Source organism: Rhineura floridana, chromosome 1 (assembly GCF_030035675.1).
Source record: "Rhineura floridana isolate rRhiFlo1 chromosome 1, rRhiFlo1.hap2, whole genome shotgun sequence".
In the NCBI taxonomy this organism is placed as follows: Eukaryota; Metazoa; Chordata; class Lepidosauria; order Squamata; family Rhineuridae; genus Rhineura; species Rhineura floridana.
Genome location: NC_084480.1, coordinates 24,212,346 through 24,489,731, shown reverse-complemented (window position 1 = coordinate 24,489,731; position 277,386 = coordinate 24,212,346). Strand labels below are relative to the sequence as shown.

Here is a 277,386-nt window from a genome sequence, read left to right as displayed (position 1 = left end):
GAGCTCAGCCTTTACTATTCGCCTAGCAAGGCCTCTGGATCTACCAGGGGCTTGGGAAGTCAGGTTAGTTGAGATACAATACCCACGTAGCTGGAACAATATATCATCTGATGGCCGCTTTGAAATTTCTAATGAAAGAACAGTATGGACCTGCTATCTGCGATGTGGCTATTACTCAAGCATCCCTGAACTGGTGGAAAACATGAACAGCGTTATACGAAGCCAGAGCAGCAAACGCCCCGCTGCGGTCCTGCACTACGACCAAGTGACTAGAAAGGTTAGCCTTAAATCAGATGATGGTTATGCTGTTAAAGCCGGCAAAGAACTAGTATACCTATTAGGGATGATACCCAACACCCTAGCGCTACAGATGCCCTATACAGCAGACATTACAGGAGGGTTCAACACTCTGTACATATACACAGACATTGTAGAGCATCAGGTAGTTGGGGATTTCTATGTACCCTTATTGCGGTCCGCACTGGTGCGTGGTCAGAATAACGACTGTGTCAACATTGTTTATGACAAGCCACACTACATTCCTGTGAGTAAGCATGATATTGACACCATTAATGTTGAGATAAAGACGGACCAGAACAAAAATGTGTCATTTCGTTATGGAAAGGTGATTGTGAAGCTACACTTTTGCTCGGGCAGAGCTCTGTTGGTTTAAAAAAAAAATGGTGATACTGAAAACTTATGGAGACCCAACCCTTTACCGGAATTATTACAGGGCCCAGGCAGGAAACGCTCTTCCGGGTTACCATGGCGCCCCGGTTATGTATGGGGCAGGAATAGGGGGAATATTCAGGAGCCTTTTTTGAAAAGCCATGCCACTTTTGAGAAGAGGCCTAGAGATTCTTAAACCACATGCTAAGACAGCTGTTTGGAATATTGCTAACGATGTGCTTGGCCAGGTTACTCAGGCATTTTTGAAAAGAGTTAATCCACAAGAGGGATCAGGGCTGATGTATATTAAAAGGAGAAAAGCCCCGAAAAGCATCACGGGTACAACTAACAGGCCCTCCCAGACCTTTTAAAAGAACATCACTGATGAGGAAAAAAACTCAGAAGCAGAAAGCCGCAAGAAAGAAGAGGCATACAGCACCAGCTCAAAAAGGAGATATATTTTAAACCATCATGGCTTTCATCCATGGCAGTTCTGAGGAATGCACTAAATCTGAATTAGACCTATTCCAGATTGGACCTATGCAGACCTGTATTGAGAGAAGCCTGTTTATCAAAGTGCCACCCTTGGCAGCGTTGACGGAAACTGCACCGCTAGAATTTTACATTGCTGGAAATGGCAAAGATTATATGGACTTAAACAATACATTGCTATATGTGAGTTGCAAAATTATGAATCAGGATGGGACAAACCTGGCCAGAGGTGCTAATGTGGGTCTGGTGAATTATCCATTGGCATCCATCTTTAGCCAGTTGGATGTGACTCTGGGAGACCAACTCATCAGTCAGAGCAACAACTGCTACCCTTATAGAGCCTTCTTAGAATCTGTGCTGAATTACAGCGAAGACACCCTAGCCCACAATTTCCTGCAGGGTTATTTGACAAAGACACAGCTGGACATCATGAGGCAGCAACCCTGGATGGGGAAAATTTAGGCTTTGTTAGAAGTGCTGCTCTGACAGCTGAAAGCCAAAAAATAGACCTCCTAGGTCATCTCCATGCTGATCTGTTTTTTCAAGAAAAATTGCTTCTGAACGGAGTGGATGTGAAAATTAAATTGACACGCAACAAAGACACTTTCTGTTTGATGGCAGATGATGCAAACAGCTGATACAAATTACAAATTGTGTCGGCCTCACTTTTTGTAAAGAAGGTGAGAGTGGCACCAGGTGTCCGGTTAGGACATGCAGAAGCATTGTTGACATCCAATGCCAAATACCCTGTGGATCGTGTCAGCATGAAAGTGTTTAGTATCCCCCGAGGAAGCCGCGTCAGCAATCAGGAGAATCTGTTTTTGGGTCAGCTACCCAAGCAAGTGGTTATAGGGCTGGTCGATAACGATTCCTTCAGCGGGGTTTACAATAAAAACCCCTTCAACTTTAAGCATTATGACATCAGTTTTGTATCTCTGTATGTCGACAGTTTCCAAATTCCCACAAAACCTCTTCAGCCTGAATTTGAAACAAGAAACTGCATTCGAGAATACATGAATCTGGTGCAGACATCCGGCAAGGACATGAAAGATAGGGCTCTGTTAATTAACCGTGAGGAGTTCGCAAGAGGATACACTCTTTTTGCTTTTGACCTGTCTCCAGACCAGGAATGCGAGGAGCACTATTCTTTGATCAAAACAGGGAATCTGAGAGCAGAAGTTCGATTTGCAAGGGCTCTTCCAGCCACAGTCAACATGAAAGTGTATGGAGTTTTTGACAACGTGATAGAGATAAATCATACAAGAAATGTTTTGTATGACTATATGTAAACATGGACAGCATACAGTTAACCTGCATCCTCTCTTCAAACCCCTACACGTGAAAGACTTTCTACGGTGTGTTTCCCTGTGACAGACTCCCCAAACAGAGATTACTGCAAAGACCAGTGGGGTTAGTAGTCAATACCCATCCACATAACTTACCTGGAGAACACTGGCTAGCCATCTACCTGGCAGAAGATAAGAGTGGAGAATTTTTTGATTCCTACGGTCATCCTCCAGACCATCCGAGGATTCCCAAGGCCATTATGAAATTTCTAAGAAAAAATACCAGCAGGATTGCTTTTCAACCCAGACAATTACAAACCCCAGACTCTGACTCCTGTGGCTACCATTCGGTTTTTTTTCTACAGCAGCATTGTAAGGGTCTAACATTTAAACAGGTTCAAGAATTGTGTTCTCATGATTTAGAGAGAAATGACCGGATGGTGGAAGAAATTGTAAACAACAAGAGACACATGTCCAGGGCTTCCTCAGTTGTGTTTCATCCAACCTAAAGCTGTATATCCTGCAATGATTTTCATAGACGTGTTTACCAATAAAGCACCCCTAGGGGCTTAATTAATTTACAGTGTTGTTTTTTTCTTTTATACCTGTAAAACAATCAATCACAGACTGCATATAAGGTTAAGTACACTTTTGTAAAAATTTATTGCTGTATAAAATATACATCAGAGATACTAGAAGTCAAGCCATGCAGCGGTCTTTTTCTTTTTTTTCTTTTCTTTTCTTTGGAAGAGATAGGGGGGTTCTTTAGGTTGTCTAAAGCTTCTCTATTGATAGGATTGCCCACAACAGATGTAAGTACGTTTAGTTAAGCTAGGGCAGCCAGAAAAGCATCCCAGCCTTTAGGATATGTTTGGTGGAAAGGGCCTGGGTTTGATTCCCTTAATCAAGTCCAGCATATTCGAGCCATCTATAGCATCACCCTTATACACAAAAGCGCCTTTTTCATTCCAGGAAGAAACACTTCTGTTCTGCATCATTTTGTTTAACAGCACCCTTGCATGATTCCTATATCTATCAGGAAGATTGTCCGGTATTTCCTGAACGAGCGCATCAGAATTTACAGAGGCTTCTGCAGAGGTCTGGGGCAGAATCAGGTTTAGTTTTTCTTTCTCCGCCTCCCTATGTCTTACATGAATGAGATACTTTTGAAGAAGAGCATCATAAAGTTTGACTTTTTCAAATTCCATTAAGTCAGTCCTGTGAAGAATCCCCAGCATTTCAGTATCGAGGGTGTTGATGGCAGCTTTCCTGATGTTTTCCTCCTTAGGAGGTGATCCCTTCAATTGCTCTAACTGATGGCTGACATGATCGTTTTTTTAAATTTTTGATATGACAGACAATGACAACCTCTACTTAAAGAAAGGCAGCTTGTTTTAAGAACAGGAGCAATTTAAGAAGAGGATCCTCTGAAAAATTAAGTGAACAAGGCAGGGTGAGTGCACAACAAAAGCCTTATCTAGAAGAGCCCCCTAAAGTTTGCTCACTCAAGACTTTCCCTGATTGAGGGTGGCTTTTTAATTATCACAATCCCCCTATAATTACTTAAGTAACCTGAAAAAACCAGCCTGTCTGCTAACATGACCCTTGAAGAGTTAAACATTAGAACTTGGTGTTATGGGCAAGAGTTAGACTTCACCCCTTGAACTTTCCTTTGCTCTGCTTTTCAGTTTCAGTTGTGTTCTCTACCTAGCCAGCAATATAGAAGCATATTTGTTTGCCTGCAGTAAGGATAAGGATTTATTTGTTCTGCAGTTACCATGAGTGGCTTATTGCTAAAGGGTGAAATAAAGATATGAAGTGCTCGGAAAAGAATGGCTACCGTAAGTTACCCTGTACTTTTTTAAAACACTCACTATACTCACAGTTATAGTGGCTAATTTTTCTTCATTTTCTTGAGCACTTGAAAACAGACCTAGAGGAATAGAAATACAGACCTAGAAGAATAGAAATATTGCTATGTGTGCTACAGTTAGCTAGCACACTGGCTGCCTACCTAGGCTATAGTTGAGGCCTAATTTCTGATTTCCCCAATATATGCAGTCTGCATATTTCTGGACAAAAAAAATCAACCCCGCAACCACTAAAAAAATTAAAGGTCAGGAACAAGACTAGAAGGAGGAACTCTCAAGGTGGAGTTAACAAACACACCCTAAAGTATTTTTCCCCGCCCTTCCGTAAACGTGTAGTACGGACAAGTTGTTTTTTGGGTGGAATCTAAAACCGAGATACCTGTTGCAACATCAGAGCCAAGCTCAGGAGCTCATTGTTATTACAAAAGTAGTTCAGTTCAGAATTAGAACACAGGGACACACTAGAGGTGAAAAGAGGACTGTAGGCACAGGCAAGTTTTTGAGTCTGGTATTTCTGGGATTCTCTCAAAAATGGGTGAGACAGTTCAAAAGATTAAACATAATTAACTAAGTTAACACATTCTCTGGATGGAGGAGGAGTGAGAGAGAAGGTCATTGCCTTCCCCTGGCCCGGCACTCACATCCTCTTCACCAGAGGTGGGGAGGATTGTCTGGCGCTATGTGCCTCCCCCCCAATGCCCCATCTAGAAATGTGGCTGCCCCACCTAACAAGGAATGCTGGATACAGGTCTGCACTATGTTACTGATTTATTGGTTGTTGGGGAGAACTCTCTACTGGTGTACTTAGCTTGGATCCTATTGACACACTCCCATGATCATCATGTAGTGGGATGCATCAAGTCTGGAGGTGGTAGGATGTTGGCAGATCATAACACTAGGCAATACCAGGGAATACTACAGTGTTAATCTGTGTTTCTCTGTCTTCCTTTGTCAACCTGGATCTGATGTGTCCACAACTGGAGGGCTCCTAAAAGAAAGAATGCCAGTCTAAGGATGGCCACAAATCACCTTCCCATTTCTCCTCTTCTGACACACACCTGAGCTCAACTGATCAGAATGCCTATCTAGGATCCTTAGCCTACAACTGTGTGGGATACAATTTAAAAAAAAATCCAGGCAAAAACCTGCTTTAAAGACAGAAGTCAGGGACGTATAATACACAAAAAAGCCTGTTCTGAGGTATATTCTCAGAAATTCTGTTTCATGATGTTGGGAACCGTGTCTAAAAAGAAATTCAGCAAGAACCACAATCAACCCTTGGTTCAGAGTTTGCTGCTGTTTACAGAGGATAGTCCTCCGTTTGAAGGGTTGTTCAGTCCAAGTCCGGTCAAAAGATAAAGTACCATAAGAAGGAAGAGCAGGAGAGGTCCTGAAGTTGTCCATCAACTGTAAGCACCTGGACAGAAGACTGAGCAGGCACACAGGTTACCTGGGCACAGTCACCATCTTCCCCATTATGGTGAGATATATTGTATTTTTATTTAAATGTTAGTAAATTATTTCTGAATTTGCATCTATATACATAAATGAACATATGTAAATTTTATGCAAACCTGTGGTCCCTCTTGTTCTTTTTTTTCTGGTGGTGTTTTCTCTTTTTTGGCAATGTGTCAGTAGCCAAAATGTATGATATTTCTATTTAAATTATAGTAATGATTTCTCAGTTTGCATCTATAAGCATAAATGAACATATGCACATTTTGTGCAAATCTGTGGTCCCTTTTGTCCTTTTTTTCTGGTGGTGCTTTTCTCTTGTTTGGCAATGCATAAGTGGCTGCCTTACTGAAGGGCAGGGCTAACCTCTTTATAGTTTCTAGAGCTCTCTTAGAATGTTCTGGAGTGCTAGCATGGAAGGTGCAGTCCCGTAGGTGGGATTGCACAGAGACATTCCAGTACCCTTTTTTTCCCCTTTCACAATTAAGAAATAAATAAAAAGAAAGATAGCAGAATTTAAATTCACATTGGTAGTTATGTAATCGTTTTCCTCTCCTTTGCATCTGCTTGATGTAGAAATGATTGACCTATACTCTCAAAAATAAGAATGTGGGAACATCTGTGAACTTCGTAAATTATGCTGGCAAAGTCATGCTGTTTTTTCGCCATAGGAAGGCCTCGTTGATATTGGAAGAATAGGTGAAAGAGCAGAGGCAGATACCAAGTAACATCCAAATCTGATCTGACCTTTTTACCACTTCCAGAATCAGAACTTTGGCCCACAACAAAGTCTTCCCGTTGCAAACCTGCCCCTCCATTGCTCCCTGTGACTGGAGATCATAAGGCTCCCTACTGGAAACATTCTTAACAGAGATTTCAGCAAAGTTATCCAATTCACCTTGTTTTGCTACCCTTGTTTTGCTACCCTTGTTTCCAAAACAGACGACATCTGAAGAAAACCTTAGGCCAAAAGAAAGAAATTAACAGCCTGGCTCTGTGTCCAGAGCATACACAGCTATCTACTAAGGCTGCAAGATTTATTGCTCCCGTACCAAAATTAAAACTGGCAATGCACTTTGCAACCAAGTATAAACACTGTGTCAAGAAGGTTGCCAGTCAACAAGGAGAAGGAGAAGAAGAAAAGCTTGTTAGGCCTTTTTTGCTTTTGGGCCAGTTGCCATGGGGCAAGACCCCCCCTTCTCCAATTTATTTTAGCTGTGTACTCAGCCCTGTAGTGGAGGGGGGGAGGGGGGCACCCCCTGAACTGTGATTTGGCCCCCTTAAGATTTTTTGGGGAAATAGCTGTCTATTTAATTTGTGACATGACAGGCAATGACAGTCGCCATTTAAAGAAAGGCAGCTTGTCTCAAGAACAGGAGCAATTTAAGAATAGGACCCTCTGAAAAATTCAGTGAATCAGGCAGGGCGAGTGCATAACAAAAGCCTCTTCTAGAAGAGCCCCCAAAAGTCTGTTCACTCAAGACTTTCCCTGAGTGAGAGCGGATTTTTCATGAACACAGTCACCCCATAATAACTTAAGTGATCCTGAAAAACTAGCCTGTCTGCTAACATGACCCTTAAAGAGTTAAGTATTAGAACTTATATTAGGAATCTAATATGTATATTAGTACTAAATATTAGGAATCTGTTACAGCCTTCTTTGAAGGATATGGACTGTTATACAATGATGGGGTTTTACTGTATATTTGTTTATTCTCTCTCTCTCTTTTGCTGACTAGCGATTTCAGTCTGTTTTGTGATATTTTGTAAAGGCGGGCCCTGCTTATGCGGCAGGTTCTGTTCCGGACTGCTGCTGAAAAGCGGAAACTGCCGAAAAGCGGACCCCATTGAAGATAATGGTGTGCATCGTGTGAAAATGACGCGAAAATGGCGCGCGACAAGCAAGAACTGCCGTAAAAGCGGAACAAGCACCTTAAAGCAGGGACTTTCCCTAATTGAAAGCTGCCGCATTAGCGTAACGCTGAAAGGCGAAGCGCCATAAAGCAGGGCCCACCTCTAGTGTTATTTATTTATACTGTTGTAGTTTTTAAAATTATTATTATGTTCTGAATTGTTTTTATTATGTTGTTTTGTTCTTGCTATGGAAGCTGCTGAGGTCACAGCAGCATACAAATATACTAAATAAATGAACTTTGTGTTATGGTCTAGAGTTAGACTCCACCCCTTGAACTTTCCTGTGCTCTGCTTTTCAGTTTCAGCTTCAGTTGTGTTCTCTGCCCAGCCAGCAATATAGAAGTATGTTTGTTTGACTGCAGTAAGAAGTAAGGGTTTCTTTATTCTGCAGTTATGATAATGAATAGAGCACATTTGGGTGGTTATTGCTAAAGGGCAAAATAAAAAGATAACTTAAAGTGATCTGAAAAAATACCTACCCTAAGTTGCCCTTTATTCTTTTGAAGCACTAACTATATTCTCAATTATAGTGGCTAATTTTTCTTCATTTTCACCCACCAGCATCTTCATCTACCAGGTCCAACCTCAGATGTCACCCAGAATATTTGGTTGAAAGAATTGGCAACCCTGTGGGCTATGGGCTTTTGCCATGATCTGTGCAATTACCTCTTATGGACAGCTAATGAACACGGTGTAGAGAAAACACATGTATCAAAAGTGGGGGGAGGGGCTATTCACAAGCTAGGAGCATTCCAGGACTCTGCTTTGTCTTCTAGAAGGACTAATCATATGCAAACATATGTAATGAAGCACCAACTGATACTTCTTTCCTGAAAATCAGCTTTGTGCAATTCCTTCTGAGTACAAGGGTGCTTTGGGGCAAACATAACCTTTTTCCCAGTGACTGTTTTTCTGCTCAAAATGGCCCTTCAGCTGCAAGTTCTCCAGGGTTCCAGAACAGTGTTCACCGTGACAGATCTCCACCTGGAACCTCAAAAAGTAACCAGAAGGGGGGTTTGAATTGAAAAACAGCTGTTGAGGAAAAGGTTTAAGCACCCCATCCGGCCCACGCTTGTACTGTCCCAAGGCTGTGTTTCATTAAAAAAAAAAAAATACTGGCACTTCATTATATACACATGTGTGCATTATGTACTTTGATCTTTCTTCATAGCCCAGTCTTCCTTCTCTAACTGAGCCATTATCTGGCTTTCCAAGGACACTTGGGGAATCCTCTCAGCCCAGCCACCTCTACACCAACTGCACCTCATGCTTTTCTCCTTTCTTCCAATTTCTTATTGGCAGCCTGCCAAGTCAGTAGTATCCTTTCCCTCTGCAACAGGCTTCCTTTCCACTCCCAGCTATAGGTCCATGCTGAATCCACTGCTGAGGCCTGCCTTGGCTCCCCTTTATGCCCCCCCCACTAGAGAACTGACTTTTTAATTACCCAAATTGCCTCTGATATAGAATCACTTTAATTATGGGAAATTAAATTGGTGACTTACCAGAGTGCTGCTGCCACCACTAGCAGCTAGGCCTCATGGGGGTCCACCAGTGTAGAAGATGGGCAGCACAGAGCACTTTTCCTGAGGATTCCCCTCAAGTCTGGGGCTGGCCCTATTTCTCTCTTTCTAGAGTCACATGTAATGGTAGCAGCCACACCAGGAAAGCACAGCACTCCTTCCCGAAACTCTCCTGATAGTTGTTTGAGTCATATCCTCAAACATTTCTCAGACAAGAATGGGAACAAGCTTGTAATATCCATAGTCTCATACCAGAGTTCCTGTGGAGGCTGGTCCATTAGGGTGAATGGGGTACTGCTTCACCAACCTCACTCCGACCTCAGTCAGGACCCAATCTCCCTGCCTTCTTTCTTGCAACCTTTTAGGGCACTGTTCTTCAATCTTGGGTCCCCAGATGTTGTTGGACTACAACTCCCATCATCCTTGGCCTTCGGCAAGCTAGCTGGGGTTGATGGGACTTTTAGTTTAGCAATATCTGGAGACCCAAGGTTGAAGAACAGTGCTTTAGGGGCTGATTCTGTTTATCATTGGCTCTGGCTCCACCTACTGTTGATCTCCTTACCTTATGCCTTTGCAGTCTCAGTGAACACCAGGCACCACTGCGACAGAGTTCACTACCTCACACCTCCCTCTCCCCACACTCATTATGCATAGCTGAAGCAGAACTTCAGAGGCAGAGGCCACTACTCAGATCTTTGCATGTCAAACCAAGTGCAACCGCCCCCACTCAGCCAGCAAGCATAATCTCTCGCACGTAACCAGCTCCTGGACCCTGCCCTGCCACCAACCAAGGGACACTCACCCAAGCAAACATTTTTCCCTGAGATGCAAAAAAGTTAAAATACTGCAAATGCAGCACAGTAGTCAGAGAGGGTGGTGGAGGCCACTTTGTGTGCCAAATGCAAACACAGTGTGTATGTGTACGTATATATATATATATATATATATATACACACACACACACGTCATCATCTTTCACCTCCACAGTTCTTTAACTCCATTCTGCTGCTGCCTCCTTCTCCTCCTTTATCCATGTTCTTGCCCTCCAGCTCCTTTCCCCCTCCACTCCATTCTTCACCACCACCATCCTTTTTAAAAAACAATTGTTTTCTCCACTCCACCCCGTCTCACTCTCCACTTCCCCCCTTCGTCGCCTCCTACCCACCCACAGAGTATGAGGGAAGAGCAACGCTGTGCAGAAGTCCAGTTTGAGGCACATGATTTTCATCCACAAATCAGAGGCGCAGAAGACTTCTCCCCCCCCCAAAGTAATGCCCAAAAGTAATGCTGGAAACATTACAATTACTCCACAAAAGTAATAAAATCACTCCTAGTTCTATTACAATCAAAATGTAAAGGAATTACCCACTCGTTCCTCAAAAAAGTAATCAATTACAAGTAATGTGTTCCTTGTAACGAATTACTTCCAAGCTGTGGGGTGAAGGATTCAACAGGTGAGTGGTGAGGTCAGGCAAGCCTGAGTCTAATCAGTGCCTTGAGTGGAGACCACCCTAGGAAAACATGCATGCTGCCTTGAGTTCAACAGAAGGAGGCATGATATAAATGTCATAATAAATATGCTAACACAATTCAAAATATACCCGTGTTTGTAGTGAGTGAAATGTGAGGCTGTAGACCACATGTAGGGAGAGCTCTGTGGAACTCATAAGGTGATGCATTTTCACCAACACAAGCTGTTCTGGTTAAAAAAGCTCAACCCTCCATACTTTGTAATTAATACTATATTTCACAGTTCTCTTGTGAGACAAACTAGCTATAAATTCTTCCCCTCTCCTTCCTTCGGGTATAGTACCTCATCTCCACATAGTTCTTTTAATATATTTGGTTTTCTGACCAGAAGCTCTTAGGAATTCTTCTGTTCCAGCCCGGCTCCAATAACGTTTAAAATTAAGAAACAAACAATAAAAGAAAGTGAATGGGAAGAAAACAATTGTTTATCGGAAAACATCTGTTTGCCTTTTAAAAATGTAAAAATGTACAGAGGAGCACTAAGCAATGCCTTCTGTATTTATCACGGATTCCGTGACAAGCACTGCAAATTGTGTTTGTAGATGGTTTTCACTCTGACCTGGATTTAAGTAAGAATTAAAAAAAAAAAACCATATACAGAATGGCACATCTGTTGAGGCTGCCTGAGGACAAGTAGCTTGATAAATGTCTACATTTTTTCAGACGTGGGAACTCTTGAGTGGAGTGGGATGCCTGGTATGGCTATCTGCATGCCAGGACCGAGTGTGCTTTCTCAGCTCACAGCAATTTGATTGTTTTGTCTCAATTCTGAGGATAAAGCAAAAAGTTCAGGCTTGTTTGTGCAGTGCTGGGCACACAGAATGCTTTTCAAAAGTGCAGCCTTTTAAACAATTTCTTATGTGGTCACCTTCTTGGAGTGCTGCTCTGAAACTAGTCGTGTGATTTCAAAATCTATTTTCCTGGGTAAACTACCTGAAAAATCAGCAGAAGTCTGGAGGTGTGATGAGACTTTCACGGGATCTGCTGCCTTCTTCTAACCAATTCCATGTGAATCAAGTCACTCCAGAGCATCATGTCCTGCTGGGCAACATAGGATTTGTAATTTCCTCTGGCTCCTGATTGCATTCAGGAAGTAGAGGAACCTCAAAGCCCTGTTTCTCAACAGGAAATCATACTTCTGTCATGCTCAGAAACAGCATGCCTAGTTTAGAATGAAGACTTCTCCTTTCTCTAGTGAGCCCTCCCCATGCCAGTTATCCTCTCTCCTTTCTTAAGTGTTTTCTGTTGTTGTTGTTATTTTTGATTGAGAAAGTGTTGGGGTGACCAACAGTGAGGGCCAGCTGGGAGTGGGGACAAGCCTCATTACTAATGGCCATTTGTCCATGTGGGCATAGCAATCAATGGTAAGGCTAAAGAAATTCAAACTCTTAGGTTCTCCCATAAACTGTCTAGGAGCCTTAGCCACCAGATATCTGAATTTTTCTTGTAGTTTTTCCCATACTTGAGTCAGCAGCTATTTGGTCCACCTTTGTCCTATCCTTAATGCTTTATGATTTATACGCAGGCAAAGTTCATGAAGTAGTGCAGATCCACATAATACATTTAAAGCACATCTAACTCGCATTTAAAGTGCATAACTTCCCCCAAAGAATCCTGGGAAGTGTAGTTTCCCCTCACAGTTGTAATTCCCATCACCCTTAACAAGCCACAGTTCCCATGATTCTGTGATGGGATTCATGTGCTTCAAATGTATGTTGAATGTGCTTTAAATGCATGGTGTGGATCTGCCTTAGGTATATTGTGCATTCATTAGTGAACTGAAAAGAGCAATTTTAAAAGATAATTTTTAAACGGGAAGGGCTGTAGCTCAGTGGTAGGGCACATGCTTTACATGCAGAGGTCCAAAATCCAATCTCTGGAAAAGACTATTGCCTGGAATCCTGAAGATCCAATGCTAGTTCATGTCATCAGTACTGAGCTAGATAGCACCAAGTGGCCTGTGTCTGTATAAGGCAGATTCCTTTGTTCCTAAAAGAGGAAAGAGACCCAAGGGCCACAGTGTCTCTGAAAGTTATTTACATATTTTGTTTACAACATTTTTATATCACTTTATTGTAAAAAAAACCCCTCAAAGCGGTTTACAGAAGGAATAAAAAGAATAAAATTATTGCCAAAACAGTTAAAAACTATTTAAAAACATTCAAAATAATAAAACCAGCAATGAGTTAAAAACAGATAAAAAGCATAATAGATTCTACATGACTGGGTAGGCTTGCCTAAACAAAAAATCTTTTTAGCAAGTGTCGAAAAGAGTATAATGAGCGTGCCTGCCTAATGTCAATAGGCAGGGAGTTCCAAAGTATAGGTGCTGCCACACTAAAGGATCCACTTCTTATAAGAGCTGAACAAGAACTATGCGTAACGCGTAACATAGAAAGCACACCTTGAACTTGGCCTGGTAGCAAATCGACATCCAGTGCAGATTTCAGAGCAGAGATATTGTGCTGTCAGGGTCTCACTCATGTCAGCAATCGTGCCGCAGCATTCTGCATTAACTGCAGCCCCCAGATCAGGTTGTGCTGCATGGGGATTTCTTTGACCTTGGCTGACTGGCTGCCAGGATTTTTTATTTTTGGTTTTCAGTTAGGAACCCTGACTGGTTGCGGGATGATGAATTTCCTGCCTTACTCATAGAAATCTTGTTGTGGTTGGTATGGTACTGCATTTAGGGAATCATCACTGTCTTTTGATTTTCTTTTCTATTTGCATTTCATTTACCTCTGACCTCACTCCCTTACATCCATAAAAGCAATAACAGTGGTTCCATATGCTCAGCTCAACCCCCTTAAACCCACTGATGATGCACCTTGTTGTTTGCATAATGGTTTGTTTCTTGCTCAATAGTGGCAACCCTACTGTGGACAAGTGTTTGTCTGTTGACAAATCCAGTATCCTAGCTGATGGGAGAGTGGCATATTCCAAATTATGTTCATATGAGCATTTTGATGTATACTAATTGAGGGGTCCTGCCAGATTTTCCAAGGAGGCATAATTAGCTGATGAGAGGCAGTGCTGTTCTTTGGGGCAAAAATAAAAATCAAGTATTTTGGGGATGGTCTCAGAGTAATAATAGATCCCAGTTCTTCCATCCAGGATAAATGGAAAACAAGTTTCACATAGTCTCATATGTGTTACTTACGATCTAAAACTCATGATATGAAACTCAGAATGAACCTCAAACATGCACTGAAACATTTGGTTTGGCTTAGCTTTGACATGACATCTGTACACTGTTAGCATTTCAAGTTGACCAACTTTTGTGCAACAGCCTGATCCTGCATAGACTGTATAGGTGGCTAGAGAGATAAAAAACTATTTGATCGAAGCCCTCACCATCTGAAACCATTTTTATAACCCACATACAATGTTTTGCTAAGCCAGGCTGTCATTCCTAAGGCTCTTCTTGTGAACGGCTTATACTATACAAATGATACAAAGCAGCGCAGTTTGCAATGGAAATTACCTTCTTTCTAGTAGTCCATGCTTTGTGTTCCTGTCCTGTCTTCTATTTAAGTGAACAATTCTGGCAGTTTATATCAGGTTCGTTTTGTTGTGGCATTGCAGACTGAATACACACACATCACATCCAAATTCATTGTGCCAACACTGCATAAGAATTCTTGAATATAGGCCTGTTTAAATGAGCATTCCCCTGACCTGAACCTAATTGCTTTAACTCTTTTAATTGTTTTAACTGTTATAATTATTGTGCTGTTTTAATGGGCTTTTAAAACACGTTAATTGTGGGTGTTTATGTTGATGCTTTGATGGAATGGTCTTACTGTGTATTTTGATATGTATTTACATGTTGTTGTAATTGGTTTTATGCTTGTAAACTGCTTAGAAGCCACAATTAGGCGGCATATAAATAAATAAATAATTCATGGATCAGTGCAGGGTGGTGCCTATGGTGAGGCTGAGCTATCCCAACATCTGTACCCACATCGCCAGCGCTGTAGTTCTTCCATATTTCAGCGGATAATACTTGTGGTGACCTCCTTGGAAGAACTGAGCAGCTTGTACTCTCCCCTGCCCCTTGCCAGCTGGGCAGTGCCAGTGCAGAGTCATCTCTTGCCGAGAAAACCACAGTATTGAGGTAGAAATAGATTAACAATGTACAGAATGTTTAGAAACATGAACTGCTCCTCTTGTGCCATGTAGCACCATACTGTGTAACATCATTATAGAACACATGCAGAATCCTGCACTGGTCTGATAATAAGTTGCCTAGCCTTGTTGGTTATTGTCCAATGAGCTATGTGAACTGGCCTGGAGTGTTTGCACCTTGTGTTGGGCCAGAGGGACAGGCTGGGAATCCTTTTGGTGTACCGCCCACCTTGCTGCCCAATGGCTTCCCTAACTGAGCTGGCGGAAGTGGTCTCGGATATATTGTTGAGGTCCCCCAGACTAATAGTACTGGGGGATTTCAACATTCATGCCGAGACCACTTTGTCTGGCGCGGCTCAGGACTTCATGGCTTCCATGACAGCCATGGGGCTGTCTCAATATGTTAGTGGTCCAACACATGTATCGGGGCACACTCTAGACCTTGTTTTTGCTACTGAGCATGGGGAAAGTGATCTGGATGTGGGGAGTTTTACAACACTCCCTTTGTCATGGACAGACCACTGCTTGCTGAAGTTTAGACTTTCAGTAACCTCTTCCCTCTGCAAGGGTGGGGGACCTATTAAAATGGTCCGCCCCCGGAGACTAATGGATCCTGAAGGTTTTCAAAGGGCTCTGGGGGATTTTCCGGCTGATAGGACTGGCGCTCCTGCTGAAGCCCTGGTCGCTCTGTGGAATACGGAGATGACCTGGGCTGTAAACACGATCGCTCCTGCACGCCCTCTCCTGTGTAGAGCTCATACAGCTCCATGGTATACTCCGGAGCTGAGAGCGATGAAGCAAGATAGGAGGAGGCTTGAGCGGAAATGGAGACGAACTCCCGACGGATACAATTATGCGCTGGTTAGTGCTTCGACTAAGCTCTATGTAGGAGCAGTGAAGGCAGCTAAAAAACATCATTTTGCTGCCATTATTAAATCATCTCTTTGCCGCCCAGCGGAGCTCTTTCGAGTTGTCCGGGGGCTTCTCCTTTCAAACCCTCCGGACACGGTGGAATCATTGGAGGCCCGCTGTAATCAGTTTGCTGATCACTTCCAGAATAAGGTCTCATGTATCCGCCAGGACCTAGACTCTCAAGTTATAGCAGTAGATCCTAGTGAGATGTCCGGAGCACACTCTTGTCCTGTTTTGTTGGATGAGCTTCAGTTGGTTCAACTCGAGGACGTGAACAAGGTGCTTGGACAGGTACGTGCAACCACTTCGGTACTGGATCCTTGCCCCTCCTGGCTGATAAAAACTAGTAGGAATGGAACAGGTAGCTGGGCCAAGGAAGTGATAAATGCCTCTTTACGAGAGGGAGTGGTCCCGGGCTGTCTGAAAGAGGCAGTGGTGAGACCACTCCTGAAAAAGCCTTCCTTGGACCCAGACAATTTTAACAGCTACAGGCCAGTGGCGAATGTTCCATTCCTGGGCAAGGTCTTGGAACGGGTGGTTGCTGGCCAGCTCCAGGCGCTATTGGATGAAACTGATTATCTAGATCCATTTCAATCGGGTTTTAGGCCCGGTTTTGGCACTGAGACAGCCTTGGTCGCCCTGTACGATGACCTATGTCGGGAAAGAGACAGAGGGAGTGTAACTCTGTTGATTCTCCTTGATCTCTCAGCGGCTTTTGATACCATCGACCATGGTATCCTTCTGGAGAGGCTCGCGGAGTTGGGAGTTGGAGGTACTGCTTGGCAGTGGTTCCGCTCCTACTTGGCGGGTCGTCTCCAGAAGGTAGTGCTTGGGGAACATTGCTCGACACCGCGGGCTCTCCAATATGGGGTCCCGCAGGGGTCAGTTTTGTCCCCCCTGCTTTTTAATATCTACATGAAGCCGTTGGGAGAGGTCATCAGGAGTTTTGGAGTGCGTTGTCACTTCCGGGAAGGGTGAGACTTCCGGGAAGGGTGACTTAGCCTGTGCCTGCTTTTGAGACGGGCTCCTGCCTCAAAAGAAGCTTATTCAGATATATCAGTCAGATTTTTTTTTTTTTGACTGATTAAACTTCTCCCGGGTAGGGAGAAACGAAGAGATTAACCTCAAAGCCTATTTTTGTTGGGACGACCAGATCTCATTAATTTATGGGACGAGGTCCAGCCGACGAAGGTGGGACGGATTTTCAACAACAAGCTCTATCTGATAAAGCGAACATTCATCTTATCTTCTAAGAGAGAACGCACTAACAGGCAAGCACCCTTCTTTCTATATTTTTCTTTTACTTGACTTAAATTGTTGCTGTTTAAAAGAGATTTGCCAGATTGATCGGTTTTTGACATCTCACTGGGGAGCCATAACTTCTCTCTGCTACTCACTAATTAATAGCTTATCTCTGTTTTTGTTGCAAAAAGCTGTCCTGGATTTGCATTCTAAAGATATACACAGAAGAGGGATTTCTATTCTAGATTTTTATTTTGAAGAATATTATATTGTCTGAGACTACTCTCTTTTTGGTCTATTTTATTTTGACGAATCTGTTTCCTGACGACCGCCATTAATTGTTTCGATCCTGGGAACTGCATTTTGTTTACTTAAGCATGGAGAGATAAGGCTGTCTGCTCTGTTTATACTGTGATGTCACCAAGTTTGGAGTATTAACCCAATTGTTGCTGAAATAAGAAGTGGTTTTCCTATATTTTTCTTTTAAAATGGCAATTAAGAAAGTGGCTGAGAAGCTGGAAATAACTATGTTTCAGAAAATAATGGATGAGATTGAGATAACGAAACAAAACCTGCGACAGGGTTGTAAGGAGCTGAAAATTGAATTGAGTAAAATGAAGCAGGAGATTAAAGATATAGGGGTCCCTGTGAGAGAGGTGACCCTGGAAGGGGTCCCTGTGAGAGAGGAGACCCCGGAGATTGGAACAAACGTGGAACAGGAAAAAGATTTGGAGTCTATGGACTTTAGAAACAAAATCTATTGTTTGGAGACACAGGAGATTAAAGACATAGGGGTCCTTGTGAGAGAGGAGACCCTGGAGACTGGAACAGGGGTCCCTGTGAGAGAGGAGACCCTGGAGACTGGAATAGGGGTCCCTGTGAGAGAGGAGATCCCGGAGATTGGAACAAACGTGGAACAGGAACAAGATTTGGAGTCTATGGACTTTAGAAATAAAATCTATTGTTTGGAACTCAATGTTATCTCTGAAGAAATTAATGAAGATTCTAGAGATAAAGTTATCAATGGCATGGATAATCTTCTGGACTGGAATGATGTGATGGAGCCCAATATAGAGAAAATCTATGGAATTAACTGCAGCCATGTGACAATGGAAAAACTTTCAAGAGATGACCCAGTGTATTTTGAAAAAAAGAACAGAGATATGATTTTACAGCAGTATTTCAGCAACCTATTCAGAATGGATGGCAAGAAAATATTTGGGATAGAGGTAATTCCCATCAGACTCTTACTATATGACTATGGCTTTGACAGCAAGATTATTATGGAATACTGATAATGGAAGATTGGATACTGAAATTACTGGACTTAACAAGACTACTGAAGATGGAAGATGGAAAATGGAACTAATAGGGATAATAGAACAATGGCTACTGAAATTACTGAACCTAACAGATTCTGATGTGATGGATTAATTGAAATGTTTATTTTGACTATGGTTATGACAATAAGATTATCATAATTAGTAATGAGATGGATTAATCGATATGCTTATCTGGAAAAAAAATTGATAGATATATTTCTTAAAGAATTGAAACCTCTCTTTGACTTTTTGTGGAAAGAATAAAGTAATGTTTATGAGATTTGATGATTAAGTAAGATAACTACTGGAGGAAAGTGATTTTATAATATGACTTAAGAGACAGGATTGTTATATATTATAGACTTATAACTGATTTGATCTTTGACAAATGGGAAGTCAATATTTTACTCTTTATTTTTTATTTTTTTTTTTTATTTTTTTCTTTTTGTTTAACTATTTTTGATTTTGTTTTTTGTCTTTGAATGTTTTATGATTTTGTCTTGTATGTTTTATGAAAATCTGAATAAAAATTATTGAAAAAAAAAAAAAGGAGTTTTGGAGTGCGTTGTCATCAGTATGCTGATGACACGCAGCTCTACTTCTCCTTTTCATCTTCTTCAGGTGAGGCTGCCGATTTGCTGAACCGTTGCCTGGCCTCGACAATGGACTGGATGAGAGTTAACAAACTGAAGCTCAATCCAGACAAGACTGAGATGCTGTTGGTGGACGGGTTCTCTGATCGGATGGTGGATATATACCCTGTCCTGGACAGGGTTACACTCCCCCTAAAGGACCGGGTTCGTAGTCTGGGAGTCTTTTTAGACTCTTCCCTCTCACTTGAGGCTCAAGTAGCCTCGGTGGTTAGGAATGCGTTTTACCAACTTCGGTTGGTAGCCCAGCTACGTCCCTATTTGAGTAAAGAGGACCTTACATCAGTGGTACATGCTCTGGTAACCTCACGTTTGGATTACTGTAATGCGCTTTACGTAGGGCTACCTTTGAAGACAGTTCGGAAGCTACAACTAGTGCAAAATGCGGCGGCCAGATTGCTGACAAGGACCAAGCGGTCCGAGCATATAACACCTGTTCTGGCCAGCTTGCACTGGTTGCCAATATGTTTCCGGGCTAGATTCAAAGTGTTGGTATTAACCTATAAAGCCTTATACGGTGCGGGACCACGATACCTTGCGGAACGCCTCTTCCGATATGAACCGGCCCGTGCACTACGTTCTGCTACGAAGGCCCTCCTCCGGGTTCCAACTCACAGGGAGGCCCGGAGGGTGATGACAAGATCTAGGGCCTTCTCAGTGGTGGCCCCCGAACTATAGAACAGTCTCCCTGAGGAAGTACGCCTGGCGCCGACTCTGCTCTCCTTCCGGCGCCAGGTCAAAACCTTCCTATTCTCTGAAGCATTTTAAGTTACACTGATTTAATTTTAAAAATGTTTATTGTATTGGATTGCTGATTGTATTTTAGTATTATTTTGTTATTCATTGTATTTTTATGCTATTTTATGTTCACCGCCCAGAGAGCTATTGCTAGTCGGGCGGTATATAAATTTAATAAATAAATAAATAAATAGATGTCAAACAGGAGTTATGGGAGACTACGGTTGTAAAATAAGCGGCTGGAGAAGGGGAGAACCTGCAGCCCTTGGCCTAATTTCATGTGGTATCAAGGAGAGGGGAAAGGGGGAGGAAAGGGGGTGGTAGAATGAGGGGGGAAGTGGCAGCAGAAAGAGAGGGTGGCAGACAGACAGAAGAAGCAGAAGAAGTGGTAGCATTGAAAGGGATGCTCAGCCCAATTTTAGATCTGGCCTTGCCCATTGTCAACTCCAGCACTGCCCCTCTCCTCCCACGTCTGGTATGCAGACCTTACAGATTATCTCCAACGGAATGAATTCCTTGGCAGAAAACGGTTCCCCATTTCTGTTTTTATTTATTTATTTATTATTATTACTATTATTGTTGTTGTTGTTATTTCCATTTATAGACCTCTTACTATCTAAAAGATCTCAGATCGGTTTACAATTGAATACACAAGGTACAATAAAAAAATCAAATTAATTTACAAAGCAAAATACATAAACAATATCCATAAACATATACATAAAAATCAGAATTCACCAAGGGAAGCCCGTAATCCGCCCTCCCCAGTCAAGTGTCAGAAAACTGAAATTATGTTGACCATGGAGGAGGGTGACCAGTGGCGTCACTAGGGTTGGTGTCACCCGGTGCGGTAACTCATGGTGTCACCCCCATGGACGTCCTCCTGTACCAGACCATACAGAATCCTTAGTAGTGTTTTTTGTACTAATGTTACTCGTAAATCGTGATTCCCGTATATCACTGAATGTAATGGCAATAGTAGTGACATAAACAACTAGCAAAATTAAAATTACACCTTTAAATTACAATATCATATGCACAGCTCAAATTCTTGCTCTTATTACTAATGGGAGTTAATTATCTTGCATATGCCCATAGTAAATTTTCAGATACTTTCAGACCCTCAGCAATTTTCAAGTGGTCTATGTAGAAGAAAGGTTTGGGAACCCCTCATCTAAGACATCTGCTTATGTCCCTATGCTGCTCCCACCCCTCATTTAGGTGCCTGGGATGCATGTGTGTGGACACACCTCCTTACAATTATGGAAAGTGATTCTTAATAATAAGTCTCCAGACACAAAGTTACATAGGTATTTATCAGTTGTTTAGTAGAAAATTCAGAGCTGCAGGGTCCCTTCATGATAGTTACAGCCACGTACACCCTTTTTTTGCTCCTGGATTAAGAATGAGATCTTTGTTAATGCATTCTCTCACAACAACAAACATCTCTAGGAGCCAATCAGCATGAAAATGGAGAGTGTTAGTAACTGAGAAGAGTCTTCTCAGTGGCTGACTCACCTCCTTTCACTCTGATTGGCTCCAATCAGCAGGAAAGGCAAGGAAGCCTATTAGAAGACTCTTCTCAGTGACTAACACACTCCCTTTTCATGCTGACTGTAGGATGCTTGGAGACATAGGGACCCTGCTCCCAAAAATGCAGAGGAACTAAGATCCCCTGGGCGACTACCCTCCTGGTGCTTATGGACACGACCGTAATATATTTCGTGACGTGCAAGTTCGATATTATTTATTAAGTGTGTTTAGGATTACACTGATGGCATTCCCAAATATGTACTTTCACACAGGCTTTGGTTTTCCATAACACAATGTTTGTCCAAGCCTCCACACTTGGGGAGGGGGCACTACTTGCACACCCCTTCCATAAGCACATCAAAGTTGGACACACACCTGAACCAAGACCCAGACAAAAGGGCACTCAAAACAAAAAGGTAATTACAGTGGCTGAGTAGATCTTGTACAGTGGTTATACTGACTGGGCAGCCACTGTCCTTCACATTTTACAAAATACTTTTTCCTATACAAAGATTAAATTTCTGTGTATGAAAAAGTAATATATGAAGTGGTCTCAATAGTGAGAAAAGTAAACAAGTGAATGGTGATCCAAATGTTTTTCATTCTCACGTTATGAAGCTAGCTGCCAGATGATGTATCACCTTCGCTACGCATGCAGCATAGACTGAAAAAACAGCACCCAAGCCACCATTCAATACGTGCACGTGTTCTTTCCACATGAATCTACAGGTCTCAAAAAGTAATGTGTGACAAAGTCCTCAAACACCTTATAACATGCCTCAAACATGGTCTCTTGTTCTACCAGCATGCCTTCACACCATCACTTTGCCAAAACATAAGGATAGGTAAATTGCTTTTAGGGAGGTTCACAATTATGATTTCCTATTTATTTAATCTAAAAATATTTAAAATACATAAAAACAGCCAGGGGAAGATATTGGAGAAATATAAAATAAATACAAATTAAAAAGGGGGGGAGGTGAAGAGACCTTAAATGTGCTACTCACCATCTCTCAGCCTATCCTCCCCTCAGGATGAAAACAATGGAGAACCATGACCACCCCCAGGAAGAAGGGCACACTTAAAATGTAGAGAAAAAAATCATCTACAACCATAGTGTGAAATCAAATACTTATTGGGACACAGTATGAACAAATATTTATATAAACATGACTCTCAAATATGTTTATGAATTACACAATCTTTAAATATATTTATAGTGCAATCCGATATTTGTTTACTCAGAAGCAAATCCCAATGTATTCAACGGGGCTTACTCAAACTGGGAAGTGTGCAGAGAACTGCAGCCTCAGGTGATAAGGAACTTGTTCTTTCAACTTGTTATTTTAAGTTGAGACCTTATCCAAGTCTGAGTCTGTGTTGAGATTGCTTTTTAATGTTTTTAAGCCTTTTTTTTAAAAAAAATGTTTTTTTAAAGCTTTTAAAAATATTTTCAAAGATGTTTTAATATATTTTAAAGTCTGTTTTTATGATGTTTTAAAGTGCTTTTAGTGCTTTTGTTTGCCGCCCTGGGCTCCTACTGGGAGGAAGGGCGGGATATAAATCAAATAATAAATAAATAAACTTCATTCACCCAACCCAAAATTCAGAATCATGCCTCTTTAGGCTATTTTCCAACTGTTTATTCTTGCTTTATGGTTATTGGATTTTAAATGGCTTTATTTCTTGTTGTGAGCTGCCTTGGTTTCCAACCCTACCTCACAGGGTTGTTGGAAAGACTACACACACACACACTGCAGATGTATGCATTGTAATCCCTGAAGTTTCTTACTGCCCAGAGACTGGGTATGCGCAACACTGTGTTGACAATGTAGGTGGAGTAGATCCACCTGTAATGAAGCTATTGTGTGATTCACCATGTGCCCAGTTTGTGATTCATGTGCTACATGTGTGTAAAGTTACAAACAAGGTTCATGGTAAAGCAGCCACATGACTGTTTCACTCTACATGAACCTACCAAAACTCATATTTCTCAGTATGTCTGTTTGATTGTGTAAACTGACTCTTAATAACGGATCCTCTTGACATACTTCTCTTTCACACAATACTTTCTTACCTTCTTTTCCAAGTGTATGCTTCCAGAAGGGGGCCTTATATTGCAAAAAGGTAAGTCAGATTTGATTTTTCTGTGTGCACAGTTGGCACACCAGCTTCTGCACATTCCTGTTTTTTAGGGAGCAATCCAACTGCTGGGCAGCTAGCAGAGGAGGGACAGGCAGAGGAAGAGCCATCAGAAAGCTCTGCGGGATCGTCCTCCTGTTTGGGAACCGCTGGCCTAGCTGAACGCCAGTTCTGTCGGGAGCTGTGGGTACAAGCCATCTGGAAGGTGCTGGCTTTGGCCAACAGGCTTCCCGGGGAATAAGCACTCCCCGTAGGCCTGAATGGGATTTAAAGAACTTTTGTTTTTACTCTGCCAACAATATTCTCCTCACGGAGATACAATCCCCAGAGGAGGGGCTGACTTTTAAACCACTATGGCCACTGGAGCTCTGTCAGGGTAATAGGAGTCTCCTCTCAGCACCCTTCACAAACTACATTTCCCAGAATTATGTGGGAGAAGTCATGACTGTTTAAAGTGGAGTAAATGCTTGGTGTGGGTGTGACCACCTAATTAGCCAAGCCAAACAGCTGTGAGTCTGGCTTTTAGAACACTGACAGTTGGTTCTTACTGAGCATGCCCAGGCTTATCACTGACTCCAATGTTAAATTTCTTAAATTAATTTGAAATCAGCCAGGCATTTTTTTTTACATTTAAACTGCAGAAGATGAAGGTCAGAGTATGGGGCAAGGTCAGTAATAGGATTACAAGTATGCTGTGAACATGGCTGATTTTTAATTTAATTTCAATAAGACCACTTACAGAAAAAAGTCTGGTTTCCCCCCCTCTTTTTACACTTTGAACTCTCAATTCTCTCCGGGTGTTTTGTGTATCACCATGAAAATGCAGAGGGTTGTTAAGCAAGTGTTTCTGAGTTCAGGACCGTAGGTTTTGTAAGGTTTTGTTTTGAAACAAGCTTCTTAGAAGCAGCAGAATGGCATGGAGGGTATTTTCCATTTAACACTGAGGCATGCGAAAAATCCATGCTGGCTACAGTATACGGCCACTCTCATGGCTGTATAATCATATTTCTACAAATGTTTATGAGTTGTTACTCTGCTGGATTTTATTATGTTGTATATACAGGGAAATAATAGCATCTTCAGTATTTGATTTGGAGTTCCATTAAAATAAATTTTCCTTTGGTTTCAATGCTTGTTTTCAGCTTAATCTTTTGATTTTGATTGGAATTGGAGCCTAGTAACCACATATTATGCCTTCACAGCTTGAAAAGGCTCAGGGCCGTAGCTCAGTGGTAGAGCATCTGCCTTGCATGCAGGTCGTCCCAGGTTCGATCCCCGGCATCTCCAGGTAGGACTCGAAGAGACCCTTGCCTGCAACCCTGGAGAGCTGCTGCCAATCAGCTGGATGGACCAACGGTCTAGTTCAGTATATGGCAGTTTCCTATGTTCTTTAAAGAAAAATAAAGCGTCAAGGAGAGGTTGATGCCTTTCATTCTGTGATCTGCCCTCAGTTAAGAAGACCTTTAATTTAATAGGCCTGATGGGCTTAAACAGCTATACTAGGCCTGTATCTAACTTTTCTTGTTGGGGTACTATATCTGAGTGGGGAATTCCAGCAATTCTTGGAGGATGTGGATTTTCTATACCCATATCAGTTAGGTAAGAACTGAACTGCCTAGCTGAGGATCTTTGTATAGAATTGGGCAGGAAAAGTGTGACTGCTCATATTTAAAGAAGAAGAAAAAAGTATCCCCTTTCTGGGTGTTCGCGCGCCAGCCCCCGTGGGCCGGGTTTCAAACCACGTTTTTCAGGACTCCCCTTTCTGCAGTAATAATATGGACTGCGGGCTTTCGGATAGAGTAAGAATGAAGGACAGGGTGCTGATCAAAAGAAGGAGGAAGCTATTCCCTCGGAGGGGGAGAAACCTCCTGAGGCTGAAAACAACAACAATAAGAAAAGCAAAAGTGGAGCCTCTCAAGATTCTCAGCCTTCTCCTCTGGCTTTGCTGGCAGCAACTTGCAGCAAAATAGGGACTCCTGGTGAGAATCAAGCAACTGGACAACAGATTATTATAGATCCAGGTCAAGGTTTGAAACAGCTTCAGAATCAGCCACAACAGTTAGAATTAGTAACAACCCATCTTGCTGGAAATGCTTGGCAGCTTGTTGCCCCTGCTGCTGCTCCTACTTCAAAAGAAAACAACATCCAGCAAGCATCTTCTGCTGCTTCAAGCGCAGCAAGTCCCTCCAAGTAGCAACAATGGAAATGCATCCCCTTCAAAAACAAAATCAAGTAATTCTTCTGGAGTAACTCCAGGACAGTTTCAAGTCATTCAAGTGCAGAATCCAGGGGGTAATGTTCAGTACCAAGTGATTCCACAGATTCAGACAATAGAAGGTCAACAAATTCAGATCAATCCTGGTAATACCACAGCTCTGCCAGATTTACAGGGTCCAATTCAGCTCATCCCTGCAGGGAATAATCAAGCTATTATTACAACCACAAATAGGACAGCTTCTGGGAACATTATTGCTCAGAATTTGGCAAATCAAACAGTGCCAGTCCAGATTAGGCCTGGTGTTTCTATTCCATTGCAGCTGCCCATTGCTGGCACTCAGACACAAGTTGTAACTTCACTGCTTACTGCTTATTGCTTACTGCTGGTAGTACTTCTGGACAGGTCCCCCTGCTCACTGATAGTGGAGTGTCCAATGGAAATCAGCTACTATCCATACCTGTCACAACAGCTTCTGTTAGTACAATGCCAGATTCTCCTCCTTCCTCTTCCACTTGCACAACTACTGCCTCCACATTGCTAACAAGCAGTGAAACTTTAGTAAGTACAGCAGAAACAGGCCAGTATGCAAGCACAACAAGCAGTTCTGAGCCTAGTACCAAAGAACCTCAAACAACCACATCAGAAACAGAAGCTCAGAGTTCTAGTCAGCTTCAGTATAATGGACTCCAAAATGTGCAGTATCAAACAAATTCATTGCAGCAAGTGCAAATAGTAGGTCAGCCAATTCTGCAGCAGATACAGATCCAACAGCCACAACAGCAAATCATTCAGGCTATTTCTCCACAATCTTTTCAGCTTCAGTCAGGACAAACTATTCAGACAATTCAGCAGCAGCCTTTGCAAAATGTTCAGCTACAAGCAATGAGTCCAACTCAAGTGCTCATAAGAGCACCAACATTAACTCCATCAGGACAAATCAGCTGGCAGACAGTACAGGTCCAGAATCGTCAAAGCCTTTCAAATCTTCAACTTCAAAATGCTGGATTACCCCAGCAACTAACCATTACCCCTGTATCTTCAAGTGGTGGTACTATAGCTCAAATTGCACCAGTAGCTGTTGCTGGAACACCAATAACGCTAAATGCTGCCCAGATTGCATCAGTGCCTAATCTTCAAACAGTAAGTGTAGCCAACTTGGGTGCTGCAGGTGTTCAAGTTCAAGGAGTTCCAGTCACCATTACAAGTGTTGCAGGAGCCTGGAAAACACTGTGCAAACTGACTGCTTATTTGATTCTCCGAGGAAAAGTTACAGACCTTTCTATTAAACCAGCAGAACAGGAACATAAATTATATTAGGTTAGGTTTTATTATTCTGGTTTGAGATTTTAAATGTTTTAATGTATTTGGATGTTTTATTTTGTACATCGCCCAGAGTGGCTGGATAACCAGCCAGATGGGCGACTAATAAATTCAATAAATAAATAAATAAAGAGATGACTGAAATTTGGGGACACTGCTTTGACGCAATCAGCTGGCTACCAGAAGGTAGCATTGAGTGGCTGCTGCTCTGTTTTGACCTGTGGAGTGTCTTGTGGCCCCAACATGTCCCTGTTGCTTTTTAAGACCTATATGCAACTGCAGAGAGAGATAATTCAGTATGGAGTATGGTGTCAACAACAGGGTTATTCTAATGTGTGGCTAGATATATTTTGTGCAGTGTCAAAAAAATGTGCAGTGTGAAGTAAGTTTCTGTGAAGTTGGGCATATGGAATTTCATAAGGAGCTAAGGAGCTTCTAAAAAAGAAATAGAAAAGATAAAAGGAAATAGAAAATGAGTTAAATATTGGTTCCTTTAAAAATCATAATCTTATATTAATAGTACATCATTGGACTAATTACTTTATTTATTTATTTATTATTTATTTAAATATTTCTATCCTGCCCTTCTACCCTATAATAGGGCACTTAGGGCGGCTTACAAAAATAAAATCAAACATGTACATAATAAAATTGTAAATGCTTTAAAAGAAATGGGGGTGCCACAGCATCTGGTTGTCATGATGTGCAACCTATACTCTGCACAAGAGGCTACTGTAAGGACAGAATATGGAGAAACCGATTGGTTCCCCATTGGAAAGGGTGTGAGACGGGGGTGTATTTTTTCACCCTGTTTATTTAATCTGTACGCAGAACATATCATACGGAAAGCAGGATTGGACCAAGATGAAGGAGGTGTGAAAATTGGAGGGAGAAATATCAGTAATTTAAGATATGCAGACGATACCATACTACTAGCAGAAACCAGTAATGATTTGAAACGAATGCTGATGAAAGTTAAAGAAGAAAGCACAAAGGACTACAGCTGAACGTCAAAAAGACTAAGACAACAGAAGATTTATGCAACTTTAGAGTTGACAATGAGGACATTGAACTTGTCAAGGATTATCAATACCTCGGCACAATCATTAACCAAAATGGAGACAATAGTCAAGAAATCAGAAGAAGGCTATTTTATTTATTTATTTATTTATTAAATTTATATACCGCCCGACTAGCAATAGCTCTCTGGGCGGTGAACATACCGCTAGGACTGGGGAGGGCAACTGTGAGAGAACTAGAAAAGTTCCTCAACTGTAAAGATGTATCACTGAACACTATAGTCAGGATCATTCAGACCATGGTATTTCCGATCTCTATGTATGGATGTGAAAGTTGGACAGTGAAAAAAGCTGATAAGAGAAAAATCAACTCATTTGAAATGTGGTGTTGGAGGAGAGCTTTGAGCGTACCATGGACAGCGAAAAAGACCAATAATTGGGTGTTAGAACAAATTAAACTAGAACTGTCACTAGAAGCTAAAATGATGAAACTGAGGTTATCATACTTTGGACACATAATGAGAAGACATGATTCATTAGAAAAGATAACAATGCTTGGAAAAACAGAAGGAAGTAGAAAAAGAGGAAGGCCAAACAAGAGATGGATTGATTCCATAAAGGAAGCCACAGACCTGAACTTACAAGATCTGAACAGGGTGGTTCATGACAGATGCTGTTGCAGGTCACTGATTCATACGGTCGCCATAAGTCGTAGTCAACTTGGAGGCACATAACAACAACAAAATCACAAAAACATTAAAATAAATTAAAATACAATTAAAATACATAAAGTACAACACACACATATATAGGGGGTGGTACTAAAGGGACTACAAAGGTAAAATTTAATGTAGAAGGCATAAAATCAGTGTCAGGTTCTTGACTAGTTTGGTGTTGGGCAGCGTGCTGGCTGCTTGTGCTGCAGGGAAGGAAGGCTTAAAATAAACCTTGGGCAGGTGTATTTTACTAAACCAGGGGTTTCCAAGCTGTGGTCTGTGGACCACCAGTGGTCCGCAAGCTTCATTCAGGTGGTCCGTGGCATGTCTGTGGATTTGCAGGTGAAGACGGGATATGGCACATCCATTGCATGAAATAGTTGTATTGGTTTTAACTGTGTTTTAATCACTTTTTTATTTCATATATTGTATTTTATTGTATTACAATTTGCTTTCTGTGGAATACAATAAAATACAGTATATAGGAAATCACACAGCATCTAGTTCAGTGCATTAGAATTGCTACAACAGGCAGAAAAGTAATTGAATGCTCTGCCAAGGCTCTTAGCAATTTTCATGTGCCCCATGAGACAAAAAAGTTTAGGAACCACTCTAGTAATTGATATACAGGTCTAAAGAAAACACTAGCTTTTGTTCCTTTTCAAATTCTTATTAGAAGCAACGAGACATTCTCTGAGGATATGGAGGATTTTAGGGATGAGCTGCGTGAGAACAAAAAAGCCCAGCAGCTTAATCAGACAAGACGGAGCTGATTATGGTGGGCCACCTTGAAGCTGGCAGAGCTGTAGAGTTGTATCCATTGGTGTCTCTCCGCTGACATATGGCACTTTGCTCCTGTAGAGGCTTCAATCAGTGGAACGAGGAGGAAATCCATTTTTGTATTATCCCCTTCCTCTCAGGAGTGCTCCCCCCAACCACCTTCCACGCTACACCAGAGTCCCCCAACACTCTGGAGCAGATTAAGCGCTGCAGGTAGAAATTGGCAAACATCAATTCCTTGTTCCATCTTCAAATCTTCTTAAGACCACCAGAGACTGTTGAAATTTGGGGGCACTGCTTTGCAGTAGTCAGTTTACCAGAAGGTAGCTCTTAGTTCCATCATCCTGATCCTCCGCAGGATTTGTGTCTTCTGTAAGCGGACAAACAACATTGGATCCAACCCCAAGATTTTGCTGCCATTGATGTGATTAAATTTGTTTGGTTTTGATTTGGTATTTGTATGCAGCTTTTCCAACAACCAAGTTGAGCTCAAATAATACATAATATGGTAATTTATTTGTATTTCTGCACTTCTACTGAAAGTACTCAGAGCCGTGTACGACATAATCATAAAACCATGTAATATAATACGTATAAATAAAACACAATTTCTAAAGCAGTAACAAATAACATACAATAGCAGAATATATACATTTAATCTGGCAGCAATAAAACTGGGTGCTACATTAAAAGCCTGTGAAGATAAGCGTCCCCAGTTTTTGACAAAAGGCACAGAATGAATTTCCTTTGGGAGAGCATTCCAGAACTGCAGCACCAGCAAAGGCCCTGTCCCTTGTGGTTCCTCACTACAAAACACTGTGGCTAGACTGTTGATGAGGACAGACTATCTCAGCTCATAACTCTGGTGCTCAAAAGCTTAAACTGGCTGCCCATACACTACCAGACCTGGTTCAAGGTTCATTTACAGGGTCTTCAACAACTTGGGTCCAGGATACCTCAGGGGCTGCCTGATCCCTTATATCCCTGACCAATCACTGAGGTCTTTCTGGAGTCACTGTTAGTGGTCCCCCAGGGCTCAGATGCATGGCTCGTATCCACCAGAAGCCATGCATTCAGTATTGTGGGCCCAATTTTATGGACCAATTTTTGTATTCAGTATTGTGGGCCCAGTTTTATGGATGTATCACACACTCAACCACCGTACAAAGGTTGATACAGAGCAATACTTATTACTAGCCTGACTGCTGTTGTACATGCACTGGTAATCTCCAAACTGGATTACTGTAATGAGCTCTATGTGGGGCTGCCCTTGAAGTTGGTCTAGAAACTGTAGCTGGTGCAAAATGTGGCAACGTGACTGCTCACTGGGGCAGGATATTGCCAACACATTGCCCTGCTGCTGAAAGAATTGCACTGGCACCTATTAGCTACCGGGTTCAGTTCAAGGTTCTAGTTTTGGTATACAAAGCCCTATACAGCTTGGGATGAGAATACCTGAAAGACCGTCTTACCCCTTATATACCCAGTCAATCACTGTGCTCTCCAAGTGAGGGCCTCTTGCAAATACCATCTTATCAGGAGGTCTGTTCTGCACAACACAGGAAACGAACCTTTAGTGCGATGGCACCTATCCTTTGGAATTCCCTCCTCTTAAATATTAGACAGGTGCCATCTCTGTTATCTTTTCGGTACCTACTAAAGACCTTCCTCTTTCAACAAGCCTTTTAAGGAGACCTTATCCCAGTCTGTGTTTGTGTTGAAATTGCTTTTTAATATGTTTTAAAGCTTTTTAAAAATGTTTTTGAAGAAGTTTTGTTTTAATATATTTTAAAGTCTGTTTTTATGATGTTTTCAAGTGCTTTTAGTGCTGTCTGTCTACATCCTCAGGGTCAATAATGTGAAAGATATCCATGAAAGCTTGACTGAATGCTACCACAGCATGCTCTGCCTCTGATCTTGTTTCAAAAATGGAGTCCAGGTTGGAGAAGATGTGAGTGATTTTATCAGCAAAGTGATAGTTCTGTTGTTTTTCCATCTTGGCCAGATTACAAAATATCTTTCACCACCTGGAAGAGCTCTGCTGGATGACACCGGGCAAGCACAATGGTGGCAGAGAATTAAGATTCCTTTGCCATGATCATTGCCATAGAGTAGGCTCTAATATGTGTGGGTTCAGACTTCCACCATATGTACTTTAATTGTCTTCCCTTTCATTTCATAGTTCCCAGCTCCTCAGAAAACCAAGGAGGCAGATGAATGTTACAAATAGGGAAATGAGATTTAGGAGCAATTGTGTCAATAGCCTTCGACATTTCCCTATTCCAAAGTTCAACCAGGGCTGTGACAGAACTGCCAGATGTATCGGTAGGAAAATCCCCAAGAGACAACAGGAATCCATTCAGATCCACAAGCCTTTTGGGGGTGGATCAACTTAATGGGTCCTCTACACCTGTGGAGCATATTAGGAGTCACCAACAGCCCAAACCTGACCAGGTAAAGATTCGACCACAACAAAGCCAAGTTAAGGTATCTCCATCCGCAGACCATCCTGACCTGAACCCCAAATCTAGTCTATGAACAACTGAATTCATTGGGCCAGAAATAATTTGACAAGGCCATCAAGACTAGAGGTAGCTATGTGATGTCATCCAGTGTTGATGGACTCCAGCTCTGATCAGCCCCAGCCACCATGGCCAACGGCCAGCAATGCCATTATGTAGTCCAGCAACATTCGAAGGGCATAATGTTTGCTACCTGTGCCCATGAGTATAAGTCATGGAGTCTTCAACACCCCCTCCATCAGTTCTGATGGGGGGGGGTTTACAGGCAGCAGATTGGGCAGTAATTAGCAGAATCCCTCTCCTGTCTCAAGAACCCAACACTACATATAGCCTCTCATATCTAGTGTAGTGTTGATCAGTGCACCTTGTTTCAATTAAGCATGACAACCTGCTCCATCTATCAAGTTGACACATGCTGGCTGTTGATGTTAGTTGGAGTAAAACATCTCGAGGACCACAGGTTCCTCATTCCTGCTCCAGAGCCTGTTTATCTTTGGGCACACGCCTCTCTCTGTTCCACTGGAGGTGTCTTTAATTCTCAGAGATGACGGGTTTTGAGGCTGTGATGGCACCAATGCTATCCAACACCCTTCTTAGGGAGGCTCTTCTAATCCCAACACTGTTGGCTTTTGCACTAAGTGAAGAACTGGGTATTTCAGAAGACATTCCCTGCTGGAGAACTATGGCTTGTTTAATTTGGTAGTGAAGTTTTGATCCGCCATTAAAATCTCTCGTGTCTCATCAATTATTTGAATTATTTTAATGAATCTGGGGTGTTTTAGACTTTTGTACACCACACTAAGTGCTATCTTTTGACAGAAAACACAACTTAAATGATGTTGAAATAAATATATTATATGCACACAGTGCAAATGAACCACAATTTCTGAACTATCCCATTCAGAAATCACCCCAAAGCTGCTACCCTTTCAGAAGATTCCAAATGCACGAATGACTGTTGATCCCATCATTTGATGAATTGTAGCAGAATGTGTAACCTGGTTTATTTGAAAAGAATTGGTTTTGAGGTGAGGTGGTAAGAAAGCTGTCTATGGTGTTTAATCTGTGACAGCTTGTTTTACATTTTCAAGTCATCACTTGACATTGTATTCTCAGTGTGATTGTAAACCTTTCAAAGCAACTAGCCAAACCAAACTCCCCTTTCTCTGCCTAGCAAACTTAGATGGTTAACTTTCACCATGTTCCAAATATTTACATGTGCGGGGACTCATCTGCCTGAGTTACACAAACAGAAGATGGAAAATTGGTCCTCTCATTTATTGGCCACATTGCATACTTATATTTTCCCTTCAATTTTAGTCAAGCTGCTACTAATATAGCAAATTAGCATGTTAATAATGTGGGAGGAATGGATCCATATAGAATTCAGCATGGTAAATCTTACAGCATGCACAGTCCTCTGTTTCTTGCATTTAGAAAGCTTTTTCAGAGCTGATTATCTTTGGCACTCCCTCTGCCATCTGAAAGCATACAGACAGATGAAATCATTTCTGCAAGGATTCTTGGGCTGTTGCAATGGAGATCTGGAAGAGAACCCAGCATATTGGATAATGAACAAATAAATAAAATAGTCCAACAAACTTCAGAGATTTCCCCTGCAACACACAGCTGACTTCAGTATAACTGGCAAATTATCATGGTGCCCGATTGTTCTGCCTTGTAAGAAAACAGCAAACCATCAAAAGGTGGATGATTTTAATTTATGAAGCATATCTTCTTACCCAAATGTTCTAAAAGCGCAATCCAATATCTCACTGAGTAAATCTCACCCAGTGCAAAGGGCTTAGTCCCAGCTAAATTGGTATAGGGTTGCTATGGCTTTGGTACAGAGTAGTAGTCAAGCAATTTACTCTGGAGTAGCTCTCTTAATTCCAATGGACTCTCGTCATTTTTTATATTTGTGGAGTGCTTTGGGCATTTTGTACAAACTGGACACTTGGCACTGCAACTTAATGTCCTACTGAAGTCACCAAATAGTTCCCAGTGTTTTCAATAAATTAGAATAGAATATACAGTTTGAGAATTGTCACTTAGAGAACATCATTCTAAATGTACTCAAAACCAAATGTTTTCCCTCTATGGAAAATATTGATTTAAAAATAAAACACAAGCTCTTTCAACTGGGAAAGGAAACACGTGAAGACTCACTTTCTTGCTGCTTTTCATTAGATACTTGCTGAAAATAAATGCAGAAAATGTCATTCCTGTACAATAAATACTGAAACTGTCAAAAACGTCATTCACCCTTCCTGTTTTTTACAGCTGTAAACTATTTGTTCTGTAAAGTGTGGAGCTGTTCAGACTTCTCACATACATACACCCTCTCTGTGGACTAGATCTGCTAAGAGGTGCATCTTGGAAGCAAGTGCTATGCATCGGCTTTCCATAGTGGCTGAATTCTCTTGCTAGCTCCTTCCTCTGCCCATCTGTATCTTATCGTCCCCATCTCCTTATAACATTTGGAACCCATAACGTGGGATTTGCAACAGTGTGGCATACTTGGCACTCACTGCCTGAACATTGGAAACAGAGGGAATTATTGTTTCAGATGTGCTTTCCTTAATGGAGTGCCCACCTCATGTACAGTGAGGTGTGGGTTACAACTGAGCCCACTTTCAGTTCAATTGCTTATCTTGTCCTTGAACTTAATCCTTGATTCCATCTTGCGTTGGTTTTTGTTGCATGTTACAGTTCAGCACTCCAGGTAGTGACTCCCCATGTGAACACTCAAAGGAAACCACAAGTACAATCACCTCATGTGATAAATCTAGAAAGGGGTAAATAAATAAGCATTTATCTTTAAGAACATAAGAAAAGCCTGCTGGAACAGCCCAGTGGCCCATTTAATCCAGCATCCTGTTCTCACAGTGGCCAACCCCCTGGGAAGCCCACAAGCAGGATCTGAGCGCAAGAGCACTCTCCCATCTTGCACTTTCCAGCAACTAGTTTTCCAAAGCATACTGCCTCTGACTATGGTGGCAAAGCACAGCCATCATGGCTAGTAGCCACTGATAGCCTCCATGAATTTGTCTGATCTTCTTTATTTTGTGTTAAATTGTGTATGATTTTATGTACGCTGCCCTGAAATCTAATAGGATGAAAAGTGGTACAAATGTTTAATAAAATGAAATACAATTGCTATCACATATAGATATTTTGTAATATTTCCAAATAAGATTCCAAAGTCACTGAAATTAAGAACATAAAAAGAGCCTGCTGGATCAGGCCAGTGGCCCATTTAATCCAGCATCCTGTTTTCACAGTGGCCATCCAGATGCTTATGGGAAGCCCCCAACCAGGACCTGAGTGCTTAAATTAATCCAGAACTTTCCTGAATGCAAAGGACTGAAGTGTGTACGTATCTCCAGCACAAACATTCATGTGTTGCATGCTCTTGATGCAAAGATTACATTCTTGAAAGAAGAGCAAGTTTCTAGCCCTCATGTCCCAGCTGTAATGTATAGCTCTGGAGTCTTAGCTTTCCATACCTCTGCGAGCTCTTTGGGTACTTCCTCGCCAGCCCTGCGCGTTGGCCGTTTGTTCCTCGGTTAGAGACTTACATACATCTCCAGGCTGTATGCCTGCCCTTTTTGCACAGCCGATAAACAGGCCAGCAACCAGCCCCGGCAGTGTGTGAAGCAGGAGACAGTTCAAAGGGGGGGGGGGCGACGAAAGAGAGAGAAACCTCCTTGCGTGAGCAGATCCCTCTTTAAAACCCAGACTTTTGCATACAACGCCGCATGTAAGCCTGGCACACACCCCCCAATGCATCCATGCCGCTGAGCAAAGCGCCACTTGTTCAAGCATTCGCTCGTTCAGTCTAGCGCCCATGCCTGCGCACGGAAGCAAAGTCCTACTGGGTCCAGTGGGGCCGCCGCCTTGATTCCAAGCGAGCGCGCCCAGGATCGCAACATCTTGAATCTGCAGGCCCTCGGGACACCCAGGAAGGCTGCACCACCCACCCGCACCCTTCCTGGGGAAAAGGGGGCTCGCGGCTGCCTTTTTTCTTGACATTTGCCCACAGGGACTCTCGCGTTCCAGGAGTCCCAAGCGGAAGAGCGAGAGGGCGTGTGGCTGCGGAAGCGACCCGGGGGGGAGGAGGAGGAGCCACCAGCGGGCAAGGGGCGTTAGTGAGTGTCTCCTCCCACCCATCCACCCCCCCCCACCTCCAGCACAACCCCGGCCTCGCAGCGCCATGTGTGCGGCGACCAGGCGCGCGGGCTGCCGCCACACTATTTAAGCGGAGGCTATGCGACCAGGAGGATCAACGGAGGTCCACCTAGAAGATCACTCGGGAGGCAGAGAAGCTGGGGACGGGGGCGGCGGAGGAGGACGAGGAGGGGGAGGAGGACGAAGAACGAGGAGGCGGCGGCGGAGGAGGCGGAGATGCCGCTTTCGCCCCCATCACCACCGCCGCACCAGGGACAAGTCGCGGGAGAGTTGGAGTTGAGTTGCAAAACATCCCTCCCCCACCTTTAAAAATAAAAAAGCGACATATTCACTACTAGACCTCAAGAAGAGTGAAAACGGGGGAGGGGGGAGTAAAGACGAGCCGCCCCCTTTTCTTGGATCCATACAAACTTTGCCGAGCTTGATTGCGCTTTACTCTCGGCACCTTTTTGGACGCAGTTACATTTCCCGCGCAGGGCACATCCAGGCGCCCTTTCCCCCTCGTCGCACCGCAGCCATGCCCTCCTTTCTCTTCCTGAGTTTCTTTGCTTGCAGCCTGCTGGCTTGGCTGCTCCTCGCAGGCGGGAGTAACAGCAGCAGCAGCCGCCGCCGCCCGGGCGTGGAACAGCAGGAGGAAGCGCGCGAGGATCAAGCGCTGCGGGTGCTGGTGCTGCTCCCCAAGGACAACGCGTACCCGTTTTCCCTGGCGCGGGTCCGGCCGGCCATCGAGTACGCGGTGCGGAGCCTGGAGGCGAACGCGACGCTTCTGCCAGCGGGCCACACTTTCCGGCTCTTCTACCACGACTCGGATTGCGGCAATGGGGCGTTGTTCAGCCTGGTGGATATGGTCGCCTTGAGCGGGCAGTGGCCGGACCTGCTGCTGGGGCCCGTCTGCGAATACGCGGCCGCGCCGGTAGCGCGCCTGGCCTCCCACTGGAACCTGCCCATGATCTCGGCCGGCGCGTTGGCTGCCGGCTTCAGCACGAAGACGGGCGAATACTCGCACCTGACCCGGGTCGCTCCGGGCTACGCCAAGATGGGCGAGATGTTCCTGGCGCTCTTCCGGCACCACAAGTGGAATCGGGTCATGCTGGTCTACCACGAAGACAAGGAGCAGCGCAGCTGCTTCTTCGCCGCCGAGGGCGTCCACGTGGTATTCCGAGAAGCTGGCCTCCACATGGACGACTTCGCCTTCGACGAGAGCGGCAAGTACACGGACGACGTGGTGCGCGCCATCCAGGGCGGCGAGAGAGGTGAGGAGGGCGCGCGGGGCCGGGAGGACACCCCGGGCAGGGAATCATCTCGAGGGGGAAAGAACCTCGTGCCTCCCGCTAGTCAGAGACCCTTCCAGGCGCAGGCGAGGCTCCTCCCGCGGAAGAAGCGACGCCTGGACGGACTAAGCAGCGCGCAACTCCAGCGGTGCGTCCCAATGCCTCTTTGAAAGGTTCTTGGGACGCGCCTCTCTGCGCTCTGTGGCGTAGCGGGTTAGGGAAAAGGGGGAACGGCGGAGGTTTTGAGCAAGCCGCTCTTCCGGAGAAAGGGCGTGGGGGCTGAAGATGCGCGCCGCCATCCGCGCGGGATTGTGTCCGAATGGGCTACCAAATCGGGATCCACTCATAAGTTAGAAGCTGTTGCTTGGAGCCTTTGTGTCATTTGGCATCTCTGCCTCATCCCTATTTCTAACCTTAGAGTTTTAAAAAACCCGGGGGGGGCACTTGCAGACTATTGTCATTTTCTGGTGGGATTCAATCCCCTACGGACAAATTCAGATTGCTCCATTTTAGACGATTGGGTGGTCTTTTGCAAAAAGATCAGACTTTTTGCAGTAAGGAACATGAAGGGAAGTGTGAGATAACAGGTACTTTGACACAGCCTTGTCTAACCTCCCCACAGTCAAATCAGAATGAGTACTCATTACCTAGCCAATGTTGCCTAATGTCCCGGCAAACAAATTGGGAGGAAGGCTCCATAAACAGGTCTTCTGGAAGTAGCCAGAGACTGCCATCTAGACATAGCCTTGTTTGCAGGGTGCTTTCAAGTACACCTCTGTGCACCTTGAGTGTGCATAGGGATTGCAGTGCATTTGTGTGACTTGGCCTCACAATAGCCCTCTGGTTTGGGCTATAGTTGTTCCTGTTTTATGGAAGGGAACCTGAAGCTGAGAGAGAACAACTTCCCCAAGGCCAAACAGGCAGTCATTAGCAGGAATGCAACTTGAATCCAGGGCTCCAGCATCCCAATCAAACCCATTCCAGTTCCTTGTAGAATTCGGTTACTCTTTTCATTCCACTCCCTGCTACAACTGTTTGGCATTATTGTTTCCTTTCTCAGGTTGCTGCCTTGATAGATGAGGATCCTCTCCTTTGCATATGTTAAAAGTTAAACCTAACCCATTGATTTGCATTGCGTTGGGGCCTGTATGTTCAATGCCTGGAGAACTATGTGTTAAAAAGACAGAGGATGCATGGAAATTATGGCGGAGGGGATAGCTATGCAGGTGTTTATCAGCTTTCCCCTACTTGAGCTCTACGACTGCAGTGGTACGCTAGGAAGCACTCAGGCTATGAACACATATATACGCAATAAAGAAGTAAAGATTATTTCAAAAGAACTATTTTTTAAAAGGATGCTGAAAAGATGAGGACATGAGAAGAATGTATTGTCATCAGTGATGCCACAAGCACTAGCCAGTAGGTGTTCATGACACTCTTGAAAGCATAATATGCCTAGCACCACATACAGCAGTAGATGCACTGGGAAAAATGTGATTTCTCTAGTAGGCACATGGGTTTGGTATCCTCCAGCAAATGTGTATTTTATTCTTCAGTAATACATACATCTTTTTCGCTTCAGTGTCACCAAACTGCACAGTGCCAGTAATCTTTGAAATCCTGGTTTATCCCCTTCCAGTTTTGCTCTTCTCTGAACTAAGGACTCACCTCAATCTCTCACTTTGTTTCGTCTGTGACAGATTTATTTATTTAATAAATTTGTACCCTCCCTTTCAGGGCAAAAAAAACAACAACGAAAAAAATCCTTCCCAAGGTAGTTCACAAAAAATTTAAAAACAAAAGGGGTTGTATCTGACTAGATCAGAGTAGACTTAAGTTAGTCCAATAGGTCTACTCTTGAGTGTGGCTTAAGTGGCTACAACTCAGGTTTTGCTTTTTTTTCATATGCTGTTAGGGAGTCTGCTATGCACCTTTTCTGTTCTCAGTATTACATAATGGAAAGTGGTATGAAATGAGAATGGCTTTCTATGCAGTCTGTGAATGACTGTGTTACGTTGCTGTGAATGACTGAATAGTGGAAATCTGGACTGCAGAGTTTTAATGTACTGTAGACCAGCCTTTCCCAACCTTTGGGTCCCCAGACTTTGCTGGACTACAGTTCCCATAATTCCTGACCATTGGCCATGCTGGCTGGGGCTGATGGGAGTTGTAATCCAGCAACATCTGGGGACCCAAAAGTTGGGGAAGGCTTCCTTGGACTGTTTTGTATAGATGTATGCATACGCAGACCAGGTACAGTGTAGCAGCTTTAGAGTCCGAGCCAATCAGGAAGTGCGATTCTCACCTCTGCCATGATCTCAGTAGGGGGCTTTAAGGAAGCCATTAATCCCTTTGCCTCAGTCTTCCATCTATAGCATGGCGATAATAATGCTGACCTTCCTTTCAGGATTGTTGTAACAACCAGCTATTCAACACAAGCTGTTGCTGTGACAGAAAGTTAACATATTTATATGAAGCATTCTGAAGGCTCGTTTTTCTTCAGAGTTTGGCTCTCTCTTTCAACATTTCCTCCTGTTGCTGCTCAAGAAAGCAACTGGAACAGATAATTTTTAGAAGATGATTTAGAAAGGATTGAGGTCCCTCATTTTTTCGAAGCATTTTTGTTGCTATGGTCCTTTCCATGTGATCATAGCACAGGGTTGATTGTGGGTGAGCTGTATACAGAGGCGGTAAGTCGGAACCCTCATTTCCAGAGCTATGCTCTGAATGCAACACATCCCAGTGCTCCTTTGACTGTATTCATCTTATTGTGATCAGTATTAGCAAAGCTTACTAGTGCTTTATAACACAGGCAACGATCCCTCCACTGATACGTGTGGCATGCTCTTTTCCTCCCATTTATCACATGCCTGCATGCATGCGTGCTTGTAGTTCCAGGTCATTGCCCCTGGACTGTGTGAGGCAGGCTAGTGTCCATTATGCGATTGCTAAGAATAGACAGCCAACTATTCAACACAAGCTGTTGCTGTGATGCAGATAACTGTAGTAGCTGTCTCTTGGGAATACTAAAGTGGCCTATATGATCAGGTGACAAGGCAATATACTCAAAGGAATGTCTTTCAGCATGCCTCATTTAAGAGGGTTTTTTTAAAAATAAAAGGGAATTCCCATACAAGAAATGCTGCAGATAATACAACAAGAAAGAGTTAACTCCAGAGTTTCCTGTCTTCCTGTGCTACTGATTCAGAAATTAATGTTCCCGCCTCTGAGAGCCCCTCTCATTTCCATTTTCTGCTTCTTTGTTTAGCTTTGCCAGTGAAGGAACTTACTAGGATTTTCCTCCATTCCTCCCCCTCCTTGTATTTTCTTCAAAAACTGGCTCATTCAAAATTTTATTACCTGTCCATATAGATGATGAATGCGTTAACATTTTCTGTGCCTCTTTTTACTAGTTTTCCCTCCGTTACAAGTAGTTCTTGTTTGGAGCTTTTGTCACAATATCAGCAAGACTCTAATCTTTTGTGGTGTTTCCTGTTTTTATTCAGCATAGGAAGTTGTTCTCTGGTAGGTCATAGCCTGATGGCTTTTGGACTCCTTTGAGTTCAGCAGGGGTAGAAGGACGTGGAGCCAGATTTACAATGAATGGGGGTTGGGATATTCTCCAGAATGAAACTTCAGATACCTCTGGGTTGTTCATTACCTGTGCATGTCATCTGTTATACGAGAGACACCACAAAGGCTGACTGCACAGCTGCCTTGGCGATACTTATTTAAAAAATACCCTGGCTCATAGTTATTCCTGATCATGTACACATCTAGCATTTGATGGATTCCATCCACATCTCCTTTAAAAAAATGCAAGCACTGCAATGCAACAAATGCCCGTAGAGAGTAAAATGAATGCCCTAAATCACAGGAGTACCGGAAACTAACTCGGTTTTCTGTCACATATCTTACCCTAACAGTGTCACACAGTCAATTTCCTGTAGTTTCAGAGCAAGATATCTGAATGACCTTGGAGGGAGCCTTCCCACAAATAACGTGTGATAGAATCCACAGTCATTACCATCAGTAAAAGTGTTGCCCATAAAATACAATGGGATTTAGATGATGTCTATAAATGTGTGCTTCTTTTGAAGCTACAGTTGAACATTTATGCTTTAAGTTGGATTCCTGCATTGAGCGGGGGGTTGGACTCGATGGCCTTATAGGCCCCTACCAACTCTACTGTTCTATGATTTAAATATTCTGATATTACACTGTTGTACAGCAGACAGAAATTTGCTTCTCTGTCACTGTAGAAAAACCAGCTTGCAGGATGCAGTGAGGGCAAATGCTGAGATAACCCTCCTGCACCATTTTGGGAGTGAGGTAGAGTAAGCAATAGAGATGTTAGCAGCTGTGTGTTTCCCTGCACCCAACCCCTAAATCATGAATGTCTGAATGAAAGGTTTCCGTTTGTGCAGATGTTTACAAGGTCACTAAAGCTCCATCACAGGGGACAAGACACACATTAGTGCTCCACCAATTCTTACCCCAAGAAGAAACCACAATGCTAGCACGGGTAGCCTAGGCAGGAACTCTGCCTGCATTAAACTCTTGTTCAAGTGGTATCTTGATTGATTAATAAATAAATATAGATAGCACAGTCCGCTCCTCAAATGCAGGGATATATCACTGAACACTAAAGTCAGGATCATTCAGACCATGGTATTCCCGATCTCCATGTATGGATGTGAAAGTTGGACAGTGAAAAAAGTGGATAAGAGAAAAATCAACTCATTTGAAATGTGGTGTTGGAGGAGAGCTTTGCGCATACCATGAACTGCGAAAAAGACCAATAATTGGGTTTTAGAACAAATTAAACCACAACTATCATTAGAAGCTAAAATGATGGAACTGAGGTTATCATACTTTGGACATATAAAGAGGAGACATGATTCACTAGAAAAGACAGTGATGCTGGGAAAAACAGAAGGGAGTAGAAGAAGAGGAAGGGCAAACGGGAGATGGATTGATTCCATAAAGGAAGCCACAGACCTGAACTTACAAGATCTGAACAGGGTGGCTCATGACAGATGCTGTTGGAGGTCGCTGATTCATAGGGTCACCATAAATCGTAGTCAACTTGAAGGCACATAACAACAAACAGTCCTCTCTACTTATGCGATACTTTAACACAGGCAGACACTTATATTGGGTTAAAAAGTTGGCAACACTTTGCTATGCATGACAATGACTAAGGCTGCTTCGTTTATAGTCCACTGCTTATACTGGACAAACTGTCTTCGTTCCATTAGCATTTTCAAAGTGCACTGTGCACCAGAAATTGCTAACTAAAGCTGGGACTAGATGTTTGGCAGCAAGCATGCTATTTCCACCGGTCTGTTTGATGTCAAAACATGACACAAGAGAGGGGCATTTGCAGCAGAGAAGTGGCAGATGCAGGGTGGGTGTTTCACTTTTCCCTCCTTCTCCTAGCTTTTTTCTTGCAATATCTCTCCCCCCAGCAGGACATCTGAGGACATGTTTTCCTGGCAAGTGGGGAAAAGCAGAGGCAACTAGAAGCTGCAGGGATAGGCTAGAGAAGGGCTAAACACCCCTTCCAATCTCTCCTGCACGTCACCCCTATCTCTGAATTGCACATCAAGAGCCACGAGAGTTCCCTACACACTGTGTGAATCACACCCACTGGGCTCCCCTTCCCCTGCTCCTCCCAGTTCATGCATTTTGTCAAAACCAGTGATCATGGTTTGTTCTGCTCCCAACAAATCATGATCTGTACCTAAGGTGTGTTCTGATCATTTTTTGTTGGAAGCAAAAGAACATAGAATCATTGGATCAGACATAACCCTGAACCAGGAATTGCGGTTTGTTCTTGCGTGCATGAATAGGGAGGAGTCACACAGCCCAGAAAGCTGTGTTTACAGTAAACCATTAAGTATGGTGGTCAATGAAGTGAAGAAATGTAACTTTTTGTTCAAGCCAAGGACATCTCTTGTTCTACTTAAGCCTCCCCTGTTGTTATTGTTGTATTACATAATTAGAAATTGGCCTCCTTTTCAGGATACTTCATTTTAAGAATGCAAAGACACCATGAGCATACCCAAAAGGAAATGGTGAATGGAGAGCCACAAATCTTATGCCTAACCTTTCATTTTTTCATAGTGACTCTGCATATGTTAGGAGTATAAGGGATGTTTTCTTTTGGTCCTGCTGAATAGAGAGGCTCTTCCCCCTCAACCTTGGCGAGATCCCATTGAGTATTCCATAAATAACAAAGACATTTTGTGGAAGTAGCTATGGGGAGGGCAGAGCACATGGATTCCTGACTCTTGTATTTGTTCAGTAATATGCTCATCAATTTAGCAAAAACAAGCAAGTGGGAGACAAGCAGCTTGTAAAACATGTTTATGAAAAATTAGAGTAAATACACGGATTTCAGAATCACTTGTTAGTGTGATGTTTAGTTATATACATTCAGCGGTGGGAGGAGGTCTCCTACATTAATATAATTAAGATTAGATTAATTACAAAATCTGGGGCTCGCGCTATAAGTGATGGTGGCAGATCCATTGAATTATATCTGGATCTGCCCCAGTCACTTATAAGGACTGGGTTGGGGGTTGATTTTTCAAGTGAAAGAGGTGTGCAGGTGAGGGGAGCTCAGCCTTCGCCATGCCTGCTGCTTACTTCCTCATAGCCCAGGGGGTGAGGAACCTTTTTCAGCCCAAGGGCCACATTCCATCATGGGCAACCTTCCAGGGTCCAGTAGTGGGACAGATCTGGCTCTTATCTTTGCCCAGTAGGCTACAGTCTAGCCATGCAAAAGTCAGCGGTTTCAACACAAACATCTCTCTATCCAGGCAGGGAAATGGCATTATCACAATTCAAGGACACGTTCCAGCCAGGCAGAAGAAATGGAGGAGGCTGTGGAGCAAGGCTAGTGAGGGGTGTGGCCTGAGGAGAGTTCCAAGGGCCAGAGAGAGAGGCCTGGAGGGCCGCATTTGACCCTTGGGCCTGACATTCCCATTCTTGCCATAGTGTCTCCCCGCAGTTGCTCCCCACCTGCCTGAAGCTTACTTCTGATGCCGGAGCTCAGATGAGAAAAGCTGGAGAAACATATTTATTTATTTATTTTATATCCCACTCTTCTTCCCAGAAGGAGCCCAGGGCAGCAAAGAAAAACACTAAAAACACTCTAAAACATCTTAAAAACAGACTTTAGAATATTACAACAAAACATCTATAAAAACATATTTTTTAAAAAAAGCTTTACAAACATGCTAAAAAGCAGTTCCAACACAGATGCAGCCTGGGATAAGGTCTCTACTTAAAAGGCTTGTTGAAAGAAGAAGGGCATCAGTAGGCGCCAAAAAGATAACACAGATGGCTCCTGTCTAATATTTAAGGGGAGGGAATTCCAAAGGATATGCTATGCTAAAGGTCCACTTCCTATGTTGTGCAGAACGGACCTCCTGATAAGATGGTATCTGCAGGAGTCCTCACCTGCAGAACGCAGTGATCAACTGGGTATATAAGGGATAAGACAGTCTTTCAGGTATCCTGGTCCCAAACTGTATAAGGCTTCTGTGTAAACCAGAATTGGTGGGTAGTAAATCACACATGGGGGGGATTAGCGCCCCACCAGGACCACCACATGTCCTTTTGATTTGAAAATAGAACCTTTATCCCCATGACCCCATATGATTGGGGCAGACACTGAGTTTAGACAAATACATCTACTATTAAGTGTAGTGTGAGCCTGACTACTCATAAACTGGCTTGCTTATATGCCTGTAAGAAATAGGCAAGTGCTATAATTTGTTAGACCTCGTTGTATGAATGTAGGATCAAGCAAGCTTCCCAAGTTGTGTCACATATCCAACTGTGTTCTCTAGGCCATTCACACCATTCTAAAACCAGCAGTGGATGGCACAGGCAGGGTGGCATTGCTCACCCACCTTCCCAACACCAAGCATTGCTGCCAGTTCCTGAGAGGGAGAGAGGTGAGGTCACACTTAAGCACCTTGGTCAGTTCCTTGAAAGTTCAAACTAAAACCCAGAGCAGATTCCACTGCCTCACAGACATGGAGCCACCCACTGCCACTGGCTGGCCAAAAGCTTACTGTGTGGTGCACATCTGTGGCGTCTTATTTGTAATTGTCATCTGGAGTCATCCCACATTAATGAGTGTTGTGGGAAAACTACAGTTTTGACTGGAGATAATTATTGTGCGTCTCAAAGGGAACAGTCTGCCAGTCATGGAGATACATGGTAAAGGCTATTGCACCTTATTGAAATGGATTGCCTTCAAGTCGATTCCGACTTATAGTGACCCTATGAATAGGGTTTTCATGGTAAGCAGTGTTCAGAGGGGGTTTACCATTGCCTCCCTCTGAGGCTGAGAGGCATTGACTGGCCCAAGGTCACTCAGTGAGCTTTGTGGCTTTGTTTGGATTCGAACCCAGGTTGTAGTCCAACACCTTAACCACTATGCCACACTGGCTCTCATTGCACCTTATTATGTTTACTGATTGAGTTCTGTTTTGAACTTTCAGGCAATTAAGGAACTGGGAATGAGTAACCAGTTGTATGACGCTGAGCCTCTTCCTTCTAGCCTCTTTGAACAGAAAGAGAGACTCAACAATTGAACAGGACAGGCTCTCTGACCAAGGTGCAGGATAGTTAGGTGACTGTACTAGTTTGCTGCAAGCAGCTAATAAAAGTTGGGCTTCCACCTTTCCTCTGAGGACCTTGAGGCAGCACACATTTGATTCTCCTCCCATTTTATCCTCAGAACACCCTCTGAGGAGCTTAGGATGAAAGAGAGAGTGATGTGACCCAAAATCACCTATTGAGCTTTACAGCTCAGTGGGGATTTGAACCCAGATCTCCCCAGTCCTAGTCTGACACCCTAACCACTACTCCAGGAGTAGGGAATCTTTTTCAATCCAAGGGCCACATTCCCTTCTGGGTCAGCTTCTGGGGGTAACTTGCTGGTGGTGGACAGGGTATGAAGCAAAATTAGACAGAGCAATTAATGTGAATGTTACCTTCGTATGGCAGTCTAGTTTCTACACACACTCACACACCACTCGCTGTTGTGGAGGAATTCACTCAGAGGCTTTTATAACTGAAGTAGATTCCAAGTTTATTCCAAGCATGCAGTGCTGGAGAGCCAAGCAGAAATTGCGACTGACTCTCTACAAAATGGTACAGGCCTTTATAGTTTTTCAAAGAAGAAAGACTTCAGCAGATGAAACTCACATTTCAAGCATGTGTAACACACATGAAATTCTTTTAATTAATTTATTTATTTATTACATTTATATACCGCCCCATAGCCAAAGCTCTCTGGGCGGTTTACAAAAATTAAAAACATTGAACATTAAAACAAATATACAATTTTAAAACCATACAAAATTTAAAACCATAAAGCACAGATAAACAAGTTAAAAGTCCTGGGGTCAGAGCTGACCACATGTTGTTACAATGCCTGGGAGAAAATGAAAGTCTTGATCTGGCACCAAAAAGATAACAATGTTGGCTCCAGGTGAACTTCATCAGGGAGATCATTCCATAATTTGGGGGCCACCACTGAGAAGGCCCTCTCCCTTGTTGCCATCCTCCGAGCTTCCCTTGGAGTAGGCACCCGGAGGAGGACCTTTGATGTTGAGTGTAGTGTACGGGTGGGTTCGTGTTGGGAGAGGCGTTTTGTCAGGTATTGACAACTGACCCCTGTGGAACTCCATACTTGAGAATCCACAGGGCCGAGCAGTGTTCCCCAAGCACCACCTTTTGGAATCGACCCACCAGTGGAGAGGAACCACTGCCATGCAGTCCCACTCCCAACTCAGCCAGTCTTCCCAGAAGGATACCATGGTCAATGGTATCGACAGCCACTGAGAGATCAAGGAGAATCAACAGAGTCACACTCCCCTGTCTTTCTCCCGACAAAGGTCATTGTACAGGATGACCAAGGCTGTTTCCATGCCAAAACCAGGCCTGAAACCCAATTGAAATGGATCCAGATAATCGGTCTTATCCAAGAGTGTCTGGAGCTGGCTTGCCACCACTCATTCAAGGACCTTGCCCAGAAATGAAACATTTGCTACCGGCCTATAGTTATTAAGATTTTCCGGGTCCAGGGAAAATTTCTTCAGGAGTGGTCTCACTACCGCCTCTTTCAGGGGCCCCGGGACCACCCCCTCTCGCAAAGAGGCATTAATCACTTCTCTGGCCCAGCTGGCTGTTCTATCCCTGCTAGCTTTTATTAGCCAAGAAGGGCAAGGATCCAGCACAGAAGTGGTTGCATTAACCTGTCCAAGCACCTTATCAATGTCCTTAAGCTGTACCCGCTGAAACTCATCCAAGCAACCAGGACAAGGCTGTGCTCTGGATACCTCGCGTGATTCACCTGCTATAACACTGGAGTCTAAGTCCTGGCGGATGCCTAAATTTTATCCTGGAAGTGCCTAGCAAATTCATTACAGCGAGTCTCAAAGGGTTCTACCAAATCCTCGGGGCCAGCATGTAATAGCCCCTGACAACTCTGAAAAGCTCCGCTGGGCGGCAAATTGATGATTTAATAGTGGCAGCAAAATATTTTTTTGCTGCCCTCGCTTCCCCTGAATACAGCTTACCGTAGGCCAGTGGTTCTCAAACTGTTTTGGTTTGTGGCACACTGTAAAACATATAAAAATTTTATGGCGCACTTCGTGTACAAAATTAAAAATATATTAATATATTTTAAACTATGAATAAAAATAACAAACTATAGAAAACTATTACTTACCCTATACAAATGGGTTTCTTCTCATTTTTAAAATATACTTTCATAATATTTGAGGCACACCTAGCCACCTCTCAGGGCGCACCAGTGTGCCTGGGCGCACCGTTTGAGAATCACTGCCGTAGACACTTATTAGTGTTTGATTGCATCCACCAGGAGTTTGTCTCCATCGGCACTCAAGGCTTCTCCTATATTGTTTCATCACTCTCAGCTCTGGGATATACCATGGAACCGTACGAGCTCTACACAGGAGAGGGAGCTCAGGAGCAATAATGTCAACTGCTCGGGTCATTTCTGTATTCCACAGATCAACGAGGGTTTCAACAGGAGCGCCAGCCCTATCAGCCGCAAAACTCCCCAGAGCCCTTTGGAAACCATCTGGATCCATTAGTCTCTGGGGGCGGACCATCTTAATAGGTCCCCCACCCTTGCAGAGGAGAAAAACTACTGTAAGTCTAAACTTCAGCAAGCAGTGATCTGTCCATGACAGAGGGACTCATGTAAGGCTCCCCACATTCAGATCACCATCTCCATGTCCAGTTGCAAAAACCAAGTCTAGAGTATGCCCTGCTACATGTATTGGGCCGATGGCATGTTGGGACAGTCCCATGGCCGTCATGGAGACCATGAAATCCAGAGCTGCCCCAGTTACGGTGGCTTTGGCATGAATGTTGACATCCCCCAGAAGCAACAGAGTGGAGGATCATAGCAGTACACCTGAGACCACCTCCGTCAGCTCAGCTAGGGAGTCTGTTGGGTAACGGGGTGGGCGGTACACCAACAGAATCCCCAGTCTGTCCTGCTGACCCAACACAAGGTGCAAACACTCCAGACCAGTAGTCACATGGACAGGGTGCTTGCAGAGGGAGATGGAGCTCCTATAGACCACAGCAACCCCCCCTCCCCGACCCTCAGGTCTACCCTCAATTCAGAGCATTCTGATTATCTGTAAATTGCTTGGACAGGTTGTTAGGGAGTACCGGGCCATGTTGCTAAGGGAGTACTTGCCTAACTAGAGTTGTAACACTTTGAAGCTGGTTATACTGTCGTAAAGAGTGCGCTTCAAGGACATACAAGAAAACACAAAGGCATGTTTGCTCAGCCATCTGGTCTATCAGTTGTTTTCCCATGCTCAGCAGTTTTTTACACTTCCCAGACACAGGCAGAACCAATATTTTCAGATACCCAAAATCCTCTACATCCCAGTTATTTTACTTCCACACTGTCCTCCATCCAGACAAACAAGAGGCATTGCCAGAGTTCAAGGACATATTCCAGCCAGGCAAAGATACTGAAGAAGGGTGTGAAGCAGGGCTGGTGAGGGGTTGCCCTGGGAAGGGGGTGTGGCATGGGGGAGTCCTGAAGACCAAATGGAGATCTGGAGGATCATATTTGGCCCCTGGCTCTGAGGTTCATCATCCCTACACTATACCTTACTGGCTCTAAATACATCCAACCTAATTTTAGCGTCCCATTGGCTTACAACTCCCTCCCCCTCCAAAAGCATAGTAAACCAATCCAAAGAGAATTGAAACTAAATGAAACCCATAAAAGATGTAGTCAGATGGCTAATAGGTGAATGTTTTGGACAGTGTCATAGGTATAAACTGGCAGTTTGGCAGAAGTTGTTATGGTTATTGACTTGGTGCAATGGGCTGCAGAACTTCAGGGAGCAAGACTGTACCTTCAAGGACAAGTTTGCCAACTTGGCAACAAGGGAGAGGGCTTTCTCAGTGGTGGCCCCCAAATTATGGAATGATCTCCCTGACGAGGTGCGCCTGGCACCAACACTGTTATCTTTTCGGCGCCAGGTCACGACTTTCCTCTTCTTCCAGGCATTTTAACGTGTTTTTTTAAAAAGTGTTTTTAAATTTGTATATTTGTTGTAAACCGCCCATAGAGCCCATAGAGCAGTGGTTCCCAACCTTTATAAGCACGGGACCCCCTTTATAACCTGAAAAAAAATTGTGACCCCCTCCCCCCAGGGAGGCAGGCTGGCTGCCAGGAAGCAAGGGGGAAAGCAGCCTTTCTTTGCAGGCTTGCTTCTTTTTGCTTCACAAGAAGCCCTCTCCTCTCATTCTAAGTAAGGGTGTTGCCAGTAGCGGCAGTGCAAGGAGATCAGAATCAGTGATAGTAATCCCCTCTTCTTCCTGGTAGCTCCACCCTCAGCCTCCTTTGGCATCTGCCATGTATTTTATAGGCAGATGCCTGCCCTTAGTGCGCCTGAAAGAAGCTCTGGCGCTTCAGAAAAGGCCTCCCCTCTTGTTTGGAGCAAGGGGGAGGTGCCATCTGCAGCGGCAGTGGAAAGCAGACAGTGTAGAGGGAGTGAAGATTTTTTTTAAAAATTAATAAATAATTCATTTCTTTACTGCTCACGGCCCCCTCTGGATTACTTCGCGGCCTCCCTGTGGGTCCTGGCCCCCAGGTTGGGAACCACTGCCATAGAGCTTCGGCTATGGGGCGGTATACAAATGTAAATAATAATAATAATAATAATAATAATAATAATAATAATTGTTTGTTGTTATGTGCCTCCAAGTCGATTACGACTTATGGCGACCCTATGAATCAGTGACCTCCAAGAGCATCTGTCATGAACCACCCTGTTCAGATCTTGTAAGTTCAGGTCTGTGGCTTCCTTTATGGAATCAATCCATCTCTTGTTTGGCCTTCCTTTTTTTCTACTTCCTTCTGTTTTTCCAAGCATTATTATCTTTTCTAATGAATCGTGTCTTCTTGTTATGTTTCCAAAGTATGATAACCTCAGTTTCATCATTTTAGCTTCTAATGATAGTTCTGGTTTAATTTGTTCTAACACCCAATTATTGGTCTTTTTTGCAGTCCATGGTATCCGCAAAGCTCTTCTCCAACACCACATTTCAAATGCATTGATTTTTCTCTTATCAGCTTTTTTCACTGTCCAACTTTCACATCCATACATAGAGATCGGAAATACCATGGTCTGAATGATCCTGACTATAGTGTTCAGTGATACATCTTTACAGTTGAGGACCTTTTCTAGTTCTCTCACAGCTGCCCTCCCCAGTCCTAGCCTTCTTCTGATTTCTTGACTATTGTCTCCATTTTGGTTAATGATTGTGCCAAGATATTGACAATCCTTGACTTCAGTGTCCTCATTGTCAACTGTAAAGTTTCATAAATCTTCTGTTGTCATTACTTTAGTCTTTTTGACATTCAGCTGTAGTCCTGCTTTTGTGCTTTCCTGTTTAACTTTCATCAGCATTCATTTCAAATCATTACTGGTTTCTGCTAGTAGTATGGTATCGTCTGCATATCTTAAATTATTGAAATTTCTCCCTCCAATTTTCACACCTCCTTCTTCTTGGTCCAATCCTGCGTACAGATTAAATAAATAGGGTGATAAAATACACCCTTGTCTCACACCCTTTCCGATGGGGAACCAATTGGTTTCTCCATATTCTGTCCTTACAGTAGCCTCTTGTGCAGAGTATAGGTTGCGCATCAGGACAATCAGATGCGGTGGCACCCCCATTTCTTTTAAAGCATTCCATAGTTTTCCATGATCTACACAGTCAAAGGCTTTGCTGTAATCTATAAAGGACAGGGTGATTTTCTTCTGAAATTCCTTGTTCCGTTCCATTATCCAACATATGTTTGTGATGATCTCTTGTACCTCTTCCCTTTCTCAATCCAGCTTGGACGTCTGGCATTTCTCGGTCCATATATGGCAAGAGCCTTTGTTGTAGAATCTTGAGCATTACTTTACTTGCAGATATTAAGGCAATAGTCCGATAATTACTGCATTCCCTGGAATCCCCTTTCTTTAGAATTAGGATGTATATGAAACGCTTCCAGTCTGTGGGCCATTGTTTAGTTTTCCATATTTCTTGACAGATTTTAGTCAAAATGTGGGCTGATTCAGTCTCAGTAGCTTGTAGCAACTCTATTGGTATGCCATCTATTCCTGGTGATTTGTTTCTTCCAAGTGTTTTAAGAGCAGTTTTCACCTTGCATTCTAAAATTTCTGGTTCTTCATCATATGGTTCCTCCGTGAATGAATCTGTCATCCTGGTATCTCTTTTATAGAGTTCTTCAGTGTATTGCTTCCATCTTCCTTTTATTTCATCTCAGTCATTCAGTGTGTTCCCCTGTTGATTATTCAACATCCCTACTCTTGGTTTAAATTTCCCTTTCATTTCTCTAATCTTTTGGAGCAGGGCTCTTGTTCTACCCTTTTTGTTGTCTTCTATTTCTATAAAGTAACTATTGTAATAGTTCTCTTTGTCCCTACGTACTAGTTGCTGTATTGTTGCGTTTAGGGTTCTGACTGTGTTTCTATCTCCTTTTGCTTTTGCTTTCCTTCTCTCTTTAACCATTTGAAGAGTTTCTTCAGTCATCCATTGGGGTCTTTCTTTTTAACTAGAGGTATTGTCTTTTTGCATTCTTCTCTGATAACATCTCTGAGTTCATTCCATAGTTCTGTTGAGCCCAGGGGTGTTGAGCCCAGCCTGCCTCCTGAGGATCAAGGAGGGGGAAGGCATGAGTTGCAGGCGCCTCAGCCGTCACTGGGTATGGACGATCCAGCTGTTGTTCAGCCTAGCCCAGACCTTGAGGAAGAGATCGAGCTAGCTGCCCCGCCAGTTCCCACGGATGGCCCTGCCCCTCAATGGGACAGTGCTCAGCCATCAAGCACCCCCACGGAGCCATTAGGGGAGGATTCCGAAAGAGCAGTAACTCCTCCTGTGCCAAGCAGTATCCTGGAGATGCCCGATGCTTCCCAGCCCTCTGCTTCCCTGCCTGCAGAAGAGAACGCTGTTTTGTCATTTGAGCCCATAGAGACTCGCCCCCCTTCACCATGCTCATGACGTAGAGAGAAGCGGACAGGGCAGAGGGCGTGTGTGCGAAGGAGTGAGAGGTTATGCTCCAAGACCTCTCCTATTTAAGACTGCCGCGCTGTGAATGGGGCGCTGAGTCAACTTTCATCACACGTTGCAGAGCATGTCTGGAGGGTAGTTAGGGACTTGTAGTGAGTTAGCATAGAGTCTTTTCTATGAGGCACTCAGCCTTTGATGTATCCATTACATTAATAAATTAGCAAGAGTTCCTTGCACCCTCGTCACCGACTCGTGGTTCCCACTCTGAACCAGACAAGTTCTTCTGGTTCTCTGTCAACTAAGTTTAAAGCCTCAAACCTGTTCCTTATTTGATCTTTATATGCTTCTGGGATGTTATTTAAATTGTATTTTGGCGTTATGATTGCTTTGTTGGTCTTCTTTAGCTTTACTCTGATTTTTGATATGACCAGTTCATGATCTGTACTGCAGTCTGCTCCTGGTCTTGTTTTTGAAGAAAGTATGGAACTTCTCCACCTTCTGCTACCAATTATATAATCAATTTGATTCCTATATTGACCATTTGGTGATGTCCACGTGTACAGTCGTCTTTTCAGTTGTTCAAAAAATGTGTTTGCAAGAAACAAATTATTGGCTTCACAGAATTCAATAAGTCTTTCTCCTGCTTTGTTTCTGTCTCCTAGGCCCCATTTCCCCACAATTCCTAATTCTTCTCTGTTCCCTACTTTTGCATTCCAATCCCCCCTGATTATCAGCACATCTTGTTTTGGTGTCTGATCAATTTCTTCCTGTACTTCTGCATAAAATCTCTCCAATTTTTCTTCTTCTGCGTTTGCTGTTGGAGCATAGACTTGGATGATGGTTATGTTGATAGGTTTCCCATTTAATCTCATTGATATCACTCGCTCAGACCTTGCGTTGTAGCTCGTAATTGCTCTTGCTACATCACTTCTCAGTATTAAAGCAACCCCATTTCTTCTTAATTTCTCATTTCCTGCATAAAATATTTTTTAGTTGCCTGATAGGAAATGTCCCATTCCCATCCATTTTAGTTCGCTCACACCAAGTATTGTAATGTTGATGCGTTCCATTTCTTGCTTGACAATTTCTAACTTTCCCTAGTTCATGCTTCTCACATTCCATGTTCCTATTGTGTGCGTCGTACAACTCCGGACTCTCCTTTCGCATCTGTACACATTAGCCTCTGGGCTTCCTTTCGGCTTTGACCCAGCTGCGTCATTAGTCACAGCGCTACTCGTACTTGTCCTTTGTTCTTCCCCAGTAGCTCAGTGAGTGCCTTCTGACCTGGGGGTCTCATCTTCTAGCACTATCTCGTGTTGCATTTTGGATACTCTGTTCATAGGGTTTTCGTGGTAAGAAATATTCACAGGTGGTTTACCATTGCCTTCCTCTGAGTCTGGATGCATCTTAGTCTAGTGTTTCAGCTTTGACCATTCCGCCTTGGGTGCCCCTGCTAGGAGTCTAGCCTCTTGGTCGAGACTCCTGACTGCTTTGCTCTCAGCTTCTTCAACACACTCAAACCCCCTCACCACGTTAAGGTGTGCATCCGAAGAGGAATAATAATAATAATAATAATAATAATAATAATAAATTAATTAATAACTTGAAGAAGCTGAGAGAGTCAGAGAGGTACCTAAACGTGATCTTCAGGGATTTGGTAAAGAGATTTAATTCACATCCAAAGAGCTCTGGCGCTGCTGTTGTGGTAAGAGTTTTAGTGCTAAAGAACATAAGAGCCCTGCTGGACCGGGCCAAAGGCCCATCTAGTCCAGCATCCTGTTCTCATGGTGGCCAGCCAGATGCCCCTGGGAAGCCTGCAAGAGGGATTGCCCTGTACAAATTATCCCATTTGCAATTCAGAGTTTTCTGGAAAACCCACAAAACTGCCAAGAACCTTGGTGTGTGGGATAAGCCTTCTGTGACATGAGAGATCTTTATGCCAGCTGACATCCTTGTAATTAGATCTGCATTGATTTTATGTATGTGCTGTTTTTGTTTTAAGCTGCATATATATTTGGGGATGCTCCTCATGGGAAGTGATTCTTAAATGAAATAAATAAATAAAAATAAATGAGAGACTCAAGTATTAGAAACTCAGATAGATGGAACAAAGAGTCTTGTGGCACCTCAAAGAGGTGGCACAAGACTCTGTTGTTGTTGCTACAACAGACTAACTTGGAAGCGAGATGAATGGGTTCATGATGTGCATGTGATAGTGTAGTCATTTGCCTGCCTCCTTGGAAAAGCTGTGGATATCCTGTGATGCCTGGATAAGCTTCTATAGAGTGGCTGGAGGGGAAATCAGTTGGCCTGGTATGTGTGGATGCCAGAGACATTTGGAACTATAGGCAAGTGTTCCTGGACGCCAAATTTAGGTTTCTTTCAGGCACTGGGAACGTTAAACAAGGAGAGCACTAGGGGATACACTTGAACGTTAAATGAAAAATCCACCCAGTCAGAAAAGTAATACGCTGCTAGGGACATATTGTTACCCCTAAGACCGAACCTCTCGTTAACAGTCTGGAGCTTGAAAAGGGATTTAGAGAAGAAACAGTATTATGCAAAAACTGCATAATTTATTCGACTTTATGTGCCAAAATAAACCATTGCAGGCGTTGTCTGTTCATGGCCTTGAGATTTTGTGAAAATTCCATTGTAGAACACTGTCAGTGATAACTGGCCATATACCCTCTATATCTATAACGAATAACTGGCATATGAAGTGGGAACATGTAATTGTAGAGATGATAGACTGTTGATATAATGATGTCTTCTGTGGTTTTGGACCAGCATCTCAAGATACGTCACAGAATTAAAATGCATAACTTACTTGCATATGATTTATCGATATACTTAAAACAAAAATTCCTTCACAAGTCTTCAATGCTGTTTAAGCTTGCTAATTGGCACTTGAGGAATGACTTTGATTCTACTTAGAGAAGACTTATTTTATGGGAGCAGGCCCAGCGCCAGCAGGCGGCCAGATCAGGCAATGGCCCGAGGGCCCCTGCTGCTCAGAAGAGCCCATACCTAAATCTAGAGCAGCCTTTCCCAACCATTGTGCCTCCAGATGTTGTTGGACCACAATTCCCATCTTTCCTGACCATTGGCAATGCTGGCTGAGGCTGATGGGAGTTGTGGTCCAACAACATCTGGAGGCACACTGGTTGGGGAAAGGCTGATCTAGAGGCTTGGGCTGGGAGGGTAGAGCTCCGTGATCTATGCCAACTTTGGGTCATGGGGCCTGATTTGCAGCCTGGGCTATTTGCAGCCTTAACATGTGCTGCAAATCATGCTCCGTGACCCAATGCTGGCACAGATTGTGGAGCAGGTGCTCCACCCTCCCAGACAACAGCCCCCTGCCCCCATGCTGCCAGTGCGGTCTGAAATAGGCCTGGCCTCTCCACCTCCCGCTTTGCCATGTGAGTGTGTGTACATGCAGCATGCTAACGCACTGAAGTGATGATGCAGGAGGCAGGGAGGCCAGGCCTATTTAAGCCAGCACCTGCCCTGCATGGAAGAGTAAAGATATATAGATGAGAACAGAGCGGGTATTTTTGAAAGAAATCCAGCAGAACTTTTTTTTATAGCTATAAAGTGATAAGACATCCCAGTTATACCTGCCCCCCGAAGTTCAAGCACTGAATTTTACTTGTGTAAGATGTTATGTGGGTATCTAAAACTGGCAGCCAATCCCAAGCACCCTACTCCCTTCACCGCTATGGTAGCTTGTCAGGTGGTTAAACTACAGGCCTGCATCAAGGACTAGATGGCCTACAAAGCATTCTCGACTCTGTGATCCTGTGAGATTATCAGCTATGCCACCAATGCATCTTTCCAAGATGAGATGCTACATCTACTGATTCAACTTTTGTTAGCTAACACAAGGCACCTGGCCTTGTGACACTTCAAAGACTTGGGTCTGGCCCTCAATCTGAGCAGTTTGTCTTTCGTACAGGGATGGGCAATTTGTGGCCCTCCAGATGTTGCTGGATTCCAGTCCCTGCCAACATGGCCAATGGTCAGGGATGAAGGGGGTTTCCATTGAGCAACATCTAGAGAGCCACAGATTCCCCATCCCATACTTTGGTATGTGGACCAAGCTGCTAACAGGAGGCCTCTGCTTGCTTTCTTCAGTATATCAGCTTTCATCAATGTATCCTCTCTGCTTCCGTACCTTACTTTGTCCGCCTGCCAGTTAATGATTAGCTTGCTGCCTGCCCAACTCAGTTGCGACTCCAGACCACCAGCCCTGTTGAGCGATTCTGTGATCTGTACAATCTGGGATACGACATGCATGGTTAAATTAATAAATTTATTCAAAGTAAGAGAGGGTACCCAGCAAGATAATTCTTTCATTTCATATTGGGATAGCGAGTTGCAAGATTCAGCAAATCCATATTTTTTATTGGGAGAAATTTAAGAGCCAGTGGTGAGGTGAATAAAAGAAGCAATCAGCTGGGGAAAGATTATTGTGAGTTAATTTTTTTTAGGAATGTAGTATTATTTAACTCTAGTTAATGATTAATTGATGATGTGATTGGTGATAGGATTGATGATGTGATTATTACCATATAAACTGCATTTAAGTATTGATATAATTATATTCTTTAGATATTAAAACTGTATTTATGATCGATATTTTAGTGATTGGATAGAACTATTGCAGTTATGTTGTATAAACATTTCTTTAATAAACATATATTTAATTATTAATTAAAAATTAGAAATGCCATGTGCATAGCTGGTGCTATAGAAGTAAAGAAATAATATTTTTTAAAAAATAAATGAATACAGAGACTAAATTAATTGATAGGTAAAATATGAAGCCAATTTTTATTTATTATTTTGACAGTTATGTTCCATGTGCATCCATTTTAGGGTTTCAGCACAGATAGATTGCAGTCATGATCTCTGTTTGTGGTTTAAAGCATCTGGCTAAAGCAGACTGGTTTTCTCATATAATCTAATATACTTTGCTTATCAGGATGCAAGCTTTTGAGAATGCTCCACCTCTCCTGATTTAGTTCTGTTGGAGATTTAACGATTAAACTTCTATGACTCAATCATTCCATAGAATGCCTGGATTTGTTATCACTGATTTATTTAGCTTCGGCTATGGGGCGGTATACAAATGTAATAAATAAATAAATAAATAAATAAAATAGATTGATGCAGCTTTCCCCAACCTGGTGCCCTTCAGATGTTTTGGACTGCAGTTCCCATCAGCCCTAGTCAGCACAGTAACACTGGAGTTGTAGTCCAAAACATCTGGAGGGAACCGTTGCAGAATGCTGGATTAAAGTAGCCGAAAATTGTAGCAGTATGATCTAGGAATGCCTAGATAATAATGCTTAGGAATGAACATACAGCTGTGCATACAATAGAATGGATTCCTAGGACTATTATCATTTCTTAATATTATGTCATGATAGTGAACCACAGTTAAATGAGATGGGGGCTGAACACAATTCACTGGTCATGTTAGCATGTCCCTCTAAACCATGTTGTAGTGCACTGTGCATGAGTGACTGTGGTTTGTAACAAATTCTGGTTAGTTTCAAAACAAGCCAGCTTCAACCATGAGTTATGAAGCTGGCTTGTGAAACTGATGAAATTTTGTTACAAAGTACAACCCCTGGTCCAGATGACAGGACAAGGCAAGATTCGGGTAAAGTGCAACTGAACACTAACAAGGGTATTTCCAAAGAAGCTTAGGGAATTAGGAAGTGGGCTACTGCAGAATGTCAGTGAAATTTGTCCCTCTGATTGCTATATTTTCTTTCCTTGTTGTTGGCCTTTATATCCATGAGTTTAAAAAGCAGCTACAGCTGGTATAGCACAGTGGGGAGGACAACCTCGCTGGGAGTCCAGAGTCTGTGAGTTCAAATCCCCGCTCGTGTCTCCTGGGTGTAAAGGGCCAGCTAAAGATCACCCCCACAGGGAGTGGCTCAGGGGTTACATGCCCTGCCACCTGTGCAGCCATGGGCAAGCTGCATAGTCCCAAGGAGCCCAGTTGCCCCCCAGCTGGCAGTTGCGGACAAGGAAGGGGCTGGCTTGTGCAGCTGTGGCAAGCTGAGCAGGCCCTGGCCAGCTGCGGAGGACTAGCCTCAGAGGGAGGCAATGGTAAACCCCCTCTGCATACCGCTTACCATGAAAACCCTATTCATAGGGTAGCCATAAGTCGGGATCGACTTGAAGGCAGTCCATTTCCATTTTTCAAAAAGCAGCTGAAGACAGTTTATGTCATTGTCTCCAGCTGTGCATAAAGTGTGACACTCTTTTCCCGGTAGTTTGAGGAATGGCTTTTTATCTGTGCTTTCCATTTATTTTCACCAGTTGTGATCATGTGTGCCAGCAGTGACGCAATAAGGAGCATCATGTTGGCTGTGCATCGGCAAGGAATGACCAATGGAGACTATGCTTTCTTCAATATTGAACTCTTCAACAGTTCATCATACGGTAATGTGGTTTCTTTCCTCTGGTGGGTTCTAGACCTTATATAAATACAGTAACATTTTAAAGATGACTTTAGTCTGTAAGCAGGCCCCTATACATCTTAAAATAATGCCGTTGTCTCTCCCCATGCTTAGCATCCATTTAGATTTTGAAATTAAAAGAAGAAAAATCTAATGGCTTTTTTAAAAAGTCATTATAGGAATATAAAGAGAAATATATGACAAAAAAGAACTATAGGCAGAATCAAATAAACATTATATAAATCAGCAGCCATCTCTGTATTTACATTCAAAATACTGTGAATCCAAAATCTATGTTTGAGATACATTTCCTGATCCTGTTACGTTTAATAAGTTTATCTATTTCCTCATAAAAATATCTTGTCCCTGTTGTGTGTTTTTTTACTCCTCAGATAATGTTATTTTTACCAATGCAGCAAATTCTCAAACCTTCTCATACCTTTCTTTGATAGAAGGTATACTCACTTGCCTCTGCTTCCCCCCCCATATGTTATCCTAGGATACTAACAGCAGCTAGAATAATATATGCAAAACGATATATAATAGATGGCCTTTTATTTATTTGTTACATTTGTTTCCCACTGTCTTCAAAGAGTTCAGAGCAGAATTTGAGCCCCACAACAACCCTGTGAGATAGCTTACTTTGAGAGAGAGAAACTTGTCTGGGACCACGAGTGCGTTTCATAAGCCAAGCCAGTATAGATTTGAATATGTATCCCCCATGTTTAAACTTGTCATTCTAGCCACCTTCACAGTATAATGAAACAAGTAGGACAGCCAAGCTATATCATGGGCAATTTGATCCATATGCTAGCAGATGTTGGAGCAGCCGTTGAAAATAGCACAGGCTACTCATGAACAGCAAGGATTTTTTTTCAGAACTGACAAGCTGTGGGAGAAAATCACTACCGTTTATACCATATATACTGGCCTTTTCTGTAGTAACTCCCAGTCTGTGGAATGCTTTCCCCAGGGAACCCCACCTGGCACAAACTGTGATACCACTTTGGTACGTGTTTGTTTTCCTGAGCGTTAGCGCAGCACTAACGATTGGCTGTTTTTATTGTGATTATGTGTTTAATATGTTTTTGCATTTTTACCCTTGCATTTTATTCTTGTTGTAAATCGCTTTGAGAAACCCAGTGTGGTGTAGTGGTTAAGGTGCTGGACTACGACTTGGGAGACCAGGGTTCGAATCCCCACACAGCCATGAAGCTGACTGGGTGACCTTGAGCCAGTCACTGCCTCTCAGCCTCAGAGGGAGGCAATGGTAAACCCCCTCTGAATACCGCTTACCATGAAAACCCTATTCATAGGGTCACCATAAGTCGGGATTGACTGGGAGGCAGTCCATTTCCATTTCAAATTGCTTTGGGATTTTTCGCTGTGAGAAGCAATACGTAACCTAACCTCAGGCTCAGACTTCAACTATTCTGTCGGCCACTTTCTTGCTTTGGGCCGTACTCTTTACTATGGTCACCTTGCACCATGATGCCTGAGCAGAGTGTGGCATGAGAAAGGGGTCAGAAAACCCTTTTCTTTTAGTCATGTCGTTCAGTGTTATGATACCACAATGCAATTTGAGTTGGGATTTAGGCAGATAACAAGCTCAGCTGCAATAGCAGAACATCTTGCAAAGGTACTCTTAGACTAGCATGCTTGAATGTAGGAGAGAGGGCCAGCTAAGCAAGCGTGTGTGAGGTTTGTGGCTCTTGCAAGCTAATTTTAATGTACAGTTTTCAAGGCTTGACTTCAGTGCTTAGTCTCATTTGAGATTATTCCAAGGAAGCAAGTTGAACTATATCAGTTGATTTTTCTCAGCCTAATTGACTGGTGAATCACAGCCAAAATGATAAAAAAAAATCTCTTTGTGTGTGTGTGTGTGGGGGGGAGAATTGTGCAAGATTATCCAGCGTTCGCTGTGCCAATTTGTTCCATAGACCTTCTCTCATATTGTACGTGCTGTAAAACATAACACACATGTTGGATTCTCTGTGTGTCTGTGATTAAAAAGTCTTGCAATCTCTCAACACGCTCATTACCGGGTGACTGAATGCACAAAACTAAATAGGATTAGTGGCGTCACACACAAACAGGATGAAAGCCTGAGACAGATATTATTATTGTTCAGCAATTGCAACACTATTAGCCACAAAACGTTGAACACACCAGTGTTTGTACGTATGCCTGTAGCTAGAAACTACCAGTCTAATGAGGATGGGTGGCACAGATTTCAACAGAGTCACACTAGTGTGTTTTACTGTTTGTTTATGTAGGAGAATACTTGTATACTGTCCTTTGTAACACATATCTCAGGGCAATTCACAATAAAAAGTCACAAAGTACAATGAAGGAAACACAAAAAGCACAAAAAAGGCAAAGTGAGTTATAGAGTACTATTGCATTGGGTTAATTGCTGCAGAACAAGAAATTAACCCAACTTCAAATTATAGTTTTAATTCTTGTCCTCTCTAGCTCCTGAGGGCAAGACTAGAACTTATGAATGAAAATTGTAGGTCAGCAGAGTTTGGCTAGAAATGAGGAGAAGCGTTTGAACAAGAAGAGCTATTTAAGAATGGAACAGCCTGCCTCAGATGGTGATGCTTCTCTTTTAGTGGAGATTCCTTAAGCAGAGGCTGGATAGCCATCTTTTTGGATGTGGTGGTTGCATTCTGCCTTGCACATACTGCATTGTGCAAGGGGTTGGTCTCCTTGACCTCCAAGGTTCCTTCCACCCCTATGATTTTAAGGGCCTGGTTTGTTATGAAGCTGTTAACCATAGTTTCTATTTTGAACAAAAAAGAAAACTTGTTAATTGAAGATCTCCTGGTTTGTTTGCTGGCTCACATTAAGAGAGCAGGGGCTATGTGTACAGGCAGAAGACTCATTCATTTCTTGACTGATTAAACAAAGATACGTTCATTCAAACACAGTCGTAGACTCCCATTAGATTGGAGGCAGAGAGATGATGCAGAGGCTTTTCTTAGTTTATTCATCGCCACGTACTGGAGCTTCAAGGTGACTTACAATAAAAACTATCAATGGATTTCAATAACAATTAATTAAACATAAGCTTTTTTTTAAAAAAAAGACACTATCGTCCAAATTGTGAAAAGTAATCACCACAATAATCAGAGCCACCACCACTCCCCCACCCCACTCCCTGCCTCTGTCCAATGGGTAGAAACAGAGTTGTTTCTTTTCTGTTTTCCTCTCTTTTTTTCCGCTGATTTTTTCATATTAATTGGTGCTAATTTCCAAATGTAAAAATTTGGTTGCTAGGGAGGAGATTGTAGCAGTTGTGCCCTGGCACTCTGATGTCTGTAATGCCAGTGTGGGCTGTTATTGCTTTTGGTAAAATCCTTTTCCTTTTCCTCCCCCCCCTTTTTTTTGTCCCAAGAGATATGCTTGTTTTCATTTCATTTTTGTCCTGACCTTCCTGCAAAGAGTGTCAGGCTTTTGTCACACATCTCACCCACCAAAACAGTGTGCTACCCTTCCTGTAGTACAGTGTGTAGCCATTTGTTTTTTAAAATCCTTGTTAATCCACCCACAGTTAAGCAGTTTCAAGACCTTTTCATTTCAGCAGGAGTGACTGGGTCATGTGCTTAATGCTCCCATAGATATCAGTATGATTTAAAAGTACTTAGATATGGATGGATTGTGCTCATAGAGTGTCCACACTGTGTTAGCAGGATAACATTTCAAATTTCTGGCTATCCCCAACAACAAATGGGGAACACAGCAGCAGGAAAGGGGAAAATGAGCTCTTTATGGTAACTGGCTTGGAATTGTAAATATTTTTATTTCTCCCTTAGGAAATGGCTCATGGAAGAGAGGAGACAAATATGACCTTGAAGCAAAGCAAGCGTACTCATCCCTCCATACAGTCACACTACTGAGGACAGTGAAACCCGAATTTGAGAAGTTTGCCATGGAGGTGAAAAGTTCTGTTCAGAAACAAGGAATAAGTGATGATGATTATGTAAGTGCCTGATTATGAGACTAGAGCTTGTACCATCATGAAAACATTCTTCTAATTAAATCAGAGGTGACAATGTGGCCTTTTCTGAATTGGACCAAATTGTCTGAGTGTTCACAGTTGGTTTTTCAGAACTCTTTTTCTGGTAGACTTAAAAAAAAAACTTTGCAAAAGAAAATTGTTCCTTCTGTTTGTTCACAGTCACCTGAAACAGATTTCTTTTTGTCTTTCTCTCTCTTGTTCATCATGGAGCTTTTAATTGATGAAGTAGTGGAGGAATAAATTCCGTAACACTTAATGCTTTTCTGTACCAAGCCTTTCTTCATTTTCCTTTTATCTCCATGTTTCCCTGAGTTATCTCAAAAGCCACTCCGGTAGTGAACCAATTTATCCTCTTGCTCCCTGTCCTGTCCTCACTTTATCAAACAATGTATTGCAGTCAATCAACAAACCGCATTCTTTCCCACTTGTGTTGATGGCTGATGCTGGAGAACTTAACCCATGCCATGAATCCCTCCCTCTGCTTGAGACTCTTGCTCACTACTTTCTCTATAGATCTGTCTGGATCCTGTTGCAAAGGATCAGAGTGAACTTATTCTGTTATCTTGGACAGGCTCTCTGACCAAATCGGAGACGTCCTATTTTGCCAGTATAATTTTATTTCCCCTTCTTTCCTAATGGCCTCTGTATTTTCCTGTCTCTCCCTTTATATTAGTTAAGGTGTGCTTAAGGTATATTTATGTCTGCTCATGTAAGGGCGCAATGGGAAAATGCAGGACCTGTCAAAACTGAAGAAGTTACATCACCTGAAAAAACACAACAGGGTCTCCCAGATATAATTTCTGGGATTTGCATTTTACTTCCTTCACTGTGTTACAGAAACATCTTGCAGTTTACCAAAATATCCCAGAGAAAGAGCTCTTTTGCCCTCATGACTATTTTGAACCCAGAAATATCAGCATTAGGGCTTAAGTATCTAATACTGCTGCCATGGCCCATGATCCAGACTCAGGCGCAGTTAGTGCTGCATCAGAGGAGGGCATAACAAACCTGAGGAAATCTCTCTCTGCGTGTGGATACTGCGTCCAGTTCTGGTCTCTGCACTTCAAGAAGGATGCAGACAAACTGGAACAGGTTCAGAGGAGGGCAACAAGGATGATCAGGGGACTGGAAACAAAGCCTTATGAGGAGAGACTAAAAGAACTGGATATGTTTAGCCTGGAGAAGAGGACTGAGGGGAGATATGATAGCACTCTTCAAGTACATGAAAGGTTGTCACATAGAGGAGGGCCGGGATCTCTTCTCGGTCGTCCCAGAGTGCAGGACACGGAATAATGGGCTCAAGTTGCAGGAAGCCAGATTTCGACTGAACATCAGGAAAAACTTCCTAACTATTAGAGCCATACGTCAATGGAACCAATTACCTAGAGAGGTAGAGGGCTCTCTGACACTGGAGGCATTAAAGGGGCAGCTGGGCAGCTATCTGTTGGGAATGCTTTGATTTGGATTCCTGCATTGTGCAGGGGGTTGGACTTGCTGGCCTTATAGGCCCCTTCCAGCTCTACTATTCTATGATTCTATGGAGCATCTCAGGAAGCAGCCACTGAGGCAACCCCTCTGGCAGAGCCTTCCTCAGATGAAGGGAAGACACAGCTCTCTGCCCCCAGTCCCTGGGGACTGTGCTCCTTTCACCCTCTGGCTCCCAAGAGTGTTTTCTTACCAATGTTATTATTTGATAGTGATGATTCCTCTCCAGAACCTCCCTCTGCTTTGTGCCTTCCACTTTCACCACCATGCCAATCCCAGGGACAGTAGGAAACATGCCCCTTCGTTCAAGGGCAAGCTGCAAAAACAAAGCATCCCTTTAACTGAGGATTGATGTCCCCCAGGGAGGCAGGGCCTAGAACACAGACCGCCCTGCAGGAGTACTTCCACTCTCACTAGAGTTCATGTCAGTGCCGGAGTAATATACTAGATCAGTGGTTCCCAAACTTCCCCCCCACACAGACCACTTGAAAATTGCTGACGGTCTTGGTGGACCCCTTGACAATTGTTCTGCCTATTCTAGCAATTGTAATGCACTGTGCTAGATGTTGCATGATTTTTAATTGTATTTCTTTATTTCCTATCTTGTGTTTTATTGTATTATGATTTGCATTCCACAGAATGCAAATTGTAATACAATAAAGTACAATATAAAAAATTAAAGAAGCAATACAAATACAGGTAAAATCAACACAAATATTTAATGTGGACATGCCATAGACCACCTGAATGAAGCTTACAGACCACTGGTGGTCTGTGGACCACAGTTTGGGAGCCCCTCTACTAGGCTATCTGCTCTTTGTCCTAGGCTCTCCTGATTCGCCCTAGCCTGACCCCAGCTTCCATAGTCGCTGTCCCAGGTTCTGACACCAAACTGTGTGCTCTTCTCTATTACTTCTGTATTTATTTTATTCCGTTTGTGAGTCACCTGATGAAAAATATCTATATATACTTTAGGCAACTGAGCTTGCCTGGCTGGCTCTGCAACCCATCTATAGCTGTGGCTGCAGGTGTTCCTTTCCTGTGCTCTATGCAGGCTTCAGTTTATTTATTTATTTAAAATATTTCTATCCCGCCCTTCTACCCTATAATAGGGTACTCAGGGTGGCTTACAACAAAACTGAGCCTGTACATAATAAAATTGTACACAACAAAAATTACAAAAACATTAAAATAAATTAAAATACATAAAATGCAATTAAAATAAATAAAATAATATACACACACATACACACATATATGCATATATAGGGAGTGGTACTGAAGGGACTACTGAGGTAAAAATTAACATAGAAAGCATAAAATCAGTGTCAGGCTCTACCTTCAGTCCCTCCCAAAGGCTCTCCGGAACAAGATCTTTTTCAGAAGTCTCCGGAAAACCATCAGGGATGGAGCAGAGCGGGCTTCTTGGGGTAGGGTATTCCAAAGCTTGGGGGCCACAGCTATATAAAAAGTTATAAACAGGACTTGAGCAAAAATAATAGTGCTCCAGTGGTGGGCGAGACCTGCTAGATTTATGGAGATGAATACTGATTGGGGCTCTGTACAAACCATACCTTTAAGGCACATTTACCCTTTCCCCAAAGAATCCTTGGAACTTTAGTTTCTTAATCATGCTGGGAATTGTAGCTCTGTGAGGATAAAACTACAGTTTCCAGGATTCTTTGTGGGGGTGCTTTAAGTATATGTTGTACACATAGCCTAGCTCATCAGAGTGTAAGTAACAGGCTCTGTGGATGCAACACAAATGATTCAAAGGGAAATAATTCCAAGTTAAAGATTCAAAATGGTGAGTCCAGAACAAGGAATAATAATTTGGTAGTAACATCCATTGCTGCAGTTTTTTGCTCTAAATTATATAACTTTGTTTCAACTATGAGGCTACAAAAATTCTCCTTAGTCTCAAAAGTAAAGTGAAATGTATACTTTTTGGTGGTATCCATTTGCCATCCTCTGCTAACAGAAAGCATCCAGAGCAAGAAAAGGGAGAGAGGCCATTTTCAGCTGTGCCCACCGCAGTCCCCTCAAATCTGCTATTTAGGATTGGGGGACCCCCAAGGTAGATTTTATTGGTGCTGTGGAGGAGGAAGAGTTGCAGAAAATTGTCCACCTCTCCCTTCCACTGCCCAATGCCTTCTGAATTCCTGGGAAAAAATTCAAGTGTTTTATCTTGTGAAGATTTTAGGCATGAAATGTAAAGAAATGTAACACTAAGGACAAATGTACGCTTCTCTAATAAATCCTTGGTAGAAATGCGCAGGTCCTTGATAACCAAAGTGAAACGTTGTACTGCAAGTCAGTGACTGAAGGGCTCTTACTTAGATGTTTTAGAGACTCCTGCTGGGAGGAAGGGCGGGATATAAATAAAATAACAAATAAATAAATAAATTTAGAGACACTTTCAGTAAATAAGAGATTTCCAATATCCTGTGTTGAAGCCAGTCAGTTTCCCTAGTTTACGGGTACAAGACATTTGCACTACTGCATTTGGCGTTCTCTACACTGACAGCATATTAAAGCTGCTGAAGGCACCATTTGACAGACAGGGTGTCAAAGATTTGTTTTTTGAAAACACCCTCACCAGAGCTTTTGCCTGTTCAGAGGCACTGAACTGTAATCTCTGCTGTTTCACCTTCTTTTTCCCCATGAGAACACCCTCTATGGAGCTGTGTTAGGAATAAAAGTGTTGTGTCTGCTGTGGCACAGCCCTCATTGAAACTTGAACAAGTCCTTGCAGTAGCAGATAGTGGAAGCAGTCATTTGGAACTAAACCCCATTTTATACGGACCGTCACAAAAGGTTAATGGGACACAGTATGTCTAGTAATTTCTAATGCCCCCTCGAATGCAAATCATTTTTGGTAGCAACCTTTGAAATCTGTTTTATACAGCAGCAAGATTTGGGCTTAAAGTAGCACTATAATCAAAAAGCAATCTAAGGACTACCACAGGAGTTGAGTTTCTTTTCCCCTTTCTTTTTTTGGATGAAAAAGAAAATAACTTTTTTTTCCCTTGGCTGGAAGCCATACGTAGCATGGTCTGTGTGGGAACATCACAAACCATTCAGGAGAGGTATATGATGCAATCTTTTGCTAAGAAGTCTAAAAATGTAGCTTTGATCAGTAGCTGTCCTCCTAGCATTTAGGAGTTCATGCATAGAGTTGAAAAAGGAGAGAGAGCACAAGAGAGCAGAAAGGGAAAGTGGCATTTTGGAGTTCCACAGGCAATACACCCAACTGAAGGGACCTCTAGATACCTCCCTAGAACTGTGCTGGAATTTTATATTAGGAAGCTGCCAATGAAATATAAATACCAATATAGTATTGCAGCATTAGGGTTGCAGGGCAGAGATGACCAGATCAGTCTGTTTCTGGTCTGTTTCATTGCAAATCTGTTGGCTGAGTCTGTTCTGTATAAATCGTAATTTATGATTATTATTTTTTTTAAAAAAAACCATTTTGTGAATTTTTAAACAACACACCCACATTTTTGCATTTAAACATGAGCATCTTATTCAATGCTGACATTAACAAGGTGGTCCCTCTTTGAACACAAGAGTTGGTGGCAGATTTGTTTTGTTCTTTTCCCTGCGTTTGTCTAGGAGAAGCAGATCAAGTCAGACCCATAGATATCAATCTGTTTTAATTTTTTTTTAGTTAGTAACTGTTTTCATTGTTTTAAGTATGGTTTTAATTACTTGTTTTAACTGTTGATATTTTTTTTTAAAAAATTGTAAAGCGCTTACAGTTCTTTTCATTCAAGTGGCATATAAATTTTGTTAAATAAAATAAATTTGCTTTAATAACGAAGCAAATGGATTCCACAGGCATCCTATCCTGGGCCACGAGGCTAGGAAAGAGGGAAGGATTTTGGTTTGCTTTACAATTTGGTGCAAACCTCCCTGGTTCACGTCCGACAGACCATGTTTGGCTCAGAATGTAGACATGCCAATTAGATTACATGTCTAGAAACCTTCCAGGGCATGTTGTGTTCCAACTTACATACAGTAGGGCCCCACTCATACGGCGGGTTACGTTCTGGACCCCCGCTGTAAAGCGAAAACTGCTGTAAAGTGGAACCCATTGAATAGAATGGCACGTGATGCCTGAAAAACGCCATAAAAGTGGAACAAGCGCTGCATGAGTGGGGCTTTAGTCTAATTGCGTCTAATTGAGACCGCTGTATTAGCAAATCATTGTAAAGCGAAGCGCTGTGAAGCGGGACCCTACTGTATATACAAGGTGCTCCTATGAGGGTAGCATATTTTTCTTTGTGCAGATACCTAGGAAAGGGTGGCACATCATAATTTATCACTGCTTCCAGGGTCTTTTCATTCAGACATTTTGAACAAGCATGGCAAAAGTTTTCAGCAAACACTTTCTAGCTGCTGGAAGCTAGAAAATGTTCTTTAAAAGAAAAAAATGACAGAAGCCCTTGGACTACCTTGTAAGTTCTTCCAAAATATTTGAAATCTGCTGAAAGTCTGCAGAGTTTTTAGGATTTTTCCTTCAAAAAAACCTGCACAGACTTGGAATAGAATGGACTTGCTGGTCTACTCATGTACAAGGGACATGGAATGGATCTAGACTGTTTTGCCTGTCCCAAAGAAGCAAGCAACACCTTTGCTGAAGCTGTTCCTCAGTGGAGAACTGGAACCACCTGGAACTGAGCTCCTGAAAGAAAGCAGGAAATAAATAAATTAGGATAGCGTGCACAAATAGCAGCCTCCATTTTCTTTTCTGCTATCCTAGTTCTAAAAGTAGACTCAGTGGAGGCCAGTGGCTTTGATGTCAATGGGGCAGTGAATCTGCTCCGGGCTTTAGTCCAAACTTTCAAGGCGGCAGCACTTTGGACAGCTCCTTGAAAGTTTAGAGTAAAACCCAGAGCAGATTCACTGCCCCATTGACAACGAAGCCACCAGCCTCTACTGAAAGTAGTTCCTCAGAAGCAACTGATTTCAGTGAAATGCACTTGTTGCAAGTAAGTGCTCTTAGGATTTCTGATGTTAGGTTGAATCTGTTCAGAATATTTGATTCTGAGAGTGCTGAAGGGTGCGCTCTTGAGGCGCATAGTAGCCCTTTCTAAACTTAAGTCAGTTTTCTCCCAGTTACAGCCATTTTGCCATGATCTTACTGTTAGGCTCTCATCAGGCTATAACTTCTTGTGCAGACAAATCTTGATACAGAAAAGGTCGCAATGTTTTTCTCAACTGTATAGCTTCCAGAAACAGAATGCTGTGTTGGTATAAAGCTAATGTAATGTAAGGTTGACCTCTTCTGCAAATGTAGTTTACCTATTTCCAGGACCTTTTAAGTGACCTATGCAAATACATTGGTTTTCTTATGTTACCCCTGTTCTACTGCTGTCTTGTCAGTAACAAGGCAGTGGATCAGTACTTTGTGATACCATATAAACCTGAACTCTTTTTACACAGGTTGCAGGCTTTTTTTTTAAAAAAAAGCATAACTTTTTCAAAAGCAAAATTGAACAGGTCCTGAATTTATGCCTTATTGGGAAACCCAACAATATAAAGTCCAGACAGTGTTCTCCACTGCAAGAATCAGCTTTATTATGGCTCTTGAATTTTAGATGACCAGATGGTTGCAAGTGCCTCACAATAAAGAAACTTCTGTGTATGATTTCCAGTTCTGATAATGTCATAACAGGAAATATATTGCGACAAAACCTTGTGGCTGCATTTGGTCATAACTGTGTGTGTTACCTCATGTCCGGATAAAAAAGCCACTGACAGTTGGTTTATTGTTCTTCAGCCTGCCTTGGTGCAAAAGAATACAACCTTGGCCTTAAAGTGGAACTCTGCTCAGAAGGACAGAGAGTTAATTGTTAACAGTTCTCCAGAACCATCTGCACGGACTCTTCCAAGCATCACAGTGGAAACTACAGTACATTCTCTTAATTGCAAAAACCTATAGCGGTAGCAGAGACAATCCCAACAGCAGGAGGCCAGCAGCAAAAATACACCATCACTTTTGACTGCATTGATTCAATGAGCCAAACCAGTAAGAAAATGCCACAGATGAAAGACAGGGCTTTTGAAAGAATACAGCAAGTCAGAGCTGACACTTGCCTGTTCACATTTGCGTAACAGGTGATGATGCTAAAAAAAAGAAAAGAAGGTAATATATACAATCTTTCTGAGATTCCATAGAGATAGGAAACAATGCATGCCTTCTGATTCTGATGGAAGTTTTCTGATCTATTATACGGTCCCATTATTCATGACACATTTTCCCCAGGAGTGTAAGGAATTAACCCATGTTGGGGAAGGGCCATAGCTCATCGGTTAGAGCATCTGCTTTGCATGTAGAAGGTCCCAGGTTCAATCTCTGGCATCTCCAGGCAGGGCTGGCTGATTTCCTGGCTGAAAACCTGGAGAGCCGCTGCCAGTCAGTGTAGACCATACTGAGCTAGATGAATTCTCAAGTAAGTGGGTTAGGATTGCAGCTTAATTCACTCATTAAAAAGCATAATGTACATGAGAAGAGCCCTGCTGGATCAGGCCAGTTGCCCACCTAGCCAGCATCCCGTTCTCCCAGTGGCCAACCAGTTGCCGATAGGAAATGTGCAAGCAGGACCTGAGTGCAAGAGCACTCTCCCCTCCTACAGTTTCCAGCAACTGGTATTTGGAAGCATACCGGCTTTGACTATGGAAGCAGAGCATAGCCATCATGGCTAGTAGCCATTAATAGCCTTATCCTTCATGGATTTGTCTAATCCTCTTCTAAAGACATCGGAGTCGGTGGTCGTCACTGCCTCCTCTGGGAGTGAGTTCCATAGCTTAACTATGTACTGTGTGGAGAAGTACTTTCTTTTGTCTGTCCAGAATCATTCAGCTTTCTTGGATGTCCATGAATTCTAGTGTTATGAGAGAGGGAGAAAAACCTCTCTCTATCCACTCTGTCCATGCCATGCATAATTTTATACATTTCTATCATGTCGCCTCTGACTTGCTTTTTCTCTCAACTAAAAAGCCCCAAATGCTGCAACCTTTCCTTGTAGAGGAGTCATTCCATCCCCTTGATCATTTTGGTTGCCCTTTTCTGAATTACAATTAGGTTACTATCAGATGGCAGCAGCCAGGTCTAGCCACATCCATATATTCCTCAGAGGGTGGTAAAATTGCAAATCGTCATTTTATGACTCTAGCCTCAAGCCCTGAAGCAGCTATTGTTAAAGTCAACAGCAGTGCTATGCAACCCTGTGGCACAGGAGTTCATTCCCAAGTATATCTTCTTAATATAGACTCTGCTTACTTAAAGCCTACTGAATCTGGCCCTGAGCATAAGAAACATCTTCTCAATAGTCTGTTGTTTTGCTGTAGAAGGGGACAGTATCGTAAATGACTGCCTAAATCTGGTTCCCTCTAGATTACTAGTACTGAACTTTTCATAACAGGGCTTAAGCACCCATAAGAGTTTTTTCAATCCATGGATTAGATAGGGTGTATGAATAGAAGATTAATTGATGATATGTCTACTTCAAATGTAAATATTCAACTGTTTCATTTTCTTATCCATAAGAGGCTATGCAAGTTTCCCAAGCCAGGAGTTGGTTCTGTTTTTCTTAGGTAACAGAAACTATGAGCCTTTTAGAAGCAGATGAGATGCATCTGATTCTGGTTCTTGTTTCTTTGAGATGTTGCTGTTGCTGCTGCTGTTGTTTAGATTTTTTGCCTTGCCCCTCCTCCCAAAAGGAGCCAAGGGTGGCCATACAACATCACTACATAAAACAACACAGAATTTAAAACAACGTGAAATACGTTTTGAAGCCACCATGACAACACTTTCAAAGCTGCTGAAACCAACTGTTTTTCAGCTACCAAATGCCTGAGTGAACAAAAAAATATATTTTCAGTCTCTTGTTGAATGATGATAATGATGAGGACAGATAAATATTATTAGGGAGTCAGTTCCATAATCAGGGGACTGCCAGTGAGAATGCCCTGTCACTGGTCACTGCTTCATTGGAGGCACCACCAGCAGGCCTTTGACACCTGAGAAGTAAATTTTTAGGACCCACCCTATTTTGGGATGTTAGGTTGTTTTTAAATTGTATTTAAAGTCATCTTTTAAATTGTTGGAACCCACCGTGAGACTGGTCCTACACCATGTTCAGCCTGTCCTGATTCAGATGGAATGGAGAGTGAGATCTGCTTGTCATTATCATACTGATGACGCTATGTTCCAGATCCCTAGATGACAGCTTTCAATGGTTTCATAGCATAGGGGATAGATAGACCCCCAAGGGACCCTACAACCTAACAGTCATGGGGTTGAGCAAAAGCCCCCCAGTGCTACTCTCTGAAGGTAGGAGCAGGACCACTGCAACACATTACCTCCAGCTCCCAGCCCCCTAAGTCACTGTAGAAGGACACTATAGTCAATGTTGTTGAAAGCCACTGAGAAATGGAGGAGAACAAGCAGGGTCACACTCCCACCATCTCTTTCCCAATGAAGGTCATCATTCATGGATGTTTCAGGCTGGAACTGGGCCTGAAGCCAGAATGAAATGGGCCCAGATAATCTACTTCCTCCAGGCACACCTGCACTTGGCTGGATATTAGGAAAGATGCCCATGTCTATTGCTGGCAAAGTGCAATGTCCTTGCCAAGGAGGCAGCAGATGTGGGAAGACATGCACTCCCCCCCCAAACACATGCACATTGGACATACTGGCTGGAGAACAATTTTCTTGCAACAAATGAATAAAGGTTGTCCATTCTTCATGCTATAAAACCACCATTTGGAGCATAAAACCCCCAGACCCTAAATATCGTAATGTATGAATGAGAGCCAGTGTGGTGTAGTGGTTAAGGTGTTGGATTACGACCTGGGAGACCAGGGTTCGAATCCCCACACAGCCATGAAGCTCCCTGGGTGACCTTGGGCCAGTCACTGCCTCTCAGCCTCAGAGGGAGGCAATGGTAAACCCCCTCTGAATACCGCTTACCATGAAAACCCTACTCATAGGGTCGCCATAAGTCGGGATCGACTTGAAGGCAGTCCATCATCATCACCTTGAATGCTGAAGAGGGGTATGATTTGAATATGCATGACAAAATTAATGCTTGACTAAGTTTGTACACATTATAGTGTTACAATGCCTGTAAAAAGTAAGGACAACCCTAGAGTAAAAATAGATCCAGACATACCTAGTTTACTAAAAAATTGTTTTCCAGTTAAAGTTCAGGCACAGTCCACTTTTGATTCTGCTCTCTTGCAGGAAATTGGCTTAGGCTTTGCTTTTCAAATTATTAATGCTACCTCTGTTACTGGTTTGGGGGTAAAATTTAATACAAGCTGCTTTTATTTCTGATCCAGTATTCTGAGCTGGGATGATTTTATAACCTTGGCTATTTAGCCTTTTGAGGTTAGCAAGGCCACCCGTAGCTTGTTTTTTCTTCTCATTTAAAGCAAGGGGGAAATTAACTAATTTAACAAACATTCCAATAAGGTTGGTTGGACAGAGGGGGTTGCACTGTTTGGTGGGATCAGAGTTTTGTCGCCCTAAGAGGCATTTCCTCAGCACTCAACAATAGTGATGGAGAGAATGAAGAACAGGCCTTGTTTGGTGTATAACTTCTCTTGCCCAAAGAATGTGAAACAACGTTTTAAATGAATTATATTTATCAGGTATTCTGACTCTCTTAGATAGCATTTGTTAATGCGAGCTGAAGGCATCAGCAGCCCTCTGAAGCAACCCTTTAGTATTGTGTTGATTGTCTACAAAAGCTACATGGGAGGCAGCAGAAAACAGAATGGTCATCAGCTGATCCATAATTTCTATGCCAAATTTTTCAATATGTTCTGTCTTCCAGTTTCCCTAACTTCTGTCTCTCATGCACATACACATGTGTGTGTACACAAAAACATTATCCATTAATTGGGACTCCACAGTTACAGAGAGCAGAGGCGACAGAAGATTGCTAAGTGCTTCAGTAAAATATCTGAAAAAGAAAAATGTAGCATATTCAATGGTGTGTGTACCACTTGCCTTTCCCCCCAACCAGCCAAGTAGGATTAATGACAGGCAGGCTTTTGTGACCTTTCTGAAATTCACCAGAAGAGAATGGAGAGGAAATAAGTAGGGTGCTGCCAGGGAATAATTTGTACAAATGAATAGACCTATTCAGTATCTGGAGTGCTTTGCTAATTGTCTTTCAAAGACTAAAAGCAAACCAGCAGTTTGCTTTTGGTGACCAGAAAAACTGCATTCACATGGCAGCTTACTTTTTGCTGATAGAATCAATCCACTATTAATCAGAAGTTTGTGGCGCGACATTGTGGAGCTTTCCCACTAGCCCTTGTTAGAAAGATTAAGCCCGAGCTATCTGATGTTTGCCGATATTGAAGAAAATAATTTCCTCCTTTGTTTTCTTTATGCCCCAGTGCTACGGGCTCTTACTGCATTTTTGTCTCCAAATTACATGGACATTTTGAAACAAACAATATCTGCCCTGTCCAGGCCCATTCTTAGGTCAGTTTAGTGTTGCATGTAGTCATTTAGCAACCCACTAACTTTCCTTAGATCCATCAGTATTATTTATGGGTTTTTTAAGCATATTATCCCCAGTTGGAATTTTTATTTTATTTATTAAATTCATTTGTCGCTTTTCTTCATATAAATGAACCCAAAGCGACATACGATAAAAAGAGTAAAACCAATATAGAACTAACACAAATAAAAAGTTTTTAAAAAAACAGTACATGAATAAGGTGGTGGAACAACCCACCCCCTAAAAGAGGCTACAATGTCAAAAACCCTCCAAAAATTAAGACCCAAATGCCTGGGAGAAGTGGCATGTTTTTGCCTGGCACCTAAAGATAGATAATGATGGTGCCAGGTGTGCAGAAAGCGTTCCAAAAGCGGGGGGCCACCAGTGAGAAGGACCATTCTTGTGTCACCATCCTCCACACCTTGACATATTTTCCTGTGAATGCAACACTTGGAGATATTTAGAGCAAGCCTTAGGAAGGAAATTTCATAGAATCACAGAATAATAGAGTTGGAAGGGGCTATAAGGCCATAGAGTCCAATCCCCTGCTCAGTGCAGGAATCTGGCTTAAAGCATACCCGATAGGTATATAGGTATATAGGTCCAGCTGCCTCTTAAATGTCTCCAGTGTTGGAGAGCCCACCACCTCCCTAGGTCATTGGCTCCATTGTCACACGACCCTGACAGTTAATAATGAGTAAAGAAACTAACCTGGTAGTATATACAACACATTGGTATAGGTCAGGGATGGGAAACCTGTGGCCCTGTGGATCTTGTTGGACTGCAAGTCCCATCAGCCCCAGCCAGCATGGCCAACCATCTGGGATTATGGGAGTTGTACTCCAGGAACATCTGGAGGGCCACAGGTTCCCCGTTCCTGCTATAAGGTATTGCTGAGGCTTAGAATTAATTTTATAATAAGATTGCTTTAATGCTGGGGTGTAGATTAAGCTGTAACTGAAGGATTTCTAATAGTCATTAAAAAAATCACAGTTCATAAAATTAAAATGAAGCTAACAATAAAATAACACAACACAAAATAAATCCCCCCAAATAAAAGATCAGTGGCAGCATTAAAAAAAATCCTCCAGTAAAACAATGCAGATCAAAAACATAGTAGCTGTCAGTTCTTAATCCTCAGTTCTCAAGCTCCCCCCCCCCCCCGAAACAAGAAAGTGTCGACATGCTTTTGGAAAGCCAGTAAGGAGGCAGCTGTGTGAACCTCTCAAAAGGCAGTTCCAAAGCGACAGGGCTAAGAAGCGTAAGAAGACCCCTGCTGATCAGGCCAAAGGCCCCATCTAGTCCATCATTCTGTTCTCACAGTGGCCAGCTAGGTGCCTAAAGGAAGCCTAACAGCCAATAGGTGTGACAGAAGAAGCCCTGCCCATGAAATGGAATCCAAAGTATGACTTCAGCAGTCGATTTTAAATGACAACGAAGGACACATATGGAAAGAGACTTTCCCTGTGTTAATCAAAAAAACAAAGCTGTTTTAGATAGGGGTCTCAACAGGTTTGGGGGTTTTGCATTAATCATGGGCATTTGAGCATTTACCCCCAGAATACAAAACCTTTTATCTGGGGAACAACAGGATTATTTTTTCCCCTCCCAGTGGGAATCCTTTTATTGTGACTAGGTGCCAAAACAGGAAGTTTTAGGAGCAATGTGCTCACCACCAAAAGCAAGAGCCCATTGGGTAGTCTTCCTCTCCTGTTAACGCCTTGTAGTATAAAACATGCAACAGCACATCATCATGATGTGAGTTTCCCAACTTCCACTCCACTGCACGTACTACTACCTGTGGATGAGTAACGTCAGCTCATGTGTCGTGTAGTACCTGATGTTATGGAGGAGAGAGGAAGGAATGCAAAGCTGCTGCTTCTGGCGGGAGCTACACAGTTCCTACTACGTTTACATTGTTAACAAGGATAATGATCATTGTAATGTTTCAGTTCTTGGAAGAAAGCCCTGTGGCTAGTCCTTCAAGGAATTTGCTCACAGCCCCCTGAAAAAATGCCTGTAATGAGGGAGCTGCAGAAAGTATAGCACAAGTGTTTCCTGTCGGGATTTGTGAAATAGTTTACTGGAATGCTTTATTGCATGTAGACAGGGCCAAAAGAATAGATCTGATTTTTCATAAAATCATAGGACTATAATCCCCAGTGTTCTTACGTCCCATGTGTTAGAAGAGTGAAATCAACCTATGTAACCTTTAAAGGGATAGTTATAAAAAGAGGCTTAAGTGAAAGTTGGAAACATAGGCCAGGATGCAGAGATGACTGTGCAAATATATGTGTATTTTTACTTCTAGTGCCATTCTCTTTGCTTAGTAAAATGTTGCTTCAGGAGGTCCTCTAACCTTGGCAGAGAGCTGGAAAAGCCATCATAATACATGCATAGACATGCCCCTCCCAATCATTTTCATGTAGGCCGCCTTTCTGCATGCTTAAGTGAATGTGTGTGTATCAACTCAATTCACTGAACTTATTGTGGAACCCTCAGAAAGCACTGCAAATGCTATGGTACAAAATAGATAAAATTCAGTAGTAGGCAACAAATGGATCCTACTTGAGATGTATTTTTGCGACATGTGGGGTCCAAATCTATTAAAATCAGTGGTCTTTAGCTTTAATAAAATGTGGATTGCATCATAGGCTTATAGCCCTTATGTTTGAAATTGTACGTTTGAAAACTATGATGGCAAAAAGAAGCTCAATTTGTTTTGATGAAGTCGTATTATGGACCCATGTATTGTTCCTGTTTGAAGTTAAAAGTTTTGGCAAGGGATGGTGTTTTGGCATCTGCTTCATTCATGAAAATGTAGTACAAGCAACGCAACATATGAAATAAAAAATATGCAAAGTAGAAGTGGTTCTGTCATATACAGTATATTTCAGATGTAGCCCACGGTACTGAACATCTGTTGTACTCCAAATGAAGGGACCTGTATTGATATTTGAGTCCATTCTGTGGTTTGGTTCTCTGTAATGAAAAGCTGTGTGTTTTGAGCTCCCTGTTTCCATTAGATGCTAAGAAAGTCTGTTCCAGTGAAAACTCTCCTGAGGGCAATGAGAGCTTCTGAGCACTGTGAACCTTTACAGCCCGGCCTCCAAGAGGTCTTCTGTATCTTTCAAAGTTGTGCAGGGGGAAGGGAGAATTCCACCTTGTGGTTTTTCCCATTACAGAGTTGCAAGAACACCTGCGCTTGGCTGACTTTCTCTTCTCCTAAAGATACAGGATCAGTCTCAGGCCATGGACCTGGGAACCCTATCTAGCATATGGTTTTCAGCTGTGATCAGTCACATGCTTCTAGGAAGCACAAAAGTAGGGTAGAAAGGCCATCTGCTGTTGCCATTTCCCCCAGCAACTGGTATTCAGAGATAGGGTGCCTCTCAACACAGAGGTTTCATTTAGCTACCATGTCTAATAGCTGTTGATTGGCCTATCCTCTATGACTGTGTCTAATCCTTTTTAAAGCAATATAAATCTCCTTTAAATCACACATATTTGCAAAGCTAGGTCCAACTCAGTTTTTGTGGCTTTGAATCCTGGGCTCCTAATAAAATTGAGATTATTAATTTGGGCAGGGTTTTGAATTAATCCAGTCCTGCCCCAAAGTCACAGTGTTGGCTAAACAAAATTAACAATTAAAAGTACACCCCGCCCGGCGCCCCCAAGCTGACAAACTCCAAGTCTTTCATTTGAATATCAGTTTTTAGTCCCCATCTACTAAAAGCCAGTCCAAACTAGTTTGATTATATTTGCATCCTGTTTTTTCTCCAAGAAGCGCATAAATGCTGTTCCCAGCAAGTGTAATGGAACATCCTTGGCACCTTCAGACCATTACCTTGGTCTCATGTAAGACTTTATAAATAACTTTTCTATGCTCCCAAACTTCTGATCATCTGTATTTCAGATGCAATTGGTAGCTTTTGCACTGCAGCCTCAAACTGGAAGGATAACACATAAGCAATCGTGCCGATACGCTTTGAGTCAGGATGGAACAATCCATCTACTTTCCTTCCATATCAGATTCACAAGTGTTCATTCATAAATCCATTTTGCCCTGATTCTGCATGACTCTGATTTTTTAAGAGTGTGAAATGCATATTTAAAGATTTAATCACAAGATACATGTTAAATACATATTTTATGTCAGTGTACACTTTTCTAAACAAACTTTAGCCTTAAAGTACACATTTTAATGCATTTTGATACATTTTTAGAATTGTGTCTCAAAATTCAGTGGAGCTTGAAATCCAAAGATAATCATGTTCCAGGAGGTGCAAATTAAGTCAGTTTGCTTTAAAATGCAGAAAGTAATTGTCGTCCACCCATCGTTTTTAATTACTTGAAGCACTTACATTATCAGATCTATTTTAATCAGTGCATACTTCCTGTGCTCTGGCTTTTGGAATTCTTAGGGCCAGTTTACAGAGAAGGCAGCTGCCGCACAATCACATCAGGAGTGTGTGATGCCACCATTAGAGTTGCATGGAGGAGACATTGGTATGAAGTAGTGTGGGTGCTGTGTATGTGATTTCTGCGTGGTAGTGACTCATAAACTGTCCCTGTCCACTGGGTGACCTTGGGCCAGTCACTGCCTCTCATCCTCAGAGGAAGGCAATGGTAAACCCCCTCTGAAGACCACTTACCATGAAAACCCTATTCATAGGGTCGCTATAAGTCAGAATCGACTTGAAGGCAGTCCATTTCCATTCCATTAGCCATAGTGGTGTGTTTTTAAGATGCGTGTTTTCTGTGTGCACCATTACACACAGAAAAGGAAGCAAACTGGCCCATGACGTTGAACAGGATATGGCTAAAGCTTTCCCACCACATCTCTTTCTGCCTTTGAAGCTCCACGTCCTGCAATTTGCTGGTGTAGCACCTTGAAGGCCCCATCTGTTTGGTTCAAGTATTTTTGGGTGCTTCCCTCCATGCTTTCCTGTTATATTGGCCTACCACAGCTTCTTGTTTGGTGCACCACTTGACTAAAAACCCAGTGGTCCAAGATCTGTCATAGACCCTTGTTAGATGTGCAGAGAATCTTGAAGTGCATATGTGTTTCAGGACCATGTTGGTGCACATTTGTGTTTTCCAAGATAGCCGACATGTGGATGTGTGATAACTCATGAACAAATTATGTAGAAAGCTCATTTTGGGTACAGAATATAGGGGGGTTTAGTCAAAGAAAAGCAGAACTATTACTATTACCACCACTAGTTCCTAGTGGATAGACAGAATCAGGAGAACCTGTGTTCAAATCTCTGCACAGCTATGACACTCACTGGGTGACTTTGATCAGTCACCGCCTCTTAGCCAAGGTTGGGGAACTGTGGCCTCCCAGATGATGCCAGCCTACAATTCCCATCAAACCTAACCAATGGACCATGGGCGTTGGAGTCCAACAACATCTAGAGGGCTACAGGCTCCTCAGCTGTGCCTTAGCCTAACCTAACTTAATCTCCTTTTCACTATACATCTGATTGACAAGGGTTTGGAATGAACAAGAGGTGAATACCACTAACATTCCTTGCTTGTGAACTTTGCTGGGTATGACTGGCTTCAATCAGAATAAATAGAACAAACCTGGGTTTCCTTTGCACTTCCTTACAAAAAGTGAGGTCAGCTTAATTGTGGAAGGAATGAGATGTCTGATGCAGAGCCAAGGGGCTTGTCTCTCCTAGAGCTAGATTCACAGCCTATTTAATTCCGTCTTTTTTTAAACACTCCCATTGGCTTTGTATGTGGTCCTAAATCCAGTGAAGCGGTAATTTGGTTTTCAATAGCAGAGAAGACAATATGAGAAACTTTTGGTGTGTGTGTTTGTGGGGTTATATTTATGGGTTTTATTGTGAGCTGGCAAGCAAACATTGCTAGGAGCTTACAGCCATTTATTTTATGGCTCATCACTTCAAAAAGAGTTTGGTAAAAAAAGGATACAATGGAGAACCCTAATAAGATATCCTGTTCGTGGAGAAGGGAATTTGCTTCCTTGTTTGTAAGACATTTGCCATTGTGATATATAGCCCCTGTTTTTACTGTAGTGCTCTTCTACAGATGTATACTGCATCAAAAGAACAGACTGTGGCTGTAGGAAATTGAGTAAATGTTGAACTCCCCCCCCCATTTTCGCCCTTGTGTGTCACAGCCCAGTGCCTGAAGGTTAGTAGTTTATATCTGAAAAAGTACAAGTACAAATGCATATTGTAGCTGCAATTAAGATTGTTTTTGAAGTTCTGAGCAGTTTGTAGCTGTAATTTGGCCATTCCCCTCAAATGTAATCTTTCATATGTCTTTAAATGTAATGCTGTAGTATTGGTGTGTTCTGTGGTCAAGTGGTAGCCCTTTCAGGAAACCGTAATACCAGTATGCATGACTTAACCACCATAATGTTTCATTAGAGTTTATTTAAATTCACTGTAGTTTTTTTATGGGGATTTCATACAAGTATGGGGGAGGCCAAAAGCAATAAGCAGTAATGTGACTATACGCTTTTTCTTTTTTCAAATAAGATTTGATACTTCCAAAGGCTTTTTGTTATGCCCTGCAATGTGACGTGAGGGAGCTGAGCTGAAGTGAGTGGTAAAAACGGCTTTGCCAAAATGAGCATTACTCCTTTGCAGCTATTGTTTTTTTGCTGAGTAGGGTTGCCAGCTCCATGGCCTGAGACTGATCCTGTATCTTTAGGAGAAGAGAAGGTCAGCCAAGTGCAGGTTGTTCTTGCAACTCTGTAATGGGAAAAAACACAAGGTGGAATTCTCCCTTCCCCCTGCACAACTTTGAAAGATACAGAAGACCTCTTGGAGGCCGGGCTGTAAAGGTTCACAGTGCTCAGAAGCTCTCATTGCCCTCAGGAGAGTTTTCACTGGAACAGACTTTCTTAGCATCTAATGGAAACAGGGAGCCTGGCAACCAAGAGGTCTTTTGTATCTTTAAAAGTTGTGGAGGGGGGAGGGAGAATTCCACCTTGTGGTGTTTCCCATTACGGTGTTGCAAGAACACCTGCACTTGGCTGACTTTCTCTTCTCCTAAAGATACAGGATCAGTCCCAGGCCATGAACCTGGCAACCCTATTGCTGAGTATCATCTACATTGCATATGGGCATCTTCAAAGCGGCCTAATACTAGCCCTCTTTGGGAGTTATAGCCACAAATGGGCAGTGCGCGTAGAAAATGGTGATAGGGCCATGTCTTTAGTCCTGCCCCTTTCATTGCATCCCCACTCAGCCATAAAGCTCACTGAGTGTCCTTGGGCCAGTCCTAAGTTTAACCTTCCTCATAGCATTGCAGTGAGGATAAAATGGGAAGGGGGAAGAATCATACAGTATATACCACCTTGACCTCCTTGGAGTAAATATGTGGCCTTTCCAAATGTTCCTTTCATTGTGCATTCATGACGGTTTATGCTCATGATGGTGTTGGGGTGGTTATCTGTGACCCCACTTCCAATACTGTTTGTGCCTGCAAAATTTTGGGGTGGGGATATACTCCATTGCCAATTGGCGCATGTCCCATAGTTTCCTGCTGAAATCCCATGAACTCTTGTCCCACTTTTGTTCCACTGCAGCACAAGAGTGCCCCTCCGGATGGCAACAATATGGTAACATGCAGAAAGCATTGCAGAACAACTAATAAAGTGGAAATGTGTGTGGACAGTGCAGTATAACTCCACCACTAATGCACCATTATTGCCTCAGTGAAATCTTGCAGTCTGGAGGGGCCCATTAATGTGACAAATAAATAAATAGTGTTGTGGGGGCCCTTTCTACTTGAGCGATTAAGAACCCTGGGTTTTTATGATGCAGGAAGCCTCCATGTCTAGGAAAGGCCCCCACTGCAGAAGTTACACTAGAACATGAGGGAAGCCAGCATGAGCTGTGTGATGACATGGAACCACACCCCTGCAGCCCTTTTCTACTGGTGCTTCTCCTTCCTATGTGTAGTGCCTGAAGAGGGCTATAGAGTCAGACCATTGGCTCATCTAGTCCAGGACAGCTTACTATTCCGATTTGCAGAAACTTTCCTGGTTTTCAGGCAAAAGTTTATTCTCCCTCACCTCCATGTGCAATGAGCATGCAGGCCTGTCCTTAGCATGTGTGGGGCCCAGGGCAAAAGCATAGTTGGGGGCCACCCACATTCTTTCTCACTTTCAAACCTCCCGCCCAGAATAAGCCGGCAAGCGCTGCCTGTAAACGTGCTGCACAGCTGATGAGCGGGTGGCAGGCAGCACAAGGAAGCCACTCAGGCAGGGGATTCAAACCTCCCGCCTAAAATTAGCTAGCTAAGCGCCGCACTCACACCCGCTTCACAGCTGATGAGCGGAGAGGGGAAAAACCGCTCAGGCACACAGCCAAAGAGCGGGAGATTCCCCAAGAGCGGGAAGCGGATGGCAAGACTGCACGGCTGAAGAGAAGAAACCCTGCCACAGCCCAGCTTCTCATCGCCAAGCACGGGGGCCCCCAAAGCGCGGGGCCCGGGGCAACTGCCCCGCTTCTCAGTGCCTAGTAGCGGCTCTGCAAACATGTGTAGGGGCTGCAGACTTGCACACTTCCTTCCTGCTCCTGTTGCCAGTGCTACCCATGGTGGCCTCATCTCACCCTTTGGAAATCTTTAGAATACACTGCTAAAGGAAATGCCATTGACCTTAGGAGGAGATAAGAACTCATCAGCAGGCACAAATATTGCAGAATCATCTTAAGTGTTCACAGTGTACAGAAGTTGTGTAATTTTATAATGGATTGCACTCTCTTTGGGGTCTCATCATACCGTTTATTTTAACTGTGCCCAACTCTTGCAATGTAAAATGAAAGCTGAATTTCAAGGGCTCAGTGCCCAAAATCTAGGCCAGTTTTTTTTTAAGGAACCAGAAGCTCCTACTGAGCTTACTGCGGTGCTAAACCTATGTGTAAACTGTACCATCTCAGACTGCAGGTTGGGGCTTGCATGACTGAATGCTTCCCCAACCAATCCAGACAAGACTGAGATGCTGCTAGCGGGTGGTTCTTCTGACTGGATGGTGGATGTCCAACCTGTCCTAGATGGGGTTGCACTCCCCTTGAAGGAGCAGGTTCGTAGCTTAGGGGTTCTCCTAGAACCATCTCTGTCACTTGAGGCTCAGGTAGCCTCAGTGGCCTGGTGCCTGGCGCCAACACTGTTATCTTTTCGGTGCCAGGTCAAGACTTTCCTCTTCTCCCAGGCATTTTAGCATGTGTTTTTAAATTGTTTTTTTAAGTGTTTTTACATTTGTATATTTGTTTTTAATGTTTTTAATTGTTGTAAACCACCCAGAGAGCTTCGGCTGTGGGGTGGTATACAAATGTTGTAGTAGTAGTAGTAGTAGTAGTAGTAGTAGTAGTAGTAGTAGTAATAATAATAATAATAATAATAATAATAATAATAATAATCCTCTCCATACAGAAAATGTCATGGAAGTGTGTTGTGGCTTAGTCTTCTTTCGTTCATGCTAGTTTTCTTTGTGTAGAGTTATTTTTTTCTTAAAGCATGTAAGGGAGAAGGTAGGCTGATGTGCTAGGTTGTTATACAAAGGGATTCCACCCCCCCAACAGAGAAGCAGTCAAATGAAGTGGTACAGTCTTAACTGCAGGTCTTCCACCTCAGTGAGCAAGACACTGTTTTTCATATGAAAACCACCCAGAATGTCTGATAAATAAAATGCTAAAATTCCAGTGATGTAACTGCCATCCTCAAGTGCCAAAAGATAACACTGTTCCTTCTTGTTAGTTCAGTAAACATCTAAGGCCTGGGGAGTGGACAGTTAAGATCATCATTCCTCTAATAATTTTGGGAAGAACCAGGAGCTGCAGACTATCTAGCTGCCCAGGAAGAGATGCCAACCCACAGAAATGAAAACAGCTGGTGCTACCTAATCTTCTTAGCTAGGTAGCTCACTGCCAGGTTGGCGGGGGGTGCTGTTTCCTGTGCCTCCTTGTCTAAATGGCAGCTTATCTTATTTTAATAATTTATTTTGCATCTTATGGCCCTTCAATAAGCAGTGGTAGAAGTGAAGACTCGTGTAGCTCATCCCATTTAACGAAAGAGACATACAAGTTGGGAGACTTTTATTTATTATTTTACCCCCAGGGCCCTCTCTTCCTTGGCCTTGCCTTCTCCTCCATCTTGCCCATGCTAACTTGGCAGGGAGAGGAAAGAAATGCTACAGAACAGGGTAATTCTGTAGTTCATGTTCCAGCAGAGGAGGAGTCTATTGAGCAAAGTCCAGAACCGGTGGAAGTGGAAGGCAGGCTGAGAGCTGGGGGAGGGCAGTCATTACGCAAACCAATTAATCTGTGGAGTCCAAAAAAGGCCTCTCTCCAAAACATTATAATGGAGAGAGAGTATTTCCATATTCAGTGAAGTGTGCTGTGTAGAGCTTTGACTGAAGGATTTCTGCTGTTGGCGCAATGACAATTATACTGCTATCCTCACAAGAGAAACTAGAGTTACAGTGTGATCCTGTACATGTCTACTCAGAAGTAGGACACACTGTTTAATGGGGCTTATTACTCCCAGGTAAGTAGGTGTGGTCAGTGCTTTTTTGTGACGGTACTCACCAGTATAGAGTACCGGCACCTCTTTATTTGTTGCCCACGGCAACCATTTTGTGCTGGCACCCACTACTTTTATCAAGGCATGAGTACTGGCACCTCATTTTTTTACAAAAAGAAGAAGAGCAGCACTGGGTATAATAGCCTTAATGGATTATGTGTATAAGCACATTGTTGTAGACTCAAGAGTGTGTCCAGGAGAGGGTTTTAATGGCTCAGTTTTGTATAAAGCAAAAGCAGCCATCATGCTGACCTCCACATGTCTCTGGACTACTGTTTCCGTTGTCCGTGAATGCTGGCCATATTGGCTGGGACTGATGGGAGTTGTATTTCAATGACATTTGGCGGGCACCATGTTGGCTACCCATGGGGCAAAGCATGCCGTCAGGAGGAGACCTCATGTCTGCCTACTCTTTCATAACTGATTCCTAAAGGCAGTCTGCAATTCATCCTGCTGCGCCCAGTTAAGTTTTTACAAGCATGTTGACTGAACTAGCAGACTAAAAAGCTGGCCTGTCCTCACTCTCTGCTGTGTGAGCTTTGTGCTTAAGAAAAAAATACAATAAAAGTGGAAGAAATTGCAGGGGACAAAAAACTTTTTAACATCACGGCATCACAGCAGGGGACCCATAGGAGCAGTCATTTTTTAAAATATATATGTAAAAAACAACTTTAAAAAATGACCAAAAAACATATTTCAGGCCTCACAAAAAACCTCTTGTCAGAGGATGCAGCCCATGGGGCACAAGTTAGCCACCCTGTATGTAATTTAAATGAAATGTGTTTAATTCTTTTTAGTATTTTATTTTAGATTTTGTAACCTGCCCTAGGACCTATTGGTAAAGGGTGGGCAATTAATAATAATAATAGTAGCAGTAACAGTAAAAATACATTAAGCTTAGAGAAGTTCCCAGCCCATTTAAATGTTAGGATTCTATGAAGAATGACATGCACCAGAATTTACCTACCTGAATCTATGTGGTGTTACAGTATTGTTTGAATGTAGATTTTCCATCAATAAGCCGAAATTATTGGAAATTTTGTTTTATCACAATCTCAGACATACTTCTATTTTTTGCAATGGCTGGCTGATCTTCATTAGCATGTATGAACTGTGATTTTGCTGCACTTTGCAAACAGCCCTTTTGTTATGGCTCAGTATATTAATGAAACTTTGTTTTGCCCGTAGGTTAACATGTTTGTGGAAGGATTCCATGATGCTGTTATCCTCTATGTTCTGGCCTTACGTGAGGTTCTGAAGAATGGTTTCACTAAGAAAGATGGAGACAAGATTGTCCATCAGACATGGAACAGGACGTATGAAGGTGAGAACAATCAAGTGCTTAATAGGATTTTGTTATACTCCAGTCTTGGCAAAATCTGTGACTTTTTTGCTTTTGGAGACATAATAAATACATTTAGTTCCTACATGTTACTGGTCACATCTTCTAGCTTCTTAAAATTAAAATCTGCTGATACCATTCTATGAGATGAAAAATAAGGGAGTGTCCATACCTTTCCCATAATTAAAATTGCTCTTTGTGTTTATTGAAGGGATGGGGAAACTCTGTCCCCCGCCGCCGCCAACTGGATGTGGGGCTCTTGGAGGCTTCCTACCTACCCCAGGGCCTCTCTTCCTTGGTCTTGCCTTCTCCATCTCATCCATGCTAATTTGGCAGGGAGGGGGAAAGCAGCAAATTACAGATGCTGGGAGCCTAATCTGAATGAGAACCCTGGCATGGGGGACGGGGACATTAACCCTTTGCTCCTTGCTGTGGTCCTGATCCCAGGAGCCCTTGCCTGCAATTTGCATGCCCCCCCAAAAGGATCCATTAAAGCGAATGAATCATTTTTTGCCAGTGCAAATTGCGGATGTAGAGGATCCTGATGCAGATTAGGCCCATAATGCTACGTATTTGCATTGGGGCAGAAACTCCAGGTGGTGTGAATGGGAGATTTTTCTCCAATGCAGATTGCAGTGAGGGAGTGGTGTGAGGAGATGGATGGATGGCAGGAGGGTATGTGTGTGTGAGAGAGTGAATGGATGAATGGGGCATGCGTGTGAGAGAGTGTAGTGTTTGTATTTCTGAGAGAGTGTGAGGTTGCCACTCCCACTTTTTGCATAGGCAATGCCCACTGCTGTCACGTGGCCCTTGACACATTACTCCCAAGGGAAGGTGGCCCTCTAGAGCAAAAGATTCCCACCCCTGGCGTATACTATTTACAGCAAGAAGGAAGAGTAAGGGGAAAAAAACAAAAATAAAGTGGTCCTTGAAAGGATGAAGTATAAATGAATCACTCCTGGTAGATAATTCTTGGTACAAAAAAAGAAGTGGTCAGTTGCAATAAGGAGGTAAGAAGATCTCTCTTTCCATCCACAGATGTAATAGGAGCTTTTTTATCATTCCTTAACATACCACCTTATGCTTCTTGTGTTGTGCTTGGAACACTTCCTGCTGCCTCTGGCTATCTACACAGATTAACAGGGACAACATACACTAAAATGGAAGACTGTGAGATGGTTAGTTTCAACAGGGTGTATAGATAAGATGCACATACACTGCATCTTAAGGAACTACATGAAATAGCCCCATTTGGTACATATTCATAGTATCGCTCTCAGTAATTTTCTATACAAAGAAAGCCCTTATAATAGTAACTTAGCAGCTATCATTAAGGTTCTTGGCTCTTTCCTTTTTGAAGATTGCAATTCTTTGAGTCTTTCATGTGCATATATTAGCTTGCTTCCTCACAGTGCTTCATCTTTTCCATTTAGCTTTTTTTTTTAATCTTAAAAGCCTGGTTTGATAAAAATGCACAAATGCCAATTCTCTTTCCTTTTTGGTGTTGTGTTGGATTTTGAACTGTGTTTTTTTCTGCGTGGGTGTATGTGCATCCAGAGATGTTTCAGTGTCACCATTTGCTGTTTCAGATTGTGTGTGCCAAACATGGCCAAGGTTTTCAGTGCCCAAACGTTTGGACCCCCTCCCCTACCCCCATCCTGAAAATCTTAGAATCTATGAATAACCTCAAATTCTGGAGCTAACACCCCCCCGTATATTAAACTTCGTAAGGTCATAGGGACTTCACTGGTAAGAGCAAGCTGCTCTTGCCAGATGCATCTGTCATTTCTTACAATGTAAGATTACCACAATTTCCAGTGGAAGTACTTAAACTAAAGGAAATATTTCCTTTAGATAAGAACCCAGCAGTGAGTTCAGAAATTGGAACAGCTCTGAAAAACATAATGGCTCACTTTCTCAGCTTCAGCAAGTTTTTCTTCCTTACGATAGTCGGGAGGCATTGGGTTGGAAGGGACAAGAAAACTATCCTCTCCAAGCCTTTCTTCATAGCCAGGCCCTCAATAAATTCACCACCACCACCAATTAATCCACATAATCTAGACCTCAGAAATTAATAATAATGATAAGAAAGTAATAGTAGGCAGAAGCTGAAGGGCAGCCATAAAGAAGACCAAGGGGGAGGGCAGGAAATGCCGCCTGAATAATCCTAGTACTTTAGGGGCACCATGTTATTTATGTTCCTGATACCACCAGACTAGAATAAAATTTGTGATATGCCAATTTGAGAGCCTTTGGGGGCTATAAAGGAGAATAAGAACATAAGAACAGCCTGCTGGATCAAGCCAGTGGCCCATCTAGTCCAGTATCCTGTTCTCCCAATGGCCAACCATATGCCCATGGGAAGCCTGCAAGCAGGACCTAAGCACAAGAGCTCTCTCCCCTCCTGAGGTTTCCAGCAACTGGTATTTGGAAGTATACTGCCTTCAACCATGGAGACATAGCATAGCCATTGTGGCTGGTAGCCTCTGATAGCCTTATCCTCTGTGAATTTGTCTAAGCCTCTTTTAAAGTTGGTGGCCATTACTGCCTCTTGTGGGAGCAAATTCCATAGTTTAACTTTGCTCTGTGTAAAGAAGTACTTTGTTTTGTCTATCCTGAATCTTCCAACATTCAGCTTCATTGGATGTCCACAAGTTCTAGCATTATGAGAAAGGGAGAAAAACTTTTGTGTATTCACTTCCTCCATGCTATGCATAATTTTATACATTTCTATCATGTTATATCTTATTGCCTTTTCTCTAAACTAAAAAACCTCAAATGCTGCAACCTTTCCTCAAAGGGGAGTTGCTCCATCCCCTTGATCATTTTGGTTGCCTTTTTGGGGAGCTTTTCCAACTCTGCAGTATCCTTCTTGAGTTGGGGCAACCAGAACTACGCAGTATTCCAAATGCAGTTGTACCATAGATTTGTATACAGCTTTGTGATATTTGCAGTTTTATTTTCAATTCCTTTCCTAATGATCCCTAGCATGGAGTTTGTCTTTTTCACAGCTGTCATACACTGGGTTCACATCTTCGAGCTACACACTATGACCCCAAGGTCTCTTTCCTGGTCAGTCACTGCCAGTTCAGACCCCATGAACTGAATGTGCAGTTAAGATTTACTTGCTCCAATACGTATAACTTTATTTATTTTTATTTATTTATTTATTACATTTAAACCCCTCCTTTTCATGATAGAAACCTGTATCGGCCCGTGGGCAAATTCAGCAGCTATATCAGTAGGATAGCTGTCTGTAGGCAAGGGGGGCTTGTATCCCCCCCCAGCTTTGGTTCTTTCTAGTTTAGCATTTAAGTATGCAGTTAGATGGGTTAAGGAACGGTTAATGTAAACATCATTAGCAAGCACAGGTGTATCAGTTGCTTCTAAGCTTGAGGCAAGTGTGAGGTAAGCACATAGCTTGCCAAAAGATGGGTAAAGGTGCCAGGACGTGTTGGTTATCTGCATCAGCATGATGTAGCCTTTTCTAGCAATTAGTGCTTATTTGAAGTTGAATAATCAATCAGATAACTGACAGTAGCTATTCTACTGATATAGCTGCTGAACTTGCCCACGGGCCGATACATACCACCCCCAGATGGCCAAGGGACATCAGTGTGCATGCCCCGAGGGCCAGTGCCCTATCCTTCGACCATGAGGGGTATCAATCATTACACATTACATACTAATAATACACCAACAATATAAGCACATGATACATAGGCAGAAAACCACATAAGACAGTGATCCCAATTGCAACAACTGGTAACTGACCACCCCCTGATCCCCTGAAAACCAGGCTGGACTCAGGTTACAGCTTGGGTCCAATTGCTGGTACACCACACCACCCCCACAATTGAACAAACACAGCATGATACATCTTAAACATTGAAACTTTATTGCAAAAAGCCATCAGCATAATTCCTAAAGGGGAAAAATAATCAAACAGCTCATATCCCCCACCGATATGCCAACAGCACAATTTAACAGCATTTCAAAAGGCAATATTGAAATCATCAGAAATCTTACAGCAAATCAGTAACAGCATTTCAAAAGGCAGTATTGAAATCATACACAGTCAACAGGCACTATTCATACACAGTCAACAGGCAGTATTGAACACAAGTTACAGCATTTTCCAAAGGCAGTATTGAGCACATCAGAAGAATTCTTACAGCAAATCAGTACACAGTTCCATATGCATAACCGCCACCCCCAGGCCAAGCTGAGAACTGGTCATGCTCTGTGCAAGACTTGCAGTCTGTTCTACGTTGGGTGTGCCTGAGGGCTGAAAGTTACCCAATAAACTTTCTCCTTTTAAGTAAACCTGCTAAGTCTGCCTTCTTCATCTCTCTGGTACCTCGGAAACCTGAATGCCCATTGGCCAGGGCATACAAAACCCAAGGCGGCTTACATATGGTTCCCAAGCAGTCTCTCATCCAGACACTGACCAGACCTGACCCTGCTTAGCTTCAGCAGGGAGCTGGCCTTATGTGCCTTCAGACCATAGCCTGGGACCATTTGTTTACATTGTTTACAATGTTTACATTGAATTGCACTTGTCATTTTCCTGCCCTTTCACTCAGTTTCAAGAGGTCTTTTTGGAGCTCTTCATAATCCCCCCCTTTTTTTGCAGCCCTGAACAATTTAATATCATCAGCAAACTTGGCCACCTCACTGCTCACCCCTAACTCTGGATTGTTTATGAACATGTTAAAAAGCACAGATCCCAGTACTGTTCCTTGGGGGACTCCATATTCTAAATCCCTCCATTAGGAGAACTGTCCATTTATTCCTGCTCTGTGTTTCCTGTTTACTAGCCAGACCCTGGTCCATAAGGGGACCTCTCCTCTTATTCCATAACTTAAGCTTGCTCAGGAATCTTTGGGGAGGTACCTTGTCAAAAACTTTTTGGAAAGTCCAAGTATACTATGTCAGCTGGGTCACTTCTATCAATATGCTTATTGAACTCTTAAAGAACTCTAGTAGGTTAGTGAGACAGGACTTACCCTTGCAGAAACCATACTATTTCTGCTTCAGCAAGGCTTGTTCTTATATATGCTTGGTTATTTTATCTTTAATTATACTTTCCACCAGTTTTGCCAGAAGAGACATTAAACTAATTGGCCTGTCATTTCCAGATACCCCCTGAATTCCTTTTAAAAAATTGGTGTTACATTGGCCAGATCTTAAGGACAAGTTGCATGTTTTTGTTAGAAGATCAGCAATTTCACATTCGAGTTCTTTGAGAACTCATGGGTGGATGCCATCCAGACCCAGTGATTTGTCAGTTTTTATTTTGTCTATTAAACTCAGAACTTCATCTTTCATCAGCACTATTTGCCTCAATTCCTCAGGCTCCTTCCTGCAAAAGTTAGTTCAGGCACAGGGATCTGCCCTATATCCTCCACTGTGAAGACAGACACAAATAATTCATTTAGCTTCTCTGCAATCTCCTTATCGTGCTTTAGCACACATTTGACACCCTTGTCATCCAAGGGTCAAACCACTTCTCTTGACAGTCTCCTAATACTAATGCATTTAAATAATTTTATGTTGCTGGTCTTTAGGTTTTTAACAATGTGCTCCTTAAATTCCTTTTTAGCACTCCTTATTGTCTCCTTGCATTTCTGTTGCCAAAGTTTGTGTTCCTTTTTGATCTCCTCATTTGAACAAGACTTCCATTTTTTGAAGGAAGCTTTCTTGCCACTAATAGGATCTTTGACTCTGCTTGTTAACCACACTTGGACCTGGTGGTACTTGGCATCCTCTTGGACCTGGAGGTACATTTCCTGGTCTATGGTATACACTCCAGTTGAGCTTCAAACATTGTGTTTTTAAACTACTCCCAAGCATCTTGGAGTGATTTTACTCTCTTGACTTTGCCTTTCAACTTCCTTTTTACCAATCCCCTCAGTTTGGGGAAGTTTCCTCTTTTGAAGTCAAATGTGGTCATGTTGGATTCTCTTGGCAATTGACAGTTTACATGTATGCTTAATTTAATAGCACTATGGTCACTGCTCCCAAGTAGTTCGACAACACTTATGTCTCACACCAGGACCTGGTGCAATTTTCCTAAATAAATCAGTAATATTGATTTCACTTAAAAAGAAAGTTTTAGTGCAGTATCACATGCATTATACCAATATGAGGAGAACTGCCTAGGAAGTTGACTACTCTAGTCACTATGGCCAGTGTGGTGTAGTGACTTGAGTGTTGGATTTAGGCTGGGGAGATCAGTTTCCTTTTCACTCACAAAGCCTTCAGCCAGTTGCTATCATTCATCTTAACCTACTTCATATAATTGCTGTGAGGCTGGAAGGGGAAGGGATGAGCCATGTATGCTCTTCAGGAATTGCTGTTTCACAGTTGACATTTATAATTGAAGACCTTCCTCTTTCAACAAGCCTTTTAAGTTGAGACCTATCCCAGTTTTCGTCTGTGCTGGAATTGCTTTTTAATATATTGTTTTAAAAAAACCTTTTTTTATTCCCTCCCCTAAACAATATGTTTTTTAACCCTTTTTATTTAATATGTTTTTAAAGCGTTGTTTTGTTTTAATGTATTTTAAGGTCTGTTTTTACGATGTTTTAAAGTGTTTTTAGTGCTTTTGTTTGCTGCTCTGGGCTCCTGCTGGGAGGAAGGGCGGGATATACATCAAATAATAATAATAATAGATATAAATATCAGTATTGATATTGAATGCATTTATATCCCACCCATCCTCCCAAAGGAGCGCAGGCCAGCTACTAAGCTATGCCAGCTCAAAAGTGTGAATGTATTAGAATTCTTTTTTTGCCTTTTGACTTCAGGCAAGCACATGTCTTAAAATATGAGCTTCCTCAGATCTTCCAGGATGCTGTCTTCTCTGTGTAAAATAATTTCCCCCTTAATGGCTTTAAAATATATATATATTTCAGCACAGCAGGGGTTCTGGAATAGGACTTCATTTTTATTTTTTCCACTTATACTAATTTCCACAAGCTGGGATTACTATATTTATGTTAGGAATTTTAGGAATGCAGACCCAGAGGTGAAATTACAATTTCTTTTGGAATGCCAACAAAAATACTGGAAGACTGATGAGGTTTCCTGCCATATCAGGCTATAATAATTCTGCCCTTTGTTTTTCTTGGAAGAATTATATATAGTCAACTGATTAATTTTTAAATTTGTCACCTGCTATTCACTAGGCATTGCAGGGCCAGTATCCATAGATGCCAATGGAGAAAGATATGGGGATTTCTCTGTGATTGCAATGACTGACCCAGAAACTGGAATGCAGCAGGTAAGTGCAGGAATAAATGTAATTGTAAATGCTGGACTGGAACAAGGAGCAGGAGGAAAAATGTTTTTTGACTCTTGCATGGTCAAGATAGATTATATTTCTTGCAAATCTCCATTTCTACTGAACCAATTCAGGAACGAATTTAGATGGATCTGGTATGAAAGATGGTACAGGTACTTTTTACAAAGCCCTGCAGCAGAACTTCATAAGAAAGCTTGATGCACAAGAGTTGGAAGAAACTGCCATTAAAATGCACACACACATTATTGCTGGATTATTAGTGGATAAACATCATCCTGAGAAAAGTGACATGGTATGTGTCAGGTCAGAGATTATGTGGTACCCCTTATTGGGGATCCAAAACTGAGGGACTGCAAACATTTTAGAAGATACTCTGAAAAGTAACCATGGCCTTGTTAGGTGGGCTGGTCAACAAAAACATGAGATACAATGAGGACAAAGGAGAATGCCTTGAGGATTAGTATTGTGAAATGACGGAACACTACAGTTGCATAATAGGAATACAAGGTCCTTGTTTTACAAATGTCATGGTCTTCGTCTGCAGAAATATAAGGCAGCATTCAACCTAATATTACATGCTAGAATGAAAAAACCAAATGCATATATATCAGAGGGATAATGTTTTAGACAATGGCATTGTTCAGAGGCATTTAGTTGTTACAGTGAGCAAGAGTATGAAGCAGAAGATGTGAAATTTCTGGAAATTTCAAAGCCATGGGGGGAAATCTTTCCAGGGGAGAATGGGGGAAACAGAAATGTTGTAAAATGAATATACATGCAATCCTTAATTTCTTATCAATACTAAATTTGTTTTAGCCTTTAACGACCTAAAATGGATAATTTATAACACAGCTAGCATATAAATTGAACTATTCACCATATTCATGAAATATACAGAGCAATCCTATGCAAGTTTACTCATACATAATATACACTGTTTAGTTGAGCTTACTTCCAGTTATATAGAACTGCAACCTCAAAAGTAGGCTGAAGTCCTGTAGACGTGTAACCTGGAGTAAGTTGCATTGAAACTAAATAGGACTTGCTTCCAGTAGCGAATAGCATGGTGGAGTAGAGGCACTTGCATGACCTCCCAGCAGGTGAGAGGGGCGATGCAGCAGAAAGGGTGGCACAGTGTCAGTGCACCAGTAGAAGCACCAGATTGGTTCAGCTGGTGCGTTTACATCTTACCGCTGTCTTGCCCCTCTTCCACCTGGTAAGCAGCAGCAACTCTCTTGCTGGGAGGTCAGGTAAGCATCTCCGCCCTACCATGCCATCTGCTACTGCTTACTTCTGAATAGCCATGGATAGGATTGTGTTGTTTTGTAGCAGAGTGTCCGTGTAGTATTGTGTCTCAGTCATTGGAGGGGAGAGGAGAAAATCTTGACCACAAGGGAGGGGCCAGGTCAAAAGGACAGCAGATGCAGGATACTTTCATCTAGTATCTCCAAATTAGATCAGTGATCAGAAGGAGGCAATCAGGAATTCACAAGAAAACAAAGCCCCTCTTTGCTTTTGTCATGAAGATGACAGCACCGCCAGGTGCAGGAATGATTTTTCAAAGTGAGCTTTGTATATTTCTACAGTATAATTACAAGTGATCATTCTCTAATGTTACAGATCCATTCTGCACATTCAGAGTGAGTAAAATCTTGTCTTAATTTTTTTTTCACAAGAGAAAATATTTCATAGGATTTTTTCAATGTTCCCCCAAATTTCCCATTTTTATGTTGGAAAACATTCTCCCCCTACCTTATTTTTCCAATTTTTTCCCCAGTCTTCACATCTGTGAGAAGGTGGTGATGTTGAATAGGAGCTCAGTGCCTTAGCCTGTAGCCTGTGTGCCCTGCAAGGTTCCATTCTGTCCCCTGTGCTGTTTAACATGTACATGAAACTGCTGAAGGAGACTATCTGCAGAATTCATTTTCATCAACATAATGATTGCCCTCAACTCTGTTTCTCCCTTCACAGTCCAGGGTGGCTTTGTACTGATGTCTAAAATCAGTGATGAACTGGATATAAGCTAACAAGCTGAACAAGACAGAGTAGTCTTTGGCTGTGGGCACACTAATCGCTTCAAAAGCAGCCAGAATGGTTTTTCTGGCTGTGTTTTGAAGCGACTCTGCCCTCTGCTGGCCACACTTTCCTCCCCCATTGATGACTTCAGATATTTCAGGACCGCCCACAGCAAAGTGTTGGGCCAATCAGTGTCTCTGCCTGAGCCTACAGAAAAGCATTTCCATTGGACACACCTGGAAGACCATTAGGTTAATCTACCAGTCAGTTGCGAAATCTGCCTGAAGCTGCATTTAAAAAAAAATGCACTCAAGCTGATCCGACTAGGGTTTTAGAGTAAAAAGGGGTGGAGTTTGTCTAGCGTTATGTGTCCCTGCTTTCAGAAAAAAGATGTGGAGATGCACTGGATCTAGCACAACAGTAAGTGTGTCTGTACCCTATGTCACAAGGACTTCTGATTCAGTGATAGAGGTACAGCTTGTTCGAGACAGGGTTGCACTTCCTTTAAAACACCAGGTTTGCAGGTTAGGGGTGCTCTTGGACCTAGATTTGCTCTTGGACTCCCAGATGGGAGTTGTGGCCAGAGCCCTTTTGCTCATCTTAGACTGGTGTGCCAGCTGTGCCCACTTCTGAACAGGGCAGCTCTGACCATAGTCATGCATGTCTTAGTTTCATCTAGTCTGAATTGCTGTAAAACACCCTACAGTGGGACTGCTTTCTTAGACTGCTCAGAAACTTCAGCTGCTGCAAAATGCAGTGACAAAAGTTCTGACCAGTGCCAGATTGCTGGTGCAGTTTTTACTCTACTTCTATACCAACTTCATTTCTGAGTACAATTCAAAGTGCTGGTCATTACTGTTAAAGCCCTAAATAGCTTAGGATCAGGGTAGCTAAAGGCCCATCTCCTCGTGCAAGTTTGCCCATCCACTGAGATCAGCTATGGAGTCCTTCTGTGCACCCCATTTCTGATGTCCAGCTGGTGGGAATATATGAGAAGACTTCCTCTGCTGTAGCTCCCACAATATGGAGCTCTTTCCACAAGGAGGTGCATCTGCCCTCAGCTTTATTGGTGTTCTGCTGCTGGTTGAAGACATTTTTCTTTCAGCAGGTCTGTGGTCTGTCTGTTGTCTGAATTTATTTCTATTAGTTTCTTCTCGTTTGATGGCCTTTGCCTGCTGATTTTTTGTGTCTTGTTGAATTGTTTTATGGTTTGATTTTTCACATTTGTGCCTACTGCTTTTGTTACTGATGATAGCCATCTTCAGCATTTCATATGAACTGGAGAAGAGGGATAAATCACCCACCAAGTAAATAAGGTCATGTGGCAAAAGAAATAAAATCTAGGGACTGGTTCTGATTTTACGATCCTGGTTTTATGAACCACAAACTGATAAGAAACACCAGGATTGTAAGTTCTTCCCTTGCCCCTCTCCTCACGCTCTCACATTTCAGTCCTGGTTAAAGCAAACCACAGTTTCTGATTTCCTGTTGGTTTCTTTAAACCAGGATTGAAGCTGGGAATGATGAGGAAAGAATGTGCAGGCTACGGTTTATGAAGCTTGGATCATTAAGTTTGAACTCATCCTATGGCTTTGTTTCAGTTTGGATTGGGTAGCATTCTGTTCAGCTCTGGTTTGGCATATTAGACAAGGGGAAAGAGGGCAGTGACTCACTGACAGCAGCCAGTCCCCCCCGCATCAGCCCTTGTGCCCCTCCCCCACTTAACCCCAGAGCTTGAGCCCACTCTCCCTCTCCCCTTCTCCCACATTACAGCAATTCACACTTGGCCTGTCTTCCTGCTTGGAATCTGCATTGCTGTGGTCTGGCCCCACCCCTCTCCAGAAGGAGAGCAAGAAAAATATTTTTTTCCCCACCAAGCAATTTCTTATAGAAAACTGGTGTTGAGGCAAGATCCCCCATAGGTCCCCCAAATAGGTTTCTTTCCTGAGACAGGAAACCTTTAGTCAGTCAGGATGCTGTTATTTGCAGCAATGTGCACAAAGTGGTTTGTTCCCAAGCAGTGCCCACACCCAACCCACTGCAAGCACCTCGGAATATCCCCCACTCCCATTTTACTTGGATTGGTGTCCTTGGACCAATCAAAATTCATTCAGGCAGGGTGCATTCAACCAATTAAATTGCTGCTGCTGAGCAAAGGAGCTTAGATGAGGAGGAGCAGATTTGATGCTGCTTCCCATCATCTGCGGAAGGAGCTGGCAGGTTGTGTAGCCTTCGGATTAATCTGGAACCATGAAAAGATGTATGCTGTACTGGAAAAAAATGGCTTCCTTTATCCCAGCACTTCACAGAAAAATGTTCCCCATCACCCCTTAGCCTGTTTCTGCCCTTTGGCCTCACCGTTTCTGCCCCTCTCGGTCTTTCACCTTCTTCCCCCTCCAGCCTCTTAGCCTTGCTTTTTCTGCCCCATCCCTGCCTCTGCCCCACCACCACCACTTAAACTGTGTGTGTCTGCGTGTCTCAGTGTCAAATGCGGGTTAGCCTATTGTGACCTCTGGCTTTGCCTTCCATAGCTCTGCCCTCTGCCTAGTCCTTTGCCTCAACACCAGCCCCAGTGGTACCACTGGTTGGAGAAGAACATTGTCAAAATAGAAGTTATGGCTGATAGTATAATTTGCTGTAAGATTAGGTGGGAAATTGTACCTTTCAACCTGTTAACTGTAAGGACAGCAAATCGGTTTGATCTGGTGTGAACTGTTTGTACTGCTGCTTTGTTGCTTTTAACTGATTGTGTGTGTAATATTGTGATGACGTTGGCCACACACTAAAAGCGGATCAAATGGAAGATGTTAGAAGAGAACTATAAAGATGATAAAAGGTCCAGAAGTCATCTGAGGAAAGGCTGAAGGACACTGCATGTTAAGCCAAAGCCTGGGGGTGGGGGGGAGTGAGTGCACTTGGGAAGGATAATATTGACCCCAGTTTCTGCAGATGTTCATGCGCAACTCTCATCTTGGACAGGAAATCCAACAGTTGCATGATTAGACTTTTTGTATATTTACTACAATCTTTCTGTTTCCCTTTAGAAGCCTCTCTCATGTCATCTTGTTTTTTTTGCATTTGTTGACATCATTCATTTTGCTGGGATTGCCCCATCCTGATTTATAATGCTACTTCTCTTTGATGATGTTGGTGGCAGTGTTTGTTTATTTGGTAGGTTCCTTCCCACTGGTCATGAAAACCTTAGTTTCTAAGTGGAATGCGGCCAAACCCATGTAGGCTTGACCAGCAAATCTTTATCTGATAACTCGGTGTTTAGAATATGATAAATAAAACTAAACTGAATGAAACAAACATACATTTTAGAAGAATTTCAAAAAGAGCTGCAGGAAAAACAACAGTAGTTTGAGTCCACAAAAAATGGAGGGCAGGGGAAGAGCCAAAGCACATAGCACCCAGAGAGCTCTGATAGCCACACACAAATGAGAGCGATGATTCACACCACCAGTCACTGATAGACCCTGCACCATAGCATCAGGAAGCAGCTTCATGTTTGACTTCACAGACGTTAAAGACTCATCTACATGGGAGCATTTCTTTGTAGGAAATATACTTCATAATAGATTTACACTGTCCGCAGTTCCTGCTCAATGTTAGCTGCTAATTGCCTTTTCCCATTCACAAAAGTAGGTGTTCCTTTGGGAAGGATTAGTCTCACTGTTTCCTTGTGGCCCCGCCTTCTATAAATTTCCACTCCATCCGGTTGCTAGGTGACTAAGCATGCTTACTCTGTTCTACCAGCTGTAGTAGGTTCCTTAAAAAAAAACCCAGAAGTGTGAACATCTGTGTTTTCCATGCCTATGGTTGGTAGGATACAGCTGAAATGCATATCTTTGTTTGAGCAGTGTTATGCTTTTGCACGAAAGTTAGGGGGAAAAGAAAATAAAGGCACCACTTGCAGCAACATAAAAAAGGCCAGCAGAATGGAGGAGAGCAACCAGAAGTTCCTTATCAGCCTACAGGAGACGAAATGAAAGAAGGGAGGAGGAGATAGTGGACATGGAGAGGGGAACAATTGACACACACACCTAAAAGCATCGGAGCAAAGTGACTACATGGTGAGGGAAGCAAAGCCCACACATATTTTTCTCCCCTTTTTGTATTATCAGCGGATTGGGTTAGTATGGATTTACAGAGTGGAAACTGTGTGATGGCTTCTGTTTGCTGGTAACGTCATGTGAACCATGCACATTTAAAGAAGATTTGAGTAGCACCAAACATATAATAAACCACTGTGTAGATGAGCCCTGAGAGTTGATGACCTGGGGATGTGATTCACTCTCAATATATTTTCCTATCTCCACATTTTTTTTCAGTGATGCTGGTTTTCCCCAAAGCAAAATAGATGTTTGGGACTAAGCTGATAGATGGTTGTTGTTGTTGTCATCGTGGTCATCTCCCATCCTTCCTTCAAAGTGCTCAGAGGGACACCTTGACATGTTTCTTTTCTCCAGATTTCAGAACAAGGCAAGGAGGGATTTATGATACAACAATTCTGTGTCCAGCAATTATCTCTTTTAATTGATGGCTTGTTTAATAAAATTCTGATAATTGTATGTTATGTATTATATGCAGCAGAGACCAAACCAGCTGATATAACCCAATTTTCTCCCTTTTTCAGCTGTAAGTTGGTTGGAAATATGTTGTCATTTTTCTATATTTTTTTTCTATAAAGGTTGTTGGGAACTATTATGGAAAGCAGGGACAGCTTGAAATGCTTCCAAATGTTAATTACCCCTGGGAACACAAACTGAGACTAGATGACAGCCGTGGTTTGGAGCACCCAAGCAATATACCCTGCAAATCATGTAAGTTTACTGAGGTTACCTTCTGCTTTCCAAATCTGTAACAGACAGCAATCCGTGCTGGGGAATTGTGCTTGTTCTTAGATATACTTCTATATCTTGATGGTAATATTACACTACAACCTGATCATAGGAAATCTACTGAGGCTAGCTTTATATATAATTAATGTTCATGGGAACATTTGGATCACCAGCAAAGTGGATTTGTGCACAGTTTGGTATGTTAGATTGGCTATAGCATCAAGGTTCCCCAAGCAGAGGGTTGTAGTCTTGCTGAAACCACTGAAAGAGAGCAACAGGGTTATAGGCCTCTGGATGCTGAGTGTCCACTGATCTGGGGTTGCCAGTGGAACTGAGCAAGATAAAGGTATGAATAGAAGAAGATGCAGAGGCGCAAGAACAAATCAGGCCACGCGTTTATTAAATTACAGCTTTGAAACATCCAAGGGAGCCCAAACATCCTGACAGCCTGCCTGGTTTCAATGGTACCCCTTCGCCTGACTGATGCAGAGAGGAAAGCCAACTTAGTGCTACAACATAGATTGTTCTTCTGACAAATCAGAGGATGTAGCCAGTACCAAGGCCCCCAATATAGTCCAGAAGTGAGTCGTTCCCCCCCAGCCCTTAATGGCTCCCCCAAGGGGGACATGCAGAGAAACCACACCCACCTGCCCTCAGCCTATGGTCCTTGCCCAGTGCTCCAGCATTACAGCAAGTTATGGAACCGAGAGCATGAAAGCACTGTGAAAGAAAATATGCTTGCTATGAGGAATGCAATGAAGCCTGGAATCAAATGGTTGATCGGGAATGCAGGTAAAATTCCTTCCTAGCTCCATCACCCAGTGCCCGGCAATCAGCCTGTAACAAAGAAAGAAAGCAGTCAAAACAAACAACCAAGAATTAAGGAGAGTGAGAGGGACTGAGTCCAGGATGGGGGCCTGAATGTATAGCCCAGGAGTGCACCAGAGGAATGGAGTTCCCCTAGTAATGCATAGGAAGCTGCCTTAAATCAAGACAGACCACTGGCCCATCTAGCTTCATACTGTTGACACTGGTGGCAGTGGTTCTCTAGGATTTCACAGAAAGATCTTTCCCCATCTATTGTGCCTGGGACTGAGTCTGGGACCTTTTGCGCACAAAGCATATGCTTTACCACCAAGCTGCATTTCCTTTCCAGTCTGCTCCAAGGCTGCACCCATCCAAGGCCAACTGGTATGTATTAAGTAGCCAAGGAGCAGGCCTCACAGTGCTGCCAAGAGGACAGGCATGCTGTTGGCTGCACTGGATAACCTGTGCTGGATAATTTCACTCCCAACCCCCCAGCATCAAGTTCAATAGAGCACCCCTGGCTGAAGTGGGGGCCAGGTTGCCATAAAATTGAGAAACACGATCTAGCAGCAAATTGGATGGATGACTCATTGTGAGAAATTTTCATATGTATGCACCCTTGAAAAGTACTGCAAAAAGCAGCCTATAGATTCAAAAACGTATATTGCAACCCATCCTAAAGTAAATTATTACTGACTGAGAGTTATGCATCGCCACATTCACACCATACATGTATCCCACTATTATTCCACTTTAAATAGTCATGGCTTCCCCCAAAGAATCCTGGGAACTGTAGTTTGTCAAGGGAGCTGAGAGTTCTAAGAGAGGCCCCTATTCCCCTCACAGAGCTACTATTTTGCAGAGAACTCTGAGAATTGCACCCTTCTAAAACTACCCTTCCCAGAATTCCTTGTGGGAAGCCATGGCTGATTAAAGTGGAATTAATGTGTGGTGTGATTGTAGCCATAGAAGTTGGAGGGAATAGGCATGCCTTTTCCTTAAAAGATTCAGTTCAGCTCTTTCAGTTCAGATTTCTAAAAAAGTTTTGAAATCTCATCTGTTTTCCTTGGCTTTAAATTGAAAGGTGTTATTTCAACATAGGAAACTGCCTTATTGCAAGTCAGACCATTGGTCCATCATCTTTGGTGGAGTTTCTGTTGATATTTGTTGAATTCTATTAACTGGTTGTTTTATTGTGATTGGAGCTGTACAATTGAATGGAATTGTGTATTTGTTTTGAGCAAGGGATTGAACTCAGTGGCCTTATAAGCCCCTTCCAACTCTACTATTCTATGAAAGCCACCTTGGGAAGGCTTTAGTCTTGAAATGTGGTTTAGAAATATCTGAAATAAATAAAAAGCACTTCAGAATGGGGCATCAGTGGTACAATTGTGAACAAGTTTCACTGATTTTGGAGAAGTTTTGTGTGTTTTTAAACAACAAACTCCAAACTAAGCATAAAACATACAGGAAGATGATAAAAGCAGTTGAAACTATAGGAAAATGTTTGACACCTAACTAAAATGGATTTTGAACTGATTTGTTTATAATATTACATTGATCATTTATTCAGAGGTTCTGTGAGCTTGAATATATTTCTTTGTGAATTGCTACTGGCTACTTCCTTTTTGATTTTTCAAGCAGGTGGCCTAGGAGAGTCAGCAGTTACAGGAATTGTTGTGGGTGCCTTGCTAGGAGCAGGACTGTTGATGGCCTTCTACTTTTTCAGGTTCGTTCCGGTTTTGGGGGGGGAGGAAAAGAGGGGAATATTACCTGCATGTATCTCATTGTGAATTGCTGTGGGATATATTTGAAGGGCGGCTACCGTATTTTAAAATCATGTTGTTTAGTGCTGCAAAGTAAAATATATGGAAAAGCCAGGTATTAGAAATAAGAACTCAAACTGTATTTTCATGTGTTACTGTAATACACAGCATGTAATCCCACCCCAGACACTCACCAAACTACAGTGACACAAGAGAAGAGCAGCTAGAAAACAAACCAATCATTAGACGATTTTGATGATCTGTTTGAACATCTATGGGATAGGTTGTGGTTAAATTTTAAATAAACCATGACTTAAAACAAACCATGGCTTAACATTATGAGCAATATTCTACTAACTTGTTCTGTCAGTTCAAGGATTACCGCTAGTGCAGTGGGACCTTTCACCCCACTCCTCCCTCTGTGCACACCCTGCACCTGTCCCAAATCCACTCTGGAGGGTTGGGGAAACTCCTAGAAAAGATTTAGGGGGTGCGTAGGGGAAGGAGGAGGAAGTCCCATTGCACTAGCAGTAATCCTTGTGCTGATGGGATTGACTGGTGAATACACCTCTATGTGTGACCCATACCAGTAGCATCTGGCATTATAAAGTCCTTAATGTACACTTCCCTTTTCTAAGATGCCAGCCAGAATCAGTAAGTAAATGAAGAAAAACATTTTAGATCCCATCACCATTTATTTCTCTCAGCCACGGCAACTGCTTTGGTCCTGAGCTAATTCTTATTATAAGCAACTACTTTAGACATTTCCAATCTAAATTACATTTATTGGTTTGTTTTACAGCAACTAACAATTGATTTTTGTGATGAAAGCTATTTACAAAAGTATATGGTTTGGATTCGTATAGGACTTTTCATTAGTCCTTACTGTTAAAAACGGGCCATGAGGAAAACATATTGCTGCTTATAAACAACAAGCTTACAGGCTTAAAACAAAGCATTCTTTTATACGGTCAGAGGAAATACTTAGTGTCCCTATATGTGGGAGGTTTGTGACTGTGTGTTATGAATTAAAAAATGATCAAGTTGGTTTTTATATTGCACTTTGTCTCCTGGTATATCACAATCTTTTATATCTGTCACTTCCACTACCTGAGCTTAGCTTCTTTTTTCTAAATGTAAAGACTGGATTATTTAACAGATTAATACAATTGTTCCTTCCTTTGACATCTGGGACCTTTTTTTCTGATCCTTTAGTGCTTGGGGCATGGTGTTAATCTCAAAGTGAACCGCAAGCTATGAGTGCATAATACACATGCTTGTGGAATCATACTGTTAAAAAATAGCCAAAGGGAAACATATTTTTAAAAGTTGTATACGGAACTCATAACGAAATGACAGCCCTAGTGAAAATCTGACTGTTGCTGAAAAGAAACATTATAATTCTTCCTAAAAATAACACCCCAAACTAATTCTCTTTATGAATGTGCAGCTTCTGTTTAAAGCATGTGTGTGAAAAAGCACAGCCTAACAATTATTAAGCATGATTGAGACCTGCAACAAAAATATTGCAGTGCGGAGTTCTCCTGTTCAGTGTTCCAGCCAGCCTGACATGCCTCCTTTCAGGATAATCCATTCCATTCCCCTATCCCCAATCCCAAACAACAGTCATTCAACATTTGTGGCTACTGAGCATGCTCAGTTCTCATTGGGGTGTATGAAGGGGAAGTTGCCCCTTTAGGGTTTTTTCACCCAAGTATGTATTTATTTGTTGGTTGATTTATTTCTATAAACTTTGGGATTCTCAGTTTCTCAATTGCGCTATTTTGGCTACATAGCCAAAATTTCTTTCTTTCTGTATACTGCCTTGTGCAGGTAATATGCCTCAAAATATTAGTATTACTACTACTACTACTACTACTACTACTACTACTACTACTAATTATTATTATTATTATTATTATTATAACAACAACAACAACTCAACCTGAGTTCACTATTAGCATATATGACATAGTGGGTGACTCCCTAGACTAGATAGAGGGAATGTGGCCTGCTCTTGATGGGGTTACACTCCTGCTGAAGGAGCAGGTATGTAGCTTGGGGGTACTTCTGGATCCATTACTGTAGCTTGAGGCTCAAGTGGCCCCAGTAGCAAGGAGTGCCTTCCATCATCTTTGGCTAGAGGACCAGATACAACCCTACCTGGACAGAGATAGCCTGACTTCTGTTGTCTACACTCTGGTAACTCTAGGTCAGATTACTGCAATGCGTTATATGTGGAAGACAGTTTGAAAACTGCAGCTGATGCACAGGGCTGGCTCCAGACATGCCAGGGCCCTTGGGTACCAGCCTGCCCTGGGCCCCTGCACGATCTGCGGAACTTAAGCATCTGCGGACTGCAAGACAGGAGCATCCGTGCCGGCCAGCTGCCATCCTCCCGCTTCACCTACCTTTCCATTGTTTTTTGCGGCGCGTGTAGGTTTGCCATCAATCAAGTTTGTGGCCGACGTTTCCCTAAGGGGCTGAAGCCTCTGCTGCCAATTTTGTTGACGGCAGCAACACGCGCGTAGCACGCATGCGTGCCATCAGCCAAGATGGCAGCAGAAACTTCAGCCCCTTAAGGAAACCTCGGCTGCCATCTTGATTGATGGAAAATCTGCGTGCCGCAAAAAACAACAGGAAGGTAGGTAAAGCGGGGAGATGGCGGTCCACGGATGCTTCCGCTGATTGCGGAAGGAGAGCGGAGGGCCCCCTGTAGCTCCAGGGGCCCTCGGGCCAGTGCCCCACCTGGCCACTCTTTAGAACCGGCCCTGCTGATGCAGAATGCAGCAGCCAGATTGCTCATCAGGGCAAGACAGTCTGAGCACATAATACCAATTCTGGCACAACTACACTGGCTCTCAGTTAGTTTCCAGGCTCAATTCAAAGTTCTGGTTTTGACCTATAAAGCTTTATATGGCTCAGGATCCCAGTACCTCAAAGACCACCTCTCCCCATATGAGCCAACCCAGATCCTGCATTCAGCATCTGAGGCCCTTCTTTGTGTGCCACCTCCAAAGGAGGCACTGAGGATGGTGACATGAGAATGGACCTTCTCAGTGGTGGTCCCCTCGCTTATGGAATGCTATCCCCAGAGAGGCACACATGGCACCACCATTATCAATCTTTGGGCCTGGAAAAAAAATTCCTCTTCTTCCAGGCATTCAGCTCTTAATTTTTGGAGGGCTTTTGACATTGTAGCCCGGTAGGTTGTTCCATCATCTTATCCATGTGTTATGTTTTTTAACTTTTTGTTTGTGTTAGTTTTATATTGGTTTTGATCTTTTTACTGTATGTCACTTTGGGTCCATTTTTATGAAGAAAAGCAACTAATAAATTTAATAAATAAAAAATAATAAATAAAATAATAATTCTCTATGCTGCTATTGAGTTCTTTTGGGTTGGTGGTTTAGGGATACATGTGCTTTTTATTTAGTGGCTGGATGTGTATTTAACATTGCTGATTTTATTAATGTTGTGACTCTTATGGGTGGTTTTGTATTGCACTTTATTCTATCTTATTATAGTTGGAATTGTTTTTTAATCTGTTATTGTAAACCAGCTTGAGTGTGTATTTCTCATAAAAGATGCCTATAAATATTTTTAGTAATAATGACAACAACAATACATAAGAATTTACTCAGACGAACAATTAATTAGCCAATTAAATATGGCTCAAAATTTAGATTTAACTGGATTGTGGATTGGACTTTAATGGGGCAGTCCCATAGAGATAAAGAATACAGGATACAAATTTTATTTAACAGTGTGAGGCAGCAAGCTATCATCAATTTAACAATAGGAAGTCATATGCTGCAACCTCAAAGAAATTCCATTTAAATGTCTGAGAGAACTAACTATTAAATGGTTTCACTATTTTGCAGCCATAACTTCAAAGCAACAGTTGCATTTATATTGGCTTCCTGATCACTTAGTTTTGGATTTGTGGAAGAAGAGGCAATTTGTCTGAAATCTTTGAATATGACTTAACTTTTAGACTAGGCAAAAATGCTCCAAGGCACACCTCTTTAATCTTTTGGCAGTGCTATTCGTTCATCTCATTTATCATTAGAAGCACATTTGTCCTTCATAGACATTCTTTTGTGAAGGGAGTTCTATTCCTACTTATCTTAAACTGGAGGAGGAGGTTTTCTTACTCTGTGCTACCCATTTCTTTTATGCAGAAAAAAATACAAAATAACTATTGAGAGGCGAAGTCAACTGGAAGAATACAACATTGGCAAGCACTGGCAATTACGAGAAGACTCTATAAGGTCTCACTTTTCTGCTGCATGAAGGAAACAAGTTGATGTTTTTGTGTGTGTGGAAGAAATCTGTAGACAAACGGACACTACCAAAGACAGCAACAGAAAAGAAGAAGCTCATTAAGAACTCAGCATTTTAAAAGTAGAGTAACTCTGTCTTAATTCCTTTCAGAAACTCAGGAATGATTTACTAGCCACATTATGCCACATGGCCTTTTTATCTTGTGGAAAGGAAAATGGCAAAAGAAAGGGTGCATTTTTTCCTCTGCAAGATGGTTTTAACACTTGGTGTATATCCAAGACAGGTTGCTTTGGTCAGCCATTTTGTTTCTTGGAAATGTGAATGGTTCGTTGGATGGACCTTTGTTAGCTGCGCCTCACACCAGATTATAAAAGGAATGTGATCTCAGAGACACAGATGCTGCTTTTTAGCAGGAACAGAAATATGTTCAGTATTGAACAGTGGGGATAAGGAAGGAAGGGTGTTTGGAGGTAGTACAAGACAATATAATTTATGGGAAAAGGCAGACATGTCTTTGTTTGTGGAACATAAAGAATCCCAAAGCTGAGGAAAAGCAGGATTTGGTTAGAAGGACCTATTTACACAACATATTAGTTTGGAAGATCATTCCCTGTGAAAGACTTCCCTCACAAATTGGTTGGGGATTGATGTAAACAGGACAACTGCTTGCCTGTGTTCCTAGGGAAGGAATCTGGGGTTTAAGAGAATTCCCATTTACATGGAATTTTTATTTTCAGGAAGCTCCCTCCTCTACATAATTTCCATGGCTTGTTTATAGGAATCCTGTCATAGAGATCACTGCAGGATTATGCATTCCCTGGTTACATGTCTCCTGCTTTTAAATCTGTTGGGTGTTCCTTGTGTAAGAGAAACACAAAAGAGTTCCAGAAAAGAGGCGGAGATGTAGGCCTAATCTGCACATAATGATGACATGATGTGAAAGAATCCTGAGATTATAGCCTTACTACTTCAGAGTACAAATGTGTGGGAGAGGGTACCATTTCTGAATTCTCTCCTAAGTAAAAAAGCAACAACTGTGCAAATAGAATAAAAACCTAGTGAATTGGAGAAGATTCTAGGCTGCCCCTTTAATGATGTACTAAGTTTCTACTTAAAGACTGGTTTTTACACAGGGGAGCATTCAAAAATACAATTACCTTTACCTGCTTGCTGAAGTGATATAGTCTATTCTGCCAGCTCATTGTCACCTCATTCTGTTTTATGTGTAGACCAAGCTTTACTATTGCCAATGACAGTAAATGAGATCTGCCTCGGGCAAAGCACCTTACGATGATCTCTCTATGTACATACAGATATGTACACATACACACACAACAACTGGAAGTTCAGATGAAGTTCTGGCGCCCTCCGTTTTTTTTCCTGAAGTTGCCCTACTGATTCTTCAGCATTTTGGTTCCCACTGCTGAAATGAAAACTGGTGAACAAGGCGAGAACTATGATCTGTGTAGGGTTGTGTGTGTGCCATGCAGACGGGAGGTTCTTGGGGACTGCATAAAGAAGCTTTTTTAAAAAACAAACAAATAGGCCATTACTCAGCAGTATGTTCCATTGAAACCTGTGGTACTTACTTCCAAGTGAAATGAGTATAGAGTCAGGATGCAATATGCCATCCCCACTCTGAATTCTTCAACCGGAAGTAAACACCCCATGGCCACTGTCAAGACCTGAGTGTGGCTCAAACTATGTAAATATTAAGTATCAGAGAGGTTTTGTACAGTAAAGGCAACTCAAAATGTTTTTGTTGTATAAAAGATGGCACTCTGGGTTAACATTTTATTTTTAGGTATTCTTATATTTTTCTATTAAGGAAAAGATTTAGAAAGTAAAGATGAGAATGTGGTTGAAGAGCTATTTTTCTTTTTGAAAGTGTGAACAACATTGAGCACAAAACATCTTAGCTGTAAATAAAACTTGTATCTTTTGCCTTTGCATATTGGGCTAGTCCTCCCCCTCCCCTTCTTCCTTTACCCAGACATAGATCTCTCATTCAGTGGCAAGATTCCTTTGATTATCTAGAATGGAGCTGTGGAACCTGTGGCCTCCAGATGTTCCTGGACTATGCCTTCCATCATCTTGACCATTGGCCATGGGGCTCATTGGAACTGGAGTCCAACAACACCTGGAAGGCCACAGTTTCCCCATCCCATAGAGGAGAGACTTCATGCTAATAATCCCAGGCTTTCTCTAACAGGAATTGTATAACCATCTCTTTTATTTGAAGGATAAATGAATCACAAGGTTTTAGCAACCTTTCTGATCTATGCTAGTTTTTAAAATACGTTTAGATCAGCTTTTTTTTTTAAAGTCAGTCTTCGGCTATTTCTTTCTACATTGACTCATGAACAGTACAGAAGCGATAGAAACCAGCTAGTGGTTACCAGAAAGGTAATGTGTGCTCTGGTTACTCCTGGCCATTCACAGCAGCCACACACCTGCAAGGTGTTACCTCTTGCAACCCCCTTCCTCTACCATGATCTCATGTCTCCTGCTGGTAAGAATGTCAGCTGTGCCTCGTGTGTGTCCTCATTTGCCATTCAGGAGAGGTGGCACACCACCACACCGGCCCACAAACCGAGCACATTGTAGATTATTCTGGAGTATGAACTGAATGCATACCCTAAAACATGCTCACAGCTACTCTGCATGAAAAGTGGAGTGTGTAACTCAAGAGCTACAATACACTCAACCTTGAACTGTGGCTGCACATTGCAGGGGAAGATGGCAGTCTAGCTGTGTTTCAGGGAAGTTTGTCAATTCTTGCTTACCTTCTTACTGAAGAAGCCCTGATAACTTCCAGGGCACACCAGAGTTCCTTGGCATACAATTTGAAAACCACTGGTTTAGATTGTAAGTAATCCATTTTTTCAACAGTATTCTGCTCTTTTCCTAAGTCAGTGTATGCTATTTTTTTCAGTCCTTTAGCTTTCACAGCTGGTTCTCCAGTGCTAATACTATTCTTAGGTTTCACACTTTTTAAGGAAGTAAAAACAAAACACCACCAAAACCTGCTTCATTAAAATGAATCATACATGCATACATGCACAAACCAGACAAATAGGCCAGTAGACATGCTTAAGTACAACTGAAATGAAAGCAAATTGCTTTGTCCAGTTAAAATCAAGGTAACTATGCGCTGGATTGTTGCCAAAACTTACAAATACTACACAGAAGGATGTGATGATATTTAATTTAAGGATTGTACACCAATCTAAGTGCTCACACTGAGCCAACTGAAAGAAAGACAGTAAATTAGGTTGGATACACATTTTATTGAACCAGCAGCTGTTAGTGGGAGTGTCATGTTTTTCAACTTGATACAGACCTTCAGCAGGTTCAAACATTCACATTTGCCAACAGAAATTGCACCAATAGGAAGAATTGGCTTATCGATTTCCTCTTTTCCCCCTGAGTTCTTTGAAAATTGGCACAAGCATAATCCAGAAAACAACATTACAGCTGCTATCCTTTATCATTCACACTAGTGGACTGATAGAAATTTTGTTTGCAAATAGGAATGTTATGAGAAATCAGGCTCCTAAATGTTTTTTTAAAAATTGTTTTACTTATTTTGGTACTATAGTAACATGCACCACCTTAAATTTGGTCAAGCTTATTCAATGAATATTCAGCCTAAATAGAGAAACACCCCCAACATTGGCTTCAGTGATGTGATCTAGTCTTGCAGGAACATTCACGTTTTATCATGTAAAAAACAAAGGAACATTTTGGTTACCTCCATGCCATTCATTTACAGCACATTTAAAGCACACTGCTTTCCCCAAAGAATCCCGGGAACTAGTTTGTTAAGGGTGCTCAGAATGTAGTTTACCCCTCACAGCACTACAATTCCCAATGCCCTTAACAAACTACAGTTCCCAGAATTCTTTGGGAGAAGCCATGTGCTGTAAATGTGTGGTGTGAATGTGACCATAGTTTCATTTTACATTTCCAGAAGTAGTTACTTACTGCAAGTTGGCCTAAGACTTATTTTTGAATCCCTCATTTTTAAAGTACTTGCAAAATTTAATGAGTTAATACAACCAATGCCAAATCACTAGTAGGATGCATCTAGATCAAGAGATCTAAGAAACACATAAACTTTTTATTGTCATTGTTTGGCAGTGATTCTTTTTCATAGTTTTTCTAGGTGTTCTTCCTTGAAAAATGACATATTGAGGAAATTTGAACATGTTAATGACAATTCTGCAAATGATTAAGATGTCATTTCCTCTAAAGACTTAACTTTTGTAAATCTAGATTAAGGGTTTTAATCCCTGTGGATTTAACTCTAATGAGCAACCAGGCTAATTAGTAATCCTTCCTGTTCTACATAAAGGTTCCTTGCATTTAGTCTTGAAAATAAAGTCAAAATGAGGCTTTCTAAAGTGAACTGTTACGTAGATACCTTGTTTTTGAATACAAAATTATTTCTTAAAAGCACTTTCCTACTGGTGCACACAGACATTTAGAGCATATAAACAGTCTCTGAAAGGTGCTCCTTTAAAGCTGTACACTGTAAAATTTACAGTAACCACTAATGCTAATGTTCTACATCAAAGGCTTAAATATCTTAGTGATTTTGATACTGCTGAGATTCATAAGTTAAGCTACAGTACTTACATTGTGGGGATTTACTAGGTGCTGTAATATAGTAAAGAAATAAAATGCTTGTTTAGTGTTCCCATGATATACTTTTCCTAAAAGACACTTGAGCAAACAAAGGAAATGTATCCAGTAGGGCATTTTTAAAGAGAATTTTAAGAAAATGTAAGCTGGAATTCACAAGGGCAGGAACAAGAGAACAGGATGCTGGACTAGATGGGCCACTGGCCTGATCCAGCAGGCTCTTCTTATGTTCTTAAACCATGGAGAGTATCATTAATCCACATATCCTTAAATCATGCTACTTCCTTTAATATGTCGTACAGACAGCAGATCACGACTTAAATTTTTGTTTATATCAGGATGACCAGTTTGTAACTTATACATGCTAGAATATTACTTTCACTATCTAAATTTTTCCTCTGACTTAAGCAGAAGAAGAATCATACTACATATTCCAGTTTCAGTGGCCTTCCAAGAGCCTTGTCTCACAATGGTCACAATCAAGAGAAGACAAGTTCATATGCTTGTATGATTCACTTTTGTACCTCTGGGCTTTCTCTTGGATTTCCATGGATGAAACCACTACATTCCTTTTGCCTACTTCTCCAAGTATGAAAAGAGATTTGGAAAGCCAAATAGAAGTTGTCGCTTCCAAAGAAAACAAAGAAGAAAATCCAAGTGCATAATTCTGTGATTACATCCGTTGTTATTTTCTCTCACAGGTGTGTTCCCAATGTGTGCAAAGAGTGCATACCCAAAAGTCAGATAGGGATAGAGTACTGGGAGTAACGATGCCAGCAGAGTTCTCTGAGCCATGCTCAGAAACAAACTTTGGGGGCCCAGAAAATGCATGTCAAAAGAAGAGGTGAATTTTTACAAATTCAAACGTCCTCTCCTCTCCGGATCAAAATCCAAGAAGGAATGGACTTTGCAGCTTCCCCAGCCTGTCTCTACTGCCTTTCCTGCATCCTCCAAAATTGCCCTCCATTGCCCAAACACACTACCCCTTTTCTCTTCCCTTCCATTGTCAGCAATTGTATGAATCCTTGAAAGAACACCGGTCCCCATAGCCCACCACATCCTATTACTCTGTAAGGGCAATACTATCAACCTCTCCTGCTGCTGCCACCGTTGCTCCTCTGTCAAACATTGAGGGAAGACTGGGGGAGGAAGTATCTGGGGAAGTGGGGTGGCATTTTTTTGAACCCTTAATTTGGTTTAGGAAATTGTTTTTGAGCCAAACTGAGAGAACCACAGAAAGCATGTATATCTCTATTGGGAGCAGCTTCACATAATGTGCCTTACTCCTAAGTTGATAGGTGCGCAAATCTTTGCCGTGTTTCAGCTGTACTTGTGGGAGAGTTTTTGTGAATGAGAATTGTAATACTAGATGTGTTGGAATGCTTTTGTTCATTATACCACCTTAAATATGGTAAGACTTAATGAAACAAAAGAAAAGCATTAAGTGGAATGTATTCACATCAAATATCCAATGTCCTAGGCAGACCAACCAGGAGCAAACTTGACAACTGCCCTCACAACAGATCTCTGTTTGGATTTTAGAAAACATTCTTTCAAAATGGCTACTCAGAGGTGAAGTTTGTCAGCACATCTAATTCTTTCTTGATAACAATACTGGCTTAAAATGTTCTTTTTAAAAATCATTTGTGAAATATTAACAGGCTTGATTGTCCATTGGATTTGGTTGTTTCCTTGCGCAAAACATGTAGTATCACAAAATTAAAAGGACTCAGGATAGAGATTGTGGAGGTTTGACTTTGTCTCTATCTCCCCTTTTATTGTAGTCAGTGTTGTATGATTGTAAAAAAATATACTGGATACTCTAGAAGTGTAATATTGGTTTGGTCAAAATAATAATGGAAAGCTGCACAGCATATTGTACTGATGTAAGTAGAACTATTTGCATATAATGTGATTTTATTTATTGCATTTCTGTAGAGACAGAATTCATGACTGTGGATATAACCTCTGTGTGATGTATTTTTATTTCTTTCACAAGTTGCTCGTTTATTATTGGTGTCCATTGACTATTCAATGCGTATATTTTCTTGTAAACATTTCAAGTAGTACAGATTGTCATATTCCCAATTTATAACAAAAGGCTCCCATTAAAGAGGCAAATCTATACATTCACCTATTAATGTGGTCTAATGATCTGTTAAGAGATTCCTTGCTCTACAACACCGTTCTCCAGCTTTGGGTCCCCAGATGTTGGCAGACTACAACTCCCATCAACCACTGTCAATTTAGCCAATGGCCAAGGATGATGGGGGTTGTAGTCCAGCAACATCTGGGGGCCCAAGGTTGAACATACAATTGTACACTAGCAAACCTGTTTTAAAGGGCCAGAGGGAGATCTTTCAACTGGAAGACAGTCACTTTTCTAGCACCACCCAAGAAATCCACATCTGTGTCACGAACTGAACCCAGACCCAACCAAACATGTTATCCTTTAGACGAGGGTTTGAGAACCTGGCTTCCCCTCGATGTCTGCCGTGAATGAAAATCTTGTACTGCATAGAATATTTAAGGACAATCCATTCCATTGTATAGCAACAAGAGTACACTGTTCACAATATACTTTCCTCCTCAGTTCTTCCTGTAGCAAAGACCTACAACACCCAATAACCTCATAATTCCAAATATATGCTGGTCTCAGATGGGACAGCCAAATGTTTGCATTCAGACTTCATAGCAAATTGGTACAGAATACAAAGTGCTGTGGCTATAAGCCAGGGCAAGGTCATGTGCCCAGCAATTTGATGTTAGTACCAAACAAAAAGAAGACAAAACCAAGCAAAAATGTGGGCACATACATTGTGCCCTTATTTTCTCATCTGGTTAAAAGCATTTTCCACACATGCCTAGTAGCTTTAGTTTGAATAGTTCTGTTATTCTATCCCTTGCAGGGCTCTAGCCAATACCAAAACCAGCAGCTCTCCCAAAATGCTTGTTTGTTTCCTGAAAACATTCTGGTGTATTGCATATATACAGAACGATTTCTGTCAAAAGAGTTATTAAAAAACAACAACACCCTCAGCCAATTTGTACAAATAAGGTGAGATTTAAAAGCCCATTGTGTGCTGCTACAGAAGACTTTCCAAAGGGGTCACCATGTCAGTCTGTTGCCCCTTAAGGTCTTGTGGCTGACAAATTTTATTATGGCATAAACCTTTGTGGACTAGAGGTGAATTGCTGTTAACTGCCCATCTTTCACGAGCAGGTCCCAGGGTGGATTATGGAAATGGACTGCCTTCAAGTCAATCCCAATTTATGGCTACCCTATGAATAGGGTTTTCATTGTAAGCGGTATTCAGAGGGGATTTACCATTGTCTTTCTCTGAGGCTAGTCCTCCCCAGCTGGCACAGTGGCCCTTTGAGGATTTTTTAAAAAATTCCTGCTGCTGTTTTAAGTGTTTATAATAATACAGCCACAGAAGTGGCTATATACTATAACCAGTGTGGATTTTTCACATTCCGCAGTGTTAAATTGAAAATACCCCCATGCCATTCTGATGTTTCCCATAAGCTCATTTCAAAACAAAACCTTATAAAATGTATAGTCCTGAACTCAGAAATGCTTGCTTAACAACACTCTAAATTTTCATGGCGATACACAAAAGAGAGAATAGAGAGTTCAAAGTCTAAAAAGAGAGGGCAAAAACCCAGATCCCGTTTGGACTTTTTTCTGTCAGAGTTCTCATAATCTGTTGAAATTCATTAAAAATCAGCCATCTTCACAGAGTACCTGTAATCCTAATACTGACCTTGCCCCATACTCTGACCTTCATCTTCTGCAGTTTAAAAGTTAAAAATTGCCTGGCTGATTTTTAATTAATTAAAGAAATTTTGCATTGAACTGAGTCAGAGCTTGAAAAATTACTTTTAAAAAGTAATAAATTACAGTTACATGCAGAGCTTGCAAGTAACTAGTTACAAGTAACGAATTACTTGTAATTTATTATTTTTTTGAGTAACGAGTGGGTAACTTCATTACATTTTGCTGGTAATAGAACGAGTAGTAACTTCATTACTTTTGAGGAGTAATTGTAATGTTTCCAGCATTATGTTTGCGCATTACTTGGGGGGGGGGAGCAGGGGAAGTCTTCTTCTCCTCTGATTTGTGAATAAAAATCATGTGCTTCAAATTGGGCTTTTGTGCAGCGTTGTTCTTCCTTCATGCTCTATGGGTGCTTAGGAGGTGACGAGGGAGGAGGTGGAGAGCAGACGGGGTGGAGAAAACAATTGTTTAAAAATTGACAGGAGTGGAAGGAGAAAAGAGCTGGAGACAATATATATATACAAAAAATATGTGTGTTGGGGTATCTTGCTGGGGGTGGGGTGAGGGGATGTGAGATTCTGTTATGCCATTCTGTTAATCTTATGGATAAAAAAAAAATTCTACTGCCCTCTGTGTGCGCGCGCTTACTTTTAATGGTGTTTTAGGCTACTTAGATGTGCAGCAGCCAAGGCCAGCACCTTGTAGGCAATTTCTTTTTTTAAAAGTAACTAAAATGTAATTGTAGCAATTACTTTTGAGTAAAAGTAAAGCAATTAGTTACTTTCAGAGCAATTGTAACAGTAATTATTATTATAATAAATGTTATTTGTTAGTCGCCCATCTGTCCGAATTAACGGACACTCTGGGCGACGTACAACAATATAAAATACAATAAAAACACATACAATCAACAGTCACAATATTAACATCAATTTATCTAAGACCAACCTTTCAATAATACAATATAAAAACCTAACCCACCCCAGAAATCCCATAGGCCTGCCTGAATAGCCAGGTCTTTAAGGCTCGGCGAAAAACCATCAGGGAGGAGGCATGTCGGAGGTCAAATGGAAGCAAGTTCCAGAGGGTGGGGGCCATGATCGAAAAAGCCCTCTCTCTGGTCCGCACCAGCCTAGCTGTTTTCATCGGTGGGACCGAGAGAAGGTCTTGTGAGGCTGATCTTGTTTGGTGGCATATTTGGTGATACTGGAGGCGTTCCTTCAGATAAACTGGGCCGAGACCGTACCGTATAGGGTTTTAAAGGTTAGTACCAACACCTTGAATTGGGCCCTGTACACAACTTTTTGGGGGCCATGTAACTGTAACTGTAATTTATTACTTTTTAAAAGTAATCTTCCAAGCTCTGGTTACATGGCCCAAAAAGGCAGTAATTACCATTACAATTACAATTCCTCTGAAAGTAACTGATTACTTTTACTCAAAAGTAATCACTACAATTACATTTTAGTTACTTTTTAAAAAAAATTGCCTACAAGGTGTTGGCCTTGGCTGCTGCACATCTAAGTAGACTGAAGCAACATTAAAAATAAGAACACACACACAGAGGGTAGTAGAATATTTTTTTTATCTGTAAGATTAACAGAATAGCATAACAGAATCTCACATCCCCCACCCCACCCCCAGCAATGATGATACCCCAACACACATATAATTCACTTGAGGATTAGACAAATTCATAGAGGATAAAGCTATCAATGGTACCTAGCAATGATGGCTGTGTTCTACTTCCACTGTCAGAGACCGTATGCTTCTGAATATCAGTTGCTGGAAGTACAAGTGAGGAGAGTGCTGCTTGTGCACTCAGGTCCTGCTTATGGGCATCCCTTTAGGGCATCTGAATGGCCATTGTGAGAACAGGATGCTAGGCTAGATGGGACACTGGTTGGATCCAGCAGGCTCTTCTTATCAGAGCCGGCCCCAAGCATGCCGGGGCCCTTGGGCACCAGCCTGCCCCAGGCCCCGGCACTCCCCTTCTGCGATTCGCAGCAGGATTGGTACCTCAGATCGCAGGGCGGGAGATCCCAAGCCACCTGCCATTCCCCTGCTCTACTTACCTTCCTCTGTGCTGTTTTTTTGGCTGCACGCACTGCGCGTGCAGGTTTGCCATCAGTCAAGATGGCAGCCCAGGATTCCCTAACGGGCTGAAGCCTCTGCCATCATCTTGGTTGATGGCACGCATGCGTGCTACACAGCACGCACAGCCACAAAAAACAGCAAAGAGAAAGGTAGGTGAAGCGGGGTCATGGCGGGTGGCTCTGAAGCTCCTGTTCTGCATTGTGGAAGGGGAGCGCAGGGGCCCTCGGCCCACCTGGCTGCCCTTTAGAACCAGCCCTGCTTCTTATGTTCTTGTATGTATTGCAACAAACAACAAAAGTTACTTGTGGGGCCTTACAGATCAGAGATAGCCAACATGGTGCCCTCTAGATGTTGTAGGACTACAATTTCCATCGTCCCTGATTATGTTGTCACGAAGTTGGTTCCTAGTTCCTTATTTGCTTGAAAGTTCAAAACACAAAAAACAAAAGTTCACAGCTTCAGCAACTCCATAGGAAAGTTAGCATGTCCCTGAACCCTAATATATATGTTGGGGTACCCCACATCATATACAATAGGGCCCCTCTCATACGGTGGGTTACATTCCAGACCCCCGCCGAAAAGTGAAAACTGCTGAACTCATTAAAAAGAATGGTGTGCGGTGCCCGAAAACCGCCGTAAAAGCGGAACCAGCGCCGTATGAGTGGGGCTTTAGTCTAATTGTGTCTAATTGAGACTGCCGCATTAGCGAAGCACTGTAAAACAAAGTGCTGTAAAACGGGGCCCTACTGTATCGCTGTGATCTGGGGATGCTCCCTGTCAAGAATAACAACAAATTTATTCAATAAAAATTATCAGGCTTCTGAAATGCTCATAAATGCATAATGATGTCATAAAATCATAAAAAATAAGTAACTGAGGGTGCCTACCCCAAAATCTGCTCTGGGCTGGGACAAATCATACACCCCAGGAAAGGGGAGGGTGTCCTCTACGAGATGCCAGTGTGTCCCACCTGGCCCAGAGCTTTTGCTGGGCGCAGGGCGAGGATAAAGGCATCTATGCACAACCAAAACGGACAAAAAGATGCAGAAAAAAATTAACTGATGGTGCCCATCTGCTGTGGGCCAGGACAAATCATACACCCAAGGAAAGGGGAGGATATATTCTACAAGATGCCAGTGTTTCCCACCTGACCCAGAGTTTCTCTTGGATTCAGGGCATGTATAAGTGCATCTATGGACAACCAAAAGATACAAAAAGCAAAGAATAAATATATTGGAATGTTCACCACAAAATCTTCTCTGGGCCAAGACAAATCAGACACCCCAGAAAATGATAGGGTGTCCTCTATGCTACACCAGTGCTTAAGGCCATTGCTTATGATCTATTTGGATTTTTTAAAAAAATGTATTGGCCTTCCCTGTTACTTATTTTCTTATAGCTCAATTGTTATTTTTTAAAGCCATTGATGTTGGTGACAGAAGGACTTGTGGCAGGGTCAACAAATAATGATTTGTTGAAGAAGATGTAATTTCCTAGATGACACTCTAAAGTATGCATGGATGGCATCTCATGGAACACACTCTCCTAGATGCATGGAAGTATATCTGGTGCCCCAAACCATCTTTTAGGATGGGCACTCCAGTTTCTGATTTTCTTTCCTCTACATATTCACTATTTTTCTAATACATATATGCCCTTGTCTGTACCATACATACAAAAGAAGTTCTAAACTGGGTGGGAACCCTCTCCTGCATGCATGGATGTATGACTTGTAGTGCCCAAAGCATGTTTTGGGGTGGGAACCAGCAGTTCCTTATATACGTTCTACATTGCTTGTTGTGCATAGATGCTCATATCTGTTTCGTGTGTCCACAAGAAAATCCATTCCAGGCAGGATGCAGTGGCATCTCATTGAGGACATTCTCCCCTTTGCTCAGGTGAATGATGTTTCATGGCCCACAGCAGATTTTGGAGTAGTCACCCCAAATTACATATTTTTCTCTACTTTTCATAATTTTAGTTCTGCACAGATGACTTTATGAGTGCCCTGCACCCAGCAGAAACTATAGGCCAGGTGGGAAGTACTGGCATCTTGTATAAAGGCCATCCTCCCTCTTCCTGGGATGTATGATTTGTCCTGGCAGCAGGGGTGGAGTTGTCCAGGGGCTCAGGGAGTCATAGACCCCTTACTTTTTTGAGACCAGGGTCCCTATGTCTCCAGCATCATATGAGCTGATCATCATGAAAGGGGAGTGTGTTAGCCACTGAGAAGAGTTTTCTAATATGCTTCCTTGTCCTCTCCTGCTGATTGGAGGCAATCAGAGTGAAAGGAGGTGAGTGATCCACTGAGGAGACTCTTTTCAGTAGCTAATACTCTCCACTTTCATACTGATTGTCTCCTGGGGACATCAGTTGTTGTGGGAGAAGGCATTAACAAGGATCTTATTCTCAACACAGGAGCAAAATAAGGAGGGAGGGGGGTCTGGCTGTGGCTGAGACTATCCTGAAGGGACCCTGCATGTCTGAATTTGCCACTACACTACTGTCTGGCACAGTGCAGATTTTTGGGTAGGCACCCCCAGTTTCTTATTGTTTTCTGCATATTTCTGTTGCTTTGGGTTGTGCATAGATGCCCTTATCCCTGCCCTGCACCCAGCAAAAGCTTTGGGCCTGGCAAAATTTTCTAGATTAGATTCTCAGTAGAAACAGTAGTGCAGGAAAGAAGCAAAGTAAGAAGAAAACCAACAAACATACAGAAATATAATTCTCCATCTTTGGAGATGGCAGGTGTTGCCACCACTCACCATATGCTCAGAGGCACATGTTACCAAATTCTTCCAAGCTACACAGCAAGTGGATTGGACTGTGAAAGACCAACCCAAATTGTGTTTGCATTTTGACAACTTTGTAGGGCAGTCCAATGTCTCAGAGAGGAGGTCAGGTCTCCTGCTCCCCTGGTGCATTCACTACAGCTGCCCAATTTCCCTGCTTTTTAAAGTTTGATAGATATATCTGTGGGCTATAGGTACATTTTTAAACCGCAACGTTTTTTGCCTATTAGTGATTAAAAACATCCTTTACAATTTATAGCTTACTTTTGTTAGCTACATTGAGCTCTCTAGAGGAAAAGTGGGATATAAATAATCAAACAAGTAAAAAGTTACTCAAAAGTTCTCAGGATTCTTATTCAAGTTCAAGTAGCTTCAATAATGACTGTCTATATCAGGGATCCCCTGCTGTCAGCCTCAGCCTCTGTACAGCCGGGTGTGGGGCAAGGGAAAGGCAAAGAGAAAGAAAAGCAAGTTTGCAAGATCCAGTCCTTTTGTTGCATAGGCTGCTGAACAAGTCTGATAAAGAAATTCTGAAATGGGTCAGTGAATGTTGCCTTCCAAGCCTGGCCTGTCAGTTCAAGGAGCTCTCCTTGGCTGGTGTGGCTTGTTCCCACATTTATCTTCTTCACTTTGGTGACAGCTTAACTTGTAAATGCCACTGTTCGGATGGTTTTCAAAAGAGAGAGACACAGATTTATGGAGGAGAGGAGGTCTATCCATGGCTAAAAGCCAGAGAACCAAATGAAGCATCCGGGTTCAGAAGCAATGTGTTTCCGAATGTTAGTCACTGAGGGAGGAGTGACAGCAGGGTAGAGCTGCTTCTTTCATTCTCTGCTTGTAGACTTCTCAAAAGCTTCTGGCTGGCCACTTGGAGAAATGTGATACTGGTCACCTATTTGATGTGAAGATTTATATTTCGCATTCCAATCAAGTCTTTAGTCAACTGGCTAGTGGATGAGGCCAGAGCATGCTCTACTTCCGGACTGCAGTCCAAAGACAGCCAGCCGGTGGAGCTGAACATTGCCTGTGGCAGAAAAGGAAAGCAAGCACTTGCTCTTTCTATGGGCGATGGGTGGGGCCAGGCTAGCCTTCCCTTTGCTGTGATGTTTTCCAGAGAGGCAGCAGGTGTGACTGTGGTGCCCATGTGTCTTAATTTACAGAGGATGGTGTCTGTCTAAAGAGCCATCATGTCCAAGTCTGGATAAGAAGGGAGAGGAGGGGGCATGAATTTGCCTATCAACAGTTAGCCCCTGGATAGCAGACTGAGCAGGCACACAGGTCTCCTGTTTACAGTCTTCCCCTTTGTGATGAGATGTATTTCTATGACAATTAAATATCTCAAAGGCTTCATTAATAATCATCTCTACATTCAGAGACTGGCAGTGGAAAGACATATAGAAGCACTGACACCTCCAGGGCAAAGCCGAGACACACAGAAACACTGAAACTCTTTGCCAACTCAAGGGATGAGCTAAAATGTCCAGTTGCAGCAGGGGTGAGATGCGGGATTATCTGGAGAGCAGCTGTTAAAAAAATCTGTGATTTCCCCCTCATTCTTGCTCGCCTGTGCTGCTAAAAAAGCAAAATGCTAAAAACAAACCAAAGCAAGATTATTATATGTAAAAACAGAAAATGAATCAAACTAACCTCTTTCTTAGAAGAAACTATTGCAAAAGTTATGGGAACAGATTGAAATTACTAAATTGACAGCTATGTCCAAGGGCATTTTGTTGTTATGTGTCTTCAAGTTGGTTACGACTTATGGCGACCCTATGAATCAGCAACCTCCAATAACATCTGTCGTAAACCACCCTGTTCAGATCTTATAAGTTCAGGTCTGTGGCTTCCTTTATGGAATCAATCCATCTCTTGTTTGGCCTTCCTCTTTTTCTACTCCCTTCTGTTTTTTCAGCATTATTGCCTTCTAGTGAATCAGGTCTTCTCATTATGTGTCCAAAGTATAACCTCAGATTCATCTACCCTGGAGGTTACCAGTGCATGGACAATAGTGGCCAGGTGATCCTGGTCCAAAAACGGCCGCTCCTGTCTTAACCATCCAAAGATGGTAAAAAGCACTCCTAGCCACTGAGGTCACCTGAGCCTCTAGCAACAAAGATGGATCCAGGAGCACCCCCAGACTACCAACCTGCTCTTTCAGAGGGAGTACGATCCCATCCAAAGCAGGCAACTGACCAATACCCAAACTCGGGAACCACCAACCCACAGTGTCTCTGTCTTGCTAGGATTCAGACTCAGTTTATTGGCCCTCATCCAGCCCATCACCGAGTCCAGACAGCAGTCCAGATTTCCACAGCCTCTCCCAATTCAGATGTTACAGAGAAATAGTGTTTAGTGTTTTTGTTTGCTGCCCTAGGCTTGGGGGAAGGGCAGATATAAATTTAATAAATAATAATAATATTTATTAGAATATTAAATATGAGCTAAGATATGCAAGTATTAGTAATTCTATCATGTAAGCAGTTTTTCTTATTATGCACATATTTTTTTAAAAAAATACATGAACAAGCAGGACAGAGCTTGCTTGCATGTTTATTTTTTCCATTTTTTAATTTCCCCCTAATTCTTCCACTATGTACTATATCTTCTGTGGTCTTATTTGCTTCATATAATATTATTGCATAAGAGCTAGTTCATATGATCACTGGGGGTGGGGACTTTATTTTTTCTATTCTGTGCAGAACATGCCTGAGCCAGACAGTTATGTGAATCTGCCCTCAGCTATGAGCAGAAGCTGTTGGCATGGCTGTGGAGGGCAATACAAAAAAAGCAACAGACCCCATCACAGGCACTCCTATGTGCATTAGCCTTATGCCATCTTGTTTGTTTATTTATTTATTTATTACATTTATATACTGCCCAATAGCTGAAGCTCTCTGGGCAGTTTACAGCTGTTTACTAGGTATGCCAGCAAGATTCTTCCAAGCCATGCTCAGAAACAAACTATTTTAAAAATATTTAAAATATTGGCATATGCTGATTTATATTCAGAAATAATTACTATAATTATTACATTTCACGATAGTGGGGAAGACTGTTATCAGGTGACCTGTAAGCCTGCTTAGCCTAGGTGCTAACTGTAGCCAGGCAACTTCAAGGCCCCTCCTGTCCTTTCTTATGAGAGTTGGACATGGCGGCCCTCCAAATAGTGGACTGATCTCTGTCAAGTAGGGTACTTGGCAGTCCTTACCCATAGTTTTCTCTCTCATTATTCTCTCAGATCAGCCTCCCCATCCCCAGGAAATGGGGGGGGGTTGGGGAAAAAAAGGGGGGACCTGGCTCCAAAGTGATCAAACTGGCACCTGCAATGGACAAGTCTAAGAATGAGTATTAGCCGCAACAGCTGTAAGTTTAGAGAGTCTATATGCCTCTGGCCACCCGCCAGTGACTACCAGGTGCTGAGGAAGAGCCTGCAAAATGTTGTCACAAGACTACTCTATATCCAGCTTAGAACATGCTTGACCAGAACTGGCATCTGCAACAGAATCCTATGATCCCAGAGGAATGAAAGCAGCTATATACATGCAAGCACTCAGATTGCCGTCAGTAAAGTTCTTACTACCTTATGACTATAAATTCTGCCGTCACACCCTAATTATTTGTTTTTATTATTACTTGAATTGCAACTTTACACTAATTTAAAAAATACATTGCAAATTGTGCTAATAAAGGAAAACATTTCAGGATGTCAATAGCACACAGTCGTGTACTGTACAATCACTTCTAGTTGGCTGCTGTAAAGGGCAACCAAAACATTTGGATTCATCACACTTTTGGGGAACAGTCATTTATGCAAAGATTCCCTAGTCTGACAGTTTCTGGACTTTTGATCCTATCCCTTTCTACAGCACCATCAATCAGGATGTTCCTCCCACAGACATACGGAGAACGGGAGAGAGGAGAAGCACCTCTTGAAGTTACTGCATATCTTTTGTCATGGAAATAAAGTTTTATTGCCCTGCATTGCCCACTAAGTTCATCCTATGGACAAGAAACAAGTTCACTAACAGTAAAACTGATACTTAAAGTTCTCGTGCTTGCTAACTACTCCGTTTCACTCATGGTACAATCCCTCATTTAAAATTCTTCCAAAAACCCACAAGCAAGCAAAACAAAGATAACCTTTGGCCAAACACAACAATACACAGCCCAAGCAATCCCCAAGATGAGAAAGAAAAATGCCATCATCATTTGACAGATGTTAGCGATAATACTGCTTCATGAATTACTGGAAGGGGGTAAAATAAAAATAGCAACAGTAGGTCATCATAAATGACCTGAATAGAAATTATTAATAACAGAAAAAAAATACAGTTGGAGTTTTTAATATTTTAAATTGTCCTGTTTCATTTTTTTCCAGAGAAAGAGCTTAAGTAAGTTATTATTTTGTGACATTGGGGGGGGGGAGAGGAATGCAACAGGACAATCTCCTTCTTCGGGAGAATTAGCTTGTTTTCAGTTAGTTACCTAACAGTTGCACTTTGGACTAACTGGGACCTGCCAAAGAACAGATCTCTTCTTGCCAGTTGTGGTGCTGACTGCCAGTCTGCTTCCAGGAAAAATTCAAAGTGCTGATGCTCTTCTTTAAAGCCCTAAATGACCCAGGACCTGGGCATCTAAAGGGCCTCCCAGTCCCACATGGGCTTTAAAAGAAGATTAGACAAATTCATGGAGGACAGGGCTATCAATGGCTACTAGCCGTGATGGCTGTGCTCTGCCACCCTAGTCAGAGGCAGCATGCTTCTTAAAACCAGTTGCCGGAAGCCTCAGGAGGGGAGAGTGTTCTTGCACTCGGGTCCTGCTTGCGGGCTTCCCCCAGGCACCTGGTTGGCCACTGTGAGAACAGGATGCTGGACTAGATGGGCCACTGGCCTGATCCAGCAGGCTCTTCTTATGTTCTTATGTTCACATGAGCCTGATCAACTCTTACACTAATCTTCAATAAGGATGTTGCAATAGGGTGTTCAAAGCAAGTATCCCTGCTTGATTATTTGTGAACAGGTGTAGGCTGAGTGCTGTGAGGAGGCAGCAGGAGTGGTCCACTCAACCAGCACCTCAACTGCCCAGCTGCCTTCTCTGCCACTGTCTCCTTCTTCCCTTGACTATTCAGGGCTCCCAAACTTTCCTGGAGCAGGAGGTAAGAACATAAGAAGAGCCTGCTGGATCAGGACAAATGGCCCATCTAGTCCAGCATCCTGTTTTCACAGTGGCCAACCAGATGCCCATGGGAAGCCCGCAAGCAGGACATGAGCACAAGAGCACTCTCCACCCACCCCTGCAGCTTCCAGCAACTTGTATTCAGAAGCATACTGCTTCCGATTGTGGAGGGACAGAACAGTCATTGTGGCTAGTAGACTTTGATAGCCTTATCCTCCATGAATTTGTCTAATCCTATTTTAAAGCAGTCCAAGTTGATGGCCATCACTGCCTCCTCTGGGAGCGAGTTCCATAGCCTAACTATGCGCTGTGTGAGGAAGTATTTTCTTTTCTCTGTCCTAAATCTTCCGGCATTCAGCTTAGGTGGTTTAGGTAGCAGCAGCTCTGCAGACACTGATGTAAACAATGGGCTTGTTCACACGAGAGCTAAAATCTGTTTTGAAAATGAAGCTTTTCCCATCACGAATTGCGATAGAATTGCAATGTTCACACGTGTTTTCCACAACCTTTGAACCCGCTGTTTCCCATTCAGACTCCCTCCGGAGTATTGCTAATAAAGGAGGGGAGTGGGGGGGTTGCTTCATTTCTTGTCAATTGCATGCAGCCCAGAGAGCCTGGGGGTGAAATTGACATAAAACGGGGGGGGGGGAGTGAGTGAAAGCAAAGTAGGGCAGCTTTTGCCATGGCAGAGACAAGGAGCCTTCTCAGCAGGAAGCAGAGATGCTTTTTCCTTACGTTTTGGATTATCAGCAGGTTGGATTGATTCACATTTAAAGGGAAATGCAGCAACATGCCTTCCCTTTCCAAAAAACATGTGAACGCTGTGAATTAAACAGAGATGCAGGGAGGCTCGATCTCAAATTCTGAAATTACAGAATGTTATTTAGTTTTTTATATAACAGACAGCTTCTTTATATAGTAATCAGCTCTAGATATATTAAATGTTAAATGTTTTTGTTCTGCTGCTGCTTTTGTGTTTTATGAGCATGAATATTGGCCTGAGAGGTCTAGGTGTTTTTTGTTTTTTTTAAAAAAAAAACACCCAAAAAGTCTGCTTGTAAATATTTTAAACAAATTAATCGACAAAAATTTTAAACGTACAAAAATGCTATTAACACAGGGGATTGAAAACCAGATAGATGGGGGAAGGGTTGGTTTCAGAGGCTTCTTTGTTGTGGAGAGATGTCAGTTCAACTGTGTTTTACACTGTGCAGATCTGTGTATCCAAGGCAAGTTTATAGCGAAAAATCCATCCCCCCTGGGGGCTTAGAGCAACTTGTACATCCATGCAGAATTTTTCAGTAAGGCGCCACATCTTCATTTATTCTCTGCTTTCATTTGTAGGAGCAGATTCTTTCTAATGCACTCTATAAACAAACTTTGCAAAATAGAAGCATCTTTTTCATGCTTTGCTTGACAACGATCTCATAGTCTTTGTGCTCAAGGATATCAAATTACCTACTTTGTTAGATTAGAAAAGTTTTCTAGGAAACCTTTTGGAATTCCTGAGCCCATGAAAATGACATTGAGGGACAATGGTGTGCATTTCCTTAGTGTGCTTGGCCCATCTAACCTTGACTTCTGTTTTGATTTAGACTTTGGTATTCATTGCTTTGGAAAGGCTTATACCTCAATAGGATTGCCATATAGATATTGGACTTGATTTCCATTTCATAACAGAGTTTGGGACAACATTTATCCTAAGATTTTGGTATGAGGAATAGAGGTGAGCGATAAAATTTTACCCTGTGCCCTGTACACTCATACCCATCACCACCACTGTCATAAAGAGTATCAACATTGGCTCTCTTTTTGCAACCGTATATCCATACTAGGTGGTCCAAGTTATCCACCTCCCTTTTAGTGACCCTGGAATGCAGAGTGACGTTTGTCTTTCTCTGTTCCCTCTACACCACTGTATCGTTGTGCTTCCTTGCAACCATGGCTGAATTCCTTTTGAACTGTCTTGGCTTTCTTATACCTGATGAGAGGGATAGGAAAAGTGGACATGGTTTGGCCAAAACATCCTACTGTGCCAACTTCAGAAGCCTGGAAGGCCTAATTAGGCTCACAGGGCAGAAGTTCCCCATTACTGCCCTAAGGAGTAAATCCCCTTGATGAACCTACTTCTAAATATGCAGGCAGATGCTCAGCTGGAAGCTTTCCCTCACCATTGATATGGCTTCCCCTTTTTATTTCTGCATGTCAGGCTGCTGTGGAAAGATGCAAGACCGGGACCAGCAGAAAAAGGAAGGAGGGAGAGGCTATGCCTACCATTGGCTCCATCTTTTGTGACTCCTGCTCCACCTGCTGTTCACTGCCCTACCTTCTTTCCCAAAAGGCCCAGTGGGCACCAGCTGTTATATGCCTTCAAGTCGATCACAACTTATGGTGACCCTATGATAAGCGACCTCCAATAGCATCTGTCATGAACCACCCTTCCTTTATGGAATCAATCCATCTCTTGTTTGGTCTTCCTCTTTTTCTATTCCCTTACTGCATTACTGTCTTTTCTAGTGAATCATGTCTTCTCATTATGTGTCCAAAGTATGATAATACAAAAATGGATTTCCTCCTCGTTCCACTGATTGAAGCCTCTACAGGAGCAAAGTGCCATCTGTCAGCGGAGAGACACCAATGGATACAACTCTACAGCTCTGCCAGCTTCAAGGTGGCCCACCATAATCAGCTCCGTCTTGTCTGATTAAGCTGCTGGGCTTTTTTGTTCTCACGCAGCTCATCCCTAAAATCCTCCATATCCTCAGAGAATGTCTCGTTGCTTCTAATAAGAATTTGAAAAGGAACAAAAGCTAGTGTTTTCTTTAGACCTGTGTATCGATTACTAGAGTGGTTCCTAAACTTTTTTGTCTCATGGGGCACATGAAAATTGCCAAGAGCCTTGGCAGAGCATTCAATTACTTTTCTGCCTGTTGTAGCAATTCTAATGCGCTGAACTAGATGCTGTGGAATTTCCTATATATTGTACTTTATTGTATTCCACAGAAAGCAAATTGTAATACAATAAAATACAATATATGAAATAAAAAATGATTAAAATACAGTTAAAACCAATACAACTATTTCATGCAATGGATGTGCCATATCCCGTCTTCACCTGCAAATTTATTTATTTATTTATTTATTTATTTATTTTCATTTCTAAACCGCCCATAGCTAATAGCTCTCTGGGCGGTGTACAAAACAAGATTAAAATACAATATTAGAATAAAATCAGTAACAAAGAGCAACAAAATTAAACTAAAACATTAAACATAAAAACATTGAACATTAAAATGCCTGGGTGTCCACAGACCACAGCCTGGAAACCCCTGGTTTAGTAAAATACACCTGCCCAAGGTTTATTTTAAGCTTTTTTCCCCTGCAGCACAAGCAGCCAGCACGCTGGCCAACACCAAACTAGTCAAGAACCTGACACTGATTTTATGCATATGAATCAGTGACCTCCAAGAGCATCTGTCATGGACCACCCTGTTCAGATCTTGTAAGTTCAGGTCTGTGGCTTCCTTTATGGAATGAATCCATCTCTTGTTTGGTCTTCCTCTTTTTCTACTTCCTTCTGTTTTTCCAAGCATTGTTATCTTTTCTAATGAATCATGTCTTCTCATTATGTGTCCAAAGTATGATAACCTCAGTTTCATCATTTTACCTTCTAGTGATAGTTCTGGTTTAATTTGTTCTAACACCCAATTATTTGTTTTTTTCGCAATCCATGGTATGCACAAAGCTCTCCTCCAACATCACATTTCAAATGAGTTGATTTTTCTCTTATCAGCTTTTTTCACTGTCCAACTTTCACATCCATACATAGAGATCAGGAATACCATGGTCTGAATGATCCTGAATTTAGTGTTCAGTGATACATCTTTGCATTCGAGGACCTTTTCTAGTTCTCTCATAGCTGCCCTCTCCAGTCCTAGCCTTCTTTTGATTTCTTGACTATTGTCTCCATTTTGGTTAATGCCTGTGCCAAGGTATTGATAATCCTTGACAAGTTCAATGTCCTTGTTGTCAACTTTAAAGTTACATAAATCTTCTGTTATCTTTACTGTAGTCTTTTTGACGTTCAGCTGTAGTCCTGCTTTTGTGCTTTCCTGTTTAACTTTCATCAGCATTCGTTTCAAATCATTACTGGTCTCTACTAGTAATATGGTATCATCTGCATATCTTAAATTATTGATATTTCTCCCTCTAATTTTCACCTTGGTCCAATCCCGCTTTCCGTATATGTTCTGCATATAGATTAAACAAATAGGGTGATAAAATACACCCCTGTCTCACACCCTTTCTGATTGGGAACCAATCTGTCTCTCCATATTCTGTCCTTACAGTAGCCTCTTGTCCAGAGTGTAGGTTGCACATCAGGACAATCAGATGCGGTGACACCCCCATTTCTTTTAAAGCATTCCATAGTTTTTCATGATCTACACAGTCAAAAGATTTGCTATAATCTATAAAGCACAGGGTGATTTACTTCTGAAATTCCTTGTTCCGTTCCATTATTCAACGTATGTTTGCAATGATCTCTTGTACCTCTTCCCTTTCTAAATCCAGCTTGGACATCTGGCACTTCTCACTCCACATATGGTAAGAGCCTTTTCTGTAGAATCTTGAGCATTACTTTATTTGCAAGGGATATTAAGGCAATAGTTTGATAATTACTGCATTCCCTGGGATCCCCTTTCTTTGGAATTGGGATGTATATTCAATGCTTCCAGTCTGTGGGCCATTGCTTTCTTTTCCAAATTTCTTGACAGATTTTTGTCAAACTTTGGACAGATTTAGTCTCAGTAGCTTGTAGCAACTCTATTGGTATGCCATCTGTTCCTGGTGATTTGTTTCTTCCAAGTATTTTAAGAGCAGCGTTCACCTCACATTCTAAAATTTCTGGTTCGTCATCATGCGGTTCCTCTGTGAATGAATCTGTCATCCTTGCATCTCTTTTATAGAGTTCCTCAGTGTATTACTTCCATCTTCCTTTTATTTTATCTCGGTCAGTCAGTGTGTTTCCCTGTTGATTGTTCAACATCCCTACTTGTGGTTTAAATTTCCCTTTCATTTCTCTAATTTTTTGGAATAGGGCTCTTGTTCTACCCTTTTTGTTGTCCTCTTCTATTTCTATACAGTAACCAGGGCCAGTTCTAAAGGGCAGCCAGGTTGGGCACTGGCCAAACAGCCCCTGGAGCTACAGGGGGCCCCTCAGCCGCCCCTCTGCTCCCCTTCTGTGATCTGTGGCCCCCGCACATCCCCCCACATCTCCCCACTTACTTGTCTGCTGTCTTTTACCGTTGCCCTTAACAAAGATGGCGGTCGTGGTTTCCCTAAGGTACTGAAGCCCCTGCATGCGTGCCATCAACAAAGATGGCAGCGGAGGCTTCATCCCCTTAGGGAAACCGCGGCCGCCATCTTGGTTTATGGCAATAGTAAAAGACAGGAGACAGGTAGGTGGGGTGGGCTGCATGCGAACGCAAATGCGAATGTGAACGTGCACATGCACATGCACACACGCCGGGGCCCAGGGCAAGCTGATGCCCAAGGGCCCCTGCATTCCTGGAGCCGGCCCTGACAGTAACTATTGTAATAGTTCTCTTTGTCCCTACATACTAGTCACTGTAGAGTTGCATTTAGGGTTCTAACCATGTTTCTATCTCCTTTTGCTTTCGTTCTTTCTTTAACCATTTTAAGAGTTTCTTCAGTTATCCATTGTGGTTTTTCTGTTTTTAACATGAGGTATTGTCTTTTTGCATTCTTCCCTGATAATGTCTCTGACTTTGCTCTGTAGTTCTTCTGGTTCTCTGTCAACTACGTTTAAAGCCTCAAATCTGTTCCTTATTTGATCTTTATATTCTTCTGGGACGTTATTTAAATTGTATTTTGGCATTATGATTGCTTTGTTGTTCTTTAGCTTTACTCTGATTTTCGATATTACCAGTTCATGATGTGTACCGCAGTCTGCTCCTGGTCTTGTTTTCGCAGAAAATATGGAAGTTCTCCTTCTGCTGCTACCAATTATATAATCAATTTGATTTCTATACTGACCATTTGATGATGTCCATGTGTACAGTCATCTTTTTCGTTGCTCAAAAAATGTGTTTGCAAGAAACAAATTAATGGCTTCACAGAATTCAAGATGTCTCTCTCCTGTTTCATTTCTATCTCCTAAGCCCCACTTCCCCACAATTCCTAGTTCTTCTCTGTTTCCTACTTTTGTATTCCAGTCCCCCATGATTATTATCATATCTTGTTTTGGTGTGTGATCAATTTCTTCCTGTACTTCTGCATAAAATCTTTATGCTCCAATGTTTCAAGCACAGACAAGCTCGTATAAGTAAAAAAGAAGAAGGGAGGGAGAGACTTTAGGAATGTTTTTAAAAGGTGAAAGTGACGCAAACAGTGGCTTAAACCTTAGGTTTTAGCACATATACTTGGAAATTCTATTGCCATCAAAGGAACTTGGTTTCAAGTAAATATGTTAAAGAATGGGGTGTAAATGCTGAAAGACAAGGCCAGAAAAGTTATGAACTCTCTCAAAATCAAACCACAAAGAACAAACAAGCAAAGCAGTGATGTAGTGCTACTGCTGAGACCTCACTCTATTTCCCTCTTCAGGTTTCTGCAGCTGTCCTGGATACAAATTTCTCTTGTTGCCAGTGGGAATTTCTTGTTTAAAGACATTTTGACAAGTAGTACTTAGGGACTTTGCTTTGGTTAATTTGTCTGCCCCTTCCCCAAAAAATAACACAGCAGCTTCATTTTACCAACTAGTTAATCAATGTTATGAGAACCTAAACTATTTTAAAATGAGTCAACTACCTTTTATGTATTGATTGATATTTTCTTTGACAGAAAAGGAGACAAAGACATATTGCTAATTGTACATTATTATGAAATGGAGGCTGTTTCTTAAGGAGTCACAGGAGGGATATAGATCAGGTCCTCATTACCATCTTTTTCAGATAAACTGGATCTGGTAATGCTGCCAAAAATCTGACTTCAGAAGAAATAACTAAAAGCCAATAACTATGAGCCAAAATATATTATTTTACAGTGCAATCCTATACATGTTTACTGAGAAGTAATCCCCACTGAGTTCAATAAGATTACTCCTAGGTAAGCATTATAGGATTGCATTCTAAACCACTGTATCACCTTTAGCCCTAGGCCAATTCTAGCTATGCATTGTTGCACATGACTAGTAATGCTGGATGTGGACACATATTTTTGATGGCATCAAATGATCATAGAATCATAGAATTGTAGAGTTGGAAGGGGCCTATAAGGCCATCAAGTCCAACCCCCTGCTCAATGCAGGAATCCAAATTAAAGCATACCCTACAGGTGGCTGTCCAGCTGCCTCTTGAATGCCTCCAGTGATAGAGAACCCACCATCTCCCTAGGTAATTAGGAAGCTTTTCCTGATGTTCAATGGAAATCTGCCTTCCTGTAACTTGAGCTCATTATTCCATGTCTTGCACTCTGGGACGATTGAGAAGAGATCCTCGCCCTCATCTGTGTGGCAACCTTTCAAGTACTTGAAGAGAGCTATCATATCTCCCCTCAGTCTTCTCTTCTCAAGGCTAAACATGTCCAGTTCTTTCAGTCTCTCCTCATAGAGCTTTGTTTCCAGTCCCCTCAGCATCCTTGTTGCCCTCTTCTGAACCCATTCCAGTTTGTCTGCATCCTTCTTAAAGTGTGGTGTTCAGAACTGGATGCAGTACTCAGGATGAGGCTTAACCACTGCTGAACAGAGGGGAACTAATACTTCATGCAATTTGGAAACTATACTTCTGTTAATGCAGCCTAAAGTAGCATTTGCCTTTTTTGCAGCCACATCACACTGTTGGCTCATATTCAGCTTGTGATCAACGACAATCCCAAGATCCTTCTTGCATGCAGTATTGCTGAGCCAAGTATCCCCTACTCTACTTTCGGTTTCTTTTTCCTAGGTGTAGAACTTTGCACTTATCCCTGTTATATTTCATTCTGTTGTTTTCAGTCCAATGCTCCAGCCTATCAAGATCCCTTTGAATTTTGTTTCTGTCTTCCAGGGTATTAACTATCCCTCCCAATTTTGTATAATCTGCAAATTTGATAAGCATTCCCTTCACCTCCCTGCATCTATTAAGTTCATTGGAAAACAAATGAGCATTGCCATGCACATCCACATCAGTTACACAAGATCTCTGTCACTGGATTAGGATGATACACTAAAATATAGTAATTGCTGATATTATATTGAAGATTCACTCACAGCCCATTTCTTTTTTTAAATGTGTACAAATGTTTAAATACAGAGCAAATTGTACAGAATGGCCAAATTTGAGCAATGTTAACAGTCCATGCCACAAGTTGGTTAAGTTGAATGTCTGGAATTTAAACCAATACAATCCAGTGAACTTCCGCTACTGCACTGGCAGAGCTGAAATGAGATTCTTCTTACTTCCATTAATTTCAAGGAAAAATTTAACAGTTGATACAGCCAGCAGGAAATCAGCAGAAAACCAAGTAGCTGACTGGTATGAGCTATGGATTTGGCTGAACAGCTTTTATGTAAGAATTTGTTAGGTTTTAAGTTATATGTTACAGAGGTTAAACAGATATGCCTGTGTGTGGCAGTGCTGGCATAAATCAGTGCCAGAGCAGATGTGTGACAAGTTTAAACTTAAATGGAATAACAATCCTGTTACCGCAAACAGACAGTGAATTACTGGGCAATATCTAGGCATGTCTTGCTCTTCCACATTAATCCAACTTCCATTGGAAAAGGGTTCTCCTGGGGTGCACAAAATACATCAAAGTTATAGGTGGATTATCTCACAGCTTTAAGGCTGTAGCAAAAATAAAATGTATTGGTGGAAGAAATAATTGACCGCAGACAGTTTAAAAGGAATGAAATGAGCCATGCAAAAAAATGCACATATAATACTGCATTGCTAATTTGAGCATGAAATTGCCATGACTGGCTTCTCAAATTAGAGATGCCAGTGTGAGACCTTCAGAAGACCAGCTTGCCAAATGTTTTGTAATTTTCAATTTTCAGCAGGCTTAAAGGAGATTTGATTATCAAGCATGATTGTGTTTGTATAACAGGAGCAGGGAGAGAGAAAGTTTTCAAAGCCAAACTGTCATCGTAGTTTTAGCCACTTTCAGTTTATACGTTAATTGTCAACATATTACACCTTTCTTGCACTGTCTGCCTCTAAGCTACCAGGCCAAGTTCAAAGTGTTGCTACTGGTTTACAAAGCCGTAAACGATTTAGGATTAGGCTACTTGAGAGACTGCCTCCTCCCTGCCCAGCACTATGTTCCGTGGCAGAGGACCCCCTAGTGGTAGTAGGGCTTTCAGTGTTGTGGCTCCTTTAACGTGGAATTTATTACCATTTGAGATAAGGCAACCTCCAACTATCTATTCTTTCAGATGCATGCTGAAAACCTTTTTATTTGTCCATCTCTTTTCTGAATGACATTTTTTAATTTATCTGCTGATGTTGTACTGTTATTTTAACTATATTATTTTTGCTGTATATTTTATACTTATACTGAGAGGGGGAGGGTCGAGGTGGGAGGAGTGAGGTGGGCTGCAGGCACAGCAGCAGGAGCATTGGATGGGCTCCACCACCGCACCCACACTGTGCTGAACTGCCCATGCCTCTCCTTCTTGGTAAGTGGCAACAACCCTCAGTGTTGGGAAGCCAGGTGCACAGCGCCACCCCCCGTGTCACCCTGCCAACTGCTGCAGTGTTGGGAAGACAGGTGCACAATGCCACCCCACCTCTGCTCTGTCACCCTGCCAACCGCTGCTGGATGGTGTTTGCCTTTAAAGGCCTGAATGGCTTGGGTCCAGGTTAACTGAAGGACTGTCTCCTCCTGTAATATTCTGCCTGCCCCCCGCCAGGCCTAACTGCATGTTATGTTAGCAACATGATTAACAATGCTGGTGGGCCTATTCAGTTGTTTAAACTTTTTAAAGATGAGCCAGTCATGTTAATTATTATTCTGTATTATTTTTATGGTTTGTTGTTGTTATGTGCCTTGAAGTCGACTACGACGTATGGCGACCCTATGAATCAGCGACCTCCAAGAACATCATGTTGTATTTTGGATACTCTGTTCATAGGGTTTTCATGGTAAGAGATATTCCGAGGTGGTTTACCATTGCCTTCCTCTGAGTTTGGATGCGTCTTAGTCTGGTGTCTCAGCTTTGACCATTCCGCCTTGAGTGCCCCTGCTAGGAGTCTAGCCTCTTGGTCTAGACTCCTGACGGCATTGCTCTCAGCTTCTTCAGCACTCTCAAACCCCCTCACCACGTTAAGGTATGCATCCTAGAGGAGGATGGTATTTTATGCTTTTTGCACTTGCACATTTTATTGTACGCTGTCCTGATATTCCATATGAAGGGCAGTCTATAAACATTTTTGTACGTAAATAACAAATTAAGTAATGTGTTTTTTTAAATTAAGTACCAGGTGTGTGCAGGGTTTCCCCCCCTCAAAAACCAAGATCACATGTGGAAAAGGGAAGTTTAACCGTCTAAGCTGAAATCCCTGTGACCCATCCACCTATCTACCTACGGCAGTTAAAATGAGGGAGGGGAAATCTCCCATTGGGGCCAATAGCTAGTCATATAGTTAGCATCACATATGAGGCCCATTTGACCTCCATTCTGGGTGCTTTCACACTGCACTTTATTCCGTTATTCTGACGATTTATTTCCTGTTAAATTGCGCATAAAATTTGAGCTTTCACACGAAATAATGGGTAGCTCCGGAATTCCGGTGGAATGTAGTGGAAATTTAGCACTAATTTCCGCAATAAATGATACCACAAAAATTCCGATAGCAGGCTGGGAACCAGGAAGATTGCGGGAGTTTTGTGCTAGCTACCGCTGCTCATGTGACAGCCATCCCAGCATGCAGTGCATTCCCTCCCTTACCAACAGCCGTCCCAGCATGCAGCCTTCGCGCACTGCTGCGCTGCCACCGCAGCGCCTCCCAGCGGATCCTAGCTGCTCCTGAGAGCAGCCTGTGCTGCTGCTGCTTGTGCTCAGCCAGAGCCTCTGCTGCTGCGCTACCGCACCTCTCAGCTGATCGCAATCGCGCCTCTTTCAACCCCCCCCCAAGCAGAGCTTTTGAATAGAAAAGGCAGGGAAAGAAGCAGTCTTCTAATGGCCGTGGTAGGTGAGAGTGCTGCGTGAAAGACCATTGTGCGAAATGCCGCTAAATTGGTACTGCAGTGTGAAAGGGATTTTTGAAATCCGGAACAAAGCGCTAGATTTTTAATCCATTAAACTAGCGCTATTAGCCCCATGTGTGAAAGCAGCCTCTGTCTGAGAGTATCCTTATTCTTTCGGACAATATTTTAATTTGCCTGAGTAGGTGTTAATGGCTGACACAATGGTACTCTTATCTGTTGCTGTTGTTTTTAAACTTTTATATTATTATCTGTTGTGGTTTTTAACTTGTTTCCTTATTATAGCAGGCTTTTTTAAATGATGTAAGACAAGCTGCATGCTGCACTTTGTTGTTTTTACTGTGAAAAGGCAAGATGTACATGTTCAATAATTAAAGAATAAAATGATTTGCCAGGCACTTTTCTTTTTAGAAACATTAACTTCACAAAACATGTTCATATATAAGGATCTGAAAATGGTTGAATATTCAAAAATTAAAGATGGTAATAATAATAAAAAAGCAATGTCAACTCACATTAAGCATACCATAACAATCAGCACATCCATGTTAAGTTAAACAGATAAGTCAATATAAGCCCTCCAGATGTCCAAAAAGGCATCCACACAAGAAATATGTTCAAATGTGAACAGGGCAGTGAGGTCTTCAGACCATTGTGTGATAGATGGTGGTTTTTTATCCTTCCAGCCACAGCCTCTTGGAAATAGAAATGGACTGCCTTCAAGTTGGTTCTGACTTATGGCGACCCTATGAATAGGGTTTTCATGGTAAGCGGTATTCAGAGGGGGCTACCATTGCCTTCCTCTGAGGTTGAGAGGCAGTGACTGGCCCAAGGTCACCCACTGAGCTTCATGGCTCTGTGGGGGTTCAAACCCTGGTCTCTCAGGGTGTAGTCCAACACCTTAACCACTACACCACACTTTAGCAGCCATAAATCCACTTTTGTTGTCCTGTTGGTAATCCCCACACAACAAAAATATATTTTAAAAGTACATGAGCACCTGCAGATGTCAACGATTTCACCAATAAAAAACTGATACAGACAACAACTTCAGACCAAAAAGAATATATCACTGGGCAAGCCCACACCATCTGCCTGAATGAGGCATTTTCAGCATTATACCTCCAACATCTTTCTATATTGGACAGTACCTTCCTATACAGCTGTTGAAGACTCCAATATACCCCAAATATTATTTTTTGTTGAATCGATCTCAATTTCAAATCTAAAAAAACATTCTGTGTAGATTCTAGAGCAATTTTCCATTGTTAGGCTGTATGATACATCCTAATTCTTTATTCCACACATCTCTAAATTTTATGTATCTATTTTATTTATTTAGTCCATTTATATACCACTTATATTTAAATAAAACTCTAAGCGGTGTACAATAAGTAAATTCCTGAACTTCTATCTTACAAATATTCATTAAGAATTTATTAACAACAGTTTAGGGTTCAACTTTCTGTAAGGATCCAATAATTTCTTCTAACAATTTAGGAGATTTGAGTATTTTTGTAAAAATGAGGTGTCAGTATTCATACCTTGATAAAAGTGCTGTGGGTGCCAGCACAAAATGGTTGTCATGGGCACTATAGAGTGTCAGTACTATATACTGGTGAGTACCGTAATCTTTTTTCCTTCTTACCCCTCTTGTTAAATTTGCAAAGAAAAAATTAATTGTAAAATCAAATATGGTCTAAATCAAGAAAATATGAATATTTTCAAATAAGATCTTTAATAAACAACTATTTCAGAGTTAAATGATGATTCATGAGTTGTTTCTCAGATTCCATTAAATCACTCAAGTGGCAAAAAAATAAAGATAGCTGTTCTCAAAGATATATATGTTGCCCCTAAAATTTGACACATAGGCTGAACAAATGAAAGAATGTATGGCACAATGTGGGCAAAAAATACAGGAGGAAAGCACAAATATTAATGACTGGAGAGAACCAAAAAGAAAAATGCTGTGAGACAATAGCAATATATAGCACCAGTGATAATAAACAGAAATTATCCAAGTAAATGTTGAAGAGGCCCAAAAGAGGGAGGTCGCCTATACAGTTTTTTCTGTATATTTGTTTAACCAAACAATTATACCTTCCTTTCTATTCAATATAAGCAATGGTGTGTAATCCTTTTGTTTTCTTATCTTGTGGTTGTAATATAAACAACAAAAAGGTGACTTCAACATTAGTCATACTCAGGGTATGAGTGATCACTCCTTAATTTAATATTAGACAGGAGGCCATCTCTGTTATCTTTTCAGCACCTATTGAAGACCTTCCTCTTTCAACAAGCCTTTTGAGATCTTATCCCAGTCTGTGTCTGTGTTGGAATTGCTTTTTAATATGTTTTTAAACCTTTTAAAAAAACAAACAATATGTTTTTAACTTTTTTTAAAGATGTCTTGAAAGCTTTTTTTTTAAAAAAAAGATTTTAAAGATGTTTTGTTTTAATGCATTTTAAAGTCTGTTTTTATGATGTTTTAAAGTGTTTTTAGTGCTTTTGTTTGCCGCCCTGGGCTCCTGCTGGGAGGAAGGGTGGGATATAAATCAAATAATAAATAAATAAATTCCACAACCTACACTTTGCATACAATCTAGAAAATGCGTGTTTATTGTCATGCAATACTTTACTTTCCCACAGCTTTCTTGTCCCTCTTCTCTAGTCTCTGCCTCAGTAGGAAGTCTCCCTGGAGGAAAGCAGGCAGGACAAGTAGACAGAGAAGTCGCAAAGGCTTGGAACAAAGGAGGAAGCAAGGTTGCACATGTTTGGAAAGTGGAAGGAAGCAGGGAAGATGTCAGGTGAGATAGGGAGGGAAGGCTAAAGCAGAAGAGAGTGCAGATATTGGGAACATGAGTTTTCAGAGTAAAACTGAGCTCAGATGCTGTTTTTGTTCAAATATTATCCAATCCCTCTGAGATCCCTTCCACCTTACAAATGAAAACATTGAATATGATACACAGTGACCTTCCCTCTCTCACCACATTTCTGAATAGAGTTGCTTTACGCAGCAGAGTTCATTGGAGAAATAAAAGAATATGAGAGTGGTGTTTATCTTAAACAAAATAAACTCATTTTATTAAGAAAGTACATGTGGATAGGAAAGCCTAATCATCTACACTAGCTGAATTCAAAAGGTAGGGAAAGAGAGAATTGTGGGAAGATGGAGGAGGAACTGGGAGTGATGATAGCCCCGAGAATACCAGTCTAACCAATCAGATGCATGCTTAAACTTGAGGGAAGTAACAATGAGAGAATTCAAGCAGGGGCCCTTTCAACTGACTAACTATATCTGTTGCTCCTGATGGTCAATAGATTCAGAGCATGCAGCGAGACAATGCATTGATTGAAGTGAAACTTCCAGCATTCCTTCTTATTGTCTCGCACTCCAGCTCACAACCCCCACCACTTCATGAAGATCCTGAAAATGCTGTCTGGGCAATGGCTTGGTAAGAACATCTGCCACCGTTTCTTCTGTCAGGCAATACTTCAGCTCGATGAGCCCTTTCTGTTGCACATCTCTCACGCAGTGGTAGATGTGCTTTGTTTGCAGTGTCAGCCTTTCTGATTGGGAGAGCAACTTATAGCTCTTGTTGTCTTCATGCATTGTGGTTGGCTTTGGTTCATTGATACTAAAGTCTAAGAGTAGTTAGCATAACCAGGTTGCTTCTTGACATGCTTGTGCTGCAGATATGTATTCTGCTTCTGTAGAGGAGAGGGCTACAACTGACTGTTTCTTATTGGTCCAACTCATGACTCCTCCCCCATGATAGAACAGATTCCCACTGGTGGACTTTAGGTCTTCTCTGTCTTCAGCCCAGTTTGCATCCATATGGCCCACCAGTCTGAGATTACTGTTTGCAGTTGGCATCAACTTCAGATCAGCAGTTCCCTTTAGATATCTTCCTATCCTCTTGACTGCACTCCAGTCTTTCTTTGTTGGTGCATTAACTTTTCTGCGCAGTATCCCAACAGCTGCTGCAATGTCCGGTCTTGTTACAGTTGATATGTACAGGAGCTTTCCAATTGCTGTCCTGTACTGACTGTTATCATGCAGTGGTTCCTTGGTCTCATAGTCTTTAAAGAAGCCTATTGGTGTTTCTGTCACTTCTGTCAGCCTAAGGTGCTCTATCAGGTCCATTATCTTCTGTTTCTGGTTAATGAAGAAGCTTCCATTTTCTCCCCTTTCCATCTGGATTCCAAGATAGTAAGAGATGTCTCCCAGCTCTTTCATTTCTATTTCCTTGTTAAGATTTCTCATAATTTCATCATTATCTTCCTTGTCGTGGTGACACAAGACCAAATCATCCACATAGGTCAAGACGAATGTCCATTTGTTATTCTTGAACCTTGAGTATAGGCAGAGGTCAGCCTTTCCTTGTGTGAACCCCTCCTTAAGTAGTAGTTGGTTTAGTTTGTCATTCCAGGCCCTAGCGGTTTGCTTCAGGCTATAAATGCTTTGCTGAAGCTTGCACACCAGTCCTTTCCCAGGTTCTTCAAACCCTGGTGGTTGCTGCAGATATGTATCTTCAGAGCTTGGAAAAGTTACTTTTTTGAACTACAACTCCCATCAGCCCAATCCAGTGGCCATGCTGGCTGGGGCTGATGGGTGTTATAGTTCAAAAAAGTAACTTTTCCAAGCTCTGTGTATCTTCCTGAATGTCTCCATATAGGAAGGCTATCTTTACAACCAGATGTTGAACCTGTATCTTCCTTGAGGCAGCAATACTGAGGAGTGACCTTATAGAAGTGTGTTTGACCACAGGTGCAAAAGTTTCATAATAACCTTCACCATACTTTTGGGAGTATCCCTTAGCACAGTGATTCTCAAATGGTGCACCCAGGCACACTGGTGCGCCCTAAGAGGGGCTAGGTGTGCCTCAAATATTATGAAAGTATATTTTAAAAATGAGAAGAAACCCATTTGTATAGGGTAAGTAATAGTTTTCTATAGCTTGTTATTTTTATTCATAGTTTAAAATATATTAATATATTTTTAATTTTGTACACAAAGTGTGCCAGAAAATTTGTATGTTTTACAGTGCGCCGCAACCAAAAAAGTTTGAGAACCACTGCCTTAGCAACTAGCCTACCTTTGTAGCGTTGGATATCCCCTTCTGCACTTCGTTTGGTTGTAACAACCCATTCACATCCAACGGTCTTTCTCCCTTCTGGTAGCTCTGTAAGAGTCCATGTTTTGTTTTTGTGAAGAGATTCTATTTCTTTTCTAGCAGCTTGCAGCCATTTGTCTGTCTCAATGTATGTAATCCCTTCAATGTCTCGCCAGTTGGAGGGCTTTGATGTCTCCTCCAATCTGGTTAGAAGAGACAGCCTATTAGGCGGCATCCCTTTGTTGGGTCTGCTTGAGTGTCTCACCTCTTGATCAGCTCTTGCACCCTCTTTTTACTCGGGTTCACTTAAAGTTTCAAAGGTCACAGCCTCTTGTTGCTGCTGCACTGGTTTTTCTTCTGTTGGTGTGTCTCATTTGATTTCTGACATTTTACTGGTATTTGATCTTTGTTTCTCATTGAAGTATGCAATACTACGCACCTTGATTGTTTCTATGGTAGGATCAAATATTCTATAGCCTTGGCATAGCCAACAAATATGTCTTCTTCACGTTTGCAGTCTAGTTTGCCTCTCTTTTCTTTGGGCATGTAAGCACACACCTTAAATCCAAACACTCTAATATGCCTTACATTTGGTTTGGTTTCATTTCACAGTTCAAATGGTGTTGCTTCTCTGCCTTTAGTGGGTAACCTGTTTTGCAAGTAAGTGGCTGTCATGATTGCTTCCCCCCATTTTTGTTTTGCAATCCAGCATCAAGAAGCCTACTTCTTGTCATTTCTAACAGTGTTCTGTTTTTCCTTTCTGACACTCCATTTTGTTCTGTGGTATAAGGAATTGTTTTTTCATGTTTAATGCCTTGTTTTGGTAGGTATTCTTCAATATATTTCCTTGTGCATTCACTACCATTGTCAGTGTGCAGTGTCTTGGGCTTTCTCCCAAATTTATTGCTCACTCTGACCCCATACTCTTTAAACTTTTGTAACACTTCATTTTTCTCTTTAAATAGGTAAGTGACATATCTTGAAAAATTGTCTATAAATGTAAGGAAATAAACATTCCTTCCTGGTGTCATTACAGGTAAGGGTCCATAGATGTCACTGTGGATTAAATCCAGGGGGTTTTCTGATTGCACTTCAGCAGGTGGTCTGTAGGTGACTCTAGTTGCATTTGCTTGAACACAATCAACACACTTGAACTCAGATTTGCACATTTTTGTGTCTAAACTCTGTTAAATTGTCTTTCACAAGTTTTGAAATGCTTTCAACATCTCTGTGGCCAAATCTGCAATGCCACAACTCCATGCAGTCTTTATGAAGACATCCTTTATTAGCATTAGCTTGCTGTCTCACACAGTTTACTTTGTAAAGGTCTTCATTACTTAAAAGTCCTCTCATAAGTAGTTCTCTGCCTTCAAACACAAAACAACAATCTCTCCTAAACAAAACTCAGCACCCTCACCTTGTAGCTGTTTTTACACTCATTAAACTGTTCTGTAGAGATGGCACATAGTAAGCTCCAGGAATGCACACCTCACTGGTGCTCTGTTCACCCAGTTTACATTTTAAATGAACTGTCCCTTTTCCTTGTGTATTAATACATTGTCCATCAGCAAGATAAATTGGGATTTCACAATCCATATCTATATCTGAGAAAACATCCAATTTGTTGAAGAAATGTGTTGTCCCACTGTCTATGTAAACCTTGTTGTGGGCTTAGTTTGAATCAACTCTACAAATTATTTCTTTTGCAGTATATATTTTATTTCCTTTTCCAAAATTATTTCCTCGATAGACATTCCCCCTTACTCCTTTGTCTTTTCGTCTTGCTGGCTCATTCCCTTGGAATTTGCCCTTAAGGAGTTTTCTCAGTTGAGGGCAAGTGCTTTTCCAATGCTGATTACTTCCACAAAAGAAACAATGCTTGCCTTGAGTCAGTGTAGACTTGGCTTTTAGTTTCCTCATTTTGTTTCTTTGATTAAATCCTTGCAAACGTTCCTGGACAAAACTCAAAGTTACATTTTCCTTAGCTTGAAATAAATTAATTATTCCTTCATATTCTGGAGGCAAAGTATTGAGCAAAAGGCCCATCTTAGCTGCCTCAGATAAATTTATCTCCTGTTGCTGCACTTCTCTTACTAGTCTCAAGAAAGAGTTCATATGTTCTGATAGAATATTTGGATCTTTAAGCCTCTTGTTACAGAGTTTTAGCATCTAGGAAACTTGAGTATTCATTGTGTTTTGTTGAAAAACTTGTTTCAGCCTTTCCCACATTTCACTTGCAGTTTGCTTATCTTCAATATGGTAAATTAAATTATCACTTACAGCTAGAGATATGTATCCAAGTGAAACTTCCAACAATTTCAGTTGAGGAACTAGTCACTTTCCAAAGAACCTGAAAGTTCCAATACCGTGTATTTCCATCATATTTTCATAAACATTGCCTGCTTCAATAGGTCTGGGGTTTAAGGGGTAGAGCCTCCAGCCAGAGGGCATTATTTCTATGCTGGCTTGAGTTTCCTGCTCTGCACTTCTGTTTTGTAGAAATTAATCACTGACCACTTTGACAGTGTCAGGGAGGCCAGTGGGAATGGTTTAGAAACAGAGTTAAAAGAGGGGAAGGCATACAAGAGACCAATTGGGTGCTCAGTAGGGGAGGAGGCTGTGTGCGTGTACATTAGGAATGGGGGAGAAATTTGATTCCAAATTTATCAAATTTACACTTTCTGAAACAATATGAGAACCGACACACAGCCATCCTTTGAAATTTGTACTTATTTGAATTTTGCAATGCTGTTCTTCAACCAAGCAATGCAAAAATGCATGTATTGGGGAAAGTGTGCACAAAATGAATATGTTGATGAAGATAACATCCTAAAATGCATTAGAATAAATTGCTTGCAAAAATATGTACATTAATCAAAACTGCATAGAAAAATGTATTTATTAGAAGTTCATATTAAAATGTTGAAGAATTTTCATGAGGATTTTTCTAAAAAAATCAGAAATTGCTGCAAAAAATTAAAGAACAGTTTAAGATTAGAAAAATTAGGAACTGAGAGAATCAAAATTGACAGAACCTTCCATCCCTAGTGCATATGAGAACTGCAAAAGCATGGGCCATTTTCATTGAGCCCTGATTCTAGCTTAGTTCTGCTGTAATATGTAGAAAATTTATCTCCTTTTTTCCTTCATGAAGATATGTCAGTTTTGTTAAATAAAAAGGGATTTTAAGAAAAAAGCTGCATGGTATTTTTAATAAACAACGATGTATTCTTCTTTGATTAAAATGTCAATTATTGCTCTAGGAAAAAAAGAAATTCTTACAGACAAAACAGATTGCAAACAGACAAAGCTAATTACTGGAAGTAAAACTGTATGTGTCTGTGGCACAATGCCATGTTTCTTTTGATTAGGAAGCTTAAATCTGGAATACATTCTGAAAACAGGAAGGCATGACAAAAACTCTCTTTCAATTAAGCAGTTCCCATATAAACACAGGAATTCCATTACCATCAATCTCAGGAGTCTCAGGCAGGGCAAACTGTCTGGGTAACAAGATTTGCTTTGCTATAAGCAAAAAATAAAAAGCACCCCACCCTAAACCCATACAGGCTTTTGTTCTGCCTTTTCATGCTGCTGCCTTCTGCCTTCTCTTTGCAGTGAAGAGAATTACCCACCTTTAATGCTACACTGGTGCCTACTTAAAATGAACTATGATACAGAACCAGTATATCACAGATACAAGGATAAGAATGAACATCAGTCTAGATGGGACACCATTCACAGAATTAGCAGTTGCATGAATGGCTTTTTAAAAGAAGGGGAGCATGAGCCAGATCAAGATCCTGATGGCAGCTAGGAGGGCTTTAATACATTGCTCCCCTTTGTAGTCTTGACCCAGATTGGAGCCTGCACACCTATCTGCAATGGGGAAAAGTTCAGTTGGAGCGAATGGGAGCTTTCCTTCCAGTGCAAATAGTAGGCATAGACCTATAAGGTGGCAAAGCCAAAACTAGTACCTTTGCACTCTGCCTTGTACTGAATCTTGTGGGAACATTATCCCAATTATGTCTTTTCCTTCTCTTCCTGTTTCATCCCTCCCTCCTCACCTGGCTGCTATATTTTCTTATACCAAGAAAATGCTCTTGTTTTTAGTTTTAGCATTCAAGGCAATTAATTTCAACGTTTAGAAGAACTCAGATTCTGATGCCAGGACTTGTTTGTTAACCACAAAAGGGGTACCAGAAAAATCTGTCAATTTCAGTTTCTCATTTTTCCAGTTTTAAATTCAGGTTTCCACATCCCCGCAGTAGTTTTACACAAAAAAACTTGTGAAAATCCACCAGCATTTTAGTGCAAATTTTTCCTAATATATACATTTTGTCACATCTGACTTCAAAAGAGGAAATTTATCTAAAAATGAGGGGATAGAGAAAGGAAAAGTCAGGAGGGTCTGCTCTTAGAGGTTACTGAAAGCCACAATGTTAGAAGCTCAGGTGGAATGTACACTGCAGGCTGATTACAGGTGTTGCCACCACTCACCATATGCTCAGAGGCACATGTTACCAAATTCTTCCAAGCTACACAGGAAGTAGATTGGACTGTGAGAGACCAACCCAAATTGTGTTTGCATTTTGACGAATTTGTAGGGCAGTACAATATCTCAGAGAGGAGGTCAGGTCTCCTGCTCCTCTGGTGCATTCACTATAGCTGCCCAATTTCCCTGCTTTTTAAAGTTTGATAGAAATATCTGTGGGCTATAGGTACATTCTTAAATCACAAGGTTTTTTGCCTATTAGTGAATATGTATTTAAATAGAAATTTGTATATGGATTTTTTTTGTTAAAAATGCAGATTAAAGCAATGAGCTTATAAGATAACATGTGCAAAAGAGAGGCTGACCAAAAATAGACTGATTCACCCATCCCTAGCTATAAAGGCTTCCTGCTTGAGCTAGAGGACATATCCACAGTGGGCTGTACTGTGAGATGGAGTTGTTTGAGTCCACCTTTTCAAGGCATCATGCACATGATGTTGCCCTCTAGCAGCATCCAACTCATTTTTTTTCCCCTGGGAAAATCCAAAAAGAATAAAACAATGAAACACCAATCCTCAATACCTGGTTCCTGGTCGCACTCCTGCAGTTTGCTTTTCCTTCCCTAATTAAATGCAGCTCCCCAACCACGTCCTCTGATCCTCTATCTTCTCCATGGCGCTCATTCCCCTTCCACCCACTGACATGTTAACTTCCAGCTGTCATTGTTTTCTCCCTCCCCTTAACATCATTTCCATAGAATTGTCAAAATGCATGCCTTAATTTTACATACCTATATTCCACTTCCCATTTAATTTCATTTCATGAACACATCCCTCCCCCTCCCCCTTAGGGGATTTGATAAGTAGTTTCGTTATCCATTTAATATATCCATTTAAATATATGGAATAGGGACCAGTGGTTTGTGACCTAAGGGAGTGAGCTCATATTTGCTTAGATATACACTGTTTTGCACCAAATTGAAATGAGATTTGGCCCTGGTGTACACTTTAACTCTGGCTTTCTGGTTTGATCCACTGGTGCTGACTCATGGCTTCATCCCTAAGCTCCGATTCTTGTGCTCTGACACTGACACAACTCCTGGTTCCTCAATTCATCCCCTCTGTCACCTGCTGTGGTGCAGCCTTGATGAATCCTAATCCCTGACAGTTGACATCATTGTACAGGTTCCACATTCTCCCCTCCAAAAGGAGGGGTGTGGGAAACTATAAAAGGACTCCAGGGATGGATGCCTGGAAAAAGATGCCACTCCATGGAAGCAGCCCTTCCAATGATCTTCAATATTCCACCTAGAAATTAAGTTTGGTTAATTAATCTGCCTAGGAGGTGATTTACATGTTAAACAGGAGAGAAAACAAGACAGACTCATACATGAATCATAGGGTTGCCAGGTTCAGGGCCTGAGACTGATCCTGTATCTTTAGGAGAAGAGAAAGTCAGCCAAGTGCAGGTGTTCTTGAAACCCTGTAATGAGAAAAACCACAAGGTGGAATTCTTCCTTCCCCCTGCACAACTTTTAAAGATACAGAGGACCTCTTGGTTGCCAGGCCAGGCCTCCAAGAGGTCTTCTGTATCTTTAAAAGTTGTGCAGGGGGAAGGGAGAATTCCACCTTGTGGTTTTTCCCATTACAATGTTGCAAGAACACCTGCACTTGGCTGACTTTCTCTTCTCCTAAAGATACAGGATCAGTCTCAGGCCCTGAACCTGGCAACCCTAATCATGTTACCTATTGTCTCCATTTTGTTTGTTGTTGGAGAGGGGAAACTTTTTTCAGAATTGTGATATGAAAATTTCAATATTGAACTAAATAGGTTATATTGGCCATGCTAGGAATGTCCCCAATCACTAGAACAACAATTACACAGAGGAACCAAACATCTTCTTTTATAAACAGTGTTGGAAAAGGAGCATGCATGATTGATTAGTTGTTATGGCTTCCTCCGCCTCATCTTTGATGTCATGAAACTTTTAAGAGCTAGCCTTTCCTGTGACAGAATAAACAAACCCAATATTCCCATCAATGTAATTGGCGTCAGTGAATCCTGTTAACATTAACACATTTCTCTTTTGTAATGTGAAAAAAGAATTTAAGGTATCAAAATGATCTTGAGATAGTAAGCGGATATATCTTCAGCATCAACATGTGTATGGGAAGGTCACTCTATAGAAGAAGCTTGAAAAAACAGCATTGCCTGTCTGCCTATACCCAGGTCATAAGAAATAACCCTGTCAGAAATGGCCGTACTTATTTCTGTATAGAAGAACCTTCCATTTTCATGATGTTTTATCTTTGTGAGAGAATAAATATAAAACCACTCCTTCAGGAAACTAAAATATTGCTATGCGCATCCCAGTTTCTGAGTATAAAAGGTTTCAGAGGTCCAAGTGCTTACCTTGGGTTTGATTTCCATGGAATGAAAGCCATCACACACTCAGTAGCGTAGTAGCAAATTGAGAAGTGCAGGGTCCTTTATAAGTCATGCCACACCTCCTACTGCCACCCCTTCTAAGGTTATACCACTGACACTATTGGGGCCTGCATAATTGACTTGGAAAGCTATAGCATAAAGAAAAAAACCCCATGATGTTGTATGGAAGCTTCACCCTCTCATCTCAGTCCTCAAGAATGAATCCCTTCCCATTTGATTCACCAGCAGTCATAGATTAACCAACCCCCTTGCACACTTCCCTTAGCCCCAAAATTACTCATCGGGCTTCCACAATATAATCATCTCTCCCCGCCCCAAAACAACGCTCACCAATCAAGTACTGTGGCCTGCAAGTACTTCACAACCTGCATTTTTGTAATTTCATATAAACAACAAATAGGAGTTTTGTCAAGTCTCTGACAAACCACCCTGCATGGCTGATAGGCTTTTTCAGTCATAGGCTTCATAGACCAGCCGGCCTTTGTCAGATGAGACTACTACAGGTAACTTTTCTTTTTCTGGAAACAATTCTTTCTCCATATATTAAAGAAAGAAGTTAAGCAAGTCTAGGAAGATAGATAAGAAAACAGGAAACTGCCTTATCCCGAGTCCATCTTGCTCAGTATTGTCTACACTGACTGGCAGCAGCAATCCAGGATTTCAGGCAAGAGTCCCTTCCAGACCTACCTGAACATGCCACGAATCCAACCTGGGATTTTCTGCATAGAAACCAGATGCTCTGCCTCTAAGCTACAGCCCTTCCCCATTTAAAGCCTATTTCCATCAATTAATTTTTTAAAAAGCATATTGTGGTTTTAGAAGCTTATTTGTTGAAAGATCCTTCCGTGCCTTCTCCACCCCAAGGTTATGTCCCTAGAATAATAAAATGACCTTAACTCACATGAATTCTTTAACTATCATTCTTCTTTTCTCTAATCTTGTCATACAATCCAACCAAAGAAAGAAATTAACAACCTATTTTATCAATCTGCTATAGTATCATGCAACCCAATTATATGCATGTTAACTCATCAGCAAGCCCTGCTGTGATCAATGAAGCTTACTCTCAAGGAAACCGAGTTAGCTGCCTTCCTTGCTGAGAAAATTGCTTCCTCGTTCACTCCTCCCACAGCAGCAGCATCCATTCCCCACAGGGAGCAGATTAAGGCTGCAATCCAATACATGTCTACTCAGAAGTAAGCTCCATTGGAAATTACTTCCAGGTAAGTGTGTATTGGATTGCAGCCTAAGTTTGTTAAGGAGAGAGAGAGAGAGAGAGAGAGAGAGAGAGAGATTTTTTCTGGGCAGAGTTTGACAGAGAAGGGAAGACATTGCTTTGAATAATCTGCTGCTCATATAACAAACGAAGGCAACAAGCACCCATTTTCCTTCTGCATTTGCAAATGATAATGCTTTGTATCAGGAATACTTTCAGATGCATTGAGGGGAAAGGGAATTGGAGGGGGAAGAAGACGGGAAGATCTCACAAACTTCTAAAGCCTCTTTTTTTAAGAGAGAGAAAAGGCACAATTCTTCATCCCTTTTGGATGCTTTGCAACTAATGTGCACCTCCTCCCCTTCTGAAACCTGAACTGATCCTTCACCTGTGGGAGGGGGTAAAAAACCCAAGAAGCAAGCACAACTTCCAATTCCTTCCTAGGCTAGGTGATTTGACATCAAAATAGTCATTCCGGGGGTTGCAACTGCCTTCTACCCTCCCCCTGTACAAACCCCTTCTCTCACCCTCTGTCATCCTCGCCACTGTTCTCCTGTGTAAACGTCTCTCAAGTGCAGAGTACCTTCACACCACCTCCCTCACATGCACACACTCACACTGCACCACTACAGATTTGCTACCCCCCATGCCTCCATTGAGCAGAGGCCGCAGTAATACCTTCCCAGGGAAGAGGAAGGCGAAGAGCCACACTGCGGGGCAAGAGACAGGTTGTAGGCTGGGGTGGGCAAATATCTGCTTAATTCAGAATTAAGCAGATTTTTCACCAGCTTCTGCTGGCAGCCTGTCTCTTGCTCCGCGCGGTGTTGCACCTCTTCTTCCTTTTCCTCCTCCACCTGCTCAGAGAAGCTTTGCAGAAGCCTCTGCTGTATGGTTTTGCTGGGCAGCCCCCTCCCCTCCAGCTTCCTCCTTCACCCTGGTGTGTGTGTGTGCAGATTGGAGGGGGCCAGCAAGGGGCTGGCTGTGGGAAAAGTAATGGGACAAAGTCCTGACACATCCCCTCTTCAAAACTGCCCTGGGCTCCTGCTGGGAGGAAGGGTGGGATATAAATCAAATAAATAAATAATAAATAATAAATAAAACATACCTGCACAGACTTATGCTGTTTCTGTGATATGTTTATTTACACACCTACACAGGCTGAGCATAAGATGGAAGGCTCACAGAAGATTCTGCTCCCTCATTAGGTTTCCAGGGGCTCCCCAAAGCCATAGGACTGGATTAATTTTATTTATTTATTTCAGCTTTTTTTGTTATGTGCCTTCAAGTCAATTACGACTTATGGCGACCCTATGAATCAGTGACCTCCAATAGCATCTGTCATGAACCACCCTGTTCAGAGCTTGTTTCGTGGTTCATGCTTCTCACGTTCCATGTTCCTATTGTGTGTCTCGTACAACTCCGGACTCTTCTTTTGCATCTCTGCTCATCAGCCTCTGGGCTTCCTTTTGGCTTTGACCCAGCTGCATCATTAGTCACAGCACCACTCGTACTTGTCCTTTGTCCTTTGTCCTTCCCCAGTAGCTTGGTGAGTGCCTTCTGACCTGGGGGTCTCATCTTCCAGCACTATTTCGTGTTGCATTTTGGATACTCTGTTCATAGGGTTTTTGTGGTAAGAGGTATTCAGAGGTGGTTTACCATTGCCTTCCCTTTGTATACTGCTTGATTACTGAAGTTGCTAAGTGGGGTTCATAAAAATTACATAAAGCATATAATAGATAAAATCAATTAAAATGAATAATAAAACCTGTAGACTTTCTTAAAATGCCTGCTGGAAAAAAAAGTCTTTGTCAAACACCAGAAGTTCAAACAGGGATGGAGCCTGTCCGATCTCAACCAAGAGGGAGTTCCACAGAATCTGGCCCACAATACTAAATGCACATCTTCAGGTGAATATGAGCCATGCATCTGAGCCCCTGAAGATCTCAGTAGTAGATCACCTAGTAAACACATTTTTGTATGCAGTTTTAGTAATGTAGACATTTTGCCAGGACTTTTCTCTAATATAATGATTTTTTTTATGTTACTTTCACCAATATATTCATTTTTATGCTCATTTCCCCACATTTTCATAAAAATCAGTTGGTTGGAGAACCACATCCCAAAATTTGGATAACTGCAAATTTTGAAGGATAACTGTGTTTCAGTTCTCATATTGTTTCAGAAAATGAAAATTTGATAGATTTTCCTTTAAATGCAAACTGAACCAAATTTCTCCTTCTTTCCTACTTAAAGGTAAAGGTATATAAAGAAATTAGAAGAAATTGTGATTTGCAAAATTTACTAAGCTTGCTATGAAGTTGCATGATTTGGCTTTCTTCATTATGGTAAAGAGGTGATTAGGGCAGGTGGCCATCTAATCAATCATTTCTATTACAGGGAAAGGTTTGACCAGGTGAATGTTTGGGTATTCAGGTGCCATTGCCATGAAAAATATGTTGCTGCCTTGACTACAGCATGAAGAAGGGCTGGTGACCAGCATCTGTATCATGATACAAGCTTTACAAAAATGAAAAAGTATTTTGTGGAAAGAATAAAGTAATGTTTATGAGATTTGATGATTAAGTAAGATAACTACTGGAGGAAAGTGATTTTATAATATGACTTAAGAGACAGGATTGTTATATATTATAGACTTATAACTGATTTGATCTTTGACAAATGGGAAGTCAATATTTTACTCTTTATTTTTTATTTTTGTTTTTTTTTCTTTTTCTTTTTTTTTTTGTTTAGCTACTTTTGATTTTGTTTTTTGTCTTTGAATGTTTTATGATTTTGTCTTGTATGTTTTATGAAAATCTGAATAAAAATTATTGAAAAAAAAAAAATGAAAAAGTATCTCTTTTGCACAGACTCACACTGTGGGATATCCGACAAAAGTGCCTTTAAATTAAGGCAGTATAACCAATGACAGCTGGTATAGCACAGTGGGGAGGAGAGCCTGGCTGAGAGTCCAGAGTCTGTGAGTTCAAATCCCCACTCGTGTCTCCTGGGTGTCAAGGGCCAGCTAAAGATCACCCCCACAGTGAGTGGCTCTGAGGTTACGGTGCCCTGCCACCTGTGCAGCCGTGGGCAAGCTGCATAGTCCCAAGGCACCCAGTTGTCCCCCAGCTGGCAGTTGCGGGCAAGGAAGGGGCTGGCTTGTGCAGCTGTCGCAAGCTGAGCAGGCCCTACCTAGCCCGCTGGGGAGGACTAGCCTCAGAGGGAGGCAATGGTAAACTCCCTCTGAATACCGCTTACCATGAAATCCCCATTCATAGGGTCGCCATAAGTCGGGATTGACTTGAAGGCAGTCCCAGAAGAGAGAGAAAATCAATACAATGTCCAATCTATTATCTGCAGGCTTAATTTCAAATTTGGTATAGCCGGAGAATATGATGGCACATACCAATCATGTAACATTTCAGATTTGTTTCTGATTGCCCTTTTCAGTCTTTCTCCCCCACACACAGTTATTAACTGTTATATGCTTTTAAAAATACCAACCAGAGAGTTTCCATTTGTTTGCATTTTAGATGTGGTATTTTTAACCACTGTTAAGTGTAAAAGTAAAACCAAATGCATTGAGTTGCTTATTTGCAATTGCCTCTGTAGCTGACTTGTCTTTCATAGTTACTGCCCAATGGTTTCCTTCAACCAGTGCTAGAAACCCAACACATGATCTTATGAAAACCCAGCTTTCTTTTTTTTCCATTTTTTGCACCAACTGTCACATTAAAAAAATCATAGCATTTTTATTTCTCCCAGCAAATGGATGAATTGAACGCGTCTTGTAGCTCAGGCAGTTACCAAAGACCTCACACAGTTTAGGAGAAAAGATATGCCACCCACATGATCTTGGGTCATGACCATGGCAATGATCTTAACTTTTCTTCATGCATAAGGTCATGGGAAACTATTGCAAATCAAATTCCTGGACTTCAGGCTAGGACCCCAAATATAGTTGATCACAGCTATTTCTTTGTTAATCAGTAGATGCCTTTCAGTTACCATAGCTGGAGTGCAGGGATGTTCTAAGTAATTTTTCCATTTTCATTTTGTATGTTCAGTTATCTTTGTCTAGGACTAGGCTGCTTTCCCTCACCAAAATATTGATTATGTAAGGCTCATATTAGTGGACAGTGAAAAAAGCGGATAAGAGAAAAATCAACTCATTTGAAATGTGGTGTTGGAGGAGAACTTTGTGGATACCATGGACCGTGAAAAAGACAAATAATTGGGTGTTAGAACAAATTAAACCAGAACTATCACTAGAAGCTAAAATGATGAAACTGAGGTTATCATACTTTGGACACATAAGGAGAAGACATGATTCACTAGAAAAGACAACAATGCTGGGAAAAACAGAAGGGAGTAGAGAAAGAGGAGGGCCAAACAAGAGATGGATTGATTCCATAAAGGAAGCCAACCTTTATAGAAATGATATTACGCATGAAGTTCTTGACCCCTCTTTTTTTCCCCCTGCCGTTGGGAAACAGAAGATCCCAGTTCTGCTTTATGCAGATGATATGGCTGTCATCTCTTTAACCTATGTGGGACTAAGAAGACTGCTTACTAAATTTGTAACATATTGCAAGCACGAAGGATTATCCATCAATTTTAACAAGACTAAAATTATTGTTTTTGCTAAGAGGCATGAGCAGCATAAATGGACCTTGGATGGACACAGTATAGAAAAATGCCGCTCATTCAAATACCTAGGGCTCTATTTCTCTGAAAACACCTTGTGGCGCACCCATCTCGAGGCAATTACATCTTCACCCGCCCGTTTATTGGGGCCATAAAGAAGCTTTACCATACCAAGGGTTATCGATTAGTAGAACCAACGTTAAAAGTTTTTGTGGCCAAGATTGTGACCTATCTTTTATATGGAGCAGCAATTTGGGGTGAGCATTGTAAGGACCAACTGGACATATTCCAAAATAAGTTCCTGCACCTGCTTCTGTCTGTAGCACATAGTACACCCAGCACATTGTTAAGGAGTGAAGTAGGTCTCCCTTCTTTAAAAGCACATATACATAAATACATCATATTGTATTGGAAAAAGTTATCAATGATGCCAGAACACCATTTAGCAAAAATATGCTTCCTGCAACTACAGAACTGGGAAGGTTGGGTACAATGTAGTAGACATTTGCTGCTCAGTTATTCGATCTCCTCAGCCATGATAAAGCAGGATATAGCCAAAAGTAAGATCAGGGACTTAGTTTATGGCAAAGATGCTCAAAAAGATCTTGAATATATAAAAAACTGTAAGTCTGCCCTTTGGTACGGCAAAATCAAACTACACCATGAAAGGGCCTCCTATTTGCAGGAGTTAACCTTTCCCCCTATAAGATGCACTTTTACTCGGCTCAGATTTCAGCTGATGCCCACTGAATATCTGGCCGGTAGATACACAAAAAAACCTCCAGAAGACCGCTTGTGTATATGCGTCTCAGGGCAAATTGAAGGAATAGAGCACTATATTCTATATTGCCCTCTATATAATTCACCAAGGGCCAAGTTCATTCTTCCCTTCCAGGCTCTCCTAGAAAGCCAATCAGACAAGATTAAGGTCAAATGGCTGCTGGCAGACACGGATAAGTCTGTTACTTACAGGGTAGCCCTGTTTGCACTAGCAGCAGCGAAGATCAGAACGGCCTTCCTGAAATATACTAGCCTTAAAAACGAAGGGGAGTCCATCTGAGTGTGTTCTTATTTTAAATAGATGTAGCAAATTCTTCTTATTATTATTTTCTTTTAAAGTTCAGGGTTTTAGCTATCTATTTTTAGATTGAAATTCAATGTTTTTCAAATGTTTTATAAATATGTCCTGATGTATGTCCCTTATATTGTAATGGCCATTGGCTAAAAACAATAACAATAAAGAGAAATCCTCTATAGGAAGCCACAGACTTGAACTTACAAGATCTGAACAGGGTGGTTCATGACAGTTGCTCTTGGAGGTCACTGATTCATAGGGTCGCCATAAGTCGTAATCGACTTGAAGGCACATAACAACAACAAGGCTGATATTTATCCCTTTGGTATTTTAAAACTGTTTATTACATAAGCTTGAAACCAGCATTATTAAGTAGTTGATATCCAAATTACTTACTCCAGAGTAGTCTTACTAATATCCTAGGGGATTACTGAAAACTAATCTGGAAAAATGAACTGCTCTGAGGCATGCAACTTTCAAAACCCAGTGTTTCCGACTAATTCTCATTCTAACATGAGGAAAGTATTAAGCCTAGTGAGATTAGTTCAAAAGACGAATCGCAGATCCTTTTAAACAAAGAATTTTGAATCAACACACTGAATTCTGAACTAAGCTTTGTAGGCTGAGCAGGCTGGTTACTGCTATAATCAAAGAATCCATGATTGAGACCTGCTTGTCTGACAGTGGGAACAAATGACGGAATCCAAATACTCAGAACTAACTGGAATATAATGTTTGACTTGATGGGAATGTTTATGAAGGAATGCAGCTGGAAAATGTTGTTCTAGAGCTGGTCATTTATGTGGATTTTTAAGGAAAGACTCATGGAGAGGTTACAAGATTTTTGGCTGGCTCCTGCCCAATGATCTTTTCTAAACTGTCTACAGTATGCAAGTTATAAATTCCAGTGCAATGTTTGCCATATACCTTTCTTACCATAGAAATAATTGAAAAGCATTTGTCAGAAACGTAATGTCAGAAATAGGGATGGAAAGATCTGTCAGTTTCAGTTCTCTCAGTTTAAGTTTTTCCAATCTTAAATTCAGTTCTCCTAATTTCTGCAGCCATTTGCATTTTTTTTAAAAAAATCCTCATGAAAATTCCCCAAAATTTTAGTGCGATTTCTTCTAATAAACACATTTTTCTAAGCAGTTTTAACAAAGGTACACATTTTTGCAAGTCACTTCTTGTTATTTAACACATTTTGCATGTTATTTTCACTCATATATTCATTTTTATGCACATTTTCCCCTCATATATGCATTTTTGTAAATATTGTTTAGTTGGCGAACTGCATCATGAAATTCTAATGAATGCGAATTTCTAAGGATGGCTGTGTTTCAGTTCTCATACTGATTAGGAAAGCACAAATTTGATAAATTCTGCTTAAAATGCGAACTGTATCGAAATTCTCACCCATCCCTAATCAGAAAGCACTACTTTACGGAGAACCAGTGCTGTTTGAAAGGCTGTGTGAACCTGGGACGAAAAAAACCCCAAGATCTCAACAAAAGAGCTTAATAAGATCTGTTAACACTTGGTTGACTATCAGTCCCTTACATAAAAGTATACTATGAAGCTGTAACCCTAGAACAAATTAATATCTCCACAGAATTTAAAAAAATGTTTTGGTATCATAACATTTTTTGATAAGAACATACTTAAAGCCAATCCATGAACAAGAAATTTATTTAATATCTGGATTACATTTAAGAGGAAATTGTGTCCACGACTGTCACTTCTAACTGCAATTGCTTATAATGAGGAGTTGGATGATGAACTATTATTAGAAGATCTTTGCTTTAGAAAATATATGAACTGATAGAACTTCAAAAATCATTTAATGAAGGAGTTAAAAAATGAAATCTGGCAAATGCAGCCCTCATTTTTACAGTTCAAGGATATAGCGTTTACACTTTTAGAGAATTAAGGTGCAATCCAAGTCATATGTACACAGGGCTGAGGGGAGTTGGATATCATGGATCCCTGGTGGAGCTGTCTGGGTCCCAGCTCAGCCAGGCTATCCCAGCAGAAGCCCCCCCTCCTGGCACAGCTGTGGCACAGTCACAGGGCAGCCAGCCCAGCCTGACTCAGGGATCTGCCAGAGAAATGTGCCTCAATTAGCATAAAGTATAAATCTGAAAAAAAAATAAATTTATATTTCACTGATATCTGACTCTGACACAGCTATCCTGTGTATATACTCCAAGTAACTGTTGGAGATGCCACATGTTAAATGCAGGCATGTTGCATAATCTGGTCTTTACCCCATGTAAGAGAATTTTGGGAATATGTGATTAACAAAATAGAAATCATAACTGGATATTGATTACCACTAGAACCAGTCATTATATTATTGGGTTTTGTTAAGGACATGGTTCTTCCTGAAGTTTGGGAAATGGTAATTCATTTTCTTACAGCTGCCAGAATGACAATTTCAGCTAACTGGAAAAAAGTTAGATCCCCTAAAATCAATGGCTTCGTAGGACATAGTTTACATGGTGAAGCTGACAAATCTAATCAGAGCTAGAGAAGGAAGGGTGTCAGACAACTTGTTTGTAGAAAAATTGTGTTAATTTATTGTACACTGGAATAACAAGATTCAGGACAGAGCTCAACCACATATTTTATTAGACTTGATATAAATATGAGAAATACTAGAATATTAGAAATTGTGAGTTCATAATGACGTTAATTATGAATCCCACAGAGCTGAAGTATGATAAAAATTTGTTTTTGTAATGTGTATTTTATCTCAAAGGGATATATAACTATTTTTGGATCTTTGGACTTCATTTATTTATTTTACTTTGTGTTTGTTATGGAAACTGTATATGGCATTATATAATTTTTTCCTTTATAATTATGCAATAAATGTTGATAAAATAAATAAATTATTATTGTTATTTAAATAAATAAATAAATTATTAAATATATATAAAGAAGCATAAGTGGAAAGTGCAAGCAGGGGCCTTGAAGCCACCCATCAACAGCACTAGGGTTGCCAGTCTCCAGTTTTTGCCTGGAGACTCTGGATTTTGGGGTCCTCCAGGTGAGTCAACTTAATCCTAGGACTCTCAGCTTTCATTTTTTGAAAAAAATAAGTTTCTATGTGGTCTGGTTCACGAGATATACACCAAAATGTCAGCCCCCCCAATTTCTGTTAAATGAACTCGTAGCTGGCTGCTGTAACCCTGCCCTTTCAGGTTTGTAGCCAATAGGTGAAGTCAGGGTTGTGATTTGTTGACCTCCAGGCAGCAGCTAGACCCCATTGCAAGGCCAGAAAACTGTTGTTTTTTCATGCTTATCTGAAAATCTCATAAACTGAGTAAGTATATAGCTTTCAGCCGTTTTCTCTCATGTGTGCAGGCAGGGCTGGTGTCAGGCATGCTGGGGCCCATGGGCACCAGTCTGCCCTGGGCCCTGCACCCACACGCATGCATGCACACATGCTCCACCTACCTACCTACCGAGCAGATGGGGAGGGACAGAGCGGAGCAGGGGAGCAGGGGAAGGGAGAGACTGAGCAGGGGGAAGAGTGGGTGCAGGAGAGTGAGTGAGTGGGCAGGTGGGTTGGGCAAGTGGGTGGGAGGGTGAGTGGGTGGTGGGAGGGCAAGCGAGTGAGCGAGCCAGCTGGAGGGTGGGTGAGTGAGCGAGCAAGCGAGCAAGCAAGTGGGACGGTGAGTGAGAAGGAGGGTAGGGGCAAGCAAGAAGGGAGAGCAGGGGGAGGGAGGGTATGCAAGTGAGCAGGCGCTGGCAGGGGGTAGGGAGGGCGAGTGATCGAGCAGGCACGGGAGGGCCGGCAAGCAAGCGGGTAGGCAGGCAGCTCCCTCCCTGTGTTCTGCAGCAGGGACCCTGCCTTGGATTGCGGAAGGGGAGCACTACTCCCCCATCCTAACAAGGGGCCCTTCAGGGCCCCCTGTGGACTGCGGGACTCTTGGCCAGGGCCCAACCTGGCCACCCTTTGGTGCTGGCTCTGTGTGCAGGAGTCAAACAAGTTTAAATTTTCCTGGGCTATTGAACAGGGCAGTGTTTTGAAAAAGTTTATAAAGCTTTAATCCAATACTTGTTTTTCTGGGAGTAAAGCTGCAATGCTAATCCCACATACCTGGAGTAAACCCCATTGAATTCAATAGGATTTACTTTTGAGTAGACATGGTTAGGATTGTGCTGTAAATTAATGGGACTTTTGAGTGAACATAGCAAAGAATTGTGTTTGTGTTGTAAATTCTTTTCTCCCCCTCCAATCCTATTTTTAAAGCAATTAGGCAGAGCTTACATAGGTATCACTGCTTTTATTATGTAGGAAACTAATGCTGATTTTATTTTTATTTTTTAAAAATGTTCTGCAATGACCAACTGGTTTTAACAATAAACTATTAAATGAAGTGTATGCAACAAGAAATAAATCCCTTTAAAATCCAATAACCATAAAAACAAGTATAAACAGTTGCAAAAAAGGTTAAAGTGGCATGATTCTGACTTTTGGATTGGGTGAATGAAGTTCCTTATCACTTGAGGTTGCAGTTCTGTGCATGTTTCCTTATTTGAGTAAGCCCCATTGAATACATTGGAACTTGCTTCTGAGTAAACAAGCATAGGATTGCATTATAAATATCTTTACAAGTTGCGTAAATAATAAACATCCTTGACAGTCATGCTTACATAAATATTTCTTCATACTATGTCCCAATAAGTATCTGGTTTCACACTATGGTTTTACATTATTATTTCCTCTGCATTCTAAGTGTGCCCTTCTTCCTTGAGGTGGTCATGGTTCTCCTCTGTTGTTTTTATCCTGAGGGGCAGATTAGGCTGAGAGATGGTGAGTAGCCCATGGTCACTCAGTAAACCTGATAGCTGATTTCCATTTTTAAACAAATAATTAAAATGATTTACATGCAGGCAAAATTTATTAAGATCCACACAATACATTTAAAGCACATGTAACTCACATTTAAAGCACATGACTTCCCCTAAAGAATCCTAGGAAGTGTAGTTTCCCCTCACAGTTATAGTTCCCCTCACAGTTATAGTTCTCATCACCCTTACCGCCCTACACTTCCCATGATTCTGTGGTGGGATTCATGTGCTTCAAATGGGTGTTGAATGTGTTTTAAATGAATGGTGTGGATCTGCCCTAGGTATGATGTGCATTCATTAGTGAATTGAAAAGAACAATGTTAAAAGATACTTTTTTAAATGGGAAGGGTAGCTAAATGGTAGGGCATATGCTTTGCATGCAAAGGTCCAAAATTCAATTTCTGAAAAAGACTAGTGCTTGCAATCCTGGAGAGCCAATTCTAGTCCATGTTATCGTACATGGTACCAAATGGCCTAAGTCGGTATAAGGCAGATCCCTTTGTTCCTAAATGTGGGAAGAGATTCAAGGGCCACAGTGACTATTTATTTATGTATTTTATTTACAATATTTACATACCACTTTATTGTAAAAAAATTTTAAGTGGTTTACAGAAGGAATTAAAACAATAAAATAAATGGCAAAAACAGTTAAAGACAGATATTTTAAAACATTCAAAATAATAAAACCAACAATGAGTTAAATACAGATAAAAAACACAATAGCTTCTACATGCCTGGGCTGTTGTTCTTATGTGCCTTCAAGTCAATCATGACTTATGGTAACCCTATGAATCAGCGACCTCCAGTAGCATCTGTCATGAACCACCCTGTTCAGATCTTGTAAGTTCAGGTCTGTGGCTTCCTTTGTGGAATCAACCCATCTCTTGTGTGGTTTTCCTCTTTTTCTACTCCACTCTGTTTTTCCCAGAATTATTGTCTTTTCTAGTGAATTGTGTCTTCTCATTATGTGTCCAAAGTATGGTAACATCAGTTTCATTATTTTAGCTTCTAGTGATAGTTCTGGTTTAATTTATTCTAACACCCAATTATTTGTCTTTTTTGTAGTTCATGGTATGCGCAAAGCTCTCCTCCAACACCACATTGCAAAGGAGTTGATTTTTCTCTTATCCACTTTTTTTACTGTCCAACTACATGCCTGGGTAGGCTTGTCTAAACAGAATTTGCTTTTAGCAGATGCTGAAAAGAGTACAATGAAGGCGTCTGCCTAATGTCAATAGGTAGGAAGTTCCAAAGCACAGGTGCGGCAACACTAAAGAACTGATTTCTTACAAGAGCAGAACAAGTACTATGTGGAAACTGTAACATGGAAAGCACACCTTGAACTTGGCCTGGTAGCAAATCAGCAACCAATGCAGATTTCAGAGCAGAGGTATTATGTGCTCAAAGGGTCTCATTCATTTCAGCAATCGTGTCACAGCATTCTGCATGAACTGCAGCCCCCTGGGTCAGGTTGTGCTGCATAGGGATTTCTGCCAGAATTTCCCCCCCAGTTTTGGTTAGGAACCCTGACTGGTTGTGGGATGCTGAGTTTTCTGTCTTACACATAGGAATCTTGTTGTGGTTGGTATGGTATTGCATTTAGGAAATCAACACTGTCTTTTCTTTTTCTGTTTGCAATTCAGTTACCACTGACTTTTCTCCCTTACATCTATAGAAGCAACAACAGTGGTTCCATGTGGTCAGCTCAACCCCCTTAAACGCACTGATAATGCACCTTGTTATTTGCATGATGTTTTGTTTCTTGCCCAATAGTGGTAAAAGAGAATTCACATACTGGGAAGTGCGGCTTCAATTGCTGTTGTTCCCAATCTACTGCCTGTGAAGGTAGACCAAACCATGTGTGTTTTCTCTCTTTTAATTATTACTCACTGGAATTGGGTTGGCTGTCAAAGTGAGTTTATAGCAGCCTTCAGGGTAGACAGAAAAGGATAGAGAATCTTCTTACTCTTACTCATTTCTCAAACCTCTTTCTGCAGTGAAAGGTCAAGGCGAAGGTCTTCAGATTCCTGACTACCAGTATTGCTAGTCATTCATCTGTCTTTTGTCTTTTTACAGCATTCGCTCAAGCAAAGAAATTCTCTGCGGAATATAGTGTGACTGTAATAAGAAATAATGTTAGCTGAGTTGGTTTCACTGTCAGTTGAGCTGTTACACTCCAAACTATATCAACGTAGTGTTAGAAAAACCTGTCTGAGGAACAAATGAAACACTCGGAAAAAGAGAGGTCTGCAGACAGATCACAAATCCTGCTGGGTGATCAACAAGAATGCACTCCACCCTTTGGAAACCAGCAGAACGTTGAACACACAGAATTAGAACATTCCCTACCATTTTACATTCTTTCCTTCAGTGCTCCCACAACTCATTTACTTCCATTACAGGACATATACACTCACTTTTGGTCCCTGGGCAATACCATTCCCAAAATAACTTGGAAACACGAACAGACTGTGTGAAGAAATATATAAACCATGCAATGGTAATCCTGGACATGAGATTTGCTTTAACTTTAGACATGTTTTTAACTCATCGGAACTGAAACATGGGAAAAAAGAATCGGTTTTGGCCAAACCAATATACGTATGAAATCAATATTACTATTTAATAGTGACCAGATATATTACAACAGTATTTTTTTAATTAAAAGTATTTAAAGATCCAGTTTCTGCCTGTCCAAGTTTTTGCCTCCATTCACATTATTCTAAAAATCCTCAGTCCTAGTGATAGTGGTATAGTGGGAAAGCATAGCAAGGCAGGACAAAGGTGTAGATTTTAAGATATATAGTATCTTAAAGTTGACACTGTGGGCTTAGCTAAGAAGACATGTGTACCAGATCCACACATACCAAGCATTTTTCTTTGACTGTTTTGGTGCATGCATGTAAGAAGTAGTTTAAAGGCCAGTGTAGCCATGGTATGCCAACATCAATAATTAACTTCACCCACAGTTCTCTGGGGATTGTGTACATATGTGCAGCAGGGTAGACTTCTCTGTGTGTGATTTCTGGGTAAAGATGGACATCACTAACTTTAGTTAATCCTCAGTCATTCCATTCTACAATATTTCCATCTGGATACAACTAAAAGATATTCTATAACACCGAGAAGGGCCATGATCATCATACTGCACTTCTAATTTATACTTGATACACTGAAGTGCACTTGCTTTGTCCTGTATCAGCAATATCCTTCAAAAGACTTCATTCCCACCTATATTTAGCATAATGAAAGTTTTGGAGATAATCTTTTAAAAATCGGGATCTAAAACTGCACTGCACTGTTTAATGAGGACCACTATATATTCTACGGAAAATATTATTGCATAGCATTTGCTGTTACAAGATCAACATATTGAATAGTTTTTCTTTTGATAACTTGAAAGAAAAATATTGAGGATAAATACAACAAATGTCAACAAAAATCCATTTTCCTTTCACCACAGGATTTAGGTTCAAGTGTTATGGGACCCTAAAAGTCTGTTTCATTATTAAAACAATTATTCCAAACAAAACAAACCCACTCTTCAAGGCTTCTCTGTTTTGGAAGTATTGTTCTTTGGTACAAAAAATGTAGGAATTGGTCCAACTTTGACATTTTTGGATTTATTTACTTCCACAGGATCCAGTTAAAAATTACACATGACATATTCCATATGTGATGGTTCCAAAAAATTAGCAAATCCTTCCAAATATGGGGGCTTGGGGAATGCCTGTTGTTTCCACCAGCAAATGGAAACAAAAACTCTTTCTGATACTTGCTGAAGAATATTAAACATTGTTTATCTCTTACTAGTGGTATAGGTTGCAAACCACATTGACATCACTATATTTACACAAAGCAGTATTTAATATAAAACAATCTAAAAAGAAAAACAAAGGAACAATGCAATTCGCTGCTTAGTTAAACTGATGCTCTTGGATTTAAACTGATTGGCAACAAAGGCAAATTTACCATGGAAAATAGCACCACAAAAATCAATGGTATTTGTAGCCATGTAATATATCCCTGGTCAGGGATCGTCAGGATGTTGAATTGCAGCCAATGGGATTAACATCATGATGTCAAATTCATTAATCTGGAGGTCATAGTACTGAAACATATAATCATGTGTTAGATTTAGATGTCTTGGTCACATTCAGTTTTCTGTAAGTCATATAGACAAAGTAAATATAATTCAGAAATTAGAATTTAGTGTTGTGCAGAACGTTTCTCTCCCATTTTCTCCCCAACCAGTCTCTGTCAATTAATGAGCAAAGAAACTGCATACAAAAATTATCAAAGCAGAGAGAAAATTTCACCAAAATTCTCTTGAGCAGGATGCAGGGATTTTTTATGTGAGGTGACCGAGGGGTGTTTGAGTGTGCTTTCATTCTACAAATCTCTCTGGTGGTCTGTACTCTGCAGCAGAGGTGTCACTAGGTGGGTGAGGGAGGTGCGGACCGCACCCGGGTGACACCTTGAGAAGGGTGACACCCAGAGCTGCTGCGGGAGCTCCCATCTGGCTGGTGCAGAAATGTTGAAGAATATCAGCCCCAGGACAGAACCCTGTGGCACTCCACTCGAAACCTCCTTCCAGTCTGAAGCAGAGCCACCGACGACCACTCTTTGAGTATGGTTTTCCAATCAGTTGTGAATTCACCTGACAGTATTTCCATGTAGTCCGCATTTGACGAGTTTGCTAATCAAAAGGTCGTGGGGGACTTTGTCAAACGCTTTGCTGAAATCTAGATAGATGACATCTACAGCATTTCCACCATCTACTAAGCTAGTGACCCGATCAAAAAAAGAGATGAGATTAGTTTGACAGGATTTTTTCTTGACAAACCCATGCTGGCTCCTACTAATCACAGCACTGTCATCTAGATAGTTGCCAATGGACTCTTTTATTATCTGTTCTAATATCTTTCCCGGTATTGAAGTCAGACTGACCGGCCTGTAATTCCCCGGATCTTCTTTTTTACCCTTTTTAAAGAGCGGGACGACGTTTGCCCATCTCCAATCCTCCGGCACCTCTCCCGTTCTCCAGGATTTCTCGAAGATGATGGCAAGAGGTTCCGAGAGTACATCAGCAAGTTCCTTCAATACTCTGGGATGCAGTTCATCAGGCCCTGGAGATTTGAACTCATTTAGGTTAACTAGGTATTTCCTGACAATCTCCTTATCAATCTTGAACTGCAATCCCGACCCCTTACTGAGATTGCTACCGATGCAAGGTTGCACACTGTTCCCTTTTTGGGAGAAAATGGAGGCAAAATAGGCGTTGAGCAGTTCTGCCTTTTCCTTGTTATCTGTCAACATTTTGCCATCCTCATTGAGCAGCAGTCCCACCATTTCCTTGGTCTTTCTCTTGCTTCGAACATATCTGAAAAACCCCTTTTTGTTGTTCCTCGCTTCCCTTGCCAGCCTCAGCTCATTCTGGGTTTTAGCTTTCCTTACGCTATTCCTGCAAGCCCGAGCCGCTCATCGGTACTCTTCCTTGTTGATGCGTCCTTCCTTCCATTCTTTATACATGCTCTTTTTTATTTTTACCTCCTCCACCAGTCTTCCGTGTAGCCACATTGGCTTTTTCCAATGTCTTCCGTTTTTCTTCCTCTTTGGAATTGTTTGCGATTGCGCTTTTTGTAATACGTTCTTCATGAACTCCCACACTTCTTGGGCTCCTTTTTTCTTTAGTCTATCTAGCCACGGGATCCTACCCATCATTTCCCTGAGCTTGCTAAAATCGGCTTTCCTGAAATCCAAGGTCCATATTTGACTATATCCTTCTTTGGCTTTCCCCAGAATCACGAATTCCAGCATTACATGGTCACTTTCCCCCAAGGTACCGACCGCTTTAATTCCCGTGACCAATTTGTCCCTGTTAGTTAAGATCAGGTCCAGGATTGCCGATCCCCTTGTTCCTTCTTCTACTTTTTGAAAGAGGAAATTATCAGCAAGGCCCATCAGGAATTTGTTGGAGGCTTTGTGCTTCGCAGAGTTTGTCTCCCAGCAGATATCCATGTCTGGAAGGACCCTATAACTCAGAGTTTCTCAATGTGACACTGTCCCACTGTCCCCTATTCCCTCTAAACACTTTCAGAATCTTGTAGTACCTTGCCATAGTAGACTTAGGCATGAGATTTATACCAGCACTGGAGAGACAGAATGAACTATTAACTAAAATTGTATATTAAAGGGATATTTTTAAGGATAGGTGAGAATTTTGATTCAGTTCGCATTTCAAGCAGAATTTATCAAATGTGCACTTTCCGAAACAATATGAGAACAGAAACACAGCCACCCTTAAATATTTGCTTAGAAATTTGTGATGCAGTTTGCCAATATTTTGTAAACAATATTTACAAAAATGCATGTATTGGGGAAAGTTTGCATAAAAATGAATATATGTGTGAAAGTAGCATGCAAAATGCTATATGCAAAATGCAAAATGCAATATGACAAGAAATGCCTTGCAAAAATGTGTAACTTTATTAAAACAGCCTTCCAAAATGTGTACATTAGGGGATATTCACACTAAAATGGAGGAAAATGTTCATCAGCATTTTTTTTTAAAAAAAACCCACAGATTGCTGCAGAAATGTAGAGAACTTAATTTAACATTGGAAAAATGAGAAACTGAGAGAACCAAAATTAACAGATATTTCCATCCCTAGATATTTTATACATGAAGGAATATTGATATATACATTGGGGCTGATGACAGTTTCTAAGCACTCAAGAGACACTGTAGCTGACACCAGCATCTAAGAGGTTTTTTTTACCTCAGGCAAAATTCTCTGGACTTCCATCCCAGTTAAATTCTCTCACAACCTGGTCCCGCTACTGGGTACAATTTGCCTCTGACCTCAAAGCTCCTCCAGTTGTATTTCTGGCTGCTTGGATAGTTCGCCACTCTGAATTCTAAGAACTAGGGCGGGATATAAAATGTTTAAATAAATAAATAAATAAATAAAATAGTTTAGCTAATTTTTAAAGCCTGCTTGTGTAACCTTCTTCTGGTAAGATCTTTGACACAAAGCATCCTCCTAGCCTAACACAGTAACTGGTTCCCTTCTTCTGACCATCACCAGCAAAGTGAAAATCTGGGAAGTATATCTTAATATTCCTGCCTCGGCTGTCTACTTTCACCTCAGTTTTCACTAGTCTTTTCCTCACATCTCCAACATCAACTGACTTTCCCGACTGTCTCCCCACTGACAGTTAACTGCCCATTCTAAACTGGCCAGAACCTCCAGCCAATCAGAGTCTATTGCTTCCCAGTCTAATTAAAATGAATTTACCTGATCCAGACCCTGTATATAAATATTTTAAAATTTAAATCTCTCTCTGTCATCAAGCAGCTACTGCTCAACTGGCATGCAAAATAACAGGAGCACAAGGTCTCAAACTTTGACTGTTACACTCAGACATCAACAGAGATCACAGAAATCTTTTTCAAAACAGACATACACACAGCATTTCTTCATAGTAGTCATGTGTCATGACTATATCTTGTAGGAGCAAATTGCAAAGTTTCTGTGCACTGTGTGAAGAAGTACTTCCTTTTATCTGCCCTGAATCTTCCAACAGTCAGCTTCACTGGATGGGCCCAGGTTCCAGGATTATGGGAGAGGAACAAAAATTTCTCTCTCATCTACTTTCTCCATATCATGCATAATCTTATACACTACGTCATAACCTTTCCTGATAGGGAAGATGCTCCAGCCCCATGATCATTTTGGTCAATCAGCCTCTTCTTGAACCTTTTCAAGCTCTACAATGTCCTTTCTGAGGTGAGGCAGTCACTGTATACAGTATTCTAAGTGTGGTTGCACCATAGAATTATTTATTTATTAAATGTATATCCCACCCTTCCTCCCAGAAGGAGCCCAGGGTGGCAAACAAAAACATTAAAAGCACTTTAAAGCATCTTAAAAACAAAAGACTTTCAAATATATTAAAACAAACATCTTTAAAACCATCTGCTCTGTGTTCCATTCACTCTGTGATGGTCACCTAAGGGCCTTCATGGTTGTTGTGACACCTAAACTTTGGAAGGGCCTCACTTGAAAGACTTGTTTAGTTCTCTACCTGCTCACCTTGTTGGCTATTTCTACATCTACAGGCTTACTCCTATCTGATTTTTTGTGGGGAGAGGGGAGTATGTTGGCTGCTGATCAAGGAGCTGGAGCAACTCCCCTACGAGGAAAGGTTATAAAGTTTGGGGCTTTTTAGTGTCAAAAAAAGGCAAGTTGTGGGGGGGGATATGATAGAGGTGTACAAGATTATGCATGGTGTGAAGAAAGTGGATTGAGAGAAGTTTTTTCCCTTTCTTGTAAATACTAGAATCCAGGCCCATCCAGTTAAGTTGAATGTTGAAAGATCCAGGACAGACAAAAGAAAATACTTCTTCATATAGTACATAGTTAAACTATGGAATTTGCTCCCACAAGAGACAGTGATGGCCATCAACTTGGATGGCTTGAAAAGAGGATTAGACAAATTCATGGAGGATACGGCTATCAATGGCTACTAGCCATGATGACTAGGTTCTACCTACACTGTTGGAGGCAGTATGTGTCTGAATATCAGTTGCTGAGAATCGTGTGGGGAGGCTGCTGTTGCACTCAGGTTCTGTTTCTGGCTCAGTTGGCCATTGTGGAAACAGGATACTGGACTAGATGGGGCCTTTGTTCTGGTCTAGTGGGCTCTTCATATGTTCTTAACTATTAGTAATTTGGGGTTGCATTCAACAGAACATTCTCTCCCTCTCCACCCCCATGTTCTGAGGTTCCCTCCAATCCTCCAGAGCAGATTTGGGGACAGTACTGGGCACATGGAGGGAAGAGAGGGGGGAAATCCTATTACATTAGTGCTAATCTTTGCACTAGCACAGTGGTTTAGTTGAATACAACCTTTGTTTATGAATTCACACAATTTATAAGAACATAAAAAGATTCTGCTGCATGAGACCAAAGGAACATCTGTTCCAGTATCCTGTTCTCACAGTGGCCAACCAGATATCCATGGAAACCTGCACACAGGATATGAGTACAACAGTGTTCTCCTGCAATTCCCAGCAACTAGTATTCCAAGGCATACTGCTCCTTTAAAAGAGGATTAGAAGTGGTATAATTAAAAGTGGTCCATCAAATTTGTAACAGCAGGTTTCCAATGGGGCAATCTTCTCCATCTAGATCCTACCAGGCCTTTTACCACATGGTGAAAATGGAAATGGACTGCCTTCAAGTCAATCCTGACTTATGGCTACCCAATGAAGAGGGTTTTCATGGTAAGCAGTATTCAGAAGGGGATTACCATTTCCTTCCTCTGAGGTGGAGAGGCGGTGACTGGCCCAAGGTCACCCAGTGAGCTTCATGGCTATGTGGGGATTCAAACTCTGGTCTCTCAGGTCGTAGTCCACCACTTTAACCACTACACTACACTGGCTTGAAAATAACCTCATACCTGTGTTTGGTCAGATTCATTCTGGAATTTTTGCCATCTGCATTGTAGCCTTTGCCATTGCTTCTTAGCCCAAAGTTCCCCAATACTTTAAGGAAACATCTGGGTTCCAAAATGTTGGAGAGGTCAGTTAGGAGCTCCCAAGGGTCCTCTCCAATGTCACGGAGATTGCATTGCTCCTGGGTATTTGTAGTTGATGAAGTGGGCTGGACAAAGACTGGAGCACAAGTGGCAGAAATTTTGCTCTGAGGCCCACCAAACATGTGTTAGTATGCATAATTTCGCTTACCACATGGTGGTGAATGCAGCAAAGAAGTTCTTACTTTATTGTACCCATCACGTCCTCAAGGAGTCAACTAGCAGAGTAGTGCCGTGTGGTCCAGAGATTAGTTAACCCTGGATTTGGGAGATGGGCCTCTGGAACACAGTGACTAGCTGTATGTAGCTTGCAAGACACTTTGAGGACATAGTTGTTGACTTCATAGTGACTTAGATGCCACTATTGCAGTTAGGTCAGTTGAGTTTTCCAATACATCTGGCCCAGTGTTATGGGATCATTTCCAGTTGATGTGACCTGATTTTGTGGACAGGATACTTTCTACAATGCATCTGACTACTTGCCCTCTGGACCCCTGCCCTGCCTGGCTGATTAACACTAGCAGGAACAGAGTGGCCTGGTGGGTCCAGGGTATTATGGACGCATCATTGCATGATGGGGGAGGTGTCTGCTGTCTTTAAAGAGACAATGGTGCTGCAGCTTCTTAAAAAGCCCACTCTGAACCCAATGGTGTGTAACAACTACTGGCCAGTTACCAATTTCCTGTTTTTGGGGAAAGTGGTGGAGAGGGTGGCAGTGGAGCAACTGCTGATGTTTCTGGTGACACCAAGCAACTGGTTCCACTTCAAACTGAGTTTAAGCCTGGTTTTGCAATTGAATCAGCTTTGACTGCCCTGATGGATGACCTGTATCAGGAGAGGAACAGGGGGAATGTGCCCTGTTACTTTTACTCAGTTTCTCAGTGGCTTTTCATACCATGGATCATGGTATCCTCCTGGATGCAGCTGTTTAAAATGTATTTTGAGTAGCCAGTCATTTTAATGATTGTTTTGTATTGCCTTTGAATGTTGTATGCTGCTGTATACCACCCTGATGTTTTGTGAGAGGGTGGTGAATTATTATTATAATAAAAAGGGAATAGCATCTACTGGGCAGAAGCTATCTAACACTTTTGGGTCCAGGGAGGTCATCTTGAGGAAAGGCCATACCACCATTTTCTCAAGGCTCATCAAGACTTCTCTCCATCTCACTGTTCCACAATGAGATGAGAGACTTGGCAGAAATGTTGATCATGATAGTTGGAAAATCCCCTAGAGCATTCAGGAAACCACTGGATTCCATAAGTCTCTGTGGGAACTTAATGGGTCTCTCACCCCTGCAGAGGGGCACTGCCACTGCCAGACAAAGCCTCACCAGGTCTGTCCATGACAACAGGGTCACGCATGCACACACACATCAACAGTACAGAGTCTTCACATCCTGTTGCAAAGACCAGATTAAGAGTATGGATTGGTCCTTTGATGTATTGAAACAGCCCCAGCCCGTGGTTGTCATGGAGGCCATAAAATCCCAAGCCAGAACCATGGTTGTTCAAGTCCCCCAACACTACAGTGGGGGACCACTATCTCTGAGATCACCTTCATCAGCTCAGATAGGGAAGTTGTTGGACAAAAGGGCGGGTGGTACACCAACAGGATTCCTGTTCTGTCTCTCAGTGCCAGTACCATGAACAGGCCATCAACTCCAGTCACAGGGCAGACTAACTTCCTGGTGAATATGTTGGAACTCTTATGAATGACAGTGACTGCCCCCACCCTTTCCTCCAGTCATGGATGGTGCAGGACTAAATATCTGGGTGGGCAGAGCTGGGTTAGAGCTCACCCACCCAGCTCACCCACCCAAGTTTCAGTGATATAAACCAGGTCAGCCATTTCCTACATGTTTAAATCACAGAGCATCGTTTCAGGACCAACCTGGAATTAATCAACAGATTAGAGGGGTAACTGGCATGCTCACCCAAATTCTGCAAATTGGGAGGCAGCTGAGAAGGCGTGATAATGTTAAGCCCAGGGGTGTAGTCATCCAGGAACTCAGGGTTTTTTAGACCCCTTAGTTGTTTGAGAGCAAGATCCCAGCAGGTCCCTATGTCTCCAGCATCATAAGATCAGCATGAAATGAGAGTGCGTTTGCCACTGAGAAGAGTCTTCTAACATGCTACCTTGTCCTTTCTTGTTGATTTGGAGTCAATCAGAGTGAAAGGAGGTGAGTCAACCACTGAGAAGACTGTTCTCAGAGGCTAACACTCTCCCCTTTCATGCTTATTGGCTCCTAGGGATGTCTGCATTAACAAGGATCTCATTCTCAACCCACAAAAAAAAGATGGGAGAGGGCGTGACTATGACTATCATGAAGGGACCCTGCACTTCTGAATTTGCCACTATACTACTGGTTAAGCTGAACATTGTCCCTTCTGTTAGAACGAATTGGTTGCCTCCCAATGCCATATCAATCCCTTCCCATAACTACCAGGATGGCAGCTACCTGTCCCCTCTCCTCCCCACATACATTCACAAAATGCATTATATATATAATGGGGAAAGCTCCTGGCCAAGATATGATCCCTCCAGATCTTTACCAGGCTTTCTCATTTTGGTGGTGTCCTATTCTTGCAACCCTTTTTACTAAAATAAATGAATCTGGATGTATTCCAACTTGTTGGAAAACAAGTATAGTGGTTCCCATATTCAAAAAAGGTGATCCAGCTATTCCCATAAATTATAGACCCATCAGTCTGCTGGATGTTGCAGCTAAGTTATATGGACGTTACCTTTTAAATAAACTGTCAGACTGGGAAAAGGAACATCCTATTATAGCTGATGTCCAGGCGGGCTTTAGGGAAGGATCTAGTACAATCGATCAAGTGTTTATCCTGCAACATCTTATTAGGAAAGTTAAAAAAGGACCGCTCACATCACTTTATCTAGCTTTCATCGATTTCACAGCCGCATTTGATTCGATAGACCGTTCCCTACTATAGACGAAATTAGATAAAGCTGGTATCGACAAACGATTGCTGTGGCTCATTCAATCACTCCATCACGACACTTTTATCAGAATCCGCCTTGGTCTAAATGGTTCCCTTTCCCACAAGATTCCCGTTTCGAAAGGAGTCAAGCAGGGATGCATCTTGGCCCCTTTTTTATTTAACTTTTTTATTAATGACATCGTTTCAACAATGACTTCCCCAGCTTTTTTCCCACCTTCGGTTAAGGAGAGGAAAATCCCAGTTCTTTTGTACGCAGATGATTTAGTTCTTCTGTCTCAAAACAGGATAGGCCTTAAGCGTATGCTACTTTCCCTCCTAGAATTTAGTGATGCACATTTGTTACATATTAATTATTCTAAGTCCAAAATAATGGTGTGTGGAAAAAATAGTAGATCTAAATACACTTGGCACCTAAATGGTCGTCATTTAGAACAGGTAAATACCTTCAAATATTTGGGTATCCACATTAATAACAACTTGACATGGTCCCACCATTTAGCATACATTAAGTTGCTTGCAATTAAGACTCTAGGACAACTGAAAAAAAAATTTATTCCAGAGGTGGCCAATTGGTAAGACCATTCTTCAATCTATATGTGGTAAAATTTCTCCCAATGATCTTATATGGTTCCGAAATCTGGGGCCCCGTCTTACGCCTTGCCCTAGAGAAAATCCAAAATACCATATTTAAACAAATCCTGGGCTTACCGAAAGGCACCTCTGCAACCCACGTTAGAGCTGAACTCAAGTTACCCACTTTAAAGGCCAGAATAGATCTGGCGTCCCTACGCTATTGGCGGAAATTATCAACAATTAACTCACGTTCCTTTATCAGGCTTTGCTGGGAGGAACAGTTGCAAAATGGGGGTTGGGCAACTCATTCTTCCATCCTAGCTACTTATTATGATTTAACAGATAATCTCCTTAATAATCTTAATTGCAGGGCACTCCGTAACCAGATCTTTGATTTTGAGGCTCAACAAGACAGTGCAGTTATTTCTACAGCACGCTTTTCTCCCTGGTTCCCACTCTTTAAAACCAACTATGAGTGGGCTCCTTACCTTGATATTCTAACAAAGGCCTCTCTTCGTAGAGCCTATACGGAATTAAGATTCCAGGTTATGCCCTCTGCGAATTTGCAGAGTAGATACCTTGGAACCCCATATGCCGAACGCCTATGTGTTTCAGGATGTAAGGTACCGGAAGATTTAATGCATTACATGCTAATCTGTCCTTTATTCAGTGCCCCAAGAGGCAAATTCCTAGCCCTGTTGCTTCACAGGAATAAAGACTTAACCGAGTCTCAGAGCGTGGTTTTTCTCTTATCCTTGGATCAACCACACATAATAATTGCTACTGCAAATTTTGCTCTGGTGGCAAAGAAACTTAGAGCCAGTTATGTTAAAAATTTATGATTAATATATGTATTAAAATTTTAATTTGAGTCATTCTTATGCTGAGTTTTATGTATCATACTATACACTGTTTATGCATTTTTATGTTTGTGACTCTTCTGTAACAGCCTATGGCTATATACAGTTTCAATAAACTAAAACTATAATAATACTAATAATACTAATACTAATATGAATAATAATAATAAATTAAACATGCAAATGGACATTGGCTATATATGTAATAACTTAATATTTCCCAATTAGGCAAAAAAACCTACCAAGGCAAAACACTTACCAATTCACCAAATGAAAATTCTCAATACTTCTAGAGAATAGGAATAACCAAATGCCTCTACCCACATAAACAGAAACCTTAAAATACAAGAACTTCATTATACTTTATGAAAAATCAGTACAATACAGATATAATACAGTCTTTTTTTACTCCTGCTTGGAAGTACTGTGAAAAATAGTATAAAGACTGACAAAGTGCATAATAATCAGTAGAGGTAAACAGTTAAAGTGCATACCGTTCCTAGCAGTTTGATGGTATTATACAGTCACAAGAGTGGCTGTATACTATGGCCAGCATGGATTTTTTGCATTCCGCAATGTTAAATTAAAAATACCCTCCATGCCATTCTGATGCTTCTCATAAACTCATTTCAAAACAAAACCTGAACTCAGAACAACTTGCTTAACAACCCTCTAAATTTTCATGGCGATATATAAAACAGTCAGAGAGAATTGAGAGTTCAAAATGTAAAAAGAGAGGGGGGAAAACCCAGAACCCTCTTGGACTTTTTCTGTCAGAGTTCTCATAATTTGTTGAAATTAATTAAAAATCAGCCATGTTCACTGAATTCCTGTATTCCTATTACTGACCTTGTCCCATACTCTGACCTTCATCTTCTGCAGTTTAAAAGTTAAAAAAATACCTGGCTGATTTTTAATTAATTTAAGAAATTTTACATTAAACTCAATGATAGCATTGGGCATGCTCCGTAAAAACCAACTGTCAGTGTGTTCTAAAAGCCAGACTCACAGCTGCTTGGCTTGGCTAAACAGGGGGCCACACCCACACCAGACCTTTATTTCACTTGAGATAGTCATGGCTTCCCCCAAAGAATCCTGATAAATGCAGTTTCTGAAGGGTGCTGAGAGGAGAATTGAGAGTTCAAAGTGTAAAAAGAGAGAAAAAAACCCTAGACCTCTGTTGGATTTTTTGTCAGTGGACTTATAATTTGTTGAAATTAATTAAAAATCAGCCATGCTCACAGAGTACCTGTACTCCTATTACTGACCTTGCCCCATACTCTGACCTTCATCTTCTGCAGATTAAAAGTTTTTTAAAAGCATGGCTGATTTTTAATTAATTTAAGAAATGTAACATTGAAGTCTATTATAATGTTGGGCATGCTCAGTAAGAACCAGCCGTCAGTGTTCTAAAAGTCAGACTCACAGCTGCTTGGCTTGGCTAATCAGGTGGCCACACCCACACCAGACCTTTATTTCACTTTAGACAGACATGGCTTCCCCCAAAGAATCCTGGGAAGTGTAGTTTGTGAAGGGTGCTGAGAGTTGTTAGGAGACTCCTATTCCCCTGACAGAGTTCCAGTGGCCAGTGGTTTAACAGTCAGCCCCTCTTGTAGCTTTGTGAGGGGTATAGGGCATCTCCTAGCAGCACCCTTCAAAAACTACACTTTCCAGGATTCTCTGGGGGAACCCATGATTGTCTAAAGTGAAATAAAGGTCTGGTGTGGATGTGACCAGGGACAGCTTTGGTTTAAATTTGGGTGGGAGGCTACATGTGCCTGCCGTAGAACAAAAGAGGAGGGTGCCAACCTGGCATGTATAACCGAGACCTGGGTGGCTGATCAGGGAGGAGTTGCTCTTTCCCAGCTTTGCCCACCCGGGTATTTGGTTCAGCACTGTGGTAGATCTGAGGGCTGGGGAGGGGGGGTCGCTGTGGTGTATAGGAGTTCTTTTCCTCTCACCAAGCACCCTGTCCAGACGGTGACTGGTTTGGAATGTCTCCACCTTGTGTTGGGCCAGGGAGACAGACTAGGAATACTGTTGGTGTACCGTCCACCTTGCTGCCCAACAGCTTCCTTAGCTGAGCTGACAGAGATAGTCTCAGAGGTCCTTTTGAGGTCCCCTAGACTTTTGGTACTGGGGGATTTCAACGTCCATGCCGAGGCTGTCTTATCTGGTGCAGCTCAGGACTTCATTGCCTCCATGACAACAATGGGGCTGTCTCAATTTTCTACTGGCCCAACACATGTGTCGGGACATACTCTCGATTTGATCTTCGCCACTGGACATGGAGATGGTGATCTGATGGTGGGGTGTTTTTCATCTACCCCATTGTCATGGACAGATCACCGCTTGCTGAGATTTAGACTTACAGTGGCTCTTTCCCTCTGCAAAGGTGGAGGATCTATTAAGTTGATCCGCTCCCGGAGCCGGATGGATCCTGTAGGTTTTCAGAGGGCTCTGGGAGATTTTCCGGGTGATAGGACTGGTGCTCCTGTCGAGGCCCTGGTCGCACTGTGGAATACAGAAATGACCCGGGCTATTGACACGATCGCTCCCGCGCGCCCCCTTCGCTGTAGAGCTCATACAGCTCCGTGGTATACCCCGGAGCTGAGAGCGATGAAACATGAGAGGAGGAGGCTGGAGTGCAGATGGAGGAAAACTCCCAGTGGATACAATCATGCCTTGGTAAGTGCCACCAATAAGTTGTATACAAAAGCGGTAAGGACAGCAAAGAAGCTCTATTTTGCTGCCTCTATTAGATCATCTTTAAGCTGCCCAGCGGAGCTTTTTAAAGTCGTGTGAGGGCTCTTACACTCTGGCCCCCATGATACTATGGAAACATCTGAGACCCGCTGTAATGAAATTGCTGGACACTTTCAAGATAAGATTGCATGTATCCGCAGGGACCTTGACTCTGATGTTGTGACAGATGAATCCATTGAAGTGTCCGTAGCACGGCCTTGTCTTTCTTTATTGGATGAGTTTCAGTTGGTGCAGCTCGAGGAAGTGGACAAGGTGCTTGGAATGGTTCGGGCGACCACATCTGTTCTGGATCCTTGCCCATCTTGGCTAGTGAAAGCTGGCAGGGCTGGAACCACCGGTTGGGCCAAGGAGGTGGTTAATGCCTCCTTGAGGGAGGGAGTGGTCCCTGGTAGCCTCAAGGAGGCAGTAGTGAGACCTCTTTTAAAGAAACCCTCCTTGGACCCAGATAATTTAAACAACTATAGACCGGTGGCGAATGTCCCTTTTTTGGGCAAGGTTTTGGAGCGGGTGGTTGCCAGCCAACTCCAGGCGCTCTTGGATGAAACCGATTATCTAGATCCGTTTCAATCTGGTTTCAGGCCCGGTTTTGGCACCGAAACAGCCTTGGTCGCCCTGTATGATAACCTGTGTCGGGAGAGGGACAGGGGGAGTGTGACTCTGTTGATTCTCCTTGATCTCTCAGCGGCGTTTGATACCATCGACCATGGTATCCTTCTGAGGAGACTCGCGGAGTTGGGTGTCGGGGGCACTGCTTGGCAGTGGTTCCGCTCCTACTTCGCGGATCGTCACCAGATGGTAGTGCTTGGGGAACATCAGTCGACACCATGGACTCTCCATTGCGGAGTCCCTCAGGGGTCGGTTTTGTCCCCCATGCTTTTCAACATCTACATGCAGCCGCTGGGTGCAGTCATCAGGAGTTTTGGAGTGCGTTGCCATCAGTATGCTGATGACACGCAGCTCTATTTCTCCTTTTCATCTTCTTCAGGTGAGTCTGTTGATGTGCTGAACCGTTGCCTGACCACGATAATGGACTGGATGAGAGCTAATAAACTGAGACTCAATCCAGACAAGACCGAGACATTGTTGGTGAATGCCTTCCCTGCTCAGATGGTGGATGTTAACCCTGTTCTGGATGGGGTTACACTCCCCCTGAAGGAACAGGTACGTAGTTTGGGGGTTCTTCTCGACTCTTCCCTGTCTCTCGAGGCCCAAGTGGCCTCGGTGGCACGGAATGCGTTTTACCATCTTCGTCTGGTAGCCCAACTACGCCCCTATCTAGACAGGGACGACCTCGCCTCCGTTGTTCACGCTCTGGTAACTTCAAGATTGGATTACTGTAATGCGCTCTACGTAGGGCTGCCCCTGAAGACAATTCGGAAGCTTCAGCTGGTGCAGAACGCAGCTGCCAGACTACTGACGGGGACCAGTCGGTCTTCGCATATAACACCTGTCTTGGCGCATCTGGACTGGCTTCCTATTTGCTTCCGGATGAGATTCAAGGTGCTGGTTCTTACCTATAAAGCCTTACACAGCGTGGGACCTCAATACCTTGTGGAACGCCTCTCTCGATATGAACCTACCCGTTCACTTCGTTCAGAATCTAAGGCCCTCCTCCGGGTACCAACCCATCGGGAAGCCCGGAGGGTGGTTACTAGATTTAGGGCCTTTTCTGTGGTGGCCCCTGAGTTGTGGAACAGCCTCCCCGAAGAGGTACGCCTGGCGCCTACACTTCTATCTTTTCGGCGCCAGGTAAAGACCTTTTTATGCTCCCAGGCATTTTAATTTTCTTAACCATTTTAATCTTTTAATCCGTATTTTTAATTTTTGTCGTATTGTGTTTTTGTAGTGTTTTTTTGTTGTTTGTTTGTATGTTTTTATGATTTTTATTATGATATATTGTATTTTATCTTGTTTGTTCACCGCCCTGAGAGCTATTCTGCTAAGGGCGGTATATAAATTGAAATAATAAATAAAATAAATAAATAAAAGGTGAGGAAAACCCTGAAAAACAATGATACTACTTACCGTGTTTTCCTTTTGGAAAGGAAAGGGGCTTCCCCTCTGCCCAATGCCCACCCACCCTACCTCCTCCCCTCCCCCTGTCCTCCCCCTTCTCCCCTTCTCTCCCCCTTATCTCAGAGAGAAGGTCAGGTCTCCTGCTCCCCTGGTGCATTCACTATAGCTGCCCAATTTCCCTGCTTTTTAAAGTTTGATAGAAATATCTGTTGGCTATAGGTACGTTCTTATACCGCAAGGTGTTTTTTTGCCTACTAGTGAATATTATTGCAGAAAGTGCATATTTGATAGATCCTTTAAAACTGAATTGAATCAAATTTCTTCTTCATCCGTAGTTGCTGTGGTGCTAAATTTTGGGAGCTGACTGCATAAGCTGAAAGTTTCTTCCAAGATCTGATAGTCAATTGCATGAGTGAGACGTGACAAGTCCCCTGTTCTCTAACTTGAGGCCAGTGTACTCTTGCCAAAGTTCAATAGCATTCTGCCTCGTATTAGTGTAAATGAAAACTCTTATTACACTAAATCCATGTCTAAGAAATCACGAGGCTAATACTAAACTGACTGCAGTTTTGCTGAGATATGTACGACTCTGTGTGCTTCATAAACATGAACATTCCCTCTCTTTTTTATTAAAATGTTGCTCTGGATGCTAATTGCAGTGATGTTTATGGACTAGTTGACCTCTGTGTTTTCCAAGAGTTACCATGAAATTAAAAAAAAAATCCTTTGAAAAATGTTATAGGAGGGGAAAGGCAAAACAGTTCTGAAGAGTTTAATTGAAGACAGGGCCAGTTCACAAATGGGCCAGGCATTTAGATTCCGCATGCAGCAGTCTGTGAAAATGAACCTTAGGCCCATCATGCATATAACCTTTAATGAGAACCATATGCACATAAATGCCGACTCCTCAGTTACTTTAAAGTATCATTCCAAGCTAATAGTAAATTCCAAGCTAATAGTAAATACATGCAAACAAGAGAGAATCGGGGGGTCCTGTGATGTCCTTATATGTTAAAACCTGTAAATATGGTAAGTGCGGGTTTATTAAGGGATATATGGTAAGTGAATTGAATGAGAAGGGGAAAGCATGGGTTGGAAGGCTGGAGGATGCTGGATGATGATTGGCTGAGTGTTTGAATGGCTGAAGGTATAAAAGGGAGGATGACAGTTGAGAGGGGGTCGGTTGGTGAGAGTCGTTAGTGGAGAGTTATTTGGATGGGTTGGTTGGCAGAGTTCTGAGGGAGGGTTGGATTACATTTGGCTGATATTTAGACAGTATATATATGACCAGAAACATAAAGAGTGACATTATATGAAACCATACGCTTGTTAAACATTCCTAAAGTAATCTTGTTATTTCCTGGTGTTATCAAATAAATACTTGTATTGGTTTACCAAAAGCCTGATCCTTGGCTGAGAATACCCAGACCAGAAGGGAGGGCAGGGTAATTACCAAGGCTGAAGGGAAACTGTATCATATGGTGGCAGCGGTGAAGGGAGATATTGTAACAACGTCAAGTATCCAGAGCAACCCAGGATTGTATGCTTTATAGACAAAGATACAAGGGGGTTGTGGACAGCAAGGGCACCCAGACACAAAGTAACAAGCTAAAGAGAGACTGAGGCAAAGTCTCTAGCAGTATTATTTACAGGGAGTGGCTGGTGGTGCTGCCTAGCAGTGGGATCTTGAGAGATCTGTGCTAGAGTGGAGTGAGAAAAAATAAAAATGACAATCCTGACTGGTGGTGTCCTGAGGTGGTGCCTAGTGAAAGGCTGTAGCCACAAGCAGGTGGGAACCTGACAGGTGGAGCCAAAGGTGGGAACGTCACAGGTCCATCCACATGATCAGCGATGGCAGCCCTGTAGCCAGCCTTCTTTTTTAGGTGGGGCAGCCACATTTCTAGGTGGGGCACAGGTGGTAGAGGGGAGAGCTGCATAGTACCAGCTATTCTCCTCCCCCCATCGGTGGAGAGGATATGAGGATCAGGCCAGGGAAATCATAGAATCACAGAATAGTAGAATTGGAAGGGGCTCATAAGGCCATTGGATCCAACCCCCTGCTCAGCGCAAGAATCCAAATTAAAGCATACCCGAGAGGTGCCTGTCCAGCTGCCTCTTGAAGGCCTCCAGTGTTGGAGATCCCATCAGCCCCCTACGGAATTGGTTCCATTGTCATACCACTCTAACAGTTAGGAAGTTTTTCCTGATGTTCAGTCGAAATCTGGCTTCCTGCAACTTGAGCCCATTATTCCATGTCCTGCACTCTGGAGTGACTGAGAAGAGATCCTGGCCCTTCTTATGTGACAATCTTTCAACCACTTGAAGAGTGCTATCAGTCTTCTCTTCTCAAGGCTAAATATGCCCAGTTCTTTCAGTCTCTCCTCATAGGAGAAGGGAACCTTCCCCCTCACTCCTCCATGCAGAGTGTGTTAACGTACATAATGGACTATATAAAGGTCAAGTTAACAGACAATTTAATATTAAATGACTGGCATATTTTTCATTTTATAAGAAAAACAAATGTTGAGGGTTGTGACGTCCTTCTCTGGTTCTCCCTGTCAGGTTCCCACCTGCTTGTGGCTACTGCCTTTTACTAGGCACCACCAGGGATACCACCAGTCCGGACCGTCCTTTATATGGTTTCTCACTCCGCTCTAGCACAGATCTCACTAGATCCCCCTGCTAGGCAACACCACCAGTCACGTCCTATAACCAATACTCCCAGAGACTTTGCCTGAGTCTCTCTCTAGCTGGTTACTTTTGTGACTGCGTGCTTATGCTGTTCCCAACCCCCTTGTATCTTTGTAGATAACACATACAACTCTGGGTTGCTCTGGATACTTGAATTGTTATTATTCCTCCCTTCACCGCTGCCACCATTAGATACTGTTTCTGTTCAGCCTTGGTAATTACCTTGCCCTCCCTTCTGGTATGTATATCCCCCAGCCAAGGATCAGGCCTTTGGTAAACCAAATAAGTATTTATTAAATATCAGAAATAACAAAATTAGTTTTAGAATGTTTCACAAGTGTATGGTTTCATCTATTCCTGTTTTGTACTTGACTTATTATTAATCAGAACTCCAACTCCCTCTTTCTCCACACTCCTGACCTCCACCCTCAAACACCTCTTTCTCCACACTCCCAACATCCACCCAGATTCAACTGTCATTCTTCCATTTATACTCCCAGCCATTCAAACATCCAGCATTCTACTGCTCATGTACTCCCCCTCCTCTTTAACTCCACTTACCATATGTCTTCTATATAAACTGCACTTACCATATTTACACTATAAGCAGGAACATCACAAGGGTACAGTGAACAAGGGGATACCAAAAACAAACAAAACAGTTTATGCTATAACTAAGAAGTTAAAAACGAGTGTCAAGTTTGTTTTTCTCAAAAATTCAGTTTTAATCTTGTATCACGACAACACTAATACAATAAATCAGGTTGAACATTACAATGCAACCATAGTCAAGCATTTAAGGAGAGTGGTATCGAGCACAATGTGCATAACTTTCATATTGAAGCCAATGAGACTGAGTTCCTAACTTTGCAAAATATTTACTGGATAATAAACGTTCGTAAACTTGTAAAAATGCTGGATAAACATGCAAGAAAGCTTTCTGAATGGTGTTTCACAATACAGTACACCTTTTCAGAGAGAGTAAACAACATGCATAGCACTTAAAAATCATACTTTAGAACAGTGGCAGCTTTCAATTTTTCCTGGAAGCAAAGTAAGGTAAAAATTTACCAAAATTACAGTTAGCTGTCCTTTCTTCTTCAAATGTAAGAAAAACCAAATTTGCTAAACACTTGTAAGTCACTGGAAGTCTCTGCGTCTGACTGATCTGAGTTAGAACTGAAAATGTTGATTTACAGATGGCTGTGATACAGACAAAAGTGAAAAGGCATCATGCTGAGCTACATTTATTGGGAAAAGCAGAAATTAGGCCTGAGTTATAGCCTAGATGGCTGGCCAGCCAGCCAGCTAGCTAATTATAGTGTACACAGCAATATTTCTGTTCCTCTAGAGCTGTTTTTGTCCTTTGCCATCAAGTACTCAAGGAAAAGAAGAAAAAATAGTCACTATGATTGTGAATATAGTAAGTGCTTTAAAAGGGTGACTTAAAGTAGCCATTTTTTCAGATCACTTTATCTCTTTATTTTACCCTGTAGCAATAAGAACCCAATCCTGCTCCATTAATTATAATAACTTCAGAATAAAGAAACAGTTCTTACTGCAGGCAAACAAACACCTTTATCGCTGTCTGGGTAGAGAACACAACTGAAACTGAAACTGAAAAGGAGAGCAAAGGAAAGTTCAAGGGATGAAGTCTATCTCTAGCCCATAATACAAACTGTCTGCCATGTCATGAAAGATGAAAAAATGAGAAACAGAGAGAACCAAAAAGTGACAGATCTTTCTGTCTCTAAGAACTCAAAGTACAAAATGTTTAGAAACAAGCAGACCTAACTTTACTTAAAATAAAAAAGAGAAAAAGAACAAACACCAAAATACTTTCATACAATGGGCTTTCACCTACTAGTAGTTTTTAAAATATTTATTTTTCACACTATCCTTCTCCTCTGTGTATTGTATTATTGAGCCCACCCAGCCCATTCCCATCCCTTGCTTCAAGCAGTAGATCATTCTTCCACTTAGACCTCTTCCATACATCAAGCAAGCATTCGCCCATTATAGTACGACTGGACTTTTCTGAAATGGCTGTGGAAGGGTCAGGATTAAGAACTAACCTACTAAGATGGAAATATCAAGATAGGCCTACAGTTTTGCAGCAATGAAAATGCGATATGCTGGCAATGATTGTTGTGATACATGCATTCTCTGGAAACTTTAAAGCTGTGAATAGTCATGATGGTATTTATTTACTTGCTCTGAATTTTAAGCTGCCTTTTAAGTATTTTGGGTGAGATCAAGTAGTATGAGTGAGCATTCACTCATGCAACAGGGCTCCTCTGTCCATTCTTTTCTGCGGCAGACTGCTCTCCATCCCCCCCCCAATCTGCTCCAGAGAGATGAGGGACCCTCTGGTGCAGATTTTGTGGGTATGAATGGGGAACGAGAAAAACCTGAAGTACAGTTGGATAAGTGGTTTTCCTTTTCACAAACACAGACAACACTGGACATCACCCTGTAATTTTAATTTTAATGTTTGCATTTTTGAAGTGGCTGTTTGCTGCCTCATGACTTGGTGAAAGGTGGTACAGAAATCTCTTAATTAAAAAATAAATATTTGAGGGATTTATACCCCACCCTACAACAAAATTTGCAGAGTACAACTAGATGGTAGAATAAGATGGCTACTGGGCCAAGTTCAAGGTTCTAGTTTTGGTATAAAAACCCTAAGCAGCTTGGGACCGGGATACCTGAAAGATCATCTTACCCCTTATATACCCAGTCAATCATTGCGCTCTGCAGGTGAGGACCTACTGCAGATATCATCTTATCAGGAGGTCCACTCCGCACAACATAGAAAACGGACCTTTAGTGTAGTGGCACTACCCTTTGGAATTCCCTCCCCTTAAATATTAGACAGGCACTATCTCTGTTATCTTTTCAACACATATTGAAGACTTTCCTCTTTCAACAAGCCTTTTAAGTAGAGACCTTATCCCAGTCTGCATCTGTGCTGGAGTTCTTTTTAAGATGTTTTTAAAGTTTTTTTTAAAAAAGATGCTTTGTTTTATTGTGTTTTAAATATGTTTTGTTTTAATATGTTTTAAAGTCTTTTGTTTTTAAGATGTTTTAAAGTACTTTTAGTGTTTTTGTTGGCCCCCCTGGACTCCTTCTGGGAGGAAGGGTGGGATATAAATTTAATAACTAATTAACTAAATAAATAATATGGCTTTACATTCAAGCATGATTTAAGCATTATTTGAAAATGCAGATACATTTTTATCAGACATCACACATGCCCCCACATTAGCTAAATGCAAAACATATCTAAAATATTTTTAATACAAGTATATATAAACTTTCTATAAGATTTTTTTAAAGAAATTAACAGGCTAAACAGAAGGACAAGAAAGAGAGAAATAAGCTAACTAGGCAATTAGAATTGTACATATTTTCTTACTGTTTATATTCAAAAATATACGTATCATTTATATTACTCTAATATAATATAACCTATATTAGATTCTAATATTATTTATATTATATTATCTTTCATTTGTTAGTGGTGTGTTGATATTATTTAGTCTGGCTGATTAATTAATGATTATTTATTTATTTAACAGTATTTCTATGCTGCTTTTCTGGGCAAGCCCATCCAAAGTGGCCTACAACAGTTTAAAAACCCACAATGGGTGAACAACAAACAAATTATTAATAAACAAGCAAATAAAAACAAAGTAAAGCCGCATCATCAGTAACAGCCAGTGTGCCAATGGCCAGGAATGATGGGAGCTGTAGTCCAGCAACATCTGGAGTGCACCACTTTGGCTACCCTTGATTTATAGTGTATTGAATGTTTTATTACTATTGAATTATAGTTTGCCTTGATGCTTCAGTGTAAGGCAATAATAAATGCATTTGAAATAACAATTAATTGTAGCAAAATAAACTAGCCATGCAGCTCACAATTAAAAGAGCAATCCTATGCTACTTTGGATAAAATTAAAGCCAATTGGGAAGGAAAAGAAGCCAGATTTCAACTGAACAGGGAAAAAATCCTAACTGTTAGAGTGATACAACAATGAAAGCTGTGGGCTCTCCAACAATGGAGGCCTTCAAGAGGCAGCTGGACAGCTGTCTGTCGGGTATGCTTTAAGTTGGATTCCTGCATTGAGCAGGCATTTGGACTCAATGGCCTTATAGGCCCCTTCCAATTCTACTATTCTAGATTCTATTTTTTTTTAAAAAAGAAACTAGCAAGAAGAAAGGGGGGGCAAAAAGTTGCCCATACCTTCTGACGTGGCTGGTGTGAACCCAGAGGGCTAGGAAGTGGTGGTACCTCTGCCACAAACTCTCCCTCCTGCTTCAACCTCTGTAGATTGCTCTATCCTGTATCTTAGGCAACATAGGATTGCAGCTGAGCAACCAGATCCTATGCATATTTAAATCCCTTTAAATTAAATGTAGCTTACTCCCAAGTCAGTGTGTATAGGAATGCAGCCATATTAGCATATCAATGAAGAAATCCACTTCTGGCTCAAAATACATTGGGATAAATTATCTTCTTCATAGCATTAAATATTTGTGCACCTTTGTGATTTGACACTTGTCTTGTTTGTCTTACCACATGAAATTAATATAGAGTTAGCAATATCTAGGTCTATACTAATCATATGAACAGACCCTTGTTGCCCTTTCTGTGGCTTACTGCCAGGGAAACAGTAGATCTCACTCCCTGAAGACTTTGACTTTACGCTGTGCACACTGAATGCGACTGCACATTGCTCCTTTGGTGGCATGTTCCATTACTCTGCAGGGGCTTAAGGCAAAGGGATATCAGGTCTGGAAGGTCACATTATTGAAGTACTTACATCTGTGTTACCCCACAGAGTGTGTAGGAGTAACACAACAACAAATACATCCTTTGTCTTTCTCCAAAGATACGTGCAGTCAGTCTCGCATGTAACTTTCCCTTCATATACAACTCATTATTTACATTCTCTTTCTCCATTGTTTTCCACAATGCTGTCTTTTCTCTTTATAACACAAACTGTCAGTAACATGAGAAAAGCTCCAGAAGGCATTTGTTGCTTACAATGCAACCTATACTGCAGAAGTAGAACATTTGCTTAATTTTACTGTGTTTGCCTTGGGGAAGCATAAACAAACTACACACCATGAATTCATGAAACGTGATCCAGAACTTTAAGAGAATGTGGAGACCGCGCTATGAAGCTGCAGAATGCATACTATTATGCCATTATTTAGCCAAAGGCAAGTTACTCTAGTACAGCATTTCCCAAATGTCTGATGGCTGAGGCACACTATTCTGAATAGTGTATATTCATATGTATAGCTGAAAAGGTTTTCACAACACACACTGGAAAATGCAGCTTTAACAAGGTCCTCAGTTTTTCTTAATACTGCCCATTAGCCTGAGGCTGAGTACACACCGTACATTTATAGCACAAAATGTTCCCCAAATAATCCTGGGAACTGTAGTTTGTGAAGGGTGTGGTGAACTGTAGCTCTGTGAGGGGTAAACTGCAATTCCCAGGATTCTTTGGGAGAAGTCGAATGCTTCAGATGTGCTTAAAATATATGGTGTGTACTAGGGATGGAAAGATCTGTCAGTTTTGATTCTCTCAGTTTCTCATTTTTCCAATCTTAAATCCCATTCTCCACATTTAAAAAAAATTCTCCAACATTTTAGTGCAAATTTCTCCTAATAAACACATTTTCATAGGCAGTTTTGACTAACGTACACATTTTTGCAAGCAATTTCTCATCATATAACACATTTTTGTATGCTATTTTCACTTGTATATTCATTTTTATGCACACTTTCCCCTAACATATGCATTTTTATAAACATTGGCTGGTTGGTGAACCACATCGCAAAATTCAAATAACTGCAAATTTTGAAGGATGGCTGCGTTTCGGTTCTCATATTGTTTCAAAAAGTGTGAATTTGGTAGATTTGGCTTGAAATGCAAACTAAATTGAATTTCTCACCCATTCCTAATGCGTACACAGCATTACATTCATAGGATATATACTAATCAAGTCTGAATCAGAGAGGTCATATATGCTAGACAACATTTGGCCCAACAATCTTGCAGTCTGCCACAGAGGAAAGGAATAATGAAAAAAATAGGTCCTCTCACTTTGAGCATATTGCATTTCTTCTGAACTCATCTCTGAACAAATAACAAGATTCAGCTATTTATAGTTAAAGGTATCACTTTAGTACAGGGATGGACAAATGTTGCCCCAGGAGCTGGAGCTCGTCCTTTGCTAAAATGCATCTGACACATCTCTGAGGAGATGTTTGAAGACAGAGATTAGGCTAGCTGACACCTGCCTGATCTGCATCTTCAGAGTTCTCCCTTCTCAGGTGGAAGGCTGTCTAGCGTAGGGATGATGAGCAAGTCAGTCAATTTTGGTTTCCCTCAGTTTCTCATTTTTCCAGTCTCAAGTTCAATTCTCCAGATTTTCACATCAATTTGCATTTTTTTAAAAAAAAGTCTGCAAGAAAACTCACCAGCATTTTAATGTGAATATCTCCTAATATACACATTTTGCAAAGCAATTTTCCCCAGTGTAACACATTTTTATATGTTATTTGCACTAATATGTGCATTTGTATGTATACTTTGCACTAGTATATGCATTTTTGTACACATTACTTAAATGGAGAACTGCATTGCAAAATTCAAAGTAGTGCAAATTTCAAAGGATGGTTGTGTTTTCGTCCACTTATTGTTTCAGAAAGTGTGAAAAAGATAGGCTTACCATTAAAGGCAAACTAAATCATATTTCTCCTCCATACTTAGTCTAGCACTGGGCGGCCTCCCAACTGAGTAAGGATTATGCTTAGCTTCTGATTCTTCTTTTGGGTTTGCTGCCCAACATTCTTCCCATTACCAAATGATGTCACCTCTCATTGAACACCAATTCTTCTCCGTCCTCTCTGTAACATTTTGGTTCGTAGGCAGGTCATCTTGTGTCTTGATTACTGCAACATTTCTCTAGTTACTCCTTAGTCCTCTCAGGTCTGCCCAGTACTTCACTGCCAAGCTCAGTTATCATCAATGTCATCAGTCAGACCATGCAACAGCCCTTCTCAAAGCCCTTCACAGCTCCTTCCACCACAACCACAAATTATCTGTATTAACCTTTAAAATCCCTACAGGCTTGTCCCTACCCTATCTTTCAGCACTTATTTCTTCTTGTATTCTGCCTATGACCTCAGTTCTTCCTACCACCTGCAGCTGACAAAAGTTCTCTTGCTCTTGAACACACCTCTACCCATACTTTCTTGCATGGAACCCACTTGTTGAATATGTCACACTTCTTTTTCAAATCCGAGGCATTTTAATTTTTTTGTTAATGATGGTAATGTTTGTAATTTGATCTTAGTTATGCAGTTTTTAGATTGTGAAATTTGATTTTAGATTGTGATGCTTTTGTATTTTCTTGTATTTTCTTGTATTTATGTTCACCGCCCAGAGAGCTATTGCTAGTCGGGCGGTATATAAGTTTTAAAAATAAATAAATAAATAAATAAAAATCTTCAAAATCTGTAAAATTATCAACTGATTATCATCCAGTTACTCTATCATGAACATTAAATATATGTAAAGACATTTGCTCATATTCATCCCTTGCCTCATAAGTCCTTGTCATGATCTCTTTTGGATTGTAAGCTTTTGGAGGGCACAGGTCTATGAGCTATCTCAGGCCCTACAATCAGCAGGAGAGCCCCAGTTTGGTGCTACTGTCAGGCTGGCATTGATACAGGGCCTTCTCAGTGATGCTTCCCCATTTGTGGAATGTCATCCCTAGTGACGTGGGTCTGTCTCCCTCATTATTAACAGGAGGAATTTTAAAACATTCCTGTTCACCCAAGCATTTGATTCTTGAAAGATCAACAGGGTTCTGGCACCCTTGAAATTATTAGATGTGAGGGTATATAACTGTTCTGAAGTGCTTTTAAATGTTCTCAATGGTTTTAGCTGCTTTTAATGTCTTTAAATGTTTCCAAAATGTTTATTTTATTTCAAAGGGTATTGTTTTGCAAATTTGTCATTTGCAGCTCTAAGCTCCTTTTGGAAAAAGGGCAGGAAAGACATTTCATCAATGAATAACTATTTTTTGTGTTTTTGAAACTCTAGAAAGTACCATGTATCATGATTACACATCACTATTGTTTATTATTATTATTATTATTACTGACAACAATAGCAACAATCACTTGTGGTGGTTGAAAGGCTCATTTGCAGGGCAAGTTAAGGTAAGACAATAAAAACATTATACAACAACAAGATGTAAACAGAGATGGTATTTCCTTCTGTCAAGAGAAAACATCAAGCTGCTAAGAAAAAGCAAGAGTAAAATATTAACTTAACACTCCAAAATGAATCTGAATAGGACAATTCAATCATATTAAGGCTTGCCACTTTTTATCTTTGTAGGTCTTAATGAAATACCACATGCATAAACACTACTTCTTTAGGAAGCTGTCATAAGCTCCTGGGGAGGGTGGCTAGGGGTCCATTGTATGCTGTGGACTCCTTCACAGCCATTCCTTTCCACCTGCAAAGAAGGACATCCAGCACCAGAAGTCTCTACCTTCTGGCGACAGAAAGTTCTACTGCCATTGGTGTTCTGATAGACGTAGAGGAGAAAAGGAAGCCATGTAGGGGCAGATGAGGGAGGCCTTGGGTTCATTGGATCCATAGCCCCCTTTTTTCTCCTGACATGTTCCCAGAAAGGGAGAAAAAGTGACATACTTACTTTGGTTGCTTTCACACTGCACTTTCTTCTGTTATTCTGATAATTTCGGACCTGGTAATTTATACATTTTATTTTATCTTTCTTTCATGATGTAACAGCTAGTTCCGGAAATCTAGTGGAATATAGTGGAAGTTTAGTGCACATTGCCATAATAAATGATTCCAGAAACAATCCGTTTGCAAGCTTGGGAACCCAGAGAATTGCAGGGGGTTCGCACTAGCTGCAGCTGCTCACATGATAGGCATCCCGGCATGCCATTTGTTCCTGCACTTTGGACATGGGTCAAATTTTTTCTGCCTGATGAAAATTGTACCAGTATTTCGGTGTAGGCATGGGTACCAGTTTCCCCTTCCTGCTTTTCTCACACACCCCTGTGTCTCACATAGTGAATTATGGGGTAACTACAGTATATCTGTATAACGGGTGAGGGATGAAACAAGATGTTATTCATTGTGAAAGACATTTGCGCGAAATGCTGGTATATCAACCAAAAAAAGCCACGGTTCCTAACGCAACAGGTACTGGAGTGTGAAAGGAATTTTAGAAATCAGGACAGAAGTGCTACCATTTTAATCCACAAAGCTGACTCAATAAGCCCCATGTGTGAAAGCAACCTTGCCTTCTCACTGAAACCATTGTGAGAGAAAATTCTATAAAGGAACAAAGGGAGTCCAAAACAAAAAAGAGGGGAGAAGGGGAAAAAACCAAATATTCCCACTTCCTTCTGCACTGACTGGCATGAGCGTGACAGGGCTTAGGAAGTGGTAGTTCCTCCTCTACAAGGGATTTATCTAGCCATCTGGTCTTGATCTTGGTTAAACAGAGTTTATTGCACCTGTCAGTATGTTAAGTGCATTTTACATTTTAGTTTTATTTATTTATTTATTTATTTATTTATTAGCTTTATATTCTGCCCTTCCTCCGAGTAGGAGCCCAGGGCGGCAAACAAAAGCACTAAAAACACTCTAAAACATCATAAAAACAGACTTTAAAATATATTAAAACAAAACATCTTTAAAAACATTCTTGTTTAAAAAAAGCTTTGAAAACATATTTTTTAAAAAAGAAATAAAAAGTTTTAAAAACATATTAAAAAGAAATTCCAACACAGATGCAGACTGGGATAAGGTCTCTACTTAAAAGGCTTATTGAAAGAGGAAGGTCTTTAGTAGGTGGCGAAAAGATAACAGAGATGGTGCATGTCTAATATTTAAGGGGAGGGAATTCCACAGGGTAGGTGCCACAACACTAAAGGTCCATTTCCTATGTTGTGCAAAATGGACCTCCTGATAAGATGGTATCTGCAGGAGGCCCTCACCTGCAGCGAGCAGTGATCGACTGGGTATATAAGGGGTAAAACGGTCTTTCAGGTATCCCCAAGCTGTATAGGGCTTTGTACACCAAAATTAGAACCTTGAACTTATGGAGAACAAATTTTGACAGCTAAAAATCTGGGAGAAAGAAGTGCATGCCTTAACCATCAGATAGTCAGGGAAATCATAGTTTTTAACAATATCAAAATACAGAAAATTCATCATTGAAACATTTTATATATAGCCACCTCATTTATAAAAACTTCATGCAGGCATTCCATCTTAACAGATAGTTTTGAAATGCCATAAGGTTATCAAATGCACATAAGAGAAAAATAGAGTCTGTATGCATGAGCTAAAATATGAGTAATGCAATAGGACCAACATATATGAAGATGTAATAAACCAACTGCATGAACAAGGATATCAATAAATAATCACAATGATTAAAATCTATTTAAGCAGTAAAATTCCAGATGGAAAATCCTTAAGGTCTGATAGCAGTAATTATATCAAATCTATGATGTGCCCACTACAAACATTGAAATTCATTCTGCTGTCAACTCAAGAAGATGGATTCATACATAACCATGACTATAGTTACACTGAATTCATAATACTACTAACATAAACTATACACACTACTGGGTCCTGATCAATATTCTGTTCAGCAATATGCATTATTAATAAACTTCATAATAGTACATTAAAAACATAATAGATATTTTATAGGCATTCTGCTTCATCAGACCTGGTGACAGACAGCACTCCCATAACCAGTTTCTTATTTATTATAAGAAAGGATGTTCATGTCCAATGGGTGCTTTCCGTAAAAATACAGCATTTCTTTGATGTTGCAGGTGCCTAATGCAAAATTCACCAATGTTTTTCTCTCAACAGGCACAGCCAAAAATTAGAGGGGGAAAAAGAGGAAGCAGGTAGATGGGACAAGAAATACTGGCAACCTGTCTTGCTACCAACTTATCATCTCAATCACCTCTCTTGGAGGGATGTTGAAAGTGGAGTCTTCCAAGGATCAGTATTGGAACCTTTTTTAAAATTTGTTCATGAATGATCTACAGTTAAAGGTGAGCAGTGAGGCAGCCAGGTTTGCTGATGATACCACCATCAGGGACAGCAAGGAGCTCCAAAAGAATCTCTCCAAACTGGATAAATGAGCAGTAAAATAGTTAATGAGCAGTGGGTAAATGAGCAGTAAAATAGCAAATGCAATTCAGTGTTAGCAAGTGTAAAGTGATGCACACTAACGCAAAAAATTCCTAATTTCACATATACTTTTGCTAATGGGGACTGAAGTGGTAGTGACTGACCAAGCTGGAGTCATAGCAGATAGATCGATGAAGATGTTGAAAATGGATATGGACTGCCTTCAAGTCGATTCCAACTTATGGTGACCTATGAATAGGGTTTTCATGATAAGCAGTATTCAGAGGTGGTTTACCATTGCCTTCCTCTGAGGCCGAGAGGCAGTGACTGGCCGAAGGTCACCCAGTGAGCTTCATGACTATGTGGGGATTCGAACTCTGGTCTCCCAGGTCGGAACCCAACACACTAACCGCTATGCCACACTGGCTCTCGATGAAGATGTTTACTCAGGGCTTATCCACATGGGAGCATTACTTTGTACTGCTGTTTTTACCTCCATTTTCTATTTGCACTCTCCACAGTAAGGGCTGAATGCCAGCTGCAAACATGGTGTTTTCTATTCACACTGAGGGGAAGGATAAATCACAAAGTTCCTTAATGACTACGCCCTCTAATTTAACATTTCCACTCCCTCTGGTTGCCTAGCAATCAAGCATGCTCAGTTTGATCTACCAGTTAGTTTCATTAAAAAAAACACAACAGCCTGGAAGTGCAATTATTTGTATTTTCACTGGTACAATACAGCTGGTATAGCACAGTGGGGAGGAGAGTCCAGAGTCTGTGAGTTCAAATCCCCGCTCATGTTTCCTGGGTATAAAGGGCCAGCTAAAGATCATCCCCACAGGGAGTGGCTCAGGGGTTACATGCCCTGCCACCTGTGCAGCAGTGGGCAAGCTGCATGGTCCCAAGGAGCCCAGTTGCCCCCCAGCTGGCAGTTGTGGGCAAGGAAGGGGCTGGCTTGTGCAGCTGTGGCAAGCTGAGCAGGCCCTAGCCAGCTGGGGAGGACTAGCCTCAGAGAGAGGCAATGGTAAACCTCCTCTGAATACCGCTTACCATGAAAACTCTATTCATAGGGTAGCCATAAGTCGGCAGGGCCAGTTCCAAAGGGCGGCCAGGTGGAGCAGTGGCCCAAGGGCCCCAGAGCTACAGGAACCCCTGAGGGGCCCTCCGCTCCCCTACCATGATCCGCTGCACCATCCGCGGATCGCAGGGCAGGAGCTTCCGCCTGCCCACCATTCCCTTGCCCCACCTACCTGTCTCCTGCCTTTTAGCATTGCCCTTAATGAAGATGGTGGCTGCGGCTTCCCTAAGGTACTGAAGCTGCTGCCGCCATCTTTGTTGATGGCAGAGATGCGCGCTTGTAGCACGCACATGTGCCATCAACAAAGATGGCAGCAGAGGCTTCATCCCCTTAGGGAAACCGTGGCCGCCATCTTCATTAAGGGCAATGGTAAAAGACAGGAGACAGGTGGGGGGGGCTACACGCATGCGCACACCCGCACATGCCAGGGCTCAGGGCAAGCTATAAAAAAAATAGTAAACCACTGTGTAGATGAGCTCCCAGTGTGTGGCAGTTGTGAAAAATGCAAACTCCATGTTCGGTTAGGGATCATTAGAAAAGGAACTTAAAATAAAACTGCCAATATCATAATGTTATTATAAAACTCTATGTTGAGACGACAACTGGAATACTGAATAAATGTCTGATTCCCTCATCTCTAAAAGGTTATTGTAAAGCTGGAAATGGTTCAGAAAAGGGCAAACAAAATGTTTAAGGGGTTGGAGCAACTCCCCTATGAGGAAAGGTTAAAATCTTTGTGGCTTTTTAGTTTAGAAAAAAGGCAAGTAAGAGGTGACATGATAAAGGTATATAAAATTATAAATTGTGTGGAGATAGTGGATAGAGAAAAGTTTCTATCCTTCTCTCATAATACAAGAATTCAGGGAGCATCCAGTGAAGCTGAATACTGGAAGATTCAGGACAGACAAAAGAAAATACTTCATCACACAGTGCATACTTAAACTATGGCATTTGTTCCCACTAGATATAGTGGTGGCCACCAACTTGGATGGCTTTGAAAGCGGATCAGGCAATAATGGAGGCTTTAAATGGCTACCAGCCATGATGGCAATGTTCTACCTCCATACTGTCAGATACCTCCAAATACCAGTTGCTGGTATTATAAATGCAGACAGTCCTTCCTTTAGGCACTCAGTTGGCCCTTAGTTGGCCACTGTGAGAACAGGATGCTGGACTGGATAGGCCTTTGGTCCAATCCAGCACATCTCTCCTTATGTTGCTAATTAAAAATGGTTGCCTGCTTCTTTTCCTCTTCTCCCAGCAATGCTGCTATTTTGGCAAAATAATAGCCTGATTCCCAACACTGGAGCAATCAGATGAATAAGTTCTGCCAAAGGGCAGAAGTAGAATCTGGTGGCTTTTGTTTGGAATATGGAAGACCTGGGCTTTTCCTTCATGGACTCAACTGGGGCACTTGCACAAGATGCCAAGTGGATGACAATCAGTGACTTAAAGCACTCCTGCAACCCAGCTGCCATTTTTCTAAAATCGCAAGTAGATTTTGTGTAATCTCTTTTCTTGAAGACTTTCATGAAAGGGCTTGTTGAGATACTTTTGACAGAGAAAGAATATGCTGTCTGGGACCCCAGGTAGGATTAGATAGGTCATCTCAAACCTATTTCACAAAATTCATTCCAGCTGTAAAATCTGAGAGTAATTTTTTCATTAAAAAAAAGAATTTCCAAACAGTATTTTGTCGACTATGATTTGAAGATTATACTAGCACAAATTGAAAACTGGGAATTCAAGCTACAACTGTGAGAGAAGCAGATGGCGGTGCTGAGATAAATCTGTGCAGGTCTAAAGCAAAACTCTGTAGTTACTAAAGAAATAAAGCATGTGAGTTCACACTCCTGATCTATATATAAAATAAAAAGTCGGCTTATCCATGATATAAAATGATGGATTTCCTGTATATCTGGGAAACTTTTTCTTAGGTCATTAAATAGCTTTCTGCTACATCTTTCAATATGATAATAATGTCCCATACCCAAGTGAACAATGTATTTGACTAGAAATATACTTTATGTTCATCAGAAGACTAAGCAAAGGGATTGTAGCCAAGAATACTCATTCAAATTCTGATTATATCCACCTTTTTGTTATGTTGCCTCAAACAAGCCAGTTAACCAGCAGCTCCAGAGAATGAATAGTTTTGCAAAAGTTCTTATCTCTCTAGCTAACCTACCTCACAGGGGCAACTTGTTTTGAGCCTTTTAAACCTTGCTAGTCACCTGCCCTTGTTATGGCTTGACTGACCATTAAATCAGCTGATATTTTAAAAAGAGCAAAACAGAAGCCTGCCCACCCAAATATATGCAAAGTAGAGATGGACAAATTTGTAAATTCCAGATTCACATTTTTTCAAGTTCAGATTGACACACAGCCTCATCACTTTGAGGTTATATATATCACAAAAAAATTGTATCACAAAATTCATAGAAGTGTGAATTCCAGTAGATAGCTGCATTTTGGCTCACATACTGTTTTGGGAAGGTTGAATTAGGTAGGTTCACAGTGAAATGCAAACCAAAATGAATTTCTCCCCCTTCCTTAATGCAAGGAGGACTTTTGCTAGATGACCCCCAAAGCCAATCATAAAATGTTTTTGGGTGTGCCTTGACTGATAATGTGGAAAATCTCTAAGTTTTAACTCTCTTTACTGGGGGCAAAGCTGCACAACTTGGGAGATTCTCTCCCAATGGTTCCTATTTTTCTTTACAGCTATGAGGGTTCCACTTTTCAAAAATCTCAGCAGGGTCTGAGGAGATTAATTATTTATCCTTTGCCATTTTCTGGGTCTAAATGCTCCCCAAGTTGCACCCCAGTACCACTGCTTAAATAGAAATGTGAGGTCTGATTGATTGTGTAAATTGGCCATGTCACCGCTTCAATCACATCCATTGGGATTTTGATTTTCATTCTTTTCATCTTGAAGATAGCTTAATATCTTCCTTAAGTTCAGACTGTTATTCCTTATTCTCCCATCTTAACTGGCTGAATTAATTCTAATGTTTAATGTATGCTAATATTTCATACCTAATGCAGAGAAAGTCAAGCAGAAATTTAATGTCCTACTCCATCTCTTTAAATATGGAATTGCGCCCAGACACAATACATCTCTAAGTGTCCGTGCAGGACTTCTGTGACCTCTGATTCATCCTTGAAAACCACAGTGCATTACATTTTCTTTCCACAAGCTGAACAAGCAGTCCATCAGAAAAATGCAAAACTGTTCCATGATTCTGCAGACTATTTAAAATGCTACCACCTACAGCTACACATAACAACAGGCCCTGAATGCCAGGAATATTATACCCACTATCCAATGCTGGCTCCAGGCTTTGTAGAGCCATTGGGCATGACACCCTTCATGGGCACCTCTCCCACAGTGAGTCTTGCTCCTTAGCTTCATTATCACCAGGTGCTGGTGCTCTTCCTCTTCCTTATCACTGGTACCTCTCATTTGCTTGTCAGGCAGAGAACCAATAGGCAAGGACATCTACTGATCCTCCTTTGTCTACTGATCCTCCTTTGTCTACTGATCCACCTTTGTCTGGAACAGGGTGAGAGGCAGATGAATAAGTAGGTTGCAGTGGTGACAAGGAGAAGCAGGTGCAGGGGGTTCTTCTCAATGGGCCCTCAGCAGATACCTGCTAGGGTAGCTGGCCTTACCATTCAATTAGAGCATAAAGGTCTAATATTATGTCCTGTTTCCATTTGATTTTATGCTTCTTTCTCTCTGAAAGTTAACTGATGAGCACAAAGGACCACAGAGAATGGATTCCTGATATTATTTCCGAAAACAAACAGAAACTGCTTACAGAGGGCTAATGAAATATCTGCTCAAGCTATCAAGTGCTCTTTAGAGACCATGAAATCAGTTCAGCTGTTCCATGTTTAGTGTGAAACAGCTAGCTTGGACTGCTCTTGTGATGTTTTAAAAGTGGATCTTATGAAAAATGTGCCATGTATAAAGAGACACAAAGTCTGGATGCATTTAGGAATGGTCAGGCCAAATGGAATATCCAGAGGAACAAATTTTGAAGCTGATGGGATGCTCTTTGCCTTGTGCACATTAGCCTACTGATGTGTTCCTTACTTTAACATTATGTGAACAAGGAAGTCAGCATGTGAATTCTATGACTTGCACACTTCCTACCTAGATGCTGTATTACCTTAGTTTTCAATTAATAAATTTACAAATATTTATAAAACTGAGGAACATGGATTAAAAATTAAACATTGTTCACTGGGGGAAGTTTCTCCTTATCTGAACTTCAGGATATTATTAATGAATAAACCAAAATAGAATCAGGCCCAGCCTCCAAGAGTATCTTTAAAAGTTGTGCAGGGGGAAGGGAGAATTCCACCTTGTAGTTTTTCCCATTACAATGTTGCAAGAACACCTGCACTTGGCTGACTTTCTCTTCTCCTAAAGATACAGGATCAGTCTCAGGCCCTGAACCCGGCAACCCTAATCAGGATACATAGTTCTGAGCTTTGTGGAGAGAGCCTGATTCCAGTTTTTAAAATGGACCAAAGGCTCTGATCACCTACAGTGTTCCTCTAGCAGGGCATAGGGTTTTTTTTTAAAAAAAACAGTGTAATGGCAGAAAGTATATAAGAAATTTCAGACTGCTTCTCTAAAGGATACTATTTTTTTTTAAGTATTCATTTTTATATTACGAATAAACTCAACAAAGATATCAAATAAACTGAACTACATAGCTGTTTGGGGATTCTTATTGTGCCATTTCTTGTTTTCCTTCAGTACTTGCTAAAACTACTTAGAGTTTTGTATCAAAATGTTTCTTAAAATCAGCAAATAATAAAAATCCATTGAACACACACACTTTCCCCGCCCCGCCCCGCCCCCCTTGACTTTACATCATCCTGTTTGAGGCTGCTATGCTGACAGAAGGGGAAAAGTCTGACTGGGCCAGTAAAATTCACTGTTTGGGGTACAATCTAAAACACAATTACTGGGGAACAGGAATGGGGGAGGATTTTGGTTTGCATTGAATGGATCATGCTCAGATCAGAACGTAGATTAGATTGCATGTCTATGCTATGAACCTTTCGAAGCATGGTTTTCTCCAACATATGGGGCGTTTTTTCTATGAGGTGAACTGAGGGTTTCCTGGTTATGAGTGGCACCCCTCATGCATTCAGGAGCCATCTTTTCTCCAATTACTCAGGAAGGGGTGGCACATTAAAACGTACTGCTGCTTCCAGGGGTTTTTACTCAAAAGGTTTTCAACAAGTGCAGGTGTAACACTTTCTTCCAACTGCAAGCAGCTACAAACAGTTTGAAAGAAAGAACTAGGGAACCCCTCAGTCCACATTGTAAGCACTTACAAAACAATCCACATCAACTGACAGCATGCAGATTTTTAAAAGAATGGACTTCCTGTGGGAATGGACTACTCCTGTGCAAAGGACACAGACTGCTTGATTCATCCCTACTAGACAGCAAGCACCACTTGGCAACTGAATTTATTTATGATATAACATGCATAGAACTATGTGGCTAATATGCTGGAAGAGCTAATGCAGTGCAGGGGCTAGAGTGCTAGACATACTAGAGGTCTGGGTTCAAAATCTGACCTAAGGGCCAAGCTAAATATGACATGCAATTGCATGCTATTTTCACTTGTTTTTGTAGTTCAGAAAACAAATTAAACAAAGACAATCTGCAGAAACTGTGGGTTTATGTGAGGAATAATAGACAGTAGGAATTATTGTTATTAATAATAATAATCATTACCTGCCCTTCACCCTGAGATTTGAGGGTGGGTTACAACAGCTAAAAATATATCCTTAAAACTCATATAAAACAACTTAAAATCATAAACATCACAAAAATAGGGTGGATACTTAACCCTGTCTTGCTATTTTCCCACTCATATCTACTCCCCCCAGCTGCTTTATCCCAAGTGGAGGGTGGGATGATTTTGAGAAGAAAAACAAATGAAGTTGCAACTGGTTAGGCAAACTGTCTCTTGTGTCATTTTTTATGTTTAGATTTGCAGTATCCCAAAGCTGCCACAAATGAAAGGCTGGATGCATATCTGACAAGTAAGTTTGTTTTTGCATTTAATCTAAACCATATATAGATATATCATATTAAATTGCTGTGTTTGAAGGGCTCTGATCAGGAGTAAAGAAGTCATCATGATTCTGAATGCAATGTTATTTAGCTGGGTTTAGTATACATACTTCAGTAAACTGCTTTCTAGTTTCTGTGGTTTAGAATGAACTCCGAAAACCGCTATGTAAACTTACCTAATGGCTGCCTAAAGTTACCGCTGGTACAATGTCACTTTCTTCCTCTTACATTCACATCTGGAAGTAACACACAAAGTTGAAACATTCCAGACATACTTCCAGTCACTGTATTCATGCACAAGGAAATATTTTTTAAAAACCTTTGTGCCCATACAATCCCATTTTAAATAACAAGGGTACTATTTTTATTCCATCCTTCATGATTTTCGCACAAGTGACATGAATATAAAAAGAGGACATCAAAGAGAAAAGATTATTTACAGCTACTATACTCATTTTTAAAGGTTTCAATTTTCTTATTTATACTTTTAAAAATCTAACAGAAGTGTTCTTGCACTCAGGTCTTGCTTGCGGGCTTCCCCCAGGCACCTGGTTGGCCACTGTGAGAACAGGATGCTGGACTAGATGGGCCACTGGCCTGATCCAGCAGGCTTTTCTTATGTTCTTATGTTCTTAATAGCAATGACTATTAATTAGTCTGCTCTCTCCTCGCTGGATCGTCACCTTGTAGTGGTGAGTGGGCTTGCGTGTTGCAATGAACTCTGTGAGAGATGCCGTCGGGAGTCATGTGCTCCCAGCAGGGTCACTCATGGCGGTAAGGTCGAGGGAGAGGAACCAGACAAAGAAAGATCCAAGAAAGTCCTTAACGGCAGAACAGGTGGAGGATAACAATGTGTATGTTACAAAGGCTGTGAAGGCAGATGAAGGCTGCAACAGATAAAAGACTTCCAATCGTCGTGGTACCCATGCCATTGGATCAAAGTCTTTTTCTGTCAAGATTGTGTGTTGATCATCGTGTGCCAATCTCCCCACATAAAACAAATTCACGCACAGGCGTCTTCCAACCAAATTATCTTGGAAGACAATCTTACTCGGCCACGAGTGATCGCCAGCCCAAGTCTGCTCTGCCTTTCCATTAAAAAAAGGGAAAAAAAGAAAAAGCTCAGAGGCAGCCATACCTCCAATAGGCAACTAAGAAGACAAATAACTTCAGAACTTAATGAAGTCTTACCTACACATTACACACAACTGTGGCAACACCTACACTTTTGAACTATTGACACTAGGCAAGCACCTTCACTGTACTCTTATCAGCGCCTGCTAAAAACATTTTTGTTTAGACAAGTATATCCAGACATATAGAAGCTGACATGTGTTTTAACCTGTTTTTAACTTGGCTGTTGATTTTAATTATATTCTGAATTTTTAAAAATACTTGTTTTTAACTTTGTCTTTTATTGTCATTCCTAATGTTTATTTTATTTTTTTGTAAATTGCTTAGAAATTCTATTTACATAAGTTTATTTATATACATTTTGTTAAATAAATGAACATAAATAATGAAAGTCATTTCTGGTGGGAATAAACAGGATCAGACAAGCTGCAGGGGAAGGAGCCTAAACCTTTCCACGCCCACCATTTTCCTGCTCCAAATTACTCACTACAAGCAGCCTTTCCCAAACTTTGCGTCCTCAGATGTTGCTGGACTACAATTCCCATCATTCCTGACCATTGGCCATGCTGGTTGGGGCTGATGAGAGTTGCAGTTGAACAACATCTGGGGACCCAATGGCAGACTACAGCTTTTCTCCCAGGGGAAGGAACAATCCACCAGGGAGATTTAAATTAAATTAACAGGCAGGGAAAGACCTGAGCATCTCAGTCTTATCTTTGCTGTTCCAGATTGTCCCCCCCCCAGAAGTGGCTTTTTCTCTTCTGAAATGGATTCATGCTTCCCTCTTTTGTGAAGACTATTTTCCTCCATTTTTATTTTTTAATGCAAAGCAGGACTGCTGTTTGATTAAAGGAATCCTAATCAATTGATTTTATGAGGTTTAATTGATTAAATTGGCATGTTTGCATTTGAATAATTCCAAAGTAAAATCCCCCCTCTAACTGAGGTCAAGTCTCCAAAAGAGGTATAGCTGTGGAGTGAAATAAGGGGGCACCATTGCTTCATCTTATGGGCCCTGCCATTCCTGGGGTGTGTATGGCACTGGGGATGTTACTTGGATGCTGCAGCTCAGAGGGGATGGAGAGGGGTGGGATAATCTCACAATAGCCAGGAAATCCCAGCTCTCATGAGAAGAGACAGAGCAAAGCTCACAAGAGGAAATTTACAAAGAAATACACAAGTGTTACATCAGGCACCACCCAAGAAAAGCATCCTCTCCTATAATAGAGAAAAGAAGGAATGCCTCTTGTAAGATGGTACTTGCCATCCACATTTTTTGTTAATACTTGTATTCGATTTTTTAAAACATTGCAGCCTGGTTAATTATAGGCCCCTTTCTAACAGCTGAAAATGTTTATAATCTATCCATCTAGCCAAATCAACTAACTTTGGCATCCCTTATAAAAAGTAAATATTACTCTGAATAAAAAAATAGTTTCCCCTACAAGTGCATCCCTTGGATACTACATGATAATTCTGATGTGCTGGAATTCCAGGTATTCTTGGCTTCCAGAGAGTGAATGGGGGCAAAAAAGGAATGCAGTTAGCAAAGAGCGCTTTGTTGCTGTAAAATCTGCCAAACTTCACCATGAATTTCACAGCTTTAAACTTCACTTTGTAAAAATTATCTTTTTACAGGGAGGAAAGTGATGGGGAAATGCACTGGAAAGTATGGAATAACAATTGCTTGGTGTGACATTATAAAACCTCACAAACAGAATGAATGCTCAATAAACAGATAATCTAGAAGCAACTCATCCATTTACCAGTTTTCAGTGCTATCTTAAAAGAACTGCCCCCATCCTTCCTTTGTTGTACATTCTGAGAGATCCCTACACCAATACCCATCTCACTGCTCAGATAATCTAGGTCCAGCCTAGGGCACACTTTTCTGCTTGGTGTAGACAGTAGTTCCAATTTTTTAAGCAAGTTGTGTATCGCAGTGTATGCAGTAAGAGGTAAAGAAAATGCTGTGACAATAGAGCTGTGAAAAGGAGGACAACGAGCATGAAAAGGAGATTTTGCCTGGGCTTGGGGATAAAAACAACAATGAGTTTTGTGGAACCCTAAAGATGGTCAGATTTACTGTATTTTGGCTTAAGTTTTTGGGGACTAGAGCAAATTTCTATGCAGAAAGTGCTACCCTCAACAGATAAATGTGCACATATGGGTACAGGAGGCATATAAGAGTTAGACCAGAAGATCATGAGATACAAGAGGCAGCAGTATGCCCATAGAGTCCACAGATAACAGCAGTGACCAATTCACAGCATTAGTCATTGATGATACTATCTGCTAGCTGTAGTGACGGATTCCAAGGGAATACTTGTTTTAATCTGTTGCAGGAAACACATACACTTTCATCTAATAAATTGGGTTCTAGTCAGTGATTTCCACAATAAATCTGAAAGTCTTCAAGGTGCCACAAGACACCTTCTGTAGTATATTTATTTGTTAATAATTTGTATTACGTATGAGTTTATTTGTATTATGGCTTCATCCGAATTATGGAACAGCTTACCGGAGGAAATACGCCTGGCGCCTACGGTTCTTTCTTTTAGGCGTCAGGTTAAGACCTGGCTATACTCCCAGGCATTTTAATGTTTAATGCTTTATGTTTATGTTTTTAGTTTAATGTGTTCCTTTGTTACTGATTTTATTCTGTATTGTATTTTAATCTCGTTTTGTACACCGCCCAGAGAGCTATTAGCTATGGGCGGTCTAGAAATGAAAATAAATAAATAAGTAATAAATAACATTATGTTTCACTTTTTTCCTAGACTTCTATTTAATTGGCCCCTACAAGTGCATCCCTTGGATACTACATGATAATTCTGATGTGCTGGAATTCCAGGTATTCTTGGCTTCCAGAGAGTGAATGGGGGCAAAAAAGGAATGCAGTTAGCAAAGAGTGCTTTGTTGCTGTAAAATCTGCCAAACTTCACCATGAATTTCACAGCTTTAAACTTAACTTTGTAAAAGCCTGAAAGCGCACATACTAAATTATGTGTTTATTGTTTGTGGTTTATCTCTTTACTTGATGACCCACTTATCAGGGCAAAAGCCTTGAGAGACAAGTCATTAAAATGGAGAATTCCTAAAGCCAGCATCTTCAGAAAGCCCAGCTGAATGCCTGGAGTTTATCTTTCAGTCTCCTGCCAAGCAGTTCAGCACAAAACAGAGAAGCACAGGACCCATAGTCTAGTAGAGAGCAACCAGCTGCTGTCTATCCTTTGCAGAGCCCAATGTGCCAGGTGAGTGAGGATAAGGCACAGGAGGAGGGCTGGCTGGAAGCTGAAGAGATGGAAGTACACAAGCACTGACTTGCTTAGGGCCATGATGTTGGAAGTGGGGCAAGAGCAACTCCTGTTTTGTTCTTTTGTTTAAGCTCCAGAAGGGATGGATAGGCTTGTTTACCTTTTACCTGTGATGCTCTGACTGACTTCCTTCTGTCGCTAGACTGTGACACCTTTAGGGAAGCTTACCTGCCCCTCCTCCTTCTGCCCTTTCCATTCCTTTGTCCTCCGGCTGACCAGGAGAGAGGAGACATCCCTTTGTCTCTCCTCTCTCTCCGAGCATGGGGCTGACTCCTACACCTGGGAGTTATGCCTCCAACTTAGCTAGTTAGTTAGAACTAGGTTCGCCTTTTCTATCTACTATGTATTTCTATAAATAAAGTAGCTTTTCTTATTTTACTAAGTCTCCAGTCTCAGTGATCCTGATGCAAGGTAAAAGCTTGCTTTCTTAGGCAAACACACACACATGCTGGCACACTCGCATTTCAACATCTGCGGTTACTCTCTGCTGCTGTGGTGCTGCTTTTAAACGAAATTAAGCAACACAACTACACACAGCGCAACACATGATGGTCAGGATCCTGGACTGGTCAATTTTTTTCTGATTTTTCTTTTTAGATATTTATTATTAGAAAAAAGTACAAACAACATTTTCTCAGATTCATCTGTCTAAAACATATGTCCAGACAGGGCAAAGATAAACCATTTGTTAATCCGCTACCTGACTGGGCCTTATGCGCACAAAAAAATGCTACTGCATCCAGAACATAAAGTACATGACTGATGAGTGCATTTGCTGAACAGGCCAACAGTGTTGTCACTCCTGATGGTGTTCACCACCTGCTTGGGGAGGTATTAATGAAAGGACTGAAATTCACCTCAGCCAATATCAGCAGTGTCAAAGCTGACAAGAGGCCTAATTCACTCCTCACTGTAAACCTTGGCTACAGCTCGTGGTGAGGAGAGAGCCCAGGTTTGGAGAATACACAAAGCAAACCTTAACTCAGTGTGGTACAGGAGTACAAAAGACCGTGGAGGAGCTAGGTGGTTAGGAGCATTTGTGCTGTCTCAGTTAGCCATAGTTTGGCTTACAGTGACATCAGAAGCTGCTCAATGGGGTGGCAGAGCCACTTTGCTAGCTTCCTGGCAGGTGGGTTTTTATTACTTACCAGTAGGGAGAAGGGGAAGGTGGCAGCAAGGTTGGTGTGGTGCAAACACACTTGGTGGAGCTAGAAGCTGCCCAAACCTTGAGATTTCAGGGGCGGGCCCCAGTGATGTCATGAGGAGGGCCCTAGTAACCAAAGGGGCAAGACCCTAGTGATGTCATTAAGCATGATACATTAAGCATCAACCACAGTTGCTCAGATGAGACAGGTGACCTGTGTGGCTGTTGAGTCACCTGACAAGGTACTACCAACTGTTGATGGGCAACATTAAGGCCTGTGCGCTCCCTTTTATGGTTATTTATCTTTAAACCAGACTAGGATTGGACAGCAGAGGATACCTTCAATAGAGGACTGTCCTCAGTGAGGTAGGATACCTGGCCCCTCTTCAACAGAACTGCGTAATAACAGAACACGTTTTTAAATATTACAAATCCTACATGATCTGTTTTCTTCTATAACACATATATTTTTAAATATGATCTATCATTTTTGCTGATATTTTGGAAGAAATCAGCCAATTTGTACCTTTATGGAAAGAGTAGCATTCTTCACATGCCTTGTTCTTTTCCTTTGGGCCCAGAAGGAGAGGATAAATAAATGGGCAGTAGAAACATCAATGAGGAGGAGAAGGGGGGGCACTGTGGTCTCTTGCCCAAGGAGCTATCACTAATTGTGTCAGTGATGTGAGCACAAACTATCTGAGTTGTTCATGTTCTTTCATTGCTGTTCACTAAGATGTGAATGTCCTAGTTTTAGGGTAGCCAGGTCAAAAGCATCCCAAACCCTCAGATTTCAGGGGCAGACCCTAGTGATGTCATGGGGGCATAGGGGTGGGCACTAGTGATATCATAGGGTGGACCCTAGTGGTGTCACAGGGTGGGCCCTAGTGATGTCATTAAGCATGATGTATTTAGTATCAACCACAGTAGCTTGGAGCATACCATTCAAACAAAGACATTTCTCTGATTCGAATTTAAGATAGAAATCTTAGCTACATGAGGGTGTTCCCAGGTCTAGCTAAACAGATGGGATCATTCCTTCTCACCAGCTTGTAGAGCCTGGGTAGGAAACATTTAATCTAGCCTATTTGCTTCTGACAAGAAGGGTTTGAGTGCCCAGAAGGTCATTGTAGGAAGAAGGGAGCCTAGTGTTGTGGAGATGTTAGATGGGAGCACTCAGGAGTAAAGATGGTTGCCCCTGAAGGCTGCAATTCTAAACATGCTTCCTAAGGGACTAAGCCCCATAGAACTCAATAGGACTTACTTCTGAGTAGATATGGTTAGGATTGTGCTGTAGGTAAGGCTTTACTAGGAATCCTCTGCAAAGATATCCATATCCCAGCAGGGTTGGCAACCCCCAGCCTGGAATGCCCTATCCCTGCCTTTTAACATGGCTACCCCAAACTTCTTTACAGATTTGACCCTTCAATTCAGAAATAGATTTGAGAAATGAGTAAGAGTAAGATGATTGTCTACCCTTTTCTGTCTACTCTGTGGGCTGCTATAAACTCTGACAGCCAACCCAATTCTAGTGAGTAATAATTGACAGAGAGAAAACACACATGGTTTGGTCTACCTTCACAGGCTGTAGCTTGGGAACAGCAGCAATTGCAGCCAGTATGTGAATTCTCTTTTAACGCTATTGGGCAAGAAAAAAACTGTCATGCAACCAACAAGGTGCATCATTAGTGGGCTTAAGAGGATTGAGCTGACCACATGAAACCACTGTTGCTGCTTCTATAGATGCAAGGGAGTGAGGTTAAAGGTAAATGACATGCAAATAGAAAAAGAAAAAGAAAAGACAGTGATGATTTCCTCAATGTAATACCATACCAACCACAACAAGATTCCTATGAGTAAGGCAGAAAACTCCACATCTCACAACGTCAGGATTCCTAACCAAAACCCAAAACTAAAAAAAATCCTGGCAGCCACTCAGCCAAGGTCACAGAAATCCCCATGCAACACAGCCTGACCCAGGAGCTGCAGTTAGTGCAGAATGCTGTGGCACAATTGGTGACATGAGTGACAGCCTATCAGCACATACTTCCTCTGCTCTGAAATTTGCACTGGTTCCCAATTTGTTAACAGGCCAAGTTCAAGGTGTGCTTTCCATGTTACAGATGGCACATAGCACTTGTTCTGCTCTTGTAAGAAATTGATCCTTTAGTATTGCAGCACCTACACTTTGGAACTCCCTGCATATTGACATTAGGCAGGTGCCTTCATTGTACTGTTTTTGGCACCTGTTAAAAACATTTTTGTTTAGGCAAGCGTATCCAGGCATGTAGAAGCTATTATGTTTTTAACTCATTGTTGGTTTTATAATTTTGAATGTTTTTAAATACCTGTCTTTAATTGTTTTTGCCAATAATTTTACTGTTTTAATTCTTCTGTAAACCACTTTGAGGCTTTTTTTACAATAAAGCATTATATAAACATTGTAAATAAAATACATAAATATATTTCAGAGTCATTGTGGTCCTTGGGTCTCTTTCATCTTTTAGGAACAAAGGAATATGCTTTATACCGGGCCATTTGGTACTATTTATCTCAGTACTAATGACAAAGACTAGCATTGGCTCTCTAGGATTCCAGGCAATAGTCTTTTCCAGAAATTGAATTTTGGACCTTTGCATGCAAAGCATATGCCCTACCACTGAGCTACAGACCTTCCCCTGGTTAAAAAAGTATCTTTTAAAATTGTTCTGTTCAGTTCACTAATGAATGCACAGCATATGTAGGGCAAATCCACACTATGCATTTAAAGCACATTCCACACCCATTTGAAGCACATGAATCACACCACAGAATCATGGAAACTATAGTTTGTTAAGGGTGGTGGGAACTATAACTGAGGGGGAAACAACACTTCCCATGATTCTTTGAGGAAAGTCATGTACTTTAAATGCAAGTTGGAAGTGCTTTAAATGTATTATGTGGATCTACTTCATAAACTTTACCTGCATGTAAATCATTTAAATCAATTTTAAAAATGCAAAACAGCTATAAAGTTTACTGGGTGACGGACTTCCCGGAAGGATTGCTCCGCCTGTGGCTGCCTCTGAGATGAGCTCTGTCTCAGAGGAAGCTTTTTTCAGTTTAAAATCAGTCAAAAGGGAACTTTGACTGGTATAAATGTTCCCCCAGGCAAGGGTGAACCGAAGATTATCCACAGAAACTTCGTTAGGCTGTCGGTGGCTGGAATCGATCAGGAATTCCCTGGGAAAAGAAGGCATACCTAGCAGCCGAGGACGGAGTTAGGACTTCCAGCAAGCTGGGCTGAAAAAAGCGAGACGTTTTTTCTTGTAAACGATCCACAACGGGCAAGCTTTATTCTGTCTAATCTTATCATTTGGCTTAAATTACTACAGTAAAAGAGATTTGTTTAAGAATCAGAAATCAAGATACCTGGGTGAGTTACACTTCTCTCTTTTATACAAGGAATTAAGGAGGAGGAAAGAAAATTTAAAAAGCTTATCTTATTTTTTATGGCATAAAGCTGGCCTGAATTTGGAAACTATAAAGATTAAAACGGATGAGGGGCAACTTACCCGAAGAGAAAATCTGATCTAGATGATTATTTGATTGATATATGTCTGGGACTACTTTTTCTTGGACTACTTTCTTTAGACGAATCTGCTGTTTGTGTATGTTACTAATTGTTCGGCGTTGTGAACCAAATTTGTTTTGCATTCTTGGACGTGCGGGAGATAAGAACTGTGCTGGCCAGATGATGTCAACAGGCCTGGAATATTAACCCCCTTATTGCAGATAAAATACGTAGTCTTTACACAAAGATTTACAGAACATTATTTCTGCCCTTGAAAATAAGATTAGTATATATCATGTCTTGACATAGCATTTATTCTTCACTGATACTTTTTACAAAGACCTTTAGTTTACAGGTTTACATAGGGAATTGCATATAAAAAAAGAAAAGTGGTGATCATTGTCCCCGCCCAATGTATTTACTTCAAAGTAATTTCCCATTGCCTTTAGTGGAGTTACTGCCAAATAACTCTGATTAGGATGTCAGATGATCATGTACAAATTCTTTATTGTTCTGGTGGGAAACAATCTAGAGACCAGATAAAACAATTTCTGAAAAGCTATCTAGGAAAGAAATCAGAGATCTACATGACCCTCCTAGAAAAATAAATTCTACAGCTCAGCATCTGGTTCTTGCAGTTGTCAGCTGCTAGAGCTCAGACTGATTAGGGTCTTGTCTCTTGCATTATAAAAAGAAAGGGAGGGGTGGAAGATGGCATTATCAAAGGAATGCTTACTAATAATTATATAGTCTAGGATGTCAGAAATGGGGAATCTATAGATCTCCAGATGTCTTTGGACTCCAACTCCCATCATCCCCAGCCAGCACAACCCAGCCAGGGATTATGAGAGTTGTAATCCAACAACATCTGGAGGGCCACAGGTTCCCCAACCCTTGTCTAGGTGAAATGAAAAACCTTGACAACTATTTGAGATTTATATATTTATTGCGCTTTATGATCCCTGTATATATATTAAATAAAAATTGGGTAGAAATATTAAGTTACAGTGGAACAAATATACCTTCATTTGGATTTTATTTCATGTTTGAAATTAGTGCCATGCATGGAAAAGTTCACTATATTGTAATCATATCATCCAACATTTGGCTTAGGAAAATTGATGTACCTCTTTCACATTAAATAAACTAAGAGTTAATAATGGAGCACTTCTAGATGGTTGTGGTGGCATGCCCTTCAAAATAATATTTGAAATCTTCACATCTCTGGATGAATATTTTCATATTGATATGTGATTTCACTTCATCAGTATATATTTTTTCAGTTCATTTTAGTAAAGTTTTGAAAAAGTTGACTCATAATATGTAAATAGAAATTACAGATAGGCAATCTCTAAGATGAAAAGTAAAATATTACAAAAATTATACTGCTAAGAGAAAGGCTGTATGCTATAGTCATCTCTAAAATAATTATATTAACAATAGTAATTTTATTGATATTTCTCTTCATTTATCAATTTCAAGTGCTGGACCTTAATAAAGCTAAAACTAATTTGCTCCTCAAAATTCTTCTCAGAATTATCCACTGCCAAATTTGATGTTGAAAATTCATTTGATAGTCCTTGAATATCCAAATATTTTCCAAATATTCACTGAATATTTGATGTTATTATTTGATATTTGAATATATTATGACAGGTAAGTTAACAAGCAATGGCATTTAGTGTGTTTTTCACTGCAATTGACAGTTTAAGAAAAATCTAAAAGCAAAATCACCCAGAGATGCCAAGTGTAAGGCCCTTATATTTTGAACTGAGAAAAAGATAAAACATTCAGAATTCAGATTTTGAATTTCATATTTGTAAGGCAAAATTTGAAATCTTGCTAGATTTCATATTCAGTAATAGGCAAAAAAACAACAACCCTTGTGGTTGTGCTATGTACCTATAGCCAAACAGATATTTCTATCAAACTTTTTTAAAAAAGGGAAATTGGGCAGCTATAATGAATGCACCAGGGGAGCAGGAGACCTGACCACTTCTCTGAGACATTGTACTGTCCTACAGATTTGTAAAGATGCAAACACAATTTGGGTTGATAGGGGAGGAGGGGGAGTGGGGGCAAGAGGAGGGAAGGAAGGGGTTAGGAGAGCACAGGAGGGAGGGCATAGGAGGGAGGAGGAGGGAAGGGCAGTTTGTTCATTTGCATGCTTATTGGGTTAAATGGGTGTTACTCCTGTGCAATCATGGTTAGGATAGGTGAAACTGACTATGGGGTCAAGGGGAGGGAGGGGAGGAGGAGACTCATGTAGTCTCCTACCCAAATTTAAATGAAAGCTGTCCCTGGCCACATACACACCAGATTTATTCCACTTTAAGCAATCATGGCTTCCCCGAAATAATTCAGAAAAGTGTACTTTGTGAAGGGTGCTGAGTGTTGCTAGGGGATTCTCTATTCCCCTCACAAAGCTACAATCTCCAGAATTCTCTGGAAAGAGAGGCTGACTGTTAAACCAGTCTGGCCACTGGAGCTTTGTCAGGGGAATAGAAGTCCCCTAACAATTCTCAGCACTTTTCACAAACTACACTTCCCAGGATTCTTTGGGAGAAGCCATGACTGTTTAAAGTGGAATAAATATCTGGTGTGGGTGTGGCCACCTTATTAGCCAAGTCAAACAGCTGTGAGTCTGGCTTTTAGAACACTGAGGGTTCTTACTGAGCATGCCCAATGTTATAATAGACTTCAGTGTTAAATTTCTTACATTAATTAAAAATCAATCGTGCATTTTTTTAATGTTTAAACTGCAGAAGATGAACGTCAGAGTATGGGGCAAGGTCAGTAATAGGATTGCACATACTCTGTGAACATGACTGATTTTTAATTAATTTTGACTGCACCTGAGGGCACCAAGCTTTCCCCCCCCATTAAGTCCAAATAATAAAAATTATACTCCCTTGTGAACCTTCCATCCTATACTCATCCTATACTTCTCCCTTCTGTGGAAAGTACACTTTGTTTTCTTTTGAATATGTGAAATTGGCTCCAAATATATGTTTTATACTGTATATGCAAAAACAAGCCTCACACTTTGCAGTTATATAGCTCTAGACAACGTCTGTCTCACAGCAATTTACTTAAAATCACCAGGATTAATGACCTTAAGCTCTGTAGGCTAAATTCCGACCTCAATTACATACTAATGACGTCAATGGAGCTATTTAGAGTAACTGAGGGCAGAATGTGGCCCCGGCTCTTACTCTCTTTAAAGGGATTAGAGACATCATTATTATCTTTTCACCTTCTGCAGCCCTGAAACTATTCATAATGAGGATCCTTCAGTATTTAGAAATTATGTACGGTTCTCTAGGAAGAAGAAAGAATCTGCAGCTTACTTAGAGCAGAGCAACTGGGGGAGGGGGAAGCTGATTCATGACTTCAGTGACTTTTTTCAAAATGGAAAGCAGCATACAGAATATAAAACAGACCCTTGGAAAAGTCAAAATCCATGTGGAAGTACCACAGGGCCTTCTAAATATTATTCTGCCCAAATGAAAACAGAATAATACCTTCACAAAAATTGATTAATCATTCGATTGGTTGGAATTCATAGAATTTCTGACATTTGATGTTTTTTCACATCTTCAGCTAGACAATAAAAACTGGGGTCTAGGGGGAAAATATGACTTACAGAAACACTGACCTCATTTGCACGTAACTTTAAACCACAGTTAAGCTTAGCTATGGTTTAAAGGTGAACATACAGCATATTGGCACATGGAGATAAAATCACATCCGCTTCACTCCTACCCTGCTGCTGCCATGTTATAGTGGGAGCCAAGCCATGGTTTGGCTTACATCTAAGGCCAGGTTCATGGTCTACCTCCCCCAAACAAACCATGAGCAGTAAAACAAGAACAAATCTTGGTTATAGCACATGTTTTGTTTGGAGAGAGACAAACCACAAGACCAGGTTGAGATCTGGTCTTAGCTCCTGGTAGTGCAACAGAAGCTGGGAAGGAGCAAAGCAGCCACGATATTCTACCTATGCACAGCATGCGCTGCATTCACTTTCAGACTGTAGTTAAACTTAACTGTGGTTTAAAGTGATGTGCAAACTGTGCCAGTGTCTTGTCTGAGAGTTCAGCATACAGCCTCCTGCTCAATTAAAATGTCTCAGCAAAACAAGTACATACCACTTCATCCAACAAAGTATCTATGTGTGTTGCTGCATGTACTATTTTTAAAGTGATTTTGTTTCCTACATCTATTCTGCATTTAGCAGAATGTCAATATGACATATGGAGAACTTCTAGAAGACTGAACTGTAAAACATGGTTTAATGCGGAAAAACATTTCTGTCTCAGTTCAAACTATCCATTTCTGCTTAAAGATATGGTTCACCTTCTTTACTCATTCAAGGATGAGTCGCTACAGAAATAACTATGGGGCTGGAATGAAATGGAATTATTCCAGATGAGAGCTAGCATTATATGAACAGGGCCTTGTTCTTACACTTTATTTTCACTGGGTTTAGATGTATAATGGCTTTGCATGGCAGAAACCAATGTCTGGATTAATGAATCAAGTATAATCACTCTACATGGCATTGAGAAAGTGGATAGAGAAAAGTTCTTCTCCCTCTCTCATAATACTAGAACTCGTGGACATTCAAAGAAGCTGAATGTTGGAAGATTCAGGACAGACAAAAGGAAGTACTTCTTTACTCAGCGCATAGTTAAACTATGGAATTTGCTCCCACAAGATGCAGTAATGGCCACCAGCTTGGATGGCTTTAAAAGAAGATTAGACAAATTCATAGAGGACAGGGCTATCAATGGCTACTAGCCATGATGCCTATGCTGTGCCACCCTAGTCAGAGGCAGCATGCTTCTGAAAACCAGTTGCCGGAAGCCTCAGGAGGGGAGAGTGTTCTTGCACTTGGGTCCTGCTTGCAGGCTTCCCCCAGGCACTTGGTTGGCCGCTGTGAGAACAGGATGCTGGACTGGATGGGCCACTGGGCTGATCCAGCAGGCTCTTCTTATGTTCTTACAAACAAAAGAAGAAGAAATAGTAAGTTCTCTCTTCTTCAGAATTCTCATCTCAGGTAATGTCAACCCAGAACGGATTGTATGAAGTGAAAAGTCAGGTTGCGGTGATCTTGGCTGGTATCTTCATCAAGCTGCAAACACAGATAGTTCTGAATGTTCTGTGTTCTTATACCAGAATGTTCAGCATTCCTCCTCTCAGTCATCAAGCTCTAGTCACAGCCCATGTTAGATGACATCCAATGTTCATTGAATGTGTAGTGTGGAGTGGGATTGTACAAACTGGTCCCAGTTCCAACATCAGATCCAGATAGTCAGCTGAAGGTCAGGGCAGAGCCTACATGCACGTAACTGAATACACACAGAGCTCTTTCCACACAATTGGAAACTCTGGGGGGGAAATATGCTTCCTGATTCCCTAGTTTTGTGCATCAAACCTCACATGTGTATCTTTTACTTTAACCTTCACATACATGCATGTAGGTCAGGGAGAGGGTCTGATGCCCCAATCCTCATCCCATCACCATCCACATTCATGGAACTATGGATGTTGTCAGTAAAGAGCTTGTGTGTCTTTGATTTCATGCTGCTTCATTAGCATTCTTGCCAACATGTGAAAATCCTTGAAATCCCCAACCCCACCCAAGGCACCACTGCTTCAGGAATAATGAAAATAAAGACAAGATAAGAGAAGCCAATACACTGTCATTTAGATTGCTGTGGTGTCATAAAGGCGCAGCAGGAGAAGGACTAGAGAATACTTTGCTAGGCAGCATCCTAAAGGCATTTCTGCCCTCTGGGGCCATTTCTGTTGATCAGTGTTGTGAAAAGCCAAGTACGAACATTAGAATATAAGAAGAGCCTACTCAATCACGCCAGTGGCCCATCTGGTTAAGCATCTGGTTTTCACAGGGAAAGCCCAGGGAAGCCCATGGCACACTCCCCTGCCCCTGCAGGTCCCAGCAACTTAAAGCATACTGCCTCTGATTGTGGAGGCAGAGCATAGTCACCGTGGGTTTGATACCATTTTCTGCCATGAATTTGTCTAATCCTCTTTTAAAGCCATCCAGGTTGGTGGCCATCACTGCCTCCTCTGGGAGCAAGTTCCATAGTTTAACTATGTGCTGTGTGAAGAAGAACTTTCTTTTGTCTGTCCTGAATCTTCCAGCATTCAGCTTCATTGGATGTCCATGAGTTCTAGTGTTATGAAAGAGGGAGGAAAATTTTCTCTTTCCACTCTCTCCATGCCATGCATAATTTTATAAACTTCTACCATGTCACCTTACTCACCTTTTCTCTAAACTAAAAAGCCCCAAGTGAAGCAATTTTTCCTCATAGGGGAGTCATAGAATCATAAAATCATAGAGTTGGAAGGGGACTATAAGGCCATCAAGGCCAACCCCCTGCTTAATGCAAGAATCCAGCTGCCTCTTGAATGCCTCCAGTGTTGGAGAGCCCACCACCTCCCTAGGTAATTGGTTCCATTGTCTTACCTCTCTAACAGTTAGGAAGTTTTTCCTGATGTTCTGTTGAAATCTGGCTTCCTGTAACTTGAGCCCTTTACTCTGTGTCCTGCACTCTGGGACGATCAAGAAAAGATCCTGGCCCTCCTCGGTGTGACAACCTTTCAAGTACTTGAACAGTGCTGTCATACCTCCCCTCAGTCTAGAGTCACTCCATCTCCTTGATCATCTTGGTTGTCCTTTCTTGAACGTTTTCCAGTGCTACAATATCTTGTGCTTCTAGGCACTTCTAGATGACCCGGCAAGGATTATTGGTGGAGACTTGGTATTTCGTTAAGGATGAAAGGATCTGCCAATTTCAGTTCTCTCGGTTTCCCATTTTCCCCATCTTAAATTAATTTTTCCACATTTCTGCAGCAATTTGCAATTTTTAAAAAAAATCATGACCATTCTTCAGCATTTTAGTGTGATTTTCTCCTATTAAACACATGTTTGTATGCAGTTTTGACTAATGTACACATTTTGCTATCATTTTCTCCTAATATAGTGCATTTTTGTATGTTATGTTTACTAATATACTCATATTTATGCACCTTTCCCTGAATATATACCTTTTAAAAACATTTTTTGGTTTGAGAATTGCATCGCAAAATTTGGATGCGTGAATTTTGAAGGGTGGGTGTGTTCCAGGTCTCGTATTGTTTTGGGAAGTGTGAATTTGATAGATTCAGCTTTAAATGAGAACTGAATTTTCCTGCTATACCTCACTCTCTCAGGCTGTTGGATGTAGCATATGTGACTTACATTTTCTGTGTGTGAGTAGGCAGGCATGCTAGTAAAATTTACATCAGCCAATAAAGTTTCAGAACATTTTTGAAAAACTGCTGTTGTTACAAACCTGCATACTTAGGATGCAGTTGTAAGCTCTTACAATGTAAGTGTGACATAGCAGAGCAGAATCTGAGCTAGCATTGGACATTTCTGAACTTGAACCAAAGGGTCAATACAACACACACACACAGAGACTTCATTGTGTCATGAAAAAAAAGATGAAGGCAAGAAAATGGCACCCTGGTGGAATCTGCCCCTAGAAAGAACTATTTTGCATTGCTTCATGATAAGATTAGCATGGAACAGAATGTGTAATTTTCACTACGATAATGTCAGGGCTATGTTATCCATTATGTTGTGGCAACATATTTTGTTAGGGCTGACATGTTATGGCTACGATCCCCAAACCATGTGCTCCTGAGTGGCAAAAATGGCTTTTTTCCAAAGTGCCTTTTCTAAGTGGGTGGACTGAGATCTGCAGACTTAGCAGGGTGTCATTCTCTAAACATTTCCATAACCTCCAGATTGCAGCAGTAGGGCATTTAATTTGAGATATTAAATAAATAGGTAATAAAAACGTCACATAACATTTACTTATTTTTTAAAACCTGCCATAAAAAGGATTTATAGATAGAACAAAATGTAAAAGGTAAATATTATTGTAGCTGAAACCTTCCATAAATGTAAAGTGTTTGCATTTGCTGTGGTACATGAGATTTTGAAAATGACAGGTCATTTAGAACTGTTTACGCCCCAAGGAGGAAAGACCAGGAGGTGTCAAGTGATCCTAACAAGAAGTCCATACGTTTAAGAGCTCAGAGCTCGTTCTGGAAAATAACTCATCAGATCAATGGAATAAAACATCCAGCTCATCTCTTTCCACAGGGTTGGGCTCAGGATTCTGTAGAGTTTGCCTAAGTTAAAACACTTTGTTTAGGGCCAAACTTAAAACTTCATTTTACCTGGAGTTTTGTGTAACTTTCCCCCAATGCTTTGGGAGTTTAACAAAGAACCATATGCTGCAATCAAGACTGGAGACCCAGTGCCTGCAGGAAGAGGAGAACATCGCCACCCAGGGAAGGAGAGCTTGCTGCTGCTGCTGCTGTTGGATCACCACCTCCACCACCCTTCCCTGTGGGATTTCTGCCTGGCAGACGTGCATCTTGTAGGACCAGGCCCCAGGTACCCAGCCAGCTGTGACTGATTTCCACCACCTGTCCCTCTTTGGAGGGATACATAAGCCGGCTGGCTGAGGTGGCCTGGGTTCTTTTGTGTGCTGGTTGTGGATCATCCTTTTTTTTTTCTTTTTTCTTTTGGGGGGGTTGTTTTAAGGTTGGGTGCCTGCCTGAGTGGTGGAAGCCTACATCGGAGCATGTGTCAATCACAGGGGAGTGATGGGGGAAGGGTGGAAGGCCAATGTATACCAAGGCTGGGCGGCAGATGCTGGTGGAAAGCTAGGGGCAGGTCACGTCAGGTAAGAGGAACTAGGGAGAGATGCATAATATCTGTCCCCTGTTCCGGGCCTGTCCAGAGCCAACAGACAGCTGGGGGATGCTTGACTCCATACTCTGGCCTTCGACTGCTGCTGTGCAATGTCAGGTCTGTTGCCCAAAAAACATCCCTCATCCATGATATGATATTGGATGAGGGTGCGGACCTGGCATGTATTACGGAAACCTGGCTGGATGAGACTGCTGCTCCTATCCTTGCGGCCATGTGTCCAGCTGGGTTCTCGTATGCACAGCAGCCGAGGGTCGGTAGTCGGGGAGGGGGAGTGGCGGTTATTTACCGAAGGTCCCTGGTTCTCACCAGACCTTCTCTCTGTGAGACCAAGGTGGCAGACTGCATGTACTGGAGGTTGGGCCCAAAGGGCAGTCTAGGGATTCTGCTCGTGTACCGTCCACCCCGCTGCATGACGGACTCCCTGGCCAAGGTGCTGGAGGTGGTCTCGGCTGTGCGTGTACAGTCCCCAAACCTGCTGGTATTGGGGGACTTCAATGTACATTCAGAGGCCATCCTTACTGGGGCGCCTCGGGACTTCATGGAAACTATGGCTTCCTGGGAGCTGCACCTTATTACAATGGGGCCCACCCATGTAGCCGGTCATGCACTCGACCTTGTGTTTGTCTCGGGAGAGGAGGGGAGTGATCTGAAAATTGGGGGTACATCCATCACCCCCTTGTCATGGTCAGACCACTACTTGGTAAGGATGGACTTTTCGGTGCCACAAACCCTCCGTGGGGGTGGAGGACCTATTAAGATGGTCCGCCCCAGGCGTCTGATGGATCCTGATGGATTCCTGAATGCGCTTGGGGACTCTCTGGAGCATGCACACAGCCACTCGGCTGAGACCCTGGTGGAGGGGTGGAATGCCGCAATCGCCGGGGCATTAGACTGGGTGGCTCCGAAACGCCCTCTCCACCTGAATAGAGCTCAGACGGCACCGTGGTTCACCCCACGGTTGCGAATTCTGAGGCGGGAGGTGAGACGGCTAGAGCGCCGGTGGCGGAAATCTCGCTCTGACGACGATCGGACACATGTTAGAGCGGCTGCGGCAGCCTATCTTGTGGCAATAAGGGCAGCAAAAAAAGATTTTTATGCTGCCTCTATTGCATCTGCAGAGTGCTGTCCCAGGAGACTGTTCCAAGTGGTCTGGAGTCTGGTCGGTCCAGTTGCTCCGGAACCAATGGAACATGCTAAGGCCTCCTGTGACGAGTTTGCTAAACACTTTGCGGAGAAAATCGATCGTATTAAGAGTGTTATTCCGTGCGCTGTGGACACAGTGAGCGAGCCAGAGGTGACCAGTGGTGCTCTGGTGGTGTGGGATCGGTTCCAGCTTCTTCCATCTGATGAAGTGGACAAGGTGCTTTCAACCTTAAAGCCAACCACTTGCTTACTCGATCCTTGCCCATCGTGGCTCATTATGAGCTGCAAAGATAGACTGGGTGAGGGGATCAAGATGGTGGTAAATACATCTCTCAAAGAGGGAGTAATGCCATCAGCGCTCAAGGAGGCAGTAATAAAACCAATCTTAAAGAAGCCCTCCTTGGATCCCCAAGATCTGAACAACTTTCGCCCAGTCTCAAATTTGCCATTCTTAGGCAAGGCGGTTGAGCGGGTGGTGGCAAACCAGTTGCAAGCGCACTTGGAGGAAGTGGATTATCTGGATCCATTTCAATCGGGCTTCAGGCCTGGACATGGGACTGAAACAGCCTTGGTCGCCTCGGTAGATGATATGAGGAGGGCGTGGGATAGGGGCGAATGCACCTTCCTTGTCCTCCTTGATCTCTCAGCGGCTTTCGATACCGTTGACCACGTTATCCTCCTGGACCGCCTGAAGAGGTTAGGCATGGGGGGCACTGTATTGCAGTGGTGCCATTCCTTCCTCTCTGGTAGGTACCAAAGAGTGGCATTGGAGGATGAGGTCTCGGATCCTTGGCCTCTCACTTGTGGGGTGCCACAGGGTTCCATCCTCTCCCCGATGCTGTTCAACATCTATATAAAGCCGCTGGGGGCAATCATCAGGAGATTTGGGCTGCAATGTCATCAGTATGCGGATGACACACAGCTCTATCTCTCATTTAAATCTTCACCGAGGTTGGCGGTAGAAACCCTGTCCAAGTGCCTGGAGTCGGTGAGTGGCTGGATGGGAAGGAATAAGCTGAAGCTGAACCCTGACAAAACCGAAGTACTGTTTGTGGGAGACAAGGGAAGGCTGGGGGATGTGGACCTAGTGCTCAATGGGGTACGATTGCCCCTCAAAGACCAGGTCCGCAGCCTGGGGGTCATTCTTGACTCCCAGCTGTCCATGGAGGCTCAAGTCTCGGCTGTGAGCCGGGCGGCGCTGTATCAACTCCATCTGATACGGAGGCTGCGCCCCTACCTTCCCAACCATCTGCTCCCACCGGTGGTACATGCCCTGGTCACCTCTCGCCTAGACTACTGTAATGCGGTCTACGTGGGGTTACCCTTGAAAACGGTCCGGAAGCTGCGACTGGTACAGAATGCGGTGGCTCGTCTGATTAAAGGCAGCCACCGGCAAGATCACATCACTCCAGTGCTGAAGGAGTTGCACTGGCTACCGGTTGTTTACCGGGCCCAATTCAAGGTGTTGGTTTTGACCTTTAAAACCCTATACGGTTTTAGCCCAGTCTATCTGAAGGAGCGTCTCCAGCATCGTCAGGGATGCCGCTCAAAAAGATCAGCCTCAGAAGACCTTCTCTCGATCCCACCGGTTAAAACAGCTAGACTGGTGAGGACTAGAGAGAGGGCTTTTTCAATAGTGCCCCCCACCCTGTGGAACTCTCTCCCAAATGATCTCCGCCATGCCCCTTCTATGATAAGCTTTCGCCGGGCCTTGAAGGCTCTTCAGGCAGGCTTTTGGGGTGGGTTAGGTTTTTACTGTTATGGTTTTAAATTTTAATGTTTTAATGTATTGTTTTTTATCTTGTACATCGCCCAGAGTGGCTGGACAACCAGCCAGATGGGCAACTAATAAATCTAATAAATAATAATAATAATAATGGAGGAAGGGCAAATAAGGAATGGGGGTGGGGATTTAACCTTTTTCCTGCCAGCCACTGGGAAAAAACAAAAGACACAACCCTGTATTGTGTTCTCTGTGGGGATTAAAGAAGCTTGAGGAATTTGTTGATTTATTTATTTTAATTTAAAATATTTCTAGGCCACTTTCCAGGCAATACCCATCCAAAGCGGCTCACAGCAATAAAAACAAAATAATAAAAAGTACATTTTTAAAAAACACACAAAAGAATAAGACCACACCCCATTCATTAGAAGAAAGCCAACTGAAACAGGCCTTGAAGGCTGTTCAAAATCCCTGTATAGCTATCGGGAGGGAGTTCCAAAACCATGGGGCTACCACGGACAAGGCCCTCTGTATCGTGGTCCCTAGAGTGTCTTCCTTTACAGAGGATAGTCCTCTGTTTAAAGACCTGTCAGATGACAGTACTCTAAAAGTGTCTTCTATTTGAAGGGCTCTCCAGTTCAAGTCTGGTTTAAAGATAAAGAACCATAAAAGGGAAAAACTGGGGCCTTGAAGTTGATGATCAACAGCTAGCACCTGACAGACTACCTAGTTATATCCATCCACGTTCACCTGTTTTCTGGGGCAGACCATAACATGGATGCAGTTCTCAGAGGAAAAAAACATGCTGTTAGGGAAAGTTTAAACATCCCTTCCTTACATCTAAAAGCTGCAACTTCAGAAGAATGTTACATACACATAACATGTATGTGTATGTAGTTTGGTGCTAAGCGATGACTGTTTGCAAGCCATCTGATCATTGGTTCCCATGAGAAATTCCTTTGGCCTTAGGAAATGTAACATGAGGATGCTCAAGGATTTGCATTTGGTTTGCATTTTTAAGCAAACAGACCTGATCCTCTCTGGATCAGATTGCAGTTACCATTCTGTTTTCTCCAAACATGTACCTAACACTAGTCGAATGAGAGGTTGAGCAACTTCACATCCCTCCAAAAATTTGATTCAGTTCTTGGCTCAAAAAACATTGCAAAATGTGTATAAAAATGTGTTGCAACGTTTTTTGAGCCAAGAACTGGTTAAAATGGGTACTTCAGACTTAAATGCCTACAAAATGTGTATTTTATCCCAGTCTGCATCTGTGTTGGAATTGTTTTTAAGCTGCTTTTAAAGATATTTTTTAAAAATATATGTTTTTAAAATGTTTTAAGATGTTTTTGAAGATGCTTTTAGTGTTTTATTGATATTAACAAGATGGCAGCATAGAAGGATGCTATGCTCGGAGCTCCGCAGCCTAATTTTTAACATCTAACTAACATCTATTTTTTAAACATCTTTTTTGGGGGCTCATGCATGACTGTATGAGAGTGCAGAGCAGAGCAAAGCTAAGTAGCCTTTACCCCCCTCTTCAATTGATGCGGCTTACCTTCTCTACTCTGGCCCGGTGTGTGGCGTTGTGGCGAGAACGACGGCGGCGGCAGCGAGAACGACGGCGAGAACGACGGTGGCGGCGGGGAAACGCCGTGGAGAACGCCGTGGAGAACGGCATTTCCCTGGTAGCTCCGGGGTGCCTCCCCCTGGGTGTGGGAGCTGGCGAGCTGAGGGCGTGGAGTGGCAGGCCGGGGCACTGCTCGCACGGCCTGCTTTGTCCCTCTGCGGCTTGTGCATGGGGGAAAGGAGAAGAGAGACCGTGGAGCCGTTGGCGCGACGCAGCGCGCCCTTTGCCGGCCGCCCGGCTGCTCTGGAAGAATAGGACCTATGCGGGGAGGAGGACGACGAAACATTTCGACCTTGAAGAGGAGAGGGACTCATTGGACATACTGGGAGGGCGACAAAGGCCAGAAGCCGTGCTGGAGGCCCAGGAGCGACAGGAGACGAGCGGCCTATTGGCTGCAAATGAGCTGACTGCAGCAAGAAAGGCGTGAATAACTTTACGCGGACTTGTTGGGGGTGGGGGGACCTGCTTAAGTGTCAGGCGGAGAGGGGGACATGTGCATATCGGAGAGGGTTATGGTGGGGAGGGTGGGAAGCCACAATATTAAGAGGCTAGGCGGCAGAGGCTGGAGAGGTGCGGGTGGCAGGCCACGCCAGTTTAGGGGAACAAGGGATAGATGCGTAATATCCATACCTTGTTCCAGGCCTGTTCATAGCCAGAAGACAACTGGGGGATGCATGACTCCATCCAACCTTCGACTGCTGTTGTGTAATGCCAGGTCTGTGGTACAGAAAACATCACTCATCCATGACATGATCGTGGATGAGAACGCAGACCTGATGTGTATCACGGAAACCTGGCTGGATGAGGCCTCAGCCCCTGTGCTTGAGACCATGTGTCCAGCCGGTTTCCAGTATGCGCAGCAGCCGAGGGTTGGTAGGCGGGGAGGGGGAGTGGCAGTCATCTATCGGGAGTCTTTGATCTTTGCCAGACCCCCTCTCCACGAGACCAAGTTTGTTGATTGCATGTGCTGGAGGTTTGGCCCAAAGGGCAGTTTAGGGATTCTGCTTGTGTACCGCCCGCCCCGCTGCACAGCAGACTCGCTGACCAAGGTGCTCAAGATTGTCTCGGGCGTGCGGGTCCTTTCCCCCAACCTATTGGTTTTGGGGGACTTCAACCTGCACGCCGAGGCAGCACTCATAGGAGCGCCTCGGGATTTCATGGAAACCATGACTTCCTGGGAACTGCACCTTAGTAATACTGAGCCCACCCATGTAGCCGGTCATGCTCTTGACCTTGTGTTTGTCTCGGGAGGGGGAGGAAGTGCTCTGAAAATGGGGGCTGTTTTTTCTAACCCCGTGTCATGGTCAGATCACTATCTGGTAAATGTAGACTTCTTAATGCCACACACCCTCCGTAGGGGACAGGGACCTATTAGGATGGTCCGCCCCAGGCGCCTGATGGAACCTAAGGGATTCCTGAATGCGCTGGGAGATTTGGAGCTGTCTGAAGGTCGCCCAGTCGAAACCCTGGTGATGGAGTGGAATAGGGAGATCTCTGGGGCAATAGACCGGGTGGCTCCGAAACGTCCTCTCCCACTGAAGAGAACTCAGACTGCACCCTGGTATACACCACGGTTGAGGGGTCTGAGACAGGAGGTGAGACGACTAGAGAGCTGGTGGCGGAAATCTCGCTCCGAAGACGATCGGACACTGGTTAGAGCAGCAATAGCTGCCTACCAAGGGGAGACAAAGGCAACAAAGAGAGATTTCTTTGCTGCCTCTATTGCGTCCACAGAGTGTTGTCCCAGGAGGTTGTTCCAAGTGGTCCGTAGCCTGGTCGGTCCAGCTGCACAGGAACCCATGGAACTTTCTAAAGCCTCCTGTGACATATTTGCCAAACACTTTGCTGATAAAATTGAGAGCCTGAAGAGCACGATTCCATACGCTGTGAATACAGGAAGTGGGCCAGAGTTGGCCAGTTGCATTCCGGTCCGGTGGGATCGGTTTCAGCCTCTTCCCTCTGAGGAAGTGGACAAGGTGCTCTCTACTGTGAGGCCGACCACCTGTCTGGTTGATCCTTGCCCCACGTGGCTCATTATGGGCTGCAAAGAGAGACTGAGCGAAGGGATCAAGGTAGTCATGAATGCTTCCTTGGAAGAAGGTGCTATGCCATCAGCCCTCAAGGAGGCGGTAATAAAGCCTATTCTGAAAAAGCCCTCCTTGGATCCCCAAGAGTTGAACAACTTTCGCCCAGTCTCTAATTTACCATTCTTGGGCAAGGTGATTGAGTGGTGGCCAAACAGTTACAGACACACTTGGATGAAGCAGATTATTTAGATCCATTCCAATCGGGCTTCAGGACTGGACATGGAACTGAAACAGCCTTGGTCGCTCTGGTGGATGATTTAAGGAGGGCGTTGGATAGGGGAGAATATGCTTTCCTCGTCCTCCTGGATCTCTCAGCGGCTTTCGATACCGTCGACCACGGTATCCTTTTAGATTGCCTGGAGGGAATGGGAATAGGGGGGACTGTTTTACGGTGGTTCCGTTCCTATCTCTCAGACAGGCATCAACGGGTAGCATTGGGAGATGAGGTTTCAGACCCTTGGCCTCTCAATTGTGGTGTGCCACAGGGTTCTATTCTCTCTCCCATGCTATTTAACATCTATGTAAAGCCGCTGGGAGCCATCATCAGGAGATTTGGGTTGCAGTGTCATCAATATGCGGATGACACTCAGCTCTATCTCTCGTTCAAGTCCTCACCAGAGTTGGCTGTGGATACCATTTCCAAGTGCCTGGAGTCCGTAAGTGAATGGATGGGAGGTAATAGGCTGAAACTGAACCCTGACAAGACCGAGGTGCTGCTCGTGGGAGACAAGAGAAGGTTAGGAGATATAGACCTGGTGTTTAATGGGGTAAGATTGCCCCTGAAGGACCAGGTCCGCAGCCTTGGGGTCATCCTTGACTCCCAGCTGTCCATGGAGGCTCAGGTCTTGGCAGTGAGCCGGGCAGCTTGGTATCAATTACATCTAATACAGAGGCTGCAACCCTACCTTCCTGTCCATCTGCTCCCATGGGTGGTACATGCCCTGGTCTCCTCTCGCTTAGACTACTGCAATGCGCTCTACGTTGGGTTACCCTTGAAAACGGTCCTGAAACTACAGCTGGTACAGAATGTGGCGGCACGTTTAATTAAGAACAGCCATCGCCGTGATCACATCACTCCGGTGTTAGAAGACCTACACTGGTTACCAGTTGTTTACCGGGCCCAATTCAAGGTGTTGGTATTAACCTTTAAAGCCCTATACGGTTTCGGCCCAGTTTTTCTGAAGGAGCGCCTCCAGCATCACCAATTATGCCGCCCGACGAGATCAGCCTCACAAGACCTTCTCTCGGTCCCACCAGTTAGAACAGCTAGGCTGGTGCGGCCCAGAGAGAAGGCGTTTTCGATTGTGGCCCCCACCCTCTGGAACTCTTTGCCCTATGATCTTCGCCATGCCCCCTCCCTGCCAAGTTTCCGCCAAGCCTTGAAAACCTGGCTATTTAGGCGGGCATACAATCTTCCTGGGGTGGACTAGTCCTATCTTGTTATAGTTGTGGGTGGTTTTAGCTTAATTAAATTTTAGCTTAATTATAGTTGAGGTTCCTGGTTTATATGTTGTATTTTATCTTATTATGTACGTCGCCTAGAGTGGCCGCTGACCCGGCCAGATAGGCGACTCAGAAATAAAATTTTATTATTTTTATTATTATTATTATAGTTTTGCTGCCCTGAGCTACTTCTGAGAGGAAGGGCAGGATATAAATTTAATAAACAAACAATATTTTAAAATAAAAGTATGCATTTTTTCATTTTTAAAAATGGAACAGTTTTAGACCCTTTGGAAGTCCACTGTGACTTATTTGCAAGCTATCTTGAGGGCAAAGTCACTCCTTCATAACAATCTTGACACCACATTTACTACAGTCTCCAGTGAAATTCCAGTGCAATATCTGCTGTTACATCCCTGGATCAGTTTCAGCTGATGCGACTTGATTTCATGCACAAGGCGCTTGCAACTATGTGCTTAATCAGAGCTTGTGCCAGGCATGGCTGGGCTCTTGGGCACCAGCCTGCCCTGGACCTGCAGTGCCGAATGCCCCAATACCCCCTTCCAATGCAGGAGGCACAGGCTTAAATAGGCCTGCCTGCGCAACCTACCTCTTGGATCAGTGTACACGCCTTGTGTACATTGCGTGCATGTCTCTTGTCACCCAAGATAGTGGTGGGGGCATCAACCCCTTAGGGACACCCCCATCACCATCTTGGGTGATGGCAGGCACGCATGCACAGCATGTGGGGTGTGCACACGGCGACAAATAGGTGATGCGGTCACCCGCATGGATTGTATCAGGGGGGTGCCTGGGAGCTTCCACTCTGCGATCTGTAGAAGCATTCAGTCACATGACTCAATGCTGCCCTGATCAAGGAGTGGGAGCTACACTCTTTCACCTTAAGGAGGGCCCCCTCTAAGCTGCAAGGGCCCTCGGCCAGGGCCCAACCTGGCCACCCATAGGCATCGGGCCTGTGCCTAACTACATGTTTCTTCAACCCTTGCCCTCCTGGCTTATTAAAGCATGCTGAAGGGGTATGGTCATGCACATCCAACTTGTGTTCAATGCCTTTGTGCAGGGAGTGGCCCTCACCATCTTGAAAGAGGCAGTGATTCAAAAAAGCCCACCCTGGGCCCATTGGCTTACAAATACTCCCTTTTGGGGTAAGGTGATCAGGAGGGGCATGGCAGGACAATTGCAAGCACTCCTGGATAAAACCAGTTATTTTGACCCATTTCAGTTTGGGTTCAGACCTAGCTATGATGCGCTTATTGTTAAATAGCTTCAGGGATTTAACCACATCAGCTGATTGGTGGTAAGAGCAAGCCTCCCTTGCCAATGCATCTCCACCTGCCCCTCATCTGACATCACATATTAGGTGGACATGACTTGGGGAAAATGGCCTTGTGAGAAACTGGGCCTAATTAGACCCATGGCCAGGGCTGGTTCTAAAGGGCAGCCAGGTGGGGCACTAACCCGAGGGCCCCTGGGGCTACTGCTCCCCTTCCGTGATTCTTGGTAGGATTGTTGCTGCGGATCGCACGGCGAGAGCTTCGGGGCTCCGCCATTCCCTTGCTTAACCTACCTTGTTTTGTGGTTGCACACGCAGCGCCTGCCCTTAACAAAGATGGCTGCTGAGGTTTCCTTAAGGGGCTGAAGCCTCTGCCGCCATCTTGGCTGATGGTACACATGCATGCTGCGTGTGCACACCCCTGCCATGAACCAAGATGGCAGCAGAGGCTTCAGCCCCTTAGGGAAACCTCAGCCTCCATCTTTGTTAAGGGCAGCACTGTGTGTGCGATCGCAGAACAACTGAGAAAGGTAGGTTAAGGAAGGGAATGGCGGGGCGTGCAATTCGCGGCAGCGATCCTGCCATGAATCACAAAAGGGGAGTGCTGGGGCCTGGGGCAGGCTTGTGCCCAAGGGCTCCAGCATGTCTGGGGCTGGCCCTGCCCATGGCCCAGAGGTTCTCCATCTCTGATCTAAGCTGATGAACAGTACTGGAGAGCTCAAACATTTGCAATCTTTTTTGTGATATTTTGGGTGGCCTATAAAAAGGTTGGCCTAATAGTGCATTCTGTCACCACATGACCTCAAAGCAGTTTCCATAATAACGTTAAAAGTCACATAACATAATAAAGCATCAGCAATAAAACATTCAGTAATAAAGCCACAAAACAAAGCAATACTAGAATACAAATAGGCTCAGTGCTCAAAAACAATATAAACATTGCTTCCAAAAGCTGGAGAAAATAAGAACGTTTCCACCAAACAGCAGAGCCCAATGAAACTTATGGCCACCCGTGCCGTCACAGGGAGGGAGATCCACTGCTGGAACACCACTACAGAAAAGACCCTACTCAGTTTCCTGTACAAGAAGCTACAAACATTGGAGGAACCCCAAACAGCCCCCACTACCGATTGCAGGGCTTGGCTGGCATGGAGAGAGGCGCCCTATTACATAAATACCTTCAAGGCCTTATATCAGTGGCAATGCTTTGAATCAGGCTTGGTAACACAGAGGCAGCCAGTGCAGATCCTGCACTGCAGAAAAGGTGTAGTAAGAGGTGTTAACAATTTATCTACAAGGGTGTCTACAGCATTAATGTATCATATGCACTGCAAAACTCCAGTGTGATTTGAAAAAGAACTGTGCTTCTCAAGCATGTGGGCAAGATCGCAATATTTACACATGTAATTCTACTTTACTCCATTCACAGTTTAAACATGCCACTTAAAAGAACCAGGGTGTTCAACACTTGGTAAGATGAAGTCCCTCTGCTGGTTCCTTCTCTCCTTTACAAGGTTGCTTACTTGCTGTTCTTATAAGCATAGTTATAGAGTCCTCTGCCTGGGACAGGGCTGGAAGCAGTGCAGAAATACAGAAAAGGCAATGGGACTCTGAATACGTTGGAACATTTCTGCTGTGCCTTCCTCAGTGTCCTGCTACTGGGTAACACACTAGGGAGTTGATCCAGAGAGAAAAAAGCCCCCCAAAGCCTCCAGGAAAGCTTGTGCAAAGAAATACAGGCATTGAAAGAAAAATGGCAAAGCAAGAACTGGGTCTAAAAGCTCTGTATGGATTATTCAGGCATAAAGCACATTAAAATTGGACTCGTTATATAATTTTAAAATAAATACTTTTATAATATTTTTATGAACTGGTAAGCAACTGCTAGCCTAAAATTTGTGATCAAATTCAGACTCCTCAAATCTATTCATGCCTATAGATATTTTTGTTACCCATGTCTCTATTTTCATATGAACATAATTCATGAAAGGAAAATGCAAAACAGTAACAAGAAGAAACACAGCTGAGGGCAAGTGTTTCTTGCCGTATCAAAAACAAACTCAGAGGATCTTTCCAAATGCTGCAACACCCAGTGTAATGAATCAGAGATCCAAAGTGGTTCAAACACTATTTGGTTTTTGCTGACCCATTCCTTGTTGTTGTTGTTATGTGCCTTCAAGTCGATTACGACTTATGGCGACCCTATGAATCAGTGACTTCCAAAAGCATCTGTCGTGAACCACCCTGTTCAGATCTTGTAAGTTCAGGTCTGTGGCTGCCTTTATGGAATCAATCCATCTCTTGTTTGGTCTTCCTCTGTTTCTGCTCCCTTCTGTTTTTCCCAGCATTATTGTCTTCTCTAGTGAATCATGTCTTCTCATGATGTGTCCAAAGTATGATAACCTCAGTTTCATCATTTTGGCTTTTGTGACTGTTCTGGTTTAATTTGTTCTAACACCCAATTATTTGTTTTTTTCGCAGTCCATGGTATCCGCAAAGCTCTCCTCCAACACCACATTTCAAAGGAGTTTATTTTCCTCTTATCTGCTTTTTTCACTGTCCAACTTTCACAGCCATACTTAGAGATCGGGAATACCATGGTCAGAATGATCCTGACTTTAGTGTTCAGTGATACATCTTTGCATTTAAGGACCTTATCTAGTTCTCTCATAGCGGCCCTCCCCAGTCCTAGCCTTCTTCTGATTTCTTGACTGTTGTCTCTATTTTGGTTAATGACTGTGCTGAGGTATTGATAATCCTTGACAAGTTCAATGTCCTCATTGTCAACTTTGAAGTTACATATATGATTCTGCCTGACAGTAAAAATTATTAATTAATTAATTAATTAATTAATATCCCACCCTTCCTCCCAGAAGGAGACTAGGACAGCAAACACTAAAAACACTCAAAAATATCATAAAAACAGACTTTAAAATATATTAAAACAAAACATCTTTAAAAACATTTTTTAAAAAAAGCTTTAAAAACATCTTAAAAAGCAATTCCAGCACAGATGCAGACTGGGATAAGGTCTCTACTTAAAAGGCTTGTTGAAAGATGAAGGTCTTCAGTAGGCACAGAAAAGATAACAGAGATGGCGCCTGTCTAATATTTAAGGGGAGGGAATTCCAAAGGGTAGGTGCCACTACACTAACGGAACGGACCTCCTGATAAGATGGTATCTGCAGGAGGCCCTCACCTGCAGAGCGCAGTGATCGACTGGGTATATAAAGGGTAAGACAATATTTCATGTATCTTGATCCCAGGCTCTATAGGGCTTTGTACACCAAAACCAGAACCTTGAACTTAGTCTGTTAGCTAATAGGCAGCCAGTGCAATTCTTTCAGCAGCAGGGTGTCATGTTGGTGACACCCTGCCCCAGTGAGCAGCCGCACTGCTGCATTTTGCACCAGCCCCACACAGAGTGCACTACAGTAATCTACCCTGGAGGTTACCAGTGCATGGACAACAGTGGTCAGGCATTCTTGGTCCAGAAACGGCTGCAGCTGTCTTACCAGCTAAAGCTGGTAAAAAGCACTCCTAGCCACTCCTAGTGGGGCTGCCCTTGAGGTTGGTCCGGAAGCTGCAGCTAGTGCAAAATGCAGCGGCGAGACTGCTCACTGGGGCAGGGTATCGCCAACATGTCACCCCACTGCTGAAAGAACTGCACTGGCTGCCCATTTGCTACCAAGTTCAAGGTTCTAGTTTTGGTGTACAAAGCCCTATACAGCTTGGGACCAGGATACCTGAAATACCATCTTACCCCTTATATACCCAGCCAATCACTGCACTCTGCAGGTGAGGGCCTCCTGCAGATACTATCTTATCAGGAGGTTTGTTCTGCTCAATATAGGAAATGGACCTTTAGTGTGGCAGCACCTACCCTGTGGAATTCCCTCCCCTTAAATATTAGGCAGACGCCATCGCTGCTATCTTTTTGGCACCTTTTGAAGACTTTCCTCTTCCAACAAGCCTTTTAAGTTGAGACCTATCCCAGTCTGTGTCTGTGTTAGAATTGCTTTTAATATGTCTTTTAATATGTCTTTAACCTTTGTTTTAAAGATGTTTTTAAAGTTTTTTAATATTAATGTTGTTTTGTTTTTAATGTATTTTAAGGTCTTTTTATGATGTTTTAAAGTGTTTTTAGTGTTTCTGTTTGCCGCCCTGGGCTCCTGCTGGAAGGAAGGGTGGGGTATAAATAAAATAATAAATAATAAATAAATAATCAGGGCATCCAGTTTTCAGAAGGATGGTCCAGAGAGTGGTTCGATTCACAGTATCAAAGGCCTTAGTCAGATCAATAAACACCATATATAAATGTCGATTCTGTTCCTGGCATTTTTCTTGAAGCTGTCATGCAGTGAAGATCATGTCCACTGTCCCCCTGGAAGGGCGGAAACCATTTTGAGATTTGGGGTGTGATGCAACAGCAGCAGAAACAGGAATAGTGACACAGGAACCTTTGAACATTGATATTAACCCATAGTCTATTTTAAGGCTTCCAAATTCTGGTGGAGAGAGAATCCTATGTGCTTATCACACTGGTTCCTGGGAGTCTGTGGAAATGACTGCATAGCTGTTTAAGGCATGCACCAAAGCAGACTTACTTTTTTCCATGACATGCTGGTTGAAGGTGTAAAACTTAAAGGCAACACAATTAGGTACCCTTTCCTTTTCAATTCTTATGTCAAAAACTGAAGGGAAGGCAATGAAAGAAGTTTTGGAATCCCAAGGAAACCCTAATCCCCCTTAGATTCTCCTTCATCCATCCTCATGATAGTTCTTGCACTTCTAGAACCTGAGAACTGAGAAGCCATGGAAACAAATGGGGGGGGGATGCTGTTCTTGATCTGCGGTCTCTCTCGTTTCATTTTCTGACAGAGTCATCAGAATCTGCTCAGATTCTGAATCAGTGATAGGCCTGTGAGAAGAGAGTAGATTCCCCTGAGGAAGAAAACAGGTCTCTGATGGCAATGGGATCGTTTCTCCTTCTTGCCAGAAACATGCCTGGAGACAGACAATCCCTGTTTAAATAAACATGAGTTTAAATAATATTATTTATTTGCACATACATTTCCATACTGCTAAATCAAGAAAAAAAATCTTCTCAAAGCGGTGTACATAATAAATTCAACATAACATAATATAATCAAAGGTAAACACACAAAAACATTCTGGCATACATCAGGAGAGTGAGACCTTTTTATGTCCTGAGGTTTGTCCTGATGATCGGGAACCAGGTCTGCTGTGGAGCTGTGCCTGGTAGATGAGTGAGATCATTTTGAATTACTCCTCTTGTTTCTTATGTCCTTTGCCTTCAAGGTCCAGGACACTTCCCCCAATTTTTCCCCTTTTAGTAAGACTGAAATCTGTTTTACAATGACTTTTCCTGGCCCTTTCCAGAAAATTAACCAGTCAGCTCTCCCCACCAAGACTGCCTCACCTTTTGCAGTTATGATGAAATTAGAGGCCCTGTCTAGGCAACATTGGTGGGAAAAGCTGGCCATGCAGCGTCGAGTTTTGACTCTTTTGCCCTTCAGCCCATCTCTGCTCCTGGTCCAGTTTTGGATGGGGGGGAGAGAGAAAAACTCCATTCCAGCCGACCTGGACCACTGCATTTGGTAGAAATTACCCTTTTCACTGTCATCCGTGAGAAGATGGAGGAACGGCTCTAGTCAGCAGCTGTGCTGGGAAGCATTGAGGCATTGTTTGAGGGATGGAGGTGGCCCTCTTCCTTGTCCCTCCACCTCTCTTCATGTAGGGAATTTCCAACATAAAGATTGGCCTCTTGCTTTGGCCACTCTAATCTTAGGGGAGAGTGTTACAGGCACAGTGGGAAGTTTCTGCAGGTACTGGTGCACCCAAGGGCATGGGGAGGAAAGGTCTGTTTGTCCTGGCTGATCACTCACAGCATTTAATCTGATTAGCAGTATTACCAGTAGTTAAGTTACTAACACAAACAGTAATGGCATTTGGGGGAAAAATGGTAACAGTGTAGCTACTGGTACTCAAAATAATTTGGGCACCCAACCCTGTTGGGGGTGGGATAGCTACACACCTTGTGGGCCTGTTCAGGAATGCCAGCTGCCTTGGTGCATGTTCTGTTCTCAACATTCAATGGGATGGGCAGATACTATTTTTTTCCTAATCCAACACATGTACATAATCAAGTTATTTTAAAAAGAACATTTTACTGAAATAAACTGTTCCATTATTTGCTTTTAAGGGGAAAATATTAAAATATTCAGAACCTCCCTATGACACATTCCCTTGTCAGTTTTGGAACTGCAGCTGCCCTCTCAGGTTATGTAACCTGGACTGGTGCCACATGGTCATCTCTGAATGAAACTAAACATTTTATTTATCATGTCACTCACTGATTACTTTAGCAAAATACCTCCAGCAAGATACGACAGATGGAAAAGTGAGCAAATGTAGCCTTGGTGCAAAAGCAAATTCTTTCTCATAGCAGTTTCTGAGTGGAGGGAGATCTTAGCTCAGATTTAGGTGCAGGACAATTATATTCTTTTACATCCAGCAGTTTCGGTTCAGAATGACATATTAATAGGGCCCAGGGCAAAATATAAATGTGGTCCAGAGCCTGTCAAAAACAAAGGCAGCCCACCCTCACACACCCTCAAGCATTGTGGTTGGGACCATGGAAATAAGCCTGGATAAACTGGGACAATAAGTGCCTAGTTAGAGTGCTGAGACAACATATGAGAAAACAAAGAAAGAGCACTGCTGGGTAAGGTCTCGTCCTCCACTTTGCTCTCAGAGTGGCCAACCAGATGCCCATGGGAAGCCCACAAGCAGAACCTCAGCACAATAGCACTCTCCCTACCTGCAATTCCCAGCAACTAGTATTCAAAGGCATACTGCCTCCAACAGTGAAGTTAGAAAATAGCCTTCATGGCTAGTAACCCTTGATACCTTGATCCTCCATGAATTTGTCTAATCCTCTTTTAAAGCCATTCTCTACATGTCATCTCTACATGTTGCAGGAGTGGATTCCATTGTTTAAGTGCTAGAACTAGAAGTTAAAGTCTTTGGTCCCAAGTTCTTATCAGCTGAAGCTCTAATGATCTCTGCAAAGGGCTGCTAGAAAGGAGAGATTCCCTTGCATCTACCTTCTAGATAGCTCGTGCAAGGCTTGGCCCGGTTAACGCAAACATAAGCACAGTGGAACACGTGGCACTGTCTGCTGCACTCATGGATCACCATGCTCAATCAAGGTACCACCTGACTCCCACACAGCAGGAGGTTATCCATTAGGTGTGAGAAGCAGTCTCGATTGTGCAGATCAAGACATAATGTACGGAATCAAGGACAGAATTTCTGGCAGCCTACAGTTATTGGATGGCATATTCCTTACACATATAGTCCTTGCTATGACACTGTGGCCAAACAGTCAGCCTTGTCACTCACATTTTATTGAATATGGTTTGGGTGGGCATGTGAACCTGAAAGTCTAAATTTAAACTTAAATTTAGTTCTTGTTTTGAATATTGAATTTCCATCAGATCATAAATGTCAAGGTTACAAACTCTGAAATCCTAGTTTGCTGCACTCAGTCAACATTTAAAAAATAGAAAACATTTGAGTTGTTTTTTAGTTTGAAATGTTTCAGAAGACTAATTATTAAAACTTTCCAATACTTTGAAACAATAGCTTGCACTTCATAATGTTTGTTTTCACAAGTTCCAGGAACTGACTTACACCTGAATTCACGTGTAGTTTCACAACTTGAAAGATCAAATTAATTTTAAATTTGATTCAGATAGTTACTTGAGCTTTATCAGAACGTGACCTACTGTATAATGAGTTGTGTTTCAATATATGTTTGTGTTTTTCCTATGGAAGGCACACTTGCCTTCCCCATGAAAACTGGTAAGTTCAGCTGGAAAATATATAGAACACTATAAAGAATGCAGATTTATCCTTCCACCACCCAAGGGGTTCTTGAAAGACTGCATTTAAGGACATTTGTGAATATGAGCTGCAATCAACAACCAAATTATAGCAGAACTATTTTGGAGACATTTTATTTTGTGCTAGTTTCACAGGTGCTGTTGCAGAGGAAGTAAGTTGTGAGCTACAATTTAAAGGATGCCTCTTGCAGTTCTTACATGTATGGGTTGGCCCTTCTGATTTGACAAGGAGTCTCTCACTGTCATCTGTGAAAGGATGATATTTGCAGTAGAGGATTGCTCTGTAATAATAAGCAGATTAAGTATTAGTGGGTGAGAAAGATTCCAGGAACTGTTCCACTGTTAGCAGAGTTTTGGGATGTGTGAAAAAAGAGAATTCAAAGGAATGTGCCCATAAAACCTTGCCAGATTTGAACTTTTGTTGTACAGTGTGTATTTACTTTAGAAAATGACTAATTAGAAGCCAGCAGTGAAAAAATGTACCCATTTCTTAATGTTATTCTGAAAACTTCCTACAACAAAAGGACTATGGGGAAGGAGGGTGGTGAAAGGAGGGAATGTGAGCGACCTCTTGCCGACTCCCAGCAGGTATCATCAATTATTAAAGTCTAAGATGCAATATGACATCACCAGGGAGCGTGACTTAGGTCAAGAGCTTGGCAGGAGGGTTTGGCAACTGCTAAATCAACAGCAATCAGAACTGGAAAACCAACATGCTTGCCACCATAAAATTTAAAAGAGAGCATATTGTGCCTCAAACACAGCAGCAGGTTTAACAGAAAAGCAGACATGTTTATAACCCCAGATTTACAGCATGACTTATAAACACCTTATTACTTAGAATCCAGTCTGCTGCCCTAGAAACTAAGAATGTTACTTTGTTGAGAAGAGGGATTTGTTGACATAAATGCCTTGACTAAGTTTGCCATTGTGGTTAACCAAAATGCATTTACTATGAAGAAAGTAAATAAAAGCAAACAAGATGTCTCTTATACGACAATACAAAACGGTTCAGACCTGACCAAGGTTAATGCTATGACATAAATATGCTTAATGTTTATGCCTTTTTAAAGGGATAATATGCCAGGTTTGGCTTCAAGTCTCCCAACCACTAAATGATAATGTGTTTTGTAGACAGGGTCACAAGCAGTTTCAGGGGGTCCTGGACAAAGAGCTGCCTGAGAAACCCCCTGCAGCACCCTCGTGCCCCTGCATATGCTTATCAGGCAGCAGCGGGCAAAGGTTCCTTTTTTTCTTATTTCCTGGGGTTTTTTTTGCATGTTCTAGAGTTCTGGTGAACCTTTTGACCCAGCTTTATTCATCCGTTTACAGACGGAGGGGTAAAAATGAAATGTTCCCAAAGACTGGAGGTGAGCAAATTTACCAAAGGTTTTCAGGGGAGGGGATTGGCTTACCTTCGCCTTAAAAAAAAAGATGGCAGAGGTTTCTTTTCTTTTTTACACTTGAAAAATTGCCTTATGGCCAATAGTAGACTGCAAGGTGCTCTGCACTCTTCTTAACCATGTATCCTGGATAAAAACACCTTGAAGACAATACAAGGCTATTTTTAAATCTTAACAAAGCAGGGGAGGGCTGGCTTCAGCCATCTTGTCAGTTTAAACTCTGTTAAGCCAGCCTATTACCCCCCCAAATATAACAGCTTCATAGAAATCCTCTCTCACTCACTCACACACACACAGCACAAAACAAAATTAGCCCCAAATGCCCCACTGTTGTGGAGGACAATAGTCCCATGAAAATGGGGGTGGGAGTGGGGGTTCAACACACAGTTAGGGTTAGTGGGCATGTTACAAAGCACAGAGCAGGGCTGCCACCACCCACCATCTCAGAGAATGTCTCTGGGCTCTGACTTAGCAGGGCTCAGAAGCATTCCAGGGAAATGAAGATGGTCAACATTTGCAGCCTCATTTGGTGCTTTGCTTTATAGTGCTTCTGTCACTCTGGTAAAAAGGGGGGAGAGAAGGGTTGTCAGAAGCCAGCATCCTGGGCCCTGGCATTTTCTCAATTCATCTTTCCCTGGATCCCTTCATTTTGCCTCAGCAATCAATCCCACTATTCTTCAGTCAGTTACCATTGGAATCAAGTTTCACCGAAAGCAATATATCAAGGCAAAGTTTTAGGTCCTTTCATAGGTAAAAATTCAAAGGAAATTTGAGGGAAGCAGAAAGAGTTTTAGTAAGACAACTGGGGCCTACAGCAAATTCTCACAGTATAGTTTGGGTGCAAATGCTGTATTTTGGGTCAACATGGAATTTTGGTGTACCAAACATGTTATCATTGTTTTCATATCTCCTTTGCATGTAGCAGTCAAAATCAGTCAATGCCACTCTGTAACCTTTAGGCAATCTGAGATATTTGGCTCCAATGCTTTAGTAACTTAGAAAGCTGGAAATGTTTAAGCCATAAGTATTATTGCCCCCCCCCCAAAAAAACTATTCAAGCAACAATAAATTGGTGAATGACTAGGATTTCAAGGAAATGACAGTTACATTTGATGAGCAGGATTTATATTTGTTGGGATACAACTGGAACTAAACCTTTTTGTTTTTTCTTCACATGTCCAACCAAAATTAGTTGGATCCAGCGATGATAGATCAGTTTACAGCTGAATATCACATCATGGCTTGAAAGTGGGTGTGCTTGTCATTTCCCTTTAATGATTCTGTAGTGGGTGTTAGTGAAGCTAGCTTGGAGCACATGGTCATACCTTTGCAGTGGCTACACTTTAAGTCTTGTTGTAGACATATCTTACATTTATGTGGCCATAGTCTGGAACGTTCTTGTTCAGTGTTTCAGCCAGCAAGTCTTCTTTGGGCTGTTTGGCGGGGGTGTGGGGGTGGGATCGATCCCTTTTCCCTAAAGATTATTTGCAAAGAAACCCTGGGATTCCTCCAGCCTGATGATACCTCCTTATTGTGCATGGCTGATGCTGTTTGGTTCACATAAGGACCAATCCCAGCTCTGAACTTTGGAACAAATGGGACGTGCAACAAAATGTTATAGTGCTCCCTGTTCAGATTCCAGACACCCTATTCCAGTGGTCTCCCAATGGACCCCTTGAAAATTGCCAAAGATCTTAGTGGACCACTTAAAGATTTTGCTGCCTGTTGTAGCAGTTATAATGCACTGTGCTAGATGCTGCATAGTTTTTAATCAATGTGTGTATTTAATGCAGTAGTGCCATGGACCACCTTAATGAAGCTCTCAGACCACTGGTTTGAGAACCTCTGCTGTATTCCATCCACACCATCACCACCCTGTTTTCCACCTCACCCCACCGCCGCACAACAGCCAGCGAGCATTCTATGGCCACTTAGCATATTTAGTCCTCAGTCAGCTGTTTTGAGGGTGCCCAAGGGTGGAATTCTAACCAAGGAAGATAGGCCGCCATAGATGACCATGACTATGGTTCCTTCCAGGACATCATTCAATATTAAGCACCCAGGTCAAAAAGCAAACCAAATAAAAGTACATTTAAAAATCTGTGGAGTTCTATTTATTTATTGCATTTATATACTGCCTCATAGCCGAAGCTCTCTGAGTGGTTTACAACAATCTAGGGCTGCTATAATTCTAAGGCTGCTACAATCTATTTAATGGTGTGTATACACACTAGTGTGGAATCGTCTCCTTTTTTACATTTCATTTTTAAGTGTGGCCCCCTGGTGGTCATTAACAATCTGATTCCTTTTTCCTCTGATATCTTTCATTTTTCTGATCTCCATTTTTTTTTTTGCTTTGCAGAGAATTATCGATATTATAATTCCTATTTATTCATGAGTCTCCACTGGTATCAATCTTTATTCTGAACTCTGCAATGATTGTTGATGGTGGCGGTTCTTGCGTGACACAGCATACGTTACTTTGGAGTTAAGTTGAGCAAGAAACTTCTCAGATGCATTAGATCAGGTTAAGAGTCTTTATTAAGACATTAGGGCCAACAGGCTTAAGAGTAAATACATGTAGATCTTCTTCAGTCACCCCCCCCTTCTGGTACATCTCTCTCCAAAGGTAAACACAGAAGACAACCTCTCAGTTCAGAGGCAATATACAGAAGACACAACTTACAGACTCTGTTAGAACTTTCCCAGTTGCTATCTCACGTTACCATGACAACCGCTGGCCTTGGATGTCTGCTCTCTCTCAGGCGAGGAGATAACAGTTACTTCTCCAAACTTGCAGGCTTTATGGAAAACTACTGGAGACAGTAATGCCTATGGGTCACAGCCCAACATATCCCCCTTTTTCCATTAAGACTGCAAAACTTTCCATTGCATCTATAACTTTTCCATTTCAGCAATACATTTCTACAATACAAAGGCAATACATTTCAATACATTGCATCATACAGATCCATATTACATCTCAGTACATTGCAGTACATTTCAGAACATCTCTGTACATTTAGCTAGAACTTTATTAAATCAAATTTCGGCTGAATACAAGTCAAATACAGTGTCTCAGGATCCATTTCAACTTGTTTATGCATACCTGGGCTGGTAATTACCCCCACAGTAAATCTTTCAGGCGGTTTCCCTATGTTTGATCTTGTAGAACGTCTTAAAGGCACTAGGGCTTCTGCTCTCTCTGCCCCCCCATTTGTGCTTGTGCTTGGCACAGATTGATCAGATTCCATTTCTTCAGCCTTGCGTTTCTTATTTCTACGTTTCCCGCAAATGAGTTCATTTAACGCATCCCTGAGAGGAATTTGTGTGCCTTCCACTTTTATTTCAAGATCTGGTTTAAATGTTTGAGCTTTTGTTTGTGCTTGTGTGTCACTTGACCCTGTGAGAATGACTGTTTGCCTTTGATCCCAAGGCTTCTCTGCAACTTTAATGCTTCTGCTCAGGATTAACTGCTGTGTTTCTGGCATCCAAACAAATCCTTGTGGTGCTCTGGGTGCACGTTTGCCACGTCTCTTACCCTGTAGCTTGTAAACTCGGCTGCGATGCACTCTTTCAGGCATCAGCCTGACTGCATTACATGAATATTGTGGCTGTGAGCTTTTAACAGCTGTCTTCTTACAGCTCTGACCGTCATTCTCTTTCCGCCCCATTAAACTCAAGGCATCAGCACACTTCACACCCATGGTCATTTTAAACTGCCCTTGTGTCATGAAACCCTGACAGACAACTTTGCCTCTTCTTTGCACAAAACATTTCCCTCTGTCAAACGTCACACAATACCCAGAATTCACCAGTTTTCTGACTGACAATACGTTATGAGCCAATTCTGGTACAAACAAACAATCTGACAGTATTCCAAGTTTATCAAATCTCACCAGTCCTCGAGCCTCCACATTCTTCTGCGATCCATCCGCAAGTAAAACAAAGTCCTGCACATCTTCTGAAGTGTAAAACAAACTCCTGTCTGTGATTAATATATGGCTCGCACCGCTGTCAAGAATCCAGTTAACAAGGAAAAAAACCAAGAGTTAAATTTAAATTACTTCAAGACGCTAAAGAAAGAGGAGGACTGGGATTACCAAATTTGAGACTTTATTTTGCTGCCTGCTGTTTAGTCTGGATAAAGGAATGGATCTTATTGAGGAATAAAAGACTATTGGATTTGGAGGGCCACAATCTGAAGTGGGGATGGCATGGATATCTATGGTATGACAAAGTAAAAGTAAACGTAGACTTTAACAATCATTTTATAAGACGTTCTCTGTTGAAAATATGGAATAGATACAAACCAAGGTTTTATTCGAAAATACCATTATGTGTCTCAAGTCAAGAAGCGTTTTATAGAAGAGAAATGTCTGGAAAAGAGAAATGGTTAACTTATCAAGAACTATTAGAAAATGTACATGGAGAATACACAATGAAAGAGAGAGAACAATTGATAAAGGAAGGATATAGTTTTCATTGGTTTGCCTATTTACAATTGTTAGAAAGATATAAAATGGACAAGAAAATGTATGGGTTTGAAATAAGTAAATCTGATTTTGAAATAGGTTTGTATACAAATGATGAAAACATAATTGCAAAAATGTATAAACTTTTATTGAAAATGGATATGGAGGAAGAACAAGTAAAAGAGTGCATGGTAAAGTGGGCAAAAAATTTTGGTCATAACATACAAATGGATCAATGGGAAAATATGTGGAAAAAAGGCTTGAAATTTACATTATGTTATAATCTTAAAGAAAATTTTTATAAAATGATGTACCGTTGGTACATGACTCCAGAAAAGCTGTCAAAAATGTATAGTAATGTCTCTAATGTTTGTTGGAAATGTAAACAACAAGAAGGATCTTTTTATCATATGTGGTGGTCATGTAAAAAGGCGAAATTATTCTGGGCACAGATAGGTAGGAAGATGCAAAAAATTTTAAAGATAAATATTCAGTCAAAACCAGAATTTTTTTTACTGGGTTTTATGGATAAACAAATAGAAAAGAAATATGGAAGAATATTATTATATATGATTACGGCAGCAAGATTATTATATGCACAAAAGTGGAAAATGGAATCAATACCAACAATGGAAGAATGGCTACTGAAATTAATGGACTTAGTAGAAATGGATAAATTGACGTGTTTACTTAGAGAAAAATCGACAGATACATTCCTTAAGGATTGGAAGCCTCTCTTAGACTTTTTGTCGAAAGATCAAAATAAAATGATGATACTGGGATTTGATGATTAATTAAGACAGCTTATGGAGAAAAGGGATTCTGTATGTACATATTAAGGGACAGGTTTGATGTATATTATATACTTATAGCTGATCTGTGACAAATCGGAAGTCAACCATTTTATTTTTATTTTTTGTTGTAGTATTGTTATGTTTTTTCTTACTTTGTTTTGTTTGTTTTTTGGAAAAATTTGAATAAAAACTATATAAAAAAAAAAAAAAAAGAATCCAGTTAACAGGTCCTACATCTTGAGACTTCTGTTTACAAACAAAGTTCACACTTCCCTGTTTCCAGCCTCCGTCCCTGGAGTTTCGCTTGACTGCACAGTCTCTCTGGAGATGTCCACGAGCTCCGCAAACATAACAAGCCTTTAGCCGCTGTTCCTGCTTGCTTCCGACTGCCTCCTTCGGCACGGCACTTTTCGCCTCCTTGCTTCTGACAGCTTCCATCAGCTCGGCTCTCTGCGCTTTCTGCCTCCGCTGCCATTCCTGGGACAAATCCTGCAACGCGTCCCACATCTGTTTAGCCGACGGCTCATCTCTTACACACATCAGTTGAGAATCCGATAGAGCCAAGATTATAAACGCCTGTGCCCTCTGGTCTCAACGCTTCCAGGCCTTGGTTGGTACCGCCGGGGGGTTTCCTTCTATAACTTCCCATAAATCCTCCTTTACTAGGAAAGCACGCATCCTTGGCTTCCAGCTTCCATAATTCTTTTCATTAAGTCGTTCCATCGGCAAGCCTCCAGACATGTTTACTCATCCTGCTCACCTCTGTCTGGCACAATCAATCAAGCTGCCCTCTCTGGAACTCCGTCTGCCGTTCAGACCAGCAACTTACTCTTGTGTAACGCGCTATGGATCTGGGTCCATAACCCTGTTGATGGTGGCGGTTCTTGTGTGACACAGCATACGTTACTTTGGAGTTAAGTTGAGCAAGAAACTTCTCAGATGCATTAGATCAGGTTAAGAGTCTTTATTAAGACATTAGGGCCAACAGGCTTAAGAGTAAATACATGTAGATCTTCTTCAGTCACCCCCCCCTTCTGGTACATCTCTCTCCAAAGGTAAACACAGAAGACAACCTCTCAGTTCAGAGGCAATATACAGAAGACACAACTTACAGACTCTGTTAGAACTTTCCCAGTTGCTATCTCACGTTACCATGACAACCGCTGGCCTTGGATGTCTGCTCTCTCTCAGGCCAGGAGATAACAGTTACTTCTCCAAACTTGCAGGCTTTATGGAAAACTACTAGAGACAGTAATGCCTATGGGTCACAGCCCAACAATGATTGCTGTCAAGAATGCTCTAAATGGCTCAGAAGCAAAGAATTGTGGGGATTTCATCTTTTCTGAAATGGGGCCTCTGTGAAGGCAATGACTTGCAGTTTTCACAGCTGAAGCTAGTTAATTAGGCCCAAGCAAGAACACCTGCTTATCAGTAGAGCCTGGTATATCAAGGCCATAGGCATGGGAAGGTTTGGGGAGTATGTGACCATCAGGCAGGAAAACTCCAGAAGCATTTCATCACCTGAAAGCCCCCTGATTGGCTAATTAATTTCTGGCTATTGCTGGGCATTTCCCCATAAGTATAGGATTCAAACCTTAGCCTTTGTTCCTCAATGTGATGGTGTTACCTGATGTTGAGGTTTCATCTTACTACCTGCTATCCAGGCTATACGTCTCTGGGGAGATGTGGAATCATGAAGTTATTTTGCTGTTTACCTCTATGTAAGTATAGACTAGGCTAGACAGTTTTGTTATTTTTTGTCTGTGACTGTAACTCTCTGTATTTTTACCTGGCCCTCAGGGGTGTGGGTTTTAAGAAACCAATTTGCTGCTATATTTGTGCACTTATATTTTATTTAATAAAGCTACTTCTTATTTACCTGTGTGTGTTCATTGCAGGAGTAGTGTGGCCCTGAATCTGGTACCTTGGCTACTGACCACGGACTACCATATATTGGGTATTTTGCCTAAGGCTCCAGGACAAGGAGTGCTCTTTTGGCTCTTGTCTGTTGGAATCCTTGGCAGGTCTATTTCTGGCACTTTGGGTTTCCCCTTGGCCCACAGTGGTTGACCAGGTTAAGGGGTGGTGGCAGTCAGTCTATCTTGCAGGGTTTACACACAAGTCTGTGCCTTGCCAGGTCAATTGCCCTGGGCTTGGGAACTGAGTCCTGGGACTGAGCCAGAGCTGGTTCATGACAATTGCTTGTTTACATTCCTTTTCAAGTGCACTGCAGAGCATATCAAGGCAGATAATCAAGTCAGTGTCTTCCCTCCTGCTGCTTACAATCAACACCTCATTCTCCCCTGCTGCTTTCTGTCTGTCAGTTACAATCAAAACTTCATTGACATCAGTGAAGTGTTTACATAGAAAGAAAATTGATAAAAGTATTGCTCACACTATCCATGATTTCAAAGCAAATTCTTAAAAAATCAGAAAAAAAGAATGAATCAGAAACCAGGTGCAGAGAGTTGCTACTTTAAAATTCTCTCCACAAAGATAGAAAATATCAGAAATAATCTGATAGCAAATTCAATTATTTCAGAAATGGAGCCGATTACTAATACACACATATGCATCTTCTGATTTAAATAAAATAAACAATAAACCTAACAGAAATATTGAAGCCCTAAGTCAGCCTTTCCCAGCTAGTGGGCCACCAGGTGTTGTTGGACCACAACTCCCATCAGCCTCAGCCAGCATTGCCAATGGTCAGGAAAGATGGGAATTGTGGTCCAACAACATCTGGTGAACCACTAGTTGAGAAAGGCTGCCCTAAGTAGACTGGGCTCACCATTTAAAGTAGCTAACTATGCCAGGACCACTCTGAATTCTACTCTCCCCACCCTTTATAAAGATTTTTTCTAAACTGCTTTTGTACTTCTGCAAACCTTGGAGTTCCCTGCCAACACCTTCTTCTTGTGGGTGGGTGGTGCCATTTTGGCTACATAAGCAATGGCCCTCAAAGCTTGAACACTGGAAATACAGTAAATGATTATGATTAGCAACACATCCTCCTTTGCCACCAAGTTTTGTTCAAAGCAAGCCTACCCAAATTGTGACCACCAAGTGAAATGGGACACCAACCATGTGTACTTTGGGTAATGAATTGTGAGGTGTTGGACAACTCTGCCCCCATCTCCTCTGTTTTTGCAGTCACAGGCAAGCACCAAAGAAGGAAGTGTACTGAGTTGAGGAATGGACAAATCTGTTAATTATGGTCTCTCATCCTCCCAGTCTAAAGTTCAATTCTCCACATTTCCACATAACTTTTTTAAAAAATAGCACAGTTCTCATGAAAATTTGCCAGCACTTTAGAATGTCTTTCTTCTAGTAAACATATTTTATATGCCATTTTGTATAATATACACATTCTTGCTAGCAATCCCCCTAATGTATTGCATTTGTGTGTTATTTTCACTCACGTGCATTTTTATTTATTTATTTATTTAATTAGTTAGTTAATTAATTAATATGTATCCCGCCCTTCCTCCCAGCAGGAGCCCAGGGCGGCAAACAAAGCACTAAAACACTTTAAAACATCATAAAAACAGATCTTAAAATACATTAAAACAAAACAGCATTAAAAACATTTTTTTAAAAATGCACACCAAACAAAATATGCACACCATCCCCTAATATACACCTTTTTGTACTCATTATTTGGTTGGAAAATGTATCGCAAAATTCAGAGAAGTGCCTTTTTTTTTTTAAGGATAGCTGTGTTTTGGTTCATGTATTGTTTCAACATGTGAGTTAAGGAGGTTCATATTAACATGCAAACTGAATAAAATTTCTCCCCCATCCCTACTTGAACTCCTGGTGGGCCAGATGGGTTGCGCTCAGTTTGCAGGATCAGAAGTTGTGAAGTCTCTGCTTAAAGTGATATATCATGATGAATTGAGGCTCCTCTCTGTCAAGGGAAACAGAAAGCTTCAGAAAGGTTAGCAAAATGTCACATTGATGGGGTGAAGTCCATTGCAACACTCAGTGCTCACTTTCAATTTCCTCACATCGTTTACTTTTCAATCCCCTTAAAAAGGGTTTCAGAATTTCTGCAGATACCTTTGTGCTGAGGAAGCCAGATGAAAACATATTGTTTGGGTGCTATGAGTAGGGTTGCCAGATTCAGGGCCTGATCCTGTATCTTTAGGAGAAGAGAAAGTCAGTCAAGTGCAGGTGTTCTTGCAACACTGTAATGGGAAAAACCACAAGGTGGAATTTTCCCTTCCCCCTGCACAACTGTTAAAGATACAGAAGACATCTTGGTTGCCAAGCCCGGCCTTTCTCTTCTCCTAAAGATACAGGATCAGTCTCAGGCCCTGAGCCTGGCAACCCTAGCTATGAGGTACTGCTGACTGCACCAGATGCTCTACGGAGACACTCTAGTACAGAAGCAAATGTGGATAAGCAGATGAACACTATGTACTATTCCCTATTTGCACAGAAGGTGAGCCAGAGGGAATTCAGTAGCACTCAAATAGTGGGCACACACTGACTGTCAATAAAATGGGGGAGCAACAGATGGCAAGTCTCCTGGAATTTGCATTGGTATAATAGAATATCACTTTTTAAAAAGAGAGATACATACAGGTGGCAAGAAAATTCAGAAATACAGATATATTTAAGAGAGAGACATGTTGTACAGCCAACACCTCCAATTATTATTATTAATGTTATTATTATCATCGTCATCATCATTATTATTATCATTATCATCATTAACATCATTATCATCATTAACATCATTATCATTATTATTATTAATGTATTACCCGTCCTTCTCCAGAAGGTCCCAGAGTGGGTTACAACAGTTTAAATTCAATATTAAAAACAACAAAAACAAATTAAAATCACAGGAGTAGTATGGGCACTGAAACCATACATCTCAGGTGTCAGAGACCAGGGTAAAAAGAAAAAATACTGTTCTGAACACAGCCTAATATAACGTTTCAGAAGAGAATTTTACAAAATGACAAAGAAAATGAATCTGGAGTTCAACTCTGAAAGATAGATACCCAAATGTTATATTCAGAAAGCCAGAAGTTTAAACACAAATGGCAATTTTTGCACTCTGAAACAAAGTGACCAGCAAAGTGACCCTGTCCTGATGTGAAAGGCAGACCTGGATTAATAGTTCCCAGTGTCAGTGATTTGTTTCGCAGGTATGTGCAATTCAGGGTGCAAGTTTCCTCCTACATACATATGGAGAAGGAGGTCCAGAAGTGTGATCCTTGCGTAGAAAGATGATTAGCACAAATGAAAACCCTCAGAGCATAAGAAACCTAATGAACACACAATTGTACAACATAACTGAAAGAAATTAAGCCCCACTTCTAGGAACTTTGGATTGTGCCCTAATTCCTTGCTGGAGCTGGAGCCCTTCTGCTCTGAGCATCTGCAGAAGTAAGTAGAGGATCAGGACGATTGCACTCTGTCCCATAGTACCAGTTCCAGGCTGGCACAGTGATCAGGTCCAGATTGGGGCCAATGCTGGCCAGTGAGGGCTGGGAGACTGGCTCGGAATAGAGTAGATCCTGGGCCAGCTAGCCCCGCTCCTCCATGTCCTCAAAACACCTCATTTCAGGACTTTCTGCTGAGGTCTACTGGTGGGGATACCACCAATGGGCCTCCTGCCCACTCATTTAGCAAGGGAAAGGGGAAGTCTGCAGTGGTCAGCAAGAGGCCAGCTCACCCAGTAGAGCTGAGCAAAGAGATGCCCCCACTCAGTCCAAGCCCTCCCACAGCTCGACTTCAGGGGGAGCTGGATTGCTCTGTTAGACAGAAGACATGGTATCAAATATGCAACAAAATAATTCTGTAATGTTCAGGAATGGGGAGAAAGAATAACAGTTAGATTCATAGTTGCATCAGTGTGGAGTGATACTGGCCTAGCATGTTGACATTTAATTTTTCAAATATATTTAGTATTAAAATTTAATCAATATGATTAGACATTTTTTCTTAGAACATACTGCAGAAAAACAAACGATTTGGAGAACCATACATCTGAGCCAGGTTGATTTTTGTTGACAATAAGAGGAATTATGCAAGCAAATCCCCACACACCAGTGTGAAAATTTGCCCTTTATAACGATTCATAACTTAAATATGTATTTACAGTCTTGTTTTTCCTGTTTACATCAGTCCAGAAATAACCTCAGCTCACATGTCTTCCTGTTCCATTACTTACAAACATTACAACATGTAAAAGTAGAAAGCCTCTAATATATTGCAAATCTTCAAAACAAATAATATATCTTTTTTGTGTTGCACCACCTCTGACTTTTCTGCGGATGTTTACTGGGAAATAAAAACAATTAATTTCAACAAGATTTACTTCCAAGGATTTCAATGTGTCTTGCTTCCAAGGTCTGCTTAGGATTGTAGCAGGGATCACAAAATGTCTGTGTTGGAATTGCTTTTTAAGATGTTTTTAAAGCTTTTTTTAAAGAAAATGTTTTGTTTAAATGTGTTTCTAAAGATGTTTTGTTTTAATATAAAGTCTGTTTTTAAGATGTCTTATAGTGTTTTTAGTGTTTTTGTTTGCCATCCTGGGCTCCTAATGGGAAGAAGGGCAGGATATAAATAAATAAATAAATAAATAAATGTATTCTATTAAGATGAGCATGATAAAAATCAAACCAGATACAGTAGTGGACATAGTATGCTATTCTGAAATATTCTTCTTCTGGTTTGTAATATCAAGTTAGAAAGGGCTTGAGTGAACCCATCAACATTTTTGCACACTTAAAAAGCATGAAATTTGAAAATAAATAAAGCTTCGACTGCCTCCCTCTTTTTGAACCTTTATCATATGGACTCATCCTGTTTTGAAACCAGCTGCTGTTGCAAGAGCCAGGAACTAATTGTTGGTGATGAGGGATTCTCTCAAAACCAACAGGTTGTGCCATTCATTGTCTGCCATTTATACAAGATTAATTAACCTGACAATTCACATTTTGAGATCCTAACTAAACATTAAATGCAGAATGGTGAAACGAAACCTCAGCAGACTTTTTTTCAAAATAGAAAACTGCTTTCAGAGGGAGCGACGGAGTAGAGAAGCAACGGAGGGAGGACATGTTTAATTCATGTTTGACTCATTCCCTGCTCCAGATCTCTTGCCAGTCATAAGTAGAGCCACATTCACATTCTATGTCTACTGGTCTCCAATATATACGCCACTTTTGGGGGCCTTCTACCGGTTCCACTTGCACCTGTCTCAGCTGAGTCAACTAGGCCCCAGAGGAGTCTGGGTGGTGGCAGAATTCCCTGGCGGCACTGTAGCAGTGCCCAGGGGGAACTTCTGCCAGCAGAGCCCAGCAGCACCAACGCCCTTCCTTCTCCACAGTAACGCCGCATCCAGCAGCCCTTCAGCCCAGTGTACATAGCAGTTGGATTGCAGCCTACTCTGGCAATTGCAGCTCTGTGAAGAAAACAGGAGTTTCCTTACAGCTGTCAGCACCCTTCACAAACTACACTTCCCAGGATGCTTTGGGGGAAGCCATGTCTATTTAAAGTGGAATAAATGTATGGTGTAAATATGGCCTAGAGAGGGGGAGACCTTAGGCCCATTCTCACTTTCCAAAACAATATGAGAATAGAAACACAGCAATCCTTTAAAATTTACACTTCTCTGAATTTTGCAATGCAGTGCTCCAGTCAAGTCATGTGTACACAAATGCAGAGTAAAGTGTGCATATATAAATGCATCTGTCAGGGAAAATAACATAAAAATGCATTATAGGGAAAATTGCTTTGCAAAAACACTAGGAGACTGGGGGCTACTGCCCCTGCTTGCTTCAATTGCCAGCCCCTCCTACTGTCGCAAAAGCTCCCCACTCTCCCCACAAGTCATCAACGCTCCTACCTCCCCCTCACAGGTCACCAAAGTTGCCCCTCCCCCATGGGTCACCAAAATTGCCCCCCTCTTTCAGGGTCATGAAAGCCCCCCATCTCTCATGGGTCATTAAAGACTTCCTTCCCACACACACACAGGTCACCAAAGTCCTCCCCCCACTGGTTCAAATGTGTCTTTCTGACGGCATGGGAGCAATTGTGATGTAATTTGGAGCAGAGAAACAGCAGGCAGGAAAGAGATTAAGCATCTTCCACTTCCCTGCTCTAAATTGTTCCCTCCTGTAGTGGCTTTTCTCTTTTTAAAAGGCTAGTCGGGTTTTGTTACATGATCTGTGTGTACTGTTTATTCCTGCCTGGAGTATTATGGGTCCACATTATGAAAATATGTCAGCATTCCTTTATGAAACCTTTGACCCAGAATCTGTAAACTGAAACAAATTGGACAAGCCCAAGCCAGAAAAGTTCCAGAATATCTCTACAACTCTTTCTGTGCAGTGCAGCCAGTAGAGGTCTCTTTACCAGCTTCACCCTGCGAATCTCAGCAAGCTCACTTTGAAGGTGGAAAAGGGAACTTGAAAGAGCCCAGCATTTGCTGCAACCTCTCCAAACAAAAAGCTTCTTGAAGGAAATCATGACCTGAATTCAGGCTTGTGTTAATTAAAGAATGTAAGGCAGAAGAGATCCTAGTTAAGGAGCCAATTTTGGCAAGAAATATCCAGCAAGCTTTCATTCTATGTGGTGTTGATAAACCGATGCTTTGGACACTGTGTGCTAATTCAGCAGAGGGTACCGGCTCGAGACCAACACATTCAAACAAGGTGGTGGGAGTCCTGGAATGCTGAGTTTTGAAAAGAAAAACAATAACTGGGGGATTAAATGTCACTATTAACTCAATGCACTTTGAAACAGATTGAGGCAGAAATGTCGTTAGCATGCAAATTCCATTCTCCCAAAGAGCGCATACTGCCAAAGTGTTAATTTGTCTTGAAGAGATTGACACTTCAGTCAACAAGGGGTTTCTATCACTGAGAAAGGCCTTCTCCCATCCTGTAGAACCATCCCTCAATGTCCACACAAAGCAGTGTGGTTTAATTATAATATATTGTGTTAAAAATTCTTCTGGTTTCCTGTTATGCTGCTGTACACATTTTTATGGGTGTGTGTGATGATTTATGTCTCATCTTTTAATCAAATGATTCTCAAGGTGGCTTATGGAAAATGGGTATCTCTCTCTCTCACACACACACACATACACACACACACCATACACATATTTCTCCAGTTTATGAATCAGGCCAGTCTGCTCCCCTTCAGTTCTGCACTCCTAGTTCACCTCATCCAAGCATTATTTTTGGCAGAAAGGAGAGAAGCAAGCTCTTTGCAGCTGTTCCTTCTTCTCTGGCTGATGGATGGGGCCAAGCTAGTTTTCCTCTTGCCATGATGTTCTTTCTGGGAAGCAGTAGGTACAGCCTTTCAGGGGCCCTCGGTCACCTGGCCAGTGGTACAGTCCACAGCAGACTTTCCTTCTGCTTTCCTGTACCAATTGGCAACTGGCAGTTGGAATTGGAAACAAAGTTGGTAAGGAAGCAACCTCCCTACAGGTGTTCTTTCTCTGGATGATGGATGGAACCAGTCTAGTCTTCCTCTTGCCATGTACGATACTCTTCCCAGTGCTCAGAATGAACTAGTTCACTTTAACAAAGATCGCTAAACTCTAGTTTAAAAAAATCTCTGAACTACACTGGAAAGTAGTTCCCATAATTGCCAGGGGAACCAAAGGTGAATTCAGTTCATTTTGGGAAAGAACTTTGAATGATTTCTACTTCATAGATTTCGTTGGTCTGTATAAAGAATTTGCTTCTAGTTAACTTTTACAACATTACAACAGCTCTGTCTAAAAAATTGTCTTGGCATGTATTTACATTTCTTTCTTATACATAGATTACTCAAAGGCCCAGCTTCAAGGTTTTGAATTTAAGGGTGCATACAGATATCCATAATTTTTGCAATAAATCCATTCTGGAAGTACACTCACTGCTGTTTGGACATCTGCACAATATTCTCCATGGGATCAAAGGAAATATCTCTTTTCTGTTTGTAGCAAAAACTGAATTTCTCAGACATTTCCCCCCAAATTTCTTAGACCATTTTTTCAAGTAAAAAATACATTAAAAACTTTTACGTCTGCAACAGCTGCCGGTTAGATAAATGTACAAGGCACTTCAGAGAAGAAGAAGAAGAGAAAAAGTTGCCTGAAGATCAGGGGCACAAAGGAAGAGGTGGCCAATCTATATTAGGTTTGGAAGTTGCATGAATGTTATTTCATTAATGTGAATTGTATGTTTTATGTTGTGCATCGCCCAGAGTGGCTGGAGAACCAGCCAGATGGGCGACTAATAAATTTAATAAATAAATAATAATTATTATTATTTCACGAGCAACCTGGCTACATATCTGTAAAACAGGAGCAGATGCTGTGCATGAACTCTACTTGCCTACACTTCCCAGCTTCAAAGAAACAGAATACAGTAATACCTCAGTTAATGAATCCTCCAGGAACCAAACTCCTTTTGTTGTTGTTGTTATGTGCCTTCGAGTCGACTGCAACTTATGGCGACCCTATGAATCAGTGACTCCTTTTAAGGGCTGCTTTTTTAAAAAAAGGTGAAACTGACCAGATTTGCTTTGCTATGGATAAACTTTCAAGCCTGTCCCTTTGCTTTAGGGTGAAACTGACCGACCTGTGGGTTTGCTTTGTGTTAAATAGATCTCTTGCTTTCTCCCAGGGCTGGGGAGGGAAGGATCCAATACAATTCAGAGGAGTAGGAGGGGAAGAGGGTGGGTGCCAGGTAGGCACCTTTTAAAGCCCCTGTTGAGCTGCCCTCACCATCTATGAGTGGGTGTAGGAACCTATCCCTGTTCTTTCCATGCTATTACTACCTCTAGTACCAAAGCTTTTGTTAAAGAAGTGATGTCCAGGAATGCATCTACTTTGTTAACTGAGGTGTTACTTAAAGGCCAGCTGGTTTGACCTAAGGCCCATCTAGTCCAGCACCCTGTTTCCTATAGTGGCCAACTACATAGATGCCTCTTTGGAAGCCCACAAACAATATGTGGCCCACTGGGTCCCAAATGTCCCGCCTTCCACCCTCCTTTTTAACTTTGTCTACACAGGATGGGGTGGACTGTATGTAAAACAACATGCTGGTGAGACACCAACCCAAAGGGAAATTTGTGAGCCTGTGTCCAAAGTCCTTTAAGTACTTTGCAACATCCTTACTGTTATGACTGCTCAGCTAACCGATTTTGGTTCAAATGGAACCCAGGAGGTGCAAGGCCCTGGAGCCTGCCAACTAAAATTCCCACCCCACACACCCCTTGTATGGTTGGTTATGCGTTCCTGAGGGTACTGTGTAACAAGGTCATTCTGTGAGCAACAAAAATAACCAAGAGCAATTGGAATATATGTTATCTCCTCCTTGGCAGATTTCCCTCACGCCTAGCAGAATAATCCCATTGTTCATTAGAAAGTAGCCTGAGTTTCTCAGTGTCAGCTAGAAACACACACACACAAACACACACACACACACACACAAAATCACCTCATACCCAAACCCCTCCTTTGCAGGGTGGTGAGAGAGAAAAAGTCTTTTAAAAAGAGCCTTGAAGCTAGGAAGAGGGAGAGTTGCTAATGGCGATCTGAGCTCCAACACATGTAACAACGCTGTCAACACAGGACTGCAGGAATGGAACCAGAAGGGAGTCTAAGCCTCAGCCCAAGCTTGAGGCAAACAGATTCCTTCCTGACTTCGGGTCAGAGCTCTTACACATCACTCCAGCTGTATTCAACTGCCCACTCCTGGGTGTAGGAAAGCTAATCTCTCCTACCTGTCACTCTATAGTAATAGGGTCCTTTGATCTCTTTAGTTTAAAGTTAGGAATGGGTTAGGATATTAATGATTAATGCTGCCGCACACCCAGTAATTTTGTAATGCTATTCTTCTCTTTCTCTCAATAAAAGAAAGTTTTGCTTTATTCTGGTTTGGATCTGCATTTCTTGGGTTATACACGTACCATTTAAGCACATTTCAGGACAAAGCGCTTGTTTTATCCCTAGCAAGAGATCCCCCTCCTCTCAAGGAGGTGTGTTTCATGGGACATGTGGGTGGCAAGTCCACACACTCAGGTTCCCAAGAGCACACAATCACCTTCTCCTACTGTTATTCCCCAGCAACTGGGAATGCTACCTGTGATCCTGAAGGCAGCATACAGCCACAATAACTAATCTCCTTTTAAAGTCATATGTTAGTGGCAATCACCACATATTGTGGTAGCAAATTCCATGGGTTAACTATTCAATGTATGAAGAAATTACATTTGTCTATCCCAGATCTCACTCCAGGTAAAACAATCCTTTTAACACTTGGCATTGCAACTAGGGATGGGGGAGGAATTTTATTCACTTTATATTTAAAGCCAAATTTATCAAATTTGCACTTTCCCAGACAACATGAGAACTGCAACACAGCCATCCTTCAAAGTTTGCACTTATCTGAATTTTGTAATGCAGTTCTCCAGCTAAGCAATGTTTATAAAAATGCATATACTAGGGGAAAGTGTGCATAAAAATGAATATATTCGTGAAAGTAGCATACGAAATGAACAATGTTAGGAGAAATTGTTTGCAAAATGTGTACATTAGTCAAAACTGCATACAAAAATTTGTTTAGTAAGAAATTCTCAGTAAAATGCTGGAAAATTTTCACAAGGATTTTTTTTTAAAAAAAATCACAAATTGCTGCAGAAATGTGGATAACCAAATTTTAAGACTAGAAAAATGAGAAACCAAAAAAACCAAAATTTACAGAGCCTTCCATCCATAATTACAACACAATATGAAAAGGAATGTTGTTTTTCAGGCATGCCCAAAAACTGTCCCTGAGATACCAACTTGCTTACTGTAAAATATTTATTAAAAAAATGTAAGGGTGCAATCCAACTCACCTTTCTGCTGGGCTAGGGTGAGTTGGATGCCACAGATCCCTGGTGGCACTGACAGACTTCTGGCTGTGCCAGGCTCTACCAGGCTCTGCCGGCAGCAGCCCTCCACTACAGCTGAGCTGTGGCACTGCCAGGGATCCACCAGGGCAGCCAGCCTGGCAGACAGAGGGCCGGTGGAAGCTGGCAGAAGCCCTAAAAATGGGGCATCCAGGGAGGCATGGCAGGGAAGGAGCTGTGGGGGAACTTACGCAAGATCCTATTCCCATTCAGACTCCTCCTCTGGTCCCCAGCAAACTCTGCCTACCAAAAGGCTGGCACAGTAAGATAATTTTCTTAAATTCCCATTGTGGCCTAGAGGGAGCTCTTACTCCCCAGGAGGCCTGTTCGTCGGAGCTGATGCTTTCTGGCCAGCTCATGCATGCAGCTCCTGATGGGGCTGGCTTTCAGCCAGGCCAGCAGCTCCTGAGTGGGTGAAAGATCCTGCAGAGCTTTCCACCTGCTCCTCCTTCACCAGCCCCCCCCAGCTCTCCAGCATTTGGATTGCTCTTTAAAGCTAGGTTTCAAATGTTCTGGTCTTGAGCATTGTTTATTATGGAATTTGCATACTGAGTTTCAAAACAAAGTTTTCTCGAAGCATCTTATAGTTAATATAATAACATTTAAAACCAGTATCTAAAAAAATAATAATTTGAAAAACCCAGCAGCATACAACAATTTCCAATCAGACTAGTTTACAAGCCATATTACTGTTTAAAACAGAGATAAATGAATGTCAGTTTAAAATCCATCTTGTCATTTCAAGCCCAAAAAGATGAAATTTGTTCAGCCACACAATTCTGCCTTTTTACTGTACCTCTGACAATTGTGTAGAAGGAGGACTTTTGGCAGGGACAGCTTGCCACAATGAAAAAAGCAGCATTTCCTAAAATCCTCTCTTCTGCACAACTGTTAAAAGGCACAGGACAAGGTGCTTGTTGGAAATGGTATAAAAAGAGATCATGCTTCCATATGTTTATATACAAAGCAAAAGGATTCAATGTTGAAATGAGTATTACTTTTCATGAATAAATGAATACTGACTTATATGGGCCCAGGGGCATCACAACTGGGGTGTGGAGGGTGCAGACCGCACCCGGGTGACACCCTGAGGGAGGTGACACCCAGAGCCGCCCCACCCTGCGCCATTGCCCGGCAAGGCTGCACCAACTCCTCCTCGGAGGCCGGTGGGTGAGACCGGGAGCAGCGTCAGTGGGGAGAGGGAGGCGCGCCGGCATTCCCAGGCCTTCTCTGGTTGGGTGCCCCTCCGGCGCGCGCCCTCCCAGGGGCATGGACAGAGGTGGCTGGCCTCGAGCGCGCGCACGCACACAAACCCAGCCACCTCGTCCATGCCCCTGGGAGGGCACGCGCCGGAGGTCCGCACCCCCCCCGCACTCCTGCTAGTGATGCCGCTGTATGGGCCCTTTCTGAGATCCAACAGCAGAAGGTGGCAAGCATCCAAAAGCAAAAGGAGAAAAAAAAGGGGGGACCCCAAAATGCTTGAAAAAATGTTTATTTTAATAAAAACCCAATGCGTTTTGGCCACTCAGTAGTTTGGCCTTCGTTAGGGGTTGTAAACAAAATCATAAGAACACACAACATTAATGTACATAAATTTCATACAGCATAAAACCATATATACATAATTTTTTCAAGCATTTCCCTAATACAATGCATTTTAATGTTACTTTTATGAATAAAATGCATTTTATGTACACGTCTCCTATACATATTATTTGGTTGGAGAACTACATCACAAAATTCAGAGAAGCGTGAATTCCAGAGGATGGCTGTGTTTCAGTTCTCATATTGTTTCAGAAAGTGCAAATGTAGGTAGTTTCGCATTAAAATCTTGCATGAAAACACCTTCAGATTTTTGCACTGGAGAAGGAGCACAACAAAACTAGCTCCTATAAGGAAAAAGCAGGTTTCCCCTTCTTCCACTCACTGTTTCTACCTCCTATACACAGCACCATTTGAGTTAGCAAACTCATTCCATTACAGCGTTTGTGATCTTTCTTATTCTCTTTTTACAATGCTATCCTGGTCCCATCCATATATACGGCGTTCTCATGCAAGTCCTAAACCTCCCGCCCCCCGCATCCTTTTGGAATATACACACAAAGTACAAAAATGTAAAACCTGCAGTTCTGAGTATGTTACCAAAGGAAACAGTTTTACTTAAAATCTTGTTTTTGCCAGCATATTTTCAAAGTATCTGGACTGAAGTCAAACCACAGTGGCTCTCAGCTGTGTTTCCTTTTACTGTTTCCCCTGGTACTCCCAGCACAGCACTCCGTAACTGGATATTCTTTGAGGGAGTTTTAAAAAAAAAAGACTGCACAAGACAGTTTGTAGCTTTATCAATTACCCCTCAGGGGCATTGAGCCATGAATACAAGAATGCTTAGCTGCCAATCCTAAACTCCCAGTGACTGCAAGTTGTTCCCAGAAGCAGGAACCTTAATAAGACATGATGCATTCAGTACAATCATGTGAGATTAAACACATTATTAAAATGTACTTTATCTCGCTATCTTATCAACTATCAAATCTTTTAATTAAGGATAACACTAAGGTACAGCTTGATTTTCTCTTGCTCAGCATTCATTTGGGTAAATTGCAATTAAACTTCCGTCTAAATGCAATGACCAAACCTAGGTGTCTCCATAAAGCAGCAATAAAATTAGCTAAAAAGGGAACACTTTTGGTGTGGTTGATCGTATTATGAAATTGTCACCAGCATTTAGTTTTATAAGAAATTAAGATATACAGTATATCATCACATTCCACACTTTGGCTTGTTTGCAAAATGCAGCTGCCACTCCTTGTAGTGAACCAGGTACATTTCCTTTTTGTCTACAGTCTATAGTTTTTGAAATTTTGATTAATACTCTCAAGCCATCTGTGGTTTATCCAATAGGATCTCCAGAAGAGGCATTCCCCATTCTGAATTTTAAGATCTTGAGGACATGAACAACGTAGCTCTGGCATTGGGAAATTTCAGTTGAGCAAATCATTGCTTATGAAATGACCACAAAGAAAAGGTGGCTGTGATCTACTCTCCAGGAGCCCGTGCATTTGCGCTAAGCCATAGTTTGGCTTAGCGTGATTTACAAACTAAAGAAGTGGTTTTTATTTTTATTTATATGTGCAGAAATTGTGGTTTTTATGTGTGCAGAAACAGGCTTTAATAATGAACGTCACTGAATTTCACCAGGGATTATAAACATAATCCCCTGAGCCATTCTGTCTCCCATTCTGTTCCTGCTATAGAGGCAATGGCTTGTATTTCACCAAGCCATTTCATTTAGGAGACATTTGAGTGTTGCTTCTTGTTTGGAGGACAGGTTTAGACAAATTAGCATCTATTTTCTCCAGTGAGTACACCAAGTAAAATACTACTTTTTACCTATGAAAATTGTTGTTTTGTCTCATAGCCCCTACAATATTTCCTCGGCATGTTTTAGTATCATTAGGGCAGGAATATAAGTCAGTGACTCTCGGATCATCCATTTCACCCACTTATGTAGGGGACTAGGGCACACAGTAAATAAAGTGTCAACTATTTCAAATAAACTGAAACTACATCTGCCATTTACCACCCACAGTTGAGAGCCTTTTCAAAATGAAATCACAGGCTATCTAAAACAGATTAAAAGACTTGAGTATAGCACACTCACAAAAAAGAATGTTCAACCTTTACCAGCTGCTCCAAAAAGTGATGTATTATGAAGTGTTGACTTAAAGGGAGCAACTGTTATCTACAGATAAAAGTGTATGTGTTCAGGGATTTTTAAAAAAGATTCAGGGTTGCATTAAACTTTGCTCATAAGAGAAGCAGTCCTGCTATTATATTTAAGGGCATTATTATGCTTCTATTTTCTTATTCTTTAAAACACCACAAACAAACAACACTTCCTGCAATACGTTTGAAGGTACCATATGATTACCCTATGATTATGGGGTGGATGCCATTGCCATTCTTTATAAGAATCTGGTTCTTGTTGCTGCTACAGCTGTTGGCAAAAAGATTACATTTCGAGGCTTTGTGTGGGATTCCCCCCGGGTAGTTCCTCTTGCATCCACATGACTGTATCATGATCAACATAGCTGCAGGTAAAACAACCGTGCAGATGAAGATGGAAGGATATGTATAAGGAGCAGACAGGGAGTCAGGATGGGGGAAAATTTGATTCAGTTTGCATTTCAAGCTGAATCTATCAAATTTGCACTTTCTGAAATAATAGAAGCAAAGCACAGCCTTCCTTCAAAATTCACACTTAATTGAATTTTGTGATGCAGCTCTCCAACCAAGCTAAGTTTACAAAAAAAATGCATATATTAAGGGAAAGCCAGTGTGGTGTAGCGGTCAGAGTGTTGGACTGAGACCAGGGTTCAAGTCCCCACCAGCCATGAAGCTCACTGGGTGACCTTGGGCCGGTCACTGCCTCTCAACCTCAGAGAAAGGCAATGGTAAACCACCTCTGAATACCCCTTACCATGAAAACCCTATTCACAGGGTCGCCATAAACTGGGATCGACTTGAAGGCAGGCCAGGGTGCACAAAATGGATATAACGGTGAAAATAACATACAAAAATGCATTACATTAGGATAGATTGCTTGCAAGAACATGTACATTAATCAAAACTGCATACAAAACTGTGTTTATTAGGAGCAAATTGCACTAAAATGCTGGCGAATTTTCATGGGAATTTTTTTTAAAATTGCAAATTGCTGCAGAAATGTGGAGAACCTAAATTAAGATTAGAAAAATGAAAAACTGAGAGAACCAAAATTGGCAGATCATTTCATTCCTAATGGGAAGAGAAGGGAACAGGAAGGAAATAGACAGAGCCTCCAGAAAACTAGCAGCCTTTGATATATTTTTATATATCACATAGAGATTTAAAATATTGAGCAGTTTAGAAATATTTTTTAAAAATCTAATTCCAGCATTTCATTTGTAACATATTACTTTGAAAATATTTATATAGTCGTTTTTCTATATAAGTGGCTAGATATCTAAAGACAACTTAATGGAACTAAATGGACTGCCTTCAAGTTAATTCCAATTTATGGCAACCCTATGAATAGGGTTTTCATGGTAAGCGGTATTCAGAGGGGGTTTACCATTGCCTTCCTCTGGGGCTGAGAGGCAGCGACTGGCCCAAGGTTGCCCAGTGAGCTTCATGGTTGGGGGGGGATTCAAACCCTGGTCTCCCAAGGTTGTAGTCCAACACTCTAACCACTACGCCACACTGGCTTTCATTTTCTTCCCAAAGGTTTCACAAAACTACCAATATACTTTAAGGTACTTTAATTCTGTGTCCTATGTATGTTTCTTCCTTCTTTCCTTAAATTATTTCTCTGGCACAGATAGAAACAGACAGCCCTGTGACATGCAGAGCCATGTGCTGATATTAACTGTCTAGCCAAAGTATGAAGACAAATTTAAGTTCTCTAGAGGATTTCTGGGTCCCCAAGAAGCACTAGCATAGGATGATGAAGGGATAAGGAAATTAATTGCTTCTTGTTGAATAGCATGGGATCTGGGCAGCCTGCACATCTCTCTACTGTGAATCTCATTGCATGGCAGAAGCATTAAAGGTTGTGCTCATTACATCTCTGTGGGAGATGTGGGAGAAGTGCATAGTTCTTTTTTTTTTTTACAATAATTTTTATTCAAATTTTCATAAAACATACAAAACAAAATCATAAAACATTCAAAGACAAAAAACAAAACAAAACAAAAATGATTAAACAAAAAAATAAAATGTTGACTTCCCATTTGTCACAGATCAAATCAGTTATAGGTCTACAATATATAACAATCCTGTCTCTTAAATTATATTATAAAATCACTTTCCTCCAGTAGTTATCTTAATTAATCATCAAATCTCATAAACATTACTTTATTCTTTCCACAAAAAGTCAAAGAGAGGTTTCAATTCTTTAAGAAATATATCTATCAATTTTTCTCCAAATAAACATGTCGATTAATCCATCTCGTTAATAATAATAATAATCTTATTGTCATAACCATAGTCCAAATAAACATATTGATTAATCCATCTCATCAAAATCTGTTAGGTCCAATAATTTCAATAGCCATTATTCCATTATCCATATTAATTCCATCTTCCATCTTCAATAGTCCTGTTAAGTCCAGTAATTTCAGTGTCCAATCTTCCATTATCAGTATTCCATAATAATCTTGCTGTCATAGCCACAGTCATATAATAAGAGTCTGATGGGAATTTCCTCTATCCCAAATATTTTCTTGCCATCAATTCTGAATAAGTTGCTGAAATATTGTTGTAAAGTCATATCTCTGTTCTTCTTTTTTACAGAATGCACTGGCTCATCTCTTGAGAGTTTTTCCATTGTCACATGGCTGCAGTTAATTCCATAGATTTTCTCTATATCAAGCTCCATCACATCATTCCAGTCCAGAAGATTATCCAAGCCATTGATAACTTTATCTCTAATATCTTCATTAATTTCTTCAGAGATAACGTTAAATTCCAAACAGTAGATTTTATTTCTAATATCCATAAACTCCAGATCTTTTTCCAATTCCACATTTGTTCCAATCTTCCCTTTATTTTTTCTTTTCTCATCTCTGATCTCATTCTCCTCTCTCACAGGATCCCCTATTTCTTTAAGCTCCTGCGTCATTTTGCTCAGTTCCATTTTCAGCTCCTTACTGCCCTGTCGCAGGGTTTGTTTCATTATCTCAATCTCATCCATTATTTTCTGAAACATAATTACTTCCAGATTCTCAGCCACTTTCTTGATTGCCATTTTTAAAACCACGAAAACAAAACAAAACAAAAATAAAGAAGAACCACTTCTTATTTCAGCAACAATTGGGTTAATATTCCAGGCTTGATGACATCACAGTATAAACAGAGCAGCCTGCCTTATCTCTCTATGTTCAAGAATACAAAACAAATTTAGTTCCCAGCATCAAAACAGTTAGTGGCGTCGTGAAGAAGCAGATTCGTCAAAATAAAATAGACCAAAAAGAGAATAGTCCCAGACAATATAATGTTCCTTGGAATAGAAATCCCTCTTCTGTTTATATCTTTAGAATGCACTTCCAGGACAGCTTTTTGCAATAGAAACAGAGATAAGCTGTTAATTTCGTGAATAACAGAGAAGAGTTATAGCTCACCCAGAAGTTCTTTAAAGCTGATTGATTTGACAAATCTCTTTTTGCTGCAACAATTTAAACCAAGTAAAAAAAATAATAGAAAGAAGGGTGCTTGCCTGTTAGTCCGTTTTCTCTTTGAAGAAAAGATAAACGTATCGCATTAATCAGATAGAGTTTGTTCGGAAGTCCGTCCGGCATTGCTGGCTGGACCTTTTCTCATAAATTAATGAAATCCAGTCCTCCCAACAAAAACAGGCTTTTGAGGTTGATCTCTACGTTTCTCCCTGCCCGGGAGAAATTTCATCAGTCAAAAAAAAAATGTTCTGACTGATTTATATCTGAATAAGCTTCTTCTGCGGCGGGAGCCCATCTCAAAAGCAGGCACAAGTGAAGTCACCCTTCCCGGAAGTCCGAGAAGTGCATAGTTCTTAATTGTAGTAAGTCACCAGCAATTATGACCCTGTAGGTTTATACATGGATCTACACTCACAGAATTCCACAGACCAGTAGGAATGGGATCTCTTGGCCGGTGCCAGTTTGAAAGAATTCCATTGACCTAACAGGCTAGCATCAATTCGAGTTTGTTCTGTCTCTGCTATCCCCTGCTTCTACTTATCCATGCTCTTTCTTTGCTCGGAAAAAATGTAGGTATTAATATAGATATTTCTAAAGAATATTTTGAAGGAAATATTGATAAATTATAAATCTTACAATCGATGTTTCAGAGGCGGATTTTTTTTAAAAAAGACCATTTTCAAATATAGCTGTGGAAATTGAGAAGAAGCGAATTAATGGAAAATGCGGTACCAAATCTGAATTGGGCAGAATTCTAGCACATCCCTCCAGACCAGTGATACTTAACTATGAACATGAGTGCAAAGAGGGTGTGGGCTTCCACACATTAAAACAGTGCTATAAATGAAAGGCTATTTAAAAAAGCATTAGAAATATGTAGTTACAAAAAAATAGCCAGACAAACTCATGTCAAGCAGATCTTCACCAACACATACTCCACTGTTCTGATCAGGAGGAATGTGCTATTTTCATAGTTATTTGAGTTTCTGGGGCAAGAGTGTTTTTAATTATTTTATCATACACTCTCCAGTAATACAAAGCTCCACACTACTTTCTGCTAAAACAGTCTCGACAAAGTCTGATTTATATATATATATATATATATATATATATTTCTGAGTAGGAGAATTCCATTCATTCCAGCTGTGGGATTCCAAGACTGTGGGAGAAAGTTACAAAGAGAAAACTCTCTTTTCTACCTTTCCTAGGACAAATATTTAATAAGTACAGTAGATGGGAATGGAAGGTGAAAGTAAGAAGATAATACTGCCATAGAACTGAAAACACAAGCAAGCTAGTACCATCAGTGTTCTACAAAATTGTGTTTAAATATTGTTTTTATCATTCTTGTTGGCTCTGCTTTCAGATCAATACTTTTCTGATTTTCTGGTGAAGTGAAAATATTGACTAGGATTTTTGGTTGTAGAAATTCATAACATACAATGAATCACTAAACAATGCCATAACAATGTGGGTCATCATTAACATCCCCCAGAAAAAAGGAAAAGAGGGGGAGAAATAAATGTTTATCATCACTAATCTGAAATAAACATTTATAATACTTCTGTATTCTTCACAATCTTCCCATAATTCTTGCTCTGAAATGGAAATGGATTGCCTTCAAGTCGATTTTGACTTATGGCAACCCTATGAATAGGGTTTTCATGGTAAGCGGTATTCAGAGGGGGTTTACCATTGCTTTCCTCTGCGGCTGAGAGGCAATGACTGGCCCAAGGTCACCCAGTGAACTTCATGGCTGTGTGGGGATTCGAACCCTGGTCTCCCAGGTCATAGTCCAACACTCTAACCACTACACCACACTGGTCTACAAACTCACAAATTTAATTCTTATCATACATATAAAATAGGGTGGCCATTTGCTTTGCTTTATAGAGCACAGCCTCTCTATTTGAAGGCATTCACTGTATGAAGTGCTGTCAGGTCTGAGTCTGATTTAAAGATAAAGAAGTATCAGAAGGGAAAGCCATGAAGGTGCCTGTCAACAGTTTGCAGCAGGACAACAGACTGAGCAGGCACACAGCTCACCTGGCCATAGTCTTCCCCACTAGGGTGATATGTATTGAATTTCTATTATTTCTAATCAGCATATATGAATATATGAATTTGCATACTCAAGGATTATACCATTTTGTGCCCTTTTTTGGGTAATATAGTTCCTTTTCGTTGTCAATGTGTAAGCAGCCACCCTAATATAAAAGCTACCATGATATTAAATCAAATGAGTGATCTACCTAATCCAGTCCTGCCAACTCTGAGCGGTTAAGTCTCAGATATTTTTCATTTTGGAGAGAATGCTGGAGATTAAGCCAGGGACCTCATACATGCAAAACATGGTATTACCTTTGCATGCATATGCCCTACCAATGAGCTACAGACCTTCCCCTGGTTAAAAAAGTATCTTTTAAAATTGTTCTTTTTAAGTCACTCTTAAATGCACATCATGCCTAGGGCAGATCCACACCATTCATTTAAAGCACATTCAACACCCATTTGAAGCACATGAATCCCACCACAGAATCATGGGAACTGTGGTTTGTTAAGGGTGGTGGGAACTATAACTGTGAAGGGGAAACTACATTTCCCAGGATTCTTTATGCAAAGCCATGTTCTTTAAATGCTAGTTGGATGTGCTTTAAATGTATTGTGTGGATCTTCTTAATAAATTTTGCCTACATGTAAATTGTTTTCATTAATTTTTCAAATGGAAATGAGCTATAAAGTGTAGTGGGTGACCATGGGCTACTCACCCTCTCTCAGCCTATCTGCCCCTCAGGATGAAAACAACGGAGAACCATGACCACCCCAAGGAAGAAGGGCACACTTAAAATGTAGAGGAAACAATAATCTACAACCATAGTGTGTGTGTGTGTGTGTGTATATATATATATATATATATATATATATAATATATATTTGTTTATTGCTTAGTCCAAAGACCATTGCAAGAATACAACCATAGTGTGAAATCAAATACTTATTGGGACACAGTATGAAGAAATAGTTATATAAGTATGACTATGAAATATGTTTATTATTTACACAACCTGTAAAGATACTTATAGTGCAATCCTATGTTTGTTTACTCAGAAGCAAGTCTCAATGTATTCAATGGGGCTTACTCAAACAGGGAAATGTCCAGAGACCTGCAACCTCAAGTGATAAAGAACTTGTTCTTTTAACAAGCCTTTTAAGTTGAGACCTTATCGCAGTCTGTGTCTGTGTTGGAATTGCTTTTTAATATGTTTTTAAACCTTTTCTTTTTTAAAAAAGATGTTTTTATAGCTTTTAAAAAATGTTTTCAAAGATGTTTTCATATATTTTAAAGTCTGTTTTTACGATGTTTTTAAAGTGTTTTTAGTGTTTTTGTTTGCTGCCCTGGGCTCTTACTGGGAGGAAGGGCAGGATATAAATCAAATAATAAATAAATAGTAAACTTCATTCACCCAACACAAAATTCAGAATCATGCCGCTTTAAGCTGTTTTGCAACTGTTTATACTTGTTTTGTGGTTATTGGATTTTAAAAGGATTTATTTCTTATTGTGGTTGGTCACAATCACCAACCCTACCTCACAGGGTTGTTGGAAAGACTCCACCCCCCACCTCCCACCTCCCCACCCCCACACACTGCAGATGTAAAAATACACCCCATATAATAGTTTATTGTCAAACCAGTTGGTCATTGCAGAACATTTTTTTAAAAAATCAGTATTAGTTTCCTCTGTAATAAAAACTGTGATACCTAGGTAACCCTTGCCTAATTGCTTTAAAAAATAAGATTAGAGGAGGAAAGATTTACAACATAAACCCAATTCTTTGCTATGTTCACTCAAAAGTCCTATTAATTTACAGCACAATCCTAACCATGTCTACTCAAAAGTAAGTCCTGTTGAATTCAATGGGGTTTACTCCAGGTATGTGGGATTAGCATTGCTTTACTCCCAGAAAAGCAAGTATTGGATTAAAACTTAGATATTGGGAAGGTTTTCAAAGCACTGCCCTCTTCAACAGCCCAGGGTTTGACTCTTGCACACAAAAGAAAAAAACCCTGAAAGCTACTTACCCAATTTATGAGATTTTCAGATAAACAGGGGGGAAACCACCACTTTCTAGTGTTGCAATGAGGTGTAGGCACTGCCTGGAGGTCAACAAATCCAGAGCTTGGAAGTAACTCATTAAAAATAACGAGTTACTTGTAATTTATTGTTTTTCTAACTAACGAATGGGTAATTCCATTACATTTTGCAAGTAATAGAATGACTAGTAATTTCCCTACTTTTCAACCACCATTTTAACGTTTCCAGCATTAGGTTTGGACGTTACTTGGGGGTGGGATCAACCCCATGTCTTCAGCTCCTGTGACTGGTGGACACAAGACATGTGCCTCACACTGAGCTTTTGCGCAGCCTCACTCTTCCCTCATGCTCTGTGTTAGGAGGCACGAGGGAGGAAGTGAAGAGGCAGGGAATCGTGGAGCTCTGGAGAGAAAAAATGGACGGTGGAGGAGAGGCAGCAGCAGAATGCAGGTGAAGAGCTGTGGAGGTAAGTGATGATGGTGTGTGTGTGTGAGGGTGTGCCTCCCGCGTGTCCTGCCGCCCCCTGCTCGTCAGCCCCTCGTGCTCCCTGCACCTCCTGCCGTCCCCCTCACGTGTCCTGCTGGCCCTCATTGCCGCCCCTGCCCATCCCCCCGCCGCTGCCGATTGCAGCCACCCATCCCCCCCGCTGCCCATCCTCCTGCCACCACTGTCGATCGCTACCGCCGCCCATCCCCCCTGCCACTGCCGATTGCCGCCTCCTCCTATCCCCCCTGCACCTCCGATCGCTGATGCCGCCCATCCCCCCGGCACCTCCGATTGCTGACACCGCCCATCATCGTCACCGACGCCGATCCCCTATGACTGTGGCTCAATGACTGTTGGATGACTTATGCCCTCTGTTCTGGTAGCAGTGGGCACCCTGTCCTGCTTGCGTGATGACCGCATTTTCTAGCTCTGTCCTGCAAAAGTGGCTGGTCCGGTGCAGCAAAGCTGCACTCTCATTAAAAAAAAAAAAGTTTCTTGAACACAGTATTCCTAGTTGTGCCTACTAAATTCACATCCCACTGAGTTCAGTGGGGCTTACTCCTTCATAAGTGTGTAGGCGCAATTCTTTGGGTGCACGAGCTTTATTCAGAGGAAGCTCCACTTCATCCAGCGCGGCCTTAAAACGTGCTTCTTCATCGTCCTCCATCCCTGCCCCCCCCACCAGCTTCGGTCCCACCACCAGTACTGAATCCATTTGCTTCGTGCTTCCCAGTGGCTCAGAAATGCTAGTCTGAAACCAGCTGGGCACTGACTTGGATGTTATTCCTACCAGCTTCAGTTCCACATGCCCTCCTTCCACTGGCACACATGACCACACCGTCCCCAGTTCTCTGTTAAACTTGCACACCTGCCAGGCTTGCCCAAGAAAATGACCCAGTTCTGGACAGCCTACTTGTATTTCACCACCAGCTTCTGCCCCTTCAGGGACTTCCTTCAAGCACTCTCTCGAATCTCTCCCCTTTTGCCTCTGACACTTGCCAGGCTATCCCTCGCATCCTCCAGAATCAGGCTTAGCTTGTGTACTGTCTATTTTTTTATGTTAGGCATTGCTGCCTTAAAAGTGTAGTGTGAACCAGAGCTTAGGTTTAAAAATTTTGGTTTTTGTGCCCGCATTGGGGCATGTGAATTTTAAGGTCTGGGCTTTCTTAAAAAAATAGAAAAGCTGTAAAAGATCGGTTTTGAGTTTAATTTAATTGCTTCATCTTGGCTGCACTGTTTTTCATACTGTAATTAATTTTTATTGCTAATTTTGTTTATGAACAATTTTTGTATACACTATCCAGATAACTCTAATTTATGGGGCAGCATAGTATTACAGTTAATAAACAATGTTAAGGGAGTATCTTTGAGCATGTGCAGATTACCTCTCGGTAACGGTAACTAACTTTTCACCTACTTAGGATTCTGAGGAAAGGTTTCCAGTTAAGTTTGGACTCCTGAGCTGGCTTCGTGCCTTCACTCAGTCCAAAAGCCACATCTAAAGCCTTCCCTAGTTTTAATAAAAAATATCTACCTTTTTTACATTCAGTGGCAAGACCTTGAATGCTCAAGGACTTGGTCTTGGATGCAATACCAAGGGACAGTTTTTCTTACTACTGAGTTGCCTTTTATTTTCACTTCATTCCTTCTCTTCAGCAATGGTCTCCAGTTATTTTCACCGCTCCCCACTCCAACAAACCTTTGTAGCTTGAACACATACAGTATTCCTGCAGGTATCTCCTGCAACTTTGGCAATAACATCATGATTTCAAGGTTTTTCAGAATAAACTCTACCTTGCTTTATAGCCCTAAAATAGCTTCCAAAACATCCTCACAATGAAATCACAATAATGTCTGTGTTACGGTGCAATCCTGTACTTGTCAACTCAGAAGTAAGTCACGTTGAGTCCAGTGGGTCTTACTTCCCACAAAGTGCTGCCTTCAGAGGCAGTGTTAAGGCAAGGGGTCAAAGGGGCCTCTGCTCTCTTTGATTCTCTCCCTCTAGCCCTTGGTGAGGAACTTTAATCACAAATCACCATCCCTTGTCATTTCCCTTGCTGCAAATTCCTTTGGAAAAATCTATTCCTTCTCTCATAACGGTCCACTCTTTAGAGCCTCTCTTCCTGTTAGGGTGGTGGGGAGAAACCATTTATATAGCGACTAAACATAGCAATGTGTATCTGTTGTATGATGAATCACTCAGAGCTCTTGATTGATGGCAAGCTTTCCCTATCTCTCTCTCTCATGCCTTTAAGTGGTAGTTGGTACTACATATTCTTGCATTTAAACAGTAGATTCGAAATAAATGATAGCACAGCGATTGTAAAGACAAAGAAACAGAACTTGAGTTACTTCAATTCTGTCATTCTATATGACCACTTAGAGGTTTTTTTGTGTTTAAAATTTAAGACAATGAAACAGTGCGAACTGGTAAATGCACAGTTTAGTTCATATATGAAATACTTTACTGAATTTGGATAATAAATACGGTTTTAGCCCAGTCTATCTGAAGGAGCGCCTCCAGCATCGTCAGGGATGCCGCTCAACAAGATCAGCCTCAGAAGACCTTCTCTCGATCCCACCGGTTAAAACAGCTAGACTGGTGAGGATGAGAGAGGGCTTTTTCAATAGTGGCCCCCACCCTGTGGAACTCTCTCCCAAATGATCTCCGCCATGCCCCTTCTATGATAAGCTTCCGCCGGGCCTTGAAGACCTGGCTCTTCAGGCAGGCTTTTGGGGTGGGTTAGGTTTTTACTGTTATGGTTTTAAATTTTAATGTTTTAATGTATTGTTTTATCTTGTACGTCGCCCAGAGTGGCTGGACAACCAGCCAGATGGGCGACTAATAAATTAAATAAATAATAATAATATCTTTAAAACTTAAATTTATTCTTCTTTTTTAATTGTTAATTGTTTTTTTAAAAAACTAAAGAACAAATCAAGAAAATAAAACATTGCATCAGTGGTATGATTTAGTAGTTGCCTAAATTGTACCTTTTGCAGATGTTTCAGTTTTATTAAAATTCACTTATTAGTTACTGGACAATTATTTACATAAAATATCATTATATCAGACTGTAACCAAAGGATCAAAGTTCAGACTGTTGAATAATGAGAGAAAGCACTGCCTTCAAGTCGATACTATTGAATAAATGGTTGTGCTTTTTTCTGCAGGAACTTGGAGGAAGTTCTTGTCGTATAGAGGAGGGGAGTGTTAAAAAATGATCCGCTCTGGGTGTCAAATACACTAGGTACGCCACTGCTTGTGTTTACGTGCTTTTTCTCTCTTGCTGGCTCTTTAAAACCAGAGCTTGGAAAAGTTACTTTTTAAAACTACAACTCCCATCGGCTCCAGCCAGCATGGCCACTGGATTTGGCTGATGGGAGTTGTAGTTCAAAAAGTTTTTTAAAAAGTAACTTTTCCAAGCTCTGTTTTAAAACCAAATTCCTAAGTGTTCATTTGCATTTAGATCTCTGGTTCCTTCTCATCTGAAGACAAATCCTCACAAAGGCTGCTTAATTAGACCAAATTAGATTTCAAAATGTCTTTAAAGTCTCTAACATCACTTTCTGCCTTCACCTATCCCTCTTCATAGTGCCATCTGTAGCAGATTGATTTTCCTATTTCACCTTTCCCTAGACACCATCTACCCAGTTACTAAGCTATATAGGCTGAGATATGTAGAAAGCTCCCCCCCCATGGTGAACCTACGCAATCTTTTAATTTCAAGAAAAAAAACACGTTCTCCCCTTCAGCCAGGCTCTCAGAGTGGCTTAAATAAAAATCTCTCTCTCTCTCTCTCTCTCTCTCTCTCTCTCTCTCTCTCACTCACTCACTCACTCACTCACTCACACACACACACACACACACACACACACACACACACAAAGAGAGAGAGAGAGAGAGAGAGAGAGAGAGAGAGAGACTCAGCATTCCATAACAGAGTATGCTCAGTACTTTGGGCTGTTTTGGGAGTCATCCCGTTTCTGTTTTTTCTCTCACTTTTTTTTGTATTCCCTCTTGCCCACTAATACTCATTATGTGTGGTATGGATGGTGATACCATGGCTACATAAGCGACAACACTTCCAGCCTGAGCTTCAGAAATAGAGGGAATCACACTCTGACCAGTTTAAGTGGCTAAAGTGTTTAAATCTGATTGGAGACTATCTGTTCAATTTGATACAAGGTGGCTGTTAAGCATGACCTAAAAGCTGCAATCCCAAGCATACTTACTTGGGAGTAATTCCCACAGGAGTCAGTAAGATTTACTTCTGGGAGTATAGGATCAGTCCGTAAGAGTCTCCCTGTAGACACCATACATGTAAGCACATGGCTTTTCCTGAAGAATCTTGGTAACTGTAGTTTACGCCTCACAGAGCTACAATTCCCAGCACCCTTAACAAACTACAGTTCCCAGGATTCTTCTTTGGGGGGGTGGAAATGTGCTTTAAATCTATCATGTGTTTGCAGCTTTGGTGAGATAATAGCTGAAGGTAATCAGCCCAAAATGATAACAAATAATCAGTAGGCATTCTAAAATACTAAAAAAAAGAAAAGGGAAAGAGAAAAAATACTTTACATACATCATTCAGCTGTATTGTTAATTATAGATATAAAGGATAAACAGCATTTTGTCAAAAGTATTTTTGTCTACATTTTATACCTCCTCCTTAGTTTTCCAAGGTTGGCATGGAATGCTTCTTAGAAATACAGTAAATTCTCAGTTATCAACACTTCAGAGATGTACATCTCTAGATTATCAGAATCAGGAGCACTTCCAGACAACCTGTTTATTGAGAATTCATCCTGATTTGTTTGCAGGGAAATTAGACAATGTTCATTCCTGTTTATTTGCAGGAGAGTTGGATAATGTTCTGTCAAAGCAAATGTTTTCCCAAACATTTTCAAGTGCATTTCCCCATAACTTTCATCAAAATTTCTGATTTTTTTGGATGGGGGGCATGTTTGTTGCGCCAGACCTCCCAATCAATTATAATTATGCAACATGAATTTGCTGGTTTTGTTTGTTGTTATGCGCCTTGAAGTCGATTACAACTTATGGCCACCCTATGAATCAGTGACCTGCAAGAGCGTTTGTCATGAACTACCCTGTTCAGATCTTGTAAGTTCAAGTCTATGGCTTCCTTTGTGGAATCAATCCATCTCTTGTTTGGTCTTCCTCTTTTCCCACTCCCTTCTGTTTTTCCCAGCATTATGGTCTTTTCTAGTGAATCATGATGTGTCCAAAGTATGATAACCTCAGTTTCATCATTTTAGTTTCCAGTGACAGTTCTGGTTTAATTTGTTCTAACCCAATTATTTGTCTTTTTCACACTCCATGGTATGTGCAAAGCTCTCCTCCAACACCACATTTCAAATGAGTTGATGTTTCTCTTACCCTCTTTTTTCACTGTCCAACTTTCACATCCATACCTAGAGATTGGGAATACCATGGTCTGAATGATCCTGACTTTTGTGTTCAGTGATGCATCTTTGCGTTTGAGGATATTTTCTAGTTCTCTCATAGCTGCCCTCCTAGCCTTCTTCTGATTTCTTGACTATTATATCCAGTTTGGTTAATGCCTGTGCCGAGGTATTGATAATAATCCTTGACAAGTTCAATGTCCTCATTGTCAACTTTAAAGTTACATAAATCTTCTGTTGTCATTATTTTAGTCTTCTTGACGTTGAGCTGTAGTCCTGCTTTTGTGCTTTACTCTTTAACTTTAATTCTCCTTGATCTCTCAGCGGCTTTTGATACCATCGACCATGGTATCCTTCTGGAGAGGCTCGGGGAGTTGGGAGTTGGAGGTACTGCTTGGCAGTGGTTCCGCTCCTACTTGGCGGGCTGTCTCCAGAAGGTAGTGCTCGGGGAACATTGCTCGACACCGTGGGTTCTCCAATATGGGGTCCCGCAGGGGTCAGTTCTGTCCCCCTTGCTTTTTAATATCTACATGAAGCCGTTGGGTGAGGTCATCAGGAGCTTTGGAGTGCGTTGTCATCAGTATGCTGATGACACGCAGCTCTACTTCTCCTTTTCATCTTCTTCAGGTGAGGCTGTCGATGTGCTGAACCGCTGCCTGGCCGCGATAATGGACTGGATGAGAGTTAACAAACTGAAGCTCAATCCAGATAAGACTGAGATGCTGTTGGTGGACGGGTTCTCTGATCGGATGGTGGATATATGCCCTGTCCTGGATGGGGTTACACTCCCCCTAAAGGAACGGGTTCGTAGTCTGGGAGTCCTCCTAGACTCTTCCCTTTCACTTGAGGCTCAAGTAGCCTCGGTGGCAAGGAATGCGTTCTACCAACTTCGGTTGGTAGCCCAGCTACGTCCCTATTTGAGTAAAGAGGACCTTACATCAGTGGTACATGCTCTGGTAACCTCGCGTTTGGATTACTGCAATGCGCTCTACGTAGGGCTACCTCTGAAGACAGTTTGGAAACTACAGCTAGTGCAAAATGCGGCAGCCAGACTGCTAACAAGAACAAAGCGGTCTGAGCATATAACACCTGTCCTGGCCCGCCTGCACTGGCTGCCAATATGTTTCCGGGCTAGATTCAAAGTGTTGGTATTAACCTATAAAGCCTTATACGGTGCGGGACCACGTTACCTTGCGGAACGCCTCTTCCGATATGAACCCGCCCGTACTCTATGTTCAGCTACGAAGGCCTTCCTCCGGGTTCCAACCCATAGGGATGCCCGGAAGGTGATGACAAGATCTAGGGCCTTCTCGGTGGTGGCCCCCGACCTGTGGAACGGTCTCCCCGAGGAAGTGCGCCTGGCGCCGACGCTGCTTTCCTTTCGGCGCCAGGTTAAAACCTTTTTATTCTCCAAAGCATTTTAATCTAAATTGATTTAAATTTAAAATGTTACTGCATTGATTTAGATTGTGTTATTTTGTATCATATTGTGTTATTTATTGTATTTTTTTTAATAATTTTTATTCAAATTTTTCCAAAAACAAACAAAACAAAGTCAAAAAGACATAACAATACAACAACAAAAAATAAAAATAAAATAGTTGACTTCCGATTTGTCGCAGATCAGCTATAAGTATATAATATACATCAAACCTGTCCCTTAATGTATACATACAGAATCCCTTTTCTCCATAAGCTGTCTTAATTAATCGTCAAATCCCAGTATCATCATTTTATTTTGATCTTTCAACAAAAAGTCTAAGAGAGGCTTCCATTCCTTAAGGAATGTATCTGTCGATTTTTCTCTAAGTAAACATGTCAATTTATCCATTTCTACTAAGTCCATTAATTTCAATAGCCATTCTTCCATTGTTGGTGTTGATTCCATTTTCCACTTTTGTGCATATAATAATCTTGCTGCCGTAATCATATACAATATTATTCTTCCATATTTCTTTTCTATTTGTTTATCCATAAAACCCAATAAAAAAAATTCTGGTTTTGACTGAATATTTATCTTTAGAATTTTTTGCATCTTCCTACCTATCTGTGCCCAAAATGATTTTGCCTTTTTACACAACCACCACATATGATAAAATGATCCTTCTTGTTGTTTACATTTCCAACAAACATTAGAAACATTACTATACATTTTTGACAACTTTTCTGGAGTCATGTACCAACGGTACATCATTTTATAAAAATTTTCTTTAAGATTATAACATAGTGTAAATTTCAAACCTTTTTTCCACATATTTTCCCATTGATCCATTTGTATGTTATAACCAAAATTTTTTGCCCACATTACCATACACTCTTTTACTTGTTCTTCCTCCATATCCATTTTCAATAAGAGTTTATACATTTTCGCAATTATATTTTCATCATTTGTACACAATCCTATTTCAAAATCAGATTTACTTATTTCAAACCCATACATTTTCTTGTCCATTTTATATCTTTCTAACAATTGTAAATAGGCCAACCATTGAAAACTATATCCTTCCTTTGTCAGTTGTTCTCTCTCTTTCATTATATATTCTCCATGTACATTTTCTAATAGTTCTTGATAAGTTAACCATTTCTCTTTTCCAGCCATTTCTCTTCTATAAAACGCTTCTTGGCTTGAGACACATAATGGTATTTTCGAATAAAACCTTGGTTTATATCTATTCCATATTTTCAACAGAGGACGTCTTATAAAATGATTGTTAAAGTCTACATTTACTTTTACTTTGTCATACCATAGATATCCATGCCATCCCCACTTCAAATTATGACCCTCCAAATCCAATAGTCTTTTATTCCTCAATAAGATCCATTCCTTTATCCAGACTAGACAGCAGGCAGCAAAATAAAGTCTCAGATTTGGTAATCCCAGTCCTCCTCTTTCTTTGGCATCTTGTAGTAGTTTAAATTTAACTCTTGGTTTTTTTCCTTGCCATACAAATTTAGAGATATCTTTTTGCCATTGTTTAAAAGGTAAATCAGAGGATATTACAGGTATTGTTTGAAACAAAAACATCATTCTCGGTAATACATTCATTTTTATCACAGATATTCTACCCATTAATGACAGTTGTAGTTTATCCCATTTTAGCAAGTCTTTCTTAATCTCTGTCCATAATTTTTCATAATTATTATGAAACAACTTTGAATTTTTATTTGTCATAATGATACCTAAATATTTCAACTTTTTCTCTATTGTAAAATCTGTCTTGTCCATTAACACTTTCTGTTCCCTTAAAGTTAAATTTTTCACCAACATCTTTGTTTTTTGATTGTTAATCTTAAATCCTGCTAACGGTCCAAATTCTTTTAATTTGTCCATCAATACATTAATTCCTTCCAAAGGATTTTCTAGTACAATTATCAAATCATCAGCAA

General features: G+C 41.7%; 1 protein-coding gene, 2 long non-coding RNA genes and 1 pseudogene across 5 annotated transcripts; 3 read left to right on the top strand and 1 right to left on the bottom strand.

Moving 5' to 3' along the window:
* Positions 1–23,355: 23,355 nt before the first annotated feature.
* LOC133376362 (transcription factor Sp4-like) lies at positions 23,356–26,939 on the top strand (annotated as a pseudogene).
* Positions 26,940–36,172: 9,233 nt separating this feature from the next.
* NPR3 (natriuretic peptide receptor 3) lies at positions 36,173–117,220 on the top strand. 2 transcript variants are annotated; one of them, XM_061615878.1, is made up of 8 exons: positions 36,173–37,423; positions 59,393–59,515; positions 63,351–63,517; positions 87,334–87,469; positions 94,681–94,775; positions 101,506–101,638; positions 104,108–104,192; positions 108,414–117,220. In XM_061615878.1, exons 1-8 carry the CDS (start codon positions 36,688–36,690, stop codon positions 108,523–108,525), a joined length of 1,587 nt encoding a protein of 528 aa, XP_061471862.1. In that variant the 5' UTR covers positions 36,173–36,687; the 3' UTR covers positions 108,526–117,220. The 2 variants fall into 2 exon arrangements, with proteins under 2 accessions (XP_061471862.1, XP_061471852.1); XM_061615868.1 differs by having other exon boundaries at positions 104,105–104,192.
* LOC133379848 (uncharacterized) lies at positions 81,197–83,295 on the top strand. The gene is made up of 3 exons (XR_009761288.1): positions 81,197–81,346; positions 81,637–81,741; positions 83,147–83,295. It is a non-coding gene; the product is annotated as an uncharacterized LOC133379848 (long non-coding RNA).
* LOC133379843 (uncharacterized) lies at positions 102,034–151,291 on the bottom strand. 2 transcript variants are annotated; one of them, XR_009761283.1, is made up of 3 exons: positions 151,181–151,291; positions 104,237–104,315; positions 102,034–102,493 (listed from the first exon to the last, which is right to left on the bottom strand). It is a non-coding gene; the product is annotated as an uncharacterized LOC133379843 (long non-coding RNA). The 2 variants fall into 2 exon arrangements; XR_009761287.1 differs by lacking the exon at positions 151,181–151,291 and adding an exon at positions 150,244–150,533.
* Positions 151,292–277,386: the final 126,095 nt, after the last annotated feature.

What these genes read in the sequence shown, in the direction of transcription:
- NPR3 (XM_061615868.1), top strand. Translation starts at nt 36,688, where the DNA reads ATGCCCTCCTTTCTCTTCCTGAGTTTCTTTGCTTGCAGCCTGCTGGCT. An exon ending in CATCCAGGGCGGCGAGAGAG is followed by an intron (nt 37,424 to 59,392) that starts GTGAGGAGGGCG and finishes TATTTTCACCAG; the next exon opens with TTGTGATCATGTGTGCCAGC. An exon ending in ATGGCCTTCTACTTTTTCAG is followed by an intron (nt 104,193 to 108,413) that starts GTTCGTTCCGGT and finishes TCTTTTATGCAG; the next exon opens with AAAAAAATACAAAATAACTA.